Raw genomic sequence first — 288,358 nt, forward strand, 5'->3', positions numbered from 1 at the left:
TGACCTCTGCAAAGTACATAGAGTTTATGACTGACCACTTTCTTCCGTGGTACAAAAAGAAGAACCGTGCCTTCCGTAGCAAAATTATCTTCATGCATGACAATGCACCATCTCATGCTGCAAAGAATACCTCTGTGTCATTGGCTGCTATGGGCATAAAAGGAGAGAAACTCATGGTGTGGCCCCCATGTTCCCCTGACCTCAACCCTATTGAGAACCTTTGGAGCATCCTCAAGCAAATTATCTATGAGGGTGGGAGGCAGTTCACATCAAAACAGAAGCTCTGGGAGGCTATTCCGACATCCTGCAAAGATATTCAAGCAGAAACTATCCAAATACTCACAAATTCAATGGATGTAAGAATTGTGAAGGTGATATCAAAGAAGGGGTCCTATGTTAACATGTAACTTGGCCTGTTAAGTTTTTTTTGATTGAAAGAGCTTTTGGTTTCTGTAAATATGACCTCCTGATGCTGCAAATTCAACAAATTACCATTTTAGTTCTCTTTACAACCTTTAAAATGTTTTGATCTCTGTTGTGCATAATAATTTGAAACAGTGCATTTTCAGTTTTTTACTCCAACGGTTGTTGGCTTGAAGATTATACTGACTGTCATTTGCATCGACTATTTAGGAAAATCAGTGAAAAATAACATTTGCATAATAATTTGGAACGCAGTGTATTTGAACGACTATTGCATATGTGCTCTATTCCAGTGATCTGACAGCCTGTCTAATGTTTACTCTACCAAGGGAACGTGCTGTTAGGTTCCCATAGCGACGTTACATCACCATTCCAGACCCGCCCCCTGTCAAAGGAAGTAGGGCGGCGTTAGGATGTAAACTGTTCCTACCCTGCTTCTGATTGGCGGTTAAGGGTGGGGGGTGAACTTGGAGTGGGCGTGAATCAGGGTATTTAATGGCAGAAACGCAGAGAAAGCGTGGCCACTGCCAATAATAATTGCATCCCATCATTATACCAGTCTGCTTCCTGACAAACAAGTCAAAATACTTGTGAAACATGTTAAAGCTAGGTCGGACATAGGGATATAGAATATAGATTAGGACTCTGATTCAAGTCAACCAGGGGTCGCTCTTTAATCGTTATATTTAGGGACAGTGCTATCACAGGCAATAGTGAGTCTCCAATAGCCCAGAAAACAGGGTTTATTACATTAGGAGCAGTGATACTTTGCATATGAAATACTGTACTAAAGGGCACACTTAAGGGCCTTTTACATAGGCCAATAATCGGCCCGTGCAGCGAGCGCAGATCAACGAGGCATCTTTGATCGACGCTCGTTTGCTCCTGTCACACGGAGCTATGGATGGGGATGAGCGGTCGTTACTCCGATCGCTCATCCCCATACATTATTATCATGTTGGCAGCATGTCTCCCTGTTTACACAGGGGGATGTGCTGCCGACAACGATAATATTTAACTTTTTTTAAACGATACGATCAGTAGATGATCATGATTCATCTGCTGATCGCTGCTCTGCAACAGTTTTGCAATTATCATCAACGAGCGTTCTATGAACTCTCGTTTGCCAATAATCGCCCAGTTTAAAAGGACCTTAACCCCTAGTCGCACCACGACGCAACTGTATGTCCTGGTGGCCAGTGTCTTAGCGCACCAGGACGTACAGTTACTGTGTGGTTCCCGGCGCACAGTGTCGGTGACAGTGTGCAACAGGAACGAGGTGGTCAGCTGTCCCCGGCAGCTAACACTCCCCAGTCACCGGCAATGGACCCGTAAATGCGGTCCAATGCCGACGATCTATGTAATCGGCGGATCTGTACAGATCCACCGATTACATAATTTCTGCAAATAAAGGGTCAAAAACCGTTCCCGGGACTTGTAATTAAGTCCGGGAATGGTTACTATGGGACCACCCCCTGCCCCATGCAACCGTAAATGGACCAATAGCAGCGGTCCATTGCCGGCGATTGGTGGGTCCACCAATCACAGTGCGTTTTTCACCCAGGGCGGGTGAAAAATACCGGACACAGGCTCTGAGCTCTTTGTTGGTGAAGAGGAGTTGGAGAGCTCAGAGCCTGTGTCGTGTTGTGTGCCCCACACAGAGTTAAAATCAAAATGAACCCCTAATTTCCTGCTCCTCTGTCCTAGTGTGTGACCCCACACACCTCCCAGTGTGAGATTTTCTTTTTTTCCATCCATAAATCACTAAAAATAGTAATAGAAGTTAGGTAGTTGTCTAGGTAGTCTACGTCAATTCGTCGCGTCAGTTAGTGTCAATCCATCACTGTCAGTCACGTCACTTGTCAGTGTCAATTCATCACTGTCAGTCGCGTCACTTGCCAGTTAGTGTCAATTCGTCACTGTCAGTCGCGTCACTTGTCAGTTAGTGTCAATTCGTCACTGTCAGTCGCGTCACTTGTCAGTTAGTGTCAATCCATCACTGTCAGTCACGTCACTGGTCAGTTATTGTCAACTCGTGTCAATCCGTCACTGTCAGTCGCGTCACTTGTCAGTTATTCAGCGTCAGTAAGTGGAACTAAGTGTTATATAAAAAAAATAAGTGTTTTCCATGAAAGAATTTAAAATAAAAAAAAAACAAAAAACTTAGTGTCAGTTTTAGCAAGCGTTAGTGTTTTTAGTGTATCATGTGAAAAAACTATAAAAAATATACAACACAAAATACAACTTGTTAAACAACTGTTTGTTACAGCTACGCGTGTATAAACTACGTGTATATATATATATATATATATATATATATATATATATATATATATATTGTGAGACAGTGACAGGTAAAGTCATTGAGGGAAGGTACATTTCCCCTAGAATCCTGTCATATGTATCCTAGGCTCCAGGGAATGAGTAGTTCTTGCAATAGAAGGCTCTAGCTTTCCAATCTCGGCTTAAGGAAAAGCCGGAAAAAGGGTCTGGAGTTGGATTGGAGAAGAGCAGGGCGGGTTCCCCAATCCCTAGTCCATCTCTGTTTGTAGGACAAGGCTGCTGCTCAATTAGCTGCACCTGTAGCCTGTGTATAAAAAGGTGCAGACACAGTGTGTGTGAGTCTCACCCCTGACTCAGACTGGAGACTACTAAGGCTGGAGTAGCCTGTATTCTATGTGAGTAAAGACCTGTGTTACTTTGTGTCCAGTGCCTGGTAGGAAGGCACTTGGTATAGTTAGATAATATCTTGTTTAGTTAGTGCTCAGACGAGCAGGATTTCTTTTGTATTTTGCCTTGTTGTACAAGATGCTGTTTCTTTGACAAGAATAAAAACACAGGCAAAGCCCTGTTATGACTTTTAATGCACGGTGTCCCTGTCTCTGGCTACAAAGAAACCGCTGTACCAACCTCTCCTGATGCTAAACCCTCACAATATATATATATATATATAGATCTATATATATATATATAGATCTATATATATGTATAATATACGCACACACAAATTAATAAAATGGCTGCGAAACGTTACACCACTGAAGAGGCGTATGCCATGATCGCGTCCGATACGGACTCAGCGAGCGGTGAGGAACAAAAGTTCTTTCTCTCGTCCTTCTCCTCTAGTGACACTGAGGAACCTCCTCATGGTCGCAGGACGGTTAGTGCCCAGGTTCTGCCTAACCCTGAAACTGCAGTTCTGCCTGACCCTAGTACTGCCAGCAGTGATTGGTCACCCCCAACCAATTACACCCCCCAAATCCAAGAATTTACTGCTGTGGCATGAATTCATGTGCAGACGGAAGGGCTGGCTGTAATTGGATTTTTTAAATTGTTCTTTACCGAAAATTTGATACAGCATATGGTGGAGCAAACCAACATTTACGCCCATCAATTTATAGCCGAACATCCGAAATCCTTTTATGCCCAGCCCAATTATTGGCAACCAACTAATTGTGCAGAAATGCAAAAATATCGGGGGCTAGTCCTAAACATGGGTCTCACTTAAAAGCCCAAAGTGAGATCCTGGTACACGGACATTTAGATCACTGTCCGTTGTACCGAGATACTAGGACCAGACCCTGCTTTGAGGCCCTCCAAAAATTTCTGCACATTAGTGACAACTCCAAATGCCCCCCCTCCGGATGACCCCAATTCTGACAGACTTTTTGTGGGACCTTGTGCACCCACTGCTAGATTAGGGGTACAATTTGTATTTGGACAACTGGTACACAAGTGTACCCGTTCAAGTGTCTAAAAGATAAAAAAACAGTGGCGTGTGGGACGGTCCGAAAAAACCAGCGTCACCTTCGCAAGACCCTCATCGGTCAATCCCTGCAAATTGGAGAAAGCAGGGCATTCCTGCTAAATGGGGCCCTGTGTCTGAAATACTGGGATAAAAAAGATGTATGCATGCTGACATCTATGCATGACCAGCTGCACCCCAGTCCTCACACGTGGATTCACAACGTCCACGATGAAGCCTATATGCATTCAGGCATATAATAAATACATAGGGGCGGGTTGAACGGAATGATCAGGTGTTAAAACCGTATAGTGCCATGCGAAAATGCTAAATTTGGTACAAAAAAATGGCAGTGTACCTCGTACAGATGGCACTGTACAATTAATTTCAAATTTTCCGTAAAGCTGGCCACCCGGGTACCTACTTGGAGTACTAAGAAAAAATTATAACATTTCTTCTGCTTGGAGATGAGGTGGGGGAAACTCCTGCTTCTTCAACTAGTTCTTGCCGTATCATTCCTAGGCAGCACTTTCCAAGTGAAGTGCCTGCAACACCAAAAAAACGCAGGGCACAAAAAAGGTGAAGTCTGTGTGTAAAAAGGGGTATATATCAGTGCGACACCTGTCCATCAAAACCCAGACTCTGTATGAAGGACTGCTTCCACATCTTCCACACTGAAAAAAATAGCCTTTTGAAATGTTCTTAAAAATATGAGAAATTGCTGCTAAAGTTCTAAGTCTTGTAACGTCCTCGAAAAATAAAAGGATGTTCAAAAAACGATGCAAACATAAAGTAGACATATGGGAAATGTTAATTAGTAACTATTTTGTGTGGTATTACTATCTGTTTTACAAGCAGATACATTTAAAATTAGAAAAATCATAATTTCTTCAAATTTTCTCAAAATTTTGGTGTTTTTCACAAATAAGCAATAAATTTATCGACCACATTTTTTCACTAACCTAAAGTACAATGTGTCACGAGAAAACAATCTGATAATCGCTTGGATAGGTAAAAGCATTCGAGAGTTATTACCACATAAAGTGACACATGTCAGATTTGAAAAAATGGGTCTGGTCCTGAAGGCAAAAAATAGCTTTGTCTTGAAGGGGTTAATCTTGCTAGCTCTGTTTAAAGCTTCTTTTACCAATTGTACTGGATACCCTCTTGCTTCCAATTTTTTACTCATCTCATCTGCCTGCTCATAAAATGTCAAATCACTGCTATTAATTCGTCTTAAAGGAATAGTATCACGAAAATTTTTTTTTTTAACACCAGTTTGATTTTAGTCTTTTATTAAAGAGGCTCTGTCACCAGATTTTGCAACCCCTATCTGCTATTGCAGCAGATAGGCGCTGCAATGTAGATTACAGTAACGTTTTTATTTTAAAAAAACGAGCATTTTTGGCCAAGTTATGACCATTTTTGTAATTATGCAAATGAGGCTTGCAAAAGTCCAAGTGGGTGTGTTTAAAAGTAAAAGTCCAAGTGGGCGTGTATTAGGTGCGTACATCGGGGCGTTTTTAATACTTTTACTAGCTGGGCGCTGTGAAGAGAAGTAACATCCTCTTCTCTTCAGAACGCCCAGCTTGTGACAGTGCAGATCTGTGACGTCACTCACAGGTCCTGCATCGTGACGGCCACATCGGCAGCAGAGGCTACAGTTGATTCTGCAGCAGCATCAGCGTTTGCAGGTAAGATCGACTTACCTGCAAACGCTGATGCTGCTGCAGAATCAACTGTAGCCTCTGGTGCCGATGTGGCCGTCACGATGCAGGACCTGTGAGTGACGTCACAGATCTGCACTGTCACAAGCTGGGCGTTCTGAAGAGAAGAGGATGTTACTTCTCTTCAGAGCGCCCAGCTAGTGAAAGTATTAAAAACGCCCCGATGTACGCACATAATACACACCCACTTGGACTTTTACTTTTAAACACACCCACTTGGACTTTTGCAAGCCTCATTTGCATAACTACAAAAATGGTCATAACTTGGCCAAAAATGCTCGTTTTTTTAAAATAAAAACGTTACTGTAATCTACATTGCAGCGCCTATCTGCTGCAATAGCAGATAGGGGTTGCAAAATCTGGTGACAGAGCCTCTTTAAAAACTTTTATATTTATTTGTGTGTTTGTGTTTTACTTTTTTTTATTTTTACACTTTTTCTTCCCTATGGGGGCTGCCATTTTTTACTCCATTTCTGTATGTGTCGATTAACGACACATACAGACATGGAGTACGGCAGCCCCAGTCCCATAGTGAATGCGAACGGGGCCCGTTCCATCCACTATGGTGTACGCCATCTGTGTGGGAACGGCGCATGCGCCACTCCCACACAGTCCAAGTTGAACTGCGCGCCGTCCGGCGCCATTTTCCTATGGACCGGAAGTCGCGGCCGGACAGTAAGATTACTACTTCCGGTCGCGGCTTCCGGACTCGTGCACATGGAGCAGCGGCAGCAGACGGAGCGGACGGACCGGAGGGAGCGGCGGCGACTGGAGCAGGTAAGTGATTTCTATGTATGTTCGTGTTTCAGTGTGTGTTTACTACTGTATGTAAACCTACTACACTGTGTGTTAGCTCAAAAAATGGCGACACACAGTGTAGGAGGTTTGACCGTTCAATCCCCTCGTTTCTCCCGGCACTAGCCAGGATAAAGGAGGGGGGGATTCTGAGAGCTCACTAGAGCGAGTGAGTTTTTCCCAATTTTGCAGCATAAAGCAATGTGGTTGCTTTACCACATGCAATGCAGCAATTTTGGGAATTGCTCCATCTAGTGACCAGCACTGGGAAATATTATAAATTAGAATCTAATTTATAATATTTCCTGACTCGTGAAAAAAATAAAAAAAATTAGAACAATGTTTAATCACCCACACACTAATTGTTTAACTAAAAAAAGAAAAAATTTTTTGCTAACAACACATTCCCTTTAAGCGTAAAAATTTAGCATAAGGTAAGGATTTAGTTATATGTCTAGGGTGATAGCTATCATATCGCAACAGTGTGTTGGTAGCTGTAGGTTTTCGACAACCTTTGGTCTGAATTGCACCCCTTTCTATTGTTACGTATACATCCAAAAATTAAATTTCTTGATTACCAAATTTATATGTAAAACTCATGTTCGATGTGTTCATATTTAGGTATTTTACAAACTCTAGAAACTCTTGCTGTGTACCTGACCACACGACAAAAATGTCGTCTATATAACGCAGGTATAGCTGTAGGTATTTTGCATAGGGATTTGATAGATTATATATAATTTGTTCTTCAAAATCCGCTAAAAATAAGTTTGCAAAAGTCGGAGCTACAGGAGTACCCATAGCCGTTCCCGACTTTTGTCGATACCAAATGTCATCAAACTGGAAGGAATTATGACTCAGCACATATTGTAATGCTTCACAAAAAAAGTCAATAAACGCGTGATCACTTTTAGTGTACTGCAATTGACGTCTAACAGCCTGTACAACGGCATCCTGAGGGATACGGGTGTATAGGCTCTCGACGTCAATGCTGGCCAATTTGAAATCTTTTTGCCAACCAAAATCCATAATTATTGACAGGAAATCTTGTGTATCCTGTAGATGGGACGGAATATTCTTTAATAATGGGCGCATAACCCAATCCAAATAGCATGAAAGTGGCTCAGTAACTGATCCAATTCCCGCTATGATTGGACGGCCCGGAGGGGATTCAATTGATTTATGTACCTTTGGGATGAAATACAATTATGGTCTGTTAGGGAATGGTATAATTAATTTCTCTCCGAAACTTTCAGAAAAGAAACCCCCCACGACCCCTTTTCTCAATAGTGATCTCAATAGCCTAAGATATAACGATGTTGGTTCCTGTTTAAGGATTTCATAAACCATATTATCATCTAGCTGGCGATGGGCCTCCTGAATATAATATTCTTTGGACAGTAATACTATGTTCCCTCCTTTATCTGCCGGTTTTAAAATGACATTCTTGTTAGAACTTAGCCATTTCAATGCTTTCCTTTCATCTACTGATAGATTAGGATTGGCTATTGGATAAATCAAGCATTTTACATCATGTAAAACTTATTTTTGAAATAAATCCAGTTGTGAACCGGCAGGCAAAGGAGGGTTAAAAGTGGATGGTTTCCCACCCTGAAATTTTTCGATATTATACAATTGTGATTCATAATCCACTTCTTCTATAGGAACATCCATTAGAATATGTAACATTTTTCTATCTTCAGCAGAAAAATTATCATTTAAACTAAAACCAAGAGTACCTACAGTAACCTTCCTTTCTCCAATAGGAGGCAGTTTTGTAGAGATATTACCAGAAAATACCCGATGCAAATTCATCTTACGTATTGATTTATAAAGATCTATTTCAAATTTCGTATAATCAAATTCGGAATTTATACAATAGTTGAAACCCTTTGAAAGCAGAGAGAGGCAATCTGAGGTTAAAGTGAGATCAGACAGGTTAATCACAGAAACTACATTGGTGAAAACAGGTACATCTAAACCAGATATAGACATTACATTATTAGAAGAACAGTCTCTTATTGTCTCCAAGAGACCTGCTTTCGCTTGACACCTGCGTAGTTGCCTCTTCTGCCTTTGGCGACCCCTTCTGATGTTCCTCCTAAAGGGTTGTTGTTCCCCTCGGTTACAGGACTAGTAGAAATGTCCAGCAACGGACCATGCCTGGTCACCTCTTCTCCATGGCTAGAATCTGATCCTGAATCAGTGGTCCAGTAATCAGTTGATTTATGCTGGGTCTTCTGACGTCTAAAGTTTCATATCCTCCGATTACCCCAACTAAAGATATGACCGGTATCAAAGTCTCCTTTATCTTGGATAAATTTATCTTTTTTTCTTTCCTTTATTTCTGACTGAATTGGAATGATCTTCTTGTCAACTCTTTTATCTATATTGTGATCGGTAGTCACTGTCCAGGGTGCTGAAACAGTTACTGCCGATCGTTTAACTCTTTCAGCACCCTGGACAGTGACTATTTACTGACGTCACCTAGCAACGCTCCCGTAATTACGGATGCACACACGTAGTCACCCGTAATTACAGGAGCCCCATAGAATTCCATGGGCTGCATACGGGGAGGTACCCGTGGCCAATAGAAGTCTATGGGCCCGTAATTACGAGAGTTTTTACGGTCGTGTGAATGGGGCCTAAGACTTTCAAAGTCTAAAGACCCTTTTACACCGGCCGATGCAGCGAGCGCTGATCAAGGAGACATCGTTGATCAACGCTCGTTTGCTCCTGTCACACGGAGATATGGATGGGTACAATCCGTTCCTAGAACGCTCGTCTGCCCAATAATCTTCCAGTGCAAAACCCCCTTAACACATGTTTTCACATACTTATTAACTCTCTATACTACAAATTTTTCTACTGAATGGTAAACAATAATCAATAATTACTCGCATACAGCTAATATGGCCGGCACTAAGCTCCCATAGAGGTTGTCACGAAGTTTTCACAGACCATAGTAATACAGTGAGACATCAAATGCCTGTATACAACCAGATAGAGATACTGGCCAACATACTAGTTGTCAGCCACGCCCCAACTGACACACCCACCAGATAAGCCATGCCCCCTATGACACACCCACCAATCCGCCCACATCCGTCTCCATAACCAAAGTGTCCCTGGAAAAAAAAGTTTAAATGTTAGCAATTATGCATTACACAGGACTAATCTGTGGGCTATATCATTCTACTGTGGCAGGGGCCTCATGCATTATAAGTCCTAGTTCACACTGAGTTTTTTACAGGCAGAAAAAATCTGCCTCAATAATCCTTCAGGAAATTGGAGGCAGATTTTGACATGCCTGTGTTTTTTTGCCACGGTTTTCGCCAGCAGCCATTGAAGCTAATGCAAGGATCACGGGCAAAAAACACTGCGAAAAATGCTTGGAAACAAGCGCTGCAGGTTTTTTTCTGCCTCCCATCGATTTCAAAGGGAGGTCAGAGGCGGAATCGCGGCAAGAAAGGACATGCCACTTTTTTCTCCCGCAAAAGGCGAAAAGCCGCTCGGGAGAAAGACAACTCTGCCTCCTATGGAAATCAATAGGAGGCGATTTCGGACGATTTTTGGCGCCGATTCCAACGCTGTTTCCGCAACAAAATCAGAGCCAAAAAAACTGTGTGAACAGGGCCTAAGAAAAGGTATGTGAGAAGAATTTCTAAGACATGTATATTAGAAAACTGTTTGATTTGCTAGTCTACAAAAATTTTTTTTTTTAATAAAAACTGGATAACCCCTTTAATTAAAAAGATTAGAAAGCTAAAGGCTCCCATGCACACTATGTAATGTGTCTGCGAGCATCCTGATGCTCAGAAGGATCAGGCATGTTGAATTTGAGAAGCTGGCAGAATTGCCTGGCGGAGTCTCTCTCCGCACTCGGCCAAACTGGGAGTGCATGTGTATGGGGAGTTCATTAGGAACAGCTGTCAGTAGAACAAGCGTTCGGCCAACAGCTATTGAAAGTGTATGGCCTTAACATTCTGGGCTTTAATATGATCTTCATTATATTCGAATCTCGTAAATCTTTTAAAATCATGGCGTATTACAGGTATGTACTAGCCAATAGAGCGGTATATTTTTGTTTTGTTTTTTAACATGAAAAATACTGAATTAAATTATATAAAAATACTATCTCCAAGCACAGCGTCATTTTTACCTATCTGCCTGTGACCATGTACATATTTGAAACTAATATTTTTGTATTGCTAAAAAGCATCTAAAATAAATAATCTGAAAAGACTTTGCAAATAGTCTTGAATAAAAACATCCTATAATTTTGTGCCCATGGCTTCTATGGAGACCTATGTGTTGTAACGCTGATTTAGCAGTGCATCCCCCTCTACGTTTTTCTTGCCCAGCGGTGCTTACAGATGTACAGGGAGCTACAGCCTGCACATTTCACTTGAATGTGGTACCCTGGCCACCCGCTTCTGGGAACTGCAGTGCAGACCCATTTAAGTGAATGTTGTTCACTGCAGTTCTGTGCACAGCCAGATGCCAGGGATTGCCCCTGTGCAGGGAAACCTATTGAAAGGGACAGAGCTAAATCGGTGGGTGTCCAAGTGGTCGGACCACCAACGATCATAAAGTGATGGCAAATCCTAGTGCTATGCCATCACTTTATTCGATGGGACTAACCCTTTAAAGGGGTATTCCCAAAATCATAAATGATCACCTTTTCACAGGATAAGTGATAATTTTATGACCGCTGGGGTCCCACACCAATCATGAGAAGAGGGGTGCTGAACCCCCACATCCTCCTCACTACACCCCACGCGGTGAGGAGCCTGAATAAAGCAGCGGTCAAGCATGTGCTCGCCGCTCCAGTTACTATGAGGACTGAAATATAGAGAATGACCGAGCGTGGTTTCCGTCATTCCCGTAGACAACGAATGGAGTGGCAGCCCACATGCTTAATTGCCACTCCATTCAATGCTCAGAACCCCCATTCCGACGATGATTCCCATAGGGGGTCCCAGGAGATATGTGATCATTTATCATTTTGGGAATACCCCTTTAACAAGAAGTAGGGGACAGATAGAAAAAAAGTATGACCGCAAGATCAGATTACAACGTGTTTGTTGTCTGTAACTATGGAGACACAGCTGCAAAACACACAAAACAGCGTTTCGCAAAGTTGCGTTACTTATTTTAGATGTATTTAAAATAGATTTGTGAGGGAATTAAAAATAAATGGTTGCGAATTCGTCCATAGCCTCCAACCTTGTACTATACTAAAGCCCTGTACTGCCAGTCCTCCAATAGCACCGCCCGGCCGACGGGTGGGAGATGAGGCGACTGCTCTATGACATTCTTCCGCTATTTCACAGAGGTTCAAAATGCTATTGTCACGTGGTACACAACTTGGAAGCCCAGTCACATGACTGTGACGTAAACAAAGGTCCTTCTACTTGAGAGGAAGGAAAAGACGGGTTCCCGTTGCGTTTACTGCTATATTTCCTAGGTTCACGGGCAAATAGACAACGCCTTGTGTGAACAGCTCTGTGATGTCAGCGTAGGGACAGCGGTTCGCCTTAATCTGCTCACGGTTCAAGCAACTGCAGAACCGGTGAAGAAGCAGCAGCCTTCTGGTAGGACTTGTAGCTGGAGTGTGCATGTTTGACAGGTAAATACACGTGTGTCTTGCTCGGCAGACTTATGGGCCTGGGGCTCGAGTGAAGTGTCTGTTGCGGACTGGCGTGAAAAGCGACGAGCTTCAGCCGGAAGCCAGGAGGAGACTAGGAGCCGTAACTATGGCTGGTGGAGGCGGCCTGGGCTGTGCAGGCAGCAGTCAGAGCGAGCGTGATCACCAGTATTGTGAACTGTGCGGCAAGATGGAGAACTTGTTACGCTGCGGACGTTGTCGCAGTTCTTTCTACTGCAGTAAAGCGCATCAACGGCAGGACTGGAAGAAACATAAACTGGTGTGTAACGGAGAAGCCTCGGGCACTGAGGCAAAAGCGGCAGGAAAAAGCGCAGAGCCAACACCGCCTCCTCCACCCGCACAGAATGATCCCTGTGCGGACTCCACACTGCTCAAGTCCGACAAAGAAGCGACTGTGGAGAAGACCGAATCGCTACAAGCCCCGAATAACCTGCCGCGTCCACGTTCCAAGCAGCGGGAGGTGGTCGTCGGAGGGGCAACTCTGAGGGCGATCAACGAGGAAGACTATACGCAGAAGTCTGGTGAGGCGTGTGGAAGTAGTGCCAGCCGACCAGGAGACGAAGGGGTGGAGAGGCCCAACGGGCACAACAAGCCGCTGTTGCAGAAACTGGCTCTGGAGTATATCATCCCGTGCATGAACAAGCATGGCATCTGTGTGCTGGACGACTTCCTCGGCCAGGAGATTGGGGAGAGGATAGTCAGCGAGGTGAAAGCATTGCACAGTACGGGACGCTTTACTGACGGACAGCTAGTGAGCCAAAAGCGCGACTCCACCAGGGACATCCGTGGGGACCAGATCACCTGGGTGGAGGGCAAAGAGGCGGCGTGCAAGGCTATCGGCCACCTGATGACCAGCATGGACGACCTGATACGTCATTGCGGCAGCAAGCTGGGCAACTTCAGGATAAACGGGAGAACCAAGGTGGGAGACATCCAAGCTTCACACACACACACACACACAGCTGTCGCTATAACGTCACACATTGCATATCCGAGAGAAAGTACCCCATGTATTGTACTATAATAATCCAAAACACCTCGGGGAATGATGGAAAATGGGTGTAAAACTTACTGCATAGACCTACATAGCCTATCCGGTTCGGAAATGAATTTTTTTTTTTTAATTTTTTTTTTTTACATATTTTATTTTTAAACGTATTTTATTTTTAAATAAAGTGGTTTAGTCATGAAATAAAGTGCGTAATCCTTATAATGGCTACGTTCAGGGACGTGTAGATGTATCTAATGTAATTGTTTTATGGTTTTTCTTGGAAGAAAAATCAAATACTACTCAAATATTGCACGTTAACCCCTTCCCACTTTGGCCACTTTTGACCTTGACAGAGCCTCATTTTTCAATCTGACATGTTTCACTTTATGTGGTAATAACTACGGAATGCTTTTACCTATCCAAGCGATTCTGAGATTTGTTTTCTCGTGACACATTGGACTTTATGTTACTGGAATCATTTCCTCGATACATTCCGTATTTAATTGTGAAATTAAATAGCTAAATTTAAATGTATCTGCTTGTAAGACAGGCAGTTATACCACACATAATAGTCGCTAGTCAATAGTTTGGCATCGTTTTTTGAACATTCTTTTATTTTTCCAGGACGTTACAAGGCTTAGAACTTTAGCTGCAATTTCTCACATTTTCAAGAAAATTTCAAAAGGCTATTTTTACAGGGGTCAGTTCAGTTGTGAAGTGACTTTTAGGCCCTTATATATTAGAAACCCCCAATAAGTGACCCTATTTTAAAAACTGCACCCCTCAAAGTATTCAGAACGGCACTTAGAAAGTTTCTTAACCCTTTAGACGTTTCACAGGAATTAAAGGAAAGTAGAGGTGACATTCCACATGTGGCCCTAGTGTGATAACGGACTGAAACACAGACCTCAGAAGCAAAGGAGCACCTAGTGGATTTCGGGGCCTCCTTTTTGAGAATATATTTTAGGCACCGTGTCCGGTTTGAAGAGGTCTTATGATGCCAAAACAGTGGAAATGCCCCACAAGTGACCCCATTTTGTAAACTACACCCCTTGAGGAAATCTAGGGGTATAGCATTTTGACCCCACAGATTTTTTGCAGAAAGTTATTGGACATAGGCTGTGAAAATGAAAATCTAATTTTTTTCTCCAATAAAACGTAGGTTTGGCTTATTTATTATTTTCATTCCCACGATGGCTAAAGGAGAAAAAGCAATTTCTCCCGAGTAAGGCCCCATGCACACGCACATATTTTTTTCCTCCCATAAATACTGGCGAAAATACGGGTCCGTTGTTACCAGTATTCCACCCGTATTCGGACCCGTTTTCTCTGCACTAAACGGCAGCCCCTTCTCTCTATTACTGGATAGAGAGAAGGGGCAGCCCTTTCGGGCAGAGTTTCCGCAGCGATTGAAAGTAAAAGAAGTTAATACGTACCCCGGCCGTTGTCTTGGTGACGCGTCCCTCTTTTGATATCCAGTCTGACCTCCCTGGATCACGCTGCAGTGGTCATATGGGATGAAACGTCATCCCGGGAGGCCGGACTGGTGGAAGAAGCAGGGAGTTCTGGGTAAGTATTAACTTTTAATAGTAGTCACTCCAGCGGTAGTCACTAACGTGGTTGCTGAAAGAGTTACTGCTGATCAGTTAATTCTTTCAGCACCCTGGACAGTGACTATCCCCTGACGTCGCCTAGCAACGCTCCCGTAATTACAGGTGCACACACGTAGTCGCCCGTGGCCTACCCGAGTCGCAATTAAAGCATGAAATAGGACATGTTCCATATTTTTCAACGGCCCGCGCACCTTCCCGTAAGCAAACGGGAAGGTACCCGTGGCCAATAGAAGTCTATGGACCCGTAATTACGGGCGTTCTTACGTTCGTGTGTGTGGGGCCTAAAACAACACCCCACGTGGTCATAAACGGCTGTTTGGACACACGGCAGGACTTAGAAGGGAAAGAGCGCCATTTGGCTTTAGGAGCTCAAATTTATCAGGAATTGTTTGTGGAGGCCATGTCGCATTTGCAAAGCCCCTGAGGGACCAAAACCGTGAAAACGCCAAAAAGTTACCCCATTTTGGAAACTACACCCCTCAAGGTATTCACCTAGGTGTGTAGTGAGCATGTTAACCCCACAGGTGTTTTGCAGAAATTAGTGTGCACTCGATGTTGCAGAGTGAAAATGGGATTTTTTCTATAGATGTGCCCATCCTGTGCCACCATACCAAGACAGCTTTCTAATTATTCTGTGTTTCCCGGTTTTAGAAACACCCTACATGGGGCACTAATCTTTTGCCTGGACATTCGACCAGGCTCAAAAGTGAGAGAGTACCATTCGAAATTGAGGCCCAATTTGGCGATTTACAAATTATTGGTTTACAATTGCAGAGGCTCTGATGTGAAATAATAAGATACCCCTGAGAAGTGACCCCATTTTGGAAACTACACCCATCAAGGCATTTATTTACCCCTTAAGGACGCAGCCTAGTTTGGGCCTTAAGGCTCAGAGCCCATTTTTTAAATCTGACATATTTCACTTTATGTGGTAATAACGTCGGAATGCTTAAACCTATCCAAGCGATTCTGAGAATGTTTTCTCGTGACACATTGCGCTTCATGGTAGTGGTAAAATTTGGTCGATATATTCAGTGTTTATTTGTGAAAAATTGCAAAATTTAGAGAAAAATGTGAAAAAATAGAATTTTTCCGAACTTAAATGCATGTGCTTGTAAAACAGATGGTTATACCAGCCAAAATAGTTACTAGTTCACATTTCCCATAAGTCTACTTTAGATCTGCATAGTTTTTAGAGCATTTTTTTATTTTTCTTGGACGTTACAAGGCTTAGAACATAAACTGCAATTTCTCATATTTTTAAGAAAATTTCAAAAGCCTTTTTTTTAAGGTACCTGTTCAGTTCTGAAGGGGCTTTGAGGGGCCTATGTATTAGAAACCCCCATAAAACACCTTTTTAAAACTAGACCCCTCAAAGTATTCAAAATAGCATTTAGAAAGTTTTTTAAGGGTATGTTCACACGGCCTATTTACGGACGTAATTCGGGCGTTTTTTTCCCCCGAATTACGTCCGAAAATAGAGCCTCAATAGCGCTGACAAACATCTGCCCATTGAAAGCAATGGGCAGACGTTTGTCTGTTCACACGAGGCGTATATTTACGCGCCGCTGTCAAATGACAGCGCGTAAATAGACGCCCGCGTCAAAGAAGTGACCTGTCACTTCTTTGGCCGTAATTGGAGCCGTTATTCATTGACTCCAATGAATAGCAGCGCTAATTACGGCCGTAATGGACGCGGCGTTCAAGCGCCTGCACATGCCGGTACGGCTGAAATTACGGGGATGTTTTCAGGCTGAAACATCCCCGTAATTTAAGCCGTAACGGACTCCCTGGTGTGAACATACCCTTACCCTTCAGGCATTTCACAGGAATTAAAGCAAAGTGGAGGTGAAATTTGCAAATTTAATTTTTCTTGCTGAATTTCAATTTTATGCAATTCTTTTCTGTAACACAGTAGGTTTTACCAGAGAAACGCTACTAAATATGTATTGTCCAGATTCTGCAGTTTTTAGAAATGTCCCACATGTGGCTCTAGTGCGCTCGTGGACTAAAACACAAGCCCCAGAAGCAAAGAAGCACCTAGTGCATTTTGGTGCTTCTTTTTTATTAGCCTATATTTTAGGTAGCATGCCAGGTTTGGAGAGGTGTTGAGGTGCCAAAACAGTAGGAATCCCCCAAAACTGACCCCATTTTGGAAACTGCACCCCTCAAGGAATTCATTTATGGTTATTGTTACCATTTTGACCCCGTAGTTTTTTCCCAGCACGTATTTGAATTGGGCTGTGAAATTAAAAGAATGACAATTTTTCCAATAAGAGGTAGTTTTGGCAATACCCCATTTGTGGTGATAAACTGCCGTTTGGGCCCATGGGAGGCCTCAGAAGGAAAGGAGCACTATCTGTTCTTTGGAGCCCAGATTTTGCTGGATTGGTTTTCGGGTGCCATGTCGCATTTGCAGAGCCCCAGAGGTATCAAAGCAATGGAAAACCACCAGAAGTCACCCCGTTTTGGAAACTACACCCCTCAAGGAATTTATGGGTGTTCTGACCGTTTAGACCCCACAGTTTTTTCACAGAATTTATTTGAATTGGTCTGTGAATTAAAACAAATGTAATTTTTTTCCAATAAGAGATAGTTTTGGCTCAAAATTTCTTATTTTCACAAGGAATAAAATACCCCATTTTGTTGCCCAATTTGTCAGCAATACCCCATTTGTTGTGATAAACTGCCGTTTGGGCCCATGGGAGGGCTCAGAAGGAAAGGACCACCATGTGGCCTACTGGGAATTTTCTGGTGCTAAGTCATGTGTGCAGAAGCCCCTGAGGTATCAGTACAGTTGAAACCCCCGAGAAGTGACCCCGTTTTAAAAACGACACCCCTTAAGGAATTCATCTAGAGGTGTAGTGAGCATTTTGACCCCACAGGTATTGTGTAAAAGATAATGCGCAACAGATGGTGGAGAGTGAGATTTGCAATTTTCCTATATATATGGCCATGTCGGTGTCCGATATATTGTGCCCAGCATGTGCCACCGGAGACATACACCCCATAAACTGTAATGTGGGTTCTCCCGGGTACGGCAATACCCTACATGTGGCTGTTATTAGCTGCCTGGGCACACGGCAGGGCTCAGAAGGAAAGGACCACCATTTGGCCTACTGGAGCTTTTCTGGTGCTAAGTCTTGTACGCAGAAGCCCCTAAGGTACCGATACAGTTGAAACCCCCGAGAAGTGACCCTGTTTTAAAATCTACACCCCTTAAGGCATTCATCTAGAGGTATAGTGAGCATTTTGACCCCACAGGTATTGTGTAAAAGATAATGCGCAGCAGTTGGTGCAGAGTGAAATTTGCAATTTTCTATACATATATGCCAATTCAGTGTCCGATATATTGTGCCCAGCATGCGCCACCGGAGATATACACCTCATAAACTGTAATGTTGGTTCTCCCGAGTACGGCAATACCCTACATGTGGCTGTTATCAGCTGCCTGGGCACGCAGCAGGGCTCAGAGGGGTAAGCTGTGTGAAGTGGATCAGAGCGAGTAAAACTGGGGTAAATTAAAATAAAGGGATGTATGATAAATTTTAAAACACTCTTTCATACAGAGCTCTGGTTTTTCGGGACACGCGTCACATTGATATATTGTGTCCTTCCTTATCCCCCTCTTACAGCAGACTTTGCACCTCTTTTGACTTTTTCCCTTCTTGCCAGTTTGGGGAACTTCTAAAATGTTTTCCCTGGTACGATGCGTGTGGCCTCGCTTCCAGAAGTACTGTAGGGCTTCAGGACTTGATCTGACAAGTCCACCCCTCCCATGTACCTATTGTAGTCCAGGATGCAGTCTGGTTTGGGGGTCTCTGTACTGGTACCTCGTACAGGAACATGGGTACTGGTGGGACATCTCTCTTGTCTTGTACGTGACACACAATATGTTGCTGCTAGAATGTGCCCAGCTCTCACCCCTTCTTGTTTGCCCAAGCAGAGTCTTAGGGAGGCCTCTCAGATTTCTTCTAGCAGTGCCGCATGCCGCAGGACTTCTGGAAGCGAGGCAGTTGAAGAGTGGGACGCTGGTATAAAAATTATCCAGGTAGAGGTGGTGACCCTGGTCCAGCACTGGGTGCACCAAATCCCACACAATTTTTGTATTAAAGAGGCTCTGTCACCAGATTTTGCAACCCCTACCTCCTATTGCAGCAGATCGGCGCTGCAATGTAGATTACAGTAACGTGTTTATTTTAAAAAAACGAGCATTTTTGGCCAAGTTATGACCATTTTTGTATTTATGCAAATGAGGCTTGCAAAAGTCCAACTGGGCGTGTATTATGTGCGTACATCGGGGCGTGTTGACTTCTTTTACTAGCTGGGCGTTCTGACGAGAAGTATCATCCACTTCTCTTCAGAACGCCCAGCTTCTGGCAGTGGAGACACACAGCGTGTTCTCGAGAGATCACGCTGTGACCTCACTCACTTCCTGCCCCAGGTCCTGCATCGTGTCGGCCACATCGGCACCCAGAGGCTACAGTTGATTCTGCAGCAGCATCAGCGTTTGCAGGTAAGTCGCTGTATCGACTTACCTGCAAACGCCGATGCTGCTGCAGAATCAACTGAAGCCTCTGGTGCCGATGTGTCCTCGCTCGTCCGACACGATGCAGGACCTGGGGCAGGAAGTGAGTGACGACACAGCGTGATCTCTCGAGAACACGCTGTGTGTCTGCACTGCCAGAAGTTGGGCGTTCTGAAGAGAAGTGGATGATACTTCTCGTCAGAACGCCCAGCTAGTAAAAGTAGTAAAAACGCCCCTATGTACACACATAATACACGCCCAGTTGGACTTTTACTTTAAACACGCCCAGTTGGACTTTTGCAAGCCTCATTTGCATAAATACAAAAATGGTCATAACTTGGCCAAAAATGCTTGTTTAAAAAAAATAAAAACGTTACTGTAATCTACATTGCAGCGCCTATCTGCTGCAATAGCAGATAGGGGTTGCAAAATCTGGTGACAGAGCCTCTTTAACTCCCAGTAAGGGGGGGGGGGGCATTCTGGGGGCTGAATACTGGTGTTCTTTCCTTCATATATCCTAAATTTGTAGGTATACCCTGATGCACTCTCGCACAGCTTATACATCTTCACGCCATACCTTGCCCTCCTACCCGGCAGGTACTCGCGGAATTGAACCCTCCCTTTAAAATGTACCAAGGACTCATCAATAGAAATACAGTTCTCTGGGGTGTATGATTGGGAAAACCGGGCACTGAAACGGTCTAGGTCTCCGTTTATACAAACGGTCAAAACTGGGGTCATCTCGGGGTGGGCACGGCTCATTATCAGTATAATGTAAGAAGCGAAGTATTGCCTCTATTTTATTTTTTCGTTTCCAGCTCAGTTCTGAAGTTGCTTTGAGGGGCCCATATATTAGACACCCTTATCAAACACCCCATTACAGAAACTAGACCCCTCAAAGTATTCACAACGGCATTTAGAAAGTTTATTAACCCTTTAGGTGTTTCACAGGAATTTAGAGCAAAGTAGAGGTGACATTTAATTAATTTAATTTATTAGGCACTATGTCCGGTTTGAGGAGGTTTTGTGGTGCTAAAACAGTGGAAACCCCCCAAAATTGACCCCTTTTTGGAAACTAGAGACCTTGAGGAATTCATTTCAGTTTTCATGGGGTGCATGCGACTTTTTGATCAGTTTTTATTCTATTTTTAAGTGGCGCGGTGACTAAAAAACAGCAATTTTACTATTGTTTTTTATTCTATTTTTTTTACAGCATTCACCGTGCGCTATAATTCACATATTCACTTTATTCTGCGGGGCGATACGATTATGTCGATACAATATGTTTATAGTTTTATTTTATGTCTTATGGCGTTTGCACAATAAAATACATTTTGTAAAGTATAATTTACTTTTTGTGTTACCTTATTCTAAGAGCCATAACTGTTTTATTTTTCCATCAGGAAAGTCGTGCGAAGACTTATTTTTTGCGTAACGAACTGTAGTTTCGATCAGTACCATTTTTCGGTACATGCGACTTTTTGATCTCTTTTTATTCCATTTTTTGGGAGATGAAGTGACCAAACATTTGTGATTGTGGTACGGTTTATTATTTCTTTTACGGCGTTCACCGCGCGGGATAAATAACGACATTGTTTTGTAGTTCAGGCCGTTACGGAAGCGGCGATATCAATTATGTATAGTTTGTTTATATATTTTTATTAATAATAAAGGACTGATGAGGGAAAAAGGGGGATTTTTACTTTTGGCACTTTTAAAACTTTTATTTTCTTATTTTTACACAACTTCGTTTTACTTTTTTACACTTTTTTTACTTTGTCCCACTAGGGGACATGAGGGCAGGAGGCTCTGATCGCTATTCTAATACACTGCACTACATGTGTAGTGCAGTGTATCAGAGCTGTCAGCTGTTCGCTGACAGCAAGCATAGTGGGTCCTGACTTTGTCAGGACCCACTAGGCTTCCGTCGATGGCGTAGCCAGAGTCCATTGTTAGGATTCTGGTTGCCAAAGTAGCCATCGCGGCCCGCTATCGTGTAGCAGGTCGGCGATGGCAGCTTAACCCCTAAGAAGCCGCGATCGCTATTGAACGAGGCTTCTAAGGGGTTAATCGGCGGGGACCACCGCGATCGGTCCCTGCACACTAAGCTGTGATAGCCTGCTGTCGGAAACAGCAGGTATCACAGCTCAGGCACGCGCCGGGGAAAGATGGCGCCGTGTTAACTCAGGTCAGTACTATTACTGAGCTGAGCGCGAACGATGCGCTCAGCAGGACGTAATAGTACGGAGCTGAGCGCGAAGGGGTTAAGGGGTGTAGTGAGCATTTTCACCCCACAGGTCTTTTCCATAAATTATTGCGCTGCGGATGGTGCAAAGTAAAAGTTAAAATTAGATATGTCATTTCAGTGGCAAATATGTCGTGACTAGGCTTGTGCCACTGGAGACACACACCCCAAAAATTGTTAAAAGGGTTCTCCCGGGTATGGTGATGCCATATATGTGGAAGTAAACTGCTGTTTGGGCACGCTGTAGGGCTCAGAAATGAGAGCGCATCATTTGGCTTTTTGAAGCATAGATTTACTTGGTAGTAGTTTTGTTTGGAGTTTTACTGATATTGTAGTTTATAAAGTGGGGGTGCATGTAAGCTGGGCAGAGTAAATCAGGGGCAAAGTCAGGTGGTATAATAATTGGGTAAAATAATCCATAGATGTTTGTTACGCTGTTACGCAATCCTTTCTGCACAGGCTGGTGTCGCACTGATAAAAATGTCCTTACTTATCCCCTTTTGGTAAACAACCGGCACCGTTGCTGTTTGAGGAATTTTGCTGGGACAGTGTTGTCCTGGTATAATATGGGCACCCTCGCTTCCAGCAGATATGTTTTGGGCCCTACCCTACTTGGTTCCCCAATTTTAGGGCCTTGATAAATCGCCTCTTGAAGCAGAAGAAATGTTCCCCTTGGGCCGGCACAACTGCATATTTTTATTTCCTGACATATTGGAGCCTTAAAATTTGTATTTTTTCATAGACGTAGTGGTATGAGGGCTGGTTTTTTTTGTGGGACAAGCTGTAGTTGTTGTTGGTACCATTTTGGGGTGCATGCGACTTTTTGAATCACTTTTTATCCTATTTTGTTTTGGGAGGCCATGTGACCAAAAACCAGCAATTCTGGCATAGTTACTTACCTTTTTTAAGCCGTATACTATGCGTTATAAATTACATGTTAACTTTATTCTGCAGGTCAGTACGATTCCGGCCGTACCAAATTTATAGCACTTTTTTATGTTACAACTTTTTGCAGAATAAAATGACTTTTGTATAAATGTATTTTTTCTGTCGCCGTGTTGTAGGAACCATAACTTTTTAATTTTTTCGTCGACTGACCTGTATGAGGGCTCTTTTTTTCCGAGACTATCTATAGTTTTTTATAGGTACCATTTTTGGATACATGTGACGTTTTGATCCCTTTCTTTTTTTTTTTTTTTTTTTTTTTTTACTCCAATTTTTGTGTAGGGCAGAGTGACCAAAAAAACAAAATTTGGGCATTGCCATTTTACGTTGGTTTTTTACGCTGCTCACCGCGTGGAATAAATAATATTTTTATAGTTGAGGCTGTTACGGACGTGGCAATACAAAATATGTATGGTTTATTTATTTTTTTCAATGATAAGGGACAAAGGGCAATTGTGTATTTTATTACTTGAAACATATATTTTTTTTAAACTAGGGGACTTGAAGATCCAACTGTCAGATTATTTTTGTAATACATTGCCCTACCTATGTAGTACAATGTATTAGCTCTGTCAGTCATTCACTGACCGCAAGCTGATTTGGCTTCGCCTCTGTGCGGAGCCTAATCTGCTTCCATAATGCCATAGTAGCAGTCGGCAGCCCTGCTGTACCATGGCAGGGCTGCTAATCTGCTACCAACCACGAAGATGCATCGATTTGCTTTCGGTAAGGGCTAATGGCTCGCTCCAGTTCCTGCCGTTACAGGTGGAGCTGTAACATACAACAGACGTCCACCGCTGATGACGCCGGCTCCTCTACTGTGCCAGCGCCATATTGCCGGCGGCTATGGAAGCCTTTTAGGCCCCACCTCTGGTCGGGGCCTGAAAGTCTTCCGCACTAGGCATACCAGGAGGCTAGTGTTAGGCCTCTGGTTGCCTTTGCAGCCACCGGCATCCCAGCATAAATGTGCACAAGACCAGATGGGTTTCACACGAAAGTTCTTAGAGAACTTAGTTCAGTTATTTCTGTTACCCCTTATAATATTTAGTGACTGGTATAGTGCCAAGGGACTGGCGCAGGGCAAATGTGGTGGCTATTTTCAAAAAGGGCTCCCCTAGGTAATTAGCAGATTTGGACACTGTTTGGTCATCCACTGGCAAATGAGGTTTAATGTAGATAAATGTAATGTTCTGCTTCTGGGTACCAACAACCTGCATGCATCATATGTCCTAGGGGGAGCTACACTGGGGGAGTCACTTGTTGAGAAGGATCTGGGTGTACTTGTAGATCATAAACTAAATAACAGCATGCAGTGTCAATCAGCTGCTTCAAAGTCCAGCAAGATATTGTCCTGTATTAAAAGGGGCATGGACTCGCGGGACAGGGATGTAATATTACCACATTTCAAAGCCTAAATGCCCTATTACACTGGCTGATTTTGGATGGTCGAGACACGACGCTCGTTTGCTCCTGTCACACGGAGCTATGGATGGGGGCGAGTGGTCGTTACTCAGATCGCTCATCCCCATACATTATCATGTTGGCGGTGCTGCTGACAACGATAATATTTTTCTTTTTTAAAACTATACGACCAGCAGGTGATCGAGTGTTTGTTTGTTCATCTGCTGATTGCTGCCCTGTTTACTCCGGCAATTATTGGCAACGATCGTTTGCCTGATAATTGTCAGTGTAAAACCCCTTTTAGTGCGGCATCCTCTAGAACATGCAGTTCAGTTCTGGGCTCCAGTTCATAGAAAGGATGCCGTGGAGTTGGAAAAATACAAAGAAGAGCAACGAAGCTAATAAGGGGCATGGAGAATCTAAGTTATGAGGAAAGATTAAAAGAACTAAACCTATTTAGACTAGAAAAGAGACGACTAAGGGGGACATGATTAATTTATATAAATATATTAATGGCACATACAAAAAATATGGTGAAATCCTGTTCCATGTAAAACCCGATCAAAAAACAAGGGGGCAAGGGTTCAACCTGCAGAGGTGACAAGCCTTCTTTACTGTGAGAACTGTGAAATAGCCTACCGCAGGGGTTGGTCAAAGCAGGAACAGTAGATGGCTTTAAAATGGCTTCTTAGAACAAAACCATATCGGTGTCTTTTTCAGTGTTTGGAATTCTTCTTTGAATGTTGATCCAGTCAGACTGCTAATTGGGTTCAGGAGGGAAATTTTCCTTTTTTAGGGAATATTAGGTAATGCCTTATGGGTAACTTTTATATACTAAATTTTTTAATTTAATTCTTTGTTTAACCCCTTCCAGACATTTGTCGTAAGTAAACGTCATTCAAAGCCAGTGCTTCTCGCAATTTGTGGCATACTTACAACAAAAGTATGACACGGGCTCAGAAGTTGAGTCCATGCCATCATCCCGATGTGTCAGCTTTATGTTACAGCTGACACCCTGCTGTAATGGCGGGGAGCGAATTTAGCTCTGATCCCCGCCATTAACCCCTTAAATGCAGCGGTCAAAAGCGATCGCTGCATTTAAGGTGTTTGCAGCTCATCGCCACCCTGCCAACTAAATTGCCGGGGTGCCGGTGGCTGCAATGGCAACCGGAGGCCTAATACTGGCCTCCCGGTCTGCCTAGTACAGAAGCATTCCTGGCCTTGCCCGGAGGCGGGGCCTAAAAGGCTCTCGTACTAGACAGCAAGATGGCGCTGACTCAGGAGCTGAGCCGGCGTCATCAGCGTTGGGTGGCAGCTGTATGTTACGGCTGGCACCTACCTGTAACGGCAGGAATCGGAGCTAGCTCTGATCCCTGCCGTTAACCACTTAGATGTAGCAATCAAAAGCGATCGCTGCATCATAGTGGTTGGCAGCAAATCAGCAGCCCTGCCATGCGATCGCAGGGCTGCCGACTGCTGCTACAGCAACATGAGGCCTAACAATAGCCTCGTGCTCTGCCATTACGGAAGCCGATTAGCCCCTGCCCGGAGGCGGAGCCTAGTAGGCTTGCTGTCAGTGAATGACTGTCAGATCCAATACATTGCACTACATTGACTAAAACAAAGTGAAAAAAAAGTTGTATAAATTAGAATAAAAGTTTAGAGTAATAAAATAAAACACAATCGCCCTTTCACTCAAGTCCTTTATTATTGAAAAAATAAACCATACGTGTTTGGTATCAACTTTGGTATCGGAACGGCCTGAGAAATGTAAATATTATATTATTTATTCCATGCGGTGAACACCGTAAACCCCCCCCCCCCCCCCCCAAAAAAAATAAACAATGCCAGAATCTCTGTTTTATGCCTGATTTACACGAGCGTGTGCGTTTTGCGCGCGCAAAAAACGCTGCGTTTTGCGCGCGCAAAAGGCATTTGACAGCTCCGTGTGTCATCCGTGTGTGATGCGCGGCTGCGTGATTTTCGCGCAGCCGCCATCATAGAGATGAGGCTAGTCGACGCCCGTCACTGTCCAAGGTGCTGAAAGAGCTAACTGATCGGCAGTAACTCTTTCAGCACCCTCGACAGTGAGTTCCGATCTCAATATACACCAACCTGTGAATAAAAAAAGACGTTCAAACTTACCATGAACTGCCTGCTTCCTCCAGTCCGGTCTCCCGGCCGTTGCCTTGGTGACGCGTCCCTCTCGTCATCCGGCCCCACCTCCCAGGATGATGCGGCAGTCCATGAGACCGCTGCAGCCTGTGATTGGCTGCAGCCTGTGCTTGGCCTGTGATTGGCTGCAGCTGTCACTTGGCCTGAATTGTCATCCCGGGAGGTCGGACTGGAGGAAGGACCCGGGACTTATCGGTAAGTCCGAACTTCTGTTTTTTTTTACACGTATATGTATATTGTGATCGAAAGTCACTGTCCATGGTGCTGAAACAGTTTAACTCTTTCAGCACCGTGGACAGTGACTGTCTCCTGCCGTCGCGTACCCGAACATTTTTTGCCGAGTTCGGTCAAAACGAGTTCGGCCGAACCCGGTGAAGTTCGGTGCGCTCATCTCTAATTTGACACTCCGTTTGGATGTTTGTAAACAGAAAAGCACGTGGTGCTTTTCTGTTTACATTCATCCTTTTGACAGCTCTTGCGTGATTTTCGCGCATGCAACGCAGTAGCGTCCGTGTGGCATGCGTTGTTTTCACGCACCCATTGACTTCAATGGGTGCGTGTTGCGTGAAAAACGCACGATTATAGAACATGTCGTGAGTTTTACGCAACGCACTCACGCTGCGCAAAATTCACGCATTGTCTAAACAGCCCCATAGACTATTATAGGTGCGTACGACACGCGTGAAAAGCACGCGCGTCGCACGCGCGTATAATACGCTCGTGTAAATGAGGCCTTATGGTCACTTTGATCAAAAAGATTGCATGTATCCAAAATTGGTACCTTTTAAAAACTATAGCTTGTCTCACAAAAAACACCCTCATACAGCTCCGGCGAAAATATTAAGTTATGGTTCTCACAACTTGGCGACAGAAAAAATACATTCTTTTTACAAAAGTAACTTTATTATACAATAAGTTGGAAAACATAAAGCGCTATAAGGCTATGTTCACACGGGGTATTTCGCAAAACTCGGCAGAAACGGCCCGAGAACGCCTCCCATTGATTTCAATGGGAGGCGTCGGCGTCTTTTTCCCGCGAGCAGTAAAACTGCCTCGCGGGAAAAAGAAGCGACATGCCCTACCTTCGGGCGCTTCCGCCTCCGACCTCCCATTGACTTCAATGGGAGGCAGGAGAAAGCGTATATCTCGCTGTTTTATGCCCGCGGCGCTCAATGGCCGCGGGCGAAAAACGGCGCGAAAATCGGCGTGCAGGGAGAGGAATATCTGCCTCAAAGTTCCAAACGGAATTTTGAGGCAGATATTCCTCCCCCAAAATACTCCGTGTGAACATAGCCTTAATTTGGTATCATCGGAACCGTACTGACCCACAGAGTAAAGTTAACATGTAATTTATAATGCATGGTGAACGCTGTATAAAAATAACTGTCAGAATTGCTGTTCTTTTTTTTGTGGTCACCCTGCCTCCCAAAAATTTTTTAAGTCACGTACCCCATAATGGTACCAATAATAACTACATCTTGTCCCACAAAAAAACAGTCCTCATACCACTACGTCTATGAAAAAATAGAATTCGTTAAAGAGGCTCTGTCACCAGATTATAAGTGCCCTATCTTGTACATAATGTGATCGGCGCTGTAATGTAGATTACAGCAATGGTTTTTTTTATTTCGAAAAACTATCATTTACCCATTTAATCAATTTTTTTCCATTAAAAAGTGGTTTTATTTAGTAAGTGTAAAAAATAAATAAAAGTACACATATATGGTATCGCCACGACCGTAATGACTCAATTAATAAAGTTAATATGTAATTTATACCGCAAGGTGAACACCGTAAAAAAAAAAAACGCAAAAAACTATGGCAAAATTGCGATTTTACATTGCCCCCCAAAAAATTAATCAAGTCCCATGTACCCAAAAACAATACCGATCAAATCTACGTCTCATCCCGCAAAAAAACAGCCCAAAAAATCACTACATTGACGGAAAAATAAATAAATGACGACCCTTGAAAGAGACGGTGCAAAAACAATGTGTTATTTACGCCGCACAGTGAACAGCGTCAATTTAAAACGCATAGAACATTGGTGGAATTTCAGGGTTTTTTTTCTAATCCCCCCCCCCCCAAATAAAAAGTTAATAAAAAAATATGTACCCTAAAATGGTCATTTGGGCCTAAAGTAGGCTAGTCACTAAGGGGTTAAGAAAGTAATTAGCATAAATCTAAAATAGGTCATAACTTGGTGAAAAATTATTGTTTTTCTAAATAAAAAACACTGCTGTTATCTACATTACAGCGCCGATCACGTTATGTACAAGATAGGCCACTTATAATATGGTGACTGAGCCTCTTTAAGGCTCCAATAAGTCAGGAAATAAAAATATGCAGGTTTCAAGAGGTGATTTATCAAGGCCCTAAAATTAGAGAGCCGGGAAGGGGAAGGCGCAAACATCTGCTGGAAGCGAGGGTGCCTGTATTATACCAGGACAACACTTCCCAGCAAAATTCCCCAAACTGCAAAAGGGGGATAAGGAAGGACATTTATCGGTGCGACACTGACCTATGCAGAAAGGATTACTTCACAGCATTACAAGCCCCTATGGATTTTTTTTTATTTTTTTTACCCCATTATTATACCACCTGACTATGCCCCTGATGTACTCTGCCCAGCTTACATGCACCCCCACATTCTAGTTGAAAACACCAGCGAATTCATATCAAAACTACTACCAAGCAAAATCCAGGCTCCAAAAGCCAAATGGTGCTCCCTCCTGAGCCCTGCACTGTGCCCAAATAGCTGCTTACTTCCACATATATGGCATCGACATACATGGGAGAATCCGTTTAACAATTTTTTGGGTGTCTCCAGTGGCACAAGCCGGGCCACGACATATGCCATTTCAGTGGCAAATCTCTAGGGAAAAATGGTAAACTTTGCACATTCATTAAAGGAAAAGACGTGTGGGGTGAAAATGCTCACTACACCTCTTAATAAATGCCTTGAGGGGTTTCGTTTCCAAAATGGGGTCACTTTTCAGGTGTTTCTTTTATTATTTCACATCTGAGCCTCTGCAATTGTGAACCAATACTGTGCAAATTGCCAAATTAGGCCTAAATTTCGCATTGTACACTCTCACTCCTGAGCCTGGTTGAATGTCCAGGCAAAAGATTAGGGCCGCATGTAGGGTGTTTCTAAAACCAGGAAACACAGCATAATAATTAGAGAGCCGTCTTCTGGTGGCACAAGCTTGGCACCACATATTGGCATATCTATGGAAAAATTCCCATTTTCACTGTGGAACATAGAGTGCACACTAAATTCTGGAAAACACCTGCAGGGTTAACATGCTCACTACACACCTAGCTGAATACCTTGAAGGGTGTAGTTTCCAAAATGCGGTCACTTCTGGGGGGTTTCCACTGTTTTGGTCCCACAGGGGCTTTGCAAATGTGACATTGTGCCCAGAAACCAATCCAGCAAAATCTGCACTCCTAAAGCCAAATGGCGCTCCTTTCCTTCTGAGCCCTACTCTGTGCCCAAACAGCAGGTTATACCTCATATGCGTGTATTGCCGTACTCTGGAGAAAATGCTTTACAAATGTTGGGGTGCCTTTTCTGATTTATTTATTGAGAAAATGAAATTTTTGAGCTAAAGATACTACTTATTGAAGAAAAACGTTTTAATTTTCACTTCTTCAAGGGGTGTAGTTTCGTAAATGGAGTCACTTTTGGGTAGTTTCCACTGTACTGGCACATTAGGGGCTTTGCTAATGCGACATGGTGCAGAGAAACCAATCCAGTAAAATCTGTACTCCAAAAGCCAAATGACTCCTCGTCCCTTCTGAGCCCTGCTGTGTCCAAACGGCAGTTTATGACCCCACATATGGGTTATTTCCATACTCCAGAGAAGTTGCTTTACAAATGTTAGGGGCTTTTTCTTCATTCCTTATGGACATTTTTTTTTTTTTTAGGTAAATCTACATTTTATTGGAAAAATTAAAAATTTTTAATTTTCAAGTCCAAATTCTAATAGTCTATGAAACACCTGTAGGGTTTTAATGCTCACTACATCCCTAAATCAATTCCTTGTGGGTGTAGTTTGCAGAATGGGGTCTCTTTTGGGGTGTTTCCTTTGTTTTGGCATCACAAGACCTCTTCAAACCTGTCATGGTGCTAAAATAGTCTAATAAATAGTAGGCCCCAAAATCCTCTTCGTGCTCCTTTGCTTCTGAGTGCGATGCTTTGGTCCATTAGCGCACTAGAGCCACATGTGGGATATTTCTAAACTGCAGAATCTGGGCAAGAAATATTAGAAAATTTGCCACGTCATTGTTTCAGAAAATGGCACATTTCCTATTATGGTGCCGTATTTTCCTTGTGTAAGACAATAGTGGCTGAATAGAAGTCTGTATTATAGTATTTCAGCCTTCGTATTCTTATTTTCAGGAAATACAGCTGAATACTAGGAAATGCACTCCTATCTTATGTTAACCCTCGTGGAAATCCGTGCCATACAGTGCATAAATATCGGTGCCAAATAATGTCAAAGTAATTTTTCCATACAAAGTGCAAATAACAATGCCATATAGTGTTCAAATAGCAGTACCATACATTCAACAAATGATGGTGACATACAATCCTTTCACCAATGTTCGGACAACATTACACATCTCCAGTAGTGTCCCATAAAGTTACTTTTATTCGTCAAACATCGAGGAAAAAACAGCAACGTTAAGACCCATTGTGTGTTTGGGTCTTTCTCAAGCCTAACAATATGTCTAAATGCATCCTCATAAATATCAAAATACAAGTAGTCAACTGACTCACTCCAATGACCTCAATAGTTCAGAGATAATCATCACACAGGTGTTTACATAACATGTAATTGAGACAGTTCAATAAATATATATTTATATCCATATCCAAAATGTAGTCATTACCATAAATATAAAGGGCACGTACATTCAGAATATGACCCCCCCCCCCCCACTAGTGCAGATCCCGGTACCTCGCAGACCGATTCACCACGAGGATCCATCGGCGTCTGACACTAATGAGCATGACCAAAGGTCAATACGGCTGTCAAAACAACCTCTACAGGAACTAACCGAATAATACGGAGACAGTCGCATCTCCTTCTATCCTCCATACCAAATGAAATCCATCTACAATACAACCTATGTAACTATGGAAAAACTACATCCCGTAGTATTACAATAGTATGTATTCGGGAAGCTGTAACACAGCAACCAATGTCACATGACCTATAAGCACCAATCAAAGAGGTTACCGATTTGTATACCATCGCATACCAACCAATTATAATCTGTTCGATCGTTACTTAACATTACCTAGACTACGCCTCGTAATAGAGATTCTGGTCCAAGGGGAGTAATTCAATCATTGCGGCACTCCTCCCATTCGTGAGAGAAGTGACAACCGCAATCAAGTTGGCGCCTGAAATATGTACCATCTATAACGGCTAGAAGCATACTTCGTGCAATCTGCTAACTACCATCTACATCCCAAACAGCATAAAGAGAAAATGGGATGCGCTCCTGGAGTAAAGTGCGGTGCTATGCTGGATTCCCCAAATGTAGTCTTAAACTCCCCCAGCACACACAATAAGGAAAATAAGTTTTCTTGCTGATCGAAGTTTGTAATTTTAATCAAAAATTAGTTTCATGTAATGTGTCAGTGTAGGAAAGAACTTGAGCTCAATGTAAGCGGGTATTCGGACGCCAGTGGTCAATTTAGGCATCTGCCTAAATTGACCACTGGAACCCACACTACCCTCTTATAGCGACGATGACAAAGGCTTGGTACAGGCTGAAATGTATAAATAGTTGCTCATATTTATTTCAAATTCTTTCCTACATGGAAACATTACATGAAACTAAGAAAAAAATAATAAAATTACAAACTTTGATCAGCAAGAAAACGTATTTTCGTTATTGTATGTGGTGGGGTATTTTGAGTCTACGTTCCGAAGGCGCTCTCAATCACATAACAATACGCTTACAGGTGTTGTGCTCCCTATCTGACCACTCCTTTATAAATAGCAGAATCCATATACGTATAAAAGGAAAAAGACAAAAAAGGCGGGAAAAAGAGAAGCAACGGTCTCCATATCGGACACAGGGTATATTTTCTTGTTTAAATGTAGTATCTAACTTCCTGATGTAGATCTTGGTTCCATGTGGTTAGTGGGCAGGGCAGGCCATAGGTTGGTTGGCACCCTGTGTGGGATTCTCTATTGCTGCCCTCCACAAACAAAAAATGAACCAAATATATAGACACGCACGTACTGGAAGATATATACTGTACATACATAGAGGGACATATTTACAAACAGGCAAATATATGCACACACATTCTGGAATAGGTGTATATACATACATAAAGGTAAATATATAGACCTACATACACATGCTGTTTATAGACACGCAAATACATAAAAGGCACATTTATACAAGCAGTCACATTCACTAGATACACAGTGCAGATAATATAGTGTTACCTGCAATCCTATGTAACACCACAGATATCACACTGATGGAAAAGTATGGAATAAAACAGAAGGCATAGTTATCCAACACTCAAATAAGTGTAAACAATTTTCACATATTATTGTTGAAAGAATATAAAAACTTAATGACTACCAATGAATACTTAGTGGCCTAGTGTTACTTTGTATTCCAGATTGGGACCTTTGGTTGTAAAGAGTCTAACATATATATCCACCTAAGTTCCTTCCATTTAAAGGGAACCTGTCACCAGCATTTCAACTATTAAACCAGCTACAACTGGTGGAAGTTGGTGAAAAATAATTTTTATGGAACCTGTAATTATCTTTTAAGTAGACTTTGTACCTTTTTGTAGTATTCCGTTTGTTAGTGTTCCAGCGCCGTATGCTAATGGACATAAGAGTCATATCTTTTTATTTTTTATTTTTTGAAAAGTCATATCTTCATTCCTCAAGCCTTTTAGAGTTAACCCTGCCTCCTTACATTTGATTGACCGCTCCTCGCCTCCCCTCCCCCCAGCGCGCATCGATGTTCTGGTGCGTCCGGGCAACGGGACACCGTAGCGGTGTAATGCACAGTAACTAGATTTGGGGCCCGGAAGAAGCAGGGAAGGGTGTCTGACCATACATGATGGGTGCAAGTGCGCTATCCAGATGGGATTTTGGCATTCAGGGCGGGCCAGTTTTCGGTGGTGGGCGGGCATAAGAAGAGAAATTAACGGGACTGCAGGGTTATTGCCGTTAAAGGTGCAAAATGTTTGCAGGCTGTTATTTACGGTCGGAGGAGGAGTTTAGGAGAGGGGATAACGCCTATGAACTTTTGACAGCAGCGGTCAAAGAGGGGTGGGTAGAGTTCAATAATGATGAAATGCTGGTGACAGGTTCCCTTTAAAGAGGCTCTGTCACCACATTATAAGTGCCCTATCTCTTACATAAGGAGATCGGCGCTATAATGTATGTGACAGCAGTGCTTTTTATTTGAAAAAAAACGATCTGTTTTCACCACTTTATTAGCTATTTTTGATTTATGCTAATGAGTTGCTTAATGCCCAAGTGGGTGTCTTTTTACTTTAGACCAAGTGGGCGTTGTACAGAGGAGTGTATGACGCTGACCAATCAGCATCATGCACTCCTCTCCACTCATTTAGTCAGCACATATGGATCCTTTTAGATCGCTATGTGCTGTCTTATACTAACACATTAACGATACTGAAGTGTTTAGACAGTGAATAGACATTCCACGGGATGTCTATTCACAATCTCTGCACTTCGTTACTGTTTCTGTGGTAGTTACAGCAGAGCAAGCGTAATCTCGCGATCTAAAAGGATCCCTATGTGCTGACTAAATGAGTGGAGAGGAGTGCATGACACTGATTGATCAGCGTCATACACTCCTCTGTACAACGCCCACTTGGTCTAAAGTAAAAACACGCCCACTGGGGCATTAAGCAACTCTTTAGCATAAATCAAAAATAGCTAATAAAGTGGTGAAAACAGATGTTTTTTTAAATAAAAAGCACTGCTGTCACATACATTATAGCGCCGATCTCCGTATGTAGGAGATAGGGCACTTATAATGTGGTGACAGAGCCTCTTTAAAGAGGCTCTGTCGCCAGATTTTGCAACCCCTATCTGCTATTGCAGCAGATAGGCGCTGCAATGTAGATTACAGTAACGTTTTTATTTTTAAACGAGCATTTTTGGCCAAGTTATGACCATTTTTGTAGTTATGCAAATGAGGCTTGCAAAAGTCCAAGTGGGCGTGTATTATGTGCGTACATCGGGGCGTTTTTAATACTTTTACTAGCTGGGCGTTCTGATGAGAAGTATCATCCACTTCTCTTCAGAACGCCCAGCTTCTGCCAGATCACGCTGTGACGTCACTCACAGGTCCTGCATCAGCGTTTGCAGGTAAGTAGCTACATCGACTTACCTGCTAACGCCGATGCTGCTGCAGAATCAACTGTAGCCTCTGGTGCCGATGTGTCCTCGCTCGTCTGACACGATGCAGGACCTGTGAGTGACGTCACAGCGTGATCTGGCAGAAGCTGGGCGTTCTGAAGAGAAGTGGATGATACTTCTCGTCAGAGCGCCCAGCTAGTAAAAGTATTAAAAACGCCCCGATGTACGCACATAATACACGCCCACTTGGACTTTTACTTTAAACACGCCCACTTGGACTTTTGCAAGCCTCATTTGCATAACTACAAAAATGGTCATAACTTGGCCAAAAATGCTCGTTTTTTAAAAATAAAAACATTACTGTAATCTACATTGCAGCGCCTATCTGCTGCAATAGCAGATAGGGGTTGCAAAATCTGGTGACAGAGCCTCTTTAAGTAATTTTTGCCTATCACCCCCCATGTTATGAACATAGCTGTGGTCGGTAATTGCTTGAATATGCGTGTCAGAAATGCATAGGACCCGCTGTCACTGGACCAGTCAGTGTCGCTGACCTGACGGATACAGATTTCAGCATTTGATACAGCCGCTCTGTATACAGCATACAAAGCAGCTGTATCTCAAAAAGTAAAAATTATTTTTGATAACTAGTATTTAGAAAGTTGCACCAAACGCACTGAGACATTTTTATTTAAGAAACCTAGACTTTAATGGCGGTACAGAATCAACTATCCTGAATCTCAAATTACTCAATTGATGATTCTTCTCAATAAGATGTTTTGGTACTGGTAAATCCAGCATTTCCTTTTGAATAGTACTTTTATGTTTGTTCAGCCTTGCTTTCACCGGCATTGTAGTTTCTCCAACATGTATTAACCCTTTCATGAAAAAGAGTCATTGATGTCCCTTTGTCCAGGTCACATTTTCCATTTCTGATATGCACTTCTATATCTTTTCAACCGCTCTGAATATCACAACTATTTTTACTTTATTTATTTTTTTAAAAAGACTTGAGGCTTTCATTTTCTAGATTAGTTTAATTTAACGTTTTACATTTTATTTTGAGCAGACAAATCCCTAGAAATGGGATTTTTTTTTTGTAAGTTTATTTTTTTTAAATATATATATCTATATTCTATGTATGTAGATATATGCTGTACAGCTCTGTAACAATTAGTCTTCTCTCTGTCAGCCTGGATCGCTGTGAGGTGAGAGTGAAGGAGGCTATAAGGCTATATTCACACATCATGGAAAAAAAGGCAGTTAACGGACAGTTTTTCATGGTTGTTTTGCAGCCGTGTGCGCCAAAATTTGAATCCATTTCTCGGCCGTCTAACTGTTTTTCATCACCATTTGCCATCCGTTTTTCATGGGCGTAAAAAAAATAATGGATGAATTTTAAGGTTTGTTTTGTCCCAGCTCCCTGAACACTCCAGTGCCTATGTAGATAGTGCCACAATACCCCTGTAGGTAGTGCCACAGTGTCTGTGTAGATAGTGCCACCTAAGCTCCCTCTAGGAGCGGAATCCCTGGTCAGATCATGGGCCAAAATATATTAGATTGAAATATGTAATGGGTATGTCACCCGATACCCGCTCTCCAGTGATTTATCCAGTTTCAAATCATGTTTTATCGATCTATCAGAGAGGAATAACACACAGACGCTGCTGGTATGCTCAAAATACGTCTGAGGTTTATTTCCGAACTCCATTACAATAATGTCGTTCAAAAGGGGTGTAGGCTTGAAGTTAACCAATCAGAAGCAAATTAAACATACGATACATTCCAAATGCATTATTCTAATTCTTTACACATCAGGGTTTGCATGTGGCCTATCTTTCTTGGCAAGCATACAATAGATCGTTCTTGTAAGATTGGGGAGACATACTCCCATGCATATGTGAGCATGTCTCCCTCTCCTATCTCACTCACTGTTCCTTCTCTCCAAGCCTCATATGGCAACCAAGGTCCAAGATGAGTTACAAACTTGTCTTAAAGGAGCAATGACTTTCTTATTCACTACAAAAGAACCAAGATGAGGACTCCAGACAAGATGGCCGCTGCACAAAATGGATTCATTTAAACAATATTTTAATCACTTTCAACAAGATTTTTTTTCCACACCTTGGGTGATTTTTTCGATTTTGAATCGCGATATATTTTTCTGTTTAACAGTAATAACAGAGGTCATGGTCCTGAGGCTTGCGCACACAACCCTCCTTTAACACCTTCAGGACTGAGCCTTTTTTGGCCTTCAGGACAAAGCCGATTTTTCAAATCTGATGTGTCACTTTATGGGGTAATAACTTGGGAATGCTTTTACCTATCCAAGCGATACTGAGATTGTTTTCTTGTGACATATTGTACTTTATGGTAGTGGAAAAATTTGGTCGATTTTTTTTTTAAATTCAATATTTATTTGTAAAAAAAAAACCCACTAAGATTTGGAGAAAATTTGCAAAAATTATATATTTTTTAATCTTATCTGCTTGTAAAACGGATAGTAATACCACACAAAATAATTACTAGATTACGTTTCCCATATGTCTACTTTGTTTGCATCATTTTTTGAACATTCTTTTATTTTTCTAGGATGTTACAAGGCTTAGAACTTTAGCAGCAATTTCTCATTTTCAAGACCATTTAAAAAAAATTTCAGTGACAAGTTCAGTTCTGAAGTGGCTTTGAGGGCCTTATATATTAGAAAGTCCCCATAAATCACCTCATTTTGAAAACTGCATCCCTCAAAGTATTCAAAACCGTATTCAGAAAGTGTTTTAACCCTTTAGGCGTTTGACAAGAATTAAAGAAATGTAGAGGTGAAATTTACAAATGTCATTTTTTTTTTTTTTGCCAAAATTCATTTGTAATACTTTTTTTTTCTGTACCACAGAAGGTTTTACCCGAGAAATGCAACTCCATATTTATTGCCCAGATTCTGTAGTTTTTAGAAATATTCCACATGTGGCCCTAGTGTCCTAATGGACTGAAACACCGGCCTCAGAAGCAAAGGAGCACCTAGTGGATTTTGGGCCTTCCTTTTTTTTAGAATATATTTTAGGCACCATGTCAAAACAGTGAAAATCCCCCAGAAGTTACCCCTTTTTGGAAACCACACCCCTCAAGGAATTTATCTAGGGGGTATAGTTAGCATTTTGAACCAACATTTTTTTTTTTGCTAAAGTTATTTGAATTGGTATGTGAAGATGAAAATCTACTTTTTTTTTTTTTTTCCCGAAAAAACAGTTTTGTTTTTTTTTTAGCTTTTCCAACGAATAAAGGAGAAAAAACACCAACAAAAAAGCAATTTCTCCTGGTTTATAGCAATACCCCATATGTGGTAATAAACTGGTGTTTGGACCCACAGCAGGGCTCAGAAGAGAGGCGCACTATTTGGATTTCTGATTTTGCTGAAATGCACTGGAGGTACCAAAACAGTGGAAACCCCCAAAAATGACCATTTTGCAAACTACACCCCTCAAGGAATTTTTCTAGGGCTAAATTTAGCATTTTGACTCCACAGTTGTTTTTGCTGAATTCATTGGAATTAGGCCCCATGCACCCGACTGTGCCCGCAATCACGGCCCGCGATTGCGGGCACGGCTGGCCGCCGACTGACAGCCGCATTTTCGGGCCGTGCTCCCATACAAAGTATGGGAGCACGGCCCGCAAAATGCAAAAGAACGGACATGTTCCATAATTTTTGGAACATTTCCATGGCACTGACATCCTTTCGTAGCGCTACAGAAAGGTGTCCGCGTTCAATTAAATTGTATGGGTCCGTTTTTGCGGACCGCAATTACGGAGGTTTTTTACGGTCGTGTGCTTGGGTCCTTCGTCTGTAAAGGTAAAAATCTACCTTTTTCTGAAAAAGCTTTTTAATTTTTACAAGGAATAAAGGAGAAAAAGCACCCCAACATTTGTAAGACAATTTCTCCCGATTACGTAAATACGCCATATGTGGTAATAAACTGCTGTTTGAACCCACAGTGGGGCTTAGAAGGGAAGGAGCACTATTTGGCTTTTGGAGCTCAAATTTAGCTGAAATGGTTTACGGGTGCCATGTAGAATTTGAAAAGCCCCTGAGAGACCAAAACAGTGGAAACCAAACAAAGTGACCCTTTTTGGGAAACCACACCACTTAAGGAATCGATCTAGGGGTATAGTGAGCCTTTAAACCCTATAGGTCTTTTGCAGAATTTATTAGAATTAGGCCGTGAAAATTAATATCCGCATTATTTCCACTAATATGTTGACATTTTTTCAATTTCACAAAGGATAAAGGAGGAAAAGGCACCCCAACATTTGTAAAACAATTTCTCCCGAGTACGGCTATACCCCACATGTGGTCATAAATGTTTTTTTCATTAGAAAGTAATTAAGCCTTTCCGGACAGATACGTTTTTCCCTCCCCGCTTTCCAAGAGCCATAACTTTTTTTATTTTTCCGTCAATAGAGTGGTGTCATGGTTTATTTTTTGCGGAACGAGCTGTCGTTTTGTCCCATTTTTTTGGTACATACAACTTTTTGAGCACTTTTTATGACATTTTTTGGTAGAGCCAAGGTGACCAAAAAACATTTTTTAGTTTTAAATTCTTTATTTTTCACGGCGTTCACCGTGTGAGTTAAATAATGGTATATTGTAATAGTTTGGACTTTTACAGACAAAGCGATACCAATTTTATTTATTTCTTTTTTTACATTACTTTAGAGAAAAAATGTGATAAGGTTTTGTTTTTTTTGGACTTTAAATATTTATTTAATTTTTTTCAGTAATAATAATTAACTTTTTGTTTTTACACATTTTTTTTAGTGTGCAGCGGATGGTGCAGAGTGAAAATTTAAATTTTCCACTGATATGCTATTTTTATGCCCAGTTTGTGCCACTGAAAACAAATACCTCATAAAATATTAACCGGGTTTTCCCAGGTATGGCGATGCCATATCGGTGGACATAAACTGCTGTTTGGGCACGCTGTAGGGCTAAGTAGGGAGGGAGTGGCATTTGGCTTTTGGAGCGCAGATTTAGCTTGGTAGTGTTCTGTTTGGCATTTTGCTGGTATTTCAGCTTATAATGTGGGGGCATATGTAATCTTTGCGGAGAACATCAGGGCATAATATGAGGGTATAATAATGGGGTAAATAAATAATAATCCGTAGATATGTGGCAAGTGTCGCACTGATAAATGGTGCCCAATCTTATCTGCTTTTGGAACACTGCACATTTTGCATCGCCATATTCTGAGAGCCAGAACTTCGTTACCGGAGCTGTGTGAGGGCTAATTTGTTGCGGGACAATCTGTCATTTTCATTGGTACCATTTGAGGGTATGAGCGTTGTTTTTTTTAATTGTTTTTTGTATCCCTTTTTATTCCATTTTTTGGCAAGCAAGGTGACCAAAAACCATCAATTCTGGCAATGTTTTTTATGAATTTTTTTAAATTGTTTTTTACGGCGTTTACCCTGGGCTATAAATGACCATTTTACTTTATTCTGTGGGTCGGTATGATTACGGCGATACCATATGTATATAGTTTTTTCTAAATTTGGCAGCATTTGCACAATAAAATCACTTATTTATAACATTTATTTTTTTGTGTCACCATATTCTGAGAGTCATAACTTTTATTTATTTTTCAGTCAAAAAAGCTGTGTATGGGCTTTTTTTTTTTTTTTTTTACAGGACGGGTTGTAGTTTTTATTGTACTATTTTGGCGTACATGCGACTTTTTGATCACTTTTTAGTGTATATTTTGAGAGTGGTGGTGACCAAAAAATAGTGATTCTAGCATTGTTTTTTGAAACTTTTTTTTTTTTTTTTTTTAAATTTTTTTGCGGTGTTCATCGTGCGGGAAAAATATTATAGTTTTATAGTTGGGGCCGTCACGAACGCGGTGATACCAAATATGTGTACTTTAACGTCTTCATTTTTTTTTCTATAATAAAAGACTTGTTATAGGAAAAAAAGCATTTTTAGTTTATGTAACTTCTAACTTATTTTTACACTTTTTAATTTTTTTATAACTTTTTTATTTATTTGCTTTACTTTTTTTTACTTGTCCCACTAGGGGACATTTAGACTTGCAGCTCTGATCGCTGCTAGAACACATTACACTACCTATGTAATGTGTTCTATCATTGCGACGTCACAGTCAGTCACGCCATCTTGATGATCAGGTGTGGGGGGGGGGGGAATCGGGGGTCTAATAGGGGGGTATTAGCCCTTATTTTGACCATTTCTCTGAGAGAGAGAGAACTAACCGCCGCTGTTTTTACAGCGATCGCCGTTATTCAGTGAATAACGGCGATCTCGTGACCGGGGACTGGACAAATCGGTCCTCGGTCTGTGCTCTGAGGCCTCAGCTACCTCTGTAGCTGAGTACACGCAGTTTAAGCGCCTCCCAGGGGCGCTATCTTATGCCAAAGCACTGCCGTGAAAAGCCGGCGCTCTGGCATAAGTACCCTTAATGGCCGCCGTGAAAACACGTATAGGCGGTCATTAAGGGGTTAAAAGGAATTAATGTTTACTTGGCACTTTCCCATGTGGGTGAATACAATTTTCACTTTGATACTATAATGTGGAGTGCTGCATATCTTATGGATTTCTAACAGTAATGCCAAGAGATATTTTAATTAAAGTATTTTCTTTATATAAATAACTTTTTAACATGTATTGCTATAATTATTGTACGTAACTTCATAACCTTTAACCTCTGCAAATACTTTTTTTGTTAATCATAAATACAATCGGAAAAATGTATATCTAATTGATTATATCTTCTGTTATATACTTCTGTGAATCTATAATCAATGATGCGCTGCGTTCATTAACATCCCCCTTTGCCCATCACCACCTCAGCCGGTATCCAACATTGCAGGCGAGAGCAGGGTAAATTGCAGCAGGGCCAGGCAGCTAGCACCGATTGGGCAATGCGGAGAGATTACATTATAGTGTCTGAAGTCTGAGCAGTACCCTGTGCAGTACCGGCCCCACCATGGGGTGTTAAATGACATTAAGGCCGGATTTACACAACCGCGATTGGACCGTGAAAATGGTCCGTGTGTCAGCCGGATTTCCCGGCCTGATCATGGTAACTTGTAGATTGCACCCCCAAATTTAGATCGCACACCCACCTCCCCCTTGTAGATCGTACCCCCCCCCCCCCTTCCTTGTAGATAGTGCCACTGTAGCTGCCACTAGCCGCTGAATCCCCCGGCCAGAGGTTGCCGGCGCCTTGGCTATATGCAAGGGAGGGGGTGGTGCAAGGTGGGGGTGGTGCAATCTGCAAGGCGGTTGCGATCTACTGCAGGGCATTGTATGCGGGGCATTGTATACAGGGAGGTGTGGCTATATACTAGGAGTCCCTGCTTCCCCACGGAACTACTGTTATGTACTGTATTTTTGTTCAGTACTGTATCTTTTTGTTCATTACAGAACAGCAGTTCCATGGGAGGAGCTTCCTCATGCAGCACGGCAAGATGGCGTCACAAAAGAATAGTCTGTTAAAAAAACTGAATCGTGAGAGCCCTTGATGGCGTATTAATCGGATTCTACGTATCACCCTGATTTTGTTTTTGCTGGTCATTCAATGCTATCCGATCCACCTCAAAGGATGACATAAAGATGTTGGCATACGTCGGGATAGACGATTGTGACCTAAATCAATATCTCGATTAATTGAACATGTAACCTCGATTAAATTTTAATGAACGATTATTTATTCCACACCTTTTCTGCATGCCACGCCTCCTATTTGCATGCTATGGCATTGAATTAATATTTATCCCCTGAGCCTGCTGTATACTACTGTATATAATATACCCCCTGACACTGCTTTCACATATTCTAATGCCCTATAGCTGCCCTCACACATAATGCTCCCATAACTGCCCACACAGTATGCTTCTATAACTGTCCCAATAGCTGCCCTACACACAGTATAATCCCCCATAGCTGCCCCCATACAGCCCCAATAGTTCCTTTTCAAAATAATATACTCCCCTAACCCATTCCAACAATGAGTAGAGGAGATCCCTCCTCTCCGGTCTGTGCGGATCGGCACAGATATGCGTGATGACGTCACTGCCTCACTTCTGGTGATACATAGTGAATGGCACAGCAGGGACCTTATGGCCCCCTGCTCTACCATTGGATTCAAATATATCTGTGTCTTGAAGATGCAGATACAGTTTAAACATGTAGAAAAAAAATATTTTTTTTTTCTTCTATTAACTTCCCGGCCTTATGTCGAGGCCACATTAGACCCCATCACTGTCCCCCTTAGCTGTAAATAGGTCTGGTCCCCACAGAGTAAATAATTCCTCTTGAGGACCAACTCCAACAGTCTGAGGACAAATCGTCCACACCCTGGGTGTTGTCCGGTGCTGACGAGACACTTACGCACTGCCTCCAATCCCCTTTCATGTTTAATTCTAGTGTATAGGGCAAATATGTAAAAAGACACAATCAATGGTCCTTTCGGGTCAATCATATTTAGTTTGTCTAGAGAGTCTTCGGTTTCTCCAATTTAAAAGGAAGCCTTAACCGCCAAATCTCTTTAAAAAAAAAAGTTTAATTCGCAACACATTCCCTTTAAGTGTCGTTACTTATTTCTATTATATTTTTTTAAATTTTTTGCTGTATTTTTTTTTTCTTCCATATGGTGGAAAGTATTAAAAATTAAATAATTATTTGACATTTTTTCCTATGTTGGCCACCAGGGCGAGCACTTCCCAGAATTACAGCAAGGTGAATAAGGCAAAGCAACCTGACTCACAGCTGCTGTAAATGTGGGAGGGAATCTCACCCCCCCTCCTACAAGCCGGGAAAAGGTGTCTTCTAATTGCTAAGCAGTGTCCGGCAGCCATTTTGGGTGTGATTCTGCAGCTGGCAGAAGTTATAGAACACCAAAAGGCTATGGGTATGTTCACACGCTTACTAAACAAAGGGAAACCAGCTCCTGATTTTCAGCCATTTTTTAATCAAACTCGCGTTTTTTAACGGACATTTTTGGAGCTGTTTTTCTATAAAGTCAATAAAAAACTGCCCCAAAAACGTCCCAAGAAGTGATGTGCACTTCATTTTGGTGGACGTCTTTTTTACGTGCCGGTTTTGGAAAACGACCACGTAAAAAACGCCCTGTCGGAACAGAACGCCGTATTTCCCATTGAAACCAATGGGCAGATATTTGGAGGCGTTCTGCTTCCGATTTTTCAGCTGGAAACATTGTGTGTGAACATACCCTTAGATTGATGAAAGTGAAGTAAATGACTTTTCAGTTGACCGGTTCACACGCCGTGTATTTGACACGTTTTTTTTTTGCACATTTTATGTGCAAAAAAACGCTTGATTACACTTGATTTTGCGTGTTTGGGGGGGGGTGTGTGTGTGTGTGTGTGTGTGTGTGTGTGGTGGTTCTCGCCGCTGATTCTTCAAAACAGCTGATAAGCGGCTATGAAGTATCAGTGGCGCCCGTGCACACTCCGCTCTGCTACACACACACACGGGAAAAGTCTTAAAGGGGTCGTCCAGGAAAACATGGCGCCGCACCTGTCCTCAGGTCGTGTGTGGTATTACAGCTCTGTCCTATTCACTTCAATGGAGGTGAACTGCAATACCAGACACAACCTGAGGACAGGTGCGGCGCTGTGTCTCCAAGCCGGACACCCCTTCTGTCCTGAAATGACCCGACGGGGTTGGCGGGTTTCAGAGCCACCCACCGCCATCACTGCAGACAGAACCACACAACTACGGCATGAGGGCAGCGCTTGTCCGGAGTGCACTGTCTCTTTTTATGGACAGATTTATAGTCACATGAACCCCGTCTGCATCAGAATCGGTAACCTAGGTCCGATCACATGACAGAGGGGGATCACCAAAAACCCTGTGCACCCTCAGCCCGTCCATCCAGCCCTTTCCTGGTTATATCTGCTTCTGGGAAAGCTGTGTGACCACCATTACCCCTCCTACTGGAGTGTTTGGGGATATGACTAATGAACCTCTCACACTCCAGTAGGAGGGGTAATGCTGGTCACCCAGCTTTCCCAGACCCCTGAACGGTAAATCTCTCTAGTTGTGCTGAGACTGGGGATGTGACTAATGAACCTCTGTCTCAGCACAACAAGAGAGATTTATCGTTCAGGGGTCTGGGAAAGCTGGGTACCACACTAACAGCGGGCATATTGTTTATCACCCAGCTTTCCCAGGACCGTTACATCATGTGTCCTTTATACAGAGTCTCCTGCACGACTACGCGGGGGGGCCTGTCCGGGGGGGGGGGCGGCGTTGGGGGGGTCACGAGAGCGGCGGTCTGTGAGAGGGACAGACAGAGACACACCTTACCTGCAGTGCAGCTGGTCTTCATGATGGCGTCTATCTCTCTGCAAGCAGCTGCTCTGCTGTGTGACTCTGACCTGCGTCTGCGCAGTACAGAGCCAGAGAGCAGATACAATGGACGGGAGCCGCTCATTGACTCCTATGCATTGTAGCTGCCGTATTCCATTTCTGTATGTGTCGTTAATCGACATAGTGAAGTAAAAGTTAGAAAAATGAAAAAAGTAAAACACAAACACACAAAATGTATTTTAATAACACACTAAAATCAAATTTATATAAAAAAAATATTTTTTTGCGACACCTGTCCTTCAACCCCAATTTTGTTAAAAAGGGAACCCCTACCTAAGACAGTTGGTATCTCCGCGGGAGCGTATAGATTCTTATGAATTTTAGGGAGTGTATATAGTATAGGTGTAACAGGATTATCCACCCTCCAAGAAGTTTCCCAACTTCTGATCAATGATATTATGGTCTATTGCCTCCCCTATAATCTCTTCAACCTTTCTAATCAAATTTAGGATTCCTAGATAATGTAAAATATACCTTCGTATGTGCTAATTGGTGATGTATTTCTGATTTCATATTTTATGGTGTCCATTATTACGTTGGCACCCCCTTTGTCTGCCGGCTTTACTGTAATGGCTTAATTAGTCATCAGATCCCTCAAAGTCGTTAATGGATAAATATGTATAACCCCTTTGGACGCCTCGTGTACTTCTTTAAAGGGAAGGTGTCATGAATTTTTTTTATTTTTTAATAATATTGCTTTTAGTATATTAAAATACATTTTCTTTGTGTTCTACTTTTTAGTTTTACTTCTCTATGGGGGCTGCCATTTTTTTTTCATCTCTGTATGTGTCGATTAACGACACATACAGAGATGGAATAGGGCACATACAACCCCATAGAGAATGCGAACGGGAGCCGTTCCATTCTCTGCAGCGTACGATGTCTGTGTGGGAACGGCGCATGCCCCGCTCCCACACAGACCAAAACGAAGCTCGTTCGGAGAGCGAAATCCAGCACCATTTTCTTGTGGACCGGAAGCCGCTGCCGGACAGTTTGATGACTACTTCCGGCCGTGGCTTCCGGCCATATGTTCAAGGAAGTGAAGGCGCAAGGCATAGGAGCGGAGGCGGCAGGAGCAGGTAATTTATGTTCGTGTATGTGATGTGTGTATTATGTTTGTGTATGTTCGAGTTATACTGTCTGCTGAGCACTGTATTTAATCCTCCTACACTGTGCAGTCGCTCAAAAAATGGCCGCGCACCGTGTAGGAGGTTTGAAGATTCAAACCCCTTCTTCTCTTGGCACTAGCCAGAATAAGGGAGGGGGGGGGGGGGATTGTGTGAGGACACTGGAAGAGTGTGTCTACCCCAAATTTGCAGCATAAAACAATGAGGTTGCTTTACCATATTGACCATGCTGCAATTTTGGGAACTGCTCCCTCTAGTGCCCAGCACATAGAAATGCTATAAGGTAGAATCTAATTTTAATATTTCTTGACTTCTGAGAAAATTAAAAAAATTAAAACAATGTGTAATCACTCAAATAATAATTGTTTAACTAAAAAAAAATAAATTCTAGCGACACATTCCCTTTAAAGAATACACTTCATTAAGTAAAATTTTAGAAAATGTATCTATCACCGAATTGCAGCAAGGTACATGTGTGCTTTTGGTCCAAAGACCCAACCTTTTAGCTTGGAAAGTACAATTCTATTTCACCTTATCTATTGTTACAAATGTTTTTTTTGACGTCTACATCTATAAGGTGTTTTTTGCGAAAAACGTGTGAAAAAATTATTGTAAGTCCAAATCTAACTGGAACAAGTCCATATTAACATCAGTACAAAAGGACAACCCCATTTGTAAAACACATAGGGGATCATCTGATAGCTGTAAAGATGTTTACTCTTCTTGTTCTTGGTGGATCCTTCGTGTTTGGTGGTCTCCATCTCCTATGAGACTGTCATCTTATACTTCCGCTGGTGCTTGCACCCCCCCCTCTCCTGGTGCGTCTCCGCTTCCATTGGGGCCTTTTATATTAAAAACGTACATTTGTAGACTCATCAGTGGAATCAAAATCCCCTGTGATGTATAAGAAATTGCCAGTCCTTGGCTTTCTGGATTTCTTCCGTTTTGGTTATGAGAATGTAGTTTTGATGGTGGTCCTGCAAGTTGTATATTCTCCCATTTCAGTAATCCTTCAATCACGATTTCCACTTGTCCCTCTTTGTTCTCTCGATCTCTGTGTGAACCCTATCCGGGGTACCGGAAAGTATTTCCTTCAAAGTATTGAAAATTTGATCAGAAGATTAATTGATATTTAAAATCTCCATATGTCAACTTTTTTTCTAATACTATTTCAGATTGCGGGTATTCTATATTCAAAAGGATCAGATCAAATGTATATTTTTTTGATATATATACTCAAACTTAGTACAAAAATAATCATTATGCGGAAACTAATTAGAACAGAGATGGGATCTAAGACCACCTTGGGATAAATGTAAATTCAAGTAGATTTTATGTTTAGATTTGCCCTCACTTTGCCTTTTTAGGTACTCCATCGTTTGAAGCCCTTAAGTAGTCATAAGATGCCCCATGTAAAATCCTAGGTGCATGTTTGACAGACCTTGTAGATCTGTTTGAATATCTTCCCAGTAAATCTGCCACAACATGTTGGGTAGATTCGTATTTATTCTCAAAGTGCCCGATCCTAGGGTTCCTCAATGATCCAAAAGATTGTAGGGAATATAGCAGCACCGGTCCCGATGAATGGGATGGTGTCACATCGTGCATTGGGCAAACCACCACCGGTCTTCTACAATCCTTTCACCAATGTTCGGACAACAGCACGCCTCTTCAATAGTATCCAATAAAAGTATTTTTATTAGTCAAACATCGAGTAAGAAACCTCAACGTTTCGACCCATAGTGTGTGTGTATAGGGTCTTTTTGGATGCATTTAGACATATTGTTAGGCTTTAGAGAGACCCTACACGCACAATGGGTCGACACGTTGCTGTTTTTTTACTCTGATGAATAAAAATACCTTTATTGTTCTGATGTTGATATGGACTTGTTCTAGTTTGGCTCTATTCACACGACAGGGTCCGGGTGTCTGCCAATAAAGGCGGCCCTTTTGGTCCATTTTTCTCGGCCGTTTTGCATACGTTCCGTTTTTGTACTGGGTCGCGTTTCTGTTTTTACCGGCCGTTTGGGAACCATTTTGGATATGTTTTTCACTGTCCGTTTTAAAAAAGGATGAATTTCATTTGTACATTTATTTTTTTGGGTCCCATCCCACTAAAAACATACACAGGAAGGTCACATGATTGCCCAGTCACCATTTCCTCTTGCTTTCAGAGTATAGAGAGGTTTGTCTGATCCCTCAGCTTCTTGGCATTGGTTTCTGGCTTCTCTTTTTTTTTTTCTTTTTTTTTTCTTCTTGCTACCATGTCCTCACAACCATTGAACCATGTACTGCAGCTTTAGCTGATTTCTCGGCAATTCGTACAGCAAACACAGATGTTGATGTCCTCTGTAGATAGTGCCACACAGCCCTCTTGTAGGTGGTGTGACAGCCCCCTTGTAGATGGTACCCCCCCCCCTTTAGGTTGCGCCACTGTAGCTCCCGGTAGGAGCAGAATCCCTATGGCCGGGGATTCCGCTCCTACAGGGAGCTACAGTGGCGCCACCTTCGGGGGTGCTATCTACAAGGGGGCTGTGGAACTGTGTACAGCAAAAAAAAATCTATCCCTCCTCCTATGCACTTCGCACCAGGACGAGGAGAGAGCAAGCGGCAGAAAGCATAGTGGTCACTCGGATCACGTCCAAGTGATGGCTGTGTTTTGAACGACCCCATGGACTTGAGAAAGGTCCTGTTGGACTGAAACGTCGCACTTGTGGGTGAATAAATTCCCATTTAATTGGATGTGCTGCCTTGTCTTTTTGATTTCTTTTCGGTTTCCATTACTGGGATCTTGGATCCGGTTCCTTTGAGGCTTGCACCCATTATATTGTACTTCACTCTGAATCTCCGGTGCTGTGATTACTCTTTTTTTTTTTTTCTTTTTCTGGCCGTTAAATAAACGACAGTCACTCGGCCGACTAGCCCTGCCGCGTGAATAGGGCCTTAGATTTGGACTTGCAAATGTATTTTAGACCTCTAAATCTAAAGATGTTTGCGAAAGATAATGATATTGGAACAATAGATAAGGTGAAATCAGATTGTACTTTCCAAGCTAAAACATTGGGTCTTTGCCCCAAAATCACATATATACCTTCCTGCAATTTGGTCCTAGATACATTTAAAAAAAAATTTACTTGATGAAGTGGATTCTTTAAAACCGTACACGAGAGGCGTCCAAAGGGGGTCATACAAATTTATCTATGACCGAAGGTAGGGCTTTGAAGGATCTGATGACTAATGAGGCCATTACAGTAAAGCTGGCAGAAAAGGTGACGCCGTAAAATATGAATCGGGGATATATGGCAAATTAGCTGATATGAAGTTATATTTTACATTACCTAGGGATCCTAAATTTGATCAGTGGAATTGAAGAGATTCTAGGGGAGGCAATAGACCATAATATCATTGATCAGAAGTTTGAAGAATTTTGGAGGCTGGATAATCGTGTTACACCTATACTACAGGGTGGGCCATTTATATGGATACACCTAAATAAAATGGGAATGGTTGGTGATATTAACTTCCTGTTTGTGGCACATTAGTATATGGGAGGGGGGAAACTTTTCAAGCTGGGTGTTGACCATGGCGGCCATTTTGAAGTCGGCCATTTTGTATCCAACTTTAGTTTTTTCAATGGGAAGAGGGTCATGTGACACATCAAACTTATCGAGAATTTCACAAGAAAAACAATGGTGTGCTTGGTTTTAACGTTACTTTATTCTTTCAGGAGTTATTTACAAGTTTCTGACCACTTATAAAATGTGTTCAAAGTGCTGCCCATTGTGTTGGATTGTCAATGCAACCCTCTTTTCCAACTCTTCACACACTGATAGCAACACCGCAGAAGAAATGCTAGCACAGGCTTCCAGTATCCGTCGTTTCAGTTGCTGCACATCTTGTATCTTCACAGCATAGACAATTGCCTTCAGATGACCCCAAAGATAAAAGTCTAAGGGGGTCAGATCGGGAGGCATTTCTTCTGCGGTGTTGCTATCCGTGTGTGAACAGTGGGAGAAGAGGGTTGCATTGACAATCCAACACAATGGGCAGCACTTTGAACACATTTTATAAGTGGTCAGAAACATGTAAATAACTCATGAAAGAATAAAGTAACGTTAAAACCATGCACACCATTGTTTTTCTTGTGAAATTCTCTAAGTTTGATGTGTCACATGACCCTTTTCCCATTGAAAAAACGAAAGTTGGATACAAAATGGCCGACTTCAAAATGGCCGCCATGGTCAACACCCAGCTTGAAAAGTTTCCCCCCTCCCATATACTAATGTGCCACAAACAGGAAGTTAATATCACCAACCATTCCCATTTTATTTAGGTGTATCCATATAAATGGCCCACCCTGTATATACACTCCCTATGCTCCCTCGGGGAGACCAGTTGTCTCAGATAGGGGTTCAGTTTTTAACATTGCTTTTTTTTTTGGACAAAGTGTTAAGAGATTTAGCAACTTTCTAGACCAACTAAAGATGATTGACCCGAAAAAGACAATTGCTTCTTTTGTGTTTTGACAAAGTTGCCCTATACACTAGAATTGAACATGACAGTGGATTGGAGGCAGTGCATAAGTGCTCGGCGGCACTGGACGACACCAGGGTGTGGACTATTCGTCCTCAGACTGTTGGAGTTGGTCCTCAGGAGGAATTATTTCCTCTTTGGGGGACCAGTTATATTTACAGCTAAGGGGGACAGCGATGGGTCCAATGTAGCAGCTACGTATGCCAACAGAATTATGTACTCCTTTGAGGACGAGTGTCTTTCCCCTTTCGTCTATATAGGCTACTTGCGCTGCTGGTGGAGATATAGACTAAGCGTTCTTCACGAGGGAAGGGGACAGTGCAACTTTGGATGCATTTTTTTTTTTTGGAATTGAATAGTCCTATCCCAGCATTGCAGTTCAGTCACAATTTAAAGATTGGGTGACTTCAACAGATTTATTATTTAAACCAACTGGTAGGAATAAATTGTTAACGTTTAAAGAGACTCTGTCACCACATTATAAGTGCCCTATCTCCTACATAAGGAGATCGGCGCTGTAATGTAGGTGACAGTAATGCTTTTTATTTAAAAAAACTATCTTTTTTCACAACGTTAGGAGCGATTTTGGTTTATGCTAATGAGCTTTCTTAATGCCCAAGTGGGCGTACGTTTACTTTCGACCAAGTGGGCGTTGTACAGAGGAGTGCATGACGCTGACCAATCGGCATCATGCACTCCTCTCCATTCATTTACACTGCACTAGCGATATACATATATCGCTATGTGCAGCCTCATACACAAACCCTAACATTACTAGTGTCCTGATAATGAATACACATGACCATCCAGCCTGGACGTCATGTGTACTCAGAATCCTGACACTTCTGACTTTTTTTGTGAGATTCCAGCAACGGATACGAAATCTCGCGAGATCACGGAGCTAAACGAGATTTGGTTTCACTTGCCGGAATCTCACAAAAAGAGTCAGAAGTGTCAGGATTCTGAGTACACATGACGTCCAGGCTGGATTTCATGTGTATTCATTATCAGGACACTGTAGTAATGTTAGGGTTTGTGTATGAGGCTGCACATAGTGATATAACTATATCGCTAGTGCAGTGTAAATGAATGGAGAGGAGTGCATGATGCCGATTGGTCAGCGTCATGCACTCCTCTGTACAATGCCCACTTGGTCGAAAGTAAAAGTACGCCCACTTGGGCTTTAAGAAAGCTCATTAGCATAAACCAAAATCGCTCCGAACGTTGTGAAAAAAGATCGTTTTTTTAAAATAAAAAGCATTACTGTCACCTACATTACAGCGCCCATCTCCTTATATAGGAGATAGGGCACTTATAATTTGGTGACAGAGCCTCTTTAAAGAGCAATCACCCAACACATATGGTGCAATTTCTTCCATGGAGCCAACTTCCAAATGTGGATCGGATGGTGTTCGATCAGCAAAAAAAGGTCAGGGTGACACTAGTGTGCAATAAATTTGCCAGAAGGGGATATCCAAGACGTTTAATTGATAAACATAGGGACAAACTAACATGTGGGACAGTGGAACGAGAACATAAGGACAAACTGGTGGAATGAGTATCCTTCATATCTTCGTATGGCCGATTTGATTGGTCGTCTTACTAACCTCATTCGCAAGAATTGGTCGTTTGTTTTTTTTGTTTTTTGTTTTGTTTTTTTTAGCAATGGGACGTAGACAAAATGAGGCCTTAAGAGTGCCACTGATCATGCCCTATTGAAGGTCACGTAATGTCAGGGACACTTTAGGAAGATCTGATATAGGGAGTAAAGAGAAGTATACGCAAACGCATTTGCGCCCCCCCCCTCCCTAAAAATTGCAACTTCTCCTGTTTAAACTGTTGCAATTGCAACATTATTCTCAAGGGAATAGCTTTTCCCATCCTTACACATGAGAAGAATTTTATGTTAAACAATGTGATACGTGCGAGTCAGAATATGTGGTGGTGTACATGCTACAGCGCTCATGTTCTCGAACTACCGCCCACCGTCTTTTTTGATGGCAGATGGTGCAGATTCTTTTGCCTCTTTTACAGCGACGCCAAAAAACATTGCTGTAGACTGAGTGTTTCTGTGAGCGCTCGTCCTCTAAGAGGGAGATGTAGCTAACAGCTCCTGAACTTAGAAAAGCCTTCTGAACACCGCTAGGATCGGAAAAAAAACTGACCCCAGCTGTTTAACCCTTTTATCGCCGCAGTCCATGACCGCAGCATGATCAAAGGGAACTCCCCTCTTCACTTGCATCACCGAAAACCTGGTGACTCATTCAAAGACCGGGGGAATTTTTCATCAGTCGGCCCTGGGGACCTAGAAAGGACCCCAGAGCTGTCTGTTCAGTGTGCCTTCTGTTAGGACACACTCTGTGCTGCCCTAACAGAAGCCGATGTCATAGAAACACAGTGTAATATATTCGCATACAAGAGTATGCTAAAACATTTTAAGTAAAAAATAAAGTTGTAAATAAAGTTATCCCTTTATGGGATTTAAAAAAAAAAAAAGTAATAAAAATAAATGTACCAGAAAAGCCGTGATTTTGCATAAAATATTTTTTTTATTGCTCATACGTTACCTAAAAACAAAAAACCTACACGTATTGGGTATCTACACGAACGTAATGACCTGAGGAATTAATGTAACAGGTTATTTACCGTGAAACGTAAATGATATAAAATGCAGAGAAGCGCTTTTTCCTATGACACGCCATAAAAATTATGTAAGTGACTTTTTTTCTACACCAGAATGGAAAAATCAAGCTGGTCATTAAGGCCCCTGGTAATTAAGGGGTTAATATGTTAGAGACACTACAATGCCGATGAAAGCAAGGATAAAAAGTACTATAACAAAGAAAATGTTGATTTTATCAGTACCAAAACAATTTATTGGGAAGAATTGAGTCAGTTGAGATCCAGGATCATTGATTCTGTGCCACCATTAAACAGGCTCTGTCACCACATTATCATTATTTTGAAAAACAATAATTTTTTACCAAGTTCTGAGCAATTTTCGATTTCTGCTAATTACTTTCTTTCCCAACTGGGCGTTCTTTAACTTTTGACCAAGTGGGTGTTGTAAAGAGGAGTGTATGACTTGCACTTCTCTCCATTCATGTCCATTTGTACTCAGCACAGCGTGATCTTGCGAGATCATGCTGTGCTGTCACATGCACCCACATTAACTTTACTGAAGTGTCTTGAGAGTGAATAGACATTGCCTCCAGCCAGGATGCGATGTCTATTCACACTCCCGACGCTTTGGTAAAGTATGCTGTCACTCACAGCGTGATCTCGTGAGATCACTCTGCATTGATTAAGTCCCACACAAACTTTACCGAAGTGTCGGTAGTGTGAATAGACATCGCATCCTGGCTGGAGGCAATGTCTATTCACTCTCAAGAACACTTCTGTAAAGTTAATTTGGGTGATGTGACAGCACAGCATGATCTCGCAAGATCATACTGTGCTTAGTATAAATGGACATGAATGGAGAGTAGTGTATGATGCTGATTTGGTAGCATCATACACTACTCTTTACAACGCCCACTTGGTCAAAAGTTAAACGCCCAGTTGGGCATTAAAGTAATTGGCACAAATCTAAAATTGCTCATTTCTTGGTCAAAAATGATTGTTTTTCAAAATAAACACTTATCTGCATTATAGCGCCAATCATATTATGTAGGAGATAGGGCACTTATAATGTGGTGACAGGGCCTCTTTGTAGAGAGGTCGATAGGCAAAAATAACTTGGGTGGATATATATTTTAGACTCTTTGCAACCAAAGGGTCTTAATCTGGAATACAAAGTAACAACTATCCTCGGAGTCTTCATTGGTAGTCATTTATGTTTTTTAGATTCTTTTAATATTATCTGAAAGTTGTTTACACTTGGGTGTTGGATTCATAACTATGCCTTCTGTTTTATTAGATACTAATGGATCTCTGGGACAAAGTACCTGCTCACTTCATGGGACTGAGATCTACATCAGGAAGTTGGATACTACATTTAAACAAGAAAAAATACGCTATGTCAAATATGGAGACAGTTACTTCTCTCTCTTCCCCCTTTTTTCTCTTTTTCCTTTTATATGTATATGGGTTCGGCTATTTATATTCCAATAATTTTATTGAAGAATTTCAATGGAACAAGTTATAGACCGAACAGCGTAATAATCAGGTTGCAAACCATAGCAGACGTATACACATACGGTAAAGAATCAGATCAAGTGAATAAGAGGAGAAAGAAAGAAAAGGGAAAAATAGGGAATTGCTGTCAGACGTACTCTAGATCGTCCCAAGATAGTTAAGCCATAGTTACCAAGCTGTAAGGAATAGGTCGTCTTTGTCTGAAACCATTCAGTTCAAACAGTGACCTTAATCTAGTCTTCACTAGATGTAGAGAAATAACAGGACTTTTCCATGACGTAGCATTGCAATTTTGGTCGCCAGGAAAAGGAAGGAAACCAATTTATTTGAGGCTTTAGATAAATCTGGGATGGTCTTGTTAAGTAATGCTTGAGAAGGAGAGCGTTTCGAATTAATCTGTGTTCTAGAATACAGCATATTACAAATCAGTCTCCAACAATGACGCACCTTCGGACAATCCCACCCCACCATATATGCAACGGGTCTCCCACGATTTCTAAAGCAGGAAGATGAGGAAGTAGGGAACATCTTCGCTAATCAAGAGGGAACAGGATACCAGCGTACTAACACTTTGTAATTAGCTTCAACCAGCGACACGTTAATGGAAATTTTGGCAGTACGCTCCGTCATATCTTGCCATTCCCTGACAGAAAAAGATTTATGTAATTCTCTTTCCTACATAAACATATGATAGTTTGTCCGACAGAGATACCAAATATACATCTATACTGGAAAGTAGGTTCTGACCATCCGAGTTATTCAGACATAAATCTTCAAAAACAGAAGTAATGGTAATATCTGTCAGAGGTTTAAGGGATGACAAAATGATGTATCTGATGAAAACGGAAAAGTTCAGAATCTGGCACTTGATGATGTATAGATTGATAGAAGTGACAAGATTTTATGCCTAATCTACCATAATGGACATTTCTGTAATAAAGATTCTTGTCTATCCACAATTTGTAGGCTGAAGCCCAGGAGCAAAGTTAGGATTAGAAAATGAACTGGTAGCTGGGGTGTGTTTAGAGGGAAGTTGGAATCTATGGCTCAATATCGGGCATAACACAGTCTTTGGGTCTCAACCACATCAACCAGTCTACAGGAATGTTCGTAGTAGTAGCTTGTTCAATAGGTACCCAGCGAGGTTGGTTGCATATTTTATGGAGTGAAACCTTGGGGGTCAGGCAAGCAGCATAATAATACTTAGTGAGATTCTATAAACTTACTTCCCCAGATATCTTAGGAGCATATAGGGTACCCTGTGTGACTCTGCATCGTTTAGGGCCCCGCATGAATGATGGAATAAGCCTCTGAAGGTCTTGAAACAGGGATATCTATTGTAGGGATGTCACGACACCAGAATTTGGACTTCGATACCGATACTTAGTTTAGAATTGCGATTTTGATACCAATTCAATACTTTGCCAACAGTAATAATAAAAAAAAAAAAAGTTCTTCTATTTTCTGATGTGAGGCATGTGGTGTGGTGGTGAATTTAACCACCACATGCCTCACATTAATAGTAATTAACCCCATCATGTTTCTCAGTCATAATGGGTTAATATGTAAGGTACATGATGGGGTTAATTACTTGTGCCCCACAATAACTGATAGAAAGCAGCTTCTATTTTATTTTTTTACAGCGTACACATCATAAATGATGCAAAAAAATTGTGTGCAGGTTATTACGGCCGCGCCAATACTGAATCTGTGTATTTTATGTATTGATAATTATTTTAATGTTTATCGTAAAAAAGGTGAATGTGTATTTTTTATTTTATTTAACATTACTTTGTTTTTACTTTATTTTTTAAACTTTAATGTACTGGCATATATCTATATTACAGTACATTAGCCTGTGTACTGATAGTACACAGGCAGTTGTTAGGACATACCCAATATTCCATAACAGGAAATATGGTAGGACAGCCATGGGGTCCTTCAATGGCCCCTTGGCTGTCTGCCCATATATAGTATGTCCCTCAATGGGGTCACAGGAATTGCCTGTGACGTGATCCAAGGGGCATCCCCATTCTCATTTTCCCCTGAATGCTGCAGTCCGCTGTGATCGCAGCATTCACGGGAATAACGGTGGAGATGTGAGGTTTCTCTGATCTCCACCAGCGGGGCTGCGGCTGTGTAATACAGTCATTGCCCCGCTCCTGACAGGAAGTGCGTGCGAGGTCAGCATGAGGAGATGCGGCCGGCACTGCACTAATGAGCGGCGGTTCAGGCACTGAAGACAGAACATGGGGGTGTTTTGTAGTACGCCTGCCATGTTCTGTTTTCCGTGCCGCCGCTCATTAGTGCAGCGCCGGCCGCATCGCATCATCCTGACCCCGCGCACTTGTTATCAGGACTCAGGAGCGTGGCAATGACTATTACACAGCCGCAGCCCCGCTCTCATACATTCATGTGTTACAATACTGAGCTGTGCGGCCGCACAGCTAAGTATCGAAATACATGAAATAACGGTATCGAACCGTTTGGGGATGCAGAGTATTGAAACCGTATCGAAGTTTTGATGCATCGTGCATCCCTAATCTATTGGTGAGATATGGAAAAAAAATTGTATTCTAGGAAGAAGCATCATTTTAACGGCCGCTTTTTTGCCAAACCAGGAAAGAGGCATAGATTCCCAATGAAGCAGGTCTGTTTTAAATTTCTGCTTCAAAGGGAGGAAATTTGTGCGAAATAGGTTAGAATAACAAGGTGTAAGGTGAATCCCTAAATATATTTTATCTTCTCACCATCTCCGCTCAAAATTTAACTGAATTAACTTGGCCATTGGCTGTGGTATATTAATATTCAACGCCTCTGGCTTAAGGTTACTTTTCAGACCTGAGAGTTTGGAAAACTGATCCAGAATATGATAGAGATTTGGAAGGGAGGTAAGGGAAGACAATACTAACAGAATGTCATCAGCATATAATGCGCATTTATGTGTCCGACCTCCCACCTCAACTCCCTTAATGTCATTATTCATCCCAATCAGGTATTCGAATGGTTAAATAGCTGACACAAAGAGAATAGTCGAGAGGGCACCCCTCTCTTGTCCGTCGGGCTATAGGGATGGGACCAGAGAAGAACCCCTTGAGCATTACCTGGGCGGATGGGGTAGAGTAGAGTATCCATAAGAGGATAATACATTTTTATTCCAAGCCCACACCGCTAAAGAACAGATAGTCCCAAGTCAAGGAATCAAAGGCTTTGTGCAGGTCTAATGACCAACCCAACGCTCCAGTTTTAAGTGAACCGTCCGTGTGAACGAATAAGGCATATTAGATCAATAATCATTCTGGTCTGGTCAGCTGTCTCTCTATTAGGCACAAATCCTACCTGATCAGGGTGAATATATTGTTCCAAAAAAGCCCTTAATCCTTGTGGCCAACATTTTTGTTAATATTTTCATATTAACATTGAGTGAGAGAGGCCTATAATTTTGGCAAGCTAAGTGGTCTTTGAAAGGTAACTAAATGGGGAACTAATATATTAGCACATTTTTTTATAAAATAAGTTCAAGAACCCGTCAGGGCCCGGGGTTTTATTAGGTTTGAGATTTAATAGCTGCCAAGACCTCCAGTAAAGTAAAAATAAAAAAAATATCAAACACCAACTATACAACGCCACATTGGTTTTCATGGAAATGAGATATATTGTTTTGCTACATTAGGTAAAAGTAGCATGGCAAGGAATATACGTTGCAGATATAAGTCCGTACATATCACAATAGGGGTGTATTGAATCATCACCTTGAAAAGCCTCTGACATCAAATATGCATGCATATAGTACTGAAACCTTGCCAGGAAAAGAAAAGATTAAACTCTTACTCGCATGAAATAAAGTGCAGTTCAGTAACTCTCGCGTATTCCGCCTCGACGCGCGTTTCTAGTTAGTTTTCCTATGTTTGGAGCATAGTATGAAATCAATGTAACCTGGGTATCATGAAGTGTTCCATTATGAAGCACATAACGTCACTCCGGGTCTGCAATCGTGGTTTGATGTGTAAAATGAAGGTTCCTAAAAAAAAAAAAACACCCCACGCCTCTTCTACGCAGCTACTGCTAGATAATACAAAGGACAATGGTCATGCATTAATTTAGGACAGGATTTAGTACAGAAATGTAGTTCTTGAAGAAATAGTATATCACCGCGTAATGATTTATATGTTTGGAAAGCTTGTCGGCTAATTTAATCCATGCACATTGTGGGTGTCCATTTTAAAGGAAAATTGAGTCAGCCATGATTTAATCGGACATTAAAGGCATTCAGTCTGGGACGTCTGACCATCATGAGAGGGAGACAGGAGAGTGAAAAAAAGAACAAAAGGAAAAAGAGAAAGAAAGCAGAAAAAAAATAATCTAGGTACATACAGAACAATGCCCAGTCAGTGCCACTAGGGGGTGTTAAGAGAGAAACACCACGAGCACAAAACTATTACCAGTGGGGTCTCAAGATCCCAAGTAGGGCATGCCATCACCCAATGTATGGGCCAGCTCTTAATTACTCAACTTTTATCTAGGGCTAGATCCAACGGCATAATGCTGGGATATCCGTGGCAAAGATATACAGTTAGGTCCAGAATTATTTGGACAGTGACACAAGTTTTGGCATTTTAACTGTTTACCAAACCATATAGAATATACAGCTAAATAATCAATATGGGCTTAAAGTGCAGATTTTCAGCTTTAATTTGAGGGCGCTGACCTCCTAATTTGAGGAAGGGTTTAGGAATTACATCTCTTTAACCAGTTCCCGACTGCTGGCTGTGTATTTAAGGCCGGCGGTCAGGGTCGTTAAAACCCGCACCATAGACCATTTACGGCACTGGTTTTAGCTTGCTTCCCGAGCGATCGGGCAGCTGAATGACTGTTCTCCGGCAGTCAGTGACTGCTGGGGACTCTGAGGAGAAGATAGAAGCAGCTTTGGTTACCTCTACCTTCTCTGTTCTCTTGCACGCAGCATCGCTGTCTCTATTGGTCCCGGTGATCATGTGACTGGTCACATGATCGCCGGGGTGCCGTTAGTGGCAGGCTGCTGCTGGGTCTTACTAGACCCAGCATAGCCCTATTAGTGACAATAGTCACTATAGAGGGATAATTTCCCCTGTAACTCGGGCTGCTGTGCTGTCTTTTCTGATCTTTTGAGGGACAGACCGTAATAATAAAAAAATAAAAGTAAAAATAAAGTGCAAAAAAAAAAAAAGGAATAATAAATACATAAAATACCCACCCCAAAAAAATATCCCCCTGCCAATCATTGTCGTAACGCTAGCCCTGACCAAATTACCCTAAAATAGACATGTAATATATTAAAATGTACGGTAGACAAGAACGATGACAAATAAAAGGTCTATTTTAGGGTAAAACTGTTGTTACCAGAAATAAATAGTTAAAGAGACACTGTCACCACATTATAAGTGCCCTATCTCCTATATAAGGAGATCGGCGCTGTAATGTAGGTGACAGTAATGCTTTTTATTTAAAAAAACGATCTTTTTTCACAACGTTAGGAGCGATTTTGGTTTATGCTAATGAGCTTTCTTAATGCCCAAGTGGGCGTACTTTTACTTTCGACCAAGTGGGCGTTGTACAGAGGAGTGCATGACGCTGACCAATCGGCATCATGCACTCCTCTCCATTCATTTACACTGCACTAGCGATATAGATATATCGCTATGTGCAGCCTCATACACAAACCCTAACATTACTACAGTGTCCTGATAATGAATACACATGAAATCCAGCCTGGACGTCATGTGTACTCAGAATCCTGACACTTCTGACTCTTTTTTTGTGATAGGGCACTTATAATGTGGTGACAGTCTCTTTAAGTAAAAAAAGCTTATATTTGTACTATTATTTTCAAACTTTAAGCCTAAAAATTCTAAAATAGCAAAAAGGGTGTGTATATAAATGATTAAAAGAAACCGGCAAAAATCACGTCGCTAGCCCAACAAATAAAAAAGTTAGAGCTGTTTAACTAGCGCGTGCTAAAAAAAAAGGCTAAACGGTGTCTGGTCCTGAAGGCTCAAAATAGCCCAGTCCTGAACTGATTAATATGTAGCTGCCTCTTTTTCAAGGGACCAAAGGTAATTGGACAGTTTTACCCTTTCACCTATGACAGCACCCCTGGAGAGACACATCTCTCCACACGCCTAGTCAGGTTTCCTGTCCTCTGGATGGAAGGATTGTCCTGAGGAAAAGCACTTCTCCTGGGGTTGCAGACCCCCTAGCAAGGGCTAACCTTCTTGCACTAGGGGTGCTCTGGAAGGTATAAGTCTCCTTTGGAGGGAGCAACCTTGAGCCTGGTACAGGTACGCCCTCCTCTCCCGGTCCATCGCCTCCCTCCTGCAGGTTGAACGGAGGTAGTTTAAGCTCCACGCTGTGGTCCTTCCTCTGGTGGGGAGCGGCTTCCCGGGGTCATGTTAAGCTCAGCTGAATCATGCCCAGCGTTGGCGGCTTCCCGCGCATTCACAGGCACTTCCGGTCGCCGCGACGCGTCACTTCCGGCGGGGTGATGCGTCCAACACTCCAGTAGTCGGTGGTTCCGGTGACCCATGCGGGGAGGAGGCGCTCCAGCGTCCGGAGCTGAGGGCCTCCCAGCCAATCCATGCCCTATTTAGGCCTGAAACAGCAGGAGCTTCGGTCTCCAGTCTTCTTCCATTATGGAAACACCAGGACGCACTGACCGCTCGGATGCCAAATCCTCCAGTCTGGTACTTGAGGATGGCAGGAATATGGGGTAAGATTAAAAACCTCCTTCCTTACTAAATACTGTTCCCCTTTCTTTTGTACATATGTTTAGGCCAGAGATTGTCCTAGAAAAAAATAGGATAAGGCCCATAACAAGGAATGTGCATTATGTAAAAATAAACTAGCATCATCCTATAACAAAAGGCTCTGTCAGAAATGTTTAGACAACATCTCAGAAGAGTCTACAAACTTAGCCACAAGTATCAAGGATATTGTGAGGGCTGAAGTTAGAAACTCCCTAAAGTCCCTTAAAAGGAAAAAAAGATCCACCGTCTGCCTCTTCTAGGGATAGATTCTGATTCCTCAGCTGAGGAGAAGGGGAGTAAAGCACCTTAGATTCCTCAGGTGAGGATGAGGGAGAAAGGAATTTGTTCCCAATTGAGGGCATAGACCTAGTCCTTAAACCGGTAAGGGCTACTATGGACATAGATGATCCTAAGGAATCTCGGTCCGTCCATGACATAATGTTTCAAGGCTTAAGACCTAAGAAGAATAGAACCTTTCCCATCCATAGAAACATAACTAACCTCATTAAGAGAGAATGGAAAAATCCTGATGGGAAAGCAGGTATTCCCAAATTCCTCAAAAGGAAGTATCCCTTTGAGGACAAGGTATGTAAGGAGTGGGATAACACCCCTAGAATCGACTCACCAGTAGCTAAGATTTCAAGGAAACACTCCCTTCCCTTTAAAGATCTAGGCTCCTTTTCTGACCCTATGGCTAGGAAGGCCGACTTCTATCTAAAAAGACCTTGGAAGCTTCTACAGGGGCCTTTAAACTAGGCATTGCAGCCACATGTGTGGCCAGATCTCTGAAAATTTGGCTCACACAATTGGAGCTTCATCTAAAAGACAAGACCCCCTCGGGATCAAATCTTATCCTCCCTTCCAACACTTTCCAAGGCCGCAGATTTCTTGGCAGACGCCTCAGTAGATTCTGTACGCCTTTCTGCCAGATCAGCAGCCCTGTCAAATTCTGCTAGACGAGCTATCTGGCTGAAAACCTGGAAAGGGGACACTGGATGCAAAGGGAAGCTGTGCGCTATTCCCTGCTCGGGAGATTATCTCTTTGGGCCCCCGCTTGATGACCTGCTGGAAAAAGTGTCAGATAGCAAGAAGGGGTTCCCTGCACAAGCAAGGCCAACAAAAGATTCCTTTCGTCCCAAAGGGCCTAATAACAAAAGACCTAACCCTAGGGGACAGGACTTTAGATCCTCAAGATTTACTAGGAAGTCCTTTCTCTTCAGGTCCCAGAAGGACCCTAAAAATAGGGACCAACAATGACGCCATAGAGTCTATGGTCGGGGGTCGTCTTTCCCTGTTTCTCAAGGATTGACAGAAAAATATCAGCAAATCCTTGGATTCTAGGAATCATAAAAACAGGGTACGTATTAGAGTTCAGGTCTCTTCCCCCAAACAGGTTTTTTCCCACAAGGGACCCAGAGCAACAAAAGATCCTAGAATTAGAAGTCCTGTCACTCATAAAAAAAGGAGTCCTAATTCAGGTTACAAGCATAGAGACAGGTCAAGGCTTTTATTCCCCTCTCTTCCTCGTGAACAAACCAGGAGGAAAACACAGGGTCATTATAAACCTAAAAGATTAAATCTTTATCTGACCTACAAAAAATTCTGCATGGAGAGCATTGCGTCAACTATAAATCTCCTCTCCAGGGATTGTGTGATGGACTGAATAGACCTGGAGGATGCTTACTATCACATACCCATATGTCTTCATCATCAAAGATATCTAAGGGTTGCAGTGACACTCAACAGGTCCGTAATTCACATACAATACAGAGCCCACCCCTTTGGCATCTCACAAGCCCCAAGGGTATTTTCAAAACTGATAGCGGAAATGACCTCTTACATCAGGACGAACGACATCCTCCTGATCCCATACCTGGACGATTCTATTGGTTGCAGAAACCTCTCAAACCTTGACCCTACAGATACAAATAGTTTGCGCTATACTCACAAAATTAGGATGGAACATAAATTTAAAAAACAAATTTAAACCCATCAAAAAGATGTGTATGCCTAGGAACTCTACTGGACTCCTCCAAGCAGATGTCCTTCCTTACAGAAGAAAAAATCAGTCCCCTGATAGACAGGATATCCGAGATCTACCTAGGCCATATGACATCTTTCAAGAAAGCTATGTCTGTCCTGGGCCTCATGACCTCATGCATCCCAGCTGTACTATGGGCTCACTTCAGATCCAGGGCCATATAAGTGGGACATTTTAAATCAGTGGGACAGGAGCAGTCTCTCCCTAGACCAGCCCCTACACATCTCTTCCGCAGCAAGGCTGTCCCTCAGATGGTGGTTGAACAGGGAGAACCTCATGCGGGGTATTCCATGGAAGTTAACCCCTACTGTCAACATTACCACAGATGCGAGTCCTTGGGGGTTGAGAGCTCATTAGGACTCCTCTCTTTTTCAGGGTTAGTGGGATCAACAGTTCAGAGATCCTCCAACTTCAGGGAACTGGCAGCAGTTCTTCAGGCCTTGAAGAGATCCATACCTGCAATTTCAGGTTGACACTTAAAGATCTATTCCGACAACACGACCACCGTGTCTTATATAAATCGGCAGGGGGGGTACAAGATCGGCCTTGCTGATGGACTTCTCCACAGATCTTTTTCCTGGCAGAACACCACCTATTGACCCTATCAACTGTCCATCTGAAGGGAAAAGACAACCAGGTGGCAGACTTCCTAAGCCGAGAAAGGCTTCGCCAATCAGAATGGTGCCTGAATACAACAGTATTTCAGGGAATCCTCCTCAAATGGGGGACCCCATCAATAGATCTATTTGCGTCCAAGGAAAACCGAAAGACCCAAAGATTCTTCTCCCTAAACCCTTTAGACCACCCAACAGCAATAGACACATTATCCCCCAAGCATGGGTTCTCCCGAACAGATCTCCTATTTCAGGGCCCAGTAATACACCCCGACATTCAGAAACTCCATCTGACAGCTTGGAAACTGAAAGGATAATCTTTAAGCAAAGAGGATTCTCAGAATCTGTCATTTCCACCCTACTAGCCAGTAGGAAATCTGTTACCTCAAAAATATATCTGAGGTCCTGGAAGGCATTCTTGAATTTTGCAGGCAAGGATATTAATCCTTTAACCAGACCAGATATTCCCTTAATATTGGATTTCCTCCAGGCAGGATTAAATAAAAACCTTAGGCCTATTACGTTAAAGGTTCAGATTTCTGCTTTAAGTTCCTTCTTCAATTCTAAATTAGCAGAACACCCCTGGATCAAGAGATTCCTAACCACTGCCTGCAGACTTAAACCCCAGATAAGATCCCTAGTTCCTCCATGGGACTTAAATCTCGTTCTCCAGGCTATGATAAATCCACCATTTGAACCAATAGACTCTATCTCCTTGAAAATGATGACACTCAAATGACATTCTTTTCAGCCATTACATCAGCCCGTAGAGTGAGTGAGATTCAGGCCCCCTCTGCTTTCCCTCCACATACCCTACTGTTAGACGATCGTCATCTTAAAAACCTTACCAGGATTTCTTCCTAAAGTGGCCTCCCCCTTTCATTTAGACTAAGATATTGTTCTTCCCTCCTTTTGTGATTCCCCCAAAAATCGGAGGGAACAGTTTTTAACTGCCTAGACGTAAGAAGATGCCTAGTCCACTACCTAAAGATTACCCATGACCTAAGATCCTCAGAAAATTTGTTTGTCCAGTTTCGGGGTCATAACAAAGGTTCGGCAGCCAGTAAAGCCACTATAGCGAGGTGGATTAAGCAGGCCATACAATTAGCCTACATAAATCAGAAGCTCAAGCTCCCAGAGTTTTGCGTAGCTCACTCCACCAGGGCCGTGTCCACTTCGTGGGCAGAGAGAGAGCAGACACATCTCTAGACCAGATATGCAAGGCTGCCACATGGAGTTCTCCTCACACGTTTTTCAAGCACTACCGAATACAACTGCAGCCTCTGACTTGGCCTTTGGTAGAAAGGTGCCACAAGCTGTGGTCCCACCCTAAAAATACTGATTTCTATTTTACATCTCCAGGGGTGCTGTCATAGGTGAAAGGGTAAAAGATTGATTACTTACCGGTAATCGGTTTTTCAAGAACCTATGACAGCACCCAGCTGTTACCCTCCCTATGGTTTGTGGCAAATGAGCCCTCATCAGGTAGATCGCTAACCTAAATTTAAGCGTTTCTGTGTAAATATTGTGTATATATAAAGGTGTGAGGGAATTTCACTATTGGTTTAAAAAAACAAAAAAAAAACGCCAACAACAATATAAACTAAACTATTTCTCATCCCGAGTTCTTTCTAAAGACTGGGCGTGTGGAAAGGTGTGTCCCTTTTTATATCCTCAGGTTTCCTGTCCTTTCCTGGGACGTCTCTCCAGAGCTGCTGTCGTAGGTTCTTGAAAAACCGATTGCCAGTAAGTAATCAATCTAATCTCAAAAGCTATTTAATGGGCTGCATGGGCTATTTCCTCGTTAATGCATCATCATCAATTAAGCAGGTAAAAGGTCTGGAGTTGATTCCAGGTGTAGCATTTGGAAGCATGAGGTCAAAGGAGCTCTCAATGCAAGTGAAACACCATCGTTAGGCTGAAAAAAAATGAAGAAATCCATCAGAGAGAGAGCACAAATGTTAGGAGTGGCCAAATCAACAGTTTGGTACATTTTTTTTTTTTTAAAATAGCGCACTGCTGATCTCGTGAACTGCAAAAGGCCTGGACGTCCACGGAAAACAACAGTGGTGGATGATCGCAGAATCCTTTCCATGGTGAAGAAAAACCCCTTCACGTCATCTACCCAAGTGAAGAACATTCTCCTGGAAGTAGGTGTATCAGTATCTAAGTCTACCATAAAGAGAAGACTTCATGAGAGCAAATACAGAGGTGCAAACCACAAGGTGCAAACCATTATTCAGCCTTTAAAAATAGAAAGGCCAGATTAGACTTTGCCAAACATGTAAAGAAGCCAGCCCAGTTCTGGAACAGCATTCTTTGGTCAGATAAACTAAGATCAACCTGTACCAGAATGAGGGGAGGAAGAAAGTATAGAGAAGTCTTGGAACGGCTCATGATCCAAAGCGCACCACATACTCTGTAAAACATGGAGTAGGCAATGTGATGGTATGGGCATGCATGGCTGCCAAAGGCACTGGGTCACTAGTGTTTATTGATGATGTGACTGAACACTTCAGAAATCATCCGGCTGCTTGTCTTCAGAGATATACTTTCTGCTGAGGTTCAACCAAATGCAGCAAGGTTGATTGGACATCGCTTCATAGTACAGATGGACAGTGACCCAAAACATACTGCGAAAGCAACCCAGGAGTTTTTTTAATGCAAAGAAGTGGAATATTCTGCAATGACCAAGTCAATCACCAGATATCAACCAGATCGAGCATGCATTTCACTTGCTTAAGACGAAGCTTAAAGAAGCTCTGTCACCACATTATAAGTGCCCTATCTCTTACATAAGGAGATCGGCGCTATAATGTAGGTGACAGCAGTGCTTTTTATTTTAAAAAAAACGATCTGTTTTCAGAGGAGTGTATGACGCTGACCAATCAGCGTCATGCGCTCCTCTCCATTCATTTACTCAGCGCATAGGCATTCTGCTAGATCCTTATGTGCTGTTTTATACTAACACATTAACAATACTGAAGTGTTTAGACAGTGAATAGTGCCACGGCGCGGGGTGTGGACCCACTGGGCCGTACCGCGTAGCGGGGTAGCAGCTGGCCAACAAGGTACAAAACAATGTCCATAGTTCTGAACGGGTACCTGAGGCAATGTAGACAGTGGCAGGAACACGACTTGGCTTCCACAGCAGGGGACTCCGCGGATGCAGCGGGAAGACACGACTTGGCTTTCACAGCAGGTAACGATAGTACGGAAGCAGGGACGGGTAACACTGGGATTAGAAAACACTGGGAGACCTTTAGCAAGCAAACTAGGGTATACACAATAACCAGTGGGCAGAGCCCCTTTTTACAGTCCAGCAGCCATTTGGGCTGATAATTGATTTTTGACAGCTGGACGCGTACTGGCCCTTTAAGGCCGTGCACCCGCGGGCGCGCACGCCCTGCGGGAAACACCACGAGGACCCGTAAGAGAGTGCCGGCGTCTGCCATGAGCAGGAGGACGCCGAGCAGAGCGATGTCCATGGCTGGGATCGTCAAGGGGCGAGTTAGGACGGCGACCCCCGGCCATGGACGTAACAAATAGACATTCCACGGGATGTCTATTCACAATCTCTGCACTTCGTTACTGTTTATATGGTAGTTACAGCAGAGGAAGCGGGATCTCGTTGTAACCTGTCATTTACGGCGAGATCTCGCCCCTCTTATGCCCCCTCTTCTTGGGACCAGAGCGGGAAAGAAATCTCTTCACGAGGACAGGGGCATCGATGTTCTCCTCTGGCTCCCAAGACCTCTCTTCTGGACCAAATCCCCTCCAATCCACCAAGTAAAAAGTGATGCCTCCTACTTTCTTGGTGGCCAGGATCTCCCTCACTTCGAAAGTTCCGGATGAACCGCCAGGAGCCACTGCGGAACTAGGAGTCCTGGAGTAGCGGTTCAGAACCACTGGTTTTAGCAAGGAGACGTGGAAGGAGTTAGGGATCTTGAGGGTAGGAGGCAGTCAAAGCTTGTACGACACAGGATTGATCTGCAGCAGAATCTCAAAGGGTCCAAGGAACCTGGGGGCCAACTTGCAGGATGGCACCCTGAGCCGGATATTCCTGGAAGACAGCCAGACCTTCGTACCTGGAAGAAACTGGGGAGGTTCTCGTCTTCTAGTGTCTGCCTTTCTCTTCATGCGGTCCACCGCCAGCAGAATAGCAGATCGTGTCTGCTGCCATATTTGCAGAAAGTTCCTGAAGGTAGAATCGGCTGCAGGCACCTGAGACATAGTAGAGCCGGGCAGGGGTATTCGAGGATGTTGGCTGTAGACTATGAAGAACGGACTGGCGGTGGTGGATTCACTGGTATGGTTATTATAAGAGAACTCCGCCCACGGGAGCAGCTGCACCCAGTCATCATGTCTTCTGGAGACAAAGTGCCGTAGGTAGTTCTCCATAATTTGATTAATCCCCTCAACTTGTCCATTGGACTGAGGGTGGTACACTGAGGAGAAGTCCAACTTTACTCCGAGTAGACCGCAGAGTGCTCTCCAAAACTTAGAAGTGAACTGGACCCCTCGATAAGAGACAATATGCAGAGGTAATTCATGCAGACGGAAGATGTGTTGCATGAAGAGATCAGCCAGTCGAGCGGCAGAAGGCAGGCCAGTCAGGGGAACAAAATGAGCCATCTTTGAAAAACGATCCACCACCACCCAGATCACACTGCATCCCGCAGAGAGAGGCAGATCAGTAACAAAATCCATAGCAATATGCCGCCAGGGGGCCTCGGGCACAAGCAGTGGTTGGAGCAGACCAGCTGGTCTGGAGTGGGCACCCTTGTTGGCTGCACACACCGTACAGGAGGAGACAAAGTCTATGACGTCTTTGGGCAGTGTGGGCCACCAGAACTGACGGGCAATTAGGTCTCTTGTCTTACGGGCACCCGCATGTCCTGCCAGCTAGGAACGGTGACCCCAGCGAAGGATTCTTCCTCTGTCTTCCAGCCGTACGAAAGTTTTTCCTGGAGGAATGTCTTTAACCTGCAAAGGGTTGACAGAGTAGATGCAGGAAGGATCGATTTAATATTCTGTGGGGACTCCACAGTATCCTCTATCTCAAATGACCTGGACAGGGCATCGACCCTCACATTCTTGTCGGTAGTGGAGTTCGAACCGGAACCGTGCAAAAAAACAATGACCATCTGGCTTGAAGAGGGTTCAGTCGTTGGGCCGTCTGTAGGTAGGTCAAGTTCTTGTGGTCCGTGAAGACTAGGATAGGATGAGCTGCGCCTTCCAGTAGGTGTCTCCACTACTGCAGAGCCAGCTTGATGGCCAGTAACTCCCGGTCCCCAATCGAGTAGTTGCGCTCTGCAGAAGAAAACAGCTTGCAGTAGTAACCACATACCACCGTCTTGCCTTTCGAACCCCTCTGGAACAATAGAGCACCGGCACCAATAGAGGAGGCGTCCACCTCTAACGAAAACTGCAGGGACACATCAGGATGGTGCAGAATGGAGGCAGACGTGAAGGCTTTCTTTAAGGTTTCAAATGCGATCTCCGCCTCTGGAGTCCATACTTTGGCATTCATACCCTTCTTAGTGAGGGAGGAGATGGGGGCTGTCAAAGAAGAGAAGTTGGGGATGAACAGTCTGTAGCAGTTGGCGAATCCCAGGAAGCGTTGTATGGCCCTTAAGCCTTGGGGACGTGGCCATTCCAGGACAGCCTTGACTTTTTCAGGATCCATCTTGAGGCCCTGATCAGAGATGATATAGCCCAGGAAGGGTAGGGACTTCTCTTGGAACACACACTTCTCCAACTTGGCGTAGAGATGATTCTCTCTTAATCTAAGCAACACCTGGAGGACATGGCCCTGATGAGTCACAAGATCTGGGGAAAAAAATCAAGATATCATCGAGATACACCACAACACAGACATAGAGGAGGTCACGGAATATGTCATTCACAAATTCTTGTAACACTGCGGGGGCGTTTTACACAGGCCGTAGGGCATGACCAAATATTCGTAGTGTCCATCACGTGTGTTAAAGGCGGTCTTCCACTCGTCTCCCTGACGGATCCATATTAGATTGTAAGCCCCCCGCAGGTCAAGCTTGGAAAAAAAATTTGCCCCCGTATACGATCAAAGAGCTCAGAAATCAACGGCAAGGGGTAGCTGTTCTTCACCGTGATCTGATTGAGACCCCGGTAGTCAATGCAGGGTTGAAGGGATCCATCCTTCTTTTTGACAAAGAAAAACCCGGCTCCGGCCGGGGATGAAGACTTTCGTATGAAGCCCCTCTCTAGATTCTCTTTAATGTAGGCCGACATAGACTAGGTCTCTGGCAAGGAAAGCGGGTATACTCTACCGTGAGGAGGAGAAGAATCAGGAACCAAGTCGATAGGATAGTCATATTCTCGATGTGGTGGCAATGTCCCTGCCTCCTTTTTGTCGAAGACATCAGCGAACTGAGCGTAACAAGGAGGTAGCCCTGTCAATGACTGAGGCGAAGAAGGCTGGGATGGATGGACATGGCCCAGACAGCGGTCTAGACACTTGGGGCCCCACTGAAGAACCTCTCCAGAGTTCCAATTCAGGACTGGGGCGTGAAGACGGTGCCAAGGCAAACCCAGCAGCACGGGGGTGGACGGCCTTGGACCGGACATACAGAGAGATTAGCTCGGAATGAAGAGCTCCCACCTGGAGTCTCAACGGCTTGGTCACAGACATTACTGGGTCAGGCAAAGGCAGTCCATCTATCAAGGCAACGATCAACGGTCTCTTCAGCAAAACAGTAGGCAAATGAAGAAGATCCACAAGGTCCTAACAGATGAAATTGGCTGCAGAGCCAGAGTCCAGGTAGGCAGAGACTGGGTGAGGTCTCCCGCCAGCGACAATGGTCACAGGAATGAACAGCTTGAACGAGAATTCTCTATCAAGTGCAGCAGCGCCCACGGTTGTCTCTCCAACCAATCCCAGGCATTGGGGTTTCTTAGGCCTCTGGGGACACAGACGCACGACATGGACAGCGAGGCCACAATACAGACAGATCCCAGAGGTGCGCCTGCGCTGTTTTTCCTGATCAGACAGTTTAATCCGATCCACCTGCATCGGAACCTCGGGCGCAGCAGAAGAACAGGGCAAGAGCGGTTGCTGGAAGTTGGGCGCCAGTGTAGGAAGCCGTCTCTCCTGAAGAATCTCTTGGCATCTCTCCCTGAGCCTTATGTCCACGCGGGTAGCCAGTAGAATCAGGTTATCCAGGGCATCTGGGAGATCTCGAGCAGCCAGTTCGTCTTTGATCCCAGGCGATAGGCCATGTCAGAAGGATGCAACCAAGGCCTCATTGTTCCGGGACAATTCTCCTGCCAGAGTCCGGAACTGGATGGTATATTCGCCCACGGAAACGTCCTCCTGACGCAGGTTAAAAATAGCAGTAACTGCCGATGAGGCTCGTCCAGGCTCCTCAAATACGGAACGGAACAACCGCACAAACCCCAGGAAGTCTCTGGTCACAGGTCCCTGTCATTCCCAGATTGGATTCGCCCACGCCATGGCCTTGCTGGCGAGTAGGGATACAATAAAGGCGATCCTGGCTCCGTCTGAAGGAAATGCTTGGGCGTGCAGAGTGAAGTGGATTTGGCATTGGTTCAGGAACCCCCTGCACGAACTTGCGTCTCCATGAAATCGAGGTGGCAGCGAGAACCGAGAGTCCGAACTGGAGCTACCAGGAGGTGTAGCAGGAGGATCGACCGGAGGAGTTTGACCAGGAGCGATGACGGAAGAAACTAGCGTACCAAGATGCAGTGCCATGGAGCCTACTGCCACAATGAGTTGATCCTGTCGCCCTTGCAGATCCTGCAGGTCCGCCTGCATGGCTTGGGAGGATGACAGGCTCTTGACGTGGCCAGCGGGGTCCATGGCCTGAGCGTACTGTCACGGCGCGGGGTGTGGACCCACTGGGCTGTACCGCGTAGCGGGGTAGCAGCTGGCCAACAAGGTACAAAACAATGTCTATAGTTCTGAACGGGTACCTGAGGCAATGTAGACAGTGGCAGGAACACGACTTGGCTTTCACAGCAGGTGACGCAGCGGGAAGACACGACTTGGCTTTCACAGCTGGTGACGCCGCGGATGCAGCAGGAAGACACGACTTGGCTTTCTTAGCAGGTGACGCCGCGGATGCAGCGGAAGACACGGCTTGGCTTTCACAGCAGGTAACGATAGTACGGAAGCAGGGTACAGGCAGCAGGGACGGGTAACACTGGGAACTAGAAAACACTGGGAGACCTTTAGCAAGACAAACTAGGGTATACAATAACGCTTAGGCAAGGAACCAGTGGGCAGAGCCCCTTTTTATAGTCCAGCAGCCATTTGGGCTGATAATTGATTTTTGACAGCTGGACGCGTACTGCGGGAAACACCACAATGCCCTGGAAGAGAGTGCCGGCGTCTGCCAGGAGCAGGAGGACGCCGAGCAGAGCAATGTCCATGGCTGGGATTGTCAGGGGGTGAGTTAGGACGGCGACCCCCGGCCATGGACGTAACAAATAGACATTCCACGGGATGTCTATTCACAATCTCTGCACTTCGTTACTGTTTATATGGTAGTTACAGCAGAGGAAGCGTGATCTCGTTGTAACCTGTCATTTACAGCGAGATGACGCTTCCTCTGCTGTAACTACGACAGACAGAGTAATGAAGTGCAGAGATTGTGAATAGACATCCCGTGGAATGTCTATTCACTGTCTAAACACTTCATTATTGTTAATGTGGTCGTATAAGACAGCACAAGCAGGATCCCTATGCGCTGAGTAAATTAATGGAGAGGAGTGCATGAGGCTGATTGGTCAGCGTCATACACTCCTCTGTACAACGCCCACTTGGTCTAAAGTAAAAATACGCCCACTTGGGCATTAAGCAACTCATTAGCATAAATCTAAAATCGCTAATAAAGTGGTGAAAACAGATCGTTTTTTAAAATAGAAAGCACTGCTGTCACCTACATTATAGCGCCAATCTCCTTATGTAGGAGATAGGGCACTTATAATGTGGTGACAGAGCCTCTTTAAGGCAGAAAGACCCACAAACCAGCAACAACTGAAGACCGCTGCAGTAAAGGCCTGGCAAAGCATCACAAAGGAGGAAGCCCAGTGTTTGATGTCTATGGGTTCCAGACTTCAGGCAAAGGATTCTCTACAAATTATAGACAATTGTCTCACAGGGAAGGGTAACTGGTTAGGTGCGACCAACATTAGTGCAATGCACCCCCACAATGTCACAGAATAGCAGACTCACTTATAGCATAGCATATATTGAGAAAAAAGAGTCCTAGAGCTACATGTAAAGTAGAAAAGATGAATTTTATTACATATAATATACACATCTAACAAATTGATAAAAACATGGCGAGGTTTTCTAAAAAAGAAGAAAGAATGCATGTGGATCACTCAGAGGTAGTACATAACCATAGGGATAGTATGAAAATTAGGGCATGGGCATGATTGGATACAAATGGTAGAAAGGTATAAAAACATACAGTATAATAGTAAAAAGTTACAAAAAACCACTATCAATAAGATATAAATCTCACTCTGATGTGTCTATACCGATCCAAAAAAGTCCAGAAAGGTAGCCCCTTTATCAAATGTATATCCTACATATCCAGACAGCATCTCATAATGCTCAGGGGGAAAACATCAAAAAGATCTAGATCTAGTGTCAAGTGAATGTACCGTACAACTGTCCCCAAGAAGCATAGAACTATCCAGTCCAAAAAGAAAGATAACCACCCCTGGGGTGGTTATCTTTCTTTTACGTGGATCACGAACTTACCTCTTTAACCATGGGTGAGTGTACTTTTCCTGGCTCTCTCTGGTGATCCCAGATGAGCAGCTTTGTATACCCTGCATACCTATTGGAGTTATATTTGGACTGGATAGTTCTCTGCTTCTTGGGGACAGTTGTACGGTACATTCACTTGACACTAGATCTAGATCTTTTTGATGTTTTCCCCCTGAGCATTATGAGATGCTGTCTGGATATGTAGGATATACATTTGATAAAGGGGCTACCTTTCTGGACTTTTTTGGATCGATATAGACACATCAGAGTGAGATTTATATCTTATTGATAGTGGTTTTTTGTAACTTTTTACTATTATACTGTATGTTTTTATACCTTTCTACCATTTGTATCCAATCATGCCCATGCCCTAATTTTCATATTATCCCTATGGTTATGTACTACCTCTGAGTGATCCACATGCATTCTTTCTTCTTTTTTAGAAAACCTCACCATGTTTTTATCAATTTGTTAGATGTGTATATTATATGTAATAAAATTCATCTTTTCTACTTTACATGTAGCTCTAGGACTCTTTTTTTCTCAATATATGCTAAAGGATTCTCTACAAAGTATTACATTTTTTTATTTATGGTAATGTTAATTTGTCCAATTACTTTTGAGCCCTTGAAATGGGAAGACTGTGTAGAAAAATAGTTTCACAGGATATTTTTGTTCAACCCCTTGAATTAAACCAAACCTGAAAGTCTACACTTCAATTGCATCTCAGTTGTTTCACTTCAAACCCAATGTGGTGGAATGCAGAGCCCAAATCATGAAGATTGTGTCACTGTCCAAATTATTCTGGACCTAACTGTACAAAAGAAAACCAATGCTTATAACCAACAAAAGAGGCCAAAACTGCTTGAGATTCCCAATAATGGAATCCTGTGATCGACAAAATAACCATATAACAGGGCCTCAACATATTGAAGTAATAGGAGAGTTCGAGATGCATATCTGGTGCGCCATAGTGGTTGAGGATGGCTTGCAGAAGAAGAGGAAGCATGTGGTAAATTTTTAGAGATGAGTCCAAGGTGGATTCTACTTCCTGGAGGGAAGTGAAGCTGTATGGTCGGTTGCGGTAGGAAAACATTAGGCAAAAAGTAAAAACCCATCTATAGTTGATCTCTCATCGCATCAGGACTTGAAATAGAGATTTGAGGGGGGGGGGTGGCCAGCTATGGGAGAGTGAGGACATGTCTCTGATCTCCAGTTTCCCTGTAATCCGCTGCCATCCAGCTCCTTCAATGGGGAAGGCATCCAAAAAAGGCACCCTGCTCTACCCGTCCCTCATCCCCATAGGGTGACATCAGGACTTTTTTTGGGAGACAGACCCCAATGCAGCTGCGGGTTCCGGTCCGAGGCCCGAGATCAGGATGGCCGCCCGCCATCACCGTTTGAGCTGCCACAGGGCTCTGGGGGCGCTGGACCTCCACCTACTGAGGCCTGCCTACCTCCTCAGGTACCTTTACAGGGGATGCCCGGCTGTTCGCTCCGTTCCAGAGGCGTGGAGGACGATAGGCCGTGGACCACTGCCAGCCAAGATGGCCGCCAGGATCCCTCCATGGCCCATCCTGGGCCTGCTGCTGTGTCCCGGCTGGTCTCTCCTGTCCAGGTAGTCTCCTCCGGATCTGCATCTGGAGCTGCTGCTCTTCTCTTCGCCACGTGTGTGGACTTTCAAGGTGGCTGCCGGCACTCGCTGCTGGAGACGCAGAGGCCGGAAATGTACACACGGTCCTCCATGGAGCCTGCACCCCTTCAGGCACTGTTCCTGCTATCTGCAGTCCCTCCTCTCACAGCATCTTCCTGTCTGGGGACAACACCCGACCTGGGCCCATCTATCCTGGAAGATGCTGGGGCTGCTGCCTCTGATCCGCTGGACCTGCCTTAACCTCCTGATATGCCATGCCAGGAGGCACCACCTCCACTCCTTGACCTGCGAGTCTCCGAGAACTGTGCGTACGGGTGTCCTCGACCTCCTGATCCCGTGTCTGTTATGCCCTCGGGGACCCAGGTCCCCATGCTCCTGCCATCTCACCTAGGCACCGTGCCTCTGGGTCGTGGTCCTTCGGTTCTTCCTGGGGTAGCCCCCCTGCCTGTCAAGTTGACTACTCCACCTGTGCTTCTTCAGCGGTTTCCCCCGCACCACTGGCCTCTGACATCGCATATCCCCAACCAGGGATCCCATACCCTCTCTCCCAGCATTCATGTTCTGGACTCTGCTCCCAACCCGGACGATATTCCGGCTGATTGTCTTCCGGACTCCTCTTCCGTACCAGTCTGTGAAAATAGACCGGCCACTCTCTCAGATATCCGTCAGATGGTTTAAACTTTACCCACTAGGGCTGATATGTCCTCCTTTGCCAAGCAGCTTGTGGACTAATGTAAAACGGAGTTTACCCAGTTTCGTGCTGAACATTCCTCACTTTCTGCAAGGGTGGACACTCTCGCCCATGACCGTGCCACGGACACTGCAACGCTTGCAACTATGCAATCCACTTTGCGACAACATTCTGCTCAACTGTTTACTCTGCAACAGCATCTTGATGTTGAGAATCGTAATCGGAGAAACAATCTACGTATTCGTGGCCTACCTCAATCCATCTCTGCATCGGATCTTTTCTCTACACTGTCTACCATCTTCAACAATTTACTGTGTCGTCCACCAAATACCCATATTGAACTTGATCGTGCTAATAGAGCCCTGCGCCCGCTGAATCTGGGTGATCAGCGTCCCAGAGATGTCATCTGTCAGTTTCACTTTTATGCCATAAAGGACTCTATTCTGCAAAAAAACAGACAATAGCCTAATATTTTTCATCAAGGTACACAGCTGCGTATCTTACCGGACCTCTCTAGACACACCATGGCGCAACGGTACGCTCTCAAACCACTTCTGGAAGTCCTCCGGAATCGAGGCATCCTCTATAGATGGGGCTTCCCCTTTGCCTTCATGGTCAGACAAGATGGTCAGACCTACACTCCAAGAGCTCCCAGTGATTTACCTGATTTCCTTCGGAACCTAGGCCTTCCTCCTATTGCTATACAAGAATGGCCCTCACTGTTGTCTTCTGCTGGTCGAGGTGCTCATGTGGGTCCCCCTCCTTATTCGCACCCACCGCATGTTGGGGGTCACCCCACCACGATGTCCTAGGCGGCGGCCTGGACGCGGACGGGACAGGGAGCCTACGCCGCCTAGGGATCCTGCTCATTCAGCCTGAGTGTGTGTGGTGTTCAATGCCCTGCTTGTATGTTCCAGGACTTATTTCGTTACCTGCCATTGATTTTCCTTAGTTCCTGAAAGTCCTCTTTGCTCTTGCTTAAAGAGGCTCTGTCACCAGATTTTGCAACCCCTATCTGCTATTGCAGCAGATAGGCGCTGCAATGTAGATTACAGTAACGTTTTTATTTTTAAAAAAACGAGCATTTTTGGCCAAGTTATGGCCATTTTTGTATTTATGCAAATGAGGCTTGCAAAAGTACAACTGGGCGTGTTGAAAAGTAAAAGTACAACTGGGCGTGTATTATGTGCGTACATCGGGGCGTGTTTACTACTTTTAATAGCTGGGCTTTCTGACGAGAAGTACCGTGTTTCCCCGAAAGTAAGACAGTGTCTTACTTTCTTTTTATCCCCAAAAGCCCCACTATGTCTTACTTTCGGGGTATGTCTTATATTGGAAAAAAATTGTCGAATTATTATTATTATTTTTTTTTTCACAAACTTTATTCAACTGTTTTACATTTTTTTTTTTAGTCCCACCAGGGGACTTCACTATGCGATGTGCCGATCGCATATATAATGCTTTGGTATACTTAGTATACCGAAGCATTATTGCCTGTCAGTGTAAAACTGACAGGCAACCTATTAGGTCATGCCTCCGGCATCGCCTAACAGGCAGATGCTGAAGGCAGACCTGGGGGTCTTTGTTAGACCCCCGGCTGTCATGGAAACCCGACGGCGACCCGCGATTTGTTTGCGGGGGCGCCGATCGGGTGACAGAGGGAGCTCCCCCCTCTGTCAAACACATTAAATGCCGCTGTCACTATTGACAGCGGCATTTAATGGGTTAAACTGCCGGAATCGGCGCGCGCTTCGATTCCGGCAGTTGCAGCAGGAGCCAGGCTGTGTATAACAGCCGTGCTCCTGCCGCTGATCGCGTGGGTACAGTCTCAGTACCCGCGCCATCACAGGACGGCGCGGTGACGTATGGAGAGGGGGGCGGCGCGGAAGTGGGCAGGAGGCGGCAATACCCCCGTGTTTCCCCGAAAGTAAGACATATGTCTTACTTTCGGGGTACGGCTTATATTAGCCGACCCCCCTGAAACCCCCGATACGTCTTACAATCGGGGGTGTCTTACTATCGGGGAAACACGGTATCATCCACTTCTCTTCAGAACGCCCAGCTTCTGGCAGTGCAGACACAGCCGTGTTCTCGAGAGATCACGCTGTGACGTCACTTCCCCAGGTCCTGCATCGTGTCAGACGAGCCGGCACCAGAGGCTACAGATGATTCTGCAGCAGCATCGGCGTTTGCAGGTAAATCGATGTAGCTACTTACCTGCAAACGCTGATGCTGCTGCAGAATCAACTGTAGCCTCTGGTGCCGATGTGGCCGACACGATGCAGGACCTGTGAGTGACGTCACAGATCTGCACTGCCAGAAGCTGGGCGTTCTGAAGAGAAGTGGATCATACTTCTCATCAGAACGCCCAGCTAGTAAAAGTAGTAAACACGCCCCGATGTACGCACATAATACACGCCCAGTTGTACTTTTACTGTAAACACGCCCAGTTGTACTTTTGCAAGCCTCATTTGCATAAATACAAAAATGGTCATAACTTGGCCAAAAATGCTCGTTTTTTTAAAAATAAAAACGTTACTGTAATCTACATTGCAGCGCCTATCTGCTGCAATAGCAGATAGGGGTTGCAAAATCTGGTGACAGAGCCTCTTTAAATGTGGGATGTCTAATTTGCTTTCTACCTTAGATATTGTTTTTTTCTTTTTTACCATGCCTTCCCCTCTATTTTTTAATTTGTCTGTCATAATAGCGGTTAGTACTTTTATTTCTGTTATTATATGCTGGGGAGCGCGGACTGCTCTTATGCATAGCTGCCACCTTCCCCCTGTAGGTATTGGACCATTCCTGGATGCAGCGGACGCTTCTTGGTCCTTCGCATTTCTGTGCCTAACTTATGCGGCAGTCTCTATTTTGCTGCCTTTTTGTTGTTTTTGTTTTCCTTTAATGCTGTGATTTCTATCCCCAGCAGACTCCCCCCCCCCCCCCCTTCTCATCCTTGTGGTGATCCTGGACTCCTGCCTGTTCCGGAATGTTTCAAACTAGAGTTCTGTCTACGCTCATGGCTGACCTCACTATAGCCTCCTTCAATGTGAAGGGGTTGAATACGCCCGAAAAGAGAGCGCAAATCCTGCACCATCTTCATAAACGTAAGGTACATATTGCATGTTTTCAGGAAACACACTTTGAGGGTCACTCCCCTACTATTAGACATAAATTTGACACACACTGGCATTTTAGTAACAATTCGCTTTCGTGATCGTGTGGCGTTGCCATAGCTCTCCATAAATCACTCACTCATCAGGTCATCAATGTTGTCACTGAATCTGAGGCTAGATATATCGTCCTAGTTCTAAACATTGATGGGTGTGAGTTCACTGTGATCAATGACTACGCCCCTTAAAACGGTCAGGTCCCTTTCCTTTCTCATCTCATAGATTCTGCCCTTCTGGTTGTGCGGGGGACTGTGGTGTTATGCAGAGATTTCAATCTTACTTTAGATCCGACACTGATAGCACTATATGCAATATTAGAGCGACCAGTAGAATTATCCAAACGGGTGAAGCTCTTTCATAGCTTCAACTATGTGATGCTTGGCACCTTCAACACCCTTCTGATAAAGATTATAGCACTTACTCTCCTCCGCATGGCACCTACAGTCGCTTGGACTACATCCTCCAACACCATGCCCTTTCCTGGGCTGCTTCCACGTCCATTGGCAACATATTGTGGTCCTATCATGCCCCAGTGTATTGTACCTTACACCTTCCTTTTCTCACCAAGGGTCCCTGGTCCTGGAAACTTAAGGAGTCCCTACTCCTTGTTGCGGTCTGCAGTGCTGACCTGTTTTAAACAGTTGAGCACCTCACATCCGATCACACTCATGATACCACTTCTCCTATGATGCAGTGGGAGGCCCTTAAATGTGTGCTCCGAGGTGTCCTCATAAAACCTGGAGCCCGCCTTAAAACAGAAAGCGCCCATTCCCTGAAACTTGCACTCCAAAAAATTTGCTCCCTGGAGCTAGCTCACAAGCGTGCACGTTTTTTTCCGCTCTTACGGGAGTTAGAGTGCCCAACAAGAGGCCCGACGTCTGTTAGACTCGGCTCAAAAGCGTCCCCTCCAAGTTTGTCGTGGAAAGTTTTATGAATTTGTTAATAAAAGCGGACGCATGTTAGCCAGAGCTTTAAAGGCTTTGTTGGCCCAATTCCATATACCAAATATTAAATCTCCCTCTGGCCACTTGGTCCATACGACCCACGAGATTGCGGACTGCTTTCACCAATTTTATTCTGACCTTTATAATTTTAGGCCCGCTACTGCCTCTTCCTCCCCGGATCGGGCCTCTCCCCCCTCACCTTTCACGCCTTTGTCTAGTGAGATGGCTGAGGAGATGGAAGCTGATTTTACCTTGCCGGTGATCCTTGCAGTTATCAAGGACCTCTCGGGGGGGAAAACGTCCCTGACCGGATGGGTACACTTCCAAATATTCTAAAACATTGATTGGCTGTTTATCTACAGTGATATACAGTGAAGGAAATAAGTATTTGATCCCTTGCTGATTTTGTAAGTTTGCCCACTGTCAAAGACATGAACAGTCTAGAATTTTTAAGCTAAGTTAATTTTACCAGTGAGAGATTATATATTAAAAAAAAACTGAAAATCACTGTGTCAAAATTATATATATTTATTTGCATTGTGCACAGAGAAATAAGTATTTGATCCCCCTACCAATTATTAAGAGTTCAGCCTCCTCCAGACCAGTTACACGCTCCAAATCAACTTGGTGCCTGCATTAAAGACCGCTTTTACATGGTCACCTGTATAAAAGACTCCTGTCCACAGACTCAATTAATCAGTCTGACTCTAACCTCTACAACATGGGCATGCAACATCTATCTCTCACTGGTAAAATTAACCTAGCCTAAAAATTCTAGACTGTTCATGTCTTTGACAGTGGGCAAACTTACAAAATCAGCAAGGGATCAAATACTTATTTCCTTCACTGTATATCACCGGCGGGCACTGCATGAATATTGCCACATACCCTACAAACCACAGTATGAAACACAAAAGGGTATGTATGTAGGGCAAAAAATAAAAAATAAATGTATATAACAAACACATATTTTTAATTAAAGTAAATACACCACATGAATACATAAAAGCATTTAAAATAGCATAAAAATGCTAAACATCTCTGGGAGGGGTGGCACCCCGATAAGTGGCAAACAGTAAAGACCCCCACACTCCCACCAAAACCCCTCAATATACGTTCCTAGTGTATGAGCATCTGAAAATGAAAAAAATGTTGCATCAAACCAGCATATTTACGTCCTGAACCAAGAGGGGAAGAGGGGACTGAAAGCCCCACGTGTATCGCCACAATGTGGCTTCCTCAGGGGTTAGTTGATTGAGTGTTAGACTGTTTGGTGTCACCTCTGCTCCAAGCCTTAAATTCTGTCTCCCCTGAAGTCTTGTTCCTCACTGGCTCCACCTTGGCTCACGTCACGGTCATCCCTAAGGCGGGCAAAGATCCTTAACTTTGATCCAGTTATCACCCCATCTCCTTGCTCAAAGTTGACCTTAAAATTTATGCCAAATTTTTAGCGAACAGATTGAATAAACATCTCCCTAACTTAGTACATACAGATCAGGTGTGAATCGTGCCTGGCCGGGAGGCACGAGATAATGCCCTTAAAACCTTTATATTATCCATCATGCCCAGACTTGCCACATTCCCCTCATGATTCTGTCTCTAGATGCCGAAAAGGCGTTTGACAGGATATCCTGTCCCGCCCTTCACCAAACTCTTCAACATATAGGACTCGGACCTACCTTTATGAGTAAGGTCATGGCCCTTTTATCATTCCCCATCTGCCCAATTAAAATAAACGGCTCCCTCTCTGCACCATTTGCTATTCATAATAGTACCAGGCAGGGCTGCCCTTTATCCCCTTTGTTGTATGTCCCCGTTCTGGAGCATCTCATGGTCTCCATTCGGAACAGCACGGATATTAAGGGTATTCTCACAGGCGGGACAGAATATAAGTGATCTGTATTTGCTGATGACCTATTGGTTTATCTCCACGAACCCGCATATATCTCTCCCGTCGTTGATGTCCAACTTTAAGATTAACTTCTCCAAGTCAGGCTTTGAATGTATCCCTCCCATCATCGACACTATCACTCCTCAAAAGTAATTTCCCCTTCTCCTGGCCTGCTAAGGGTATAACATATTTGGGTGCACGTATAAACTCTGATCTCTCACAACTGTTTGCCAATAACTTCACCCTTTTACTGGCCAAATTTTGTACAGATCTCACCTCTTGGCATAAAAGGGAATTCTCCTGGTTTGGCCGTATTAACATTATTAAAATGTCACTCCTCCCCAGGTTGCTGTACCTCCTGCAGACGAGCCCGATCTCCATCCCATCCTCTTATTGGCTACGTATCCAACAATGTTTTTCATCCTTCATATGGCCAATGGGTCGTCCCCGTCCGAGTAGGACAATTCTAACTCGCTCCAGGGAGGCGGGTGGGGTTGGCCTGCCGGACTGTCGGCTTTATTATCTGGCGTCGACTCATGCTCGTATCCTAGACTTCTTTCATAATCATGACTCTAAACTTTGGGTTCGTCTAGCCCAACAATTCTGTACTTGTACCCTATCTACTCTGCCATGGACCCTGCCTGAGAATAGACAGACTCCCGCCTCCTTTGTTGTTCTCCATACCCTCTTGGCACTGCGGTCCTCGGGGGTGGGGGGGGCTCACTGGGTTCACTGACCCCTATTACTGACAACCCTGCCTTTCCTGCTGGGGAGGCGCGTCTTTCCTTCCTTGGTAGGTCTCCCGCCAATCCCATGTACTTCACTCAGGTCCTCTCTGATTCCTCTCTACTCCCATTAGCCACTATTTGCCCAGCTGTTACGCCCTCACCACGTCACATATTTGAATACCTCCAGTTAAAACATTTCTACAGTGCTGCTAAGCGCCAGGCTCACCTTCACCGGCCGCTTACTGACTTCGAGCGCTTATGTGTCTCCACCCTATCCCCTACGCACGCCATTTCAATGGTCTATAAAATACTCCTCTCCCAGCGATACCCTCATCTTCCATTCTACTGCAGGGCTTGGGAGACCGAATTGAACGCAACATTTTCCGACGCACAATGGAGACTGTTTTTCCCTTACCCAGAAAGCTTCGATAGCCATACGAGCTCAGTAAACTATCTATAAAATTATTTCTTGGTGGTATCGAGTGCCCACTGCCTTGCATAAATGGTACCCGTCTGTACCCGACACGTTCTGGCGCTGTGGGCCGACGGGGGGAAACGTTTTGTATTTGATGGAGTTGTCCCTCCTTCCAGAGTTTCTGGGAGGCGGTTCTCCAAATTATATTAGATGTCACTGGGGTCTCGGTCCCTAGCTCACCCGAGGTGGCCCTTTTATTCATGTTCCCTATGCCATTACTTATTTACAAATGCTCTCTACTTAGACACCTCCTCCAAGCTGCCAAATCAGTTATTCCCCGCAGGTGGCGAACGTCAGTCCCTCCACTGTTGGATGAGTGGTTCCAGGAGGTTACCCTACTGCAGCGAATGGAGCACCTTCTGGCTCATTCTTTAGCTGCTTCTACCAGATACAAGGACATTTGGTCTCCATGGCTTATGTTCCTTTCTTCCACCTACCGTAATGCGGTGACTTGAGATACACTGCATATCCTCTCCCATGGGACTTCCTCGGGGCGGGGATTACATAGAGATGTGTAGGGGTTTGCTTGCTCCAATCATGTCTCTGCAAAGTGCATAGCTGCTTCTTATTTAATCATGATAATCTGGAACCGGAGTCCTTGTTCACCATGAACCCCCTCCCCCTTGTCTCTTCTTTGCCCTTGTTTGTTTCCCATTCTATCTTCTCCTTCCCTTCTTGTGTCTGTCTTAAGTGGTGATCGGCTTCCTGTGATTGCGCTCACCCACTATTGCCATTGCATTTTAGGACGTATGAGAAGCTGACCTGTTGTATTTTTATTTTCTTTCTTAAAGGACCAGTGTCACGGAAAAAAAATTTTTAGATCAATTTGACTTTAGTGTGTTATTAAACATTTTTTTATTTATTTCTGTGTTTGTGTTTTACTTTTTTTTTATTTTTTCACTTTTTCTTCCCTATGGGGGCTGCCATTTTTTTTTCCATTTCTGTATGTGTCGATTAACGACACATACAGACATGGAATACGGCACATACAGTCCCATAGTGAATGCGAACGGGGCCCGTTCCATCCACTATGTTGTACGCCGTCTGTGTGGGAACGGCGCATGCGCCGCTCCCACACAGTCCAAGTTGAACTGTGCGACGTCCGGCGCCATTTTCTGTGGACCGGAAGTCGCGGCCGGACAGTAAGATTACTACTTCCGGTCGCGGCTTCCGGACATGTGCACTTGGAGCGGCGGGAGCGGACGGACGGGAGGGAGCGGCGGCGGCAGGAACAGGTAAGTTATTTCTATGTATGTTCGTGTTTTAGTGTGTGTTTACTACTGTATGTTAACCTACTACACTGTGTGTTAGCTCAAAAAATGGCGACACACAGTGTAGGAGGTTTGACCGTTCAATCCCCTCGTTTCTCCCGGCACTAGCCAGGATAAAGGAGGGGGGATTCTGAGAGCTCACTAGAGCGAGTTAGTTTTCTCAAATTTTACAGCATAAAGCAATGTGGTTGCTTTACCACATGCAATGCTGCAATTTTGGGAATTGCTCCATCTAGTGACCAGCGCTGGGAAATATTATAAATTAGAATCTAATTTATAATATTTCCTGACTCGTGAAAAAAATTTAAAAAATTAGAACAATGTTTAATCACCTATACACTAATTGTTTAACAAAAAAAAAAAAAAAAAAAATTCTAGTGACACTTTCCCTTTAAGCAATGCTCCTTTCTCTTATGCTTCCTCAGACTGCTGTAGTATTCTGCGCTTTCTATAGGATGTTATCTTTACCCTCATGTTTGGGCTGTGCCCTCATTTGGTATGTTCTCTCTATTGTGGGGACACATTTTCCCTAATTGTGTTTGTACCTTTTTGTATTAAAACCAATAAAAATGTTGAATATGAAATAGAGGTATGAAAGCACGATGCCAGGTCAGCACAAATCTGGATATTACAATTGCGCAGTTGTAGCCGCCGCTCTGGAGGCCTTCATAATTCGTTCTTGCACAGAAAAATAATGTGGTTTTACCAGCACATCTCTAGGCAAACCATCTAAGCGCTCTATGCACTAGGGAGGAGAGTTTTAGACATCATGAACTACAGCATCCAATTCTAGGATGTTTTCGGATATTGACCCTGTATACTAAATTTTTTCCTTCTGGATCTATTTTCCATGTCCTCTAGTTTGGATTGTCATCATGCGGTCTGCATGGTATGATGCGGCCGGTGCTGCACTAATGAGTGGCGGCGCCGGCACTGAAGTACCGCAGCTCATTAGTGCAGCTGCCAAATCTATAGCCAGCAGCACTAAATGGGCATTAAGGCAGCACTGGATTCTGTGACCATTTTTTATTTATTGACGTATTTGGTATGCATCTGTTAAGACGATCTTTCGGTTCCTAAAGACGAAACAGAACAATATCAGACTCTATATTATTCAATCACATAAGTGGGTGACTGTAGTTGGTAGAAGGTCCATAAATAAGGCATTATAGAGAGCAGAGATGCTGTGAAGGAAGGAGGGGGGGGGTCTGTAAGCTATCTTCTCAGATGCAGCAAGGGATCATGGGTATAGTGGGTTACAAGACAGGAAACCGCCAGGACCAGAAGCAAAGGATGTAAACAAACAGAGCAGCAGTGACGATTGCTATCAAACAGAAACTTGTTAGTAGGGGCTTTAGGGAGGGCAAACCAAGGCTGGGGGACACTTGTTTTTTTTTCAACAACTTTTTCCTGGCCAACCCCTTTTACACAGACAGATTCTGTCCATTAAACTGGCGCCGATCATCAATACAGCATGTTTATTGTCGCTTGTTTGCTCCTTTCAAACAGTCCAATAATTGGAATAGTTTGTCCTCATTTATGTCCTGTTGGCAGCCAATTCCGATTACACAGGGAGATGGTCTGACGACAAGTGACTTTTTCTGTCCTCATAAAAGATCCGATAGGCCAACAACCAAATTTTATCATTTGACAACTGATCGCTGCCCTGTTTAGGCTGCATCCTCACACTTCGCCAGCCGAAACCATACCCACATGTAGTGGCCAATAGCTTCACTATTTTGCCGATCGTGTTACCTGCAAAATCTTGTGACACTTGGCCACTGTATGTGGGCATGGCTTTGTCCTCATGAGGCCACCGCAGCAAGAGAATGCACAGCTCGGCATTCAGGCAAAGAGTCTGTTATCGACTTATCTAATGACGAACAAAAGAATCGGGCATGTTGAAAGAGTCGGGATGCCACCTGTGCGCCCTAGCAGGATGCTGGTGAAAGGCAGTGGTGTGACCTGCAGCCTAGCGCTGCTTGGACTATAATAGCTTGCCGAATTGACACATGTTGCTGTGCCAGGAGAGTAGTAGGATAACCAATTAAAATCGCAGCTTAGGTGGTTTGGGTGACCATGGGCCCCCCGGGAGCCTCAGTCCTTTGTAGCAGCAGTCCGCCTGCAGCCGCTGTGAGCCTGCGTCTTTCTAAATTATATGTGGCATCCCACCCTGAGCCAGCGGGATGGTGGTGCTTGGAGCTCCTAGAGCTCCAATGATAAACAGTCACTGGCAGTAGTATCATGAATTGGAGTAACTATATTCAGTAACTCTAGTACTGTCCAATGTGTTTATTAGGATGAAATGATCGATCATAGACCATTATTGTCATCCACACATCAATTGTATTCACTTTCCATGATATAAAATTTTGCACATTACCAAGAGTTGTAATATATCATGAAATAAAGCAAATGTAGTTTTTTAGATCTGTATTTGATGATGAAATGAACACTTCATCAATCATCTGTATACTGTATGTATTCAGTCTCTGGTCTTGCATTATAGGCTCAAAGAAAATAAACTTGTGTCACCCTTAAAGGACAGGTGTCAAAAAAAATTATTTTTCATTAATTTGTGTTTTTATGTAATTAAATATTATATTTACTCTTATTTTTTCGCAATATATTATAAAAAATTTTTATGATCACTTTTTTTTTTTACACTACTGGAGGCTGCCAGGTTTTATTTAATCTGTGTATGTCTCTTCACAACACATACACAGATGAAATATGGCAGCTACAGGGCATAGGACATAGTGAACGGGAGCTGTTCGTTACATCCTGTGCTTCTGCTTCTTCGCTCTGTACTGCGCATCCGCAGAGCGACCTAGGATAGAAGCCGGATGGCAGGGGGAAAGCTGGCGCCATTTTCGTGAAGACCGGCCGCACTGCAGGTAAAAGGTTCATGCATGCATGCGTGCGTGCTTGCTTGCAGGGGAGCTGTGTGTGTGTGTGTGTGTGTGTGTGTGTGTGTGTGTGTGTGTGTGTGTGTGTGTGTGTGTGTGTGTGTGGGCGGGCGCTTGACGAAGCAACGGTACTTGCCACTGTTTCTTCAAAACCGCTAAATGGGGGCTATAAAGGGTCAGCGGCACACAAGCGACGCTGATCAATCATAGCCGCTTATCAGCTGTTTTGAAGGATCAGTGGCAAGCACCGCTGCTCAGGTGTTTCTTGCTCCTACTGTGAATCACGTGAATAGGAGTGGTATTTATTGTAGGAGCTAGGAACAACAGAGCAGCGGTGCTAGTCGCTGTTCATTCAAAACAGCTGATTGGCGGCTATAAAGGTTCAGTGGCACACGAGCGCCGCTGATCCTTCATTCCTTGCTCCTACTGTTAACCGCCTTATTACTAACTTGGACTACTTTGATCTACTGGTTTCTTTTCTTTTAACCCCTTCAAGACACAGCCTGTTTTGGCCTTCAGGACACAGCCAATTTTTTCAAATCTGACATGTTTCACTTTATGTGGTAATAACTCCGGAATGCTTTTACCTATCCAAGCGATTCTGAGATTGTTTTCTCGTGATACATTGGACTTTATGTTACTGGCAAAATTTGCTCGATACATTAAGTATTTAATTGTGAAAAACACCAAAATTTTGTGAAAAATTGCAAAAATTTGCATTTTTCTAAATTTATATGTATCAGCTTGTAAGACAGATGGTAATACCACACAAAATTTTTGCTAATTAACATCACCCATGTGTCTACTTTAGATTGGCATCGTTTTTTGAACATCCTTTTATTTTTCTATGACATCACAAGGCTTAGAACTTTAGCAGCAATTTCTCACATTTTCAAGAAAATTTCAAAAGGCTATTTTTACAGGGGCCAGTTCAGTTGTGAAGTGTATTTTAGGGCCTTATATATTAGGAACCCTCGATAAGTCACCCCATTTTAAAAACTTCACCCCTCAAAGTATTCAAAACAGCATTTAGAAAGTTTCTTAACCCTTTAGATGTTTCACAGGAATTAAGGCAAAGTAGATGTGAAATGTTCAAATTTCTTTTTTTTTTTTGCAGAAATTCATTTTTCATCTATTTTTTTTGTAACACAGAAAGTTTTACCAGAGAAACGCAACTCAATATCTATTGCCCAGATTCTGCAGTTTTTAGAAATACCCCACATGTGGCCCTAGTGCACTTATTGACTGAAGCACCGGCCTCAGAAACAAAGGAACACCTTGTGGATTTTGGGGCCTCCTTTTTATTAGAAAATATTTTAGGCTCCATGTCGGGTTTGAAAGGCTCTTGCGGCACCAAAACAGTGGAAATCCCCCAAAAGTGACACCATTTTGGAAACTATACCCCTTGAGGAAATTATCTAGGGGTATAGTGAGCATTTTGACCCTGCAGGTTTTTTGCAGAAATTATTGGAAGTAGGCCGTGAAAATGAAAATCTACATTCTTTCAAAGAAAATGTAGGTTTAGCTAATTTTTTCTAATTTCTACAAGGACTAAAAGGAGAAAATGCACCACTACTTTTGTAAAGCAATTTCTCCCGAGTAAAACAATACCCCGCATGTGATCATAAACGGCTTTTTGGACACACGGCGGAGCTTAGAAGGGAAAGAGCGCCATTTGGCTTTTGGAGATCAAATTTAGCAGGAATGGTTTGCAAAGCCCCTGAGGGACCAAAACAGTGAAAACACCAAAAAAGTGACTCCATTTAGGAAACTACACCCCTTGAAGAATCCATCTAGTGGTGTAGTGAGCATTTTGAACCCACAGGGGTTTCATAGATTTTATTAGAAATTGGCAGTGAAGATAAAAAAAATCCTTTTTTTTCCAATAAGACGTAGCTTTAGCTCAACATTTTTCATTTTCTCAACAAATAAAGGAATAAAAGAACCCCAACATTTGTAAAGCAACTTCTCTGGAGTACGGCAATACCCCATTTGTGGTCATAAACTGCTGTTTGGGCACACGGCAAGGATCAGAAGAGGAGTGCCGTTTGGCTTTTGGAGCACAAATTTTGCTGGATTGGTTTCTTGACACCATGTCACTTTTGAAAAGCTCCTAAGGTATTAGTACAGTGGAAACTCCCCAAAAGTGACCCGATTCACGAAATTACACCCCTAGAGGAATTCATCTAGGGGTGTAGTGAGCATTTTGACCCCACAGGTGTTTCATAGATTTTAATAGAATTGGGCAGTGAAAATAAAAAAAATCCTTCTTCTTCAATAAGACGTAGTTTTAGCTAAAAATGTTTCATTTTCTCAACAAATAAATGAAAAAAAAGCACCCCAACACTTGTAAAGCAACTTCTCCTGTGTACGGCAATACCACATGTGGTCATAAACTGCTGTTTGGGCACAGAGTAGGGCTCAGAAGGGAAGGAGCGCCATTTGGCTTTTGGAGTACAGATTTTGCTCCATTGGTTTCTGGGCGCTATGTCGCATTTGCAAAGTCCCCAGAAGTGACCCCATTTTGGAAACTACACCCCTCAAGGTATTCACCTAGGGGTGTAGTGAGCATATTAACCCCACAGGTGATTGGCAGAAATTGGTATGCACGTGATGTTGCAGAGTGAAAATGGTTTTTCAATAGATATGCCAATATGTGGCGCCCAGCTTGTGCCACTGGAGACACACACCCCAAAAATTGTTAAAAGGGTTCTCCCAGGTATGGCGATGCCATATATGTGGAAGTAAACTGCTGTTTGGGCACACTGTAGGGTTCAGAAGGGAGGTAGCGCCATTTGGCTTTTGGAGCGTGGATTTTGCTTGTAGTAGTTTTGTTTGGAGTCTTACTGGTGTTTCCGTTTATAATGTGGGGGCACATGTAAGGCGGGCGGAGTATATAAGGGGCATAGTCAGGTGGTATAGTGGGGTAAAAAAAAACAATAAAATAATCCATAGATGTGTGTTACGCTGTGACACAATCCTTTCTGCACAGGCCGGTATCGCACTAATAAATGGTCTTTACTTATCCCCTTTTGGTCCGCACTCCGCACCTTTGAAGTTTGGCGAATTTTGCTGGGAAAGTGTTGTCCTGGTATAATACGGGCGCCCTTACTTCCAACAGATATGTTTGGGCCCTCCCCTTCCTGGATCCCTAATTTTAGGGGCCTTGATAATTCACCACTTGAAACAGAAGAGACGTTCCCCTCGGGCCGGCACAACTGCATATTTTTATTTCCTGGCTTTTTGGTGCCTTGACTAATTTTATTTTTTCATAGACGTAGTGGTATGAGGGCTGTTTTTTTTTGTGTGACGAGCTGTAGTTTTTATTGGTACCATTTTGGGGTACATGCGACTTTTTGATCACTTGTTATCCTTTTTTTTTGGGAGGCAAGGTGACCAAAAAACAGCAATTCTGGCATATTTTTTTAGTTCTTTTTATACAGCGTTCACCATGCGTTAGAAATTACATGTTAGCTTTATTCTGCGGGTCAGTACGATTGCGGTGATACCTAATTTATAGCACTTTTTATGTTTTACAACTTTTTGCACAATAAAATAGCTTTTGTAAAGAGAATGGATTTTTTCTGTCGCCAAGTTGTGAGAGCCATAACGGTTTTACATTTTTCGTCGACGGAGCTGTATGAGGGCTTGTTTTTAGCGAGACGAATTATAGTTTTTATAGGTACCATTTTTAGGTATATGCGACTTTTTGATCACTTTTTATTTCAATTTTTGGAAGACAAAGTGACCAAAAAATAGCAATTATGTCAGTATTTTTTAGTTATTTTTTTTACGGCGTTCACTGCGCTGGATAAATAACATAATATTTTTATTGTTCAGGTCGTTACGGTCGCAGCGATACCAAATATGTATGGCTTTATTATTTTTTTCAATAATAAATTACTTGATAAGGGAAAAAGGGCGATTGTGTTTTGTGTTATTATTTGAAACTTTTTGTATTTTTTACAACTTTTATTTTTACTTTTTTTACACTTTTTTTTTACACTTTTCTTTAGTCCCACTAGGGGACTTGAAGGTCCAACTGTTTGTTTGATGTTCTAATACATTGCACTACCTATGTAGTGCAATGTAATAGAACTCAGTTGTTCACTGACAGCAAGCCGATCAGGCTCCGCCTCTGAGCGGGGCCTAATCAGCTTACGTAATGGCAGACAGGAGTCCATTGTTAGGGCTCCTGTTGCCATGGTAGCAGTCGCCAGCCTTGCCATCGCGTGGCATGGCTGCCGATTTGCTACAAACCTCTAGGATGCAGCGATCACAATGGATCGCTGCATCGAAGGGGTTAATCCCAGGAATCGGAGCTAGCTCCGGTTCCTGGCGATAGATCGGGGTGTCCGCTGTAACATACAGCGGGCACCCACTGCTGATGACGCCGGCTCAGCTTCTGAGCCGGAAGCTGAGCCGCCGCCATCTTGCCGATGGTACCGGAAGCCTCCTGGGCCCCGCCGACGACGGGGCATAGGAGGATTGAGGTAAGCATTAGCCCTCCGATCGCCTTTGCAGCCACCGGCAACCCAGCGATCACGTTGCTGGGGTGCCGATGGCTATAAACTCCTCACATGCTGCGATCTCTATTGAACGCAGCATGTGAGGGGTTAATCGGTCGGATCGGAGGCTAGCTCCGGTCCTGGCCGATACCTCAGGGTGCCAGCTGTAACATACAGCTGTCACCCGGCGGTGATGTCGCTGGCTCAGCTCCTGAGCCAGCTTCATCTCCATGACGTACAGTAACGTGGAGATGCGGGAAAATGCCATCTCCTATGACGTAACTGTACATGAAATTGCGGGAAGGGGTTATATAAAATGGTGAAAGAGGGTTGTGTGGAGGAGTTTTTTTATTTCAATAAAAAAATATTTTCTTATGTCTCTGTTTTCTAATACTTTATTAGCACCTTCGTAATCGCAGTTGTCTGTTTGACTACATCCGTTACTAAGGCGAGGCTTCGTGTTAGTGCGAGCCTTTTTACTGGCTAACGCCCCATCACCAGGGGTATCGGGAAGAGCCGGGTACGATCCAGTACCCGACAATCTGTAGTGATAGTCGGGTACTGGGGTGGCCGCAGGTTGGTATCATTAGGCCAGGAAGGGTCTAAAACACTGGCGGGTATCGGGGTAGTAATGAAGGGTTACTGCTACCCTTTTTACTGTCTAACACGAAGCCCTGCAGTAGTAATGGACATTGTCAAACACACTACTGCCCTTACTAAGGTGGTAAAGTACTAAAAAACAGATAACTCCCTGTTCACACAGCTTGCTGGCACTGATTTTGATGTCTGAATCAACGCCATAAAACCCCCGAAATCTCCCCGCACTGATTTCAATGGGAGGCAGAGGCGGTTTTTCCTGGGCGGCTTTTGACTGTTCGCGGGGGGAAAAAAGTGGTGTTTTCTTTCTTGCGGCTTCGGCCTCTGGCCCCCCATTGACATCTTTTCTGAGGCGTTTTTGACCATAGATGAAGGTGTGACAGAAAAGCGTTAATGTTGTGACGCCGTCGTGCTCTCTCCTCTGAGGATTCTGAGGAATGTAATTGGTAGTGAGGTGTAGTATTTAAAAAAACTCCTTAGGGATTTTTTCAACATCCCGTGTTTTATCTCTGTTATGAAGCCTAAGTGTATGAACGTAAGATCTGGATTTCCTCTTTATCAGAGATATCATTAATTTGAAAGGTTTATCTCCATGTATAAAAAAAATTGGTTCTTCCAGATCAAATATATTCTAGCCGACTGTGTATTCAGAATGTCTTTTAGTATTTGTCGTTTGGCCGTCAGGGCAGTTACTATGTCAGGGGTTTGATGTGATTTGTGTGAGCGTTCAAGTACTGATATTTCCTCATAAAGGTCTGAGATTTGACGCTTCCTTGATTTATTGAGGTATGAGCTAATAGATATCAGCTCTCCTCTAACTACTGCCTTGTGGGCCTCCCATATAATTGGAATAGAGCTGTCAGCTATAGTGTTGGTCTGGAATTAATCTGTAAGAGTTTTAGAAATATGTTCTCTAACATCAGAAGTAGAAAGTAGACTTTAGTTTAAATATAACTAAAACGTAACCTTTTAAATTGCTTAGGTTGGGCCGCTAGTGTTGACCTAAGTAATATTGGGGAGTAGTCTGAGTGTACCGATGTTGGTATACATGACACAGGAATGCAAGATAGAGGCAGGAAAAGATAATTAAGTCTATGATACGAGTTATGGGGAGAGGAGAAATGAGTGTAATCTCTAGAAGACTGATGCATGTGTCTCCATGTGTCAACTAACGAGTAGGATTGGAGACCTTTCTTGATACGAGATAGTGCTTTTATAGAGTGTATTGATTTTCTTGCAGAGGTATCTATACTTGGGTCAAGTGAAACGATCAAATCTCCTCCTAAAATTAGAGTGGCTTCAATAAACGATCTAACATTGCCTAGAATTAATGGAATCCAAGAGGATTGACGTACATTTGGTGCCTATATATCCTATGGTGATTAAGGAACCTGCTAACATTCCCTGTATAAATAAGTAGCGCCCCTCTTCATTTTTATCGTATTTTATCCTGCAGTATGAAGGGGACAAGTTTTGCTAGAGCTGTGGCAACACCACAGGATTTTTTTTTGGTGGGAGAAAGTGATATCAGATTATAAAACAAATTAGCGAGGTGAGTATTTGCATCCTTTTAACAGGGAGATTAAGCCCTCTAACATTATATGAGATCCAGTACCAGGTGGGTAAGTGGTCAGTCATATTTGTGTCGAGAGAGTTGAAACGGTGAAGTTTGTAACTTGGGTGGGAGAGTGAGGAGTATAATTGGGAAGAGTATGGAGGAGGATGAGGAAAAAGGAAGGTATGTTAGGGGTGAACTTGGATTTCTAGAAAAAACCGAGGCGGTCAATGGTATAACCGCGTGAAACATCTGGAAAAGGGTTAGCTGTAGACTAGAATATTTGGCAATTAACTGGTTGCAGACGCAGGACGAGAATGCTCGTTCTGAGTGGCGGGTCATTGCTGCATTAGGACGAGCATTCTTGTCCTGCAGTTAAACTGTCACCGCTTGTAAACAAACGGTGACAGGACAGTGACTTCAGCTGAGCGTCACAGCTATCGGCGGCGGGACCAATCGCGGCTCCCCCCCCCCCCCCCGTGGATCGCTCTGATTTTGATTAGTCAGTCACCCCAGACTTCCAGACTGACCAATCACATCAGAAAAGTAAATTGACGTCCTTCCTCTGTGACGGATCTTCTAATTTCTGTCACAATTGTGACTGTTCTGAGGAGATCGGACCAGAGAGAATTTAGTGCGTCCCCATTAAAGTTTAATACATTACACAAACCCGTTTTTTAACCCCATAAAGCTTCCCAATCCACCTCCCCTCCCCTCTCCTTTTGGGAAACCTGTCAAAAGTTACTTCGTTTTTAAAAATAAAAAAAAATCTAAAAAAATTATAGGTAGTAGTGTAGGTTATATATATATATATATATATATATATATATATATATATATATATATATATATATATATATATATATCCTACACTACTACCTATAATTGTTTTAGTTTTTTGTTTTTTTTTATAAACCAAGTAACTTTTGACAGGTTTCCCAAAAGGAGAGGGGAGGGGAGGTGGATTGGGGAGCTTTATGGGGTTAAAAACATATTATGCACTAAAATGGCGTATCAGTGGAAAATTGCAATTTTCACTTTGAACCATCCGCTGTGCATTAATCCCTTTGAGCACTATGACTTAATTGCCCGTCATGGTGCGGCGGTTGATGTATGGAGCTGTCTCACGTGCTGAGCCCGCTCCATACGCTGAGGCTGTCGGCTGTGTATTACAGCAGGCCCCCTTGGTACTAACGGACAGGTACAGCGATCGCTCTGTTACAGAAGCCTGTAAGAATAAATTTTATATTAATTTTCGCGCCCTAATTCCAATAAACTCTGCAAAAGACCGGTGGGGTGTAAATGCTCACTATACCCCTAGAAAAATTCCTTGAAGGTTTTTCCAAAATGGGGTCACTTTTGGTGGGTTTTGGTCCCTCCAGTGCATTGCAAATGCGACATGGCACCGAAAACCATTCCAGCAAAATCATAAATCCAAATGGCGCTCCTTCCCTTCTGAGCCCTGCTGTGGGTCCAAACAGCAGTTTATTACCACATATGGGGTATTGTCGTAATCGGGAGACATTACTTTACAAATGTTGGGTTGCATTTTCTTCGTTATTCCTTGTAAATAATAAAAATTTCTATGTTGTTTAAGAAAAAAAGTACATTTAAATTTTTACAGACTAATTCCTATATATTTAGCGAAAAACCTGTGTGGTCAAAATGCTAACTATACCCCTAGATAAATACCTTAAGGGGTCTAGTTTTCGAAATGGGGTTGTTTATGGGGAGTTTCTATCGTTCTGGCTTCTCAATGCTTCTTCAAATGTACAGTGGGGCCTAAAACATTTTCAAGAAAAATATGAGTCCTGAAAGCCTCCGGGTGCTCCCTTCCTTTTGGGTCCTGCCGTGTGTCCAGGCAGCGCATTAGGGCCACAATGTGGCTATTTTTGAAAACAGGAGAAACAGGGTGATAGATTTTGTGGTGTATTTCTTCATTCTCATGGTCGCTTTACAAAGAAATTGGTCTTCAAACTGATACTTTTATGGAAAAAAATGAAATTTTTTTTTTCACCTGCTATGTATTACATTTAGCAAAAAACTGTGGGGTCAAAATACTTACTATATACCCTTAGGTAAATACCTTAAGGGGTCTAGTTTTCTAAATGGGGTCATTTGTGTGGGTTTCCATCACTCTGAGACCTATGAGCCTCTGAAAACCTGGCTTGGTGCAGGAAAACAAAATGTACTTCAAAATTTATAAAATTATTATTCAATTTGTAAGTCCTCTAAATTGCTGAAAATTTATTTAATTTTTTCAAAAGTGCTGCCAAAATAGAGTAAAGAGATAGAAATATATATATTTAATTAAAAAAATTGTACTGTATGTATGTACATATGTGACATATTGCAGTTAAAAATAGGGGAAAATGGTAATTTTTACAAAATTTCTTCCATTTTTCTATTTTTTTATTAATTTCCGCAAATCGTATCAGTCTACTTTTACCACTAAAATAAAGTACAACATGTGACAAAAAACAATGTCAGAATTACTTGGATATTCAAAACTTTCACAGAGTTATTCTCTGATAAAGTCAGACATACCAGATTTGACAAATCTGGCTTGGTCATTAAGGTACAAACATGCCCGGTCATTAAGGGGTTAAGTAAACCACATGTTATCAATTGAACCTGTCGAATTCCAAGACTTGGGCTCATAGCTCTAAGTGATTATCGTCCGCTATCACTTTATCTTCCGCCTGAAATCGGTAAAATAAGTCTATGCCTGGAGCTCAATAAGCCATTTCATCCATACAGAGCTGGGAAAGGGTTAATATAAAATCGAATTATTTGAGTAGGGAGCTATGCCACTCAAACTATTCTGAACTTCAAAGACTATTGTTGTTAATCCGTGCATATGAATATGTGAGTAGGCCAGCTACTCCTATTGACCCTGACTTTGTTAGACTAGACGAAACTATTAAACCCTAAGAGAAACAAATCTCCTAATGACACAATTGTGATTAAGCAACACACAAATCACTTGTCTATATTTAGATTAACTGTGAAAAACACAATCTAAAGATGAAACAAAATGTCGTAACAGGGTGAAAGTCGTCTTATCTGAGTCTCTTTATCTAGCATGAAAAAGGAAGTAAAGGTATCCTTGAGGGGGATCAAGTGCAAATATTCCGCCAAAGACGGGTCCTGTCAGTTGTGTTCCCTTCTCTGGGGACTGGTGAAATAGGAGACTTAAATGTAAATGACATCCATGTATGAGAAAAAGGAACTGAAAAATACAAAAAGCAACAATATTAGACAATATTAGACCTATATCTCAGAAAAGGCTATTTTGGGGGTATGGTGTAGAGCATTCTGGGAGGTGCTTATGTAGATGACGTCTTGCTCTTTGGCCTTTTAGTGTCAAGACGGTCTCCCATTGTGGTGATTTTAGGAATGGGTTGAAGGTGAGCGGCAGTATGGGTAGCTTCCAGGTCAGGATAGCCAATGTAATGTTGAGTTCTTTGCAAATGTCTCGTATGTCCGAAAAAGATCTGGCTGTAAGACTCCTGCTATTGGCCGAGATGGAGATCCCAAAAGGAAAGAGCCATCTAAAACGTAATTGACTTTGCCGTAGAGCATTTGTGAAAAGTTTCAGTAGCCTTTTATTCAATGTTGAAGGTGCCAAATCTTTGTAAATATATATTTGTGTATTATCGTAAGTGATGGACTCACACTTTGATGCGAAAGTTTAAGATCCTACATATGACGTCCCTTGGTGGATCAGTAGATTTAGGTCTACGTCTCAGTGACCTATGAGCTCTTTCAATAACAAGTATTGACTGGTCAGCTGGTTGCAAGACTCCATTAAATATTTCTTTCCGAGCCTTGACAAGGGCTTCGTTCGCAACGGTTTCTGGCAGACCTTTTATGCGAAGATTATTCCGTCGGTCTCTGTTCTTATGATCCTCCAGAATTGAATTAATCTTATTGATGTGGTCCTCTTGTTGGAGGCAAAGGGTAATATCGGAAGCCGCTTCAGTGAGCGTTGAGTGAGTTTTCTCTAGTGCTTCCACCCTATGGCCTACATGGGAAAGTTCCTGTTTCATTTCTGATAAATTATTTGCGATTGGTTCGAGAGCTTTAGATAGAATCCGCTTGATACAAGAATGTGAAACTGGTAGATCGCTGTTCTATTTGGCAGTGTCATCATCACTCTGATGTTCAGAACCAAAATTGACACATGTTGGCATCTTGTATACTGGGGGAGAAGATTTAGTTTGTGACTATTTCCCATTTAGTTTCTTTAGAAATTTGTCTACAGCAGCTTGGGTAGCTTGAGAGTGTGGGCGTAGTCCTGAGTTCGACGTCTTAGGGTATGTTCACACGCAGTGTTTTCAGACGTAATTCGGGCGTATTACACTTAAAAAACTGCTCTATTACGCCTACAAACATCTGCCCATTGCTTTCAATGGGAATTACGATGTTCTGTTCCCACAAGCCTTTATTTTACGCTGTCAAAATACGGCGTGTAAAATGACGGCTCGTCAAAAGAAGTGCAGGACACTTCTTGGGCCATTTTTGGAGCCTTTTTCCATTGATTCCATTTAAAAACCGCACCAATAACGTCTGTAAAAGACGCTGCGAAATAGTACTGGCAAAAACTTCTGAAATTCAGGAGCTGTTTTCGCCTGAAAACCGCTCCGTATTTTCAGACTTTTTTTGTCACTGCGTGTACACATACCCTTAGAGCCAATTTTCACCATGATGAACAATGTGATTTACAAGCAGATGCTCTCTAGATTTGCCTTGTCTAGATAGAGTGTGTTACAAGTTTGTCATATTGCCTCACATGGGCAATGGTGAGGAATCCTGGATTTTGGTAGTAACGTATCAGGCCAGAAATACGTCTTAGGCCTGAAAAAATTAGGGTTAGACCCTGAATGCACCAGCAGGGATTGTTGAGGCACTCTCTCCTAATTGAGGAGAGGAAAAAAGTGGGTCAAAAGCCCTACAAGACTGGTGTAAGGCTGGTTGTAGCAGCGCTGATTCTGAAGGACCAGACTTAGAGGGAGTATTGTGTTTCAAGTAATGCTGGAATCAGTGCCCCTGCTGTAATGGAGGTGCTAGGCTACAACTTCCGTACGGCTACCAGTCGATGATGCTAGCCATGCCTAATCAGAGCTTTTCTAAGGGGCACTATCTAAATTTTGGGAACTTCAGGGTCCCTTCTACCTCGTCCTCCGTGGAGGGAGAGCCGCGAGTCGGGAGGCTCCCAGAATCAAGGCCGCAACACTTGTGCTGGCGTTAGGCCACAACTTGTCCAACTTGTCCAAGTGTCCGTTGAGCTGCGTGCTTCAGGCCGAGGGGCCCCTTTATGTAAAAAAATTGTGGCCGGTGTGGAGTTCTCCCGCTCCGGAGCACTTTGGCTGTGCGTAGGGATTGTCGTTCTCACAACCGGGGACTGCAATCGAGGCCGCGGCTTCAGTCCGGGAAGTAGGCCGCAATGTCCAAAGTGTCCCCAGAATGCCAATTCAGCTGTCGGCACGTTCAGTAGGAAGTGGAGATAGTGGGAACCAATTCTGAATCCCTATTTAGTGCCGGAATGGTACTGGATAGGTAGTTGGTGGACAGAAGCAAGGTCAGAATGCGTCCTACCAGGTCCGTTGCTGGCCACGCCCCAAGGTTAATTTTATTTCTAATGAATAACCATTTATGACCACATGTGGGGTTTTGCCGTACTCGGGAGAAATTGCTTTTTTCCTGTATCCATTGTGAAAATGAAGAAATTCAACCTTTTAGTGGAAAAAATGCATTTTTGCGGGATAATTCTAATAAATTCTGCAAAAGACCTGTGGGGTCTAAATGTTCACTATACCCCTAGATAGCTTTCTTAAGGGGTGTAGTTTTCAAAATGGGGTCACTTTTTGCGGGTTTCCACTGTTTTTGGTCCCTCTGGGACGTTGCAAACGCGACATGGCACCGAAAACCATTAGAGCAAAATCTGTGCTCCAAAATCCAAATGGCGCTCCTTCCCTTCTGAGCACTGCTATGGGTCCAATCCGCAGTTTATAACCACAAATGGGGTATTGCTGTAATCAGGAGAAATTGCAAATGTTGGGGTGCATTTTCTTCTTTATTCCGTGTAAATATAAAAAATTGTAAAAACAATTCTTAAAAAAAAAAGGATTTTCATTTTTACAGACTCGGGCCCCATGCACACGACTGTAAAAACTCCCGTAATTACGGGCCACAGGTAACTCCCCGTATGCTTACGGGAAGGTGCCCGTGCCGTTGAAAAAGATAGAACATGTCCTAGTTCAGGCCGTAATAACGGCACGGGCAGCCCATAGAAGTCTATGGGGCTCCCGTAATTACGGGAGCGTTGCTAAGCGACATCAGTAAATAGTCACTGTCCAGGGTGCTGAAAGAGTTAAACGATCGGCAGTAACTGTTTCAGCACCCTGGACAGTGACTGCCGATCACAATATAGATAAAGCTGTAAAAAAAAAAAAAAGGCGTTCATACTTACCGAGAACTCCCTGCTTCTTCCTCCAGTCTGGCCTCCTGGGATTACGTTACAGCCCATGTGACCGATGCAGCCAATCACAGGCAAATCACAGGCTGCAGCGGTCACATGGACTGCCGCGTCATCCAGGGAGGTCGGACTGGATGTCAAGAGAGGGACCCGTCACCAAGACAACGGCCGGGTAAGTATGAATGTCTTTTACTTTTATTACGGAAAGGGGTGTCCCTTCTCTCTATCCTGCACTGATAGAGAGAAGGGCTGCCGATTAGTGCAATGCAATTTTTCAGCCAAAAACGTGCCTGTAAATACGGGTGGAATACGGGTGACACCGGACCCGTATTTACGCCAGTATTTACGGGTGGACAAAAATACGGTCGTGTGCATGAGGCCTAATTCCAATATATTTAGCAAAAAACCTGTCGGTCAAAATGCAAACTATACCACTAGATAAGTTCCATAAGGGGTGTAGTTTCCAAAATGGGGTCACTTTTGGGGGGTTTCCACTGTTTTTGCACCACAAGACCACTTCAAACCTGACATGGTGCCTAAAATATATTCAAAAAAAAAAAAAAAAAAAAGGAGGCCCCAAAATCCACTAGGTGCTTCCTTTCTTCTGATGCCTGTGATTCAGTACATTAGCACACTAACCCATATGTGGGGTATTTTTAAAAACTGCAGAATCTTGGCAATAAATATTGAGTTGCATTTCTCGGGTAAAACCTTCTGTGGTACAAAAAAACCAAAACGTATTACAAAGGAATTTTGGCAAATAAAAATTTAATTTGTAAATTTCACCTCTACTTTACTTTAATTCCTGTTAAACGCCTAAAGGGTTAATAAACTTTCTGAATGCTGTTTTGAAAACTTTGAGGGGTACAGTTTTTAAAATAGGGTGATTTATGGGGTTTTCTAATATATATGGCACTCAAAGCCACTTCAGAACTGCGCTGGTCCCTGAAAAGATAGCCTTTTGAAATTTTCTTGAAAATGTGAGAAATTGCTGTTAACCTCTTCGCGACATTTGATGTATCCATATGCCAAAGTCGGGTAGGGGAAGTATGGTACAGGCTCACGCAGCCGACAGCTCGAGCGCGATCCCGCTAGTCACGCGGGGGGGCGATGGTTGCTATGGCTGCCTGGGGGCTTAATGGACGACCCCAGGTCCGCCATCTTTGTACACCTATTAAGCCTTTCTTCTGGCAGGGATTAACAGGTTCCCGACCGCTGGCTGTATATATACGGCCAGCGGTCAGGGTCTCTGAAGTCCACCGGATAGACTAATTACAGCGGCACTTCAGAGACTGTGCACGCGCGATCGCGTGCACACAGCTCTGTGCCCTGGCTGTTGCTAACGGCCATGGGCACTGGGCAGAATGTCAGGGGCCAATCTTTTGGCCCCTGAACATGTGATCGCTGTGACAACCAATCACAGCGATCACATGCATTTTTGCGTATAAAACTGTGCACGCGATCGTGTGCACACAGCCCTGTGCCCACGCTGTTACCAACAGCTCTGGGCACTGGGAAGAGTATCAGGGACCAATCTGATGGTCCCTGAACATGTGGTTGCTGTGAAAACCTATCACAGCGACCACATTTGTTTTATTTTTACTTTTCTGGCAGTAAATCTCCTGCCTCTTTTCTTCTCCTCAAACATTGTTTCAGTTTGAGGAGAAGAAGAGACTCGAGAGAATTGCTGCCAGAAGAATACAGTGAAAAAAAATAGTTACACTATAAAACATTCTCTGTATAGATAGATTGATAGATTTCTATCTATCTCTCTAGCCATCTCTCTAGCCATCTCTCTAGCCATCTCTAGCCATCTCTCTTTTTTTCTATCTTATCTATCTAGCCATCTACCTTTTTTTTCTATCTTATCTATCTAGCCATCTATCTTTTTTTTCTATCTTATCTATCTAGCCATCTATCTTTTTTTTCTATCTTATCTATCTAGCCATCTATCTTTTTTTTCTATCTTATCTATCTAGCCATCTATCTTTTTTTTTCTATCTTATCTATCTAGCCATCTATCTTTTTTTTTCTATCTTATCTATCTAGCCATCTATCTTTTTTTTCTATTAGAATAGGCAGGTAGGGAATATATATAGCAACAGTGGTTTATTTTTTTGTTAGCGGTAGTGTAGATCTATATACCAGTTAGTTTGTGTGTTTTATAACAAAAAAAATAAAACAAAATTGGTTTATTTAATGTTAGTGACGTTATGGCGAGGAAGTTGTTTAGCGCCGAGGAGGCATACGTCATGCTGTGGTCTGAGTCGGAGACCGCATCAGAGATGGCGTCAGAGATGGAACCTGTTTTGGGCAGTGACTATGACAGCGTCACTTCAGGTTCATCTTCAGGGGACATTGTCCCTGATGCAGTTGAAACTGCAGAACATGAAAGCGCAGGGCCAAGTAGCGCTGTAGCACGGGACAGCCTGGTCCCTCCAGTCCAGGCTCTTGTATGTGCACCTGCCCCATCTTTTGGGCCTAGAATCCACGGATTTACTGCCACTCCTGGCGTAACCGTGGACAATACAAATTTTGTCCAAATGGATTACTTCAATTTATTTATAACGGACGACATCCTAAATCAGATTGTCCACGAAACAAATTTATATGCCACTCAATATATAAGGCAGAAACCTTCATCCACCCATGCCAGAGATTGGACGCCCACCAATTTTCAGGAATTACAATTTTTTTTGGGGCTCACCCTAAATATGGGTATTGTCAAAAAGCCCTCCATTAGGTCTTACGGGTCAACAAGACCCGCCCAAGCCACCCCAGTATATTCTGCAGTAATGCCCAGGTCTCGTTATGAGACAATAATGAGGTTCCTCCACGTCAACGACAACGCACAGGCCCCCCCAAGTACCGATGCAAACCGGGATCGGTTGTTCAAAATAAGACCGCTAATAAATTCCCTGAATAATTTATTTCTGCAACTCTACACCCCTGAGCAGAATGTAAGTGTGGACGAATCCCTCCTCAACTTCCATGGAAGACTTAGCTTTCGCCATTATCTACCTTCCAAAAGGGCAAGATAAGTTAAGCTTTATAAACTGTGCGAAAGCGGGTCAGGATATACCACCGCCTTCAGGATATATGAAGGGCGGGACCGCTCAATAAATGTTCCTGGATGCCCCCCTGATCTTTCCACCAGCAGCAAAATTGTGTGGGAGATAATGCAGCCTCTGCTTCACAAGGGGTACCACCTGTACTGCGACAATTTTTATTCCAGTGTGCCCCTGGTTTAGGCATTTGCATGCTGCAAGGACGGGGGCATGTGGTACCATGCGCAAAAACCGAATTGGTTTTCCACAGCAATTAGTGGGGAAGCGCATGGTAAAGGGGGACTCCTGTGCTTATGTATCTGAGGAATTGCTGGCGGTCAAGTTCAGGGATCGCAAAGACGTTTATGTGCTAAGCACGATTCATACCGCAGGAACAGTGACAGTGAGGGAAAGAGGGGCAACATCGGACAAGTACAAACCAGTGAGCGTGTCCGAATATAACAAGTACATGGGGGGGGGGGTGGATTTAAGCGACCAGGTTTTACAGCCCTATGTAGTAAAGCGAAAAACAAAAACCTGGTACAAAAAAGTGGCCATTTATTTGTTACAGGTGGCCATCTACAACTCATTTGTGCTCTACAAAAAAAACAGAGGCAGAGACACAATAATAAATTATTGAAGGCCTCATTTTTGATGTTCAGGACACCAGAGAATGCCCCCAGTCTGAGGATGTCACGCGACTGACTGAAAGACACTTCATTAGTCGGATTCCCCCAACAGCAACCAGAAGCAACCCCCAGAAAAAGTGCCGCGTCTGCAGAAAAGACGGGCACCGCAAAGATTCCCGATATTTCTGTCCCTCATGTCCCTCGCAACCAGGCCTGTGCATTGAGCCATGTTTTAAAAAATACCACACTGTTCTGCATTATTAGATTTTAGTTAATTTGTTGAAAATATATTTGCCCTACATTACTTTTTTATTTTTCCCATGATTTTACTCCAAGGGTGAGGGAGGGAATGGGTGGGGGGTGGATGTCATGTTTGCATGTTTTCTAAAGTTCATCTGCTGGATAGCTCCATTTGCATAAACCTGCAATTTCTTATTTTAGAAAACGCCAAAAAATAAATTCCCATTATACCCCTAGATGAATATTTTGGGATTTCTGCTTCAAGAGCAGATATTTTGGAAGTGTTATAGAAACTCTGAGTTTTGTAAAACCAGCTTTGAAAAAAAGCGATTTGTGAAATAAGCTTCTTCTCTATCGTCCGCCCTCCTACATCACTATGTGATAATAAGGCACACATATTTGGTATCCCCATGCACAGGAGAAGTGGCAGAATGTGAAAGGAGATTAATTTTGGCCGTGGTCTATACTGTGTGTGAAAAATGCTGGTATAAACTGACGCATTTGCTAAAAAATTGCTAATTTTATTTTGATCCATCTTATTCAAGAAACTTTCAGAAGAAAACTGGACTGTCTAAAAATATGATAAACCCCTTGAAGGAAACCTTGTGGGGTCTACTTGTGTGAATGAAGTCATTTATGGGGGTGTTTCTAATGTTTCAGCAGCATTACGCCCCCCAGTAAACAGTATGCGGCTATAAAATCAAATGCAAAATTCCTGGACCGAAAAGGCCAAAAAGCCTCCTTTTATGCCAGGCCCTGGCACATGCCCGCACAGTGAATAAAGCACACGTATTTGGTATCCCCATGCACGGGAGAAGTGGATGAATGTGAAAGGAGATGAATTTTGTCCGTGGTCCATTCTGTGTGTGAAAAATGCTAGCATAAACTGAAGCAATCGCTAAATTCTTGCATTTTTTTCCACTTTTGCCCACTTTAGAGAAAAAAATAAAAATGATATATACTGACAAATGCCACTAAAACAAAGCCCTATCTGTCCTTTAAAAAGAGTGTAAAATTCAAAGATGAACTTTATTCACCTGCAGAGTTATAGTCATCTAAAGAAGCGCATAGCAAAATTGTAAAATTTTCTCTGGTCATTTAGCTGTAAAATAGCCTAGTCCTTAACCGGTTAATATGTGCCTGTCAGAATCACGATATTCTGCAATACATTAGTATTGCAGTATATCGTGCAAGCCATCTAACGATCGCTGGTTGAAGTCCCCTAGGGGGACGAATAAAAAAAGTGAAAATGAGTTAAATAAAGTTTTGGGGGTTTTTTTGTGTACATTTTTTTTTTATTAAAAGTAAAAAAATTTTTTTTTACCATTTTCCCCCTAGAGCATAGTAAAAAAAATAAATAAATAAACATAATTGGTATTGCCGCGTCCGTAAAAGTCTGAACTATTACAATATATCATTATTTAACCCGCACAGTGAACGCCGTAAAAAGAATAAAAATTGTAAAAGCCAGAATGTCTATTTTTGTCACCTAATCTCAATTCACTGAAGTGATGAATGAGTAAAACGTATCAATTTTATTTCATAACTCTCTAAAAACAGGGGTACAATCACCACTGTGAAAAAGCCCCACCGTGTGCATTAAAAACGTATTAAACACATACTCAATTACTGGTTCATTTGTGAACCCTCTCTAACTGGGTATACTTGAAAGATACAAATATGGGATCAGCGTTTTAACATTGGTGTAACAGTGGATTAGACCCTAAAACACACCAGAGCCTGCAGTTACCGCCCCTAAATCACCTGGTGCTAGGGTGAACAACAGTGCCGCTGTAACCTACGCTATGATCCCTCACTAACCTGACCCTACGCGTTTCTATACATATATTTCATCAGGGGTCTGTAACTTGGTCATTCTGGCTAGGGTGCCAGCGATATTCAAACATTAGCAGATATTCTGCTGTACAACACGGAAGCGTGCGCGCATGGATGTCAGCGGCACGCTTCACTCGGGACCCAGAGTTGATATAGCTAATACTCCTCCCCCCGGGCTTCGGCAGTGCACTTCGAAACAGCCAATCACAATGGCCCACCTCATTCGGGACGTCTGACCATGTGACTCCCGGCCGTCAGCTGACGTACCCGGAAGTAACATTGACAACATCAGCCGAACGCGCAGGCGCAGTGGGAGGCTGAAAGCGCATCTCCTTACTGCACATAAACCCATACTCATCAGGGATAGAGTATAATAATGACATTAGGGTAAAATTTGCGGATCAGCTCAAAACCGCAACTCAGCTGCCGTAGATAAAGCACCTTCTCTGTAAATACACTTTGCATGGATAAATAAGCGATATTCATATTTGCCACACTTTAGAATCTGAATCATTTATTTAGAAAGGAACAACTATACCTGTTAGACAATAAATGGTGTATTGCAAGTAACTGTATGATATCCAGGAATAACAGCTACACATATATTTTGACAACTGTAAGTTGTAACATTGGGATATCTATTTAAATAAAACAGGTATAGTTTGTTTGCTCATTAAGACCTTCAGGCTGTACACAAGCCAGCCTATAGATCCACTGGGCCTCTTTACGCAGAATGAGATTGTCCCATTCCCCTCCCCGTTTTGGAGGACGCACCAGTTCAATCGCCTGGAATTTTAAACATTCTGCCCTGCCCTGATGTTTTGCATGTACATGTTTGGAAATGGGAGTATCTCTTTCATTCATAACATCTCCAACATGTTCTCTAATCCGGCGCCGAAACTGCCGCACCGTTTTGCCCACATAATTCAGTGGGCATGGACATGTTATCAAATAAACCACCCCTGCTGTTTTGCAGTTAACAAAGTCTCGAATGTCATACTCGACCTTGGTGGTAACACTTTTAGATTTACTCCCATTCTGGATAAAGTCACAAGCTTTACAACTGCCACATCTATGTGTGCCTGGTATCTGCCTATTCAACCAAGTTCCTTTTTGTGTTATAGGGTCAAAACAACTATGCATCACCCTGTCTCTGATGTTTTTGCCTCTACGGAACGTAACTGAAGCCCATTGTGTAATCTGATCCGCCAAGTCCACATCTGCACTAAGGATACGCCAGTATCTTTATAATATTTTCATAATCTCAGATTGTTTGGAGTCAAAGGTACCAATAAGTCTCGTAACCTTTTCTACCTTCCGTTGTCTAGGGACTAAAAGACTCTGCCTGTCTGAATCCCTCACTCCCTCATAGGCTTTTTTGATTACCCCCTTGGGGAAGCCTCTCTCTTTAAATCTATTTGTGAGATCTTGTCACTGTATCTCAAAATCATCCATAGAGCTACAGTTTCGGCGTACTCTCATAAATTGGCCTCTGGGGATACCTCGTTTGAGGGGATAAGGGTGACAACTATCCCATTGTAAAAAGCAGTTAGTAGCTGTCTCCTTACGGTGTACTTTAGTACGAATTGTGCCTTCCTTAGTTTTCATAATCTTGAGATCTAGAAAAGATAATTCCTGATCACTGATTTCACATGTAAATCTCAGCCCTAGATTATTTACATTAAGGGCTGCCACAAAGGTATTGAATTCCTCAACTGTGGAATTCCAAAGCAACAACACGTCATCAATATATCTAATCCAGATGCCTATTGATGAAGTCCACTTTGCAAATTTTTCTCCAAACACTACTGTCTCTTCCCACCAGCCAAGATATAAATTCGCATAGGTGGGAGCAGAAGGACTCCCCATTGCTGTGCCACGTTGCTGATGAAAAATGCGATCCTCAAAGATAAATACGTTCCTTTCTAACACAAAATGTAGCAGTTGCAACACAAGCTGGTTGTGAGCCACATATTGAGTGCCTCGAGATCTTAAAAAATATTCCACTGCCTCACAGCCAAGCCCATGCGGAATAGAGGAATACAATGCCTCCACATCAAGGCTAGCCAACAATGTATTTTGTTCCAGCGTAATACCATCAATTTGTTTTAAAACATCCATAGTGTCACGCACATATGATGTAAGGCCTAGCACAAAGGGACGCAACACTTCATCTATGTATGTACTCACATTCTGGGTTAGATTATTAATACCTGATACAATAGGTCTGCCACGTAAGGGAGGGTACCCTTTATGGATTTTGGGCAGGCTATAAAAACATGCCATGATGGGAAATTGTGGAAACAAAAAGTTGAATTCACTAGCACTAATCAGGGAACTACTCTTTGCATCACGCAAGATGCCTAACAGCTCCTTTTTGAATTGTGCTGCGGGATTCTCCTTTAAAATGGTGTAACAGTCAGGATTGAGCAAGATGTCCTCACACATCTTCTTATAGTCTTCTCTACTCATAACCACAATATTCCCGCCCTTATCGGATGCTTTAAGAATAATGTTTTGTCTTTTTTCTAAAGTGGTAAGAGCTACACGTTCAGACCAAGACAGATTGTTGTCTATTCCACTCCCATCCTGACCCAAAGCCTTGATCTCATCTCCCACCTAGTCAACAAACAGATCAACATTTGTGGATCTATAGGCTGGCTTGTGTACAGCCTGAAGGTCTTAATGAGCAAACAAACTATACCTGTTTTATTTAAATAGATATCCCAATGTTACAATTTACGGTTGTCAAAATATATGTGTAGCTGTTATTCCTGAATATCATACAGTTACTTGCAATACACCATTTATTGTCTAACAGATATAGTTGTTCCTTTTCTAAATAAATGATTCAGATTCTAAAGTGTGGCAAATATGAATATCGCTTATTTATCCATGCAAAGTGTATTTACAGAGAAGGTGCTTTATCTACGGCAGCTGAGTTGCGGTTTTGAGCTGATCCGCAAATTTTACCCTAATGTCATTATTATACTCTATCCCTGATGAGTATGGGTTTATGTGCAGTAAGGAGATGCGCTTTCAGCCTCCCACTGCGCCTGCGCGTTCGGCTGATGTTGTCAATGTTACTTCCGGGTACGTCAGCTGACGGCCGGGAGTCACATGGTCAGACGTCCCGAATGAGGTGGGCCATTCAGATTGGCTGTTTCGCAGTGCAATGCCGAAGCCCGGGGGGAGGAGTATTAGCTATATCAACTCTGGGTCCCGAGTGAAGCGTGCCGCTGACATCCATGCGCGCACGCTTCCGTGTTGTACAGCAGAATATCTGCTAATGTTTGAATATCGCTGGCACCCTAGCCAGAATGACCAAGTTACAGACCCCTGATAAAATATATGTATAGAAACGCGTAGGGTCAGGTTAGTGAGGGATCATAACGTAGGTTACAGCGGCACTGTTGTTCACCCTAGCACCAGGTGATTTAGGAGCGGTAACTGCAGGCTCTGGTGTGTTTTAGGGTCTAATCCACTGTTACACCAATGTTAAAACGCTGATCCCATATTTGTATCTTTCAAGTATACCCAGTTAGAGAGGGTTCACAAATGAACCAGTAATTGAGTATGTGTTTAACACGTTTTTAATGCACACGGTGGGGCTTTTTCACAGTGGTGATTGTACCCCTGTTTTTAGAGAGTTATGAAATAAAATTGATACGTTTTACTCATTCATCACTTCAGTGAATTACAATTTCCTATACCTTGTGGGAGCACAAGTGAATATATCGTAGAATACAGTGAATTATGTGATCAAACCGTCGCATGTACACCAAAATGGTATTATTAAAAACTACAGCTTATCCCGCAAAAAATAAGCCCTCATACCACTTAATCGATGGAAAAATAAAAAACTTATGGCTCTCGGAATTTGGCGACGCAAAATATATTTTCTTTTTTACACTTAGGTTTTTACATGTAAAAGTTAGAAAAAATGATATATATTTGGTATCGCCATAATCGTATTGACCCACAGAATAAAGTTAACATGTTGTTTTAATTGCACAGTGAATTTCGTAAAAACGGCGTGAAAAAAACCATAGAGGAATCGCTGTTTTTTTCATTTTCTATCCCACAAATAATTTTTTGCCCGTTTCCTAGTACATTATACGGCAAAATAAATTGTGCTACGAAAAACTACAACTCTTCTCGCAAAAATCAAGCCCTCATAGTACTATATCGATGGAAAAATGAAGACGTGGGGAGGAAAAAACGAACATGAAAATCTGAAAAAGGGCTGCGGCGGGAAGGGGTTAAAGCTCTAAGCCTTGTAAGGGCCTAGAAAAACAAAAGGATGCTCAAAAAAAGATAAACATATGGGAAATGTATAATGGTAATTATTTTGTGTGGTATAACTATCTGTTTTTACAAGCAGATACATTTAAATTTAGAAAAATAATAATTTTTGCTAATTTTCTCTACATTTTGGTGTTTTTCACAAATACTGAATTTATTGACCAAATTTTTTCACAAAAATAAAGTATAATATGTCACGAGAAAACAATCTCAGAATCGCTTGGATAGGTAAACGCAGTGACCAAAAACGTCTGAAAATACAGAACTGTTTTCAGGCGAAAACAGCTCCTGATTTTCAGACTTTTTTGTAGCAACTCGCGTTTTTCACGGCGTATTGTACAGCCGTTATTGGAGCTGTTTTTCACTGGAGTCAATGAAAAATGGCTCCAAAAACGTCCCAAGAAGTGACATGCACTTTTTCGCAGGCGTCTTTTTTTTTACGCACCGTATTTTGACCAACGCGTAAAATTACACCTCGTGGGAACAGAACACTGTAAAACCCATTGCAAGCAATGGGCACATGTTTGTAGGCGTATTAGGGGCGTTTTTTCAGCCATAATTGGAGGCGTAACACGCCCGAATTACGTCTGAAAACAGGGCGTGTGAACATACACCTATTACCAAATAAAGTGACACATGTCGGATTTGGAAAAATTGGCTGTGTCCTGAAGGCCAAAATAGGCTGGGTCCTGAAGGTGTTAAAGGTAGTAACACCCAGTTGTCAATGTAGTCATACATTTCTGTGAGGAATAACAGAGTAAGGGTATGTTCACATGGAGGAAATTTGCTGCTGAATCAATCGGAGTCGGCTGCTACTTTTTCCTGTTAGCTGATTTTTTTTCAGCTAACAGGAAAAAGAAGCATCCTGCTCGATCTTCGTGTGGATTCCGTCTGAACCTCCCATTGAAGTCAATGGGAGGAGGAATCTTACTGCCGACGGAAGGAATAATTCCGTGGTGGGTTTTACAGAGTGACCCGCCACTCAAAATCCGCCATGTGAACTAGCCCTAAGGCCCTGTTAATACAGTTTGTTTTTTTTTGCAGGCAGAAACAATCTGCCTCAGAATTCCTTCAGGAGTTTTGAGGCAGATTTTGAACTGCCTGCACGTATTGGCCATGGGCAAAAAAAACGCAGCACCGCAGGTTTTCTTCTGCTTCCCATTGATTTCAATGGGAGTTCAGAGGCGGAAACCACGGCAAAAAAGGACATGCTTCTTTTTGTTTTTTTCATGAGTGGCCAAAAACCGCCTGGGAAGAAAAATGACTCTACCTCCCATTGATATCAATGGGAGGCTGTTTCGTACATTTTTGGGCACTGATTAAGACGTGGTTTCTGCGTCAAAAGCAGCGCCAAAGAACTCTGTGTGAACTGTCCCGAACAGTACAACTAGTTCTAAGAAAACATGCTTCAGAATTGTTGTTTCATGGGGAATACAAGTATTTACTAAAACAGTCAGGAGAGGTGAGAGGTTCGCTTTAACTTAGAATTACCTGATACAGTATTTTCTGCAACAGACTACAGTACAGTGCAAGTAAATAGGGTTCTACCTGTGCAATACTAAGGATATCCTGAAAAGCATGACCTGTTTGGGGTACATAAAGACCTTAGGCGAGGTTGACATGTGACGTTATTGCTGCACACAATACAGTACAGTGCAACATCCGCACGAATTTTAGAGCATGCAGCAGATGTTGAAATCTGCAGTATGCTCATTATGGTTTTTTTTGTGCTGTAATTTTGCAAAAGGGCATAAACCACATGGAACTTGTGCACTTTGCAGCAATTTTGTGGAAAAATCCATGACAACAGTATTCTGCCATGTGTGAACCCAGCTTTCAGGTATGTTATGTGGGTTGTTTTTTTTTTTTTTGTTTTTTAAATTTAAGTTAATTTAAAGCGAACCTTTCACCTTCCCATACATGTGCAGCATGTAATAGGGAGGGCTGAACAAACCCTGGGGTGCTTTACATTTTTTTTTCTACCTCCCTCCGTTATTTAGATATCGGTGCTTTTATGTTTGGCGCCCGATAGTTAACCCCTTCCCGACATTTGCCGTAAATGTACGTCATGGAAAGCATTGACTTCCCGCAAAATGCCGTACATTTACGGCAAATGTTTGGCACTGGCTCAGAAGCTGTCGGTGCCATCATCGTCGGATCTCAGCTGTATCTTACAGCTGACATCTGACTGTAACGGCGGGGACCGAAATTAGCTTCGATCCCCGCCATTAACCCCTTAAGTGCAGCTCTCAAACGCGATCGCTGCACTTAAGGTGTTTGCAGCTCATCGGAGCCCCAGCAATGAAATTGCCGGGGTTCCGGTGGCTGCAATGGCAACCGGAGGCCTAATACTGGCCTCCCGGTCTGCCTAGCACCGAAGCCGGTCAAGATCCGCGTCATCAGCGGTGGAAGTCAGCTGTACTGTACAACTGACATCCACCTGTAACGGCAGGAACCGGAGCTAGCTCCGATCCCTGCCATTAACCCCTTTGATGCAGCAATCGAAAGCGATTGCTGCATCGTAGCGGTTACTAGCAGATCGCCAGCCCTGACAGGCAATCGGGACTGGCGACTGCTGTTATGGCAACAGGAGACACAATGGTCTCCTGCTCTGCCATTACGGAAGCCGATTAGGCCCCGCCGGGAGGCGAAGCCTAATCGGCTTGCTGTCAGTGAATGACTGACAGATCTAATACATTGCACTACATAGGTAGTGCAATGTATTAGAAAAAAAAAATCTGACCGTTGGACCTTCAAGTCCCCTAGTGGGACTTGAAGAAAAGTGTAAAAAAAAGTATAAAAAAGTGCAAAAAATAAAAGTTTGAAAACAATAAAAGTTTCAAGTAATCAAATAAAACACAATCCCCCTTTTACGCTTATCAAGTCCTTTATTATTGAAAAATAATAATAAACCATATGTATTTGGTATCGCCACGACCGTAACGACCTGAGGTATCAAAATATTATATTATTTATTGCACGCGGTGAACAGCGTAAAAAAAAACGTAAAAACCGTTACCAGAGTTTGTTTTTTGGTCACTTTGCCCTACAAATATGAGAATAAAAAGTGATCAAAAAGTTGCACGTATCCAAAAATGGTACCTATAAAAACTATAGCTCGTCCCGCAAGTAATAAGCCCTCATACACCTCCGTCGACAAAAAAATTAAAAAGTTATGCTTCTCACAACTTGGCGACAGAAAAAATACATTCTTTTTACAAAAGTAATTTTATTGTGCAAAAAGTTGTAAAACATAAAAAAGTGCTATAAATTAGGTATCGCCGGAATCGTACTGACCCGCAGAATAAAGTTAACATGTAATTTATAACGCATGGTGAACGCTGTATAAAAAAAACTAAATAAAACTATGCCAGAATTGCGTTTTTTTGTTTACCTTGCATCCCAAAAAATAGGATAAAAGGTGATCAAAAAGTCACATGTACCCCAAAATGGTACCAATAATAACTACAGCTCGTCCCGCAACAAACCAGCCCTCATACCACTACGTCTATGAAAAATAAAATTAGTTATGGCTCCAATAAGTCAGGAAATAAAAAAATATGCAGTTGTGCCCGAGGGGAACATTTCTTCTGTTTCAAGAGGCGATTTATCAAGGACCTAAAATTAGGGAACCAGGAAGGGGAGAGCCCAAACATATCCGCTGGAAGCGACGGTGCCCGTATTATACCAGGACAACACTTCCCAGCAAAATTCCCCAAACTACAAAAGGTGCGGAGTGTGGACCAAAAGAGGGATAAGAAATGACACCATTTATCAGTGTGACACTGGCCTGTGCGGAAAAGATTGCTTCACAGCGGAACACACATCTATGGATTATTTTTTTTTTTTTATACCACCTGACTATGCCCCTTATATACTCCGCCCCGCTTACATGTACCCCCACATTATAAATGGAAACACCAGCAATACTCAAACAAATATAGTACCAAGCAAAATCCGCTCTCCAAAAGCCAAATAGTGCTCCCTCGGCTCTGAACCCTACAGCGTGCCCAAATAGCAGTTTCCTTCAACATATATGGCATCGTCATACCCGGGAGAACCCTTTTAACAATTTTTGGGGTGTGTGTCTGCAGCGTCATAAGCTTGGCATGACATATTTGCCACTGAATGGCATATCTAGGGAAAAATATTAATTTTTAATTTGCACCATCCGCAGCGCATTCATTTATGGAAAAGACCTGTGGGGTGAAAATGCTCACTACACCCCTTAATAAATGCCTTGAGGGGTGCAGTTTCCAGAACTTATTTGAATTGGGCTGGGAATTAAAAAAATATATATATTTTCCAATAATATGTCATTTTAGCTCAAAAATTCTTATTTTCACAAGAAATAAAATACTCAATTTTGTTGCCCAATTTGTCCTGAGTGCGGCAATACCCCATTTGTGGTGATAAACTGCCGTTTGGGCCCATGGGAGGGCTCAGAAGGAAAGGACCACCATTTGGCCTACTGGGGATTTTCTAGTGCGAAGTCATGTATGCAGAAGCACCTGAGGTACCAGTACAGTTGAAACCCGCAAGAAGTGACCCCGTTTTAAAAACTACACCCTTAAGGCATTCATCTAGAGGTGTAGTGAGCATTTTGACCGGAGACCTACACCCCATAAACTGTAATGTGGGTTCTCCCGGGTATGGCAATTCCCTACATGTGGCTGTTATCAGCTGCCTGGGCACACAGCAGGGCTCAGAGGGGAAAGACGAGGGGGGATAAGCTGTGCGGAGTGCATCAGGGTAAGTAAAATTGGGGTAAATTATAAACCAACGGATGTATGATAAATTTTAAAACACTCTTTCATACAGAGCTCTGGTTATTCGGGACACGAGTCACATTGATATATTGTGTCATCCCTTATCGCCCTCTTATAACAGACTTTGCACCTCTTTTGACTTTTTCCCTTCTTGCCAGTTTGCGGAACTTCTCCTGGAAAGTGTTGCCGCCCTGGTACGATGCGTGTGACCTCGCTTCCAGAAGTACTGGGTGCCCCCCTTCTTGGTCCCTAAAGATTAGGTTCTTGATAATCACCTCTTGAAATTCCAGGAAACGTCCCGTCTGGCCTGCACATCGATGTAGCACGTACACATTGTACAATGCCATCTGTATGATGTGCCCGGCCAGCGTCTTATACCACACCGCATGGCGCTGTAGGGCTTCAGGATTTGATCTGACAAGTCCATCCCTCCCATGTACCTATTGTAGTCCAGGATGCAGTCTGGTTTGGGGGTGGCCTTTCCTTCATATATCCTAAATCTGTAGGTATACCCTGATGTACTCTCGCACAGCTTAGACATCTTCACGCCATAACTTGCCCTCTTACCCGGCAGGTACTCGCGGAATTGAACCCTCCCTTTAAAATGTACCAGGGACTCATCAATAGAAATACACTTCTCGGGGGTGTATGCTTGGGAAAACCGGGCTCTGAAACGGTCTAATAGGGGTCTCCGTTTATACAAACGGTCAAAACTGGGGTCATCTCGGGGTGGGCACGGCTCATTATAAGTATAATGTAAGAAGCAAAGTATTGCCTCATTTATTTATTTTTTTAGGTTACAATTCAGTTCTGAAGTTGCTTTGAGGGGCCCATATATTAGAAACCCCTATCAAACACCCCATTTTAGAAACTAGACCCCTCAAAGTATTCACAACAGCATGTAGAAAGTTTATGAACCCTTTAGGTGTTTCACAGAAATTTAGAGCAATGTAGAGGTGAAGTTTACTTTTTTTTTTTGTCAGAAAATCCTCTTTATTCCATTTTTTTTCCAAACAATTGGATTTATCAGAGAAACGCAACTTAATACGTATTGCCCAGATTCTGCAGTTTTGAGAAATATCCCACATGTGGCCCTAGTGCAGTAATAGACTGATGCACCGGCCTCCGAAGCAAAGGAGCACCTAGTGGATTTTGAGGCCTCTTTTTTATTAGGCACCATGTCCGGTTTGAAGAGGTCTTGTGGTGCCAAAACATTGGGAACCCCCCAAAAGTGACCCCAATTTGGAAACTAGACCCCTTGAGGAATCCATTGTAGTTTTCTTGGGGTGCATGCGGCTTTTTGATCCGTTTTTATTCTATTTTTAGGTGGCGTGGTGACTAAAAAACAGCAATTCTACTATTGTTTTTTTATTCTATTTTTTTTACAGCGTTCACCGTGCGCTATAAATTACATATGTCTTATGGCGTTTGCACAATAAAATACGTTTTGTAAAAAATCATTCACTTTTTGTGTTACCTTATTCTAAGCGCCAGAACTTTTTTATTTTTCAATCAATAAAGGCGTGCGAGGACTTATTTTTTGCGTAACGAACTGTAGTTTCGATCAGGACCATTTTTCGGTACATGCGACTTTTTGATCTCTTTTTATTCCATTTTTGGGAGGTGAAGTGACCAAACAATTGTGATTGTGGTACGGTTTATTATTATTTTCTTTTACGGCATTCACCGCGCGGGATAAATAGCGACATCGTTTATTAGTTCAGGCCGTTACGGACGCGGCGATACCAATTATGTATAGTTTATTTGTTTGTTTATATATTTTTATTAATAATAAATGACTGATAAGGGAAAAGGGGGCATTTTTACTTTTAATACTTTTTAAACTTTTATTTTCTTATTTTTACACATCTTTTTTTAACTTTTTTTTTTACTGTATTACTTTGTCCCACTAGGGGACTTGAGGGCAGGAGGCCCTGATCGCTATTCTAATACACTGCACTACATGCGTAGTGCAGTGTATTAGAACTGTCAGCTAGTCACTGACAGCAAGCATAGTGGGTCCTGACGTTGTCAGGACCCACTAGGCTTCCGTCTATGGCATAGCCGGACGCCATTGTTTGGTGTCCGGTTGCCATAGTCACCATCGCCGGCCGCTATCGTGTAGCAGGCCGGCGATGGCAGCTTAACCCCTAAAAAGCCGCGATCTCTATAGAACGCGGCTTTTAAGGGGTTAATCAGCGGGGACACAGCGATCGGTCCCCGCTGTAGGAGCTGTGACAGCTGCTGAACAAGACAGCAGCTGTCACAGCTCCTGTATGTGTCGGGAGGACGGCCAAAACGGCCGTTACTCCCGAGACGTACTATTCCGTCATGGAGCGCGAACGATACAGCTGCCATGACGTAATAGTACGTCCAGGAGCGGGAAGGGGTTAACGTAGATCTATAACTAATGGCATATAGTGGCATCAGTCACCCATAGGCGTCCATATAAAAAAAAAATAATAATAATTTGAACTGCATGGTATATGTTTGTTTTTTTTTGTTATAGAATCCCTCAGGATAGAATATTATAGTCCAACTACGTTCTTCCATCCTCCAAAATGAAGGTACATGTGTATACCAGCCAAAAGGATACTCTGTTGGCCTCCATTGGGCTAATAGAGCCCTACGGACATGTTCAGCATGTACGTCGAGTTTTCAATATAGATGTGAGCATAGCCTTACAATCTACACGGTGTGAAAAAATAGGAGACATGAAATTTATGGTAGTCATCAAGTGATTACTTGTGTTAGCTATATGTGTGGAGCAGGTAAGATAAAGAGGCAGATCAATGTGCAGTTCTGAGGCATAAGTGATGACGCAAAAGGTCAGAAGAGGAGCAAGAGAGCAGTTTGGTTAAATAAATATGAGGTGACGGGTCAGAAATGAATGTATGGAATTAAGATGTTGTAGGTCTTTTACATCATAGTGCCAAAAGTAGGTGTTCGAGCGCATTCACATCTGTGTTCTGTGTTCCATTGTTCTGCTACATCATAGTAGCAGAACAACAAGAATACTGTTCGCTCGGCATCCGTTGCATGATGGACACCAACAGCGCCCGACATAGATGCGATGTAACCATTTCAGTGTTTGTGTGCAAATTTAGCCCCTTTATAATCTTTCTGATACACATTGTTACTTATTAATTTGTATTATACCTATTGAGTAGCATTTATATTTTATTATGCTTGTATTATGTTAAATGCAACTGGTCTAAAATGTTTGTTTTTTTTGTCGTTGTTAAACAGGCAATGGTCGCTTGTTACCCTGGAAAAGGAACCGGCTATGTGCGACATGTTGACAACCCAAATGCAGATGGAAGATGTGTTACTTGCATATATTATTTGAATAAGAACTGGGATGCCAAGGTATGTTGAATATAAATTATGTTAAAGAGGCTCTGTCACCAGATTTTGCAACCCCTATCTGCTATTGCAGCAGATAGGCGCTGCAATGTAGATTACAGTAACGTTTTTATTTTAAAAAAACGAGCATTTTTGGCCAAGTTATGACCATTTTTGTAGTTATGCAAATGAGGCTTGCAAAAGTCCAAGTGGGTGTGTATTATGTGCGTACATCGGGGCGTTTTTAATACTTTCACTAGCTGGGCGCTCTGATGAGAAGTAACATCCTCTTCTCTTCAGAACGCCCAGCTTCTGGCAGTGCAGATCTGTGACGTCACTCACAGGTCCTGCATCGTGACGGCCACATCGGCACCAGAGGCTACAGTTGATTCTGTAGCAGCATCAGCGTTTGCAGGTAAGTCGATCTTACCTGCAAACGCTGATGCTGCTGCAGAATCAACTGTAGCCTCTGGTGCCGATGTGGCCGTCACGATGCAGGACCTGTGAGTGACGTCACAGATCTGCACTGTCAGATGCTGGGCGTTCTGAAGAGAAGAGGATGTTACTTCTCTTCAGAGCGCCCAGCTAGTAAAAGTATTAAAAACGCCCCGATGTACGCACCTAATACACGCCCACTTGGACTTTTACTTTTAAACACACCCACTTGGACTTTTGCAAGCCTCATTTGCATAACTACAAAAATGGTCATAACTTGGCCAAAAATGCTTGTTTTTTTAAAATAAAAACGTTACTGTAATCTACATTGCAGCGCCTATCTGCTGCAATAGCAGATAGGGGTTGCAAAATCTGGTGACAGAGCCTCTTTAAGGCAGTTTAATGTTTTTTTTGGGGTGGGTATAGTGGATTAAAGCCACCCGTAAAGAACTGCAACATTGCCTTTTTCAGGTAAGTGGGGCTGTGTTGTAGTTTCCTGCACAGCGGGCGGTCAGGAACGCAACTGCAGGGAAATACTGACAAGGAGCAGCAGAGTTTAACTAGCATGTAAAATGTAAAATGAAGCAACTTTGCACATAGTTCTTAGCGGGTTTTTTTTCTATGCAGACCAATGCGTCTCTACGGTAACCGATAACAATCAAACCCTGTGCACTGTTATTCTGCAGCCATATTCCCTTTCACCTGTCCCTACTTACCCCTAACTAGAGTGCATTTGGAAAGTCTTCAGAACCTTTAACTTTTTACACATTTTGATATGTTGAGGCCTTGTGCGAAAATAAAAAAAATGCAATACTGCATTCAATACCCTATGACAAAGTAAAATCTTTAAAGAATTTGATAAATTTTAGAAAATTTATTAAAACTGAAAAACTTAGTCTCCGAGTTATGACCCTCCAACGTCTTCTCACATAGAGGACTTACACGCTACATCGGTGGCTGAAGAATTATCCAGTTTGTTAGTGTTATTTGGTAAGAGAAGTCTCCTCATGCGAGGTATCTGTATCTAATCTTGAACAGTGGACCATCCGACAAGATGGCATAATAACAAATCTACAGAACAAACTAGAAGATTTCGAAAACAGAGAAAGGGGAAATAATTTGAGATTCATTGGCATTCCAGAAACAATTGTGGGTGATTTATCTTCTTACAGTTCTTACTTCAGTTCTCTCGAAAGCCTTGGGTCTTTCTATGCCTACTGATCCCCCTTCGATAGAACGGGTACACTGAATTGAACCTCCCAGACAACAGCAGGGGAGAAATGGACGACTTAGAGCGATCCTCGCCAAATATCTTCAAAATAACTGGGCCATAAAAGAAAAGATCTTGCGAGCTTACAGGAATAAACGCTCATTACAGGTCCGGGACTTTACAATACTTATATTTCAATATTTCTCGGCAGTGGTAGCACAGGAACTAAAGGTTTTCAACCCAATCTGTCTATCTCCACGATAATGAAATACTGTTTCAGTTATTGTATCCAGACAAACGAAGGGTGCAAGATCGTTGCAGGCAATTTCTGTTTGACCCTTCTACTGCATGGCAACACTTTCAAATTATAAATAATGACCCCCCCCCAGGATGACCTTTTTCAGGGAGGATGAATTTGCCCGAAAATTCTTCTCATCCGACAAGAGGAAAAGATTAAAGAAGTTTTTTCTCCTCTTTAGCTAATTGCTTTTGTCACACACTGATGAGGCCATTGTTGTTTTTGCCATGTTTAACCCCTTAGTGACTACCAATACGCCTTTTCACGATGGTCACTAAGGGGCCTTTTCATGGCGGCCCAGTCTAAGTCCTCCACAGGTGTACCATGCAGGCTGGAGCCGGGGTTCGACTGTCTGATGACAGCTGGGCTCCTACTCCAATGGCCGCGATCGAAGTTTACGTAGATCGAGGCCGTTTAACCTGTTAACTGCCGCGATCAATAGGCATTTAACTTATATACAGAGGGAGGGAGCTCCCTCTCTCACCCATTGGCGGTCCCCCGATAGGGTGCCATTGTAGCTGGGGGCCTGATAAAAGCCCCCTGGTCTGCCCAGGGCATATGCCTATTAGGACATGCCAGAGGCACGTCCTAATAGATTGCCTGTCAGATTTACACTGACAGGCAATAATGCCCTGGTATACTAAGTATACCAAAGCATTATAGCAGCGATCTAAAGATCACATAGTAAAGTCCTGTAGTGGGACTAATAAAATAAATAATAAATGTGAAATAAAAATTACAGTAAAAAATGAAAACCATTTTTTTACATAAAGGGTTTTATTGAGAAAAAAAAGAAATAAAAGTAGTCATATATGGTATCGCCGCGACCGTAGTGACCCAACAATAAAGATAATATGTAATTTAAACCGCAAGGTGAACACCGTAAAAAAAAAAACAAAAAACAACGGCGAAATTGCTATTTTTTTCCATTGCACTCCAAAAAAAGTCATAATAAAAGTTAATCAAAAAATCCCATGTACTCCGAAACAGTACCAATCAAAACTACGTCTCACCCCGCAAAAAACAAGCCCTCATATCACTACATTGATGGAAAAATGAAAAAAATTACGGCTCTTGGAAGGAGACGGTGAAAAGAAAATAATTTTAGTTCAAAAGAGTTTTTATTGTGCAAATATAGTAAAACATTAAAAACTTCTAGATATGTGGTATTGCCGTAATCGTACCGACCCACAGAATAAAAGGAACGTGTTCTTTACACTGCACAGTGAAAAGCGTGTATTTAAAACTCATAGAACAATGGCGGAATTTCAGGTTTTCATTCTATTCCCCCACCCCCCCAAAAAAAAGTTAAATAAAAGTTAATCAAAAAACGATATGTACCCCAAAATGGTGCCATTACAAAGTACAACTAATCCTGCAAAAAACAAATCATCATACAGCTATATCAATGGAAAAACAACAAAGTTATAGCTCTTTGAATGCGACTATAGAAAACGAAAAAAATAGCTTGGTCATTAGCGCCTAAAATAGGCTGGTCACTAAGGGGTTAATGGTTATGCAGGGTTTTTTTGTTATTTATGCGGATACGTCTCTCTCTCTCTCCCTCTCTCGTGCCCCCTTGTCTTTTGAGGGGGGTTTCACTAAATTTCTTTTATGGGCCATTCATATATTTATATAAGTTAATCATGTCCCCCCTTATTCGTCCGTTTTCATGGCTAAATAGCTTTGATTCTTTTAATCTCTCCCTCTAAATTAGATTCTCCATGCCCCTTATTAGCTTCGTTGCTCTTCTTTGTTTTGTTTTTTCCAACTCCAGGGCATTCTTTCTATAAACTGGAGCCCAGAACTGAACTGCATATTCTAGATGAGGCCTCACTAAATGCTTTGTAAAGTGGTGATATTATATCCATGTCCCGTGACTTAATGCCTCTTTTAATACACGACAATCTGATTGACATTGCATGCTGTTATTTAGGATCTACAAGTATATCCAGATCCTTCTCAACAAGTGACTCCCCCAGTGTAGCTCCCCCTAGGACATATGATGCATGCAGATTGTTGGCACCCAGATGCATAACTTTCCATTTATCTACATTAAACTTAATTTGCCAAGTGGATGCCCAAACAATATTTTTTTTTATAGTAATTTTTATTTGATTATTTATTTCTGCAATATTTTTCTTTAACCCGTTAGTGACCGGCCCATCGTGTTTCTACGTCGGTCACTAACGGGCCTTATTCGACGCCATAGACTTTTACGTTGCGGCATCGGAATAAGTTTACAGAGCATGGAGATGTCAAATCTCCCTGCTCTCAGCTGCTAGAGGCAGCTGAGGGCTGGGAGCGTCCCTGCTCTGCCGTGTGAGATCGATATTAATATCGATCTCACACGTTTAACCCCTCAGATGAGGTGCTCAATAGCGAGCACCGCATCTGAGTGGTTTTGGAGAGAGGGAGGGAGCTCCCTCTCTCCCCCACCGACACCCAGCGATACGATCGCCGAGTGTCTGTGTCTCTAATGGCAGCCGGGGGTCTAATAAAGGCCCCCAGGTCTGCCTGGAGTGAATGCCTGCTAGATCATGCCGCAGGCATGACCTAGCAGATGCCTGTCCGTGTTAAACGGACAGGCAGTAATACACTGCAATACAAAAGTATTGCAGTGTATTATAAATGCGATCGCAGAATCGCATATTATAGTCCCCTAATGGGAAGAAAAAGTGAAAAAGTGAAAAAAAAGTTTAATAAAGTTAATTTTAAAAAAAATGTGAAAAAAAATGAAAAACCCAGCTTTTCCCCTTACAAAATGCTTTACTATTAAAAAAACAAAATAAAGTTAAAAAGTTACACATATTTGGTATCGCCGCGTCCGTAACGACCCCGACTATAAATCTATTACATTATTTAACCCGCACGGTGAATGGCGTAAAAAATGTAATAAAAAACTATGGAAAAATTGCTGTTTTCTGTGAATGCTGACTTTAAAAAAATTTGATTAAATGTGATCAAAAAGTCGCATCTACTCCAAAATGGTACCAATAAAAACTACAAGTCGTCCCGCAAAAAAAAAGCCCTCATACAACCGCATCGGCGAAAAAATAAAAACTTTACGGCTCTTCAAATATGGAGACACAAAAACAAATAATTTTGAAAAAAAAAACGTTTTTACTGTGTAAAAGTAGTAAAACATACAAAAACTATACAAATTTGGTATCGTTGCAATCGTAACAACCCGCTGAATAAAGTTATTGTGTTATTTATACCACACGGTAAACGGCGTAGATTTAGGATGCAAAAAAGTGTGGCGAAATGTCTGATTTTTTTCTATTCCCCCCCCCCCAAAAAAAAGTTAATAAAAGTTAATCAATAAATAATATGTACCTAAAAATGATGCTATTAAAAAATACAACTTGTCCCGCAAAAAACAAGACCTTATACAGCTATGTCGACGCAAAAATAAAAAGGTTATAGCTCTTGGAATGCGACGATTGAAAAAGGTAAAAATTTAGCTTGGTCATTAAGGTCCAAAATAGGCTGGTCACTAAGGGGTTAACATGGTTTAATCATAAACAGAAAAAAACAAGAAGGAATACAATAGATGTAAAATAACCATTTTGATCAGGGCAATCCCTGGGGCCCTGGACTGCGGGAGGCGATACCAAGTCTTAACCTTGCTTCCTAGAATACCCATTAGGGGAAAAATATGTAAAGATGTATAATCCAAAATTTTTTGGGAAAATAACAATACAGAGATAACGAATCTGATCCACAATTTGTAGACCTCCTATACCCTGATTGGCTGAAACTATATTCGAAAAAGGGGGAGAAACATTGTTTTAGACCAATTGAGCTGGATGCCCGAGAATATATCGAGCTCCTGATATACGCGGACGACATGCTCCACATCCGACGACTGCCTAAGATACAGTAGCATGTTGTCTGCGTACAAGGACATTTTTTCCTCCTCAGCCCCAAACAAAAACTCCCTGACACCTGTATCTGCCCTTATCTTTAATGCCAGACATTCAATTACAATTGCAAACAAAAAAGGGGATAAAGGAAATAACTGGTGGGTACCTCTGCCTAAAACCAAAAAATGGTGAAATTATCTTACTCACACCCACCTGAGTCCAGGGGGCCCTATATTTGAGCTTGATCAAGGAGACAAAATTATCCCCAAACCTCAAAAGAACTGCCTACAAAAAATACCAATTGACCGAATCAAACGCCCTTACTGCATCGGTTGAGAGAAGTCCCCGTAACAGCATAATTTTCTCCATGCTGTAAATTAGTAAAGACTTTACGTAAATTGTAATTGAATGCTTTACCTGGAATGAAACCTGTCTGTTATAGAGGATATTATTCACCCAGACCAGAGGCCAGCCGGTTTGCCAGAACCTTGGCTAACAACTTATTATCACAATTTGAGAGAGAGAGATCGGATGATCTCACGATACAAGGAGCGGATCTTTATCTTTCTTCAAGAGAAATGAAAGCATCATTCATAGACTCTGGAGGAAGCATTCAGGGAAGGGGCACTCTCAATGTCCCCAGGAACTCCCCCAGAATCTGTTCTTGATACTTAGAAAATAATTCATATGAAATCCCATCTAGCCCAGGGGACTTTTTTCCCATGACACTTGTTTAATAGCTGCCTCGAATTCGACCCTTGACAAAGGTACCGCTAGAGCTTCCTTCTGAACCTCTGATATTCTGGGAAACACTATTTTATCCTAATTAGAATTCAACAGATCCACAAGTATCCTCAGATGCATATACTTCTTTATAGAAGGAAGCAAATTTGTCGGCAATTGGTACGGCATCCGTAAGAATTTCCCCCGAATATCCTCTAATCGTAACTATTTCCAACTGACGCCTCTGATTTTTCACGCAAGATGACAAATTTTCCAACTCTTCCAAGTAATATTCACCTGAAATAATCTAATTTTTCTCCAAGCATCCCTGCCTTAGAAACTCGTAGCGATTTTGAGAATCCCACCATACAGCTGCCATATCATCTGATGGACAACGTGTATACTCTTCCTATGCGCTATTTCAATTTTGCCACAAGGAGTCTACAACCCATCTCTATCTCCTGTTCTTCTCAATATTTCTTTTTTTTATAGAATCCTCTCACATAAGCTTTGAAGGTATCCCAAATTACTTTTCTAGATGTAGTCCCCTTATTAATCTGGAAAAACTCCATAAACTGAACTAAAGCGTCAGCATCTCATTCCATTCCACTAATTAAAGAGGGGGAGATATATGCTCTCACAGAACAACCAAGCCTTATGGTCTAAATCTCAACAAACAATGGTGAATGATCCGACAGGCCTCATGCTTCATATTCCACTCTCTTGACTAAACCCTTCATTTGTTTATTGCCAAAGCCAAGTCAATTCTTGAGAGGGATTCCGAGGTCTTAGAATAGCAAGAGAACTGAAATGTGTCTGGGTGAAAAATCCTCCATGTATCAAACCATCCCATCTCCTCCAAATAACACCCAAAAGAGTGACTAATACTCCCAGGTTTTAAAGGGGACCTCCTTTGCCAATCTTTTACTTAATTTGGAACCTTATTAAAGTCCCCAATTAGGAGAAAATGAACTCCAGGTTTATTAGCCAGAAAAAGGGTAATATTATCCAGGACCAAATAAGCAAAAGGCAGGGGAACATACACTGACCCCAGTACTATGTCCACTCTGTCAAATCTCCCATGTAATAACACAAATCTTCCTGCATCATCCACTAGGACCTCATGAATCTAAACCATAATAAGAGTATGGAACAAAATACTCACTCCTCTAGAAAAGGACTAATAGACAGAGTGGTACATATGGGAAACCCACCCCCTAGATGGACCACCGAACGTCGCAGGAAGAAGATGGGTCTCCTGCAACACATCGGGCAGATAGTTTTGGATTAAATTAAAAACTGCTAATCTCTTAAATTTATTGCCCAGCCTCTTTAACATTCCCTGATAAAATTTGCATACTCTAAAAAAAAAAAAAAAACGGACAAAAAAAAAAACAACACATCCCCTCCTTCCCTCCCATGTTAGCCACATCCAGCCCCCTCCCCCGGCAGCCCCCAGAAACCAATATCTACTTTCCAGGAAACTCCTACACCTGCCATTGCCCCTCCCTCCACCTACCCCCAGGTACGCCTCTTTGTGCCCTTGGCAGGGCTTAACCCAGACATGGGCAAACTACGGCCCGCGGGCCACATACGGCCCGTTAGGCTTTTTAATCCGGCCCGCCGAACTTGTCCAAGATATATCCGTCCTCAGCAGCTGCTAGTTCGCGCAGGAGGACGGATATATCCGTCCTGTGATCGCGCGGGTACTGACAGTTTACCCACGCGATCAGCGGCAGGAGCACGGCTGTTATACACAGCCTGGCTCCTGCTGCAACTGCCGGAATCGAAGCACGCGCCGATTCCGGCAGTTTAATCCATTAAATGCCGCTGTCAACAGTGACAGCGGCATTTAATGTGTTTGACAGAGGGGGGAACTCCCTCTGTCTCCCGATCGGCGCCCCCGCAAACAAATCGCGGGTCGCCGTCGGGTTTCCATGACAGCCGGGGGTCTAACAAAGACCCCCAGGTCTGTCTTCAGCATCTGCCTGTTAGGCGATGCCAGAGGCATGACCTAACAGGTTGCCTGTCAGTTTTACACTGACAGGCAATAATGCTTTGGTATACGAAGTATACCAAAGCATTATATATGCGATCGGCATATCGCATAGTGAAGTCCCCTGGTGGGACTAAAAAAAAAAAAGTAAAACCGTTAAATAAAGTTTGTGAAAAAAAAAATAAAAAAAATTACAGTCAAAGTCAAATAAAACTACTTTTTTGCCCCAAAAAGTGGTTTTATTTAATAAAACGGTCAAAACAAATCACACATACACATATATGGTATCCCCGCGATCGTAACAACTTGACCAATAAAATGAACACATTAATTAAACCGCCGGATGAACGGCGTCCAAAGAAAACGCAAAAAACAACGGCAAAATTCTCTCTTTTCTCCCATTCCCCCCATAAAAAATAAAATAAAAGTTCATCTATAAGTCCTATGTACCCCAAAATAGTACTAATGAAAACTACACATTGTCCCGCAAAAATCAATCCCACGTACGGCCACATCGACGGAAAAATAAAAAAATTACGCCTCTTGGAACGCGGCGATGCAAAAACAAGTAATTTTTTTCTAAAAGGGTTTTTATTGTGCAAACGTAGAAAAAACATATAAAACCTTTACACATTTGGTAACCCTGTAATCGTGCCGACCCATAGAATAAAGTTAACATGTTATTTACGCTGCATAGTAAACGGCGTAAATTTATAACGTGAAAATTAATGCTGGAATAGCTGCTTATTTTCAATTCTCTCCTAAAATAAAGTTAATAAAAGTTAATCAATATGTTATAAGCATCTAAAAATGGTACAATTACAAAATACAACTCGTCCCGCAAAAAACAAGCCCTTATACGGCTATGTCGACGGAATAAAAAAAGAGTTACGACTCTTGGAATGCGACCGTGGAAAAACAAAAAATAATCCTTGGTCATTAACGTGCAAAATGGCCCGGTCATTAAGGGGTTAATGTGGCGCGTATTTCTCTTTATTTCACTTTAATTTTCACTTCGTTTCACGTCACCATTAAGCCCTTCGGTTTTCAAAGAGTACAATATCAGCCGTCACTTTGCCACGAAGCATGCAAACTATGCTAGCAAGCAGTCAACACAAGAACGGGCGGCTACTGCTCAGAGGTTGGCAGCTAATTTACAGAGTCAACAGAACTTTTTTCTTGATAAATCACAGTGCGTATGTTATTTTAATCTATTTACATTTCCTCCTCCCAGTATCTGCGAAATAGTATGTAAATGCCATATCTTGCATATTCCTTGAGACAAATTTATTAACTGATAAGGGCTATTTTTCACATTTGAAAGACAGTTAATAAATTGGGTTGTAGTGTTCTTACTGTGCTATGAGGTTTGCACACACTACATTTAATGCTTTAGTATATCCGGCCCAAACACTCCCTCCAAATGCTCCTGGCCCGGCCCCTCTGTCAAATTTTAGAACCCATTGTGGCCCGCGAGTCAAAAAGTTTGCCCACCCCTGGCTTAACCCCTTCACGACCAGCCCACGAAGATTAACGGGCTGCAGTGCTGGGCTTTTGACCTGCAGCCCGTTAATCTACGTGGTGTCAGAACAGAGTGCACAGCGCTCTCCCTATGCCCTGAATCTCTCAGCACACGCTGCTACTAGCAGACTTGGTGCTGAGAGAAGACATCCGGAACGGATTGGTGTCGGTCCTGATGACGTGATCACCATGATAAACTAATCATGGTGTTCACAGCAAAGTTTGTTGCAGCAACAAACGTTCACCTGTTTGTTACAATGTTTCTCCTCCCTCCATGTGAGATCGTTCTGAGAGTGAGAGAGAAGAAGCACTGTGCCGAGCATCTGCTGTGTGTCTCGTATATCACCGATTCTCTATACATACTCAAATGGATGAGTCACATTACGCATTTTCATCTATTTGAGTATATATCTAATATTTGATTTTAACATCAGTGACTTCTGGTTGCTTTATCAATCTAAGTATAGATGCAACACTTGTCAATTTGAACATAAGTGGCCCGAGTATAAGTATGGACTGAGTCCCAGAGCGCATGCGTGAGCTTTCCTGCTCAGCTGCCCGGGCCTCCTACCGACTCATTGGCAGTTTCATCCGTCACTCAAACTGGCATCTTACTAACATCGACAGCTACTGTCATATCACCGATCTTTTCTATATACCCAATAAATTACTCACATCACTTGAATATATATCCAATATTTGATCTTAACACTAGTGATGCCTGTCTGCACTATTGATCTGAGTATATTTGCCACTTTTACTCATTCGATTGCGAGTGGTCCTGAGTATAAGTGTTGACTAAGCCCTAGAGCGCATGCGTAAGCTTTTCTGCTCAGCTGCACGGGCTTTCTACTATCTCATTGGTGGCCTTATCCGCCACTCAAACTGGGGCCGGAGCTTCCCGCCCACCCCTATTACGATTGGTTCTACTCGCACACACACCCCCTAGTGCGTCACTGAGGATTCCCATAACAGTGAGAACTTCTCGGCGCGCCGTCAGTAGCCCCGTGAACCCCTGAGGATGCTGCATTTGTAGCGAAACATGTCGGGGGGGGCTCTCCTTTCAATTTTAATACATGCTGGATCTTAGGGCTTAATAATCTAACAATTTAACTGTCAGGAGTCCATTGGTGCTAACCACGCTCTCCAGACCCTGCCGGTCTATAGGATATAGACGGCAAATACACGTGCTTACTGACATTACCACTAATGTTTGCTGACCCGATCCTTGCATAGAGAATTTTAAATATTCATGTTGGTTTGTCTGCCTGTTTATTTGTTTGCTGATTTAGCATAATAAAGTTTAATTTTTATAATTTAACAATTTCTATGGTAGCTGGGAAACAGGGCTATTTTGCCTCTGGCATCTGTTCTCTCATTCTCGTATAAAGACACACAAAAAACACCTCCACATAGATAGTTTAGTGTAGGCAGCTAGTTATAGTTTAGGTAGTCTGTTAGGTAGATAGTACTCAGATTAGGGCAATTAACTAATAATCAATTAGGGCTTATAATGTGTGTGTGTGTGTGTGTGTATGTGTGTATGTATATATATATATATATATATATATATAAAATCACATAGATATATATATATGTATATAGTGTGTGTGTGTGTATGTGTATATATATATATATATATATATATATATACATACACACACACACGTAAAATATATTATATATAGACATATATTTGAAATTTGTTAATAATAAAAAGGAATAATTAGGGATGTTATAGATCTATAACATCATATAGATATATACGTACATGTAATATATACGCATACACACATATACTTATATAAATCTCTTCATATATTTCACATGTCTGTAAATACTAAAAACTTTGATTCATTGTTAGGGCTGTTCATAAATGTATTATTTATTAGGGTTGTCATAATTTTTTTTTTTTTGTATTTCAAATTTTTTATTTTCAACAAAGAAAGTCAATATTTTGAAATACTTCTCACATCCACTATTGTCAATATAGATAGACTTGTACCATAAATTAACATCTCTTTGCGACATTTCCCTATACCCTCCTCCCCCCCCCCCCCTATGACCATCTGAGATGATAGTCAAGAGTCAGATGACAGAGAAAGAACAATAAGAAGAGAGAAAAAAAAAAGGAAAAACAAAGAAGATTAAAAGAAATGAGGGAAGAGGGGAGTCATCTCTCCCAGCTCTCTCCCCCCCCCCCCCGCAGCACGACTCTACGAACCAAATATTTCTAAGAGTTCCCAGCATCATTCCCAACTTGTTCACCCATGATTTCCTTGTACCTGTCTGAGCTACAAAATTCCAGCCAGTAGAACCATGTTTTCCGGAATCTACCTGCTTGATCAGGAGAGTGATGAAGCAACTCCTCCATTCTCCTAATATCTTGTACCCGCTTCAGCCATTGTCTAATCGATGGAGGCTCAGAGGACTGCCATTTCGCTGGAATACATGCTTTAAATGCATTTAACAAGTGTCTCACCAGCGATTTCTTATACGTCCCTATGGAGATGTCATGGTGATGCAACAGAATCCACGCCGGATCGTCCCCCAGAGTGAGTCCCGTGATTTCAAATATGATGTCTTGTACTTCTGCCCAAAAGGGTCGAAGACTGTCACATCCCCAGAATATATGTAGTAGCGTACCTTCTTCCTTGCCACATCTCCAGCAGAGATGTGAAACCTCAGGAAACATTTTGTGAAGTGCATGTGGGACATTATTTTATAATTCGTTTCTTGATAAGCATTACTAATAGACGCTTTATGTGAAAGGAGCATGACCTTCTCTTTTTGTTCTTGTGTTAGGGAGATCTGGAGATCCCGCTCCCATTTCGTGATAAACGGTGGCGTGTAATCTTCTACAGGAGAAATCAGTATACCATAGATTTTAGACAATGCTCGTTTCACATGTCCCGTCTGGGAACACATTGTTTCAAACTGGGTTAGTCTGCGATCGTAAGCAGCAGGTGCAGGTATATAAGCCAAGTAGTGAGATAGCTGTAAAGTCTGCCACTGTGACGCTACCAGCATGCCCTCAGGTTCAGTGAGTTCCCTATCCCGTAGCCAAGTCGCCTGTCTACGAAAGTGACAAATCCTAAAACGACCCTGTTGAAGCCAGTTTTTAAATGTCCCTTCCGATAATCCTGGTTCAAACTCTGGTGTCCCCAGGACCGGCGCGAGCGGCGAAGGAGCCGATGAGACCCCTTCCCTTCCCCTCACTCTCCTGAACACCTGTAGTGTTGAATATCGTAGGGTGATCTCTCAGGGATTTTAGATGAGTCAAGGGTATCCATGGCAAGCATTTTAGTGGGAGGTCCGTAAAGCCTTGTTCCACATTTATCCAATCCTTAAGATAAGCATGGCGGCACCAGTCCACTATCCTAGTCAAGTGTATGGCTTGGTAATATTTCTCTACATCAGGCAGCCCAATCCCTCCACGACGTTTGGCAAGCACTAGGATTCTCCTCTGTAATCTCGGCGGTTTATCAGCCCATACAAAGGAAGTGATGTATTGATATACAGTTTTAAAAAAGGACGTAGGTAATTTAATTGGTAATGCCTGCATCGGGTATAGGAATCTGGGTAACACATTCATCTTAATAATGCTCACTCTTCCAAACCATGAGAACGTCCCCCCTGTCCATCGAGCCAAATCATTTCTCAATGTTTGTAACAGAGGTAAAAAGTTCAGCTGGAATGTCTGATCTATATTGGCCGGCAGTTGGATACCCAGATATTTGATCGATTCTCTCGCCCATCTAAAGGAAAAACTAGCCCGTAGGGAGTTCCCTAGATCATGTGGAGTATGTAACATCATCGCCTCCGACTTCTGAAAGTTGATTTTCAGGTTGGACATTAGGCCATACTCTCGAAATTCCTTCATGAGATTGGGCATTGAAATGTGAGGAGAGGTCACGAAAAATAGCAGATCATCTGCATAAGCCGCCACCTTGAAAACTTTACCTCTCATGTTTAAGCCACTCACATTAACGTTGCCTCTGATCTTACATAAAAAAGGTTCCAGAGCTAAGGCGAACAGCAGGGGTGAAAGAGGGCATCCCTGTCTTGTCCCATTATGGATCGTAAACGGGGAAGAATAAGTACCATTTACTCTCACAGAAGCCGAAGGCGACGAGTACAGTGCTCCCACCCAGGAGCGCATGTTAGGTCCTACACCCAGATGTTCCAGAGTTCCAAATAAAAAAGGCCACCGACTCGATCAAAAGCCTTTTCCGCGTCTGCGGATAAAATGACAGCAGGGTTCTTCTGTGAGTTGACCCAATGGACAAGGTTGAGAGCCTTAGTCGTATTATCTCTCGCTTCCCTTGATGGGATGAAGCCTGTTTGGTCTCCGTGAATTACGGTAGTCATCAATGGGGCTATCCGATTCGCCAATATTTTAGAAAACAATTTCAGATCTACATTGAGTAACGAAATCGGTCTATAGCTAGCACATGAGGAGGGATCCTTGCCATCCTTCGGGATAACAACTATGGTGGCCTTCAGTGAATCTGAAGGTACCGAGCTGCCTGATGATATCGCATTAAGAGCCCCCAAAAAGCCATCTGCTAACTGATCTAGGAACATTTTATAGTAACCCACCGTCGGTCCGTCCGGGCCTGGGGCCTTACCCTTTTTTGTGTCCTGCAAAGCTTCAGAAAGTTCTTCATGAGTGATTGGATGATCTAAGGTGTCACATGCATCCTCAGGTAGTCGTGAGAAACCTGAGGAGGATATATATTCCTGTATAGCTACCTTCATGGGAGGCGAATGAGGTGTTAATTGGTATAGTGAGGAGTAGAATTCCCGAAAGGATCGGGCTATCTCCCTCGGGGAGGTTATCTTTGCCCCTGTCTGGGAGGTAATATGAGGAACATAAGCCGAGGCTCTCTGGGTTCTCAAGGCATTTGCCAGAATTTTCCCCGGTTTATTTCCATATTCATAAAATATTCTCCGACACTTAACTAATGTGGCTTTAGCCTTAACTTCATAAAGAGCTCTAAGTTCTTCCCGAAGTGACAGCAAAACTCCCCTAGTTTCTGAGGTCTGACAATGTTTGTTTGACCTCTATTTCGCTAATCTTGGTCAACAGGTCACTTGTTTTTGCCACTCTCTCTCTCTTGAGCCACGCCCCCCACTTGATGAAAAAACCTCTTATGTAGCATTTATGGGCCTCCCATAATATGAGCGGATTTGCCACTGAGCCAGTATTGGTAGCGAAGTAGAGCTCCAGCTCACGACGAATTTCAGATTGAGCCTCAGGATGTTGAAGTAAAAACTCATTGAGTTTCCACCGACCCTGTGAGGGCGGGGCGAAAGAGAGAGAGAGCGCAATTGGCGAATGGTCCGACAAAGGTGATGTGTGAATGTCTGCCCCCACTACTCTATCCAGATGGAAATGACTGATGAAAAAATAGTCTATTCTGGAAAACATATCATGAGTTGCTGAGTAATATGAGTAATCCCTAGCTCCCGGGTACAGAGTCCTCCAGACATCCACTAGTTGGTGATCATGAATAGTTTTCCTAATGGAGCTAAGTTGAGAGTAAGGAAGATGGGAGGCGCCCCTTGAGACGTCAAGGTGAGGTTCCATTGCTACATTAAAATCCCCTCCAACTATAATCATACCGTCCCCAAAAGTCTGGAGCTATTCCAAATATGTCGCTAGAGCCGCTGATTGTCCCGTGTTTGGTAAGTACAGGTTAGCTAGTGTAACTGCCTGTGAGAACAGAGTGCCCTTGACAAACAGAAATCTACCATGAGGGTCTGCCAATGAATCAGTGAAGATCCAAGGTACATGTTGTGCAATGAGAATACTCACACCCCTAGATCTGGCATCCTCTGAGCAACCATGATAGCAATATGGAAAGCGTCTATTGGAGAACCGTGGTACCTTATCTTTCCGGAAATGTGTTTCTTGAAGAAACGCCACCTGAGTTTTAAGTCTCCACAGTTCAGCAAGAATCATGGAGTTCTTCTCTGGAGTCCTCAGTCCTCGGACATTGTAGGAGAGCAATTTCGTATCTGTGTTCATAGTTCCCAGGTGCTGCGAGGGAAGAAACCGAAGGAAGGGAAGGAGAAAAAGGGAAGAAAAGAAAAGAAACAACAATAGGAATCGAAAAAACAGATAAGTAAGTAAGGATAATCAGGGAATTCTCTAAGGAAAGTTAAAGAAACCGAGGGTACTCAGCCAGCGAGACACCTCAGAGGGAATACCTATAGGGGAGAGTTGGTAAGGAATCTAAGGAAGTGGAGACCACCTCCCGTGTAATTGTCTGTAAATAGTACACTTTCAGCGAACACAAACATCTACTTCCAACCTCTATTAGTAATTCACCAGGGAGATCAATGGCGTGAAGCTACTTCAAAACTTGTAACAATAAAGATATAGCCCTACTCCGTAGTAATCTCAAACCCCTTCTCCGCCCTGACTAACTTGCTCCCGCCCATAGGCTCACAAACTCCATAAGGAGCCTAACCCCAGGTACCAGCTCCTGCAGCGACACTCATGACCACATAAGTCTTCTTCACCTTGTGCAATGGAATCCTAAAATATCCCTCGCCCGCAGAGGGTGTTTATGAAACGTACTCCATTACCCATAACCGATGTCTCCCTACACTAAGTCCCAACTACTAAAACCTAACTCAACTATGTGGCATAATCCTATGCATATCCCATCAGATAACGTATCATGAACCCTGAGGCCCACATTAACCAGCTGCGTGAGTGACTCTATCTCTTTCCCCCTAACCACGTACAGACCGCTCCGTGATTTGTTCTGAGAGAAATATCTAGTTACTAGATAAACATTTTTAGGTAACTATTCCTTTAAACATGACTCCATTTATAAGGATACATTATCTGACCCGCTAGGCACAAAATCAGGAAACCGAACATTTGCACCAGGATGAACAAGGAGACCCGTGTCATGTGTAATCCTGCCTCCACAGTACGGCAAGACAGTCCCAGATCTTAGATTCCCTTCTATGGCAGTTGTTGCCTCGCCGGTCTGATGCGCTGCGGTCTGGGTTGAAGAGGGTCGATAGGGCGGTTTCTGCTGTGTCTTGTAGGACGATAATTCAAGGATGCCGCAATCCAGTCCGGAATGGCACTCGGTGGGACTTCCAGGAAGACAAAAAGGGCGGGTAGATCTTGTGGCGAATGGATAGCAATCACCAAGCCTTGTTTCTTGACAATGAGGTGGAACGGAAAACCCCACATATATGTCGCTTCAGCCTCTCTGATGATATCCAGCAGTGGTCTCATAACCCGTCTCATATGCTGTGTACGAGCTGATAGGTCAGGCAAAATATGAATTTCAGCCCCCCTAAATTTCACTTGGCCCATGGTGCGCATCTTACGCATTAAATTTTCCTTCACTATAAAGTAGTGAAACCTACATACAATGTCCTGTGGACGATCTGGATCTACTGACACCGGGCCCAACACTCTGTGTACCCGATCCAATTCTATGTGATTGTTCGGCAGCTCTCCCAGGATACCGTTAAACAGTTCTACCACTATTGCGCGTAGATTATGACCTTCCTTATCCTCCGATAGTCCCCTAATACGGACATTATTGCGCCTGTTGCGGTTCTCCAGATGATCATGGTCCAGAGTCATAGCTTGGATTAATGCCTGTTGTGAGCGCAGTTGGTCCTCCATCCTATCCAATCTGTCGCCATGAGAAGATGTCTGTTGCTCAATGGCTGAGACCCTAGAGCACATTTGCTCAACAGTACGGTTCACCTCCTCTAAACACGTACGTTGCATTTTCTCCATTCTTTCCAGCATGGTGTCAAAAAAACTCTGGGATGGGAGATGTTTAAGGGCCTCCTCCAGCTCTGATCGTGTTAGTGGCGTTAATGGCGTCTCCATGCATGGGGAGACCGGGCCCGGCGACCAAGAACTTCCCTCATGGGATCTCTCCGGACTAGGGCTGGTGACTGGGGCACTCTCCAGGGGTTTATAAGGGGTTGACACACCTGGTAGCTCGTGGGAGCGGGCTGATGTCGTCTTACCTGGTCGTTGAGGCGTTCCACATGCAGCTGCGGCCGCCATGTTGGCTTCCTCCTGCTTCTGAGATATACGTGGCCGTAGGAAGCGAGACAGTGAGGATGCCGGAATATTTTTGTCCACGGTCTTCAGAGGTTTCCCTCGGGGCATAACGCGAGGTGCCGGGATGATAGTAAGTCGCTGAAAGCGTTAATGTCACATGTTAAATCACGGTCGGCGGGAGCCCCTGAAAATGCGACCTTCTTCCTCACATGCCGAGACCACACCCCAGGGTTGTCATAATTTAGTTGTGATGTAATTACATATATATCTATGATGTGGTATAGATATACGCACACGTAATATATATATATATATATATATATATACACACAAACATTCATATAAATTATTAATTTTATTAATTCTACATATCAAAGAATTGTTAGGGTCGTTCATAAAGTTATTAATTATTAGTCGTTCAACAATTGATTAGTTGTAAAGATTCAAATGATTATATATGTATACGTAATATATACATATACACACACATTTAAATAAAATAATTTTATTCCTATATTTTAAAGTTCTATTCTAGATACTAATTAATTGTTAGGGTTGTTTATAAATTTACTGATAAATTGATTAGTGGACTTTTTCTTTGTTACTTTTATTAAAATTGTTACAAAAATGTGTTAAAAAAATAAAATAAAAAAAATATGTAAAAATAAAATAAAAAATGGCACGCAAGTTATATACCGCTAAAGAGGCATTTGCTGTCTTGGATTCTGATAGTGAATGTTACTTTTGGGGGGTTTCCGCTGTTTTGGTCCCTCCATGTACCGAAAATCATTATAGCAAAATTTGGCTTCAAAAGCCAAATGGCGCTCCTTCCCTTCTGAGGGCTGTCGTGTATTCAAACATAAGTTTATGACCACATATGGGATATTGCCGTAATCAGGAGAAATTTCTTTACAAATGTTGGGGTGCTTTTTCTCCTTTTATTCCTTGCAAAAATTTAAAATGTCTATGTTTCTTCAGAAGAAATGTAGATTTTCATATTCACAGACTAATTCCAATAAATTCAGCAAAACACCTGTGGGGTTAAAATGCTCACTATACAACTAAATAAATTCCTTGAGGAGTGTAGTTTCCAAAATGGGGTCACTTTTTGGGGGTTTCCACTGATTAGGCACCACAAGACTTCTTCAAACCAGACATGGAGCCTAAAATATTTTGTAATAAAAAGGAGGCTTCAAAATCCACTAGGTGCTCCTTTGCTTGTGAGGCCTATTTTTCAGTCCAGTAGCACACTAGGGCCAGATGTGGGATACTTCTAAAAACTGCAGAATCTGGGCAATAAATATTGAGTTGCGTTTCTCTGGTAAAACCTTCTGTGTTACAGAAATGTTTCTATTACAAATGAATTTCTGCAAAAAAAATTACATTTGTAAATTACACCTTTACTTTGCTTTAATTCCTGTGAAACGCCTAAAGGGTTAAAGAGGCTCTGTCACCAGATTTTGTAACCCCTATCTGCTATTGCAGCAGATAGGCGCTGCAATGTAGATTACAGTAACGTTTTTATTTTTAAAAAACGAGCATTTTTGGCCAAGTTATGACCATTTTCGTATTTATGCAAATGAGGCTTGCAAAAGTACAACTGGGCGTGTTGAAAAGTAAAAGTACAACTGGGCGTGTATTATGTGTGTTACATCGGGGCGTGTTTACTACTTTTACTAGCTGGCCGTTCTGATGAGAAGTATCATCCACTTCTCTTCAGAACGCCCAGCTTCTGGCAGTGCAGATCTGTGACGTCACTCACAGGTCCTGCATCGTGTCGGCACCAGAGGCTACAGTTGATTCTGCAGCAGCATCAGCATTTGCAGGTAAGTAGCTACATCGACTTACCTGCAAACGCCGATGCTGCTGCAGAATCAACTGTAGCCTCTGGTGCCGGTGTCCTCACTCGTCTGACACGATGCAGGACCTGTGAGTGACGACACAGCGTGATCTCTGGAGAACACGGCTGTGTCTGCACTGCCAGAAGCTGGGCGTTGTGAAGAGAAGTGGATGATACTTCTATACACAACGCCCAGCTAGTAAAAGTAGTAAACACGCCCCGATGTACGCACATAATACACGCCCAGTTGTACTTTTACTTTTCAACACGCCCAGTTGTACTTTTGCAAGCCTCATTTGCATAAATACGAAAATGGTCATAACTTGGCCAAAAATGCTCGTTTTTTAAAAATAAAAACGTTACTGTAATCTACATTGCAGCGCCGATCTGCTGCAATAGCAGATAGGGGTTGCAAAATCTGGTGACAGAGCCTCTTTAAGAAACTTTCTTAATGCGGGTTTGAATACTTTGAGGGGTGCAGTTTTTAAAATGGGGTGATTTATGGGTCGTTTCTAATATATAAGGCCCTCAAAGCCACTTCAGAAATGAATTGGTCCATGAAAAAATAGGTTTTGGAAATTTCTTGAAAATGTGAAAAATTGTTGCTAAAGTTCTAAGCCTTGTAACGTCCTAGAAAAATAAAAGGACGTTCAAAAAAACTATGCAAACAAAGTAGACATATGGAAATGTTAACTAGTAACTATTGTGTGTGTGGTATTAATATCTGCTTTGCAAGCAGATGCATTCAAATTTAGAAAAATGCAATTTTTTGCAAATTTTCTAAATTTTGGTGTTTTTCATTGCATTTATCGACCAAATTTTTTCACAGACGTAAAGTACAATATGTCACGAGAAATTAATCTCAGAATCGCTTGGAAAGGTAAAAGAATTCCAAAGCTATTACCACATAAACGAACCTATGTCAGATTTGCAAAAATCACCTGCGTCCACAAGGCCAAAACAGGCTGTGTCCTGAAGGGGTTAATAGAAGCCTGTCAGAAAGACGATATACCGCAATACATTAGTATTGAAGTATATAGTGCAAGCAATCCAATAATCGCTGGTTCAAGTTCCCTAGAGAAACTAATAAAGAAAGGAATAATTAGTAAAATAAAAGTTGTTTTTTTTATGAACAAAAAAATTAATATTAAAAGTTAAAAAAAACAACCTTTTCCCATTTTCCCCCCCAAAGCATTGTAAAAAAAATAAAATAAGTAAACATAATTGGTATTGCCGCATCCGTCTCAAGTCTGAACTATTACAATATATAATTATTTAACCTGTACGCCGTAAAAATAAATAAAAATGTAAACCCCAGAATCGCAATTTTTTTGGTCACCTCATCTCCCACAAAAAATTTAATAAAAAGTGATCAAATCCTGGCATGTACCCCAAAATGGTAGCATTAAAAACTACAGCTTATCCTGCAAAAAAAAAGCCCTCATACCGCTTTTTATTTTTTACACTTGTTTTTTCCTTGTAAAAGTAGTAGAACATAGAAAAAACCTATATATTTTGTATCGCCATAATAGTATTGACCCACAGAATAAAGTTAACATATTGTTTTAATTGCACGGTGAATTCTGTAAAAAAAAATTCCCTGATTCCTAGTACATTATATTGCACAATAAATGGCGCTACGAAAACTACAACTCTTTCCACAAAAATCAAGCCCTCAGAGGACTAGATCGACGGAAAAATTAAAAAGTTATGGCTTTTGGAAGGTCGGGAGGAAAAAATAAAAATAAAAATTGTTTACGACGGCAAGGGGTTAAACTCGACTGTGAGCTCTTTCCACAGCAAAGACTTTGGATGACACTGCCTCTCCAAAACTCTCCAGCATGCAAATTTGTAATATATTCGCAGCAATTTTCTCTTTCTATCTCCTCGGAATCCCATACAGCAGACGTTCGCTCTCCTGGATCCATCCTCCAAGTCCAATTTACTTACAGAATCTTTCACATCTCTCTCCAAAATGGCAATCTTAGATGTTAAAGTGGTCACTGTATCCTCAAGAGAAGAGACCCTTTCCTTCGATTCCTCCTGCCTCTCTCTTATTTTAGACAGGTCATGTTTAATAAGACTCATATTCGCCTGTACTCCCCCTATTTGTACAGTTAGCCCTGCCCTGGACCCCTCCAGATTTTTAAGAGTCTGGAGAATTGCCTTCATAGTTGGAGTCTTGGACAATGGGTCATAACATTTGCCCTCTCCATACGCACTCTCAGACTCCTCTCCTGCGATAATACAAGGCTCTTCCAGGTTACGCTATTTCCCTCTAAGTCGCAGAGGCGGCGGAGGATAGCAACTTATCTATCCTAGGAGGTGCAGCTTTTCCGCCAGAGGCCCCATGTATCTTTTGCTTGCTGGAACATTATCTTTGTCATGTTTCTTTGGAGGCATATCTGCACCAAAAATATTATTTGACCAAAGTCACAGATCAGGCCACTTCCACTGGGTACTAAACACAGACAAAAAATAAATAAATCCTGTTTGAGTAGAAATAATCAGCAACTGTAATAATGTAAAAAAAATAAAAAAATAAAGTAGCAGCAAACAAGTAGCGGATAGACAGTCAGGCAGGCAACCATTTATAAATCAACTACAGCATATATCCGCTCTTAAAAATATAATGCTAGGTAAGGTAGAAAAAGAACACGGCGCCACAAATCAGGATCTGATACAGTATTGAGAAAATGGTCGGTGCGACAATTCCGCTCACCTCGGGTGGTGGACACCAACGAAGTTTGCTGCCAGCTTGTAGTACAATTTGGGAGTAGGAAAAACGGGACCAGCGGCGCTGCTTCGGTCGTAGGAATTACACAACCACCGTGATGGGTAATGTGTATGGAGTTTTATTGTTAATAGGCTACGGGTTTCGACGTCGAACTGACGTCTTCCTCAGGCCAATACAGACTATGCAGTTCCTGCCCTATTTATACATCAGGGTGAGGAAAAAGACCGCCAGATGTAACAGGTCAAAGGTCACATAAAAAAACATAATTAAGAAACAGTAATTTACAAGTCAATTACACATATAATGATTCAGTATAAAAGAACAATATAAAGAAACGTGATTAGCAACATGTTTAAATGCTATTTTACATATTAAGGATATATGCTGTGTGAGTTAGAATGACATGTCGATCCCAGGTATTTACAGATATTTTTTATAAAGAGTAAAGTATTAACTTTTATTTTTGTGTACGACTGTAGATGAGTGGACAGTCATATACTTGGTTATGTGTAAGTTTTTATGTGTTATAACTAATGCTAGCGAAAGGTCAACAGTAACGCATGTTGTGCTGGGACAGAGCGTCCTTGGTTACTAAAACTCGAAAGCTTACGGAAGCCGTGAGGGACCAAAACGTTTCGAATGGACCGCATCTTTGGAACGCATGGAGATGCACTGCTGAATAAAAGCGTCCTTGGTTACTGGACGTCACGAATACACGGAGGTTATGGGGGACCAAAAGGACTTGCGATAGACCGCAAATTGAACCGCAGAGGGTCACGGATCTCAACAATAAGAGATCTGAGGGGGACCGCGGCACCGGGACCGGTGAGTGGCAGAAAGTCGTAATATAGGGATAATGGTTCATTTTAAATTAATATAGGGATAATGGTTCATTTAAAATAGTAGAGATCTTTTTCTCCTTGAGAGTATAATTGACGCACTTATCACAGTGGGTAAATGGTTATTTTTTAGAAGCCAATTAAGAGGAATGAACATTATAAAAAGTTTAAAAATATCATAAAAAGTTGGAAAATGGGCCTGGATTTATGTCGGTCAAATTGGACTTTGTATACCGATAGTATATACACTTGTAGAGATTTAAAAATAGACCGAAAAATGTAAATTAACTGAGAGACCTTATGTTAGAAAGGGAACCTAGTATATGAGAAGGGGAACGGGGGTTGCAGCCCATTCGTATTAGGGACTAAAGGTATCCTAATTAGTAGTGCTATCACAAACGTCAAGGGGTAAATAGTTGAAGATACACTTACACTTATGATTTTGTTTACTGGTTTAATGTTTTTTGTTTTTATTCTAAAGATGACTCAGTAAGGTTTTATAGAAGTTTTAAATACTAATACGTTTGGCCTCTCATTCACTCACAATTTTTCGGACACGAACATTGACTTTTTAGATCTAACAATTGGTAAGAAAAACGGCCATTTTACAACCAAAACCCACTTCAAAATGGTTGACGTGAACAGTTACCTTGATTTTAAAAGCGCTCATTATCCTCCATGGCTTAGAAATATTCAGTTCGGACAATACAGAAGAATTAGGAAGAATTGCTCAGATAATTTAGCCTTCAACCAGGAATGTAAGATTTTAAACAAGAGATTCCAAGAAAAAGGTTTCCCAAAAAGCCTTATCGAGGGTGCAGAATCAAAGGCCAGAAGTCTAACACAAAAAGAGTGTATCGAAGTGAAAGCTACAAGTACTGAGCCAAAACTAAACTGCGAGAGGGTCAAAACTAACCTTATAACTACATTTAACAAAGGGAGTAATACCATAGCCACCATTTTTAAAAAACATTGGCACATCTTGACAAACGACCCTCTTTTAAAACCCCTAATACCAGCCAAACCTATTATCACATATAGACGGGCGAAAACAATAAAGAATCTAATAGCCCCTAGCAAACTACGGAATGTCAAAACAATAAACCATAGCCTACTCCCAGATTTGAAAGGTTCTTTTAGATGCGGCCAAAACAGGTGCCTATGCTGCAACAATATTTCAAACAAATGCAGGGAATATCACTCCATAAAAACAGGGGAAAAATTCATGATAAAAGATTTTTTAAATTGCGGCAGCTCCTATGTTATTTACTTACTTCAATGCACTTGCAATCTCCAATATGTGGGCCGAACCACACAAACTCTAAGGAACCGAATTAATAACCACAGGTTTAATGTCACGAGGGTTTTTTTAAAACAAAGTGTGTCCCGCCACTGTATGTACAAACATAATTGCAAATTCTCTGACATTAAGGTTACCCCAATTGAACAGATACCAGTGGACCTACCCAATAGATTCATTAAGCTCAAGCAGAGGGAGAATTTTTGGATTTTTAAATTAGAAACCCTACATCCCAATGGTCTGAATGACCTTACTGAGTCATCTTTAGAATAAAAACAAAAAACATTAAACCAGTAAACAAAATCATAAGTGTAAGTGTATCTTCAACTATTTACCCCTTGACGTTTGTGATAGCACTACTAATTAGGATACCTTTAGTTCCTAATACGAATGGGCTGCAACCCCCGTTACCCTTCTCATATACAAGGTTCCCTTTCTAACATAAGGTCTCTCAGTTAATTTACATTTTTCGGTCTATTTTTAAATCTCTACAAGTGTATATACTATCGGTATACAAAGTCCAATTTGACCGACATAAATCCAGGCCCATTTTCCAACTTTTTATGATATTTTTCAACTTTTTATAATGTTCATTCCTCTTAATTGGCTTCTAAAAAATAACCATTTACCCACTGTGATAAGTGCGTCAATTATACTCTCAAGGAGAAAAAGATCTCTACTATTTTAAATGAACCATTATCCCTATATTAATTTAAAATGAACCATTATCCCTATATTACGACTTTCTGCCACTCACCGGTCCCGGTGCCGCGGTCCCCCTCAGATCTCTTATTGTTGAGATCCGTGACCCTCTGCGGTTCAATTTGCGGTCTATCGCAAGTCCTTTTGGTCCCCCATAACCTCCGTGTATTCGTGACGTCCAGTAACCAAGGACGCTTTTATTCAGCAGTGCATCTCCATGCGTTCCAAACATGCGGTCCATTCGAAACGTTTTGGTCCCTCACGGCTTCCGTAAGCTTTCGAGTTTTAGTAACCAAGGACGCTCTGTCCCAGCACAACATGCGTTACTGTTGACCTTTCGCTAGCATTAGTTATAACACATAAAAACTTACACATAACCAAGTATATGACTGTCCACTCATCTACAGTCGTACACAAAAATAAAAGTTAATACTTTACTCTTTATAAAAAATATCTGTAAATACCTGGGATCGACATGTCATTCTAACTCACACAGCATATATCCTTAATATGTAAAATAGCATTTAAACATGTTGCTAATCACGTTTCTTTATATTGTTCTTTTATACTGAATCATTATATGTGTAATTGACTTGTAAATTACTGTTTCTTAATTATGTTTTTTTATGTGACTTTTGACCTGTTACATCTGGCGGTCTTTTTCCTCACCCTGATGTATAAATAGGGCAGGAACCGCATAGTCTGTATTGGCCTGAGGAAGACGTCAGTTCGACGTCGAAACGCGTAGCCTATTAACAATAAAACTCCATACACATTACCCATCACGGTGGTTGTGTAATTCCTACGACCGAAGCAGCGCCGGTGGTCCCGTTTTTCCTACTCCCAAATTGTACTTAAAAATATAATGCACGGATAAAGTCTGATATTGATATTCATTCCTACTGGTTTTGAACTCCTTAGGATCCTGGACTTATACTATAGGAATGCAACCGTGCAAGTTTTGATGATGAATACAAAAATGTAGACTGGAAAGGCAAAGCTGGAGTGCAGATAAAAACTTTGACCAAGTTTAGTAATATCAAGCTGTAGGAGAGCCAGCAGACCAAGCTAGAAAGCCAAGGGGATTGGAGCTAGCTACAGGGAGTAGCATATAGCAGCAGTAGTGATGTTAGTTGCAGCATTAGCCCAGGCAAATCAGTGTGCCAGCTACATCGATCAGCAGAGGCTGGGTCCGGAGCAGCATAGTAGTGCATCGCATCGCAGGACAGAGGAGGCGGGGGGCGGAGCTACGACCGACATACCCGGTCACATGCCTGCTCCTGAAGTGGATGCCCAAACACTTAGTGTGTCCAAATCAGCTTGCAATTTACGAAATAGAAATAGAATAGAAATAGTGCTATTAATCCCATCCTCTATATCATTAATAAATAAGTTGAATAATAGTGATCCCAGCATGGAACCCTGGTGTACACCACTTATAACCAGGGACCGTTCAGAGTTGGAATCATTGACCACAACTCTCTGGATACGGTCCTTGAGCCAATTTTCAATACCATAAGAAACTATACTTTTCCTGACACCTCCACAACGGCACTCACAGGAGCATTCCCCGCCTCTTGAGGGACAGGAAACAACAATGGAGACAAAGAGGCCCCTCCTCCATACCTTATCCAGTTGTATCCTGTCCCTCTGGGAAGCATGGACATCTCCTGCCATTGTGGAAGAGCAGGAAAGGAGATTTTTTTTTTTCCGGCCAGCCTGGTCTCTGCCCAGTACCCACTCTCGGTGGGGACCGGAGGGCTGGTGTAGTGAGCGGGGTTGCGGGTGCCTTACGGGCTTCTTTCCCGCTCTTTGGCGAAAGTACTCTACTAGAGGCAGCCACGGGCCCGGTTCCTTGCTGTGCAAGAACCTGGATCAGGCAGGGAGTGCCTCGGCAGATGGGGATTCCTTTGTTTGGGAGTTCCCCTCCTCTTCCTAGGTCTCAGCGTTTCCAGTCACATGGTGTGAGGTGCACGCACGGGCATCATCGTAATGACGCTCAGAACAGAGGCGAGCGTGGATTGGCTAGAATAGCCAGGGGGCGGAGCCTAGCAGATTGGGCACCAGAATTCAAACTTAGAAGACGGCTGGTAAGTGTCTGCCGGCGTCTTCTCACCATGTCTGTTCCCTCTTATGTAGTGGTTCCCAGCAAGTCTGCAGATCGTTTGGTTGCCTCTGGCCCAGTATGTCCCCGCTCCTCCTTCTTGTATACTTCTTTTGCTATGTTGGGAGCTGAAGTTGTTTTACTAGTAACTTCTTCCTTTCTCCTAGTTTACTTCAATATGACACTTTTGTACTTTATTTAACCCCTTCCCGCTCCTTGACGTACTTTTCCGTCATGATGGAATAGTACGTCACAGGAGGAACGGCCATTTCGGCCGTCCTCCCGTCACATACAGCAACTGCTGTCTCGTACACAGTTGCCGCAGCTCATCAGCGCGGACCAATCGCGGTGGTCCCCGCTGATTAACCCCTTAGAAACCACATTCAATAGTGATCATGGCTTCTTAGGGGTTAAACCACCATCGACATCCCACTACATGATCGCAGGCGCAACGATTGCTATGGCAACTGGAGGCCTAACAATGGCCTCCGGCTATGCATCTACGGAAGCCTAGTAGGTCCTGACCAAGTCACTATGCTTGCTGTCAGCGAGTATCTGACCGCTCTAATACACTGCGCTACGCATGTAGTGCAGTGTATTAGAATAACAATCAGGGCCTCCTGCCTTCAAGTCCCCTAGTGGGATAAAATATTTTTTTATTTTTTTTTAAGAAGTAAAAAAAAAAAAGTTGTATAAAAATAGAAAAAAAAAATTAGAAAGTAATAAAAGTAAAAATCCACCTTTTTCCCTTATCAGTCCTTTATTATTAAAAAAATACATAAATAAACCGTAACTGCCTGAGCTACAAAAGTATTTATCCCGCGCGGTGAACGCCATAATAGAAAATAATAAACCATACCAGAATTAAATTTTTTTTGGTCACTTCACCTCCCAAAAAATGGAATAAAAAGATCAAAAGCCACATGTACACAAAAATGGTACTGATCGAAACTACAGTTCCTTACTACAAGCCCTCGCACAGCTTTTTTGCCGGAGAGTTATGACTCTTAGAATATGGCAACACAAAAAGTAATCGATTTTTTATAGAAAGTATTTTATTGTGCAAACGCCATGAAAACCTATAAACATATGGTATCGCCATAATTGTATCGACCCGCAGAATAAAGTGAATGTTATTTATAGTGCATGGTAAACGCTGTAAAAAAAGGGGGAACAAAAACAGTAATAGAATTGCTGTTTTTTAGTCACTACGCCTCTTAAAAAAAAAATAGAATAAAAACTGATCAAAAAGTCGCATTCAACTACAATGAATTCCTCAAGGGATCTAGTTTCCAAAATGGGTTCACTTTTAAGGCGTTTCCCCTATATTGGTACCTCAGAAGCTTTGCAAATGCGACATTGAAACCAATCCAGCAAAATCTACATGTCAAATTGCACTCCTGCCGTTCTGAGCCCTGCCGTTTGTCTAACCAGCAGTTTATTACCACATATGGGGTATTGCCATAATCGGGAGAAATTGCTTTACAAATGTTGGGGTGCTTTTTCTCCTTTATTCCTTGTAAAAATTTTTACCGGTTATCGGAAAAATTATATTTTCAATTGCACAGCCGAATTCCACAAAATGCAGCAAAAAAACCTGTGGGGTCTAAATGCTCACTGTAACCCTCGATACGTTCCTTCAGGGATGTAGTTTGCCAAATAGGGTCACTTTTGGGGGGTTTCCACTGGTTTGGCACCTCAAGACCTCTTTAAACAGGACGTGGTACCTAATAAAAACTAGGACTCAAAATCCTCTAGGTGCTCCTTTGCTTCTGAGGCCGGTGTTTCAGTCCATTACCACACTAGGGCCACATGTGGGATATTTCTAAAAACTGCAGAATTTCTGTTTTACAGAAAAAAAAAATAAAAAAAAATTTTTCTGACAAAAAAATTTAATTTGTACATTTCACCTTCGCTTTGCTTTAAATTCCTGTGAAATGCCTAAGGGGTTAAGAAACTTTCTAATTGCTGTTTTGAATACTTTGAGGGGTCTAGTTTTTAAAATGGCGTCTTTTATGGGGATTTCTAATATAGAAGGAAGGCGCTCAAAGCCACTTCAGAACTGAACTGGTACCTAAAAAAAAAAAGAGGCTTTTGAAATTCTGTTCAAAATATGAGAAATTGCTGCTTATGTTCTAAGCCTTGTAACATCCTAGAAAAATAGAAGAATGCTAAAAAAAAATTATACCAACATATAGCAGACATATGGGAAATGTGAACTAGTAACTATTTTGCGTGGTATTACTATCTGTCTTACAAGCAGATACATTTAAAATCAGAATGTTATTTTTTCCAAATTTTCTCAAAATTTTGCTATTTTTCACACATAAACACTGAATATATTCACCAAATGTTATCACTAACATAAAGTCCAATGTGTCACGAGAAAACCGTCTCAGAATCGCTTGGCTAGGTTTTAAGAATTCCAGAGTTATTACCGCGTAAATTGACACATGGCAGATTTGTAAAATGGGATCTGAGCCTTAAAGCCCAAACTAGGCTGCGTCCTTAAGGGGTTAAGGAAACTGCTCTGCCTAAGTGGCCGGTTAAGAAATGTGAAGTCTGTCAGAAGTCACTGTCCTCAAAATGCATTCAGAAATTAGTGGTTAATGAAGCATTGTAATTTTTGGATAGTATAAAATCTATTATTAAAGAGGAAGTTCGCTCTGCTGTTTCTTTTCAATTAGATGCTCGTTCTCCCAGGCCCTCTACTTCTAGCAGATATCAATCCTCTATACCCTCTACAGCTCCGGTATTATCCGACCCTGATGAAGGAGATGTTCAGTCCCTGATTGACTCAGATTCATCAGATGACACCACTGGTATGCCCTGCAGTCTGATGGAAGATAGTGTCTTTTCAAAGCCATTCGGGATCAGATGTTCCAGGGCCAGGGAGAAAGGAGAAAATGAGTGTTCCCTGTTCATAAGAATGTCAAGAAACTGATATCTAAAGAATGGAAGGATCCTGAAAAGAGAACAACCGTTTCCGACTCCTTCAAACACATATATCCCTTTGCTGAAGAAGATTCGGAACTCTGGGACAAATTTCCAAACGTAGATGCCCCTGTAGCAGGTATCTCCATGAAATCCTCAGTACCATTGGTATGGTGTTACTTACTGACTCCATGGATAAGAAAGTGAAGCTCTTCTAAAGAGAATGTGGGAACCTTCACAGCAATGTTTAGGCCAGGGATCTCGGCTACCTGTACAGCAAGAGCTTTCTCACTGGATCGATCAACTGGGAAGCCATCTTGCTGCTGGTACTCCCAGGGAAGACATCATCTCATCCTTACCCAAGGTGAAGAAAGCATTATCTAAGGCAGCAAGAAGGTCCATCTGATTAAGGATCTCATCTGGGGATCCCCATTCTAAGAATAAGCTCAGAGACGTCCCTTGTGAAGGGGACCGTGTATTTAAATCTGGATTAACCCCTTAAGGACGCAGCCTAGTTTGGGCCTTAAGGCTCAGAGCCCATTTTTCAAATCTGACATATTTCACTTTTTGTGGTAATAACGTCGGAATGCTTAAACCTATCCAAGCGATTCTGAGATTGTTTTCTCGTGACACTTTGGGCTTCATGTTCGTGGTAAAATTTGGTCGATATATTCAGTCTTTATTTGTGAAAAATTGCAAAATTTAGAGAAAATTTACAAAAAATAGCATTTTTCAGAATTTAAATGCATCTGCTTGAAAAACAGACGGTTATACCACCCAAAATAGTTACTAGTTCACATTTCCCATATGTCTACTTTTGATTGGCATCGTTTTTTGAACATTCTTTTATTTTTCTTGGACGTTACAAGGCTTAGAACATAAACAGCAATTTCTCATATTCTTAAGAAAATTTCAAAAGCCTTTTTTTGAAGGTGCCAGTTCAGTTCTGAAGTGGATTTGAGGGGACTATGTGTTAGAAACCCCCATAAAACACCCCATTTTAAAAACTAGACCCCTCAAAGTATTCAAAACAGCATATAGAAAGTTTTTTAACCCTTCAGGCATTTCACAGGAATTAAAGCAAAGTGGAAATTAAATTTGCAAATTTCATTTTTTCTGCTGAATTTCAATTTTATTCAATTTTTTTTTAGTAACAGAGAAGGTTTTACCAGAGAAACACTACTAAATATGTATTGTCCAGATTCTGCAGTTTTTAGAAATGTCCCACATGTGGCCCTACTGCGCTCGTGGACTAAAACACAAGCCCTAGAAGCAAAGAAGCACCTAGTGCATTTTGAGGCCTCTTTTTTATTAGAATATATTTTAGGCAGCATGCCAGGTTTGAAGAGGTGTTGAGGTATCAAAACAATGGAAACCCACCAGAAGTGACCCCATTTTGGAAATTACACCCCTCAAGGAATTCATTTATGGTTTTTGTTATCATTTTGACCGCACAGTTTTTTCACAGCACCTATTTGAATTGGGCTGTGAAATGAAAAAAATGATATTTTTTCCAATAAAATGTCATTTTTGATCAAATTTTCTTATTTTCACAGGGAACAACATACCCCATTTTGTTGCCCAATTTGTCCTTAGTGCGGCAATACCCCATTTGTGGTGATAAACTGCCGTTTGGGCCCATGGGAGGGCTCAGAAGGAAAGGAGCGCTATGTGTTTGTTGGAGTCCAGATTTTGCTGGATTGGTTTTCGGGTGCCATGTCGCATTTGCAGAGCCCCAGAGGTATCAAAGCAATGGGAACCCACCAGAAGTGACCCCATTTTGGAAACTACACCCCTCAAGGAATTCATTTATGGTTTTTGTTATCATTTTGACCGCACAGGTTTTTCACAGCACCTATTTGAATTGGGCTGTGAAATGAAAAAAATTATATTTTTTCCAATAAGATGTCATTTTTGATCAAAATTTCTTATTTTCACAGGGAACAACATACCCCATTTTGTTGCCCAATTTGTCCTTAGTGCGGCAATACCCCATTTGTGGTGATAAACTGCCGTTTGGGCCCATGGGAGGGCTCAGACGGAAAGGAGCGCTATGTGTTTGTTGGAGTCCAGATTTTGCTGGATTGGTTTTCGGGTGCCATGTTGCATTTGCAGAGCCCCAGAGGTATCAAAGCAATGGAAACCCACCAGAAGTGACCCCATTTTGGAAACTACACCCCTCAAGGAATTCATTTATGGTTTTTGTTATCATTTTGACCGCACAGTTTTTTCACAGCACCTATTTGAATTGGGCTGTGAAATGAAAAAAATGATATTTTTTCCAATAAGATGTCATTTTTGATCAAAATTTCTTATTTTCACAAGGAACAACATACCCCATTTTGTTGCCCAATTTGTCCTTAGTGCGGCAATACCCCATTTGTGGTGATAAACTGCCCTTTGGGCCCATGGGAGGGCTCAGAAGGAAAGGACCACCATTTGGCCTACTGGAGCTTTTCTGGTGCTAAGTCATGTATGCAGAAGCCCCTGAGGTACCAGTACAGTTGAAACCCCCGAGAAGTGACCCCATTTTAAAAACTACACCCCTTAAGACATTCATCTAGAGGTGTAGTGAGCATTTTGACCCCACAGGTACTGTGTAAAAGATAATGCGCAGCAGATGGTGCAGTGTGAGATTTGCAATTTTATATATGTATATGCCATTTCAGTGTCCAATATAGTGTGCCCAGCATGCGCCACCGGAGATATACACCCCTTAAATTGTAATGTGGGTTCTCCTGGGTACGACAATACCCTACATGTGGCTGTTATCAGCTGCCTGGGCATACGGCAGGGCTCAGAAGGGAAAGATGAGGGGGGTAAGCTGTGCGGAGTGCATCAGGGTAAATTGAAAATCAAGGGATGTATGATACATTTTAAAACAATCTTTTATACAGAGCCCTGGTTTTTCGGGACACGTGTCACATTGGTATATTGTGTTCTTCCTTATCCCCCTCTTATAGCAGACTCTGCACCTCTTTTGACTCTTTCCCTTTCCACCGGTTTGGGGACCTTCTCCTGGAAAGTGTTGCCCTGGTACGATGCGCCCCCCCTTCCTGGTCCCTAAAGATTAGATCTTGAAATTCCAGGAAAGTTCCCCTCTGGCCTGCACATCGACGTAGCACATACGCATTGTACAAAGCCATCTGTATGATGTGCCCGGCCAGCTTCTTATACCTCACCGCATGGCGCTGTAGGGCTTCAGGACTTGATTTGACAAGTCCATCCCTCCCATGTACCTATTGTAGTCCAGGATGCAGTCTGGTTTGGGGGTGGCCTTTCCTTCATATATCCTAAACCTGTAGGTATACCCTGATGCACTCTCGCAGCTTATACATCTTCACGCCATACCTTGCCCTCTTACCTGGCAGGTACTGGCGGAATTGAACCCTCCCTTTAAAATGTACCAGGGACTCATCAATAGAAAAACACTTCTCGGGGGTGTATGCTTGGGAAAACCGGGCACTGGAACGGTCTAATAGGGGTCTCCGTTTATACAAACGGTCAAAACTGGGGTCATCTCGGAGTGGGCACGGCTCATTATCAGTATAATGTAAGAAGCGAAGTATTGCCTCATTTATTTATTTTTTTAGGTTCCAGTTCATTTCTGAAGTTGCTTTGAGGGGCCCATATATTAGAAACCCCTATCAAACACCCCATTTTAGAAACTAGACCCCTCAAAGTATTCACAACAGCATTTAGAAAGTTTATGAACCCTTTAGGTGTTTCACAGAAATTTAGAGCAAAGTAGAGGTGAAATTTACTCTTTTTATACCATTTTTTTTATAACACAAAAGGATTTATCAGAGAAACGCAACTCAATACTTATTGCCCAGATTCTGCAGTTTAGAGAAATATCCCACATGTGGCCCTCGGGCGGTAATGGACTGAAGCACCGGCCTCCGAAGCAAAGGAGCACCTAGCGGATTTTGAGCCCTCTTTTTTATTAGGCACCATGTCCGGTTTGAAGAGGTCTTGTGGTGCCAAAACATTGGAAACCCCCCAAAAGTGACCCCAATTTGGAAACTAGACCCCTTGAGGAATCCATTGTAGTTTTCTTGGGGTGCATGCGGCTTTTTGATCAGTTTTTATTCCATTTTTAGGTGGCGTGGTGACTAATAAACAGCAATTCTACTATTGTTTTTGTATACTTTTTTTTTTACAGCGTTCACCGTGCGCTATAAATGATATATTAACTTTATTCTGCGGGGCGATACGATCACGGCGATACCAGATGTTTATAGTTTTTTTTTATGTCTTATGGCGTTTGCACAATAAAATACGTTTTGTAAACAATCATTCACTTTTTGTGTTACCTTATTCTAAGAGCCATAACGTTTTTATTTTTCAATCAATAAAGCCGTGCGAGGACTTATTTTTTGCGTAACGAACTGTATTTTCCATCAGTACCATTTTTAGGTACATGCGACTTTTTGATCTCTTTTTATTCCATTTTTTGGGAGGTGAAGTGACCAAACAATTGTGATTGTGGTACGGTTTATTAATATTTTTTTTTACGGCGTTCACCGTGCGGGATAAATAACAAAATAATTTTGTAGTTCAGGCCGTTACGGACGCGGCGATACCAATTATGTATAGTTTATTTGTTTGTTTATATATTTTTATTAATAATAAAGGCCTGATAAGGGAAAAAGTGGGACTTTTACTTTTATTACTTTTAAAACTTTTATTTTCTTATTTTTACACATCTTTTTTTAACTTTTTTTTTACTTTATTACTTTGTCCCACTAGGGGACATGAGGGCAGGAGGCCCTGATCGCTATTCTAATACACTGCACTACATGCGTAGTGCAGTGTATTAGAACTGTCAGCTACTCACTGACAGCAAGCATAGTGGGTCCTGACGTTGTCAGGACCCACTAGGCTTCCGTCTATGGCATAGCCGGACGCCATTGTTTGGTGTCCGGTTGCCATAGTCACCATCGCCGGCCGCTATCGCGTAGCAGGCCGGCGATGGCAGCTTAACCCCTAAAAAGCCGCGATCTCTATAGAACGCGGCTTTTAAGGGGTTAATCAGCGGGGACACAGCGATCGGTCCCCGCTGTAGGAGCTGTGACAGCTGCTGAACAAGACAGCAGCGTCACAGCTCCTGTATGTGTCGGGAGGACGGCCGAAACGGCCGTTACTCCCGAGACGTACTATTACGGCATGGAGCGCGAACGATACAGCTGCCATGACGTAATAGTACGTCAAGGAGCGGGAAGGGGTTAAATGACATCCTAGAAAAGGCGGCAGAAAAGAAAAAAGTTCACAGTAGTTTAGAAAATCTTTCAGCAATGGAGATCCTTTCGTAACCAAAAAAAGAACAGTTATGCAGGAATCATTTAAGTTTCAACCACTGTGACATCCTGGGGACCACTTAGCTCATGGGATCGCCATCTCCCATGTGAGATGGTTGGCACACATAGAACGTTCACTCCAACTCCTTGAGTAAAAGGTTTAAACCAGCCGCAGCTAGCTTTATTGTCTTCACAACAGCAATCAGTGGTACAACATTAAACATACAAAATAAACCCTAGGCGGTCCAGCCTCTAACTAACACATTCAGTGTCCCTCACTATGTGACACTGAGCCTTGTGCCCAGCACCTCAAAACCTTCAGTTTTACCTCACACGGTGGTGACTCTCACAGGCTGGCATGCCTGTCTTCCCCAGACTGAGAGCCCTGTGTGAACTGTACACACCTGAATTAAAGAGGTGTCTCAGGTGAAGCCTAACTAGGCTCATCAGACAGCCCAAGACATGGACTGTCTGTATGGAGTGGAAGCCGCCCTTCTCCTTCACACTCCAGCAAACCAGGCCCTATTCCAGGCTTTACACCCAAGCAATAGCAGAGAAAACCCTCTCTGCTGTACATGCTCCCTGGTTGCTTAAAACCTGAGTTTCTGCACTGTTCAGTAGCTGCACTGCTACACCACATAGAGGCAAGGAAGAAAATGTCCTGTTAAAACGGGAAAATCCATCCCGTCAACTTCCACAGTGACACCAAATGTCCGGTAGTGGAAAGGTTAAAGTATTTTTTAGTAGCCTGGAAGAACATCTCACCTTCCCCTTGTGTTCCAAACATAATTCATCATGGCTACCAGCTAGAATTCCTTTCCTCTCCTCCTCTAAAAATAGTACTCCTTCAGAAGCGGGTCATCACTCGGGTGCCAAAATTGAAGAAAGGTCTGGGGTTCTATTCTCCTGTTTTTCTTGTCAATAAAACCGACATGTCAGCAAGAGCCATAATAAATCTAGAAGCCCTCGCTTTGCTGTGTAAGTCCCACAGAAACTTTACCGAAGTGTTGGGAGTGTGAATAGACGTCGCATCCTGGCTGGAGGCAATGTCTATTCACTCTTAAGACCCTTCGGTAAAATAGGAATTTTCTTTTCCTCTTACATGTACCGCTAATAGGAAGAGGATGTTTTTCTCTGCCCATATTAGTATTTGAGCTGCTACTTGGTACAGGACCTTGCTTCTGGTCCGCCCCTGTTTGTTTAGGTATGCCACGGTGGTTACGTTGTCTGATAGGATTTTTATATGTCTGCCCTGCAGAGAAGATTGTGAAGCCCGAAGTGCCTCTTCCACTTTTCAAAAGTTCGGAAAAGAAAATGTAACAGCAGATTTTCTCAGCAGAGTTTCTCTGAGGGAAGGAGAATGGAAATTAAATCGTTCCATCTTCAGTCAGAAAAGTGGGGGATGCCAGATCTAGACCTATCTGCCTCGAAACAAAACCATCAAGTCCCAGTGTTTTACTCCCTCTCTCACAGGTACGATCCGTGGGAAATAGATTCACTATCTAAAGTATGGCCGAGAACCCTTCTTTGTCTTTCCGACATTTTCCCTGATACCAAAGGTGTTGGCAAAGATCCAGGAAGTTTATGCCAAAGTTATCATGATTGTTCCTCATTGGGCTAGAAGATATTGGTTCCCTCTTCTCCAACAACTGGCAGCAGAGAATTACTGGCCTCTACCTTAATAAACAATAGGATTCTGTACCGGATCTTCTATCTCAAGGGCAAGTTTGTCATCCGAACATCCTTCAACTTCGTCTGATGACTTGGATGTTGAATGAAGGTTCATAAGAAATATGGGGTTCTCTAAGGGTGTTATTTCAACTATGTCAGAGAGCTGGAAGAAAATCACTTCCAAAATATATCTAAGAGTATAGAAGCAATTTATCTCTTTTTCTCAGCATAAGTGGGATAGTTTCTCTAAACCAAGCATTGCATTAATCTTAGATTTTTTACAAAAAGCTCTGGAAAAGGGCCTAAAAACCAGCACTCTTAAGGTGCATATATCAGCGCTAAATGCTTTTTTGGATTGTAAATGAGCTGAGAATTCCTTTTGTTAGAAGGTTCATAAAGGGTTCTGAACGTCTATGTACAGTGGTACGCTCTTTAGTATGCCCCTGGGACTTAAACCTAGTACTGTCAGTACTCTCTAATGCTCCCTTTGAACCTATATCAGACATCTCGCAAAGGCTTCTAACATTTAAAACAATCTTCTTCTAGCCATAACAGCCAGAACAATTGGAGAATTGCAAGCTTTTTCCTATAAACTCCATATTTTAAAGTTTTCCCTACAGGAAGTCTCGTTACCTTCCTTTTTCCCAATCCTTCTACCAGCAAAGACAAAGAATACCACGACTTAGATGTTAGAAGATGTGTTCTTAACAATCTAGATAGGAAAACCGACCATCGCCTTGTCCAATTTCAGGGGAGAACAAAGGAATGGATGCAAGTAAATCCACTATCGCCTGATGGATTAAAATGACCAATTCTACTTGTTACCAGAGTAGTAACATATCTCCCCCGTTGGCATTGAAAGAATATTCTACTAGAGCAGTTTTCACCTCATGGGCTGATGGGCTTCCACTTCCATTGATCAGATTTGTCGGGCAGCTACCTGGGCTAACCTTCTTTAACCCATTCACGACTGCCATACGGCTATATACGTACCAACTGCCGATGCCCCGTGCAGTTGACACGTGTATATGGACGTTTGCAGCGTGCATCTGGGTTTAGTGAGCAGCTCTGCACTAATCTATGTGACGACACTCTCTACAAGTGCCGACACCTCTTTGACTTAGTTTCATTAAAAAAACACGTTTGTTTTATAAAACCAAGCTTAGACGTGTAGCGCTGCTCACAATAAAGCAGCCTGTGCTTCTCTCTCTCCCTGCTCTCATCCCGGGTGTCGGCACCTCCCCCTCCTCCTTCCGTCCACAGCTTTTGCCCAGAGATAACAGAGCCAGTGTGCTCGTTATCTGGGAAGATAAGGAGCTGATGATCACCATCACTGTCTCAAGGCGGTCATAGAAAAGTTAAAGAGGCTCTGTCACCAGATTTTGCAACCCCTATCTGCTATTGCAGCAGATAGGCGCTGCAATGTAGATTACAGTAACGTTTTTATTTTTAAAAAACGAGCATTTTTGGCCAAGTTATGGCCATTTTTGTATTTATGCAAATGAGGCTTGCAAAAGTACAACTGGGCGTGTTGAAAAGTAAAAGTACAACGGGGCGTGTTTACTACTTTTACTAGCTGGGTGTTCTGATGATAAGTATCATCCACTTCTCTTCAGAACGCCCAGCTTCTGGCAGTGCAGATCTGTGACGTCACTCACAGGTCCTGCATCGTGTCGGCACCAGAGGCTACAGTTGATTCTGCAGCAGCATCAGCATTTGCAGGTAAGTAGCTACATCGATTTACCTGCAAACGCCGATGCTGCTGCAGAATCATCTGTAGCCTCTGGTGCCGGCTCGTCTGACACGATGCAGGACCTGTGAGTGACGTCACAGCGTGATCTCTCGAGAACACGCTGTGTCTGCACTGCCAGAAGCTGGGCGTTCTGAAGAGAAGTGGATGATACTTCTCGTCAGAAAGCCCAGCTAGTAAAAGTAGTAAACACGCTGTGTTTTTAACATGCGCTTTTTGGTTGGTGAACTCTCGTTGAGAGACATGGGGTTTATCTACCCCCCCCCCCCAAAAAAAAAGCCACCTAAAAAAGCACAATGTGAACCCAGCATTAGATAGACATTTGTGAGAAGTAACTGCAATATAAATGGGATTAAACAACCCTAAAGGCTCTAGTTGGGCCAAAAAAATGTTTTAAAATTTGTTTTTACAGAACTTAACACTTGGATGCAAAATTACATTAGGGCACTTGATTTGTAAAGTTCTGGGTGGCATTTTCTACTTAATAGAATTTATGGTATGGTGGTATAATAAAATATATATTTAAAAAAATTACTCCTAAAGCGCAAGGTCATACTTTAGGCAAGTTGATGCCAATAGGTATTTAAATAATAAAGAGAGTAGCGGGAACTGGTATTGGAAGAGTGAAAGTCAACGTGTGCAATAAACATTTAAAAAAATGTGTAAAGCAAGGACACCCATGTAGCAGACTGCACATCTAAATATAAATGAAATCACTTTATTACCCCAATACAAAATACGCAAAAAATGCAAGGCATAAAGCAAACAGACAATCTAAAAACACTTAAAAATGCATATATGTATGCTGCACCCCAGTCCCGGCCCTAGCTAGGCCACAGGACGATCACTCATGGGAAAATTTAGCATATACCACTGATCAGATAGAAAACAATGTATGAGATATGCATCCTGGGTTAAAATACCCCTATGTAAACAAACATGTCTCTCTGCAACAATGTTTGCAGTTAAAACCCCTGTGACAATGCAAGGTATCAACATATACAATGAACTAATAAAGTATATTAAACTACAACCATGAGAGGGATGGCGGTGGCTATATCACCATGAGGACCAAAAGACCCCACGCGTATCACTGGACTGCCGGCTTTGTAAGGTCTGAGGTCCTAGTAGTAAAAAGCCTGTTTAAATAATAATACAGGGTGGGCCATTTATATGGATACACCTAAATAAAATGGGAATGGTTGGTGATATTAACTTCCTGTTTGTGGCACATTAGTATATGGGAGGGGGGAAATTTTTCAAGCTGGGTGTTGACCATGGCGGCCATTTTGAAGTCTGCCATTTTGTATCCAACTTTAGTTTTTTCAATGGGAAGAGGGTCATGTGACACATCAAACTTATCGAGAATTTCACAAGAAAAACAATGGTGTGCTTGGTTTTAACGTTACTTTATTCTTTCATGAGTTATTTACAAGTTTCTGACCACTTATAAAATGTGTTCAAAGTGCTGCCCATTGTATTGGATTGTCAATGCAACCCTCTTCTCCCACTCTTCAAACACTAATAGCAACACCGCAGAAGAAATGCCTCCCGATCTGACCCCCTTAGACTTTTATCTTTGGGGTCATCTGAAGGCAATTGTCTATGCTGTGAAGATACGAGATGTGCAGCAACTGAAACTACGGATACTGGAAGCCTGTGCTAGCATTTCTTCTGCGGTGTTGCTATCAGTGTGTGAGGAGTGGGAGAAGAGGGTTGCATTGACAATCCAACACAATGGGCAGCACTTTGAACAAATTTTATAAGTGGTCAGAAACTTGTAAATAACTCATGAAAGAATAAAGTAACATTAAAACCAAGCACACCATTGTTTTTCTTGTGAAATTCTCGATAAGTTTGATGTGTCACATGACCCTCTTCCCATTGAAAAACCGAAAGTTGGATACAAAATGGCCGACTTCAAAATGGCCGCCATGGTCAACACCCAGCTTGAAAAGTTTCCCCCCTCCCATATACTAATGTGCCACAAACAGGAAGTTAATATCACCAACCATTCCCATTTTATTTAGGTGTATCCATATAAATGGCCCACCCTGTACATTTAACCCCTTAATGACCGCCGATACGTCTTTTTACGGCGGTCATTAGTGGGCTTTATTCTAGAGCGCCGCCAAACTACGTCGCTGCATTAGAATAAAGTAAACAGAGCAGGGAGCCGTGAAATCTCCCTGCTCTCAGCTGCCAGAAGCAGCTGAGGGCTGGGGGCGTCCCTGCTCTGCCGGGTGAGATCGATATTAGTATCGATCTCACCTGTTTAACCCTTCAGATGCGGTGCACAATAGCGAGCACCGCATCTGAATGGTTTTGGAGAGAGGGAGGGAGCTCCCTCTCATCTCACTGACACCCGGCGATGAAATCGCCGAGTGTCTGTGTCTTCTATGGCAGCCGGGGGTCTAATAAAGACCCCCAGGTCTGCCTGCAGCGAATGCCTGCTAGATCATGCCGCAGGCATGACCTAGCAGATGCCTGTCCGTTTTAAACGGACAGGCAGTAATACACTGCAATACAAAAGTATTGCAGTGTATTATAATAGCGATCGGAGGATAGGGAAGTCCCCTAGTGGGACTAGTAAAAAAGTAAAAAAAGTTTAATAAAGTTAATTAAAAAAAAAATGAAAAACCCAGCTTTTCCCCTTACAGAATGCTTTACTATTAAAAAAAACTACAATAAAGCAAAAAAGTTACACATATTTGGTATCGCCGCGTCCGTAACGACCCCGACTATAAAGCTGTTACATTATTTAACCCGCACTGTGAACGCCGTAAAAAATAAAATAAAAAACAATGGAAAAATTGCTGTTTTCTGTTAATCCTGACTTAAAAAAAATGTGATAGAAAGTGATCAAAAAGTCGCATCTACTCTCAAATGGTACCAATAAAAACTGCAAGTCGTCCCGCAAAAAACAAGACCTTATACAGCTATGCCGACGCAAAAATAAAAAAGTTACAGCTCTTCGAATGTGACAATGGAAAAATCTAAAAAATGGCTTGGACATTAGGGCCCAGAATGCCAGCAGGGGGAAGGGGTTAAAGTCAGGTTGCAAAATATGGCTCTACAAGTCAGGATTTGTAAACAAAAATAGGCGGCAGTGCAATTCCCGATTTCCCACGAGGATTGCTGAGAGGTCTGTGCCGACCAGGTGAATAAAATGTGTGAAATGTAGGCCCCTACCTGCAAGTATACATATGTCAAGTATACATATGTTAGCAGAATCAACATAGAACCAAACACGTCAGTGGAGTGCCTAACACAAGCACAGTAATGGAAATCGGCGCACTAGAAAGTCCAGATGATAAGAATTGTCACAAAGTCCAGCCAATAAGCAGTAATCCAAATCTGCGCACTAGAAAGTCCAAACAATGAGAAGTACTACAGAGTCCAGACAATAATCAGTAATAAAAACCAGCACACTACAAAGTCCAGATGATAAGAAATATCCCTGTATGCTCAAAGGCATAAACTAAAAAAAAAGTATTTTACCAGAACCACATACCGGAAGTCAAAATCTATAGTTATGTAGAAAAATAAATATATAAGTGAATGTGACACAACCCAGTGCCCGCACAGTGCACACGTCAAGCGGTATAGCCACTTTGAGCCTGCGCAGAAAGCTGTGCGGAGAAGCGGTCGCACCCCCGTGCATTTCTGGAGTGCAAGGCACCTCCGCACAATTTTTTTTTAGGCGAGTATAACATCAAATGAATCACACCACAAGAATAGCATTATGGTAAGAAAAAGTGAAAAAATGAAAACAAATATATATATTAAGAGAAGTGTTTTAATGGCCAGGGGATATGTGACACACTTGCGACAAATTGAAGCAAGCGTCGTACTAGACAAGACACAAAATAGTAAATATGTTCGTTTATATTCTAAAAGACGATCTCTGAATTCTCCAAAATTGGACACGCATAATGCTATTGACATAAAAGTCAATGGCCTTAAAATGATCCAGTGTACATAATGGCAATTGAATCCTGAATGAAGCCAGCATTAATAAACAATAGGATACAGTAAAGCAAGCGTTAGTAGGGGACAACACAATAAAATGCAAATTGCATTTGATCAGTACCATGAATCCTTTACAAAAAACACAAATAAAATAATAATAATTTTGTTTAACTCTGTAGTATATACATATGTGAGAACCCAGATATCTCCTACCTTATGACTGAATACCCTCTATATTGGTTGTAATATATTTAAAAAAAATTATATAAATAATAAATAACGGAAAATACTGCCACCAAAAACGAAACATTAAAGCCTGAACAAAAGTTGAATGAATACAAATAGAGGAGCGTCCACATTATAGATCAAATACATTACTTAACAATATAATAAGCAAGTCCATTTTCTGGGGGAACAGGTCTATAAGGTCAGTCTTCTGATGTAGGGGAGATGGGAACCATCCAACAATGCACCTCCTTCATAAAGCCAAACAAGACGTAAGGCCTCATGCACACAACCGTATTTTTGTGGCTGCAATTTAACCACTTTTTTTGCAGGTACATTTCGGAGCCATTAATTTCAATGGACCAATGCACAAGTCCGTGCTTATTACTGATCCGGGCTGGGGCTGCGATCCTTGGTGAAAACTCAGAACATGTCATTATACTGTCCGTAATTGCGTCACTGACTCGTCAATAGAAGTCTATGGGACCTTGGAAATTTCGGAAGACATACGGTTGTCGTCCATGTGTATCTGCAATTGCAAACAGGTTACCTAGCAACACTAGGGACTTTCCCAGACGAAGACTGAACAAACAACACTTTAGGAACATTACACAGCAGACTTCAGAGAGAGGATGTAATTCTCTGTAGTTCAAATTAAAAAACGAATCACCCTTCTGCATGACCGCCCATGCATTTGGAATATGCTGCAGGGTGGGTACCAGGACCGCAACCTGAAAGACCAGGCCTGGGAAGACACGGGAGTGGAACGCCATGCAGAGAAGAGGGGGAAGATGACCAGGTCACAGCGAAAAAGGCTCTGTAAGTATCATGCAATACCTTTGGCCCTTCACCCTTTGCAGCCACGTAGTATTTTTAATGTGATTTTATGTCTTTTTTTTTTTCTTCTTCTAGTGGACGAGATTAAAACTCGATGGAACACCTGCCGGGACCAGTTCCATCGGGAACTGAAAGATAAGGGGTAGAGTGGTGACGGTCCCAAGGCAAAACGCCCATTTCTAAATACCCAGCAGCTGCAGTTCAAGTTAAATGTAATGGAGGTTGGCCCATAAGTATACATTGCATATACTTCTCTAGTGATGCATAGTTCTATGCTATGTCCCCTGGTACCAAGTATGCTTCTATCCGTCTAGTCTATTTCTGCTATGTGGATTGTGTGTAATATGTATACATCTGATTTTATTATTACTTAGAACAAGGGACAATCTCCTCCAACCAAAGGTGGACTCAGCCGGAAGCTGTGCCTCTGCAGTCAACATTCACTACTACTGACTCCACACCAACCAGCCTGACAGTCCGCATCAGACGCCAACCCAGCTTTATTAGAGGCAACGGAAGAAAACCCACCGCCCTCCGGAGCACCTGTGCGTCGCAGGGTGGGTAATATGGCACCCACACATGCCACTCCGGATACCAGAACTCAGATTGACACACAGGAGTTGGTACATCTGAGGATCCGGACCCCTAACACGCGGGAGGATATGTTCTTCCGCAGCCTGGCTGAGCTGCTAAAAAAGATCCGACAGGAGCGGCAGATTAGATGCCAGAATACTCTATTGGGGTGGTTGAGGTGTTAAGCTGATTCACGCAGTGGAATACTTCTGCAACATTGGTAAGGGAGCACAACCAGCGCCTCTACCACCACCACGGCCAAGCCAGCAGAGGTGATACCTGCAGGACACGTCACAGCCCCTATTTTCAGAGGAATGTTCCAACAGCACGTGCCCTATGCCCAGTATTCGGGCTACCACCCCCCACAACAGGACCATGGTTTTACACGGAGTGACAGCAGCACAGCATTTCCTGCCATCTCCATCAGCCATGTTTTTTTTTCTTTTTATAATTCTGTTTTAAAGGCTATGTACACATTTGAAAGTCTTTTTTTTTTTTTTAATAAAAAGGTTGGGGCGTGGCTTAGGCATGGCGGTGTGAGGACGTGTATCGCTGGAGCTCCAGATCCATCAATCAGAAAATCGCCCCAAAAGGGCTTACTTACCGGCCCTCGACTGACTATGACGAAGGGGAGAAGTCGCAGGAACCTTCCGGTCACTTCTGGCACCTCGTCCATCGGCAGGTACCTTCGGTCCACGCTGGACGGAACCTTGCCGCGGCGCTCCAAAACTCCTCCTGCAGGCCGCACCCAGATTCTGCCGCCTCCCTCTCCCTCTGGTCAGGCACAGACCGGCAGCTGTTCTTGGGATCCTGGAGCTGACACGACGACGTCAGAGAGAGGTCAGTGTGCTACAGACTCCCCAGGGTCGGCTCCTCCGGCTCTGGTAGAGGACTTTCCACCCATGCAGTCCCAGTCAGTACCCAGGCAGGGTGTGGAGCTCATGGCCCCGCCAGGCAGGGCGATCTCGTCACCATCTTTTCCGGCCGAGCAGCGGCAGTCCCCCCCCCCCCACAGGACTGGTTGATGAGTCAGGGGACGCCTGCTATTCTAAGGGGGTCACTCTCCCCGTCGGCGGGATTAGGGGAACATCAATCAGGCCCTTCTCAGGGTCCCCCGCTTTCTGTGGAACGAACCTTGGCGGAACTCTGGGAAATGGTGTGGGAGTTGCCCACCAAATCAGATCTGGATCTACGCCTCTCCCGGCTAGAGGAAAAGCATGACCAGGCCATTGGTGCTGCATCGCAGGAGGTGCGTGCCCTGGCCACGAGGGTGGAGACACTGGAGCGTCAGAACTCCATATCCTCCTTGGACATCTCGGTCCTTTCACAGTCCTTGGCCACTCAAGCCTCGCAACTACGGGACTTTTCTTTGCATTGGATGATGTTGAAAACGGGGAGACTTACCAACCTGAAGCTTAGAGGCATACCAGAATCTGTACCCCCGGATGGCCTTTACGATGCATATCTTTAACAAGCTACTGGACCAACCACGTGACTTAGGAACCTAAGGACGCTCTGTAAATTTCCTTTTATCTTACGGTAATCCTTCATTTTATAGAACGCCTATTGCAATTTTACACTAATGCTTAGCATACGAACCCTGTATTTAAACAATATAAGGACTTTTGAAGATATCATGGTGTTTTTGATCATAGGGGTTCGTTCTTAATATGCTATTATTTTATTATTTTCTGCATTTTCTAATTTGTATTAATCACTGTGTAACTATGTATACACTGTTTACCCTGAAAAAACTTTTTTATGCGTTGTTTTGTGCATTAGCATTATACTATCTATACATCTGACCTTTGACCCACCCCTATTGGCGGTCTTTTTTGTGTTTTGAATGGTAATCATCTCATTTAACTGTGTATTTAAACGTGTGCACATCGCGCAATGTGTATTGGCCTGATGAAGACGCCGGTCCGGCGTCGAAACGCGTAGCCTCTTTCATTAAACATTATAATTCATCTCTTGCCTTGACATTGTTTATAGCAGCGCCGGTGGTCCCCTGTTTTCTCTTATTATTGATCCTCTTTGACAGCAAACTTCGTTTTGCATGTGCACGGACCTGGCAGCAGCTTTCTGGCTCTTGAGATACTTTAAACGGTATCCACTACCTAAGGTGAGCATTATTCCTACTTATTGCTCCTTGTACTCCCTCGCTTTTATTTGCACTATGTGGCGCCGTGTATCTCTTTTTCTTCTCCCTTAGTACATCGTGCTGGGCGGTTGACACACCTAGTCCTTGGGTGTATCGTCTCGGGTCCATCAAGGATTTCTACTTTGGACACAGTTATCGCTGTGTAGAGCCTTGCACACAGGCTGCCTATTCCATTATTCTTTTTGTATAACCTTATTACTGTCATAAGAAACTTCTACGACCCAGACTACTGCTGTTGAGTTTACTTTTCTTACTCGGTCATGTTGGAATCTATTACGATGAGGGTTAAAACCCTGGAGTCTCTAATAACACAAATGACAAGTGTGAACTCGAGTTCTGTTGACGCAATATTATCGGATGTACCTATAGACCTTGAACAAACCAAAGCTATGACTGAACTCTTCTTACGTTTGGAGGACATGCTTAAAGAAGAAGCGTTTCACAGCATAGATTGTTATTTTTTAAATCGTTATGTATCTGAGAAGATTGCTCCTAGGGGCCTGAGATTGTTTTTTAATTCACCATATCCTGCTGATCAGGATTTTAGCGATAATTGGTTCAAATACATTGAACACTGCAGTATGGGATTTATTGACCGCCTGATATACAAAAGGTCCGAATTATGCCTAACAATTGCTTCCACCATAGAGGATCTCATTAGCCAGTTTGATCCTTTTTGCCTACATCCTGATTTTAAAAAATTAGAACACTCCACCTTGGATCGTTTGCATGTCTTTGAAAAAACTTTAATTTCCAAAAAAATGCGTAAATTTGAAAGGGATAGGAAAGATTACCTAAATAATATACTTGGTGATTGGACCATAATGCGTCCTATGACCACTAAACTATTCCCTCCTATGAACACTCCCAAAACACTTATTAAAACATTGGGTGTACCTTTACTTACTAAAAGACCTTTGCCTAAACGTGCAAACCACGGTAACTGTGCTACTGCAATATCTAGATCAGATTTCAAACAAGGCGCCAGGGAGTTCTATTCCCCTAGACGACACATTTTTGATGACTCAGCTACAACTACTTGTGCCCTTCCCTGCATTATTCCATCTCTGGCTAGTCCAGTTAATGCCAATTCTCACTCTTTATCTAGTGCCAGTAAAAATTGTCCTCATATTCAACCTACATCCTGCTCCTTGCCCTTGGGTTTAATTCCGCAGCATGCTTTTAGGTCTCATGATTTAGATGCACATTTAAAATTACTTAGTCTCATTCCAGATACACCTCCTGGATTCTCATCTGACACTTCCTTTTTTAATGATTCCATAGACATTACTATATGTTCAACCAATCCCCCCTCTTCCAATTCACCCATCATCCACCCTTTTCCTTTGGTTTCAAAATCCGATGATCTCATCCTCTTTCCCGAGTCTACTAATCCCACCTCCTCTTTTTTATGTTTGACTGCTCACCCCACCATGCCCCCCATCAGCCCCATTCTCCTACCCCAAGATGCCCATCCACCTATATCTCTTCACTCAAAGACTCAGAACATCAGCACTTATTTTCAAAAAATTCCAAATTCCTCATCCAAAAGAAAATTAGAAGTAGATTCAGAGGTTGTAGAGGGGGTAGAAGTCAACATAAGGACCCTTCCCCTTTCACCAAAGAAAAAATACAGATTGATTCAGTAAAAATTTTTAATTTATCTAAACACATCTTTAATGACAATGAACTTAGCTTACTTTCTAAAGGATTATCCTTCTGCCCCACATCTTCCCCTGATGAATTCGACCTTTTTATGGATCTTAATAAATTTTTGCGTAAGCTGACCCTCCAACGTCACTTTGCCATATCTCCCTCTGCGCCCCCCCTGGCCACTCTTCCATTAGATACTACCTTGCCTGTAAGAACCAATGTACAACCTAAGTCTGGATTTTATCCTCTCCATCATCGGGGTCCGGCAATCGAAATATTTTCAAATTTAATTAGCAATGATTTTAAGACTATAGAACAGTTTTCCAATACCTCTGATAATTTGTCTAAATCTCAGCGTATATCCTTGAGAAAGTTGCAAAAAATGTCTGATATAGTTATACGCTCTGCGGATAAAGGGGGTGGTATCGTGGTACAAGACAGAGGAGATTATGTTGACGAAGCTTTGAGATTACTATCGGACACATTATTTTATGAAAAACTTACTTTTAACCCTATTCCGAAGTATGAACATGAATATAAAACACTCATTGAGTCAGCTTTTAATGACGATTTATTAAGCAAAAAAGAGAGGAGTTTTCTCACTGTACCTTTTCCTGCTACCCCTTTCATGTATCATCTCCCAAAGATACATAAGTCCTTGTCAAACCCGCCAGGTAGACCTATTATCTCTGGAATAGGATCTCTTACTAATAACTTGTCCCATTTTATTGATATCCACTTACAACCATTCGTTTTAAATTTACCTTCCTTCCTTAAGGACTCCACTCAATTGATTAGGGAGCTTTTTGTATTACAATCTAACTGTGACATATCTGAACTGAGTTTTTTAACTGCTGATGTGTCCTCTTTGTATACCAACATTCCACACACTCTTGGTATGGAAGCCATCTCCTCTTTTCTCATATCGGACCTTCGTTTTTCTAATAAACAGCTTAATTTTATTATTGAATGCATAGATTTCATCTTAACACACAATGTTTTTACATTTGACAATTATTTTTATAGACCGGTAAAGGGGTGTGCAATGGGCTCGCGGTTCGCACCCTCTTACGCTAACCTGTATATGGGTTGTTTTGAGGAATCCCATATTACGAATGCACATAATTTTTCTAACAATATCGTCTTTTATAAACGTTATATTGACGATTTATTTTTTATTTGGAAGGGTGACATGACCTCTGCTATTGCTTTTATGGACCTTTTAAATAATAATAATTTTGGTTTAAATTTTACGTATACTTTTTCGGGGACCACTATTGACTTTTTAGATCTTACGATAACTAATAATGGCAAACATTTCTCTACCAATACTCATTTTAAAAGTGTGGACGTAAATAGCTATCTGGATTTCAGGAGTGCCCATTACACTCCTTGGCTTAAAAATGTCCCTTTCGGCCAATTCCGTAGAATAAGAAAGAATTGCTCTGATGATCGTAGTTTTAATAAAGAGTGTGATATCCTAAATAAAAGGTTCATAGAAAAAGGTTTTCCTAGGACTCTGATTAAAGGGGCAGAATCAAGAGCTAGAGGCATGACCCAACTAGAATGTATTCAAACAACAGTACCTAACGGTACCGATAGTAAAAAAGTCAAACCACCTGAATACAATTTAAACTTCATCACGTCTTTTAATAAAGGTAGCAAACATATTAGATCTATTTTTTTGAAACATTGGCACATTTTGACTAGTGATCCCTTCCTTAAACCCTTGCTCCCAGAAAAACCGCTAATTACGTTCCGAAGATCTAAAACCCTGAGAAACATATTAGCACCTAGTAAACTACCTGATATTAAAAAGAAAATTATAGATCCTTTGTCAGTTAATAAAGGGTCTTTTTCCTGTGGGCATAAGAGATGCCTTTGTTGCGTTAATATCTCTGATAAAGTAGTTGAATTCTCCTCATTTAAAACTAGAGCTATTTTTCCCATTAAAAATCATTTAGATTGTGGGAGCTCATACGTAGTTTATTTGTTACACTGTACCTGTGGTTTACAATACGTAGGTCGAACTACCCAAACGTTGAGAAATCGGGTTAATAAACATCGTTTTAATGTTAGGCAAGGTTTTCTTAAACACAGTGTGTCTCGCCACTGTGCTTTTCAACATAAGTGCAATTTTGAAAATATAGTTATAACACCAATAGAACAAATCCCATTAGATGTGCCAAATAGGTTTAATAGGCTAAAGCAGAGAGAAAATTTCTGGATTTTCAAACTTGAGACTTTACACCCTAGTGGTTTGAATGACCTCACTGAAACGTCTCTTGAATAATCTAATATATATATAAAAATGCATTTTTTTGATACATTAGGTGTAATTGTACTGCTGTTACTACTTTATTGAGTAATGTTAGTTTTGTTCGTTCTCTTATGTTATATTTTATAGGCGGTTTGAATATATACACCTTTATCGCCTCTCTCTAATACAGTTACACTATTTTTAATGAGTATATTTTACTTAACAAAAGTAACCGATCATCATTTTATTGCACTCATATTTTTAAATTAGTCCTTCTACTTACATTTTGTATTCTTCTCCCTTTATATTGGCTTGACGATATCCGTAAGTTCCTGCGTTTCACCTTGCGGCTCATTGCCCATGTGATTGTTGAGGACGTGCTTGCGTTCCAAATGCGGTCCATTTAGTGATATGTCCCTTTTCGGCCACCGTATTTTAGCGTTACTTAGGAACCTAAGGACGCTCTGTAAATTTCCTTTTATCTTACGGTAATCCTTCATTTTATAGAACGCCTATTGCAATTTTACACTAATGCTTAGCATACGAACCCTGTATTTAAACAATATAAGGACTTTTGAAGATATCATGGTGTTTTTGATCGTAGGGGTTCGTTCTTAATATGCTATTATTTTATTATTTTCTGCATTTTCTAATTTGTATTAATCACTGTGTAACTATGTATACACTGTTTACCCTGAAAAAACTTTTTTATGCGTTGTTTTGTGCATTAGCATTATACTATCTATACATCTGACCTTTGACCCGCCCCTATTGGCGTTCTTTTTTGTGTTTTGAATGGTAATCATCTCATTTAACTGTGTATTTAAACGTGTGCACATCGCACAATGTGTATTGGCCTGATGAAGACGCCGGTCCGGCGTCGAAACGCGTAGCCTCTTTCATTAAACATTATAATTCATCTCTTGCCTTGACATTGTTTATAGCAGCGCCGGTGGTCCCCTGTTTTCTCTTATTATTGATCCTCTTTGACAGCAAACTTCGTTTTGCATGTGCACGGACCTGGCAGCAGCTTTCTGGCTCTTGAGATACTTTAAACGGTATCCACTACCTAAGGTGAGCATTATTCCTACTTATTGCTCCTTGTACTCCCTCGCTTTTATTTGCACTATGTGGCGCCGTGTATCTCTTTTTCTTCTCCCTTAGAACCACGTGACTTGGCCATTGAGATGGATAGGGTGCACAGGCTGGCGGGCCCCCAGGCTAGAGATGGTAATCGTCCACGGGACGTTATATGTGGAGTTCATTTCTAGAAGTAAAAAGAGGAGATCGCCCGGAGAGCCTGGGAGAGGGGCCGTTCCCTTCAATGGTTCCGAGATTACGGTCTTGCGGATGTTTGCAGACTAACACTCTCTATGCGCAGGATTGTCCGCCCATTGCTGGAGGCGACTAAGGCGGCGGGAGCCACTTACAGATGGGGCCACCCCTTCCACATCATTCTTCGCAGGGGCACTCGTTTGCGGTCCGATCTCTGGATGACCTAGAGGAGGCCTTCCGGTTTTTGGAGATCTCACCGGTGCGGTTACCGAACTGGACTGAACCCCCGGCACCGTTCTTTATTAGAGGAGGATGATATCCTGATTTCGTTCATCCTATCCCGCCTCACTCAGGAGTTGGACTGACCGAGCCTCGGCCCTCAGTGCGGCGATCCTCACACAGGGACTGAGCTTCTACTTCCTTCCTGTGTTTTCTTGTGCCTCTCATAGGGGCACCAGATTTGATTGGGCGTTAATTGCACTTTTTGCAGGGCCTTTCAAGAGACGCAGAGGACAGCGCTGATGGTGTTTTTGTAGGGGACATTTTTGCAGGATGTGGGTCTGGGGGGGGGGCCCTTTAGTGGGGATGTTCGTTCATTTGTTTAGTCTAGCGGGGTGGGTAGGTTTCTGCGATAGGTTACCGGGTGGGTCCGGGGTTTCGCTGAACTTGATTTGTAATTTCTGGTTTATTGCTGTATTGCTGTTTTTCTTTGAAGATTCTTTTGTCGCATCGCTGCCTTTCTTCGCTCCCCATATAACAGATTGTACTTAATTGTTTTGTTATTTCATAAAATACTATTTAAACTGTATATATATCACACAATATATATAATATTAGATTTTTATATATTATCACCCATATAGAGGGTATTCAGTTGAAAGATAGAAGATATCTGGGGTTTCACATGTGTGTGTATACTACACAGTTATTAATTAAACAAAATTATTATTTTTATTTATTTTTGTTGTGTTTTTTGGAACCGCATTCATGGTACTGATCGAATGCAATGGGTTATGATTCTAATATTTGCATTTTATTGCGTTGTGTTGTCCCCTACTAATGCTGGCTTTACTGCATTCTATTGTATTGTCCTATTGTTTATTAATTGAGGATTCAATTGCCATTATGTACACTGGGTAATTTTAAGGCTGCCATATTTTTTGTGCCCAGTTATTTATGTGTGTCCAATTTTGGAACATTAAGCTAGCTATAATGTCCCCACAGCTGCCGCTCTCCGTATAATGCCTCCACAGCTGCCTCCTCATAGTATAATGCCCCCATAGCTGCTCCCTCACAGTAAAATGCCCCAGTAGCTGCTCCGATGCATTATAATGCCCCACAGCTGTCCACTGTAGATATTGCCCACATAAGTATGGCCAGTGCACACATAGTGCCACAGTAGATAGTGCCCACATAGTGCCACCACAGTGCCCCCTGCGGATAGTGCACACATCCTGCCCATGAAGATTGCGCCACACACCCCCTGTAGATCGTGCCACACTCACCTGTCTTCATTCCCACGCCGTCCTCTACTCCAGCAATGCAGGCCTGGTCTCTTCTGACCAGGCCTGCTCCAGCGGAACAACGCAAGTGTCATGATGCAATGGCGCTGAATGACGAGGAAGGGAAACAATAGTTCCCTTGCCTTGCTAGCGCTGTATATTGTATCCGCATCCTAAGGATGCGGATACAATTGAGTAACCTTGTAAGGGGCATGATTCGATTTTGACGGTCGTCACACGGATGGCTTTCTGAAAAAAATCGCTTGTTAAAAACTGATCAATTGACTTCTATAGGGGCCATCGGGCCGTTAAAAAGAACGGCCGTGTGAATATACCCATAGAACTTCATTATTCTGAAAACTGCAGTGTTTTTAACTGACTTGTGAATATAGCCTAACACAATCACGGGTTCGTTAATGCAAAAAAAGAATAAGTTATATCATCTTCTAAAATCATTTAAATTTCGAATTATTTTTTTATTTTTTTTGGTTGCGCTGTATTTGTATACATAGAAAAGGCATGTTTCTCTCTCCCCTTAATAAAAATTTAAAGAGATGCATTAGGCCTTATTCACACAAACTTATTTTTCGTCAGTGTAATGTGAGTTTTAATGACGAACAGCACACTGAACAACAAGTCAAGAAAGCTGTTCACACATTCCATTTTTCTCCACGCAGTACGTGTCCGTTGCGAGAAACTTACAGCATGTCGTATAATTGTTTGTTTTTGCGGACCTAAATTTCCTAAAAATAACTGACAGCACACGTTGTTCGGTTTATGACGGATCAGTTGCTAAAGATATGCAGAGAAAAGAAATAAAAAAAAACTGAAGCCAGTGCTTGCAGAGGAGAAACACGGATGAGAAAAACGGATGACCCATAGGGTATGTGCACACACACTAATTACGTCCGTAATTGACGGACGTATTTCGGCCTCAAGTACCGGACCGACCACAGTGCATGGAGCCGGGCTCCTAGCATCATAGTTTTGTACGATGCTAGGAGTCCCTGCTACTCCGTGGAACTGCTGTCCCATACTGAAAACATGATTACAGTACGGGACAGTTGTCCTGCAGAGAGGCAGGGACTCCTAGCATCGTACATAACTATGATGCTAGGAGCCCGGCTCCCTGCACTGTGTTCGGTCCGGGACTTGCGGCCGAAATACGTCCGTCAATTACGGACGTAATTAGTGTGTGTGCACATACCCTTAGATGCAACACAGACATTCATATGCATGAAAATCATAAATTTTGTAAGAGGCAAAACAACCTGTTTTTGCATAGGTTTAAATTAAATTGAAATGGTAACTATTTATTTAATTATATATTTTCTACAGGTAAATGGAGGTGTACTTCGAATATTTCCTGAAGGCAAATCTCAGTTTGCGGATATTGAACCAAAATTTGACAGATTGCTGTTTTTTTGGTCGGATCGACGCAATCCTCATGAAGTTCAAGCGGCATTTGCTACAAGGTAACTTTTTTTTAGGTATTATCTGCTGATAGATTTCCCTGTTTATAAAAAAAAAAAAAAAAAAAAAAAAAGGGAATGAGTATTTTTAATGAGACCGAGTTCTGTAATCTGTTCTGAATGGAAATTCTCACTTATTCTCACTTTTTTCGTAAAGACAGGACAAATAGGAAAGGTGGTGGTGTATGTCTGTATGTGAGAAGTGATACGAAGGCGAGTGAGAAATAGACAATAGTGGATGAAGACTGAGAGGACGTTGAAACCTTGTGGGTGGAACTAGAAAGGGAGGTAAACACTGAAAAAATTACTTTTGGTGTAATCTATAGACCCCCCAATATAACTGAGGAGATGGAAGGTCAGATATATAAACAGATGGAGCGGGCTGCACAGGCGGGTACTGTAGTGATAATGGGAGATTTTAATTTCCGGGATATTAATTGGTGTCATGGTTCGGCTTCAACTGCAAAGGGGAGACATTTCCTCAACCTGTTGCAGGAAAATTTTATGGGCCAGTTTGTGGAAGACCCGACTAGAGGTGAAGCTCTGTTGGATCTGGTAATTTCTAATAATGCAGATCTTGTTGGGAATGTCAATGTTCGTGAAAACCTCGGTAACAGTGATCACAATATAGTTAAATTTTACCTATACTGTAAAAAACAAACGCAGGCTGGGAGGGCAAAAACATTTAATTTTAAGAAAGCCAATTTCCCCAGGATGAGGGCTGCAATTCAGGATATAGACTGGGAAGAACTAATGTCAAATAATGGAACAAATGATAAATGGGAGATTTTCAAATCTACTTTGAGTTATTATAGTGCAAAATTTATTCCTACAGGTAATAAGTATAAACGACTCAAATTAAACCCCACATGGCTTACACCTTCTGTGAAAGGGGCAATACATGACAAAAAAAGGGCATTTAAAAAATACAAATCTGAGGGTACAGCTGTAGCCTTTGTAAAATATAAAGAGCTTAATAAAATCTGTAAAAATGTAATAAAATTAGCAAAAATACAAAATGAAAGGCAGGTGGCCAAGGATAGTAAAACAAATCCTAAAAAATTCTTCAAGCATATAAATGCAAAAAAGCCAAGGTCTGAACATGTAGGACCCCTAGATAATGGTAATGGGGAGTTGATCACAGGGGATCAAGAGAAGGCAGAGTTACTAAATGGGTTCTTTAGCTCTGTATATACAACAGAAGAAAGAGCAGCTGATGTAGCCGGTGCCAGTGCTGTTAATATATCAGTTGATATACTGAATTGGATGAATGTAGAGATGGTCCAAGCTAAATGAAATAAAATAAATGTGCACAAGGCTCCGGGACCAGATGGGTTACACCCTAGAATTCTTAAAGAGCTTAGTTCAGTTATTTCTGTCCCCCTTTTCATAATATTCAGAGAATCTCTAGTGACTGGTATAGTGCCAAGGGACTGGCGCAGGGCAAATGTGGTGCCTATTTTCAAAAAGGGCTCTAGGTCTTCCCCGGGTAATTATAGACCAGTAAGCTTAACATCCATCATGGGGAAAATGTTTGAGAGGCTATTGAGGGACTATATACAGGATTATGTGACAATAAATAGCATTATAAGTGACAGCCAGCACGGTTTTACTAAGGACAGAAGTTGTCAAACTAACCTAATCTGTTTTTATGAAGAGGTGAGCAGAAGTCTAGACAGAGGGGCCGCTGTGGATTTAGTGTTTTTGGACTTTGCAAAGGCATTTGACACTGTCCCCCATAGACGCCTAATGGGTAAATTAAGGACTATAGGTTTAGAAAATATAGTTTGTAATTGGATTGAGAATTGGCTCAAGGACCGTATCCAGAGAGTTGTGGTCAATGATTCCTTCTCTGAATGGTCACCGGTTATAAGTGGTGTACCCCAGGGTTCAGTGCTGGGACCACTATTATTCAACTTATTTATTAATGATATAGAGGAAGGGATTAATAGCACTATTTCTATTTTTGCAGATGACACCAAGCTATGTAATATAGTTCAGACTATGGAAGATGTTCATGAATTACAGGCAGATTTAAACAAACTAAGTGTTTGGGCGTCCACTTGGCAAATGAAGTTTAATGTAGATAAATGTAAAGTTATGCATCTGGGTACGAACAACCTGCATGCATCATATGTCCTAGGGGGCGCTACACTGGCGGATTCACTTGTTGAGAAGGATCTGGGTGTACTTGTAAATCATAAACTCAATAACAGCATGCAGTGTCAATCAGCTGCTTCAAAGGCCAGCAGGATATTGTCGTGTATTAAAAGAGGCATGGACTCGCGGGACAGGGATGTAATAATGCCACTTTACAAAGCATTAGTGAGGCCTCATCTAGAATATGCAGTTCAGTTCTGGGCTCCAGTTCATAGAAAGGATGCCCTGGAGTTGGAAAAAATACAAAGAAGAGCAACGAAGCTAATAAGGGGCATGGAGAATTTAAGTTATGAGGAAAGATTGAAAGAATTAAACCTATTTAGCCTTGAAAAAAGACGACTAAGGGGGGACATGATTAACTTATATAAATATATTAATGGCACATACAAAAAATATGGTGATATCCTGTTCCTTGTAAAACCCGCTCAAAAAACAAGGGGGCACTCCCTCCGTCTGGAGAAAAAAAGGTTCAAGCTGCAGAGGCGACAAGGCTTCTTTACAGTGAGAACTGTGAATCTATGGAATAGCCTACCGCAGGAGCTGGTCACAGCAGGGACAGTAGATGGCTTTAAAAAAGGGTTAGATAATTTCCTAGAACAAAAAAATATTAGCTCCTATGTGTAGAAATTTTTCCTTCCCTTTTCCCTTCCCTTGGTTGAACTTGATGGACATGTGTCTTTTTTCAGCCGTACTAACTATGTAACTATGTAACTATGTCATCCTTTATGTAACAAGCTTATTAATTATCACATGTGCAGGTCTGGCGCATCACCAAAGCTAAAGGAAGATGTATTCATTAAACTGTATTAGTGTATTAACTAAGTCATACCCCATGTACAGTGAATTAAATGCTATGTAAACCTTTGAAAGCAATTTTGTTTGTGTTTTGTGTCAATTTATAATTCGTTTTTATTAAAAATAATTTTTACTTTTTGAGATACAACTGCTCTGTATCCTACGCTGAATCCTTCACCCGTCAGGTCCGCGGGACTGACGGGTTCAGTGTCAGCGGCATCGAGCTGTTGGGCTACATTCACACGACAGTGATAAATGGCCGTGCAACGGACGTTTTTGTAACGGCCTTCACACGGCTGTTTTCAGAACTATAGAGTTCTGTGGGTGTATTCACATGCCCGTTTTTTTAACGGCACGTGAAAACTGGCTGTCGAAAAATAGGACATGTCCTGTTTTTGGCCGTTTTGACAGCCCCACGGCTCCCATAGAAGTCAATGGATCAGCTTTTATCGGACGTTTTTTATGAATCCATCCTTGTAACGCCCGGTAAAAACTGATCCTGATCGAGGATTCCCCGCACACAGCGCTACTTTGTTGTAAATCTCTTTTTTATTTTTGGATATAACGAAACACAGAGTCAAGATATAGGAACAAATTACAAAATTCCGCCATTCTGCGACACTACAATCCATAACACAATAGCATTAACACCGAAAAAAGAAAGTACATTTCTCATAATTTTAAGATGTAAATAGTCACACAGCGCTACTTTGATCGCTGAGCCCGGGGAAGCCCTTGACATGACTATCCATATATGGACTGTGATATCGGGCTTTCAGCTGTGGAGATCTCTGGCCAGGGACTCCTGTCTCCCTCTGACCCCCCTGTAGATAGCGGCACCCACCCCCTCGTAGATGGCACATGGCACCCCCCCCTCCAGATAGCGCTGCTGTAGCTCCTTAAAGGAGCGGAATATATAGACAGTGATGTCAGCGGCTAATTCTGGAATCTCCTGCCAGAGCGGAATCTTACCGATCACATCTTAGACTTTGTTCACATCTGCGTTGGGGTCCCGTTTTGACGTTCCGTCTGAGCTTTCCGTCAGAACGGGACCCTGAACAGACACAAACTGACATTGACTTCAATGGTGACGGATCCGGTGCCCATGGTTTACGTTTGTCTCTGTTGTGCACTGGACCCGTAGTTTTGCCGGAAGCAATAGTGTAGTCGACTTCGCAGATGTGCACAAAGCCTAAGTTCATAACTTAGATGTGATCGATTACAGGTGGATCCTGCATGTCAGAGACACGTAGGACCCGCTGACACTGAACCAGTCAGTCCCGTGGACCTGACGGATTCAGGCCTTCGCACACAATACAGCTATTCTGTATACAGAATACAGAGCAGCTGTATCTCAAAGAGTTAAAATAATTTTTAATAAAGGCGAATTATAAAGTTGTACAATACACACAATTTTTTATTTAAAAAAAATTGCTTTCGAATGTGTAAATAGCCTTTAACTCTTTTGCTTTGTCACATATAAAACCTGAATAATAAAATATTCCCCTATACCCATAAATGTGTGATCCTCCTACAGTCGCTCTATGATTCAGATTATCCCAGGGGAGCCCTAACATGACCTGTTAATGTTATCAACCCCCTACCCCATGATCAATCAGTTTTAGCTAACGCATTCGATTAGCTTGAGGGATTTGCGATTATTGATTGGGACTATAATTCTTATAGGGGATAAAAAAGGATATACCTATCTAATCCTTAATTTATTAATTTTTTTAAAATAATTCCTGTTTGTCACAAATTTACGTGAAGGAGGACATGGCTTTCAACAGCACGTCAAGAGAACTGCAATTGTCAGGTTATCTGCTTTCAGTAAATATATAGGGTCTGGGGAGTGCTTTCGCTTTCAGGGTGTGTAATCCTTGTATTTTATAGTTTGTACGTCTTTTAAATTTCCAACTTTAAAGGAAAGGTGTCATTAATTTATTTTTATTAATTTATGTGTTTTTATTTAATAAAATTTTATATTGACTTTTTATTTATATTTTAACACACTTTTTTTTATTTATTAACCGTTTCTTACTTTACTGGGTGCTGCCATGTTTTATTTCATCTGTGTATGGTTGTGTTGCTGATGCAGGCTCAGAAGCTGAGCTCGCACCATCGCCAGTGGGTGTCCGCTGTATATTACAGCGGACACCCTGCTGCATGGCCAGAACCGGAGCTAGCCTCCGATCCGGCCGATTAACCCCTTAGATGCAGTGCTCAAAAGCGAGCTCTACATCTATGATGTTTCTTAGCAGATCGGAATTGCATTGCGGGGTTCTGATGACTCCTCTGGCAGACCGGAAGCCTAACAATAACCTAATGTCTGCCAAGTATGGAAGTCTGCTAGGTCCCCGCCGCGGGGCCTAAAAGGCTTCCGGCCGCAAAAAGGAACATGGTGCAGGCTCAGAAACTGAGCCTGCCATATCAGCTGCGTGTGTGCTAGAACGGAGCTAGCTCTGATCTTTGCCATTAACCGCTTAGATGCCGCGATCAAAATCAATCGCGACATCTTAGTGGTTTGTAGTGATCGTCATCGACACGATGTGATCGTGAGGATGCCGATCGTTACTATGGCAACAGGAGGCCTAATAATGGCCTCCTGGTCTGCCACGTGTGATAGCCTATTAGGCCCCGCCCAGAGATGGGACATAATAGGCTTGCTGTCAGTGAATGACTGACAGCTCTAATGTATTGCACTACGTAGGTAATGCAGTGCATTAGAGTAAAGATCAGACGTTCAGGCCTTCAAGTCCCCTAGTGGGATAAAAAAAAAAAAAAAGTTTATAAAAGTTAAGTGCAAAAACAAACACTGCCTTTTTTCCTATTAGAAGACTTTTATTATAGGCAAAAAATGAAAACGTTAAAAAAACTACACATATTTGGTATCGCCGCGTCCGTAACGACCCAGACTATAACATTTTTATTTTTCCTGCACGGTGAACACCGCAAAAAAAACCCCCATAAAAACAATGCCAGAATCACTATTTTTTTGGTCGCCACCCCTCCCAAACCATGGAATAAAAAGTGTTTAAAAAGTCACATGTAATAAAAATAAAAACTACAACCCGTCCTGGAAAAAAACAAGCCCTTACACAGCTTTTTTGACTGAAATAAAAAAGCTATGGCTCTCAGAATATGGCGACACTAGGGTTGTCACGATACCAGAATTTGGACATCGATACCGATACTTTGTGTAGCACTGCGATTCACGATACCAAAACGATACTTTTCCAACAATATTAATTTAAAAAAAAGTTCTTCCATTTTCTGATGTGAGGCACATGGTGTGATGAATTTTGAAACTCCAAGTGCCTCACATTAAAAGTCATTAACCCCATCATGTTTCTTAGTCATAATGGACAACAGGTACCTGAAGGGAATAATTACTTTTAATGTGAGGCACATGGAGATTTAAAATTCATAATACCACGTGCCTCACATTAAGGGGGGATTCACACGAGCGTGTATTCGGTCCGTGCGGGCCGCGTGGTTTTCACGCGCCACGCACAGACCAATACAAGTCTATGGGGCAGTACACACAGTCCGTGCTTTTTGCGCAGCGTTTGTCAGCTGCGCAGAAAGCGCGACAGGTTCAATATCTCCGCGTATTTCGCGCATCACGCACCCATTGAAGTCAATGGGTGCGTGAAAACCACGCAGGTCGCACGGAAGCACTTCCGTGCGAACCAACTGAAACAGCGCACCAGCTGTCAAAAGGATGAATGTAACCAGAAAAGCACCACGTGCTTTTCTGTTTCCAAACATCCAAATGGAGTGTCTTTGAGATGAGCGAACCCGGACAATCGAACCAAACTTCACCGGGTTCGGCCGAACTCGTTTTGGCCGAACCCTGCAAAAAAATTTCCGGTACGCGACGTCCGGAGATAGTCACTGTCCAGGGTGCTGAAAGAGTTAAACTGTTTCAGCACCATGGACAGTGACTACCGATCCCAATAAACATGAACCTGTAAAAAAAAACGAAGTTCTGACTTACAGATAACTCCCGGCTTCTTCCTCCAGTCTGACCTCCCGGGATGACAATTCAGTCCAAGTGACAGCTCCAGCCAATCACAGGCCAAGCACAGGCTGCAGCGGTCACATGGACTGCCGCGTCATCCAGGGAGGTGGGTCCCGATGTCAAGAGAGGCGCGTCACCAAGGACGCGTCACCAAGGCAACGGCCGGGAAGTTCTCGGTAAGTACGAACTTTTTCTTTTTTTTTTAACAGGTTGCTGTATATTGTGTTCGGCATTCACTGTCGAGGGTGCTGAAAGAGTTACTGCCGATCAGTTAGCTCTTTCAGCACCTTGGACAGTGACAGGCGTCGACTAGCCTCATCTCTATGATGGCGGCTGCGCGAAAATCACGCAGCCGCGCATCATACACGGATGACACACGCAGCTGTCAAATGTTTTTTGCGCGCGCAAAACGCTGCGTTGTTTGCGCGCGCAAAAACGCAACGTCCGTCTGTATCTGCCCTAAGTGAAAGAAAGCAGCTTTTATTGTTTTTACAGTGTACACATCATAAATGACGTTTAAATTTGTTGTGCAGGTTATTACGGTCGCGAGTATACCGAATGTGTGTATGTACTAAGACTTTTTTATTTTAATGTTTATTGTAAATCATGCATGTAGTTTTTGTACATTTTTATTTTTAACATTACTTTATTTTTTGTTATTTTGAAACTTTAATGTACTGGCATATATCTGTACACTGATAGTACACAGGCAGTATGCCCAAAAAGGAAATATGGTTAGACAGCCCTGGGGTCCTTCAGTGGACCCTGGGCTGTCTTCCCGTATATGGTTTGTCTCCCAATCGCATCACAGGGATTTCCTGTGACGCGATCCAAAGGGCATCCCCCTTTTTATTTTCCCCTTGAATGCTGCAGTCCGGTTTGATCACAGCATTCAAGGGAATAGCGGTGGAGATCAGAGGTTTCTCTGATCTCCGACGTTAGAGTGGTGCTGCGGCTGTGTAATACAGCCATTGCCCCTCCCCTGACGAGCGTCTGCGCGCGGTCAGCATGAGGCGATGCGACCGGCTCTTCACTAATGAGCGGTGGCGCCGGCACTGAAGAACAAACTTGGGGGTGTTTTGCAGTGTGCCCGCCATGTTCTGTCTTCAGTCCTGGCTCTCATTAGTGCAGCGCCGGCCAAATCACATCATGCGGACTGCGCGTGTACACTTGTCAGGATCGGGGCAATGGCTGTATTACACAGCTGCAGCTCCGCTCTGGTTACATTCTAAGTTGTGCAGCCGCATAGCTTAGTATCGAAATACATGCATACACGGTATTGAACTGTTTGAAATATCGATATTATTTCTATGCCGTACACCCCCAATGCATCGTGCAACCCTAGTTGACACAAAAAATATATATATATATTTTTTAAATACAGTGATTTTATTGTGCGAAGGCTGAAGAACTTAAAAAAACAATATACATTTGGTATTGCTGTAATCGTATCGGCCCGCAGAATAAAGTAAAATTCTCATTTATAGCCCATGGTGAACACTGTCAGAATAGCTGGTTTTTGGTCACCTTGCTTGCCCAAAAAATTGTGTGTACCCAAAAATGGTTCCAATCAAAACTACAGATTGTCCCCCAACAAATAAGCTCTCAGAATATGACAACACAAAATGTGCAGATCGTTCCAAAAGCAGATATGATCGGGCACCAATTATCAGTGCAACACTGGCCACATATCTATGAATTATTATTAATTTACCCCATTATTATACCCTCTGATGTACTCTGCACAGATTACATATGCCCCCTCATTATAAACTGCAATACCAGTAAAACCCCAAACAGAACTATTACCAAGCTAAATCTGCAGTCCAAAAGCCAAATGGTTCTTCCTCCCTTCTGAACCCTACAGCGTGCCTAAACAGCAGCTTGTGTCCACATATATGGCATCGCTATACCCGGGAGAACCCGCTTTACATTTTATGAGGTATTTGTTTTCAGTGGCACAAACTGATCACAGAACTAAAATGGCATATCAGTGGAAAATTTCAATTTTCACTTTGCACCATCCGCTGCCCTTTAATTTCTAATATAAAAACACCTGTGGGGTCAAAATGCTCACTACAGCCCTTTAAAATGCCTTAAGGGGTGTAGTTTTCAAAATAGGTCTCACTACATGGCGGTTTGTTTTACTATTTAACCTCTGAGCAATTATGGGCCAATGCTGTGAAAATCACCAAAATAGACCTGAAATGTGCATGGTGCTCTTCACTTCTGAGCCCTGTCATATGTCCAGGCAAATAACTGCCTTGAGGGGTGTAGTTTCTAAAATAGGGTCGCTTCTTGGGGACTTCCACTGTACTCTGGTACCTCAGTGTTTTGCAAATGCAACATGGCGCCCAAAAACCAAGCCAATCAATATCTGCATGCCAAATAGCGCTCCTGCCTTTGAGCCCTGCCTTGTGTCTAAACAGCAGTTTATGACCCCATATGGGGTATTGCTGTAATCAAGAGAAATGTATTTTTAAATATTGGAGTGAATTTTCTCCTTTTTATTCCTTGTAAAAATTGAAAATATGTTCTAATAAAATGGAGGCCCCAAAATACTCTAGGTTCTTCTGAGGCCTATTTTTCAGTCCATTCGCACACTAGGGCCACATGTGGGTTATTTCTGAAAACTGCAGAATCTGGGCAATAAATTTGGAGTTGCCTTTCTCTGCAAAAAAAAAAATTACATTTGTAAATTTCACCTCTTCTTTCCTTCAATTCCTGTGAAAAACCAAAAGGCTTAAGAAACTTTTGAAATGCTGTTTTGAACACTTTGAGGTGTGCAGTTTTTTAAGTGGGGTGCTGCTGTATTTTTCGGGATGGAAATTGACCCGTGGTGCGTTTTTTTTAGAAATCGCAGCATGTCAATTTATCTTGTGTTTCCGCTTGCGAGTTGTATCTGCGTAGTGCTGTGGAAAATCGCACCAAAATCCTCAGCATGGAAACACGCCGATAAAAGCATTAAAACGTTAAATCTGCTCCGAAAAATGTACGAATTGGTACATAAGTGGCACCTTTACGTTTATCATGTCCATTCCAGGCTGATTAACCCCTTAGGTGCCACTACTGCGCCATCTAGGTGTATTGTATCCGATCGGCACCCTCGTAACGTGAGCGGGTGGTTGCCAATGGTTGCTATGACAACCAGAGGCCTAAGAATGGCTTCCTGGCCCGACAAGCCTATTAGGCCCCGCCCAGGGACAGGACCTAATAGGCTTGCTGTCAGTGTATAACTGACAGCTCTAATACACTGCACTATGTAGGGAGTGCAATGTATTAGAATAGCGATCAGGGCTACATGCTTTCAGGTCCCCTAGTGGGACAAAAATAAGTTAATAACAAAATATAAAAATGTAAATGTTTCAAGTTAAAAAAACGCCTTTTTCCCAATAATAAGTCTTTTAGTGTAGGAAACAACTGAAAACGATAAAGAAAATGTACATATTTAGTATCGCCGTGTCAGTAACTACCTAAATTATAAAACCAGAACGTTGTTTTTCCTGCATGGTGAACGCCGTAAAAAAATAAAAAAACAATGCCGGAATCGCTGTTTTTGGTCACCTTGCCTCCCTCCCAAAAAGTGAAATAAAAAGAGATCAAAAAGTCGCATGTACCCCAAATTGGTACCAATAAAAACTATATCTCTTATCGCAATAACAAGCCATTATACAGCCTTGTCTATGCAAAAATAAAAACGTTTAGGCTCTTACAATATTGCAACACCAAAAATAAATTAAAATAAAGTGATTGTTTTTTTTTATGTTTTACATCATTGGCACAAAAAAACAAAACATTTGGTATCGCCATAATCATATTGACCCGCAGAATGAAGTTAATGTGTAATTTATAGCGCTTGGCATATATCCGCCCGAAAAATAAATACATTTTTACATACATATCGGAGATCGCATATTTATAAGACTAAGGCTCCTATAGCTACACCACTGGATAGAATTGGATGCATTGTCTCAGCAGACCGTATCACACATGCTAGGCTTAGATACATGGCACCAGCAGACCGTATCAGGGCTCATTCAGACGAGCGTAATTCTCGTGTGTGCTCTGCATTGAAACAACGCACAGCACACGGCCCCATTGATTTCAATGGGGCTATTCACACGTGTGAGTTTTCACACCGTGAGTCTCCGTTGCGTGAAACTCGCTGCATGTCCTATATTGGTGTATTTCCCGTAACTAGTCGCCCATTGAAGTGAAATAAGTCAGTGAAAACCACAGACGGCACACGGGTGACATCCGTGTGCTGTCTCCATGTTTCACATATCAATTACACCGTAGGTAGTCCAACATACCCACCTTGTCTCAGCAGACAGTATCATACATGATAGACTTAGATACATGGCCCCAGCAGTAAGTGTCTTTGTACTAACATATATTCACCCCGCCCAAAAAAATGCATGCATGTATGTATGTATATATATATATATATATATATATATATATATATAGCTATAGCACTACGACCCTATAGCTATGGATAGGGTTAGATACATTGGCACAGCAGACAGTATCACACATGAAGGGATTGGATATAGGGCCCAGCTCTCTGACATTTCCAACGCTGGACCCAGGAAAGGTAACTATAAGAATTGCTTTGCTTTTGTATGTGTTACTAAGTTTTTTTTGGTGTATTTGTGTTTTTTTACAGGTTCGGTTGTTCGTTCCTCTGCACCGGCTAACACTAAGCCCCACCTTAGTAATGGATGCTATCAATCAGCCAGTTGACATTACTAAGGCGGTAGTAATGAAGTTTAAAAGAAAATACAAAGATGTAGAAAAAATATATTTTATTGAAATAAAAGACCCACATGCAACCCTCGTTAACCATTTTATTGGGGGAAAAAAGGCCGTCATCAAAGTAGTCCTCGAATCCGACGTAGTCCAACAACCGAACCTGTAAAAAACCATGAACATACAAAAAACCTATTAGTAACACAGATGGTAGGCTTAGATACAGGACCCTAGCAGACAATCTTTTACTGTATAAGATTACTGTCTGCTTGGGCCCTTTATCTGAGCCTACTATGTGGTAGGCTTAGATCCAGGGCCCTAGCAGACAATCTTTTACTGTATAAGATTACTGTCTGCTTGGGCCCTTTATCTGAGCCTACTATGTGGTAGGCTTAGATCCAGGGCCCGTCAGACAGGATCACACATGGACCCTGTATCTAAGCCTACCATGTAATCGGCTTAAATACAGGGCCCAGAAGACAGGATCACACCATGTGTGATCCTGTCTCATGGGCCCTGTATCTATGCCTACCACATGGTAGGCTCAGATACAGGGCCCCAGCAGACAGTAATGTTATACAGTATAAGATTACTGTCTGCCGGGGCCCTGTATCTAAGCCTACAATGTGGTAGGCTTCGATACAGGGCCCATCAGACAGTATCATACATGGACATGTATCTAAACCTACTATGTGGTAGGCTTCGATATAGGGCCCATGTATGATACTGTCTGTTAGACCCTGTATCTAAGCCTACCACATGTTAGGCTTAGATACAGGGCCCCAGCAGAAATTAATCTTATACAGTATAATATTACTGTCTGCTGGGGTCCTGTATTTAAGCCTGCCTTATGGTAAGCTTAGATAGATGGTCCAACAGACAGTTTCACACATGGGCCCTGTATCGAAGCCCATGTGTGATGCGGTCTGTTGTACCCTGTATCTAAGTCTACCACAAGGCAGGCTTAGATACAGGATACAGTAATGATATTACGCTTACCCAGCTCTTCGGTGCAGCAGATGTCCTGACACCATTCAGCGTCGTGACATAATTACGCAAGAAGACGTCAGAACTTCCGCTGTGCTCGGGAAGGAGGGTAAGTATAGTGGTATTACTATAGTAACCGGGTCCCGTGTATTTTATGACATAGGCCCCAGTTACTATAGTAAATTTCTAAAGACACGGTGTGGGGGTCGCGACTGCTGCCTGGTCGCAATTGTGACCCCTGTGACCCCTGTAGCGGCAGTCGCCCGGGGATCCGGGGCACTGGGCCAAAGAGGCCCAGTGCTAGCGACTCCCCTGGTGCAGAGTATGTTCCAAAAGTGGGATAAGTTTGGGCACCATTTATCAGTTTGACAATGGCCATACATCTGTGGATTATTATTTATTTACTCCATTATAATATGCCCTGATGTACTTTGCTCAGCTTACATATTCTCCTACATTATAAACTGAAATACGAATAAAACCCAAAACAGAACTCCTAACAAGCAAAACCCACACTCTAAAAGCCAAATGGCGCTCCCTCCCTTCTGAACCCTACAGCGTGCTCAAACAGCAATTTACGTCCACATATATCATTCCCATACCCGAGAGAACCTGCACAACAGTTTGAGGTTTTTGTCTTCAGTGGCACAAGCTGGGCACAACATATTGTGCACTAAAATAGGATATCAGCGGAAAATTCGAATTTTCACGTTGCACCACTGCGCATTAATTCCTGGTACAAAACACCTGTGGGAAAAAAATGCTCACTATCCTTCTTGATAAATTCCTAGAGGGTGTAGTTTCAAAAATAAATTCACTTCTTGTGGGTTTGTTTTACTATTGGACCTCAGAGCCCTGCAATTGTCGTCCAATGCTACGTAAATCGCCAAAATTACCACAAATGCACATTGTTCAGAATGTCCAAGCAAAAGATTAGGGCCACATGTAGGGTGTATCTAAAGCCAGGAATCACGGCATAATAATTAAAATGCTGTCTTTTCATAGTGGCACAAGCTGGGCACCAAATATTGGGCACTAAAATGACATCTGTGGAAAACACTTAACGTTCTCTTTGCACCATTCGCTGTGCATTAATTTCTAACAAAAACACCTGCGGTGTCAAAATACTCACTACATCCCTTGAAAAATGACTTGAGTGGTTTAGTTTCAAAAATAGGGTGACTTCTGGGGGGTTGTTTTCATATCTGATCTTGGAGTCCTTCAATTGTGGGCCAATGCTGTGAAAATCACCAAAATAGGACTCAAATGCGCATGTTGCTCTTCACTTCTGAGCCCTGTCGTATATATCCAGGCAAATGATAAATGCCTTGAGGGGTGTAATTTCCAAAATACAATCACTTCTCAGGAGTTTCCACTGGACTCTGGTGCCTCATGAGCTTTACAAATGTGGCATGGCGCTCGAACCCCTTGCCAGTTCGGCAAAAGACTGATCTTGACAGCTGAACAGTGTGAGCGTGCGCGCGCACACTCTCTCCTCTATCCTCGATCTTGCTGTAACAATGTCCATGTCACAGCCATAGTAACACGCCCCACTGACAGTTCAGGGGGTTATTTAAATATCGGGCGCCAAATATAACTGCACCGATATCTAAATAACGGAGGATGATAGAAAAAAAATGTGAAGTGCCCCAGGGTTTGTGCAGCCCTCCCCATTAGATGCTGCACATGTTTGGGGAGGTGAAAGGTTCTCTTTAAATATTATGACTGTTATTTAAAATACAGTCTAAAATCTCTATTTGGGTCAAGATGCCATTATCTAGGGTGGACAGGGTGGCACTGGTTAAAGTTATTGTATAACCACAAATACTTTATGTCCTAGCTGCCAGCCCGGACTGTAATATTGAAAAAATATTAAAATTAATAAAAACTATAATAAATGACTTAATTTGGGGTAGGAAGAGGGTAAGAAGAAAGCAAAAATTTCTATAGAGATCAGTGAGTGAGGGCGTAATGGCAATGCCCTTTTTCTTTGGATACTTCATAGCGTTTCAGCTTAAACCCTTAACCCCTTCAAGACACAGCCTGTTTTGGCCTTCAGGACACAGCCAATTTTTTCAAATCGGACATGTTTCACTTTATGTGGTAATAACTTCGGAATGCTTTTACCTATCCAAGCGATTCTGAGATTGTTTTCTCGTGACACATTGGACTTTATGATACTGGCAAAATTTGCTCGATACATTAAGTATTTAATTGTGAAAAACACAAAAATTTAGCGAAAAATTGCTAAAATTAGCATTTTTCTAAATTTATATGTATCTGCTTGTAAGACAGGCAGTAATACCACACAAAATTGTTGCTAATTAACATCACCCATATGTCTACTTTAGATTGGCATAGTTTTTTGAACATCCTTTTATTTTTCTATGACATCACAAGGCTTAGAACTTTAGCAGCAATTTCTCACATTTTCAAGAAAATTTCAAAAGGCTATTTTTACAGGGGCCAGTTCAGTTGTGAAGTGGATTTTAGGGCCTTATATATTAGAAACCCTCGATAAGTCACCCCATTTTAAAAACTTCACCCCTCAAAGTATTCAAAACAGCATTTAGAAAGTTTCTTAACCCTTTAGATGTTTCACAGGAATTAAGGCAAAGTAGATGTGAAATGTTCAAATTTCTTATTTTTTTGCAGAAATTCATTTTTCATCTATTTTTTTTTGTAACGCAGAAAGTTTTACCAGAGAAACGCAACTCAATATCTATTGCCCAGATTCTGCAGTTTTTAAAAATACCCCACATGTGGCCCTAGTGCCCTTATTGACTGAAGCACAGGCCTCAGAAGCAAAGGAACACCTAGAGGATTTTGGGGCCTCCTTTTTATTAAAATATATTATAGGCACCATGTCGGGTTTGAAAGGCTCTTGCGGCACCAAAACAGTGGAAATCCCCCAAAAGTGACCCCATTTTGGAAACTATACCCCTTGAGGAAATTATCTAGGGGTATAGTGAGCATTTTGACCCCGCAGGTTTTTTGCAGAAATTATTGGAAGTAGGCCGTGAAAATGAAAATCTAAATTCTTTCAAAGAAAATGTAGGTTTAGCTTATTTTTTCTAATTTCCACAAGGACTAAAAGGAGAAAATGCACCACCAGTTTTGTAAAGTAATTTCTCCCGAGTAAAACAGTACCCTGCATGTGGTCATAAACAGCTGTTAGGACACATGGCGGAGCTTAGAAGGGAAAGAGCGCCATTTGGCTTTTGGAGCTCAAATTTAGCAGGAATGGTTTGCGGAGACCACGTCGCATTTGCAAAGCCCCTAAGGGACCAAAACAGTGAAAACACCAAAAAAGTGACTCCATTTAGGAAACTACACCCCTTGAAGAATCCATCTAGGGGTGTAGTGAGCATTTTGAACCCACAGGGGCTTCATAGATTTTATTAGAATTGGGCAGTGAAGATAAAAAAAATCCTTTTTTTCCAATAAGACGTAGCTTTAGCTCAACATTTCTCATTTTCTCAACAAATAAAGGAATAAAAGAACCCCAACATTTGTAAAGCAACTTCTCTGGAGTACGGCAATACCCCATTTGTGGTCATAAACTGCTGTTTGGGCATACGGCAAGGATCAGAAGAGAAGGAGTGCCGTTTGGCTTTTGGAGCACAGATTTTGCTGGATTGATTTCTTGACACCATGTCACTTTTGCAAAGCTCCTAAGGTACCAGTACAGTGGAAACTCCCCAAAAGTCACTCGATTCACGAAACTACACCCCTTGAGGAATCCATCTAGGGGTGTAGTGAGCATTTTGACCCCACAGGTGTTTCATAGATTTTATTAGAATTGGGCAGTGAAAATAAAAAAAATCCTTTTTCTTCAATAAGACGTAGTTTTAGCTGAAAATGTTTCATATTCTCAACAAATAAATGAAAAAAAGCTCCCCAACACTTGTAAAGCAACTTCTCCTGTGTACGGCAATACCACATATGTGGTCATAAACTGCTGTTTGGGCACAGAGTAGGGCTCAGAAGGGAAGGAGCGCCATTTGGCTTTTGGAGTACAGATTTTGCTGGATTGGTTTCTGGTCGCTATGTCGCATTTGCAAAGTCCCTGTGGGACTAAAACAGTGGATCCCCCCCAGAAGTGACCCCATTTTGGAAACTACACCCGTCAAAGTATTCACCTAGGGGTGTAGTGAGCATATTAACCCCACAGGTGATTGGCAGAAATTGGTGTGCACGCGATGTTGCAGGGTGAAAAGGGTTTTTCAATAGATATGCCAATATGTGGCGCCCAGCTTGTGCCACTGGAGACACACACCCCAAAAATTGTTAAAAGGGTTCTCCCGGGTATGGCGATGCCATATATGTGGAAGTAAACTGCTGTTTGGGCAAACTGTAGGGTTCAGAAGGGAGGTAGCGCCATTTGGCTTTTGGAGCGTGGATTTTGCTTGTAGTAGTTTTGTTTTGAGTCTTACTGGTGTTTCCGTTTATAATGTGGGGGTACATGTAAGACGGGCGGAGTATATAAGGGGCATAGTCAGGTGGTATAGTGGGGTAAAAAAAAAAAAAAAAAATAATCCATAGATGTGTGTTATGCTGTGACTTTCTGCACAGGCCAGTGTCGCACTAATAAATGGTCTTTACTTAGTCCCCTTTTGGACCACACTCTGGACCTTTGCAGTTTGGGGGATTTTGCAGGAAAGTGTTGTCCTGGTATAATACGGGCGCCCTCACTTCCAGCAGATATGTTTGGGCCCTCCCCTTCCAGGTTACCTAATTTTAGGGGCCTTGATAATTCGCCACTTGAAACAGAAGAAACGTTCCCCTCGGGCCGGCACAACTGCATATTTTTATTTCCTGGCTTATTGGTGCCTTGACTAATTTTATTTTTTCATAGACGTAGTGGTATGAGGGCTGTTTTTTTTTGTGTGTGACGAGCTGTAGTTTTTATTTGTACTATTTTGGGGCACATGCGACTTTTTGATCACTTGTTATCCTTTTTTTTTGGGAGGCAAGGTGACCAAAAAACAGCAATTCTGGCATATTTTTTTAGTTCTTTTTATACAGCGTTCACCACGCATTATAAATTACATGTTCACGTTATTCTGCGTGTCAGTCCGATTCTGGCGATACCAAATTTATAGCACTTTTTATGTTTTACAACTTTTTGCACAATAAAATTACTTTTGTAAAGATAATGGATTTTTTCTGTCGCCAAGTTGTGAGAGCCAGAACGGTTTTACATTTTTCGTCGACGGAGCTGTATGAGGGCTTGTTTTTAGCGAGACGAGTTATAGTTTTTATTGGTACCATTTTTAGGTACATGCGACTTTTTGATCACTTTTTATTTCAATTTTTGGAAGACAAAGTGACCAAAAAATAGCAATTATGTCAGTATTTTTTAGTTTTTTTTTTACGGCGTTCACTGCGCTGGATAAATAACATAATATTTTATAGTTCAGGTCGTTACGGTCGCAGCGATACCAAACATGTATGGCTTTATTATTTTTTTCAATAATAAATGACTTGATAAGGGAAAAAGGGCGATTGTGTTTTGTGTTATTATTTAAAACTTTTATTGTATTTATTAAAACTTTTATTTTTACATTTTTTACACTTTTTTTTACACTTTTCTTTAGTCCCACTAGGGGACTTGAAGGTCCAACTGTTTTATTGATGTTCTAATACATTGCACTACCTATGTAGTGCAATGTATTAGAACTGTCAGTTGTTCACTGACAGCAAGCCGATCAGGCTCCGCCTCCGGGCGGGGCCTAATCGGCTAACGTAATGGCAGATAGGAAGCCATTGTTAGGCATCCTGTTGCCATAGTAGCAGTCGCCAGCCTTGCCATCGCGTGGCAAGGCTGCCGATTGCATACAAACCACTTTGATGCAGCGATTGCATTGAATCGCTGCATTGAAGGGGTTAATGCCAGGAATCGGAGCTAGCTCCGGTTCCTGGCGATAGATCGGGGTGTCCGCTGTAACATACAGCGGACACCCACTGCTGATGACGCCGGCTCAGCTTCTGAACCGGAAGCTGAGCCGGCGCCATCTTGCCGATGGTACCGGAAGCCTCCTGGGCCCCGCCGACGACGGGGCATAGGAGGATTCCGTTACTGGCGGACCGGGAGGTAAGTATTACCCCTCCGATCGCATTTGCAGCCACCGGCAACCCAGCGATCACGTTGCTTTGTCGCCGGTGGCTATAAACTCCTCACATGCTGCGATCTCTATTGAACGCAGCATGTGAGGGGTTAATCGGTCGGATCGGAGGCTAGCTCCGGTCCTGGCCGATACCTCAGGGTGCCAGCTGTAACATACAGCTGTCACCCGGCGGTGATGTCGCTGGCTCAGCTCCTGAGCCAGCTTCATCTCCATCACGTACAGTTACGTGGAGATGCGGGAAAAGGCCATCTCCCATCACGTAACTGTACGTGAAAATGCGGGAAGGGGTTAATTAGATGGCATGTATTATGTACTTTGAGGAGACTAGTGAGGGTAAAAGAAGATCAAATAAGCGATATATATGAGTTATTGGAATAGGGGCAATTAAGAGTGGGTATTGGGGGCGTGGCTTGGCGCGCAACGGGAGCAGTCGCATGACTTGAGAGCTCCGCTGTGGTCCCGTGCTATATTGATCCTGTGAATATCCTGATCGTTCCTTACCTTCATCATTACGTCCCGGAGATCCAGGCAGCAGTCGGGTGGTAAGAGTGGAGTTATGGGCCCCACGAGAGGTCAAACGGCCACGGAAAAGCTACAGAGCTATGCCCGGGAAGATATCAAAGATGGCGGCCGTGCTTCCCTGCAGCAGCGCTCAAAGGGCAGTGAGACGCCTGGCGGGACGACATCTTCCTCAGCGGTGGTGGAGGAGACAGAACCGGAACCTACCCCGACAGAGGTGATGAATAAACTCCTGGCAGCCATATCAGCATGCAAGACCTCGCTGACCGGTAAGATGGAGGAGGTGAAAATTGATATAGGCTTCATCAGGCAGGATATGCAGGCCTTGAGAGAACGAGTGACGCATGTGGAGGATAGAGTGTCAGGGGTGGAAGACAGGATGGCGACCATGCCACGTGCGATTACGGATCTGGAATCCATGACGGAGTTATTAAAACAAAAAAATGATGATTTGGAAAATAGGCTGCGCCGGAATAATATCCGGATAATAGGAATGCCTGAGAAATCGGAGGGCCAAGATCCGGGCGAATTCATATCTAAGTGGTTGAAAGAGATACTGCCAGATGCACCTTATTCACAGGCCTTTGCAGTAGAAAGGGCGCACAGAGTGCCGGCAAGACCACCTCCACCGGGGGCCCCTCCGAGGCCGATGCTGGCCCGGTTGCTTAATTGTAACGACAGGGACATGATCCTACGTCAAGCCCGCCGACTGCAAGGAATTAAGTATAATGGCGTAGCTATATCCATATTCCCGTATTTCTCGGCTGATCTACAAAAGCACAGAGCTACGTTTATGGCGGTGAAAAGGCAGCTGAGGGATCTCAAAATCCCATATTCTATGGCATATCCTGCAAGGCTGCGGGTAGTGGATAGCGACCGTTCTATCTTTTTTAACTCTCCGCTGGAGGCCGACGATTGGGTGAGAGGGAGGAGATCGCCCCGCCGCGTGTGATCCCTTTGGAGGGTGAGGATGGAAAGTGCTGGAATTTAAAGATGATGCTGGAGTTTCTCAAGCGCCTGATGCAGGCTAAAAGGTTTCTTTTTGCTGGTTGATCTCCTGTGTTTAAGGAGGGATTCCAATGTTATGGTACACCCAACTTGAAGTCTTATCCGGCGGGTGGATAGATCCGGAGGCCCTGAAAAGGGTCATTCTTATCCTCCCCATTTCATTTGAATGGACTGCCGGGACTATCAATCTGTTACCATTCTGTTCATGGAGCTTGGCCTATAGTGGGAAGGAGTGATCCGGCCGAAGTGAAGAAGGGGTCTCAGTTGAGAAACCGCAGGAGAGATCCTAGTATATGCGCAGGAAGCATATTACGGTTAAATATTACTGATATATTGTTTACACTGCTGATTGATTTATAGTCCTCCTGTACGAATTTATGGAAAGGGCTTAAGATGTAATACGGTGTTTGAAGACGTAGATAGGGAAGGATACGTTAACACTGCCTAATAGCACGGGGCTTTCCCCGTTACTCTTTGGTGCCACGAGGAGGGCATGATTCGGCAATGGCCTATGTGTCATCTCGCATTGCCGATACAATTTACTGTTTATATGTTAGTTCTGTCGTTTATGTTTTCAACGCCGTATTTAGGCGAAATTATACTCCTTTACGAATGCAAATGTCTAAAAAGTCATACAGTGCAAAGAAGGTGGGGAAAGGTCGCTAGGGAAAGTATATTGATATTATGCAGGAGTCGGGAGCCATCTCCCCTCCGAGGCAGACATAGTTTCCGGGCCCACTAATGGCGTCTATACCGATCGTGTCTTGGAATGTACGGGGGCTGGGTACCCCGAGGAAAAGGGCGGCCATTTTTGCATGTATCCGTAAATTTAATCCCTCTATAATATGTCTGCAAGAGACTCATTTAATCCCAGACAAAGCGAGATTATTGCGTAGACCTTGGATCCAATGGTCTTCACACTCTTTTCATACGTCCTACTCCCGGGGGGTATCTGTATTAATCCACAAATCTGAGGTGGGAAGCGGTCAAACTTAAAGTGGATAATGAAGGTAGATATGTGTTTATACATGCTTACATTGACACTATACCATTTGTATTACTGGGCCTATATGTTCCTCCTCCGGCGAATACACAGATTTTACATGAGGCTGCCGCATCTGCTGCCGCTTACCCACAAGCTACGGTACTGGGCATGGGGGACCTTAACATGGTCATGGATCCCAAATGTGATAGATTTAGAGGGGAAGTGGATTGTGGGGTTGCACCAGTGGCTCCAACAGAGTTGAATTTGCTATTTCAAGAAATGGGTTGGATAGATATATTTAGGTGCAAACATCCGAATGTAAAGGTATACTCATGTCATTCTATTGGTAGGAATTCCCTGTCCCGTATAGATTATATCTTTGGGAACGCTGTAATGGTTCCGATGGTAACGGATATTTCTTATGAAGTAAGGGGAGTGTCAGACCACTCTCCGATGGTAGCTTGCTTCAATCACCCAGGGCCTGTGAGGATTGGTAGCTGGAAAATTCATCCATTCTGGCTCACCCTGATAGGGCCGCAAGATCGCATACCAGATCAATTGGAGGTTTTTCAAGATACCAATAACTCGTGTGATAATCTTAATATTTTATGGGATACCCTGAAGGCCTACCTTAGAGGCTGCTTGCGATCTACAATCTCCTACATAAGAAGGGAAGCGGCAAAGGAAGAGGGTCAGTTGGCACAGCAATGTAAAACATTGGAGGGCGAATATATAGAAAACTCATCGGAAGCAAATAAACATGCATGGCTGACGATGGGCCGTAAATACTTATTAGTACTACAAGAAAAAGCTGATGGGAAACTGTTTTTTGCTCGGCAAACCTATTTTGAATTGGGAAACCAATCAAGTAAATTGCTGGGTCATTTAATTCACCACAGCTCTCAGAGCTCAGCAATACTAAAGATTAAGGACAGTCAGGGCCGTGAGCTGACTGATACCCCTAGTATAGCGGCCCGATTCACCCAATTCTATAGGGACTTATACTCTTCCCAGTCTACGTATGATTGGTCCGAGTGTGTATCATACTTGGAGGACTTGAAATTTCCACAGTTAGATGTGGCAGGCAGGGATATGTTAGAACTTGATATCACGGAAGACGAGGTTACACAGGCATTGAGGGATATGTCGAAGGGTAAGGCATCGGGCCCAGACGGGGTACCATTGGAGGTATATCTTCGTTATTCTGACCAGCTCATTCCTCCATTATGCTCTATGTATTCGTATGCCCGGGGGGAGGGAAAACTCCCGGACAGTTTCTATGATGCCACAATTGTAGTGTTACTAAAACCTGACAAAGACCCTAGGGACTGTAGTTCTTACCGTCCTATTTCATTACTGAATCTAGACTACAAGATACTACAAGATACTTGCAAAGGTACTGGCAAATAGACTGAATAAGGTGATATTACAACTCATCCACCCGGATCAGGCAGGCTTTATGCCGGGGAGGTCCACATCTGACAATATACGCAAGGTTCAAATTTTGGCTCAAATAGGAGAGGCACTGAAGGAGGACTGGGCAATGGCATCTCTTGATGCGGCCAAGGTCTTCGATTCCGTTGAGTGGGCATATTTGTTTGAAGCATTACAGAGGTTTGGTTTTGGCCTGATTTTCATTAAATGGATAAAAATCCTGTATAAGGATCCGAGGGCACAAATTTTGATTAATGGTATAATGTCCCCTTATTTTCAACTCCGTAGAGGTACCAGGCAGGGGTGCCCTCTCTCCCCGCTATTGTTTGCAATAGCTATTGAACCTTTGGCGATACGTGTCAGAACGCACCCAGAATATCGGGGAATAGTGGTGGGAGGACGAGAGGAGAGGATTAGTTTGTACGCCGATGACGTGATATTATATATGTCATACCCGAAGGACAACTTGGGGCTAGCTATTGAAATCCTGAACCAATTCGGTAGATTTTCTGGCCTACATGTTAATTGGAACAAATCATTTTTCATGCCTTTGAAGGAAGTGGGGTGGGCGGAGGCTGAGCACGGTCTGCATTTAAATATCTGGGTATTATCATAAACAGGGACCATAGGCAGGATCGAATCACCAATATATTGCCTCTGTTAGACTATATCAAGCTCAAATTCAAGGTGTGGGGGGCACTCCCACTGGCAGTGACGGGTCGCGTAAATTTAATTAAAATGGTTATTCTGCCAAAATGTCTGTATGTTCTGGAGCACGCAGCCATACCAGTATATAAGGCCTTTTTTAAATCCCTACATGCATTATTCCCGGCTTTTATATGGGGATCCAACAGATCCAAACTTAGCTTGGCTACTCTGCAGAGACCTAAACAGGAGGGGGGAATGGCACTACCGGACTTGTTTATGTACTATCGCTGGGCAGTTGAGATATCTACAGCTATGGACAGGGCCGGACCCGTTACCAATGAGGGAACAGCACCTCGCTACATATTTGCATCTAACACACCTTTGGCCAGTGCTAGAAAGCTCCCCGGGAACTTATAAAAAAATGCTCCCAATCCACAAGGTGGCAGTGCAGGCATGGACGGCGGCCAAACAAATTTATGCATATGCAGATATACAGGTGGACATGCCACTATGGGATAATCCCCTTTCACATCTAATGGAGGGGCAGGCCCCCTCTTTCTGGGATGGCTTTGAGGTACGTAGAGTCGGGGATGTGTATACGGATAATGTCATTAAATCCTTTGCGCAAATGCAAGAGGACTTCCAAATCCCTAGGGAAAGCTTCTATAGATATCTGCAGCTGCGACATGCTCTCGCAAGTCAATACCCTAGGTCAGACCACGAATTCTCACGATTCCCTTTGATTGGAGTTTTTAAATCACAGGGCCCCCGGGGGCTGATCTCGGCTGTCGACACGGCCCTTATACAAGCTAAACTGGCCAATGTCAAGTTACCGGTAAAAGATAAATGGGAGAGCCTGATACCAGATCTGACAGGGGAGGAATGGGAGGATGTACTTTCATCTCCTATGTCTGTATCGCCGGCGGCAAATAACAAAATGATTCAATTATCTATAGTTCATCAGAGTTACCTCACGCCGGTGAGACTGCATAGAATGGGCAGATATCCTAGCACTGAATGCCACAGGTGCCGTTTTCCCAGATCTGATTTCTGGCATATGATCTGGGATTGTCCAGTGGTGGCCTCCTTTTGGGGGGAGGTGTTGAAAGTGGTTGAGGAAGTGGTGAAGCAGCCGATCCCCTTTTCACCCAAGATTTGTCTATTTGGGGTGCTGCCTGAAGATCAGTGGCCATTCCACATACGTATTTTATTGCAAGAAGTATTGTTCATGGCAAGGAAAACCATCGCACTTCGGTGGATGGATCAGAGACCTCCTAGGGTGACGAAATGGAAATCGTTGATCAATTCCATTATTCCATATGAGCGAGTATTATATAAGAAAAGAGGGTGTATTGGTAAATTTGATAAAATATGGCAGATTTGGTGTGATTCATCGTGTACCCTGTATGCTCCGCATAGATTCACAGACCTGAGGGACCAGTTGCTGCAACCTTGAGGAGGACGGATGTTGCATGATTGGTTACTTATAGGATTTCTATATTTTGTCTGGAATAATTAAAATTGGCCTGGAAAAGTATTTTGCCCGCTGGGATGTTATTACTGAGGGTTAACTATGTGATCTATTAGGTTATGACATGTTAAATACCACCATAGCCACTATGCATCTGTGTTCAAAATTTGTGTGACTACATAAATGTGTTTATTTTCTGTTATGTACTATGGACATTTGTATTGTACAATTCTTTCAATAAAACGAGTTTAAAAAAAAAAAAAAGAAAGAGTGGGTATTAATAGGGATCGCCCAATATGTAAGCTGCTGATGGAGAGCTGGGTTGCACTGAAAAAAATATTAGAGGTTAAGGAAGCACTGCAATGTATGCCAGTGTGGTATAATAAAAACTTGAAAAAATTGGAGAGTATTCAAGATGTAAGGGGGTGGATAAGATATAGTATTAAACACATTAAAGATTTATTTAATGGGATATTGCTCACTTTTGAGAAACTTAAAATCACTTATTCAATAAGAGAAACTTATCGATATATTCAAATACAGCATGCAGTTAGTAAAATTAGAAATAAAGAAAAATTTGTTGTACACAGGCATAGTGGAATTGATAGGCTTATACATAATACTTTAGTTAAAAGGGTTGTTTCGTCACTATATAAAATTATAAATGGTGCACTTTCTGGAAGTATGCTGCCCCCAAGCCAAGCAAAATGGTTTGGAGACTTAGGACTGTTCGATCATGACTGGTGGGTAAATTGTTATAGAAATTTTAAAAATTTATCGATCAGCGTAAAATATCAATTCATACAAATTAACATCTTGCACAGACTGTATTAGTCCCCTGCTCTCATGTAAATTTGATACTAACAACAGCTCCCAATTGTCCTAGATGCCAATCCGCAATGGCTGACTTTATTCATGTTATATGGACATGTCCTCACATAAAAATAAATTGGGTAAACTTTCATGAGGAAATTGGAAATTGTGTAGGGAGAGATGTACCTAAATTCCCGATTCTTGCAATTCGTAAAGGCAATGTGCCACTAGGAAATGTTTTAATTTTTTTTTTTTTTTTTTAGTTAAACTATTATTATTGAAGTGATTACACATTGTTTTAATTTTTTCACAAGTCAGGAAATATTATAAATTAGATTCTAATTTATAACATTTCCATGTGCTGGCCACTAGAGGGAGCCGTTCCCAAAATTGCAGCATGGTCAATGTGGTAAAGCAACCTCATTGCTTTATGCTGCAAATTTGGGGTATACACACTCTCTCTAGTGTCCTCACACAATCCCCCCTCCCTTATTCTGGCTAATCCCAGGAGAAGGAGGGGTTTCAATCTTCAAACCTCCTACACTGTGTGCCGCCATTTTCTGAGCGACTGCACAGTGTAAGAGGATTAGATACAGTGCCCCGCAGACAGTATCACACGAACATACACGAACATAATACACAAAACACATACACGAACATAAATTATCTTCTCCTGCCGCCTCCGCTACTATTCCTTGCGCCTTCGCTTCCTTGAACATATGGCCGGAAGCCGCGGCCGGAAGTCGTCATCTTACTTTCCAGCTGCGGCTTCCGGTCCACATGAAAACGTGCTTCGTTTTGGTCTGTGTGGGAGCGGCGCATGCGCCGTTATCCCACACAGACAGCGTATGCTTCAGAGAATGGAATGGCTCCCGTTCGCATTCTCTATGGGGTTGTATGTGCCGTATTCCATCTCTGTATGTGTCGTTAATCGACACATACAGAGATGAAAAAAAAAAATTCAGGCCCCATAGAGAAGTAAAAGTAAGAACAAAGTAAAAAGTAGAACATGAGAACACAAACAAATAAAATTTATGTTAATATCATATTAAAAGCAATATGATAAAAAAATCATAACACCTTCCCTTTAAATGTACAAAAGAGTTGGAAGAAGGTAAATATAACAAGGGACAAAAAGTTGTCATCACTAGACTGCTGCACATGGCCAGAATACTTATAGGAAATGGGGTACTGTCTTACCCCCTACAGTTGAGGAGTGGAGAAACCTTATGAAAAAAATGAAGTATGAGAAGCTTAAGGTTTTTGTCTTTTTAAATCCAGTAACTTTTTATTAACACAAACCATTTCCACATTTTACACAATACCAGTTATCGCCACCCCCTACAAGCGCTTATAAGTACATGCAGTGAGAGAGATGCACACACAGAAACATATCCCACCCCCCCCCCCACACACACACACCCTGGTGCACCCTACAAGAAGTGTCCTATCCATCCGTATAAACCGTTTTGCCAACAAACTAATTTAGCAGTTTACAAGCAGACATGTTACTTACAGCATCCTTCAAGCTTATACGTATAATTTTCTTATAATTACAGCCCCTTCATGTTTAGCCCTTGAACTAATCCATACTTCTAGATATACCTCTATCCCTCGTCAATGCAACAGAGGCCAACCCCGAGTCATCCAGCCAAGATGCCCACAACTCCTCATGTTTTTTCACAGCACCCCTTTTCAGGTGTATAGGTTTCTCCATGGCTACAAGCCAATTCACTTTAGCAATGAACTCTGATCTTGTGGGAGGTAACTCCTGCAACCATCGTTGAGCAATCCGCTTCCTTGCCATGTATAGTAGTCGAGCTATTGCGGTTTTAAATAACTCCGACCCCCGTAAATCGTCCACGTACCCTAAAATACGTACATATGGTGTCAATATAATCCCAGCAGAGTACACTCCGTTAATGACACTCACAACCTCCCTCAAAGGTGTCTAGTTTTGAACATGACCACATCATGTGAATAAGATCAGCATTATGCATTTTACATCTATTGCACACGGCACTATCTCTCAAGCCAATATCAAATAAGAACTGCAGTGTTTTGTACACCCTGTGTAAAAGATATATTTGTAATGATCTATGTGCCTCACTGAGCGACAATCTCTGGGTGTATGCCACGAGGTCCTGCCATTGTCCATCCTCAATAGGACCCACATCCCTTTCCCATTTGGCTTTAACCCCCAGAGGGGACCGAGAGTGCTCCCTGTCCAGCAAATAATTATACAACATTGAAATAATCCCCTTAGACATCTCCTTATTCCCAATGAGAGCAACAATTGGATTCACAGTACATATGAGAGTATCTCCCACAGAGGTCTCCTTCCCTAACGCATGTCTTAATTGCAAATATTCAAAGAAGGAAGCATTCGGCAGAGCGAACTTAGATTGCAGATCAGAGAAAAGTCTCATAGTCCCCCGTCATAGAGCTGAGCCAACCACCAAATGCCCTTGTACTTCCATCTCCCGAAACCTTCCAGACTCGTTACTTCCGGTAACCATGGGTTATTCCAAATAGGAGTGACCTGGGTATGTCCCTTTATTCCAAAGAAGTCCTTCACACTTTATGTATCCGATACAGAGTGGGCATTCTTTTAGTATGAGTCTTAAATTTACCTATTTCTACAGCTGCAAACAACCTATCGCACTGTGTGTATTGCCGGATGACATTCACTACCATATCCAGTGTTTGGCCCGTATCACCTAAAAATAACAACATGTCCTCAGCATACAGAGCTATGCGTTCTTCCAGTCCGCCACGACGAAAACCCACTATATCAGGATGATTCCGAATGTTAGCTGCCAAAGGTTCAATGGCAATTGCGAATAGCAACGGGGATAGAGGACACCCCTGCCGAGTACCGCGACCCAGCCGGAACACATCTGTTAAGGCACCATTTACCTGAACCCGCGCCACCGGACACCTATATAGCAACCGCACCAAAGCTATAAAACTTTCCCCTAAGCCCATGCGTTCTAGAACTTTCCATAAGAGCTCCCACTCTATACTATCAAAGGCCTTGGCCGCATCCAAGGAGCATATAGCACGATTCCCAGGGTTGTCCACTGGGATCTGTAAATTCAAATACACTCTTCTAAGATTAATTGCCGTAGATTTCGCGGGCATAAAACCAGTCTGATCTGGATGTATCAGAGTGGTAATGACTTTAGAAAGACGGACGGCCACGGCCTTAGCAATAATTTTGACATCCACTGGTAAAAGAGAAATTGGTCTGTACGAGTCAGGCAAAAGCGGATCCTTTCCAGGTTTCAACAATACAACTATTATAGCTTCAGTCATAGATTCCGGCACGGATTCTGTCACCAAAGCATCCCCAAAGACCTTTAGTAATTCCGGAAGCAGCACACTCCCAAAGTGTTTATACAGCTCCACCGGCAACCCGTCCACCCCCGGCACTTTATTATTGGCTAATGAGGCAGTAGCATCCTGCAGCTTGAGAAGCTTAAGTTTAGTAAAGCCGATCACACAGATCTGGGGTACCGAGGGAGGTGGGTGGGGGTGTTGGGTCTTTTTTTTTCTCCCTTTCTTCTTCTTCTTCTTTGATCAGCATGATCACTATATTGGGTTGTTGAGAAAAGAATTTGTGTTGGTGGTCAACAGGTTGAACAGTTGAGTAGGGATGTTCTTAACAGTGTTATCGCTGTAAAGGGGTTGAACATGTGTTGATCACTATAGAACTTGTGATTTTATACTAGGTTAGTGAAAATGGGGTCAAACATCGCTTTTGCTAGGATTAACAGTTAAATGAGGAGGTATTGTGAATGTGTTTAGGACCCTATTTCTGTAAATTCTGCCTATATAATATTTAGAATGATATATAAAACAAAGAAATAGAAGTTTGAGGAGCCAATTGACCCCTTTGTTAGGAATGGGTGGATGAGGAGGGGAGAAGAGAGAAGGGAAAACAGGGTGTTTATAGATTGGGTTTAAGGCTGGGGATGGAAGAGAATATATATGATGTATTTATGCAATGTCTTTGTGGATGTTTATTATTAATTTGTTAAATTGAAATAAAAAAAAGAATATTCTGTATTCTTATTTGTTCCAATAGGTATGCAATAACTGTATGGTACTTTGATGCAGATGAAAGAGCACGAGCTAAAGAAAAGTATCAAACAGGTAACTTTTTACGTTTGTCTACAGGAAAAAACAAAAGCACTCTCTTATACTTTTGCCATTACATTTGTATCTGAGAAATCTGAGTAAATTTAGAAAGGTGCTTTCTGCCTCTCCCTGCCATCTTTTTTAAGCCAGAATAAGTGAATTTTTTATTTTTTTTATCAGCTGCCTGAAATGTTTTTATTTCACAGTTACTTCATCAGACTAGCAGATCGTAATAATATTCTAATCTTTAAAGGGGTATTCCCACCCCAGACATTTATGGCATATTCATAGGATGTGCCATAAATGTCTGATAGATTTTGGTCTGATAGATGCTCTGGGACCCTCACCGATCTCAAAATCACCTGGTGAGATGACCCTTGGCTGCCATATCCTGGTGGAGAATCTGTGGCAAGTTGGCCTTGAGTAAGGAAACATATTGCTGAGCTGCGCTGTTTCTGTTACTCCCTTTGAAGTAAATGACAGTTGGTGATACAGTGTAATTTCTTCCTGCACCATGATGTACCTGTACGTGATGGTGCTGTGGGAGAAGTATGGAGCGAGCTCACGGGCTGAGCATGTTTCATCAGTTGTATGTTATAGCCGACATCCTGCACTAACGGCCCGGAATCGGAGATAACAGATCCTAGCTGATTAACTACTTAGATGCTGTGGTCAATATAGACCTTGGCATCCAAGCCGTTGGACAGAGGGGGGGGCCCCTCTGTCATCCCATTGTCCCCCGATGGTTCTTATGGTATGCCTAAGGGTATGTTCACACGCAAACGCGAAAACAGCTCCTGAATTCCAAACGTTTTAGCAAGTACTCGCGTTTTTCGCGGCGTCTTTTACGGACGTAATTGGAGCTGTTTTTCATTGGAGTCCATGAAAAACGGCTCCAAAAACGTCCCAAGAAGTGACATGCACTTCTTTGACACGGGCGTCTTTTTACGTGCCATCTTTTGACAGCGACGCGTAAAATTACATCTCGTCTGAACAGAACATTGTAAAACCATTTGCAAACAATGGGCAGATGTTTTCAGATGTAATGGAGCCGTCTTTTCAAGCGTAATTCGAATTACGTCTGAAAATAGGTCGTGTGAACATACCCTAACTGTGTCCATGTGTCTGCTGCTTCTACACACTGTTTAGATCCAGGACTGCCAGATCCTACACCCCCCCCCCCCCCCCCCATGTCCATCCAGTAATGAGCACAGATGTTTCTCACTAGAGGCTGAAGGAGTCTCCAGAGTGCATTATTTAATCTGCGCATGTCCTGAAACTCCAGGAAACGAACGCATGTGCAAATTACCATGAACATGCCTCCCTCCCTCTCCTGCCTTTTTATTGCTGAAGCAGCATGCTGTTACCAGGGGGGTGTGGCTTGCCGGTCAAGTGAAACAACGCAGAAATTCTAAAGCATGTATATTAATTTGTCTATATTCCTGCTTTAAACACATATAATAGTAGTATATATAAACCTCTTTGATAGCGTCATTGGAAACCCGGTGATGTGTTCAAAGAGCAGGGAATTGCTCTGCATTCAGCCTTGGGGACATAGAAAGGACCCCAGGGCTGTCTGTTCAGTCTACCTGCTGTTACTGCGCTAACAGGCGCCTGTGTCATAGTGACACAGTGTAATGTATTAGCGTACAAGAGTAGGCTAATGCATTATAAGTAAAAAATAAAGTTATAAATAAAGTAACAAAAATAAAATAAATGTCCCCAAAAAAAGTTATTATTTTGCATAAAATATATTTTATTGCCCCTACATTAAATAAAAACAAAAAAACCTACAGATATTTGGTATCTAAACGACTGTAATAACCTGAAGAATGAATCTAATAGGTTATTTAGCGTGAAAGGTGAAAAGGATAAAAAATAAACGAACAACGATGCCAAGAATCGCTTTTTCCTATATTCACGCCTTAAAAATACTTTTTTTTCTACCCCCAAACTGCGGAAAAAAATACAATTTCTCCCGAATAAAACAAGGCCTCATACGGCTACATCAATGAAAAAATAAAAACATTATGGCTGCTGAAATCAGAGGTAAACTAAGAAAAAAATTAGCTGGTCATTAAGGCCGTTTCAGGCCCGTTCATTAAGGGGTTAAATAAAGTTTTTCGTTTATATATAAAAAAAAATATTTTCCTAATTGGTGTAGCTGCATCTGCAAAAGTCAGAACTATTCTAAAAAAAAAAATCATATGTACCCCAAAATCGTACCAATAAAAACTACAAATCGCCCTGCAAAAAACAAGCACACACACCACTCATCGATGGAAAAATAGAAAAGTTATGGCTCTAAGAATATGGCAGCACAAAACAAATCTTTTTTTGAACATTTGTTTTTGTAAAAGTAGTAAATCCTAAAAAAGATATATATACATTTGGTATTGCCGTAATTGTTTTGACCCACAGAATAAAGTTAACATAGTTTTTTATCGCAGGGTAAATACCGTAATAACCCAAAATATAGAGGAATCGCAGCCCACAAATTTATTATTTTTTCAGTACATTATATAGTACAATAAATGGTGACATTTAAAAACTGCAACTCGTCCTCCAAAAAACAAGCCCTAATACAGCTTTGTCGGTAAAAATAGAGAAGTTATGTCCCTTGGAATGTGGGGAGGGAAAAACAAAAACTGACCTGGTCCATAAGGGGTTAACCAAACCATTGTCTATCAAAAATATCCCTATTTGTGTGCAGAATACAGGCGGTAATATTTCTCTGCTTTTCTGTTTGTTTGTTTGTTTTTGTTTTTTTTGCTCACAGCACCAGGTTTGCCATTAATGGTGGGCATACTGAATGATTGTTCAGGGCCCCGTCGAGAACAGGACCCCATCATCAGCAAGCTAAACGTAGAACAGAGAAACATTCTGCTTCTCTGTCAGCTGTTTTTTATTATCACAGATATAATATGTATCTTTTATGCTGGGTTCACATGGTTAAAGAGTTTTTTGTTGTTTTTTTTTTTGCTATTTTGCAAAACCTGCACCGATTTGTTGCGGTATCGGCAAAAAAAAAAAAAAACACATTATAATCGCGATGTGTGAACCCAGCCTAAAACAGTCCTCTTTACCTCTGTTATGGCAGTGTAGTAACTTCTCAATCTCCAGTAGGAACTCACATAGCACCACTCCTTGCTCCTGCCTGGACGTATTGAAGAACCGGGCAGAAACACCAATTGTTACGGCTACATAGTAACTTTTCAATCTCCAGTAGGAACTCGCATAGATGCTGGGTTATTTAGGTTAAAGAGGCTCTGTCACCAGATTTTGCAACCCCTATCTGCTATTGCAGCAGATAGGCGCTGCAATGTAGATTACAGTAACGTTTTTATTTTTAAAAAACGAGCATTTTTGGCCAAGTTATGACCATTTTTGTAGTTATGCAAATGAGGCTTGCAAAAGTCCAAGTGGGTGTGTTTAAAAGTACAAGTCCAAGTGGGTGTGTATTATGTGCGTACATCGGGGCGTTTTTAATACTTTCACTAGCTGGGCGCTCTGATGAGAAGTAACATCCTCTTCTCTTCAGAACGCCCAGCTTGTGACAGTGCAGATCTGTGACGTCACTCACAGGTCCTGCATCGTGACGGCCACATCGGCACCAGAGGCTACAGCTGATTCTGCAGCAGCATCAGCGTTTGCAGGTAAGATCGACTTACCTGCAAACGCTGATGCTGCTGCAGAATCAGCTGTAGCCTCTGGTGCCGATGTGGCCGTCACGATGCAGGACCTGTGAGTGACGTCACAGATCTGCACTGTCACAAGCTGGGCGTTCTGAAGAGAAGAGGATGTTACTTCTCATCAGAGCGCCCAGCTAGTGAAAGTATTAAAAACGCCCCGTTGTACGCACATAATACACACCCACTTGGACTTGTACTTTTAAACACACCCACTTGGACTTTTGCAAGCCTCATTTGCATAACTACAAAAATGGTCATAACTTGGCCAAAAATGCTCGTTTTTTTAAAATAAAAACGTTACTGTAATCTACATTGCAGCGCCTATCTGCTGCAATAGCAGATAGGGGTTGCAAAATCTGGTGACAGAGCCTCTTTAAAGAAAGTTTGTGTGTACACAGAGCTCTGAATTCCTATTCAGAACTGCCATCATTTTATATAGCAGCATACTGACAGCAGTTTATATAGCCAATATGACGTATGTGTGACATGTCCACCAGGAAACCGAGAGAATTAGTACACAACAGTATATGTTTACGTTACACAATGTGGTCAAGTTAAGGCTCATTTACTATATACAAAGTGGTCAAGTTAAGGTTCATTTTTTATGTACAATGGTAAATGTTTACGTAACATAGTGTGGCAAAGATAAGGTTAATTTATTATACACAAAGTGGTCAGTTCAACAGCTGGAATTCCTGTCACTCCCGGTCTGTTAACTGACACAATAGAATCAATACATAGTTTCTTTGTGTTTTCATAAGATACGTTGATCATTCCCCAAATTGATACATTAGCAAAAAGTTAAATTGCTTAATGTTTCCCTATCACCTCCTGTCATGTTCTGATCTCTATTAGTTAGTGCAGGAAAGGAAGAAACTGAACAAGATCAAGCAGGGCTGGGCGATTCTGACCTAAATTAAAAATCACGATTAATTGAACATGTAACCTCGATTACGATTAATTAACAATTTAGACCACACCCCTTTTGCAAGCCATGCCCCCTATTTGCATTCCACACCATTGAATTAATATAGATTCCCTAAGTCTTCTGTATACTACTGTATATAGTATACCCCTGACACTTTCACCCACACAGTATAATGCCCCCGTAGCTGCCCCCACACAGTATAATTCCTCAATAGCTGCCCCCACACAGTTAAAGCTCCCTATAGCTGCCCCCACACAGTATAATGCCCCATAGCTGCTCCCACCCCCATAGCTGCCCCCACGTAGTATGTCTCACAGCTCCCCTAAACAGTATAAAGTCAAACTTCTGCCACACAGTATAATGCCCCATAGTTGCCCCTACACACTATAATAGCGCATCAACCCTGTATATAAGCCCCATCATCCGTGTATATACAATTGGGGTGGGCACTGACTGCAAGCCATGGTGCATGCGGGCATTAAACCAAACAAGAATGGGGCAGGCATTAAGGCGGGGAAAAAAACGGGACGAACTTTGAGGAGACTGTGGACCGATAGGATGCCTGAAACGCCGGTATATGGCAGAAGTCCAGCAGAATCTGAAAATATGCACGCCGAGCTGCTCACAGATGGGCACAAGGCAGTGACGTTATCGCGCCTGTCTGCACCGAGCCGTGAGCGGCCGGCATTACATAGGGAATAGTAGAGCAGGGAATTGACCTCTCCATGCTTCACCGTAGCATTCAACTGTATCTGCTTCCTGAGAACGCAGATACAGTTGAACCCAGAAAAATCAGAATTTAAAAAACAGAAATGCGCAAGATGACGTCTGTTTTCTGCTCTGAATTTTGGTTTCGTTTTCCTTTTTAATTAATTGGCCGGCCCTACGATCAAGTCATTCAAATCTGCACCATGCCATATGCGTTATGGATTTCCCATGGTATTTGCAGTGGATTTCATCAATTGTATTGTATTGAGTTAAATTCAAGTCTGCATGTTAATGCATTTGGATTTCCTTTTTCAGGATTTTTCTACATACACGTTATTGAACTTGATGCGGAAAATCTGCATCAAAACCGCAGATAAAAGCAAGTAAAATCTGCACCTAATATTGCGTTTTTTTAAATGCATTTTTAGGCCTCATGCACATGAACGTAAAAACGGCCATAATTACGGGCCCATAGACTTCTATTGGCCACGGGTACCTTCCCATTTGCTTAAGGGAAGGTGCCCGGGCCGTTGAAAAATATAGAACATGTCCTATTTCAGGCTGTAATTACGGCACGGGCAGGCCCATAGAAGTCTATGGGGCTCCTGAAATTACGGGTGTCTACGTGTGTGCACCTGTAATTACGGGAGCGTTGCTAGGCGACGTCAGGAGATAGTCACTGTCCAGGGTGCTGAAAGAGTTAAACTATTAGTGCGGGACAGAGAGAAGGGGCTGCACTGATCGGCAGTAACTCTTTCAGCACCCTGGACAGTGAGTACCATGCACGGCACTCACAATATAGATGTCTAAAGTTACTTCAAAAACCTTTAACAAAAAAAGTTAATACTTACACAGAACTCCCTGCTTCTTCCTCCAGTCTGGCCTCCTGGGATAACGTTTCAGCCCATGTGACCGCTGTAGCTAACCACAGGCTGCAGCGGTCACAAGGACTACCGCGTCATCCAGGGAGGTCGGACTGGATGTCAAAAGAGGGACGCGTCACCAAGACAACGGCCAGGGTACGTATGAACTTCTTTTACTTACAATCGCTCCGTTCCGCTGCGGAAACTCTGCCCGAAAGGGCTGCCCCTTCTCTCTATCCAGCACTGATAGAGAGAAGGGGCTGCCGATTAGTGCAGAGAAAACGGGCCCGTAAATACGGGTGGAATACTGGTGACAACGGACCCGTATTTACGGGCACGGTTCTGTAAATACTGGTGGAATACGGGTCGAATACGTGTGACAAAGGACCTGTACTTACGCCAGTATTTACGGGAGGAAAAAAATAAGTTTGTGTGCATGAGGCCTTAGGTGTGGATTTTACGTTTTGTTGTGGAAACAGGTGGAGATTTTATGCTGCGGATTTTGGTGCTTTTTTTTTTAATACAATTTTTAGATGAAAACGCAAGATAAATTGACATGCTGCAGATTAAAAAATTCTAAAAACAGGTCAATTTACGTGTGGAAAAATTCTGCAACGTACAGATGATATTATTTATAATCATATCTACTTTGCTGGTACTGTATTACACTGCAGATTTGGTGCAGAAAAATCTGTGTAGTAAATCAGCAATTAATATGCATCAGGTGCATGTGACCTTCCACTGAAAAATCGAGCTTCCTATCACAAAACAGTGTAGTGCATAAGCATTGTAGAAAAATAAGAAGCTACTGGACAACCGGTATGTAATAATTAACCCCTTAAAGAGGTTCTCACCATGACCACCCCTGTTCACGTGCCATATTTTCTCAGAGATTTGGGTTTCAGTACCCAGACCTTCACCGATCAAAACATCTGACATGTCACTATAACATATCAAAACTTTATCCAAGCTACTCTATAATAATGTATGCAGTTTGTATTGTGAAATCTGGTGACAGATCGTCTTTATGTATGAATGACTATAGCTTGAAGAGCATTTATTATCAGCCCTCAAGTCTTAGCATCAGCGTACGTGTGGAAGAACTTCTATGTCAGCCGCTGAATATTGAAAGAAAGAAGGCACACAGCATGTAGGTATGATGCCAATGTATTATTTTCACCAAGCAAGAACTCCCAGTTTCTTGTAACGATGAGCTTACGTCATGGTATCAACACACATAGTTTTAACCCGCCGAGAAAGCGGCATATTTTCGCCTACCTGTATTGCAAAAGCGTGTCAGCACGCCAATCAAGGGGAGAAAGGGACCCCTCTCTTCCTTTTTCATGCCGCAATCACTATTTGTCACAGCATGAACACCTGGTGCGTTTTTGTTGTGTTTTTAGCATGTTTGTTTTTTGGTTGATGAAAATATTTTGCCTAAATCATGAGAAACTGAAAACTGAAAGTGTTGGCCCTCTCAAAAATAATCTGGGTGTAACGGTAGAGGAGGATAAGGAAAAGCTCAATCTATTAAACGCCTTTTTCTCTACTGAATAAACACAGGAAAATCCAATGTCAGACGACATGATTAGGGATAAAGAAAATCCTCTATCAAATGTCACCTGCTTAACCCAGCAATAAGTGCAGCGCCACCTTAAAAACAAAATTTGACAAATCACCGGGACCGGATGGTATACACCCCCACGTTCTGCAGGAATTTAGTTCGCTGATAGACAGACACTCATTTCTGCTGTTTAAGGATTCTATCATGACTGGGTCTGTTCCACAGGACTGGCGCATAGCAAATGTGGTGCCAATATTCAAAAAGGGGTCAAAAAGTGACCGCCGGAAACTATAGACCTGTAAGTTTAACCTCCATTGTGGGTAAAATATTTGAGGGTTTTCTAAGAGACGCCCCGTAAAAAGAAGTGCATGTCATTTCTTGAGCCGTTTTTGGAGCAGTTTTTCATTCTCAATAGAAAAACAGCACCAAAAATGGCTATAAAAACCGCAAGTTGCTTAAAAAACAGCTGAAAATCAGATGCTGTTTTCCCTTGAAAACAGCTCTGTATTTTCAGCCGTTTTTGTTAAGCCTGTGAACATACCCTCACTGAGGCCTTCTGTGCTGCGATCATTTCTGCATCCTGCTGTGTGATCACTCATTTAATGATCATCAACTGAGCTGTTGCTGATTTTTTTTTTTTATAGCAGCAGTACTACATCTGTCCCTAGATTTACAATTTCCTGTACCATTCCCCAGCTCCTGTTCCTGTACCCCCCCCCCCCGTGTACATCCTGGGGCCCCTGAGCGCTGATCAGTGACCGCCGTCACTGATCCGCATTTGTGCTCAATTTGTGGAACAGGTTTTTGATTTTGGGCTAATTTTTACTGCACCATCTACCTGTGTTCGCCCTGCGGCCAGTCTATAAGCAGCCTCAGTTATTTATTGATTCAGGTTTTTGTTTTTTTGTATAAAACTGTAAAAAATATATATATATAAATATAGAAAAGTTAGGTGTAGCTAGTAACTGTATAGCTGGAAATTATGGTAGCAGTAGTTTAGGTGAGCTGTTCAGGTGTAGTTAGTACCTGTATAGTTAGGGTAGCGGACGTTTTGGGTTAGCTGACGTCCGTTTTGCAATAAAAAAAATACATAGCATTTTAGGAAATTTTAGCTATTTAATTTAGGTAGTATATAGTTACTGTAGTATAGATCTTATACTACAGTTTTTTTTCTTAAATATAGTGTTACATTTAGGGCCAGTTTACACATTTTATTTTACGTGGAAAACGCACCAAAAAACGGACGAAAATGCCTCCCATTGATTTCAATGGGAGGCGGAGGCGTTTTTTTCCCGCCAGCGGAAAAACCGTCTCGCGGGAAAAAGAAGCGACATGCCCTATCTTCGGGTGTTTACGTCTCTGACTTCCCATTGATGTCAATGGGAGGCAGAGGATGCGTATTTCGCTGCGTTTTTTTTTGCCCGCGGCGCTTAGTGGCCGCGGGAGAAAACCGCCGTGCAAACGGCGTGCAGGCAGAACAAAATCTGCCTCAAAATTCAGTGTAAAAAAACTCAGTGTGAACATAGCCTTAGGCCCCATGCACACGAATGTGCTTTTGCGGCCGCAATTCCCTCGAAAATCCACGTGAGAATTACGGTCCCAATTCATTCCTATGTTTTTTGGGGGGGTTACTCCTCACTGGAAGGGGAAACAAAAAGGAGTGGGGCATATTCGTCGTCTTCCTTGCTGGCCGTATCTTGTCAGAGGCCATGTAGTGTGCTCATTTCTAAATAAACTTATTTCTGTGCAATTTTGTAGTGACTATTTAGTCTGTTTGCCATTTACATACCAATATGTGTGTTGTTTTATTATACTGCAGTAAAACTAGGCTGCAAAAATGTACTGTACGAACATCAGTTTAAAAAAAATATATAACCTCCCGTCAGTAACTGACGCTATACGCGTATTACAAAAAAATCCTGTAGTCTAGCAAATGGACTACGGTAAATTTATACTAAAACTGTAGAAAACAATTCCTAGATACATATTTAGATATATCTATCTCTAAAACGAATTTAACGTTTCTTACTCTAACTCCCTACCTACTTAGTTACTAGCTACACCTAACTACTATTATATATTTTTTTCTTTTTTACGGTTTTAGAAAAAATAAAACCTGCGCCAGAAAAGATGCTGATCAGTGATCTGCATCACTGATCAACACTCAGGATGCATGCACACAACGGAAAGGTGCAAGTGAAAAAATATTAATAGACAAAAAAAAAAAACCTGCGTCAACAAATTACCACAGATGCTGATAACTAATCAGCACTCTGTGGCCGCAGGCTGTACACAGGTAGATGGTGCAAATTGATATATGGAAAAAAAAAATGACTAAACATAAATAAATCCTGGACCAAAAGTTTAGCACAGATGACGATCAGTGATGGTGGTTACTCATCAGCGGTCGCAGGATGCACACACGTAATTGGTGTGGTTGAAAAAGGAAAAAAAAAAGTACCAAAAAAAGAATCTGCGGAAAAATATAACCACAGATGCTGATCAGTGATGGCGGTCACTAGCCAGCACTTTGTGGCCGTAGAGTGCACACCGATGGTGCAAATTAAAAAATTACGGAAAAATAAATAAAATCCTGTGCCTTAAATTCAGCACAGATGCTGATCAGTGATGGTGGTCGCTGATCAGCGCTCAGCAGACACAGAGAAGGGGGTGGGACAGGGACAAGGAAAGGGCCAGAAAAAATGTAACGGATGCAAGATCAGAAAACAGCAGCAGCTACAGCATTTTATCATTTTAATCACAGTAGTGCAGATTGCGCAGACAGTTTTTCAACCGCACTGCATGCCGTTCCAAACCGGAATGGGACAGGCAGAGCAATGTCGGTAGTTTAAAACTCTTGCCAGTGCTCTGATTGGTCTGTACAGACCAACCAGTCGGAGTGCTCCTAGAGGTGGCATCACTACCACCTCCCTACATGACGTTGGTGGTGATGGGTGCTGTCTTCGACAGGAAACCAGTCACCGCCATCTAACTGCCCCATGCCTGTGGCAGGTCTCAATAGCAATACACTAATTTTGCCATAGACTGCAATATTGTGATATTGCAGTCTGTATGGCAGAAGCGATCTATTGATCGCAGGTTCAAGCCCCATAGGGGGGCTAAATAAAAGTAAAAAATATAAAAATTCAAATCACCCCCTTTCCCTAGATCACATATAAAAATAAATAAACAATAATAAACATAAAACACATGAGGTATCTCGCGTCCGAAAATGACCGAACTATAAAAATATTTAAATACGGTGAACATCGTAGCGGGGAAAAAAGGTAAAAATGGCCAAATCAGGTTTTTTTTCCCCATTTCAAGCCCCCAAAAATGTTATAAAAAGCGATTGAAATGCCCGACATTCCTCAAAATGGTATTAATACAAACATCTTTCCCCGTACAAAAGACGCCTTACACAGCTCTGTCACAATATGGCAATGCAAAATAATTTCCTTTTCCTTCACATGTTTCCATCTTTTTAAAAATACTAAAACAACAAAAACAACATAAATTTGGTATCACCGTGATTGTACTGACCCGCAGAATAAACATAACGTGTCATTTTCACCATACATTGAACACCGTAAAAAAGAAACCCATAAGAAACTGTTTTTTCCCAATTCTACCCCATTCTGAATTTTTTTTCAGCTTCCCAGTACATCGCACATAATATTATATAGTACCACTAGAAAGTACAACTTGTCCTATAAAAATTAATCCCTAATATGGCTTTGTCAACGAAAAAATAAGAGTTTTATGACTTTTTGAACGTGGGGAATAAAAAACAAAAGCATAAAAATGAAAATTAGTCTTGCCCTGAAAGGAATAAAGTTAAAAAATAAAAATCAGAATTAAGAATCATAGTAAGCCTTTAACCCCTTCCCGACATTTGTCGTATGGATATGTCATGGAAAGCTAGTGCCTCCCACATTTTGCCGTATCCATACGACAAATGGTGGACATCGGCTCAGAAGAGGAGTCGGTGCCACCATCCCCGGGTGTCGGCTGCATATTACAGCTGACACCATGGGGTAATGGCGAGGATCGACGTTTGTTCTGTTCACCGCCATTAACCCCTTAAATGCAGCGGTCAAAAGTAAGGCTCCTGAGCTGGCGTCATCAGCGGTGGATGTCAGCTGTAGGTTACAGCTGACATCCACCTGTAATGGTAGGATCCATGGCTAGTTCCGGTTCCTGCCTTTAACCCCTTAGATCAGGTGTCTCAAGCATGCAGCCCCTGAGGCTGTCATCTGCGGCTAGTATCGGCTCTGCTCCGGTACTCTGTGGAATCCCTGACATCGCTGTCCATGAATGGACACTCAATGTCAGGGTCTTCCCCAGAGCGGAGTCCCAAGCAGAGCGCTAGCATAGGCTATGCTCCGGGTCTCTGTGCAATTCCCTGACATCGCTGTCCATATATGGACAGTTTTGTCAGGGTCTTCCCCAGAGCGGAGTCCCGGGCAGAGCGCTAGTATCTGCTCTGCTCCCGGACTCTGTGGAATTCCCTGACATCGCTGTCCACATATGGACAGCGATGTCTAGGGCTTCCCCAGAACTGGACAGTGATGTCAGGAGCACGGCTGGAGTTCCAGTAGGAGCGCTAGTAGCGCTCTGCCTGGGACTGCAGCTCTGGGGTTGCCCCTGACATTTCTGTCCATATATGAACAGTGATGTCAAGAGCAGAGCTGGAATCCCAGGCAGGGTGCTAGAATCACCTCTGCTCCGGGACTCCAGCTCTGGGCAAGCCCCTGACATCACTGTCCATATATGGACACTGATGTCAGTTGCTTCCCCAGAGTTCCGGAGCAGAGCCTATACAAGTGTTCAGCTCTGGGACACCAGCTCTGGGGTTGTCCCTGATATCACATTCCGGTCCAGGAGGATCTCCTGACGTCACTGTGTATGAACAGTGACATCAGGGGCTCCTCCAGCAGAGGAATCCCTGGCCAAAGCGTCGGCAACACTCTGGCTGGGGATTCCACTATCTACTGGGGGGGGGTATGTGGCACTATCTACAAGGGGTATGTGTGGCATCTGCAGAGGGCACTGTGGCAGCCTGTGCAGAGGGCACTGTGGCAGCATGTGCAGAGGGCACTGTGGCATTATCTATAGAGGGCTAAAAAGGGGCTGCCTAATTTTGACATTTGCGTGTCTGCCAAACGCTGCCAACTGAGCTGCCGCACTGCATTTAGCGACACTTAAACTGTAAAAGTGGATTGTTGAAATAAGCACGTGGAGAAATCTCGCAAATTTCTGGTAAGTTTAAACCTATCGCTATTATTATAGTAATGTAGTATTGTTATAGTAATGTAATGTTATAGTAATATAGTGTTATAGTAGTTCAAATAACTTATTAATTAACAATAATTTTGTAATGTATCAAATTTGAAAGTAACGCGGCCCGTCAACTTCAAATTTTTTCTATATGTGGCCCACTTACCCGGTCGAGTTTGAGACCCCTGCCTTAGATGCAGTGATCGAAAGCGATCGCTGCATTTAAGGGGTTTACAGCTCATCGGCACCCCGGCAATTTAATTTCCGGTGGCTGCAAAGGCAACCGGAGCCCTAACACTAGCCTCCCGGTATTCCTAGTATGGAAGCCTTGCAGGCCTCGCCTAGATGTGGGGCCTGAAAGACTTCCGTAGCAGACGGCTTGCTGTCAGTGAATGACTGACAGATCTAATACACTGCACTACATAGGTACTGCAATGTATTAGAAAAAAAAAATTGACAGTTGAGTCTTCAAGTCCCCTAGTGGGACTAAAGAAAAGTGAAAAAAAAGTTGTAAAAAATATAATAAAATAAAACACAATCGCCTTTTTTATCTTCTGTCCTTTATTATTGAAAAATGTAAATAAACCATACATATTTGGTATCGCCGCGTCCATAACGGCCTGAACTATAAAAATATTATGTTATTTATTCCACGCTGTGAACTGCGTAAAAAAAAAAAAACCCTAAAATACTGCCAGAATTTCTGTTGTTTGGTCACTTTGCCCTACAAAAATTGGAATATAAAACGCATCAAAAAGTCGCTTGAATCCAAAAATGGTACCTATAAAAACTTTAGTTAGTCTCGCAAAGAACAAGCCTCATACAGCTCCGTCGACAAAAAAAATGAAAAAGTTATGGTTCTCACAACATGGCGACTGAAAAAATACATTCTTTTTACAAAAATAAATTTAATGTACAAAAAGTTGTAAAACAAAAAGTGCTATAATTTGGTATCGCCGGAATCGTACAGACACGCAGAATAAAATTAACATGGAATTTATAATGCATGGTGATGGCTGTATATATATAAAAAAAAAAACTATGCTTACATATACCCCGACATAGGGATGCACGATGCATCGAAATTTCGATACTGTTTCGATACTCTGCATCCCCAAACGATTCGATACTGTTATTTCATGTATTTCGATACTTAGCTGTGCGGCCGCACAGCTCAGTATTGTAACACATGAATATATGAGAGCGGGGCTGCGGCTGTGTGATACAGCCATTGCCGCGCTCCTGACAACAAGTGAGCGGGGTCAGGATGATGCGATGCAGCCGGCACTGCACTAATGAGCGGCAGCACTGAAGACAGAACATGGCGGGCGCATTGCAAAACACCCCCATATTCTGTCTTCAGTGCCTGAACCGCTGCTCATTAGTGCAGCGCCGGCCGCATCTCCTCATGCTGACCGCGCGCGCACTTCCTGTCTGGAGCGGGGCAATGGCTGTATTACACAGCCGCAGCCCCGCTCTATAACGGCGGAGATCAGAGAAACCTCTCATCTCTGCCGTTATTCCCGTGAATGCTGCGATCACAGTGGACTGCAGCATTCAGGGGAAAATGAGAAGGGGGATGCCCCTTGGATCGCGTCACAGGCAATTCGCGTGGGCAGCACGGTGGCTCAGTGGTTAGCACTATTGCCTTGCAGCGCTGGGGTCCTGGGTTCAAATCCAACCAAGGACAACATCTGCATGGAGTTTGTATGTTCTCCCTGTGTTTAAGTGGGTTTCCTCCGGGTACTCCGGTTTCCTCCCACACCCCAAAAACATACCCATAGGGAATTTAGATTGTGAGCCCCAATGGGGACAGTAAAAAAGTGGACCTCTGTACAGCGCTGCGTAATATGTTGGCGCTATATAAGTAACTGAAATAAATAAATAATAAATAAATGGGCAGACAGCCCAGGGTCCATTGAAGGACCCCAGGACTGTCCTACCATATTTCCTGTTGTTAGGGCATACTTAGGTATGTCCAACAACTGGCTGCGTACTATCCGTACACAGGCTAATGTACTGTAATATAGATATATGCCAGTACATTAAAGTTTAAAAAAATAAGGTAAAAACATAAAGTAATGTTAAATTTAAAAAAATACACATACATCTTTTTTACAATAAACATTAAAAGAACATTAAAAGAAGTCTCAATACATAAAATATACACACATTCAGTATTGGCGCGGCCGTAATAACCTGCACAACAATTTTTTCGCATCATTTATGATGTGTACGCTGTAAACTGCTTTCTATCACTTATCACGAGGTGTGATGCATTTAACCTCCATGTGCCTCACATTAATAGTAATTAACCCAATCATGTACCTCACATATTAACCCATTATGACTGAGAAACATGATGGGGTTAATTACTATTAATGTGAGGCACGTGGAGGTTAAATTAATCATCACACCACGTGCCTCACATCAGAAAATGGATGAATTTTTTTTTTATTATTACTGTTGGCAAAGTATCGAAATCGCAATACTAAACGAAGTATCGGTATCGAAGTTCAAATTCTGGTATCTTGACATCCCTACCCCCACATTACTGAAATACCAGTAAAACTCCAAACAAAACTACTACCAAGCAAAATCGACGCTTAAAAAGCCAAATGGCGCTCCCTCCTTTCTGAATCTTACAGCGTGCCCAAACTGCTGTTTAGTTACACATATATGGCATCGCCATACCAGGGAGAACCCTTTTAACAGTTATTTCAGTCCCCCTCTTCATAATATTCAGAGATTTTCTAGTGACTGGTATAGTGCTGAGAAACTGGCGCAGGGCAAATGTGGTGCCTATTTTCAAAAAGTGCTCCAGGTCTTCCCTGGGTAATTATAGACCAGTAAGCTTAACATCCACCGTGGGGAAAATGTTTGAGGGGCTATTGAGGGACTATATACAGGATTATGTGACAAGAAATAGTATTATAAGTGACAGCCAGCACGGTTTTACTAAGGACAGAAGCTGTCAAACCAACCTGATTTGTTTTTATGAAGAGGTGAGCAGAAGCTTAGACAGAGGGGCCGCTGTGGATATAGTATTTTTGGACTTTGCAAAGGCATTTGACACTGTCCCTCATAGACGTCTTATGGGCAAATTAAGGACTATAGGTTTAGAAAATATAGTTTGTAGTTGGATTGAGAATTGGCTCAAGAACCGTATCCAGAGAGTTGTGGTCAATGATTCCTACTCTGAATGGTCCCCAGTAATAAGTGGTGTAACACAGAGTTCAATGCTGGGATCACTATTATTCAACTTATTTATTAATGATATAGAGGAAGGGATTAATAGCACTATTTCTATTTTTGCAGATGACACCAAGCTATGTAATATAGTTCAGTCTGTGGAAGATGTTCGTGAATTGCAAGCAGATTTAAACGAACTTAGGCTTAATACACACGATAATAATGGGCCCATAGACTTCTGTTAGCCACGGGTACCTTCCCGTTTTCTCACGGGAAGGTGCCCGTGCCGTTAAAAAAATAGAACATGTTCTATTTTTTTATTTTACGGGCCGTGCTGCTATACTTTATAATGGGAGCACGGCTCGCAAAAGCGGCCGGCTGCCCGTGGCCGGCCGTGCTCGTAATTACGAGTCGTAATTAAAAGCACGGTCGTGTTCATGAGGCCTAAGTGTTTGGGCGTCCAGTTGAAGTTTAATGTAGATAAATGTAAAGTTATTCATCTGGGTACCAACAACCTGCATGCATCATATGTCCTAGGAGCTACACTAGGGGAGTCACTTCTTGAGAAGGATCTGTGTGTACTTGTAAATCATAAACTAAATAACAGCATGCAATGTCAATCAGCTGCTTCAAAGGCCAGAAAGATATTGTCGTGTATTAAAAGAGGCATGGACTTGCGGCACAGGGATGTAATATTACCACTTTACAAAGCATTAGTGAGGCCTCATCTAGAATATGCAGTTCAGTTCTGGGCTCCAGTTCATAGAAAAGATGCCCTGGATTTGGGAAAAATACAAAGAAGAGCAACGAAGCTAATAAGGGGCATGGAGAATCTAAGTTATGAGGAAAGATTAAAAGAATTAAACCTATTTAGCCTTGAAAAAAGACGACTAAGGGGGGACATGATTAACTTATATAAATATATTAATGGCACATACAAAAAATATGGTGAAATCCCGTTCCATGTAAAACCCCCTCAAAAAACAAGGGGGCACTCCCTCCATCTGGGGAAAAAAAGGTTCAACCTGCAGAGGCAACAAGCTTTCTTTACTGTGAGAATTGTGAATCTATGGAATAGTCTACCGCAGGAGCTGGTCACAGCAGGGACTGTAGATGGCTTTAAAAAAGGCTCATATAATTTCCTAGAACAAAAAAATATTATCTCCTATGTGTAGAAATTTTTACCTTCCCTTTTCCCATCCCTTGGTTGAACTTGAATGACATGTCTTTTTTTCAACCGTACTATGTAACAATTTTTGGGATGTGTGTCTCCAGTGGCACAAGCTGGGCACGACATATTTGCCACTGAAGTGGCATATCTAGGGAAAAATTTAAATTTTTACTTTGCACCATCCGCAGCGCAATCATTTATGGAAAAGACCTGTGGGGTGAAAATGCTCACTACACCCCTTAATAAATGCCTTGATGTGTTTCCAAAATGTGTTTCCAAAATGCGGTCACTTCTAAGGGGTTTCTTTTATTATTTCACATCCGAGCCTCTGCAATTGTGAACCAATACTTTGTAAATCGCCAAATTAGGCCTCAACTTCGCATGGTACTCTTTCACTCCTGAGCCTGGTCAAATGTCCAGGCAAAGATTAGGGCCAGATGTAGGGTGATTCTAAAACCGGGAAACACTGCATAATAATTAGAGAGCTGTCTTGTTATGGTGGCACAAGCTGGGCACCACATATTGGCATATCTTTGGAAAAAAATCAAATTTTTACTCACCAACATCGCGTGCACACCAATTTCTGCAAAACACCTGCGGAGTTTACATGCTCACTACACCCCTAGGTAAATACCTTGAGGAGTGTAGTTTCCAAAATGGGGTCACTTGTTGGGGGTTTCCACTAGGTGCTCCTTTGCTTCTGAGGCCTGTGCTTCAGTCCATAAGCATACTAGGGCCACATGTGGGATATTTCCTAAAACTGTAGAACCTGGGTAATAAATATTGAGTTGCGTTTCTCAGGTAAAACTTTCTGTGTTACAAAAAAAAAAGGTTAAAAATGAATTTCTGCAAAAAAGATAAATGAAAAAAATTGCTTTCATTCCTGTAAAACGTCTAAAGGGTTAAGAAACTTTATTAATGCTGTTTTTAATATTTTGAGGGGTGCAGTTTTGAAAATGGGGTGACTTATTGGGGTTTCTAATATATAAGGCCCTCAAAGCCATTTCACAACTGATCTGGCCCCTGTAAAAATAGCCTTTTGAAATTTACTTGAAAATGTGAGAAATTGCTGCTAAAGTTCCAAGCCTTGTAACGTCCTATAAAAATAAAAATTTGTTCAAAAAACTATGCCAATCTAAAGTAGACATATGGTGGATGTTAATTAGCAACAATTGTGTGTGGTATAACTGCCTGTCTTACAAGCAGATACATTTAAATTTATTTTAAAAAAAATCTCTAAATTGTGGTGTTTTTCACATTTAAGCAAATTTTGCCAGTAACATAAAGTACAATGTCTCAGAATTGCTCGGATAGATAAAAGCATTCCGAAGTTATTACCACATAAAGTAAAACATGTCAGATTTGAAAAATAAGGCTCTGTCAGGAAGGTCAAAAGTGGCCAAAGCGGGAAGGGGTTAAAACTGGTAACACAAAGCGGGAAGGGGTTAAAACTTGTAACACAAAGTATAGGTATACTCACAAAGGAGAACACCATACAGAAAAATGTCCCCTCAAGATAACTTTGTCACGATACCAGAATTTTGACTTCGATATGGATATTTCAGTATACTTCGATTCTCGATACCAAAACCATAGTTTGCCAACTATATAAAACCCTCAAAAATATAAAGTTCTTCCATTTCGGAATGTGAGGCACATGATGTTATCCGTTTTGAACCTCCATGTGCCTCACATGTAGGGTAAGTTCACACATTTTGTAAATACTGGGGATTTTCCGCAACGGATATAGTTTAAGAAAATTTGAAGCATAATACAGTAGTAGTAGAGTGGATGAGATTTGAACAAATCTCATCCACACACTGTGTAAACAATGAGAGGGGAAAAATGCTCAAAAATGCACCTGCGGTACAGTTTTTTAATCCGGGGCTTCTCAATTGTATTTGAGTAATCGCTGCTTTTGTGTTGTGGGTTTTCCCCATTGAATTCAATGGGGAGGTAAAACCCGCAACAAATTGCAGATGTTGCGTATTTCGCGGAAAAGCAGCGATTCCGCCGCAGAAAACGCAACTCGGGGGAAAAAAAATCTCAATTCTGTGTTTCTTCATCCAGCCCGACTTCCTTGGATGATGTTTTATCCCATGTGACCGCTGCAACCAATCACAGGCTTCAGCGGTCACATGGCATAAAAGTCATCCTAGGAGGCCAGTCTGCAGGATGTTAGAGCATAACTATATGTTTTTTTTTCTACGTGCAGTTTTACGCATCGGTATTCCGGCAGAAAAACTGCACCACAATTTGGTGCGGTTTTTCAACCCAAATTCCCTGCGGTTTTACACAGCGTATCCGCCTTGCGTGAACATAGCCTTATAGTAATTAACCCCATCATGTACCTCACAGTTATAATGGGCACCATTGCGTTAATGAGTGAGGTACATGATGGGGTTAGCTACTATTAATATGACACACTTGGAGGTACTAAATTCATAACACCATGTGCCTCCCAATAGTAAGTGATACCATAATTTCCCTCACAAAATGGCAATATTGGGGTTAATTCAAAGAACGCAACCAATTATGACCTTGAGGACCATAGCAATTTTTTTCTTTTTTCTTCTTTGTATTCGGGCGCTCATAACTTTTTTTTATTTTTTGCTCAACGTATCCGTATTAGGCCCAATGCACACGAACGTAAAAACGCCCGTAATTTACGGGCTGTAATTACGGCACGTTTTTACTGGCCCATGGACTTCTATTGGCCACAGGTACCACACCGCATGCTTATGGGAAGGTGCCCGTGCCGTTGAAAAATATAGAACATGTCCTATTTCAGGCCGTAATTGCGGCACAGGCAGGCCCATAGAAGTCTATGGGGCTCCCGTAATTACGAGTGACCACGTGTGTAAACCCGTAATTACGGGAGCGTTGCTAGGCGACGTCCGGGGATAGTCACTGTCCAGGGTGAAAGAGTTAAACGATCGGCAGTAACTCTTTCAGCACCAGGGACAGTGACTACCGATCACAATATAGATCAACCTGTAAAAAATAAATAAATCACAGGCCTATCACTGGCTGCAGCGGTCACAAGGACTGCCGTGTCATCCAGGGAGGTCGGACTGGATGTCAAGAGAGGGACGCGTCACCAAGACAACGGCCGGGTAAGTATGAATTTCTTTTACTTTTATTACGGAAAGGGCAGCCCCATCTCTTTATCCTGCACTGATAGAGAGAAGGGCTGCCGATTACTGCAGTGCAATTTTGCAGCGGAAACGTGCCCGTAAATACGGGTGGAATACTGGTGACTCCGGATCCGTATTTAAGGGCACGGGTCAGTAAATACTGGTGCAATACGGGTCGAATACGTGTGACCAAGGACCCGTATTTACGGGAGGACAAAAATACGTTTGTGTGCATGAGGCCTAAGACTTTGTTTTTTACGGGACGAGTTGTATTTTATGGAGGTGCCATTTTTGGGACATTTGCATTATCGTTTAACCCCTTAGAGATGCAGCCATTTTTAGGATTTTCATTTTAGTTTTTTCTCCCCGCCTTCCAGGAGCCATAACTTTTTTTATTTTTCCGTATGACGGCTTTTCATTTTGCGGGACAAATTTACGTTTTTCACGCCATTATTTAATGTGTCATATAATGTACTGGGAAAATGGAAAAAAAAATCTTTTGTGGGATTTAATGGGGAAAAAACAGCGATTCCACCTTTTTGTTTTTTGGGTTTCGTATTTACAACTTGCATCGTACCGTAAAAACTACATGTTGACTTTATTTTACGAGTCAATACGATTACGGTGATACCAAATTAGTGTCGTTTTTTTTCATGTTTTACCACTTTTAGAAAGTGGTAAAACATGATATTGTGAGGGGGGCAGCTATGGGGAGCATTATTCTATGGGGCATTCTACTGTGTGGGGGAAGCTGTGGGGGCATTATACTGTGGAGGCATCCATGGGGACTGTTGGGCAAGGTGGCTGGGCATAGGAGCGGGCAGGGGTCTGGTGGTGTTGGAGAGAGGTTGGGGGGCTCAAGCTGAATTCTTGCACCAGGGCCCATGATCCTTTAGCTACGCCCCTGCTGCTGTTTGTTGTGGATTTTACCTCCCATTGAATTCAATAGGGAAAACCTGTATCAAAAAAGCAGCATTTACGCAACTACAATTGACTTGCTGCGGAGTAAAATTCTGCACCGCAGGTCCATTTGAGCGTTTTTCCGCTTAGTATTTACGCTCAGTGTGGATGAGACTTGTTTTATCTCATCCACTTTCCTGCTACTGTATTATGCTGCAGATTTCCCGCAGCATAATACAGGTATTATAATACAGCTATACGCCGTATTTACGCAATGTGTGGACTGACTAACGACCGCCCCGCGCCGCTGGTCCCTGGAAAATTTTTCTTGCATCAAACTGGTCCTCGGTGCAAAAAGGTTGGGGACCACTGCTCTAGGGGACTTGAAACCAGCGATTGTTTGCATGATATACTGCAAAACTAATGTATTGCAGTATATCGCTATATTGACAGTCTCCTATGAAGGCCTGACTGAGTACAATGATTTCAGACCTTTTTATTTTTTTTAATCCCATGGAGGGATTTTCTTTCCTGATTTTTTTTATTTTTAACTTTGTACTGGCATATATTTATATGCCAGTATATTAGACTGTGTACTGATAGTACGCAGGCAGTTGTTATGGCACTCCTAAGGTTGGAGGAGTACCTAAACTAGGGAATGGGGGAAGGGCGATTACTGTATAGGAGATGAGTACAGCGTAACCAGTGAGCTGGGTCTAAGAAAGGAACATGGGGTAGAATAGAGGAATGGGTTAAAACAGTTAATAGAAATACACCGTATATAAATAAAATAAAAATAACCACAGCCTTCCTTTTATTAGTCCTATTATCTAAAATAAAATGTAATAAAAAGTGATCAAAAAGTCGCAAGTATCCCAAAATGGTACCAAAAACTACAATTCGTTACGCAAAAAACAAGCCATCCCACATCAATATGAACTCAAAAATAAAAATGTTATGGCTGTCAGATAATGGCGACACTAAAACATGATTATTTTTTTTTAGAAAAGAGTATTTTTATAGTGTGAAAGTAGTAAAACGTAAAAAAAACCTGTATAAATTTGGTATCGCTGTAATTGTATCGACCCGCAGAATGAAGTTAACATGTTGTTTATAGTGCACGGTAAACAATGTAAAAAAGTAAGAACCAAACCGTGCTAGAATTGCTGTTTTTTGGTTTCCTCTTCTTCCAAAAAATGGAATACTTAGTGATAAAAGAATTGCATGTACGCCAAAATGCAACCAATAAAAATTACAGCTCGTTCCACAAAAAACAAGCCCTCACACAGCTCCGTCAACGGAAAGATAAAACCCAATGATGCAAAATTATGGGCCAGACAATTTTTATGGGACCGGTAGTTTTTCACTAAAAACCCGACATCATTTGCTAGACCACACAGGTGAACCCCGTAGATGCAGCATAGATGAGGAATCTTTAGGTCCTTGTGCTGCTTATAGGGCAAGTGAAGAAGTCAAAGATTAGGCAATACTGGAGTGCACATATTTTGTATAATACCCTAAAAACCTGGCCTGTGCATAAAGGATTGGTTCAAAGCGTAACACACCAAACCATGGATTATTAATTTTTATTATTCATTCACCCCATTATTACATCATCCTGTTATGCCCTGATGTACTCCGCCCAGCTTACATATACTCTGATGTACTCTGCACAGATTACATATGCCCCAACATTATAAGCCTAAATACCAGTAAAACCCCAAACAACACTACTACCAAGCAAAATCCTCGCTCCAAAAGTAAAATGGCGGGCTTCTGAGCCTTGAAGTGTGCCCAAACAGCAGTTTATGACCACATATGGGGTATTACTGTACTCTGGAGAACCCGCGTAAGAATTTATGGGGTGTGTGTCTTCAGTGGTACAAGCTTGGCACAACACATTGGGCACTAGAACGGTATGTCTGTGGAAAAATGGCAATTTTCAATCTTCAACATCTTTTGTTTTCTAATTTTTGCAAAATTCTCACCACACTTCTAGATTAATTCCTTGAGAGATGTAGTTTCCAAAATGGGGTAATTTTTCTGGGGTACTGGTACCTTAGGTCAGTTCAACATGGTGTCAGAAAACTAATTTTGTAAAATCTCCACTCCAAAAACCAAATGTCGCTCCTTCCCTTTAGAGCCTTGCTGACTGTCTAAATAGCAGTTTGCGACCACATATGGGGTATTGCCTTACTCGGGAGAAATTGCATGACAAATTTTGGGGTGTCTTTTCTTCTGTATTCCTTGCAATAATTAAAATTGTTGAGCTAAAATGACATATTATTGGAAAACATTTAGATTTAAATTTTCTTGGCCCAATTCTAATAAAATCTATAAAACACTTTTTGGGGTCAAAATATTCACTACAACCATAATTTAATTCCTTGAGGGGTCTCAAAAATTGGGTCACGTCTGGGGAATTTCTACTGAACTGGTACCTCACCTTTGCACATGCGATATGACGTCCAGAAACCAATTTAGCAAAATACGCACTCAAAAAGCCAAATGGTGCTCCTTCCCTTCTGAGTCCTGCCGTGTGTCCAAACAGCAGTTTGCAATCGCATATGGGGTATTGCTGTACTCGGAAGAAAATGTTTTACAAATGTTGATGTGCTTTTCTACTATAGTCTTTGTAAAAATGCTAAATTTTGAGCTAGAACTACATCTTATTTGGAAAAAAAAATTTTTAATTTTATTTTCACATCCCAATTCTAATAAATGAAGCAAAAACCTGTGGGGTCAAAATGCTCACTACACACCTAGATTCCTCAAGCAGTGTAGTTTACCAAATGGAGTCGCCTGAAAGGGGGTTTTACTGTACTGGTACCTCAGGGGCTCTGTAAATGCAACATGGTGCCGAGAAACCAATCCAGCAAAATCTGCGCTCCAAAAGCCAAATGGCGTGCCTTCCCTTCTGAGCGCTGCCGTGTGCCGAAACAGCAGTTTATGACAACATATGTGATATTTCGCTACTCTGCAGAAGTTGCTTTACAAATGTTGGGGTGCTTTTTCTCCTTTATTTGATAAGAAAGTGAAAAATGAAATGAAAAATTATTGGAAAAAAAAATATTTTTCATTTTCACTGCCCAATTCTAATAAAATCTGTGGAACACCTGTGGGGTCAAAATTCTCACTACACCCCTAGATGAATTCCTTGTGGGGTGTAGTTTCCAAAATGGGTGTTTCCTTTGTTTTGGCACCACAAGATCTTTTCTATGCTGACATGTTGCCTAAAATAATAAATAAGAATAAATAAAAAGAAGGCCCCAAAATCCACTAGGTGCTCCTTTGCTCCTGGGGCCTGTGTTTCAGTCCAGTAGCACACTACGACCACATGTGGAATATTTATAAAAACTGCAGAATCTGGGCAATAAATATTGAGTTGTGTTTCTCCGGTAAAATCCTCTGTGTTACAGAAAAAATGGGTTAAAATTGAATTTCTCCCAAAAAAAAAAATGAAATGTGCAAATTTCACCTCCACTTTGCTTAAATTCCTGTGAAATACCTAAAGGGTTAAGGAACTTTCTAAATGCCGTTTTAAATACTGTGAGGGGCGCAGTTTTCAAAATGGGGTGATTTTATGTGGGTTGCCCCTCAAAGCTACTTCAGAACTGAACAGGACTCTATAAAAATAGGCTTTTGAAATTTTCTTGAAAATGTGACAAAGTGCTGCTAAACTTATAAGCCTTGTAACATCCTAGAAAAATGAAAGGACGTTCAAAATATGATGCCAACATATAGTAGACATATGGGAAATGTTAACTAGAAACTATTTTGTGTGGTATAACTATCTGTCTTACAAGCCGATACATTCAAATTGAGAAAAATGCTAATTTTTGCAATTTTTCTTAAAATGTTGGTGTTTTTTTTATAAATAAGCAATGAATTTATCGACCAAATTTTACCCCTGACATAAAGTACAATCTATCAAGAGAAAACAATCTCCGAATCGCTTGGCTAGGTGAAAGCATTCCAAAGTTATTACCACATAAAATGACACGTCAGATTTTAAAAATGAGGCTCTGACATTTAGTCCAAAAGTGGCCGCGACGGGAAGGGGTAAAGACAATTACCTTTCACATCTGGTGCAGCATCCAACAATCGGAGGGGCATTTCTGCACCTAATTTTAACCAATCGGCCGGACAGGATATCAAAAGTACAGGTTGGTGCTCACCTAGGTAATAGTGACAACATCCTAATAAGTTTTCATGTATCCTTTAAAGGGAGTCTGTCACCACAAATTGGCCTATCAAAGCAGCAGCACAGTAACATAGTGTAGCCTCACCTGAATATAACGCGGTTTTCATTTTTCAGATGCATGGCTCCGTTGCAGCGATAATAACTTCATTCTTCATATGCAAATTAGCTTTTTTGGAGCAACGAGGTTTTCACCGTTTCTTCAAACAGCTCTACCTTCTATCTAAAGGCCGTCTCTCCCTTCCGCCGTTGATTGACAGGGCCAAGCAGTGCAGAAGACGTGATCATGCCTGGCCCCATATTCTGCTGAGTCTGGTGACAGACTCCCTTTAATAAGATGTTTGGCTGAGGAGCTACAAAAACACAACTTTAGAAAGGCCAATTTTCATGTGCTAAAAGATGACCGTAATGGCATAAAGTGGGACAATGTCCTCAAAAAAAATAAAAAATACAAACTAAGTCGTTATTCACACAAACGTGTAATACGTCCGTGTGACGGCCGTTAAAACAACGGCCGTCACACGGACCTATGCAATTAAATGGGGCCATTCAGACATTCAGTGTTTATCACGCAGCATGTTTCCGTTACGTGAAATTCACTGCATCTCCTATTCTTGTGTGTTTTTAGCCCATCATATACCCATGTAAAGTGAATGGATGCGTGAAAATCATGGACAGCACACGGACGCACATCCATGTGCTGTCCGTAATTCATGCACAAGTTCATAAGAAATTAAGTAAAAATAAATGTGCACCAACAGTGGCATCACCAACTGATGACACACGGAATTACAGCACATGACAAACGTGTCAGTATTTTGCAGACCCAAAACGGACACGTTCATGTGAATAAGGCCCAAAATATACATTTTCAAAAGCCTCATAAATATGTCCTGTGAAAAATATATCCCTTATGGGAATAATCAAGCTAGAAACAGGGTGAAACTGATGTGGTTAAATAAACCATTAAAGGGGGTAATAAATGATAAAACGAAAGCGTTAAACCTACTAAAGCAAGACGGTAGTGACGAGGCATTAAATAATTATAAGGAAAAAAATAAGTCGTGTAAAAGACAAATAAAGGCAGCAAAAATTTAAACTGAGAAACTCGCTGCCAAAGAAAGGAGAAGTAACCCAAATATATTTTTCAAATACATAAATAATAAGAAACTTATAATGTTGGCCCTGTCAAAAAAAATCTTGGTGTAATAGTGGAAGAGGAGGAGGAAAAGTCGAATTTATTAAACGCCTTTTACACAAGAAAATCCAATGTCAGACGACATGATTGGGGTAAAGTAAATTCTCCATTAAATGTCACCTGCTTAAAGAGGCTCTGTCACCAGATTATAAGTGCCCTATCTCCTACATAATCTGATTGGCGCTGTAATGTAGATAACCGTGGTTTTTATTCTGAAAAACGATTATTTTTGAGCAAGTTATGAACAATTTTAGACTTATGCTAATGACTTTCTTAATAGACACAGTGGCTCGGAAGGCAGTATCACACATGATAGGATTAGATACAGCGGCTCAGCAGACAGTATCACACATGATAGGATTAGAGATAGGGCCCAGCAGACAGTATCACACATGATAGGATTAGATACAGTGGCTCAGCAGACAGTATCACACATGATTGGATTAGATACAGGGCTCAGCTCACTGACATTGCGGCTCCAGCGCTGGACCCAGGAAAGGTAAGAATTATAATTTTGCTTCTTTATGTGTTACTGATTATTTTTGTGTGTTTGTGTTTTTTTTACAGGTTCGGTTGTTGAACTTCAGATTCGGGGACTACTTCAATGACGGCGTTTTTTTTATTCTCAATAAAATGGTTAATGAGGGTTGTGTTTTTTTATTTCAATAAAAGATTTTTTCTATGTGCTTGTATCTTTTTAAACTTTATTATCACCGCCTTAGTAATGGCCACTGGCTGATTGACAACCTCCATTACTAAGGCGGGGCTTAATGTTAGCAGGTGCAGAGGCCAACACTAACCCCCATTATTACCCCGGTACCCACCGCCACCAGGAGTGCTGGGAAGAGCCGGGTACGAACCAGTACCCGTCCATCTGTAGTGACGGGCAGTCACCGGGGTGGCCGCAGGCTGGTAGTATTAGGCTGGGGAAGGCCAAAACCAGTGGCCCCTACCACCCTGGTAATGCTGCCTGCTGCTGCTGTGTTGTATCTGGCTGGTTATGAAAATTGGGGGGGACCCGACATAGTTCTTTCCAATTATTTTTTATTTTTATTTTTTTTAAATGACGTGGGGTCCCCCCATTTTTCATAACCAGCCAGATACAATAAAGCAGCAGCAGCCTAGCATTACCAGGGTGGGAAGGGCCACTGTTTCTGGCCTTTCCCCTCCTGATAATACCAGCCTGCGGCCGCCCCAGTGCCCGACCGTCACTACAGATGGTCAGGTACTGGATGGTACCCGACTCTTCCCAGCACCCCTGGTGGCGGTGGGTACCGGGGTAATAAAGGGGGTTAGTGTTCGCCTCTGCATCGGCTAACACTAAGCCCCGCCTTAGCAATGGATACTGTCAATCAGCCGGTGGCCATTACTAAGGAGAAAGTAATATAGTTTAAAAAAAACCACAAAGACATAGAAAAAATATTTTATTGAAATAAAAAAAAACACACAACCCTCATTAACCATTTTATTGATAATAAAAAAAAAAGCCGTCATCGAGGTAGTCCTGGAATCCGCCGTAGTCCAACGCCCGAACCTGTAAGAAAACACACAAGAAAAACAATTAGTAACACATGTGTTAGGCTTAGATACAGGGCCCATGTGTGATACTGTCTGTGGGACCCTGTATCTAAGCCTACCACAACGTAGGCTTAGATACAGAGTCCAGCAGACCGTAATCTTATACAGTATAAGATTACTCTGTGCTGGGGCCCTGTATCTAAACCTACAGTGTGGTAGGCTTATATACAGGGCCCAGCAGACAGGATCACACATGGGCCATGTAGCTAAGCCTACCATGTGATTGGCTTAGATACAGGGCCCAGCAGACAGGATCACACAATCTGTGATCCTGTCTCATGGGCCCCCTAAGCCTGCTACATCGTAGGCTTAGGGGTTGTGCAGTCCCTAAACATTGATGGCCTATCCACAGCTGATGTGTCTCCCGGGACCCTCCAATCAGCTGTTTTGAAGGGGCCGCAGCACTCGTACGAGAGCTGCTTCCCCTACATTTCACTACTCGCTCACACTGTGAATCGCCGACACCGATTCACAGTGTGACCGGAATGAAGGGGAGCAGCTCTCGTACGAGTGCTGCGGCCCCTTCAAAACAGCTGATTGGCGGGTCCCGGGAGTCGGACCCCGCCAGTCAGGGCTAATCTTACCTTCCTCTTCAGCCACGGCGGTAGTTCTGTCGTCTCGATGCTGTGCGCGGCGCATAGCGCTGTGACATCATGCACAGCGCTTGACGTCAGGACCTCCGCTGCGATCCGGAACCAGGAAGGTAAGTAAAGTCTGTTACTATAGTAACAGGGGCCCGCGGCCCGAGTTACTATAGTAACTTTTTATTGATGGGGGGCTGTGGGCCCCCCTGGCTTCGTGGCCCGGTCGCAATTGCGACCGCTGCGACCCCTATAGCTATGCCAGTGCGTTACTGAAGTGTCTTGAGAGTGAATAGACATCGCTTCCAGCCAGGACGCGATGTCTGTTCACATTCTCGACACTTCGGTAAAGTTTCTGTGGGACTTACTCACACAGCACAGCATGATTGGACTATCCCCCCAACCCCTTTTCAAACAATTAAATAAAATAACATTTAAAAAATGATGCTCACTGTTCCCCTTATTTTCTCCTCTCAGTGTCCCCTCAGCATGACACGGCTCATACCACAGTCACGGCCAGCGGGAATATGCGACAGTTGCATTTTACTTCGATGTAGCAGATAGCTAAGACTGGTGTATGAAACGCCACTCTTAGTAAATCTGCCCTTTTTTATGGGTGCACATTTTGTTTCAGAAATTTATGCAACTGAAAATCAGTTCCATTCATCTGAATGGAATTTGCAGATATCAATGCACCTGCTTTGAAAACAATCCCATTTAGATGAATGGGATTGTTTTTCTGCAACAAAATCTTCCCTGTATGAATCCAACACAATTCTCTTAGTATTTTCAAAATCTTGGCTTTCTGTCAGTGAACCAACATTTTAGTTTACATTTAGAGACTGAAACTTATTCTAATAATATCTTGCTCATGCAGGTACATGGCTCATTAGATAGAAGTGCTCACATACGGTATACCTCTAATACCAGCTGTTCTAGCAGCGTATTATCAGGAGAGGTTTTCTGCCTCGGAATGTGTAAACATTTTTTTTCTACACTGATAGCAAGCTTGAGATGAAATCATGAGAATCGCGAAAAATCAATATGCAAACTATATTAGACAGTGGTATAACTTTTCAATGTGCATTGATTAAGAAATCGACTGGCACAATGCAATTCATACTTACATTTTTTTGTTTACATAAGCTTTCGTTTTCACACTATCAAGCGCTGTGATGTCAAACGATTATCTTTTGCTAAAAACTGGTAAGTATAAACCATGCCCTTCTCTAATCCACTTCAGGAAAAAGCCAAACAATATACAGGAGTTCATAAATTAAGCCCTTGGTGCAACACAGCATACATTTATGATACTGTAAGCCTGCTGTTAAGGACCACAGGAGGATGACTGTGATTGACAGTGAGCCCCCACCAGCAATGGCTGAGATCGGAGATAACTCAGATCTCGGCCGTTAAACCCTTAGCTACCTTGGCATCTAAGATCAAAACAAAGGGGTGCTCCCTTTGTCTTACCATTGCCAACCTCGTCACGGGTGCGACAATTAAATATGGCAGTCAGGGGCCTATATTTTTCACTGACTGGCACCAATGGATTGGAATACAGCAGTATTACAATACATTATTTATTTAAAGTTAAAAAGAAATTGTGCATTTGCAAACGAAATTTTTTTTTGAATACCACTAATCCTAAAAAAAACTATACATATTTAAAATTCCTGTAAACATAACAGCCTTCAGAGTAAGGCTGAGTTCACACAGTTTTTTTTGCAGGAGGAAAATTCTGCCTCAAAATTCTGTTTGGAATATTAAGGCACATTTCCCCCTGCCTGCAATTCATTTGCCGCGTTTTTTGTGCCGTTTTTCACTCACGCCCATTGAGTGCTATGGGCAAAAATGCCGCGAAATACTCTTTCTCTGCCTCTCATTGATGTCAATGGGAGGCAGAGGCGTAAACGCCCGAAGGTAGGGCATGACGCCTCTTTTTACCGTGAGGCGGTTTTTCCGCTCGCGGCAAAAAAAAAACGCGTCCGCCACCCATTGAAATCAATGGGAGCCATTTTCGGCCGTTTTTTGGCGCGTTTAAAAAGGTGTCCAAAAAGTGAACTGGCCCTTTAAGCTTAGACATTATTTTTACAATGCCAAAACTAAAAGAAGAGTATGACAAGTACCACCTAAATTATAAAAGAACAAAGAGTGAGGTGTTCTACAATCTTCCAAAGAAAACTGCAATATACCAAAGCATAGAGAGGAGGAGGAGGACAAAGTTGAGGCACAGTCAAAATGGTAATGAAAAAAAAAAAAAAGAATAATTTTCATTGGGAAAAACACTGTTACTATTAAAAACCATTGAAGGGGTCATCGATTCACCCCCAAAAATAAAAAATTATTAAAAATAAATAAATATATATATATATACACATTAATACATGCCAACATGTAATCTAACTGAAAAAAAACACATTTATGTATTACTTACCGCACCCCTATGTAACGCTTGAGCCACTTACAGTTATGAGGTGGGACTTGCTGTTTCATTACGATTTGAAAACTACAAGTCCCGTCATACCTTTTTTTCCCTGCACACCCCTCTGCTTATGTAATGTGTACTTGCGCGTGCACAGGTATGCCGAGACAGCGCAGTGGAAGAAGGGGGCTGGCTTACTTCTTCAGCATAGCCAAATAATTTTTTTCCCTTTTGGTTAATAGGAGTGATCAAATAATGCATCCGACTCATAGTTATGAGCTTGGTGTATTCGTAAGGAGAGTGCTCCCCATGCCCCTCAACGATTTTTGATGGGCTGCTATGTATGCAGATAAAAGCTATGTAGTCAAGATTGCCAGTTGGTGGTGTGTCCCTGCCTAGACTGACACTGTCTAATTAGTGCTGTCAGAGTGAGACTGTGTAGGAACTATCTAATACATGTGTTACAATGCTAAGCTGTCCTTAGTATTAAAATATGAGTTCACAATATTGAATAATTTTCGGGTGCACAGTATCGAAATATTATCGATATTCCGATGCATCGTTCAACCATACATTAAGAGACGGCGGCTCCCTGGAGAAACCAGCAGTTAATCCAACAATGTGAATAGTGGCTACTTGGGGCATCTTTTACCAGAGGCCACTCCTCTTGGAATCAATGGTGGTGGTCCTCTCTCTTTCCTTGGGTGCTTTTACTCTCTACCGACGACACCAGATTCCAATCTTTGCAAAATTGTAAAGCATCCTCAAGAGACTGAGCCAGATATTTGGTTTCATTCTTAGTGATTAAGAGTTTAACAGGGAATCCCCATTTGTATTGGATACCATGCTCTCTTAGACGTTTGGTGCTGGAAGCAAAAGCTCTCCTACAAGCCAACATATAGTAGTATGTTCTTAACCTGATTAGGAACAGTGGAAGAGGACTGGGCCGCCTCCATGAGTCTCGCTTTTACTTGATGTGGGTGGGTTTGGGAGAGCTAAAGGTACTCTAAGAATCCAGCCTCAGAGTTCAAATCAGGATAACGATGCATCGGAGGGATGACACAGACACAGAAGAACTTCAGTATCTCACATGTGGCATTCTCTGTAGAATGACACCGTGCCATTTGTTTATACAGGGCAGGATGCCAAAGAGAGAGAACATACAAAAGCCAATAGGAAACCCACACGATTATACGTATAGCCTAATTGCAGAGGTAGCTTATCAAATTAGGTTTAAGATCACTTATGGTATATACATACATGTTACTTAAACAAAGAGAGAGCCTGTCTGAAACGCCCTGAGCCCCCACCTTTGGAAAAAAACAGTTAAACTGAACATTAAACTTTCCTGGGGTTTTACAGACCACGTACACAAAACAATCATTAACTCATTCTCCTAGTCTGAATCATACATGGTAAACAACTTAATTAACCCTTCGGTTACTTTCATATGGGCAATCATATCTCGTAGAGTTGTTGGCGGAAGAGATTTAGGTTTCGGCAAACTAGGAGTACGGTCAATGACAAGGTTACCTTGTGAAACATCAGGAACTATTGCAGTGGTAAAATCGGTAAGGAAGTCCTTAATTTCATAATTCCTAATCACGCATTACTACATGACGCCTGGATCTATCCTTTACATCCGCAATCTTCAGCCTCCTAGTGGCCATGTCTTCTTCCATAGTGTTGGCAATGTACACCAGTTTATTATGTGTGACCGTTAGTTCCACCATTTTGTTTTCAATATAGGAAGTGTGATCACATAGTTTAGTACTTTTTCTACTTTAGTTAACGTTTGGTAAATCTGTTCCCAGGAACTGCAAGCTCGATTAGGGCTTTTACTAGCCGTTTTGTGCCACTAATAACCAGCCCGACAAGCACCAGACCTGAGGGATTATACTTCCTCCTCCATGCACTGCTGGACACACCCCTAAAACACATTTGTTTACACACCGATCACATGTCTTAATCTGACTCCTTTCCTATGTCCCCCCCATTACAATAGTTATCAGAACCTGATCCTTTCTCATTCAACAGTATCCCTTCCCCTAACGCACACCCTACCTGCACCCTAATGCACTTCATAGTCTGTCACACACAAATACTGGCTGGGTGATAGGGAATTACGCCTAAATCTACATGAGCCAATGTGTATAAAAGATGGCTGGACCATTGTACTAAACAAGCACTTTTTACTTTGTGTGTCACCAATGTTTCCTCATAGATTGTAAGCTCTTGCGTGCAGGGCCCTCACTCGTCTTAGTTTGAATTGTTAATTAGTTTGTGACTATGTAAGGCTATATCTTGTCTGAACATGTGCCCCCTGAATTGTAAAGTGCTGCGGAATATGTTTGCACTATATAAAGATTTTATTATTAGTATTATTGAAGTTAAATGACAAATTGAGCTATTCTGCACACATGTATACAGTGTGTGTGTGTGTGTGTGTGTGTGTGTGTGTGTGTGTGTGTGTGTTCCAAATGTTTTGCAAAAATAACAGTTGATTAATTGGCGTCTTTACATTAATACTTGTTTTGTTTTTCAAAGGTGAAAAATCTGTGAGAATTGAGCTGAACAAGTCATCGGATGGGGTCATGAAAGAAGTCTTTTGAAAACTATGAACTAGCAGCACTTTTACTCTTTGTGTATACAATATTTACAAAGTGACCTGAAAACAATGTATTTTCTAAGTAGCATCATATGAGTGAAATCTCTTGCTGCATTATTTTGTGAATGTAAATAATGGTAAAGCCTATGTATAAAAACTATAATTAACTTAAAGTAACTCGCTGGTCTCCGGTATTGCCAACGCCTTTATGAAAAATGTACGTACTACACATTTGTGCATATCTCTATTCTTGTATTAAATTCTATCTTTTGTTGTTACCGATTTGCCATCATGAATTTGTTATTTAAACGAATCACCAACTGAGATTATACACTTTAGGCACATTGTTTGCTACTTATATTTGTGTGGTTCAAAAGAAGACCTTTTTATAGATTTACTACAAAATTTTAAGCAGTGTACTTCAAATTCTGTAGATCCTGAGTACAGTGGAAATACTGTAAATTGTTAATGAATACACACGAGCTAACAAAGACCTCAAATGACATCCTATTGTAAAATATAAAAAAAATAGCTAATAAATTGTAAGGTATGTTTATCTTAAGTTACTGTACCTCACTTTTAGTAGAGAATATGCATAAATAATGTTTATAGTAAGTGCATAAACTTACTGCTAAAGGAGTTTTAAAACTATAGCTCCTACTGTGGAAAAATAAACTTACGGAAATTTTGAGCCACTGATTATGAAGAATGATAGAATTAAGTTTTCATATAAACTTGAAGTGCCTATTCTGAGCTCCAATTATTTTGTGTTATTAGAAAATTTATTTAAAATTATTCATATTTATTTTGAATTTATTTTCTGCTTTTTTTTGCTCCACACATTGTGTGCTGTAGATATTTCATTCAAGTTCATTTGTGTCATAATTTACAGTACATTATTATGAGGATTTTCTATAATAAAACTTTTGCTATCTATTAATTAACCCATTCGGGACAAAAGGCATTATGGTTTTTTTTCATTTGTTATTCCCTTCCTTACAAGAGCCATAACTTTTTTTATTTTTCTGTCAATTGAGTGATTTGAGGAATTATTTTTTTGCAGGAGGAGTTGTAGTTTTTATTGCCACTATTTAAAGTACTATATAATGTACTGGGAAACTGGAAAAAAAAAATCTTTGTGGGGTGGAATTGGAAAAGACTGCGATTACTCCATTGTTTTTTGGGTTTTGTTTTTACAGCTTTCACTGTTCGGTAACAATGACAACTTATCTTTATACAGCTGCTTAATACGATTACAGCAATACCCAATTTATATAGGTTTTTTATGTTTTACTACTTTTACAAAGAAAAAAAGCATTCTGAAAGCTGTAATTTTATTGTTTTTTTTTCATCGATTGAGCTGTGTGAGGTCTTATTTTTGTGGGACGAGCTGTGATTTTTATTTTGTACCATTTTTTTGCTACATACAACTTTATAAAGTGCTAAGGTGACCAAAAACAGCGATTCTGTCTTTTTTTTCTTTTTTTACGTCATTCACCGTGCCACTTAAAGAGGCTCTGTCACCAGATTATGAGTGCCCTATCCCCTACATAATCTGATCGGCGCTGTAATGTAGATAACCGTGGTTTTTATTTTGAAAAATGATAGTTTTTGACCAAGTTTATAAACTATTTTAGATTTATGCTAATTCGTTTCTTAATAGACAACTGGGCGTGTTTTTTACTTTTTACCAATCAGTGACCAATCGGCGTCATACACTTCTCATTGTTCCAGCTCAGCTTCTTTCACTGCACAATCACACTGTAATAATAGGCTGGAACAATGAGAAGTGTATAGTCACTGATTGGTCAGCGTCATACACTTCTCTTCACAACGCCCAGTTGGTAAAAAGTAAAAACACGCCCAGTTGTTTATTAAGAAACTAATTAGCATAAATCTTAGGGTATGTTCACACGCAGAGTCAACAACGTCTCAAAATACGGAGCTGTTTTCAAGGGAAAACAGCCCCTTATTTTCAGACGTTTTTTGAGCAACTCGCGTATTTCGCAGCATTTTTTACGGCCGTTTTTGGAGCTGTTTTTAATAGTCTATGAGAAAACTACTCAATGTCCCAAGAAGTGTCCTGCACTTCTTTTGACAAGCCGTCATTTTACATGCCGTATTTTGGCAGCAACGCGTAAAATGACAGCTCGTCTGCACAGAACATCGTAAGACCCATTGCAAGCAATGGGCTGATGTTTGCCGACGTATTGGAGCCGTCTTTTCAGGCGTAATTCGAGGCGTAAAACGCCTCCGTTACGTCTGAAAAGAGGTCGTGTGCACATACCCTAAAATCGTTTATAACTTGGTCAAAAATGATAGTTTTTTCAAAATAAAAACCACTGTTGTAATCTACATTACAGCGCCGATCAGATTATGTAAGAGATAGGACACTTATAATCTGGTGACAGAGCCTCTTTAAATGAAGTTATATTGCATTACAATATAAATAGTTCGGACTTTTACAGTCGTGATGATACCAATTTTGTTCTTTTACTTTTTTATGTTACTTTGGAGGAAAAATACGAAAGTGTGTTTTTTTAACTTTTAATATTTTTTTTATTGTTTGTACACTACTGAAAACGTTATTTAACTTTTTTTTACACTTCTTATTAGTCCCCCTAGGGGATTTGAGGTGATCGCTGGTTCAATACATTGCAATGCCAATGTATTGCAGTGCATCGTCACTTCTACAAGCTCCTGTTAAGCCCTGCCAGAGGGCCGATGGGCTGTCAGTGTGGGCGGTCCTGTTTTTCTAACGGCTTAGATGCTGCTTAGACGTTGCTATTGACCGCGGAATCAAAGTGGTTAAACGGTCAGGACCAGAAATTGCTCCGTTAACATACAGCTGAGTCCCGCAGTGCATGGAGCGGGCTCAACACCTGTGCCCACTCCATACTTTAACTCCTTCACACACCTGGACGTAACTGCACGTCCTAGTGGGGGGGGGGGGGGTAAAGGATAGATTTCTTATTTGGTCATAGTTTAGAATTTAGTTAGTGAAGTTCTGCAGATATTTCTACTGCTGGGCATTGACAACTAATTCTCAAACACTTACATAGTTCCTCACCTCAACATAAAGTGGCATTTAACATAGGTCGCCTAAGCCCTTTTCTTATACTAAACAGGGATCCAGACTGCAATTAAAAAATGGTTGCATGTGCATCCATAATTTTTTAATTGCAGCTAGAATTTTAGTTGTGTTTGACATTTACAACTACCACTTGCTATATACTTATTTTTACTCTTGTACAGAGTTGTCAGTACAGGACTAATGGGCGGCTTCAATTAACCCCAGTCAGGAGTTGAAACTATGAACCAGTATGTGCACCTGGCTGATATTTGTTGAAGCAGCCCAGTGGTTCCTTGCTGATGGCTCAGTACTAGAGTTAATGGGATTCTCTGGGGCTTTATATTACATAGTTACAAAACTGATAAGATTGAAAAAAAAAGACACATATCCATGAAGTCCACTCTATAATCCTACAGTATTAATCCAAAGGAAGGCAAAACCCCCATGAGGTTGATGCCAATTTGCTCATTAGGGGAAAAATTCCTCCCTGACGCCAAACATGACAATCCGAATAAATCCCTGGATCAACGTCCCATCCCCAAAATCTAGTACTCATAACCTGTATTATATTTTTCAAGAAAGGCATCAAGACTCTTCTTGAACTTCTTCAAATAATCAACCATCACAACATCCTGTGGCAGAGAGTTCCATAATTCCACTGCGCTCACAGTAAAGAATCCCAGTCTGTGATAATGGTTAAAACTGTTTACCTCTAGATTTAGAGGATTCCTCCTTGTCCTTGTTACAGACCTAGGTGTAAAAAAAATCATTAGAAAGATCTCTGTACTGTCCAATTATATTTTTCTAAATTAGATTAATAATAATCTAATTTTAGTAATTAGTTTGCCCCAAGTCATCTTTTTTTCTAAACTGAATAGCCCCAAGTTTCATAACCATCCTTGGTACTACAATCCACCCATTTCCTTAAAGAGGCTCTGTCACCAGATTTTGCAACCCCTATCTCCTATTGCAGCAGATCGGCGCTGCAATGTAGATAAGAGTAACGTGTGTTTTTTATATTTATGCAAATGAGGCTTTCTAAAGTACAACTGGGCGTGTATTGTGTTCGTTACATCTGGGCGTTTTTACTTCTTTTACTAGCTGGGCGTTGTGAATAGAAGTTTATGATGCTGACGAATCAGCATCATCCACTTCTCTTCGTTAACACCCAGCTTCTGGCAGTGCACAGACACAGCGTGTTCTCGAGAGATCACGCTGTGACGTCACTCACTTCCTGCCCCAGGTCCTGCATCGTGTCGGACTAGCGAGGACATATCGGCACCAGAGGCTACAGTTGATTCTGCAGCAGCATCAGCGCTTGCAGGTAAGTAGCTACATCGACTTACCTGCAAACGCCGATGCTGCTGCAGAATCAAATGTAGCCTCTGGTGCCGATGTGTCCTCGCTCGTCCGACACGATGCAGGACCTGGGGCAGGAAGTGAGTGACGTCACAGCGTGATCTCTCGAGAACACGCTGTGTCTGTGCACTGCCAGGAGCTGGGTGTTAACGAAGAGAAGTGGATGATGCTGATTCGTCAGCATCATACACTTCTATTCACAACGCCCAGCTAGTAAAAGAAGTAAAAACGCCCAGATGTACATACACAATACACGCCCAGTTGTACTTTAGAAAGCCTCATTTGCATAAATATAAAAATGGTCATAACTTGGCCAAAAATGCTCGTTTTTAAAAAAACAAAACGTTACTCTTATCTACATTGCAGCGCCGATCTGCTGCAATACGAGATAGGGGTTGCAAAATCTGGTGACAGAGCTTCTTTAATTACCTTGGTCGCCCTTCTTTGCACCCGTTCTAGTTCAGCCATGTCCTTCTTATACATATGTGGTTTGACTGATTTGTATAGAGGCAAAACTATGTTTCTGTCATGAGCATCTATGCCTCTTTTTTTTTTTTAATTATATATTTTTATTAGTATTAACATAGAAAAAAAACCAGTAGCAAATACAGACATGCAGGCACAAAGTGGATTAACAAAAAGAAGAAATTTGTACATTACAATGACCGTCCATACATAGTTCAACACAATATAACTACAATGGAGTACGAGGACTCAATGGTCGGACTGTCCAAGATCTGTCTATGCATTATGAAAACATTGATGAGACTACTTTCATCTCGGAATATACAATAAGAAATAAGAAGCTTCGCTTTATGCTACTTCACGTCAGCATCCACTGCTTGCACTAGATAAGAAAAGGTTCAAACCATAATAACATGACAATAGACAGATACACTAGGGTAGGAAGAAGGTAAGGGAAAGATGGATCCTAGGAGTTATCCTATTCTATCTATTGGGCCTAAGTGTACTTTGAAAGCAATGGTCCCTGTCATGGTGGTCTAGAGGAGTCATATATGTCCCATGGCCTCCACACACTAGTAAAGCGATCTATGCGGTTATTCAATGAGGCTGTCAGTGATTCCATTCTCCTGACTTCTCTAATTCTATTATGAAGGGCATTCAACGTATGAGGAGTAGTGCGTTTCCAATGAGCCGCAATAAGACATTTCGCAGCTGTAAGTATATGAAGAAGCAACCGGGACTGGACCTTCCCCCATCCCTTGGGTGGCACATTTAGAAGATAGGTCAAAGCTTGCATTGGGGGTCTAACCTCCAAAACCCCCTGTATAAGATCTCCAACTTCCCTCCAGAAGGGCCGTATTAGTTGACAGTCCCAAAAGATATGAGTAAGTGACCCCCACGTCGCTGCGACGTCTCCAACACCTATCCGATACCAAAGGGAAAATGCGATGGAGGAATTCCGGAGTGTGGTACCAATGCATCAAAATTTTATATTGGTTTTCTTTATAAGCAGCACATAGGGATGATTTCGCTGCCTGGGACCGGATGATTTGCCACAGCGACATGGGGAGCTCCCTACCCAGGTACGCCTCCCACCTAGCCATATAGCCATGTCTGGCCGTCTCCTGAAGAGGCGAACTAGCAAGGATAGCATATATCCCAGATATTAAACCCCCAGTGGAGACAGTCATTTTAGAGAGCATTTCAAAGGCTGTGGGTTTAGAAAAACACGTTTCCGCTCGCATAGAGTTGGCAAAATGTGTGATTTGCATATCACTAAAGTTGTATTTAGCTTGCAACGTCGGAAACGGTAAAATCGTTCGTTAACAGGGGTCTACAATGTCAGCAAAGTAAAATAAACCGGCTCTCGACCACGGTTGGGACATTTTTGCAGTAAGGCTCACAGGTAAGGAAGGATTATATAGGAAGGGTGTCAGGGATTTTAAGGAAGACAATGCATACTTCGCTTTAGATATCCTCCAAATATTCCTAGTGAACTTCATTGAGTGTAGGAGGGGGGTCGTCAGGGTGTCTGCCATTCCAGACCACAACAAAGCATTCGGGTGTGTAGGTGCGATCCATAGTTTCTCGATCTCAGTCCATTTATTGTATGCCCTTAGTGAGGTCCAGCATGGAATCCTTCGCAAATGTACCGCCAGGTAATACCGGTAAACATCTGGGACAGCTAAGCCACCCGACATAACAGATGAGAGCATGACTGAGCTTGGGATTCTATACCGTCTACCCGCCAAAATGTATTTAAAAAGAGTCGTTTGAAATTTGCACATGTCCTTTCGTGGTATGGGTACCGGAAGGGTTTCCAAAAAGGTATAGATATTTTGGTAGAATAGTCATTTTAACCGCCGATACTCTGCCGAAAAAAGACAAGGGCAGGACAGACCATCTAGATATGAGTTTATTTATTTCTTGAAAAAAGGGGGCATAGTTATGTTTATACAGGGAGGAATATGAACTAGAAATCTGGGTGCCTAAAGTATTTTATTGTTTCCGTCTTCCAAGTATATTTAAAGGAGGACTGCAGGGTCGATTTAAGCGACAGGGCCAGATTAATCGGTAAGGCTTCTGTCTTAGAGTTGTTGATCTTATAACCCGAATGGCGACTATATTCTTTTAGGACCGAATGCAGATTGGGCAAGGAGATTTGTGGATTGCGCAGAGTCAGGAGGACATCATCGGCGAAGAGGGATATTTTAAATTCCCTATCTCTTACCATGATACCTTGAATATCCGGATTTCTCCTGATACAGGAAGCCAGTGGCTCTACGCATAGCACAAAAAGGAGGGGAGAGAGTGGGCACCCTTGACGGGTACCATTGAAGATAGAAAGGCTTTGAGATGTAGCATGTGGCAATTTTACCGTTGCGTTCGGGGAGGAGTATAATGCACGTATCGCGTGAAGAAAAGGGCCAGAAATACCGATCGTCGCTAGGGTGGCAAAGAGGAAGGACCAATCCAACCGATCAAATGCTTTCTCAGTGTCTAGACTTAAGAGTAGGCACGATGTTTCTGATTTATTGAGAACATCTATCAGATCTATAGTTCTTCTAGTGTTATCTCCCGCCTGTCTATGCATGACAAATCCCACTTGGTCTTTTTGGATCAACCCGGGTAGAAGGGAACCCAGCCTATTGGCCAGAATCTTGGTGAATATTTTTAAGTCTGCATTCAGCAGCGATATCGGTCTATAGTTAGAACAATCAGAGTGGTCCTTCCCCGGCTTAGGAATAACCGTGATAAAAGAATGAAGCATTGAGGAGGGTATCTTCTCCCCCGACAGGAAGGAATTAAAGAGATCTATCATGTGTGGAGTTAGAGAATCCTGAAAGACTTTGTAATATCGATAAGAGAAGCCATCAGGACCCGGGGATTTACCATTAGGGAGCTCTTTGATCGTGTCCTGTAACTCATCTAACGAGATGGGTGCATTGAGCATGTCGATATCCGGTGTTGTAATAGTGGGGAGAGAGCAGGATTTTAGATATTCCGAGAGGCATTGGGTTCGGGCAGTGAGGTTGGTAGGGAGATGAGACGGGAGGGAATACAACTTTGTATAATATTGGTGGAATAGATTGGCCTGTTGATTAGGGTCAAAGAGCAACTGACCTTGTGAATCTTTAAACGCCGATGGGGTCGAATGTAGTTGATTGTTACGTAATTGCAGTGCCAGTAGTGAGTGTGCCTTATTCCCCCGCTCGTAGTACTTCTGTTTAGAGTATAATAATAATCGTTCCACCTTGGCTATAGAGAGATCCTTCAATTTATTCCGCGCCTCAACAATGCGACGGAGAGTGGATGTAGAGGGAGATATGGCCATTCTACGTTCTAGGGTGGTAAGAGTCGCTGTCAAGTCTACCTGTTGTTGTTTTGTGTCCCGTTTGAGACGAGAAGAAATGGAGATACAATGCCCCCGGAGAACTGCTTTATGGGCTTCCCATATTGTAGATAACGTAGGGTCTGAGTTCTTGTTAAGGGTAAAATATGAGTCAATGTGATTCTTAAGAGCATCCCTATGTATCGGGTATTTAAGCAGCCTTTCATTTATTCTCCAGTGGCATTGCCTTGTAGTCCGTAAATCTGGACGGAGGTCAAGCATAATCGGTGCATGGTCCGACCATGTGATAAGGCCAATGTCCGCCGAGGATGTAGAGCGTAGGCCTGGTATGTTACCCAAAAATAGATCTATCCGTGTATGAGTATTGTGCGGGTGGGAATAGAAGGTGTATTGTTTAGCCGAAGGGTTAGAAACCCTCCATAGGTCATATAGATTATATTTATGGATCAGGCAACGAAAGGCTAAGGTATGTCTGATGATGGCGTGGGCGTAGTGAGGGATTGTCTGTCCATCACGTCGGATAGGGGGAGATTAAAGTCCCCACCTATGAGGAGAGTGTTGGACGGGAAGCGCAAGAGTTTGGCAAACACTTTCTCCAGAAAAGAGACCTGCATGGTATTTGGAGCATATATATTACATAGCGTTAGAGGAACACCCTTCATTGTCCCCACCAGGATAATATACCGACCCATTGGGTCCACAATGGACTTACTGACTTGCAGCAGACAGTCTCTAGAGACCAGAATTGCAATTCCCGCTTTTTTCTTATTTTGTGTGGCCGTGTATACCATAGGAAAGTGGGGCATGGCAAATTTAAAGGAGCCAGATCTGTCATGATGCGTTTCCTGGAGAAATGCAATATCCGCTTTCAAGCATTTTAGTTCTCTAAGCGCTAATCTCCGCTTGACATTAGAGTTTAGGCCCTTAACATTCAAAGAAACTATACGCGCCATGACAGATCCAGAGGCAGCAAATCAAACATGAATATAAACCCCCCAAGAAGGGCCCAACCTGCATCTATAGTGGGACAGTAAGAGACTGCAGTTCCTCTCCATTTCTCCGGTGCCATGCTCCCGAAGATATCTCCTAGTAGAAGACCAGAATCCAAGGAAAGAAGGGGAGGGATAGGGGAGACATAGACATAAAAACACGTAAGGTAATAGCAATAAACATATACAGTGACATTGCGTTATCAAGTCATTCAAATGACTATGAATGGAAAGTACCTTCCATATGGAGACATAAAAATTAAATCGGTTCTTATGCGTAACGAACAGTAAAAACACTAGGTGCATAAGATGCACTAGGAAAATGAATCGTCTCCGTAGGGGATAAGTGCCCCTAGAAGCCGACGCAGCCGAAGCCCACCTTAGCAACTTTTGCTCCAGGATCAACCAAATCTGATGACTTGGTCTGGTAGCCCCCCACCACCACCTATATGGGTGTAATACAAGTTAAAAGAAAATAACACATAACATAGGAATAGAGAAAAAGTTCAATGCGGTCTGTGCACTAGGCAGCGCATTTACGAGTAGCAGACTCCCGCAACAAGTTCTTTTATCTCCGGGTCGGAGACTTGTGACCTCTGTCGAGAATAGGGTCCCTCAGTGTGGTGGGTCTCTTTTTTTGCAGGACTTTGTGCCAGACGGGTGGAGGAGGCGGAGGGGGTAGAACGAGATCCCAACTAGGTAATTTCGGTGGTGGAATATCCAGTATGGCACAGAAGGCTTGTACATCCATAGGTGACCTGAGGACTGCAGAGCGTCCATCTCTTCTGGCTGTAAGGCTGAAAGGGAATCCCCAGCAGTACAGGATGTTAGCATCTCTCAGGATGGAGAGCAGCGGGCGCAGTTGCCTCCGCTTATGTAGTGTAATCCAAGATAGGTCAGGTAGTAGTTAAATCATAGCATTTCCATATTCAATGGCCCGTTGGGTTCTGGCCTTGGCCATAATGGTTTCCTTCAGCTCAAAGTCCGTGACACAGCAGATGATATCTCTTGGTAGGGTGGTAGCCCCTTTTGGTCGCAGGGCTCTGTGAGCTCTGTCTAATTTAATAGGATGATCCACAGCTGCGCCTATGACTTTGTTAAAAATGGTTGTCAGAATTTGTTTCACATTTTCGTCTTGTTTAGGTTCAGGTACACCCCTGATCCTAATGTTATGGCGTCGACCCCTATTGTCAAGATATTCCAGGTGGTTATGGTAAAATCGGTGAGAGCCGTGTTTTGGGCCACTACCGTGGATTGCAGTTGGGAAATATATTGGCGGGTGGAGTCGTGATCATCCTCCAACGTCTCCACTCTATTGGTGACATATTGTATGTCCTGCCGTACAGCTGCAATGGCGGCACTACAGGTATCTTTTACCTCCGCTATGAGAACCTTGAAGTCCTCTCTAGTAGGAAGCTGGCAGAGGATGGAATGCCAGTCTGACCTTTAAGGAGTGGGGCACTCAGAGTCAGAGGATGAAAGCCCTGCCTAGGAGTCCAAGCCTCGGTCACATGAGGGTGGCCGTGTCAAAATCGAGGGAGCTTCCAACTCCGCGTCACGTGTCCCTCTTCTCTGGTCCCTAGAACGTTTCGAGGAGGTGGGGATCTCGTCCCTCAGAGGCCTCGGGCAAGAGTGGGAAATTCTCTAGAGTGAAAGGTAGGTCACCAACCTGTGAGCCATTATGTTGTGGAGAAGCACTCGTCAGGAAAGCTTGCGGTCCCTCTGGGTGCGGTGAGGAGGTATCCAAAGATGGCGGGCTGTCGACCACGTGGCCGTCTTCCCGTCCCAGGTCATGGCGTTGTTCAGCGGGTATAGAGCCAGGCAGCTCCGGTGTCAGGGACCGTACCTGATCGGTAAGTGGGTCTCCCTCCAGGGATTCCGATGGGCACCAGGAAGCCTGTGATGCTGTGTCTAGGGAAGGCGCCAGTAATGGCGCTTGTTCCGCCTGTGGGTCTGCGCGGAGGAATGCGTCCAGAGTCCCGGAATTTGGCACGCCGGAGGGTGCCAGTTTATTCTCTGGCTTCTTGGGCACACGTTTCACCATCTTGCGGGTGTATTGGGAGGCTAAATCCAAGATCTACCGCAGTTAATAGGGTCGTTATTGGAGGAGCTCTGAACCGTGTGTCCTACTCCATTGACATCCGGTCACGCCCCCATCTATGCCTCTTTTGATGCACCCCATAATTTAATTTGCCTTGGCAGCAGCTGCCTAGCACTGGTTGCTAAAGGTAAATTTAAAGTGCAGCATATTCCCCAAATCTTTTCAGGAGCAGTTTTACCATTTAATGCATAATTGTAAAATTTGATTCCTCGACCCAAGTCAATAACCTTACATTTATCCACAGTATACTTAATTTGCCATTTCTCTGCTCAAAACTTCACCTTCCCCAAATCCCTCTGTAGTATTACATTATCCTCTTCTGTGATGGTTACTTACAGATCTTAGGATCATCTGCAATTGCTGAAATTATGCTCTGTAGACACTCTATAAGGTCATTAATAAACATTAAAAAGAGGGGAGGCCAATACTGAACCCTGTGGAACCCAACTGGAAACTGTGGCCCAATCTGAGTATATACCATTAACCCCTTCAGGACTGAGCCTGTTTTGGCCTTCAGGACGAAGCCGATTTTTCAAATCTGACATGTGTAACTTTATGTGGTAATAACTCAGGAATGTTTTTACCTATCCAAGTGATTCTGAGATTGTTTTCTCGTGACATATTGTACTTTATTTTTGAATTTGAATTTTTCTAAATTTAAATGTATTTGCCTGTAAGACAGATGTTAATACCACACAAAATACTTACTAGTTTATATTTCCCATATGTCTACTTTATGATTGCATAGTTTTTTGAACATCCTTTTATTTTTCTAGGATGTTACAAGGCTTAGAACTTTAGCAGCAATTTCTCATATTTTCAAGAAAATGTCAAAAGCCTATTTTTTCAGGGACCAGTTCAGTTCTGAGGGCCTTATATATTAGAAAGTCCCAATAAATCACCCCATTTTGAAAACTGCACCCCTCAAAGTATTCAAAACAGCATTCAGAAAGTGTTTTAACCCTTTAGGCGTTTCACAGGAATTAAAGCAAAGTAGAGGTGAAATTTACAAATGTAATTTTATTTTTTTTAGAAAATTCATTTGTAATACATTTTTTTCTGTACCACAGAAGGTTTTACCCAAGAAATGCTGACAGCCAGGAATCAACATCGACCGCATCAGGCCGAACGCGCAGGCGCAGTGGAGACCGCAGTCGCGTCACCCATGCTGCACAAGACCCTAGGTAAAGGAAGGAATCCCAAAATTTTTGGTTAAATGGATAAATATTACGGATCAGCTCCTGCCCGCAACTAGACAGCCATAAAACACCTAGCCAAAAAAGTACATATTGTATAGAAAATAGAATAATAATATATGTCTACCACGCTTTACAATTTATGAAAAATTTCTTGAAAAGGACCATGTCTGTCAAACCTAGACTAGAAGGAGATGTAACTGAGGCCACATGACACAATGACCACACATAGGCAGACCTAGCATGGATACCCTGTTTAAATAAAGCAGGCATAATTGGTCTGCTCATTTAAACCATCTGGCTGTACACATGACAATTTATAAATCCACTGGGCTTCTTTTCGCAGAATGAGGTTATCCCAGTCCCCCCCCCCTCGTTTTGGAGGCCTTATGAGTTAAATAGCCTGGAATTTTAAACATTCTGCTTTACCCTGGTGTTTGGCATGTACATGTTTGGATATGGAAGTGTCTCTTGAGTGAACAATGTCACCAACATGCTCTCGAATCCGGCGCCTAAACTGCCGTATCGTTTTGCCCACATAGTTCAGGGGACATGGACATGTGATCAAATAAACCACCCCTGCTGTTTTGCAATTAACAAAATCTCGGATTTCATATTCCACCTTGGTGGTAACACTTTGAAATTTGTTTCCTCTCTGAATGAAATCACAAGATTTGCAACTGCCACATCTATGTGTACCCGGTATCTGTCTATCCATCCATGTGCCTTTAGGTGTAATGGGGTCAAAACAACTCTGCATGACCCTATCCCTGATGTTTTTGCCTCTGCGAAAAGTAACGGAGGGCCACTGTGTGATCTGATCTGCCAAATCTGTATCAGTACTGAGAATGCGCCAGTACCTTTTCAAGATTTGCATAATTTCACTTTGTTTGGAATCATACGTGCCAATGAGTCTCGTAACTCTCTCTTCCTTACGTTGTCTAGGGACAAGAAGACTTTGCCTATCTGCATCTCTCGCTCCCTTATAGGCCTTCCTGATTACTCCCATAGGAAAACCTCTATCCTTCAGTCTACCCGTGAGCTCTTGCGCCTGTCTTTCGAAGTCCTCCATCGAGCTACAGTTCCGGCGTACTCACATGAACTGGCCCTTAGGAAAACCACGCTTGAGGGGATAAGGGTGGCAGCTATTCCATTGAAGGAAACTGTTGGTTGCTGTTTCCTTGCGGTGTACTTTAGTACAAATTGTACCTTCAGCTGTTTTGGTGATTTTAAGGTCTAGAAAGGACAGTTCCTGATTACTGATCTCGCTTGTAAACCTTAGCCCCAAAGCATTAATATTAAGGGCTGCTACAAAGCTGTTGAATTCCTCCACTGATGAATTCCAGAACAGTAACACGTCATGGATATATCTGATCCAGATCCCTATCGATGAAGTCCACTTAGCAAACCTATCCCCAAAAACAATAGTCTCCTCCCACCAGCCAAGAAATAAATTTGCATAGGTGGGAGCCGTAGGACTTCCCATTGCAGTACCACATTGCTGGTGAAAGATCCTATCTTCGAAGATGAACACATTCTTCTCCAGCACAAAATGTAGTAACTGTAAGACAAGCTGATTATGAGCCTGAAACTATAGGTCTGCCACGTAAGGGAGGATACCCTTTGTGGATTTTGGGCAGGCTATAAAAACATGCCATGGTGGGAAATTGTGGATACAAGAAATTAAATTCACTAGCACTGATCAAGGACCTGCTCTTAGCATCATGCAAAATGCTCAAAAGCTCCTTTTTAAACAGTGCTGTGGGGTTATCTTTTAAGATGGTATAACAGTCAGGATTGAGCAAAATGTCTTCACACATTTTCTTATAGTCATCCCTGCTCATAACCACAATGTTCCCACCCTTGTCGGATGGTTTTAAAACGATGTTTCTTTTTTTCTCCAAAGTAGTCGGTCTCCACTGCGCCTGCGCGTTCGGCCTGATGCGGTCGATGTTGATTCCTGGCTGTCAGCTGATGGCCAGGGGTCACATGGACAGGCGTCACGAATTCCGGGGGAGTGAGTGGGATTGGCTGATTTGCAGAACGCTGCCGAGGACGGGGGGAGGAGTTTACTGTTTATTATGACTCAGAGTCCCGGAGTGAGGCATGCCGCTGATATCAATGTGAGCATGCTTCCGTGGTGTACAGCAGTATACCTGCTGTTGAATTAATATCGCTGGCATCCCGGCCAGAGTGACCAAGTGCAGACCCCTGATGATAAGTACAAGAAACGCGTAGGGTCGGGTTAGTGAGGAATTGTAGCATTGGGGACAGTGTGAATTATTGTATCCTTTAACACTGGGAGTACCAGGTGCGGTTATCGCGGGCTCTAGTGTGTTTCAAGGTTTATACTACTGTTATGCCCATGGTTATATGCTGATTCCGGTTTGATATCTGTTATAAACATACTGAGTCATAGAGGGTTCGCAATGGTATCAGGACTCAGTAGTTTACTGTTTAATACGTTTTTAAATACACACGGTGGGGCTTTTGTCACAGTGGTGATTGTACCCCTGTGTTTAGAGAGTTATCTAAATAAACTTATATTTTACTCATATATCACTTCAGTGAATCCATTAAAATTTTCCTATATTGTGGGAGCACAATTTTGTTGTATCAGTTATACAGTGAATTACCCAAGAAATGCAACTCAATATTTATTGCCCAGATTCTGCAGTTTTTGAGAAATATCCCACATGTGGTCCTAGTGCGGTAATGGACTGAAACACCGGCCTCAGAAGCAAAGGAGCACCTGGTGGATTTTGGGGCCTCCTTTTTTTAGAATATATTTTAGGCACCATGTCAGGTTTGAATAGGTCTTGTGGTACCAAAACAGTAAAGATCCCCCAAAAGTGACCCCATTTTGGAAACTATACCCCTCAAGGAATTTATCTATGGGTATAGATAGCATTTTGAAGCCACAGTTTTTTTGCTAAATTTATTTGAATTAGTACGTGAAGATTAAAATTTCTACGTTTTTTAACAAAAAAAGTAGATTTTCAATATTTACAAGGAATAAAAGTAGAAAAACACCCCAAGATATGTAAAGCAATTTCTTCAGATTATAGCAATACCCCATATGTGGTAATACACTGCTGTTTGGACCCACAGCATGCCTCAGAAGAGATTGAGCACCATTTGGATTTTGGATTTCTGATTTTGCTGGAATAGTTTTCAGTGCCGTGTCGCGTTTGCAATGGAGGGATGAAAACCGTGGAAATCCCCCAATAGTGACCCCATTTTGGAAACTACACCCCTCAAGAAATTTTTCTAGGTGTAAAGTTAGCATTTTGATCCCACAGTTGTTTTGCTGAATTCATTGGAATTCGTCTGTAAAAGTAAATATCTACTTTTTTTCTGTAAGAACTTAGATGTTTTTAATTTTTACAAGGAATAAAGGAGAAAAAGCACCTCAACATTTGTAAAACAATTTCTCCTGATTCCGTAAATACCCCATATGTGGTAATAAACTGCTGTTTGGACCCACACCGGGGCTTAGAAGGGAAGGAGCGCTATTTGGCTTTTGGAGCTCAAATTTAGCTAGAATAGTTTTTGGGTGTCATGTCGAATTTGCAAAGCCACTGAGAGACCGAAACAGTGGAAGCCCCCCAAAAGTAACCCCATTTGGGAAACTACACCACTTAAGGAATCTATCTAGGGGTATAATGAGCATTTAGGCCCCACAGGTCTTTTGCAGAATTTATTAGAATTAGGCGGTGAAAATTAATATCAACATTATTTCCACTAAAATGTTGAATTTTTTCAATTTCACAAAGCATAAAAGAGAAAATGCACCCCAACATTTGTAAAGCAATTTCTCCTGAGTACGGCTATACCCCACATGTGGTCATAAATGTTTTTTGATTAGAAAGTAATTAACCCTTTCCGAACTGATCCATGTTTTGCTTTTTCTTTTTCATTTTTCCTCCCCGCTTTCCGAGAGCCACAACTTTTTTATTTTTCCGTTAATAGAGTGGTGTGAGGGCTTATTTTTTGCGGGACGAGCTGTAGTTTTTATTGGTACCATTTTTTGGTACATAAGACTTGTTGAGCACTTATTACATTTTTTGGTAGAGCCAAGGTGACCAAAAAACTGCGATTTTGCAGTTTAAAATTCTTTATTTTTCACGGCGTTCATCATGCAAGTTCAATAATGGTATATTGTAATAGCTTGGACTTTTACGGACGCAGTGATACCAATTTTGTGTATTTTTTTACATTACTTTAGAGAAAAATTAGTGTAAAAAAATTAAAATAAATATTTAAAGTCCAAAAAGAAACCCTTTTCACATTAATAACTATTTACTTTTGTTTTTACATATTTTATTAGTCCCCCTAGGAGACTTGAACCAGCAATCGTTAGATCACTGGTTGTTATTTTTACAGGCTCCTGTAACAGCGTGATCGCCGTTTCTGTCCGTTAGTCCCGGGTATCAGCTGTAAGACACAGCTGACACCCGCAGTGTATGGCGCGGGCTCAGCGCGTGAGATGCTCCATATTTCACCCCCCACACCACGACATGCTATTAAGTCATGGTGCGCGAAGGGTTTAATGCGCAGCCGATGGTGGAAAGTGAAAATTAAAATTTTCCACTGCCATTTTAGTGCACTATATGTTGTGCCCAGTTTGTGCCACAAATACCTCATAAAATATTAAACGGGTTCTCCCGGATATGGTGATGCCATATCGGTGGACGTAAATGGCTGTTTGGGCACGCTGTAGGGCTCAGAAGGGAGGGAGCGGCATTTGGCTTTTGGAGCGTAGATTTAGCTTGGTAGTAGCTCTGGCGTTTTGCTAGTATTTCAGTTTATAATGTGGGGGAATATGTAGGCTGGGCAGAGTACATCAGGGCATAATAAGAGGGTATAATAATGGGGTAAATAAATAATCCGCAGATATGTGGCCAGTGTCGCACTATATAAATGGCACCCGATCCTATCCGCTTTTGGAACGCTCTGCACATTTTGCATTGCCATAATCCGGGGGCCGGAACTTTTTTATTTTTTCACCACCGGAGCTACGTGAGGGCTTATTTGTTGCGGGACAATCTGTATTTTCATTGGTACCATTTTGGGGTACATACTTTTTGTTGATCACTTTTTATTCCATTTTTCGGCAAGCCAGGTGACCAAAAAACCATCAATTCTGACAATGGTCTTTATTTATTTTTTACGGCATTTACCCTGGGCTATAAATGACCATTATATTTTATTCTGCGGGTCGGTACGATTACGGCGATTCCATATGTATATAATTTTTTTTATGTTTTGCAGCGTTTGCGCAATAAAATCACTTATTTAGAAAATACATTATTTTTTGTGTCACCGTATTCTGAGAGCCATAACTTTTTTATTTTTCAATCAAAAAAGCTGTGTAAGTGCTTGTTTTTTGCGGGATGGGTTGTAGTTTGTATCGGCACTATTTTGGCGTACATGCGACTTTTTGATCACTTTTTATTGTATATTTTGGGAGGGGTGGTGACCAAAAAAATAGTGATTCTGGCATTGTTTTTCGTTTATTTATTTTTTTGCAGTGTTCACCATGCGGGAAAAAAATAATATTATAGTTTAATAGTTGGAGTCGTTACGAACGCGGTGATACCAAATATGTGAACTTTTTTTTTACGTGTTAATTTTTTTCCTATAATAAAAGACTTATTATAGGAAAAAAAAGCAGTTCTTGTTTATGTCACTTATAACTTTTATTTTTACACATTTTTTAAAACATTTATTCTTTTTTTTACTTTTTTCACTTGTCCCACTAGGGGACACTTAGACTTGCAGCTTTGATCGCTGCTAGAGTACATTACACTACCTACGTAGTGTAATGTATTCTAACTGTCATTGTGACATAACAGTCACACTGACAGGAAGCCTACGACGACCAGCCTCAGGCTGGTCCTCATAGGCTTCTGTACATGGCAGCCCGGAAGCCATTGTCTGGCGTCTGGTTGCCATGGGTACCATCGCCAGCCCCCGTGATTTCACGTGGGGGCTGCCGATCGGCGCTAAACACCTTAATTGTGGCGTTCAAAATCGAACGCCGCAATTAAGGGGTTAACTGCCGAAATCAGTGGCGATGGGCCGCTGATCGGCAACGGGGAATGCAGGGCAGACACCCTGCACAGTTAACCGCCGCTGCGGTGTAGCGCCGCGGTTAACTGTCAAAGCGCGGACGTAACTGCACGTCAAGGTGCGCGAACTTACTGCACAGATCGACGTGCAGTTATGTCAAGGTGCGGGAAGGGGTTAATAACCACACTCTGGATTAACAACTGGCTCAGCAATAGAAAACAATTACAAATATTTTCCCCAGTCCCAGCATTTTCATCTTGTATACCAACCTTTTAGGAGGCACAGTATCAAACGCCTTTGAAAAGTCTAGATACACCACATCCACAGCCTTACCCAGGTCCAGTCAAGAACTTATTTCCTCATAGAAGCTAAACCGATAATCCCTAGGATAGGTCATCAATATCGGATAGATGGAGGTCCGACATCACCATCGATCTACTGTCTGAAGGGGCCTCAAACTAACGCCGCGGCATCTTCATAGTTTACCAGGCAGGCCGCTGGGCCTGGTTAACTATGAAGACAAATGGCGCAGCTTCTCCAGACAACTGATTTGTGGGGATGCCGGGATTCAAAGCCCCACTATCTGTTATTGAAGCCCAATCCTAAAGATTGGCAATTATTATAAAAGTCCTGGAGATATAAGTAAATGGCAAGCAGCAGTAGCAGTTGAGTTAAGTGTATAACAAGAAACACCGACATTGAAATCTTTGCCCAACCCCTCTATCTTCCTCACATGCTCGTATAGATAGACACAATGGTTATAATGCAGTATATATATATATATATATATATATATATATATATATATATATATATATATATATATGTAGTGACACATTGTCTGCTTTAAATGCTGTGGTCAGACAGTCCACAGTGTAGTCCAAATGCTTTTTTTAAAATTTAATAACGTTGGTTTCATCATTTTAGTGAGAAAAAACGAATTGTTTAATTCCTAAATTTTTAGGAGCCAAAGGTGTCCAAGTGATAACCTGCTGAGTGTCCTGCAGGTTAGCTTCAGCAACTGACCCCAAGTAAGGCTTTGTTCACATCTGTGCCAGGGCTCCGTTCCGACGGAACGTCGGAGCTTTCCGTCAGAAAAGAGCCCTGACTGATACAAACGGAAACCATTGATTTCAATGGTGATGGATCTGGCGCCAATGGTTTCCGTTTGTCTAAGTTGTGCAAGGGTTCCGTCGTTTTGACGGAATCAATACCGTAGTTGACAACCGAGGGTTGTCACGATACCAGAATTTGGACTTAGATACCAATACTTTGTTTAGTATTGTGATACTCGATATCAAAACGATACTTTTGCCAACAATAATAATAATACAAAAAAAAGTTCTTCCATTTTCTGATGTGAGGCATCTGGTTTGATGAGTTTTGAACCTCCATGTGCCTAACATTAATATTAATTAACCCCATCATGTTCCTCAGTCATAATGGACAATATTGGGTTAATGTGTGAGGTACATGATTGGGTTAATTAGTATTAATGTGAGGCACATGGGAGGTTCAAAATTCATAATAACTCGTGCCTCACATTAAGTGAAAGAAAGCAGCTTTTATTTTATTTTATAACAGCGTAAACATCATAAATTACGCTATAAATTTGTTATCGCGGCGATACCGAATGTGTGTATTGTATGTATTGAGACTTATATTAATGCTTATTGTAAAAATGCGTATTTTTTTTAAAATGTAACAATACTTTATTTTTAAACTTTAACCCCTTAACGACCACGAATACGCCTTTTCACGGTGGCTGTTAAGGGTACTTATGCAACAGCGCCGCCTTTTCACGGCGCTGTGACATAAGCCTGGCACGGGTGTCATGCAGTCTGAAGACAGCCGGGCACCTGCTCTAATGGGCATGATCGATGTCAATATTTCGTTTAACCCCTTAGATGCGGCACTCAATAGCGAGCGCCACATCCAAGTGGTTTTGGAGGGATGGTGCTCCCCCTCTCACCTCATCGGCACCTTGCAATTGCAATCGCAGGGTGCCAATGGCTTCTATGTCAGCCAGGGGCCTAACAAAGGCCCCCAGGTCTGCCTGCAGTGGATGCCAGCTAGGCCATCACTGAGGCACGACCTAGCAGGTACCTGTCAATTTTAGGCTATGCTCACTCGCAAACTCAAAAACGTCTGAAAACACGGACCTGTTTTCAGGCGTTTTTGAAGCTGAAAATTAAGCTTCTTTTAATTTGGAGTTTCTTTTGAGTCTTCTTTTGAGGCGTTTTTCATAATGTTCAATGGAAAATCTGCTCCAAAAAACGCCTCAAGAAGTGACATGCTAAGGCTATGTTCACACAGAGTTTTTTTCAGGCGGAATTTCTGCCTCAAAATTCCGTTTGGAAGTTTGAGGCAGATTTTCCTCTCCCTGCACGCCGATTTTCGCTGCGTTTTTCGCCCGCGGCCATTGAGAGCCACGGGCATAAAACGCAGTGAAATACGCTTTCTTTGCCTCCCAGTGAAGTCAATGGGAGGTCAGAGGCGGAAACGTCTGAAGATAGGGCATGCCGCTTCTGTCTCCCGCCACGCGGTTTTACCGCTCGCGGGAGAAAACCGCCCCCGCCTCCCATTGAAATCAACGGGAGGCATTTTCGGGCCGTTTTTGACGAGTTTTTTGGCACGGTTTCCGCATCAAAAAACTTGCCAAAAAACTCTGAGTGAACATAGCCTAATTCTTTTTACGGAGCATCTTTTTACGCTCCGTTTTTTAACTAAATGCTGTTTTTCCCATTGATTTAAATGGGCAGATGTTTGTAGGCGTTCAGCTTCCGTTTTTTCAGGCGTTTTTCGAAATACGCCTGTAAACACTGCGTGTGAACATACCCTTAGGGGGGATTCACACGAACGTGTATTGGGTCCGTGCGGGCCGCGTGGTTTTCACGCGCCACGCACAGACCAATACAAGTCTATGGGGCAGTACAGACAGTCCGTGCTTTTTGCGCAGCGTTTGTCAGCTGCGCAAAAAGCGCGACATGCTCAATATCTCCGCGTATTTCGCGCATCACGCACCCATTGAAGTCAATGGGTGCGTGAAAACCACGCAGGTCGCACGTAAGCACTTCCGTGCGAACCGACTGAAACAGCGCACCAGCTGTCAAAAGGATGAATGTAAACAGAAAAGCACAACGTGCTTTTCTGTTTCCAAACATCCAAACTGAGTGTCTTTGAGATGAGCGAACCCGGACAACCGAACCGAACTTCACCGGGTGCGGCCGAACCCGTTTTGGCCGAACCCGGCAAAAAAAATTCCGGTACGCGACGTCAGGAGATAGTCACTGTCCAGGGTGCTGAAAGAGTTAAACTGTTTCAGCACCATGGACAGTGACTTCCGATCCCAATATACATGAACCTGTAAAAAAAAAACGAAGTTCTGACTTACCGATAACTCCCGGCTTCTTCCTCCAGTCTGACCTCCCGTGATGACAATTCAGTCCAAGTGACAGCTCCAGCCAATCACAGGCCAAGCACAGGCTGCAGCGGTCACATGGACTGCCGCGTCATCCAGGGAGGTGGGGCCCGATGTCAAGAGAGGCGTGTCACCAAGGACGCGTCACCAAGGCAACGGCCGGGAGGGAAGTTCTCGGTAAGTACGAACTTTTTCTTTTTTTTAACAGGTTTTTCGATATTGTGTTCGGCATTCACTGTCGAGGGTGCTGAAAGAGTTACTGCCGATCAGTTAGCTCTTTCAGCACCTTGGACAGTGACGGGCGTCGACTAGCCTCATCTCTATGATGGCGGCTGTGCGAAAATCACGCAGCCGCGCATCATACACGGATGACACACGCAGCTGTCAAGTGTTTTTTGTGCGCGCAAAACGCCGCGTTGTTTGAACGCGCAAAAACGCAACGTTCGTCTGAATCTGCCCTTACACTGACAGAAAATAATATGCTGCAATGCAAAAGTATTGCAGTGTATTATAAAAGCGATCAGAAGCATAGGGAAGTCCCCTAGTGGGACAAAAATAAAGTTATCAGAATGTTTAATAAAGTTAATAATAAATAAATAAAAATCCCAAATAAAAAGCAAAACCTTTTTTCCTTATAAAATACTTCAATATGAATTTAAAAAAAAACAAAAAATACATTACACATATTTGGTATCGGCGCATCCATAACCACCCCACCTATAAAGCGATTTCGTTATTTAACCTGCACGGTGAATGCCGTAAAAAATTAAATAAAAAACAATGCCAGAATTGCGGTTTTCTTTTCATCATGCCTTCAAAAATGTTTGATAAAAAGTGATCAAAAAGTCGCATGTACTCTTAAAACATGGCGACACAAAAACAATTTTGAAAAAAAAAGTTTTTACTAAAACAAAGTAGTAAAACATACAAAATCTGTATAAATTTGGTATCACCACAATCGCAGTGACCCACTGAATAAAGTTATTATGTTATTTATACCACACCGTAAGCAGCATAAATCTAAGATGCCAAAAAGTGTGGTGAAATGTATGGGTTTTTTCCATTACCTCCCCAAAAAAGTTAATAAAAGTTAATCAATAAATTATATGTACCCCAAAATGGTTCGATTAAAAAATACAACTTGTCCTGCAAAAAACTAGACCTTATACAGCTATGTCGACACAAAAATAGAGAAGTTATAGCTCTTGGAATGCGACGATGGAAAAATGCAAAAAATAGCTTGGTCATTAAGGTTTAAAATAGGCTGGCCATTAAGGGGTTAATATACTGGCATATCTCTATATGCCAGTACATAAGCCTGTGTACTGATAGGTATGTCCTAACAACTTCCTGTGTACTAAGTATGCCCTAACAGGAAATATGGTCAGACAGCCCTGGGGTCCTTGAATGCAATCATTAGTGCAGCGCTGGTCACATCACATCATGCTGACCGCACCCGCACACTTGTCAGGACTCCGTAGCGGGGCAATGGCTGTATCACACAACTGCAGCCCTGCTCTAACTACATTCATGTGTTACTATACTGTGGCCGCACAGTTTAGTATCGAAGTACTTGAATTAACGGTATTGAACCGTTTGAGGGTGCACGTGTCGAAACAGTATCGAAGTTTTGATGCATCGTGCAACCCTACCACTACCTGTGGTACCTGATGAAGAGTGCATTCCTCTCTACTAAGGGTTAACTAGAAACTGCAAAGCTGCCCCCCCTGAGGGGTATATAAGGGCTTGACATGGGGAGGATAAAAGTTCTGGATGTAGACCTTTCATGAGAGCTGAAGCTGAGGCCAGCGCTCTGAGGATTTTCCTGTGGATTGTATGTCATTGGCTGCATATTGGGGTCTACTGGACTGTACCTTATTATGACTGGCTCTGTTGATTGTGTAATCACCTAACGAACCCCATAATAAAGCACTCTGACATTTTTTCCGTTTTTTGCTCATATAATGCTAACTTACCAGCAATATTCTAGCAGTGTCATTTGTTTATTGCCAGCTCATTCATGCATTTTAAGCACTTTCATTATGGGCAGCTGTGTCAAGTGATTTTAGTCTTACCACCAAAATAGACCATGCTCTCATGTGTAGACATGTGGTCAGTTGCTCATGTGTGGCTGACTTAGTGTGAACTACAGGATTACATAAATCACCTATCAAATCCCTCCTGGCAGCTCTGAGTGCCCTCCCCACCCAGCACCACTGTCTTCATTCTTACTTATGTCCTTCCATGCATATAATTCTGCTAAAGAGATTTCTCCCCTTTCTAAGGGAGCAGGAGTGCAATGATATAATAGGTAAGTCCATACAATGATTAGCTGCATTGTTAATAAAACTCCCCTGACTCATACTGATGTCTAGACTTTCTGTGAGTGCTGTGTGTAGAATCGCCAGTGTGTTTCTATTAGATGCTGCTCTACACTGTCTCCTACTTGTAATGGCTAATGTAGAAAAATCTGTCACAAGCAGGAGACAGGCTGAAGCTGCATTACATAGGATACACTGTGACTCTGCAATGTGAGGACAGACGTTCTATGTCACTGATCTATCACTTGCAGCTCTTAGATAGGACTCACATAAGAGCAGGTGCAGTGTGATGAAACTTCGCCCCTCTCCAAAGCCAGAGGCATCATCGGAAATGTATGTTGCATTAGGGGAACCATATGAGTAGGGAAGAAGGAACCAATATAACAGACAACCCAGAAATGACACATCAGCTTAAACAGGTATACACAAGGCATACACCGAAGCCTCTACATTATTCTTTAATAATAGCCTTTGTTGCACCACACTGCGTTCCAAATTATTATGCAAATGTTATTTTTCGCTGATTTTCCTAAATAGTCGATGCAAATGACAGTCAGTATAATCTTCAAGCCATCAACCGTTGGAGTATAATGCGAATTTTATTGAACAAATCTAATAACAGTTTTTTTTTTAGAAGTAAAAAACTCAAAATGCACTGTTTCAAATTATTATGCACAACAGAGATCAAAACATTTTATTTTTAATAAGGAACGGCACACGTCAAGGTTGCCCACTTTCCCTGATCGTGTTTGCCCTTGCAATGGAACCCTTAGCAGAAGCAATAAGACTTAACATAAAAATTCAGGGCATCAAAGTGGGAACTAAAAGTACATAAAGTTGGTCTTTACGCTGACGATGTGCTTTTGGTGGTCTCCGATACTAATAATTCTCTACCTGCTACCCAAGACACGCTTTCCCAATTTTGTAAAATTTCCTATTATAAAGTTAATTCAAACAAGTCTAAAATGATGGGGATTGGATTAGATCAGGCTATGAAAACTTCTTTAATTGCACGCTTTCCCTTTGAGTGGAGTGAAGAGAGCATTATATATCTAGGTACTTTTATCACAAGTTCGAGCTCGACATTATTTACAAAGAACTACCCTCCGCTTTTACTTAAGGTATCAAAATTAGCGGACAGTTTCTCCAAACCAATGATCTCTTGTGCTGGGAAAATTGCTATTGCTAAGATGATGATCCTCCCTATAATACTATATGTATTCCTTACAGTAATTATTCCACTTCCCGCTAATTACCTCTCGAAACTTCAAAAGCTACTTTCGGATTTCATATGGGCTGGTAAAAAACCTAGGATTCGATTCTCTACCATGTGCCGTTCTTGGTCTTCAGGGGGGGATGGGGGTACCTGGTATTAGACGATATTTTCACTCTACGGTTCTTAGTCAGATTTATCACTGGTGGGGTAAGCAGAATGATTTTAAATGGGTAGAAATTGAGAGGGCCACACTGGAGACTCATCTAATTTCTCTTTTGTCACTAGATCCCTCTAATCGCCCGAATAGGAACATAAACATGCTTTCTATTGTTGCTTCTATAGCTTCTTGGCAATATTTGATTTCACATACCCCTAAGGCTGACGGTCACCCCCTCCGGCTATTACCCCTCCGGTACCTTTCCTCCTTTACGCCGGAATTAAATGCACTAAAATGGGAGACAGCTGGGGCTGAAACAATCGGTTCCCTCTATGAATCAAAGGGAATGTTGTCCTTTAACAAATTGGTTGAAATATACGGTATACCTACTCATGATCTGTACAAATACTTTCAGATTCGTCATATTCTAAGCAGTAGGAACCTGGATGGGCGTCTATTCCCAAGAAGTGCATTTGTGGCTTTCAATTCTGCTGCGCCTAAAATGAAGTGCATTTCATGGTTTTATTCTACCATTTCTAACTTTCAGAGATTAATTAAACCAGGCTATTTGCTCAAATGGGAGGTGGATTTGAATGTGGTTATCACCTTAGCAGAATGGCATCTGGCGATGCATTGGGCCTCAAAAATTTCTAAGGGAGAGAGTCACAGAGAAATAGCACATAAAATACTGCTTAGATGGTATAGAACACCAGCACAATTGACAAAATTTAACCCTTCTTATTCTCCCCTTTGTTGGAGGAACTGTGGCATGTTGGGCGACTATATGCATGTGTAGTGGAACTGCCCCTTAGTCTTTAGTTTCTGGAAAGCTACTTTTGTATTTTTGTCCACCATCCTACGTTACACAATACGCCCCTCCCCTGCATTGGCATTGTGTTTTGTTGATCTTGTTGACATCTCCAAAGATCTAAGGTGCATAACGGGGCATGTTATTCTTGCAGCTAGATGGTTGATAGCCAGGATTTGGAAATCTTCAGACCCCATCACTATCACCGAGTTAACCAACCTTGTCCAATTTGATTATACTATGGAAAAAATGGTAGCGGTTCGCTCTAACTCATATGGGAAATTCTTAAGTAATTGGACGTTATGGTCAGAATATGATATTTCAAGAACATTTCCCTCTCAGGTTATAAATTGCGGAAGTTTTTCTAATTGATTGGCGTAAGGACATCAGGATATAGCTGTAAGGATTTAACTAGTTCCCGACCGCTGGCTGTATTTTTACGGCCAGCGATCAGGATCCTTAAAACCAGAGCCATAGACTTTTTACGGCTCGGGTTTTAACTTGCTGCCCGCGCGATCGGGCAGCTGAATGTCGGGTCTCTGGCTGTCAGTGACTGCCGGGGACCCTGAGGAGAGGATAGAAGCAGCTTTCGCTGCTTCTGTCTTCTCCGATCTCTTTCTACACAGCGCTCAATGAACGCTGTGTATAGGAATAGAGACAGCAGCAGCGGCGCTGTCTCTATTCCTCCCGATGATAATGTGACTGGTCACATGATCGCTGGGTGTCGTTACTGACAGACTGCTGCTGGGTCTTACTAGACCCAGCACAGTCTTATTCGTGACAATCGTCACTATGAGAGGGCTGATTTCACCTGTAACTGGGGCTGCTGTGCAGCCCCAGTTACAGTGGAAAAACATGGTGTAAAAGAAAGAAAAAAAATATATAAAGTTCCCCAAAGGTCTTTTTTGACCTTTGAGGGACAGACCATAGTAATAAAAAAATAGTAAAGTCAAGTGCAAAAAAAATGTAAATAATAAATACACATAAAAATACCCACCCCCAAAAAAAAAACATTCCCCCTCCCCCGCCAATCATTGTTGTGACGCTAGCGCTGACCCAATTACCCTAATATAGACATGTAATATATTTAAATTTACGGTAAACAATGACAATTACAAATAAAAGGTCTATTTTAGGGTAAAACTATGTTATTACCAAAAAAAAATAGCTGAAACGTAAAAAAGCTTATTTTTTTACTATTATTTTCAAACTTTATGAATAAAAATTCTAAAATAGCAAAAAGGGTGTGTATAAAAACGATAAAAAAAGAAACCTGCATGGTCTACGGAAAAAACTTCGCAAAAATCACGTCGTTAGCCCAACAAATAAAAAAGTTATAGCCATTTAACTAACACGTGCTAAAAATAGCTAAACGGTGTCTGGTCCTGAAGGCGCAAAATAGCCCGGTCCTGAACTGGTTAACAATATTAAGAAATGGAACTATAGAAGACTATAAAGATAAAGTCCCGCATTGTAACTCATAGTTTATAATTAGCCAAATGGCATTCGGAAAAAATCGTAACTGCCTTTTTTGTATTTTGCATTTACTTTTTTTTTTCCTTTGTTTCTTCCTTCTTACTTTTTATTTTTCTCCAATGTTTTCATTGTACTTGTTGAATAGTGGAAAAGGCAACTTAAAGAGGCTCTGTCACCAGATTTTGCAACCCCTATCTGCTATTGCAGCAGATAGGCGCTGCAATGTAGATTACAGTAACGTTTTTATTTTTAAAAAACGAGCATTTTTGGCCAATTGTTCTCGAGAGGTCACGCTGTGACGTCACTCACTTCCTGCCCCAGGTCCTGCATCGTGTCGGCCACATCGGCACCAGAGGCTACAGTTGATTCTGCAGCAGCATCAGCGTTTGCAGGTAAGCTACATCGACTTACCTGCAAACGCCGATGCTGCTGCCGAATCAACTGTAGCCTCTGGTGCCGATGTGTCCTCGCTCGTCCGACACAATGCAGGACCTGGGGCAGGAAGTGAGTGACGTCACAGCGTGATCATTCGAGAACACGCTGTGTATCTGCACTGCCAGAAGCTGGGCGTTCTGAAGAGAAGTGGATGATACTTCTCGTCAGAACGCCCAGCTAGTAAAAGTAGTAAAAACGCCCCGATGTATGCACATAATACACGCCCAGTTGGACTTTTACTTTAAACACGCCCACTTGGACTTTTGCAAGCCTCATTTGCATAAATACAAAAATGGTCATAACTTGGCCAAAAATGCTCGTTTTTTAAAAATAAAAACGTTACTGTAATCTACATTGCAGCGCCTATCTGCTGCAATAGCAGATAGGGGTTGCAAAATCTGGTGACAGAGCCTCTTTAATACTTATTTGTATTCATGGATATGTATGTGGAAACTAAACTGTTTTTTTTTTTTTGTGTTCATGTTCATGTTATGCTTGAAAAACAACAATAAAAAATGTAATTTAAAAAAAAACATTTTAAAGGTTGTAAAGAGAGCTAAAATTGTAATTTGTTGAATTTGCAGCATCAGGAAGTCATATTTACAGAAATCAAAAGCTCTTTCAAATCAAAAAAAACTTAACAGGCCAAGTTACATGTTAACATAGGAGTCCTTCTTTGATATCACCTTCACAATACTTGCATCCATTGAATTTGTGAGTATTTGGACAGTTTCTGCTTGAATATCTTTGCAGGATGTCAGAATAGCCTCCCAGAGCTTGTTTTGATGTGAACTGCCTCCCACCCTCATAGATATTTTGCTTGAGGATGCTCCAAAGGTTCTCAATAGGGTTGAGGTCACGGGTACATGGGGGCCACACCATGAGTTTCTCTCCTTTTATGCCCATAGCAGCCAATGACACAGAGGTATTCTTTGCAGCATGAGATGGTGCATTGTCATGCATGAAGATAATTTTGCTACGGAAGGCACGGTTCTTCTTTTTGTACCACGGAAGAAAGTGGTCAGTCTAAAAACTCTACGTACTTTGCAGAGGTCATTTTCACAACGTCAGGGACCCTAAAAGGGTCCTACCAGCTCTCTCCCCATGATTCCAGCCCAAAACATGACTCCGCCACCTCCTTGCTGACGTCGCAGCCTTGTTGGGACATGGTGGCCATTCATCAACCATCGACTACTCCATCCATCTGGACCATCCAGGGTTGCACGGCACTAATCAGTAAACAACACGGTTTGAAAAGGAGTCTTATTTCTGAGCCCACTGCAACTGTTTCTGCTTGTGAGCATTGTTTAGGGATGGCCGAATAATAGCTTTATGCACACTTGCAAACCTCTGGAGGATCCTACACCTTGAGGTTCGCGGGACTCCAGAGGCACTAGCGGCTTCAAATACCTGTTTGCTGCTTTGCAATGGCATTTTAGCAGCCGCTCTCCTAATCCTATTAATTTGTCTGGCAGAAACCTTCCTCGTTATGCCTTTATCTGAACGAACCCGTCTGTGCTCTGAATCAGCCACAAATCTTTTCACAGTACGATAATCATGCTTACGTTTTCTTGAAATATCCAATGTTTTCATACCTTGTCCAAGGTATTGCACTTTTTCACACTTTTCGGCAGCAGAGAGATCCTTTTTCTTTCCCATATTGCAGGAAACCTGTGGCCTGCTTAATAATGTGGAACGTCCTTCTTAAGTAGTTTCTTTGATTGGGCACACCTGGCAAACTAATTATCACAGGTGTCTGAGATTGATTACAATGATCTAAAGAGCCCTAAGACACAATACCATCCATGAGTTTAATTGAAAAACTAATAATTAAATGTTTATGACACTTAAATCCAATGTGCATAATAATTTGGAACACTGTGTATATAGGTAAAAAAAAATGCCAGAGTGCTTTAATCATTGTGTAGTTAAGTTATGCATCTTTCTAATATACTTTATTTCAATTTTTTCACTATTGTAGTATATCTGCTCGCAGTTAGTGAACTAAAAACTAGGCTGATACATTATAGCAAACTGTTGTGTGATCAGCAGCACTAAGTCAGCTTGGCAGTCTATGGGAGTAAACAACAATATTCCATTCATATACAATAAACAGAATTTGAAAATGGTATGGAATTTGGACACAAGGTGTATTACCAAGGCGTGTTACCGTTTATTATATAGTTATTAGGCTTTGTTTACATAAATAGACAATTCCTTTAACCCCCTAACGATGAGCGACCAATACATCCGTCACAAGCAGTTGTTAGTTCCCGCATAGTGACGGATATATCCGTCGCTCTGATCGCGTGGGTAGTGTACCCATGCGATCAGGGGCACGGCTGTTATACACAGTCGGGCTCCTGCCACAACTGCCGGAATCGAAGCGTGCTACGATTCCGGAAGTTTAAGCCATTAGATGCCACTGTCAATAGCGACAGCGGCATCTAATGTGTTTGACAGAGGGAGGGAGCTCCCCCTGCCAACCCATCGGCGCCCCCGCAAAGAAACTGCGGGGCGCTGTCGGGTTTCCATGGCAGCCGGGGGCCTAACAAAGACCCCCAGGTCTGCCTTCAGCAACTGCCTATGCAACTGCCTGATGCACATCTGATGCATATCCTAATAGGCAACTGCCTGATGCATGACCTAATAGATTTCCTGTCAGTTTTACACTGACAGGCAATAATGCTTTGGTATACTAAGGCATACCTCCCAACTTTTGAGTTTCGTAAAGAGGGACAATGGAAGCGGCGCACATAGCAAATTTTTCCCCTGTTAGACCACGCCACTAACCCCGCCCATTCAGCCCACACAGTACAATGATCCCATAGAACCCCCTACACAGTATAATGTCCCTATAGCTGACCCCCCACACTGTATAATACCCCATAGTGCTTTCCACACAGAATAATGTCCCCGTTGCTGCCCCGACACTGTATAATACCCCGATATACTGTGTGGGACACACTAATCCCCCATAGTACCTCCTATACAGTATAATGCCCCATAGCTGCCCCCACACAATATAATGCCCTCATATTTCCACCAGTACAGTATAATGCCCACACAGATGCCCCCATACAGTATAATACCCCCAAAGCTGCACGTGTCGTTCATGACAGCAGCACCGCTAAGGCTAGCAATTGCCTGCAGCTGCACGTGACCAATTAAGGATCTGAAACATCATATATTACAATTTAAAGCGGTTTTCCCACAAACACATGTATCCCTAATCCACAGGATAAGGGGTTAAATGTGTAATCGCTGGGGGTCCAGACACTGGGGCCCCTAGCGATGAGGAAAAGAGGGCACCAAAAGTCCCCCGAAGTGCTACATAAGAATGGAGAGCTGGTGCTCATGCTCAGCCAGCGCTCCATTAATTTTCGAGCATGCGCACTAGCGCTCCATTCTTTTGGAGCACTTCGAGGGACTTTCTTTCCCCTGTTTTCCTCATCGCTAGGAAGTCGGGCAAAAAACACCTCACTGCACAGTGCGTGCCCATGCAATGGCGCATCCGGAAAAGTTCGAGGATACTGGTAGTGATGTAGAACAGCCAGGGGAATGGCAATCAAGCATGGAAAGGTGGGTTTGGAGTCAGGACTGTGTGACTCTTCAGGATAGCGGCACCGACACATGACCCTTTATAGACTAATTAAAACGGTGCATGCCATTTGCTAATCAGTTGATTTGATATTTTTACTGCATCTGAAAAAAACCATACAGGGGAATGTTTGGAAATATTGTCAGTTCATGTATTACTGCATGATGGAGGTTCAAGGGGTTAAAACTACTTGACAGGTTCCCATTAAATATACAATGAATTGAAAACAATTCCATCTGCCCTGTAATTTTGGTATTATAAATATATCCTATATAATTACAGCTCCAGACCCAAGCTTATACAAATATACAGCACCAGAACCAAGCTCCGTACATGAATACAGCTCCATAGCAGAGCTTAGTGTATATATATATATATATATATATATATATATATATATATATATATATATATATATATATATATATCTCTATCTCATCAGCCTAAATACAGCTCAGTACAGAGATCATTTGCAAATTCAGTTTAATCCCTGCCGTATAGGTTTGTACGGCGTAAAATTACTGCTCCCAGCATGGCCCGAACAGTAGTAAGGATATGCTGGGAGATGCGGTTTCACAAAAAAAAATCATACTACCTGTAAAGGGAAGTGTTTTATATATTTCTATCTATATACATGTGAGTGTAGAAATATATAGATTTGTCCCTCCAGAAAGGTGTATACCCATCCCCCTATCAGATAATGGTATTCCATGTGGCCCAGGCCCCTCCCTTTCACGTGCATGAGCCTGGGAGGTCACACAGGAGTGCACGGGGAGGTTTAAAAGGACAATCTTTCCCAAAGCTCACTCTCTTGTTCCTGCTCCCCAACTCCACTAAGGGTCTCCTCTTCCCTCCTGGCCTGCTCATGGCCCTTGCTGAGAGACCACACCAACTTGTACCACATGGACTGCTAAGTATCCACGTGTAGCAGCAGCTACACGTTATGTTCTCCCCCTCCTTACTTTAACCCTTTCCTAAGTTAACCCTTTATCCTCCTGCTGTCCCTGGTATTAACCCTTAGAGTATAGGGAAAGCTATATTAGGAGGGAGCGAGCAGAAATAGTTAGCGTGTATTAGATTGTAACGTAACTGTATTCATATGTATGTTTAGGTATGTGGGTGGAGGCATAACATAGGATACCGTGTTTATACTGTACTACGTATAGTGTGAGTATACTCAGTATATATTAACGTGTTATGTGTATTCGGGTATACTGATACTATACTGTGATCAGTTACTGTGTTCTGTGTTTAGTTTGGTGCATTTTATATGCAAGTGTGATTATTGTTAGTAATAAATATTACCCTTTATTTACTATACAATTGTATTTATTGTACGGTCCTATTCCGTAGAAGCAAAGCAAAGCAAGTAGACGTTAGTATAAGGAAAAGGTAGGGGAACTAGGCATAACCCTAGTGACCCTGATTATAAAGGGGGTAGTAATAGTGGGCGACCAAGTAGGTGAAACCCAGCTATTATACCAGCCCTTGTACACACGTGGATGAGTGTGTAGTAAGTGAGCATATATAGATATATTATTATATTTATAGTTATATATTGTATATAGAGCCCTTTTACACTACCCATCATCTCGTTGTAGATTTAACAGTGACTACAGTAAAGATTAGAGGAAGAATATGCATTTACATTGAGTGACTCACAGGTGACGACTTCTCAGATTCTAGTCGTTCTTTTTCTCTTATCTTCTCCATCTGGTCCAGACCTCTATGATGACTTCTCCCGGCCACGACCCATTTATGCAGTTTGCCGCTAAAATTTTTTCAGCTTTTCAAACATTTCCGGACCTATAAACAAAGATAAATTTCTCGTGTTGCCAAACTCTACATCAAGAATATAATAGCACCAAAAAACGGTCACACAGTCACACGGAAAACACACACACACACACACACACACACACACACACACACACACACACACACACACAGTCACACGGACACACACACACACGGTCACACACACAGTCACCCGGACACACACACAGTCACCCGGACACACACACAGTCACCCGGACACACACACAGTCACCCGGACACACACACACATGGTCACACACAGTCACCCGGACACACACACATGGTCACACACAGTCACACGGACACACACACGGTCACACGGACACACACACGGTCACACGGACACACACGGTCACACGGACACACACACAGTCACACGGACACACACACAGTCACACGGACACACACACACACAGTCACACGGACAGTCACACACACACACACGGACAGTCACACACACACACACGGACACACACACTGCCCCCTGTAAATAGGGCCCCCTTTAGATATTGACAACCTATAAATAACAGAAGGTACATACCCGGCAGTAACATGTGATATGGATACTAGGTACTACTTTAATATACAACCAATCTCTAAAAATCAAAGGATAACAAAATTAAAAATCGAAATATCTTTATTAATAATCCATTAAAAACAAGAACAGTTGTACACAGACAATTAAAATCAACAGGGTAGTAGGACAATGGGGGACACAGCAAGTTTGATATGTATGAATACAATTCCTGGGAGCAGTATATACTGACACAAATACAAAAATAGATATATATCCCAAATATTATAGTACAAAGAAGAAAAGTAGGATTTAGGCTATACACATATATATAATAATACTCCAAAATTAATCATAACTCACAAATGTGTAAGTTTTTAGGTAGGTCACTAAATGAATTTTTTCTTGGAAACAAAAGTTATGCAGACTTCACTTTTGCTTCTGTCAAAAAAACAAAAAAAGAAAACTTAGCAAACGGAGACAAACGGAAAGCAACTGAAACAGAATTACCATTGATTTCAATGGTAATTCTTCTAACGGAACCGATGCTTTCCGCTTAATGTTTTGATCCTCTCTTCCACTGACGGAAGAGAGGTAAATTGATACTAACGCTAGTGTTAAAGACACCTTATATAGATAGGGGTTTCAAGTTATAGTTAGTATATACATTATTTGGCCCTATCACCATTGTGTGGGAAATTTGGCACGAATTGTGCATACCCGATCATCTAGTAACCTATCTAAAAACTCACGTTTGTGAGTGATGATTAATTTTGGATCATTATTATATACATGTGTATAGCCTAAATCTGAATTCTTTTTTGAACTATAATATTTGGTGTATAAATATCTTTTTTTGTATTTGTGTCAGTACATACTGCTCCCAGGCATTGTATTCATACATAAATATCAAACCTGCTGTGTCCCTCATTGTCCTACTACTCTTTTGATTTTAATTGTCTGTTTAAAGCTGTTCTTGTTTTTAATGGATTATTAATAAAGATATTGATATTCTCATGTTGTTATCATTTGATATTTGGAACTATAGTTAGAGAGATTGGTTGTACACTGTAGATATTGCCCAATAGAGCCCCCTGTAGATAATGCCACTCACACTGTCAAAGGAATTGCCCACTACCGTACAACTGATGAACTATCCACTGGATAGGTCATCAGTACATGATCTGTGGGGGTCCGACATCTGGACCCCGCACCGTTAAGCCACTCTGGCGTCCTCCGTGCACCGGCCGTACATTCCGGAATCAGTTGGCTCTGGCCATGGAATAGCGGCCGAGCTGCAGTACAATTCAAGTGAATAGGAGCAGAGCTGCAGTTCTGCAGCACGGCCGCTATGCTATGTACGGAGCCAACTGCTTCCGACTCCATATATCGCATAATGGTGCTCGCGGCTGATCTGTGCAGGGTTCGGGTGTCGGATCCGCAACCATCATATACTGACGACCTCATCAGTTGTCTGGTAGTGGACAACCCCTTTAACTAAAAAACAAAAACAAATGTTACATGCTCACCTGATCCTGTTCCCGCACCATCCTCTAGCAACGCAGGCCTGTTCTCCATGGAGCTGAATGATGCAAGCGGCGTGATGACATCACCGCGCCACTTGCGTTATTGAAAAGAGCTGAATGGCAGGGCAAGAAACGAATGTACAGTACATACATTACACGCTACACACATTACACACTACACATGCACTATACACTACAATACACACTATACACATACAGTACATACATTACACGCTACACTAAACACTACATAAATTACACATGCACTATACATTATGCACTAGACATACACTATACACGTTCAGTACATACATACATAACACACACACTTACCTTTTGTGCAGGCAGCTGCTATATGGATCTTCTCTTGCTGTGCTCGAAGACTCCGCAGGAAACCACTAGCAAGTGTTACCGAAGTGTCGGGATTGTGAATAGACATCGCGTCCTGGCTGGAAGCAATGTCTATTCACTCTCAAGACACTTCAGTAACGTTAGTGTGTGTGTGTGTGTGTGTGTGTGTGACTGCACTTAGTGAACAATGCAGGATCACTATGTGCAGAGCAAATGAATGGAGGGAAGTGTATGACGCTGATTGGTTACTGATTGGTCAGCGTCATACACTTCTCTCCGCAACGCCCAGTTGGTCAATAGTAAAACACGCCCAGTTGTCCATTAAGAAAGTCATTAGCATAAAGCTAATATAGGACATAACTTGGTGAAAATAGATAATTTTTCAAAATAAAAGCCACTGTTACCTACATTACAGCGTCAATTGCATTACACTACCGTTCAAAAGTTTAGGGTCACTTAGAAATTTCCTAATTTTTGAAAGAAAAGCACAGTTTTTTTCAATGAAGATAACATTAAATTAATCAGAAATACACTCTATACATTGTTAATGTGCTAAATGACTATTCTAGCTGCAAACGTCTTGTTTTTAATGCAATATAGAGGCCCATTTCCGACAACCATCACTCCAGTGTTGTAATGGTACATTGTGTTTGCTAACTGTGTTAGAAGGCTAATGGATGATTAGAAAACACTTGAAAACACTTGTGCAATTATGTTAGCACCACTGTAAACAGTTTTGGTGTTTTGAGGAGCTATAAAACTAACCTTCCTTTGAGCTAGTTGAGTATCTGGAGCATTACATCTGTGGGTTCGATTAAACTCTCAAAATGGCTAGAAAAAGAGAGCTTTCATGTGAAACTCGACAGTCTATTCTTGTTCTTAGAAATGAAGGCTATTCCATGCGAAAATTGCCAAGAAACTGAAGATTGCCTACAACGGTGTGTACTACTCCCTTCAGAGGACAGCACAAACAGGCACTAACCGGAGTAGAAAGAGAAGTGGGAGGCCCCGATGCACAACTGAGCAACAAGACAAGTACATTAGAGTCTCTAGTTTGAGAAATAGACGCCTCACAGGCAATGGCGGATTATAATATAGGCTGCCAGGGGGCCCATCGCCGCCCGAACCGCACACAATCTTAAAAAACTATGCAGCGCTGCTAGCTGCCGTGCTGCCCGCTTCCAACTGAATCTGCGTCCGCAGGATGCAGATTCAGTTGGGTTGAATGCTGGAGCCTCGCTCCAGCATTCACTCTGCCGTGAGCGGCTCGGTGCAGGCAGGCGCGATGTAGTGACGTCATCGCACCTGTCTGCACGGAGTCACTCATGGGACTGCAGAGGAGGAGAAGCATCCCCCACCGTCGTGGGAACCGGGATAGGTAAGTAATTATGTTTTTTTTATTTATTAGGTACGTACATATGGGGCATTATACTGTGTCACATCTATGGGGCATTATACTGTGTCACATGTATGGGGCATTATACTGTGTCACATCTATGGGGCATTATACTGTGTCACAGCTATGGGGCATTATACTGTGTCACAGCTATGGAGGCATTATACTGTGTCACAGCTATGGAGGCATTATACTGTGTCACAGCTATGGAGGCATTATACTGTGTCACATCTATGGGGCATTATACTGTCACATCTATGGGGCATTATACGGTGTCACAGCTATGGGGGCATTATATGGTATCACAGCTATGGGGGCATTATACTATGTCACAGCTATGGGGGCATTATACTGTGTCACAGCTATGGGGGCATTATACTGTGTCACAGCTATGGGGGCATTATACGGTGTCACAGCTATGGGGGCATTATACGGTGTCACAGCTATGGGGGCATTATACGGTGTCACAGCTATGGGGGCATTATACTGTGTCGCAGGTATGGGGGCATTATACTGTGTCGCAGCTATGAGGGCATTATACTGTGTCGCAGCTATGGGGGCATTATACTGTGTAGAGGCAGCTATGAAGGGCATTATACGGTGTAGCAGCTATGGGGGCATTATACTGTGTCGCAGCTATGGAGGCATTATACTGTGTCGCAGATATGGGGGCATTATACTGTGTCGCAGCTATGGGGGCATTATACTGTGTCGCAGCTATGGGGGCATTATACTGTGTCGCAGCTATGGGGGCATTATACTGTGTCGCAGCTATGGAGGCATTATACTGTGTCGCAGCTATGGAGGCATTATACTGTGTTGCAGCTATGGAGGCATTATACTGTGCTGCAGCTATGGAGGCATTATACTTTGCTGCAGCTATGGGGGCATTATACTGTGTAGAGGCAGCTATGAAGGGCATTATACTGTGTAGAGGCAGCTATGAAGGGCATTATACTGTGGGGGCAGCTATGGGTGGCAATATACTGTGGGGGCAGCTACGGGGGACATTATACTGAGCAATTACAAGAGCTGCAGGTCCAAGGGGGGAAACGCTGTGTAGCACAATATAGAAGGGGGGATTGTTGTATAGCACTATATAGAAGGGAGCGCTGTGTATCACTATATCTAAGGGGGATTGCTGTATAGCACTATATACAAGAGGGGGAGGGCTATGTGATGCTATTTACAGAGGGGGAGGACTGTGTAGCGCTATTTACAGGGGGCTGTGTGTGGTGCTATCTACAGTATTTGACACAATTATATTCAGGGGAGCAGTCTATGGTGCTATTATATTTAGGGGCACAGTGTGTGGCACCATGATAATATTATCTTTGTTTATAGGTGTGGAAATGTTGGAAAAGTGAGGAGCCAAAGACATCTGACTGGCAAATTCTGCAGAAATGGGTCATGGCCGGGAAAAGTCGTCATGAAGTCTGGACTGGATGGAGAAGAGGAAAAAAACTACGTCGTCACCTGTGAGTCACTAGATTTATAGACAATCTGTCATCTCTACTGACATGTTTATTATAGGAAATCCTTGTATTTCACAAAGTCTTTGTGCAGTCCAGGACTGAGACAAATAAGTGTTACTATTCCCCTTGTCAGGAGAAGGTGTCCCTACACGGTGCGATACTGTCAGCGATGGTTGGAGACTGTCAGTATGTGGGGACACAGCCTTTTGACAAGGGGAGTAGTAACACCCATTTGTTAATGTCTGGACAAAAAGGAAGTGTTAACAATAGTTACAGGGCAGCGGTGTAGAAGGGGGGCCCAACTATGGGTAACAGCCCAGGGCCTATGGTCTACTTAATCCGCCGCTGCTCACAGGTCTTCAACTGGCAGCTTCATTAAATAGTACCCGCAAAACTCCAGTGTCAACGTCTACAGTGAAGAGGCGACTCTGGGATGCTGGCCTTCAGGGCAGAGTGGCAAAGAAAAAGCCATATCTGGGACTGGCTAATAAAAGGAAAAGATTAATATGGGCAAAAGCACGCAGACATTGGACAGAGGAAGATTGGAAAAAAGTGTTATGGACAGACGAATCGAAGTTTGAGGTGTTTGGATCACACAGAAGAACATTTGTGAGACGCAGAACAACTGAAAAGATGCTGGAAGAGTGCCTGACGCCATCTGTCAAGCATGGTGGAGGTAATGTGATGGTCTGGGGTTGCTTTGGTGCTGGTAAAGTGGGAGATTTGTACAAGGTAAAAGGAATTTTGAATAAGGAAGGCTATCACTCCATTTTGCAACGCCATGCCATACCCGTTGGACAGCGCTTGATTGGAGCCAATTTCATCCTACAACAGGACAATGACTCAAAGTACACCTCCAAATTATGCAAGAACTATTTAGGGAAGAAGCAGGCAGCTGGTATTCTATCTGTAATGGAGTGGCCAGCGCAGTCACCAGATCTCAACCCTATAGAGCTGTTGTGGGAGCAGCTTGACCGTATGGTACGCAAGAAGTGCCCATCAAGCCAATCCAACTTGTGGGAGGGGCTTCTGGAAGCATGGGGTGAAATTTCTCCCGATTACTTCAGCAAATTAACAGCTAGAATGCCAAAGGTCTGCAATGCTGTAATTGCTGCAAATGGAGCATTCTTGACGAAAGCAAAGTTTGAAGGAGAAAATTATTATTTCAAATAAAAATCATTATTTCTAACCTTGTCAATGTCTTGACTATATTTTCTGGTCATTTTGCAACTCATTTGATAAATATAAGTGTGAGTTTTCATGGAAAACACAAAATTCTCTGGGTGACCCCAAACTTTTGAACGGAAGTGTATAGTGTGGTGACAGAGCCTCTTTAATGCTCGATCTGTTGCCCAATACACTGCTCATGACTTTTTTGCATTAAATAAAATCTATCAGCTATTTTGGAGCCTCTAAACTGCTGACAGACTGATATAGGGGAGGAGGAGGGCATTATAAATATACCTTTTGTATCGCTCATGCAACTTGCATGACCGAGAAAACTATGTTTAATTCCCTTGGTGCCGCAATCTGCCTAAAATTCCCTTCAACTTCAATGGGTACAATGTAATACTACATTTCCCATGTTGCAAGGGAAATGAAAAAACACTGGCAGCTTCCTCCAGTTATAACAGTTGATCATAACGACTCAGTTTGCATCTCCTTTATAAGGCTTCAGGTTATTGTTGAACTCCTCTGTTTTGCTACATAACATCTTTATAACACCAGTCAAAGAATATACTTATACTTATATATGATATTATCACAGAAAATAAAATTAGATTTCACCATCATCACAGACAGGTATTCTTTACTGTAAGAGCAGTGAGACTATATAACTTTCTACCACAGGATGTAGTGACGGTTGATTCTTTAAACAAGTTCAAGAAGGGCCTTGATGCCTTTCTTGAAAAATAGAACATTACAACTTATGAGTGCTAGATTCTGGAGATGGGACTTGATCCAAGGATATATTCAGATTGCCATATTAGGCAATTACCAATTACCATCCACCTCATGGGGGTCTTTGCCTTCCTCTGAATCAACACGCTAGGATTATTTAGTAGGTTGAACTTGATGGACCGGTTTCTTTTTTCAACCTTATCAACTATGTAACAATGGGAAGGATTATACTCTTAAAGGGACAGTGTCATGATTATTTTTTTTAAATAAATTTATGTGTTTTTATTTAATAAAAATATAATTGACTTTATTTATTTTTTCACACACAATGTTTTTTTTATTAACACTTTCTTACTTTACTGGGGGCTACCATGTTTTATTTCATCTGTGTATGTGTCTCTTAACGACACATACACAGATGGAACACGGCAGCTACAGTGCATAGGACATAATGAACATCTCCTTTTCATGGTGTCCTCTGCTCCTCTTAGCTCACTCTGTACTGTGCATGCGCATTGCAGAGCAACCCAGCATAGCAGCTGGTTTGTAGGGGGAATACCAGCGCCATTATGAAGACCAGCCGCACTGCAGGTAAGGTGTGCGTCTCTGTCTTTCTCTCTCTCTCAAAGTCCCCCCGTCTCGCAACCCCAACCAACCCGCTCGCTGCCCCCCCACACCTGCTGTAACTGTATGTGTAGCAGAGCTGTGTGCACGTATGTGTATGTATGTGTAGCAGAGCTGTGTGTGTATGTATGCATAGCAGAGCTGTGTGTGTATGTGTGCGTAGCATAGCTGTGGCGTGTGCAGCAGAGCTGTGGCGTGCGCAGCAGAGCTGTGGCGTGCGCAGCAGAGCACTGTGCGCATGCCCATGCAGCAGAGCTGTGTGCGCGCATACACACACATCTCTCCCAAACAAGCAACTGCGCCACACACAAACCCACCACTGTGGGGGGTTGTGTGCAGGGTGCTAGTGGGGGGGTTGTGTGATGGTTTGCGTGGGCATGTGTGTGGTGTGTGTGGTGACCTAGTATTTATTGTGGGGAGAAGACAGAAGTCGCTGTAGGTGAGTATAGGTCTTTGTGTTTTTCATATTAGTAACTTTATTTTTTTTGTTTTGCATCGTAGATTCGGTATACTAATGCGATGATCTACTTTTTTTGTAGAAAATGATTAACGAGGGTTGTGTGGGGGAGTTTTTATTTCAATAAAAATATTTTCTTATGTTTCTGTGTTTTTTTTAATAGTGCCTTAGTAATAGCAGTTATCTGTTTGACGACGTCCATTACTAATGCCGGGCTTGGTGTTAGCCAGTAAAAAAGCTAGCACTAACCCCCCATTATTACCCCGGTACCCACCGCCTCCAGGGGTGCTGGGAAAAGCCAGGTACGATCGAGTACCCGACCATCTGTAGCAATGGTCGGGCACTGGGACGGCCGCAGGCTGAAATGATTAGGCTGAGAAAGCTACTGCTGCTGCTGTGTGTTGTATCTGGATGGGAATGAAAATGGGTGGGTCCCCATGTCGTTTTTTTTTTTTTTAACCAGCCAGATACAACAAAGCAGCAGCCGCCTAGCATTACCAGGGTGGGAAAAGTCACGGTTTTTAGCTCTTCCCGGCCTCATAATACCAGCCTGCGGCCACCCCAGTGCCCAACCGTCACTACAGATGGTCGTGTACTGGATTGTACCCGGCTCCTCCCGATACCCCTGGTGGCAGTGGGTAACGGGGTAATAATGGGGGTTAGTTGCAGCCTTTTTACTGGCTAACATTGACAGCATCCACTACCAAAGTGGGGCTTAAACATTCAACTGCCATTACTAAGGAGCTAATAAAGGATTAAAAAAACAGAGACATAAGAAAATATTTTTATTGCAATAACTGCCCCACACAATCCTCGCTAACCATTGTATTTAAACAAAAACCGTAGCTCATCGCAGTAGTCTACCGAATCTACAACATAGTCCAATAGGTCCAGCGGAACCTACAAAAAAAATTAAGTTAGGCCTCAAGCACACTTCAGTGAAATGCTTCAGTGTGCTATCCGTTTTTTTTTTTAACAGATAGCACACTGAGCCATTCATTTCTATGGGGCCATGCACACTTCCGTTTTATTAGCATTTTTTTTTTGCAGTCTTTGTGTGCTCTTTTTGCACGTTTTTGGGCGCGTAGTTAGGACTCTCACTGAATCTGGAAACATTTGGCACATTTTATGCACCAAAGAATTGATCCAATGCTTTTTTACGCAACATGTTTTTCAAAAATGCTTGCTTTCCCATTTATGTAAATAGGAAGCTTAATCAAGCGTTTGACACTTTTTTCACGTGTTTTTTGACAAAAATTTGTGTGCGATTTTTGGCGCATAATTAGGACTCCCATTGGCTATGGGAACATTTGGCACGTTTTACGTGCAAAGGAATTGACTCGATACTTCTTTATTTACATGACGCCTTTTTTAGAAAACCCCTGTGTAAAAAAGCAAGTTGCATGTACTAACAGCGCACTTTACCAATTATGTAAATGAAAAGCGTAGTCAAGCGTTTGTGGTTTTTGGCACGTAAAATGTGCCAAAAAAACACGTCAAATACACGCTGTGTGAACCTGTCAACTGAAAAGTCATTCACCACAGGGGCCTCCCTCTTGACTTTCAACATTCTGAGCCTTTTGGTTTGTCCTATAGCTTCTACCAGCTACTATTTGCAAAATCACTTCCAAAATGGAGCTGGACAATGCTTAGCAATTAGAAGATACCTTTTCCTGGCTTGCAGCCAAGAATAGGGGGTGGAGTGAGTCTCCCTCCCACATTTACAGAAACTGTGAGTCAGGTTGCTTTCGCTTATTCACCTTGCTGTAATTCTGGGAAGTGCTCTCTCTGGTGGCCAATATAGGAAAACATGTCAAAGTATTATTTCATTTTTTTCTGGAAGAAAAAAAAAAAATACAGAAAAAAAACGTAAAAAATATAATAAAAGTAAGGAACTTACTTAAAAAAAAAAAACTATTATTTGGCGACACATTCCCTTTAAAGGGCAGCAGAAGTTCCCAAGCTGTGATGTTATTTCACATTAGAAGCAATTTTTAACCGGTTAAGGACTAGGCTGCTTTACAGCTAAATGACCAGAGCAAATTTCAAAATTTTGCTATGCGCTTCTTTAGAGGACTATAACTCTGCAGGTGAATAAAGTTCATCTTTGAATTTTACACTCTTTTTAAAGGACAGATAGGGCTTTGTTTTAGTGGCATTTGTCAGTATATATCATTTTTATTTTTTTCTCTAAAGTGGGCAAAATTGGAAAATCGCTTTTTTTCAAAGCTGGTTTTACAAAACTCAGAGTTTCTATAACACTTCCAAAATATCTGCTCTTGAAGCAGAAATCCCAAAATATATTTATCTAGGGGTATAATGGGAATTTATTTTTTTGGGTTTTCTAAAATAAGAAATTGCAGGTTTATGCAAATGGAGCTCTCCAGCAGATGATCTTTATAAAATATGCAAACATGACATCCACCCCCCACCCATTCCCTCCCTCACCCTTGGAGTAAAATCTGGGGAAAAATAAAAAAGTAATGTAGGGCAAATATATTTTCAACGAATTAACTAAAATCTAATAATGCAGAACAGTGTGGTATTTTTAAAAACATGGCTCAATGCACAGGCCTGGTTGCGAGGGACATGAGGGACAGAAATATCGGGAATCTTTGCGGTGCCCGTCTTTTCTGCAGACGCAGCACTTTTTCTGGGGGTTGCTTCTGGTTGGTGTTGGGGGAATCCGACTGATGAAGTGTCTTTCAGTCAGTCGCGTGACATCCTCAGACTGGGGGCTTTCTCTGGTGTCCTGAACATCAAATATGAGGCCTTCAATAATTTTCTCCTGGAAATCCAGGTATGTGTCTCTAACTCTGTTTTTTTTGTAGAGCACAAATGAGTTGTGGATTGCCACCTGTAACAAATAAATGGCCACTTTTTTGTACCAGGTTTTTGTTTTTCGCTTTACTAAATAGGCCTGTAAAACCTGGTCGCTTAAATCCACCCCCCCATGTACTTGTTATATTCGGACACGCTCACTGGTTTGTGCTTGTCCAATGTTGCCCCTCTTTCCCTCACTGCCACTGTTCCTGCGGTATGAATCGTGCTTAGCACATACACGTCTTTGCGATCCCTGAACTTGACCACCAGCAATTCTTCGGATGCATAAGCACAGGAGTCCCCCTTTACCATGCGCTTCCCCACTAATTGCTGTGGAAAACCAATTCGGTTTTTGCGCATGGTACCACATGCCCCAGTCCTTGCAGCATGCAAATGCCTAAACAGGGGCACACTGGAATAAAAATTGTCGCAGTACAGGTGGTACCCCTTGTGAAGCAGAGGCTGCATTATCTCCCACACGATCTTACTGCTGGTGGAAAGATCAGGGGGGCATCCAGGAACATTTATTGAGCGGTCCCGCCCTTCGTATATCCTGAAGGCGGTGGTATATCCTGACCCGCTTTCACACAATTTTTAAAGCTTAACGCCATATCTTGCCCTTTTGGAAGGTAGATATTGGCGAAAGCCAAGTCTTCCATGAAAGTTGAGGAGGGATTCGTCCACACTTACATTCTGCCCAGGGGTGTAGAGTTGCAGAAATAAATTATTCAGGGAATTTATTAGCAGTCTAATTTTGAACAACCGATCCCGGTTTGCATCGGTACTTGGGGGGGCCTGTGCATTGTCGTTGAAGTGGAGGAACCTCATTGTCTTATAACGAGACCTGGGCATTACTGCAGAATATACTGGGGTGGCTTGTGCGGGTCTTGTTGACCAGTAAGACCTAATGGAGGGCTTTTTGACAATACCCATATTTAGGGTGAGCCCCAAAAAATGTTTTCATTCCTGCAAATTGGTGGGCGTCCAATCTCTGGCATGGGTGGATGAAGGTTTCTGCCTTATATATTGAGTGGCATATAAATTTGTTTCGTGGACAATCTGATGTCGTCCGTTATAAATAAATGGAAGTAATCCATTTGGATAAAATTTGTATTGTCCACGGTTATGCCAGGAGTGGCAGTAAATCCGTGGATTCTAGGCCCAAAAGATGGGGCAGGTGCCCATACAAGAGCCTAGACTGGAGGGACCAGGCTGTCCCGTGCTACAGCGCTACTTGGCCCTGCGCTTTCATGTTCTGCAGTTTCAACTGCATCAGGGACAACGTCCCCTGAAGATGAACCTGAAGTGACGCTATCATCATCACTGCCCAAAACAGGTTCCATCTCTGACGCTATCTCTGATGCGGTCTCCGACTCAGACCACAGCATGGTGTATGCCTCCTCGGCACTAAACAACTTCCTCGCCATAACGTCACTAACACTAACTAAACAATTTTTTTTTTTTTATAAAAACACACAAACTAACTGGTATATATATCTACACTACCGCTAACAAAAAAATAAACCGCTATTGCTATATATATATATATATATATATATAATTATATACTCTGCCCAGTGCTGTTGGTAACAGCGTGGGCACAGGGCTGTGTGCACGCGATCGCGTGCACACTGTTTTATAAGTACAAATGCATGTGATCGCTGTGATTGGTTGTCACAGCGATCACATGTTCAGGGGCCAAAAGATTGGCCCCTGACATTCTGCCCAGTGCCCTTGGCGGTTAGCAACAGCCAGGGCATAGAGCTGTGTGCACGCGATCGCGCGTGCACAGTCTCTGAAGTGCCGCTGTAATTAGTCTATACGGCGGACTTCAGAGACCCTGACCGCTGGCCGTATATATATACAGCCAGCGGTCGGGAACCTGTTAAATAAGACAAAAAAAGGAGGGGGGGGTCCCATTAAGTGCAAAGTACAAAACTTTGGATAGAAGCAAAAAAAAAAAAAAGTGTTGAAAAGCGACTTACTTAGCCTGACAGGAGGGGTGCAGTTGTCCTACTAGGTGCAGGGACTTACACAGGATCTTCTCAAGGTAGGGTTAAAAAAAATGATTATGAAGCTGTGGCCAAACTTGGATTGTTGTGCGCATTGCACTTTTCCATTCTCATGACTCCTACTGCAAAAGGCTGAACATTGGATGTGGCTGCCGGTTATCTGGTAGAAGGGTTCCTAGTCTCCTCTTGTGGAGATGACACTGGAATCCTTTGGGTATGTGCACACGAGAACTGTCTTTTACGTCTGAAAAACAAGACTGTTTTCAGGAGAAACCAGCTGCGTCGTTTCAGACGTAAAAGCTCCTCCTCGCATTATGCAAGGCGTCTTTGACGCCCGTAATCTTGAGCTGCTCTTCATTGACTTCAATGAAAAACGGCTCAAATTACGTTGCAAAGAAGTGTCCTGCACTTCTTTGACGAGGCAGTCAATTTACACGTCGTCGTTTGACAGCTGTCGTCGGCACAGTACGTCGGGAAACCCATTCAAATGAATGGGCAGATGTTTGCCGACATATTGTAGCCGTATTTTCAGACGTAAAACAAGGCATAATACGCCTCGTTTACGTCTGAAAATAGGTCGTGTGAACCCAGCCTTTGTCCTCAAGCACAGGCTGGCCCATCCTCCTTTCAGAAAAGTATGCTATACTGTACAGCCTGCCCTGCCTGTATAGTGCCGTTTTACTGGGAGAGAATACTTGATAACATGGAGATATAATAGGGCAGACAGGATGGAACATGTGGTGATTTTCTGCTGTCAATCTTCTATTTTGTTTTTATTTTTATCTTAGGATAGCTTTATGCTCATCTCAGGCATGTTTAATTTTAGTTACTGTTGATCTTCCAACCACATCACTGGGAAGTTTGTTCCAAGCATCAACTGCTCTAACATTAGTACTAGTGAGCAAGTGTACTCTCCTAGGACACTTGGCCAGATGAAGACGCTGGTTCAAAAACTAGGCTGCGTGTTTAAGGGGTTAATTTCAGTGAATTTTTATATTTTTAGCCCCTAAACATAGGAGATAATACCACCTCTTATTACTAATTTGCAGTCTCCCACATCAAAATCCCCTGATCCCTATGTTGTCCATTACCTATTATATATTTTAGAAAGTTTGTTTCAAGCCCGATTGTGATACGCTAAGCACCAGCGCCATCGTGTTGTCAATGCTGAGAAATCTCACGAAATTTAATGTAATGCAGGCAGCCTAGTGATACGCTGAGCAGCACCATCGTGTGGTCAATGCACACTATATTCTATTATATATTTTCAAAAGTTTTTGTTTGAAGCCCGATTGTGATACGCTAAGCAGCAGCGCCATCGTGTGGTCAATGCTGAGAAATCTCACTATTAACCACCCTTCATATTGACCCTCTCTGTCTCTCATTGAGACATCCTGTCCAATCATTATATTTACCTTTTAAGTAGGTAATGGCAAACTTTCTATCTAGAAAATTGAATCCAAATGACTTAGCCTCTGAAGCAGCATTCCTTTTCTCCACTGAAAACATACCACTGCACCAATTTGATGTACACACTGCATTCAGAGACCTTCAGAACACAATACGTCAGATCCTGCTGGGAAATCACCAGTTTGGAGACATACATCGAACAACAAATCATATACAGAGGTCTACGTATCAATTTAATTCCTAACTTCTATCGTAGTGGTCAGTTTCATTAAGGGATGGGAACAAATATTAACTGACAGCACCTTACGTCTAATGCAATATCTATTGGACTTTGATAAAAAAGATCTTATTAAAGTTGGCTCTTTATTGGAAAAGGAAATCCATGATATCCAAACTTTTGGTTCAACGCCAGAATACAACGAATGCGAAATAAAACTGCAAAAAAACATTGAATATCTACAAAAGGGAAATCAAGGAGAGGAAACACAGGAAATATATCAGAGATCGTAGATATTTCGATGCAGGTCAAATATATACATACCGCAGTCGTGTTTCCTCTACTCCCTTTCAGAGTCGTGATAAATCTCAGTCAGACATATCTGGTACCGAAGAGTCCAGATCATTTCTAGACGACAATAGATCAGGAGCCAAACGGAAAATTAGAAATAGAAAATATAACCCGTCCAAAAGAACTCCCACTGGCCCTAAGAATATACCACCATCATGGCAAGTCCACAACGGGCAACGCACTACTATCTCAGCCATCTCTATGCCAGGTACCTCAATCTCCTCTGTATCCCATATATCTACCACTGGGACAACCAGTACCCCTATTCCCAGGGGGAAAAAATACAGATGGCCCTATGAGAAATGTCATGACTATAGGGAACACGGGCTCTACAGCCTTGGCACCCACCAATACTTTCCCTACAATTCCTTTTTTAGGACTGCACAATTGCACCAAATAATACATAGTGGCACTTGCCTTTCAGATGAAATGCAAATAGTCAACCTGTCCCATTTCAAATTAAGCTCTCAGAAAGAATCTCTTTTGCGTAAAGGCCTATCATATACGCCTACTCCGAATTTTGATGAATTCACCTGGACAAAAGACATCAATTTATTTGCAAGAAAACTTGCTTTACATAAATATTTCAAGAACAAGTCCGGAGATACCACTTCTCTTAGTCACGCTGAACTTACCACCTTACGCGCACTAGAAGATCTATCAAACGAGAATGAATACACGGTTGATATGGCGACTGGCCCATTTTCCTCATTACGGCCCAAGTCACGCCTAACACCACCTATCTCACAATACCCACATATCGACATATTTGTCAAAATGGTTAGTGCGGATCTAAATAAACTTCAACTGTACAAACAAAAATTTAGAAGTAATCTCAGCCAAATGAGGAAAACATATTTAAACCATCTGACAAAGGGGGCAATATAGTCATTCTTAACCGTACTGACTATGTCTCCATGGTCCATAGACTCCTAGACGATACGTCGACATACACAGTATTAGATAGGAATCCTACTGACCGGTATCTCTCTGAATTACGCATCCTACTCAATGATGTAAAGTCAAATGGCCTAATAACACTAGAGGAATTTAAATCTATGTACAATCCTAACCCTACTTTGGCAACTCTTTATGCCTTGCCTAAAGTTCATAAAAATGTCACACCAATACCTGGCAGACCCATTGTCTCCGGTAATGATAACTTAACACAAGGCATTAGCATGTACGTAGACGAAATGC

The 288,358-nt window shown here is 42.3% G+C and overlaps 1 protein-coding gene across 2 annotated transcripts; it reads left to right on the top strand.

Annotated features, from left to right (window-relative positions):
* The first annotated feature begins 12,058 nt into the window (after positions 1 to 12,058).
* EGLN1 (egl-9 family hypoxia inducible factor 1) lies at positions 12,059 to 238,515 on the top strand. Of its 2 annotated transcripts, XM_075862612.1 has the most exons (5): positions 12,066 to 13,283; positions 119,025 to 119,144; positions 174,208 to 174,344; positions 204,159 to 204,226; positions 238,177 to 238,515. In XM_075862612.1, the coding sequence occupies exons 1-5, from the start codon at positions 12,450 to 12,452 to the stop codon at positions 238,239 to 238,241; spliced, it is 1,224 nt and encodes a 407-aa protein (XP_075718727.1). In that variant the 5' UTR covers positions 12,066 to 12,449; the 3' UTR covers positions 238,242 to 238,515. The 2 variants fall into 2 exon arrangements, with proteins under 2 accessions (XP_075718728.1, XP_075718727.1); XM_075862613.1 differs by lacking the exons at positions 119,025 to 119,144; positions 174,208 to 174,344; positions 204,159 to 204,226; positions 238,177 to 238,515 and adding an exon at positions 54,634 to 56,196 and having other exon boundaries at positions 12,059 to 13,283.
* Positions 238,516 to 288,358: the final 49,843 nt, after the last annotated feature.

The sequence above is a fragment of the Rhinoderma darwinii genome, chromosome 4, assembly GCF_050947455.1.
Source record: "Rhinoderma darwinii isolate aRhiDar2 chromosome 4, aRhiDar2.hap1, whole genome shotgun sequence".
In the NCBI taxonomy this organism is placed as follows: Eukaryota; Metazoa; Chordata; class Amphibia; order Anura; family Rhinodermatidae; genus Rhinoderma; species Rhinoderma darwinii.

Coding starts and splice junctions, on each gene's coding strand:
- EGLN1 (XM_075862612.1), top strand. CDS start 12,450: ATGGCTGGTGGAGGCGGCCTGGGCTGTGCAGGCAGCAGTCAGAGCGAG. Junction 13,284..119,024: donor GGATAAACGGGAGAACCAAG/GTGGGAGACATC, acceptor GTTGTTAAACAG/GCAATGGTCGCTTGTTACCC. Junction 204,227..238,176: donor TAAAGAAAAGTATCAAACAG/GTAACTTTTTAC, acceptor TGTTTTTCAAAG/GTGAAAAATCTGTGAGAATT.